The sequence below is a fragment of the Patella vulgata genome, chromosome 3, assembly GCF_932274485.2.
Source record: "Patella vulgata chromosome 3, xgPatVulg1.2, whole genome shotgun sequence".
NCBI lineage: Eukaryota > Metazoa > Mollusca > Gastropoda > Patellidae > Patella > Patella vulgata.
Genome location: NC_065881.2, coordinates 120046 through 396117, shown reverse-complemented (window position 1 = coordinate 396117; position 276072 = coordinate 120046). Strand labels below are relative to the sequence as shown.

Here is a 276072-nt window from a genome sequence, read left to right as displayed (position 1 = left end):
TTGGACGACTTTGAAATACTTAGACATCTGAAAGTTTTGCTTAGATGATCGAATATCTGCTGCTACTTTGGCATTTACCCAATGAACACTGTCCTTTCCTTTAAACAGTAATTTTTTTTCTCCTTCTACCTGTCTATCCGTGTGTAAGATACATTTCGGACCTTGGTCTTCTGAAATGAAAAAAAATAATAATATGCTTTTTATAAAGTGGTCTGTATTTCCATCACCTATTTAAAGGAGAACTGCAGCGCCTCCATGTACAAGGGTATCGGGGCTTACACATCAATATTATATTACGTAAATAAATTAAAAACTATGTGCACCATACCAGTAGTGGATTGCAGCCGAGATTCAACTTGTTGGCTATCATTAGATTGTTGTCGGGTTTCCGTTGTACAAGGGTATCGGGCCTTACACATCGGTATTACGTAAAATAAATTAAAAACTGAGTAAAACATACCAGTGCTGGGTTGCAGCTGAGATTCAATTTGTTGGCTATCATTAGATTGTTGCTGAGGTTCCATTCTCAATAAACACCGAAAATGTGAAATGTCCGGTTCTGTTCAGGACCACTGACACTTAATCAAATGGAATGTTTTCTTGTCAACCCTTTTATATCAAATCTCATATACTAAAATTATCAAATGACAATACTAGATTTATTTCTATTAAATGGACCCTTATTATTAATAAAAGGGTTAGTTATAATCTCCTTTAAACTGAACATTTTATTATTTATAATAATTTGCAACAATGTATTAATAAAGTGCATGTCAATTTAGTACAGGTCACAACAAACAAAACAATTTTTTTAAATCGATTGGTAAAATGTGAATTTTATATTATAGTTTTATGTTTTCGACAAATATTCTAAGTATATCGTCATAGGAAAATATTGCTGTGAGAGAGAGAGAGAGAGAGAGAAAGAAAGAGAGAGAGAGAGAGAGAGAGAGAGAGAGGGGCGGTCAAATTGACACAAAGTAGGTCATTTCGGGACTAAAACATGGTTCATTTTTCTTCAATAATTCGCTTGCGCAATATAGGGAGGGGGGGGGCTGGAGGACCCGGAAAATACTCAAGAGGTTAGACAGACAACCCTGCTTCATGTCACGTATAAGCTTAGGCTCTAAACCACGCCACTTAACTCAATAACAGATCTAATGATCTGAATCGCACGCTTTGTACCACTTGATCACACCCCCACACCCCCGTCCTGTCCCCCCTTCCCCCTTGAACCAGTCTGAAGCAAGGTTTGTTCAACTTTTGTCGCTCTTAAGTGGTATTTTTGGTTTCCTGACTTGGTTAGCTAGCTTTTAGGCTTTGTTTCAGTCATGGACTATAAATTTTAATTACGGTCAAAAATTAATGCTAATTAATTAAGCTCTTAAGTAGCATTAGCACAACATTGTATGCTCTTAAGCAGTCATTTTGTGCAGTGAAACTCATAGTGAAGGTATTAGAAAGGAAAATAATCCCGGACAAAATAATTTTATCAAAACCGCTTAAACCCCCTTTTGTCACCTTTGAACTTGTCTTAAGCAAAGTTTGTTCAACTTTTGTCGCTCTTGAGTGGTATTTTTGGTTTCCTGACTTGGTTAGCTAGCTTTTAGACTTTGTTTCAGTTATTAATTAGCTCTTAAGTAGCATTAGCACAACATTTTGTGCTCTTAAGCCATGCATTCTGTTTCTTAGTGTTGGGTATTTAAAGCCTGCAAGAAAATTGTGGATGGACATTCAATTTTAACTCTAATTAAATTTGGGGGGGGGGGGGGGCGCTCCCAGGTATTTACACAGGTTACAAAACTTAATACTTGAATTTCCAAAATGATATAGGGGTAAAATATGTATTGTAGACCTCAAACCTTTTGGACTCAATTTTTTGATTAAACCTCACTGGGCTCCCGGGTAATAGGTACATATCACTTACTGTCATACAGCCGAGGCTAGATGTAGGGTACCGGAATCTGCCGAGGTTTGCCGAGTGTAAAGTGTCCTAGAACTGGATAGAGTTTATGGACACACCCACCTCAATCGGATCCCCGAACACCGGACCAAATGAGTGTAGAAATAGAGATTAACAGCAGCATAAACACTGGCGTAATTTCACCAACCGAACAGGAATATAATGTTGTTTTGTCTTCAATAAGAAAGTGATGGGGTCCTCATCATCTTGAAATATAAGCATCTTGGTCTGTTAATTAAATATTATTTCTCTGTCCAACCTGTTTTTATTATAGACAGGGTAGGGTTAGGGTCAGGGTAAGGTTGCATGTTTCAGTATTCTAATTTAAGTTTGTGTATCCCATAATTTCAGTCATCCCTCTGTAGTGAAAACCTGCCCAGCCTAATTCAAGTTTGTGTATCCCACAATTTCAGTCAGACATTGTTGATGTCAATTTGTAAAATTGATGGCGATCTCGGCAGCAATTTATCTAAGGTTTTCAGTTGGAATTACCTCCCTTCAATTAACAGATGATAATCATGGTCAGATCTAAGATCACTAGATGTAAACAGGGTTAGAGCCTGTGATTGTTGCCGTGGATTGTGGGTAAGGGTAAGGGTTAGGTCTAGGTCTAGGGGTTTTGCCTTGTCAGTGATACAGGACGGATGGCCTGACATGTACAGCTGTCTATTCGTTCGGATGGGACGAAAGACCGAGGTCCCGTGTACACATTGGCATGTACGTAAAAGATCCCCTGGCATTTGGAATTCGATATAAGAGTAAGCCATTGTGCCTCTGTACAGCCAAAATTTCCCTCATAGTACACTGTATAGCGTATGCCCGTCTTCATTAGCCCAGTCGGAGAAGAACAGTAGGACGTTAAACCCCATATCATTTCATTTCAGGACTAGGGCTGGGTAAACGCTAGCTCTGTTTACATTTCGTGACCCTGACAAAATCCGCAGTTGACTTTAATGTTTAGATCTATCATGGCATATCACGGCGTACAACAACGGGAGCTGGGAAAATCGGAAAAACCTCTTTCAATAATTGCCATAAACCGCGACTAAGTATTATGCCTAAAATCAGATACCTCCATATTCATGTGCGCCGGATAATCAAATTCAAGGGCAAATAACTCGGCTGACACTACGTCTCTATCAGGACTCAGACTAGCAATTATTTGCCCATTGACTTCAATGTTAAATGACTGTAACATCACAGGCTGTAGCTTTTTGCTCAACATTCCGTTGGTTCCAATCTTTATAGGCACAATGGGGACAACATTTGGCAATCTCCTCATCATAATTTTGTAGGGGGTTGACCATTTAGATTTTTTGCTACACAGATTTGAAGTTGACAGGGGTGGAAATCTCACTTCCGACACAATGATTGCTCTGCAGAAAGACACTTTACACCCCCTATCCCTCCGCTGTAATATCATCAGTATTACCCAAAACTGCTATGAAATTGCAAATTTGATCCCTTTTCTCCAATTCTAGACCAAAAAGTCAACCCAAAAATGCAGGAAGAGGGGAGAAAAAAATTAAGGGAAAAATTGTCTTAGTCCATCAGGATATCAATTGGTGTCAGGTCGGGTGGGATGGCTTAGTGGTCTAGAGTGTCACGTTTCGACCTCTAGCTGGCCGGTCACCTCTGGCTTGCGGCTGTGGTTTCGATCCCAGGTGTGAACCTATGTGGCTTGGAGATAGGGGCGCCTTCTCAACCTCGTGGGTTTACTCCGGGTACTCCGGTTTCCTCCCTCAGGAAAGACCCCTGCGCGTGCGCTAAGATAATGAAAATAAAAAAGACATGTTTGTGATATCACCTTCCGTGGGAGCGGACGCTAAACACTAAGAACAACTACAAAGTTACTCTTTAGTAGTTTTCGTATTGCGGTCGGGACGTCAGTCATGATTTGCCACTGGGGTCACGTGGCACCTCATTCTTATAATGTTTTTTTATATACCTGAATCAACATAATATAAAAACTTGGAGTCTTCGTTCAGTGCCTATTTCTCTAGGGATTATTTGAACTTCAAATTAAGTAGAACATGCCCGTGTAAGAAAAGTCATAGAAATTCATATTTTATTCTGTCAACGAATACAGCCATACTGCTAAACTACACGATAGATAGGCTGAAAATATAAAATAGCTTCATCAACTATGACATTGTATATGCGTGTGAAATGGCTGTATTTCACGCCCACTTCCAACGAAGTGACATTGATGTCGTGGTGGACAGGGGTCTTCTTGTTCTATATTGCCTGTGTTGTCGAATTGGAGAGTGTGATAGTAAAAATGTAAATAACAGTCGCTATCACCAAGGAAACACGTCAACGGGAACGCGCGTCCAGGATACAACAGCTAATTTTGCGGGCCGCCCGCAGGTACTAACAGTCAACGGTGGCGGCTGCCCAGGAACCAACAGCTAACGGTTACGACTGCCCAGGAACCAACCGCCAACGGTTGCGGCCGCCCCAGGAACCAACAACCATGCAGCGATGACGACTGTCCAGGAAACAATAGCCAACTGTTGCGGCTGAATTCCCAGGAACCAACAGTCATCGGTGGCGGCTGCCCAGGAACCAACAGCTAACGGTGGCGACTTTCGTGAAAGAAAACCAAACGACCGCCCACCAAACAACAACAACGGTAGCGGTCGCCCAGCCAACTGAGCAAACAACAGCATAGGAGACAAAAACCAACTGGGCAAACAACAGCACAGGAGACAACAACCAACTGGGCAAACAACAGCACAGGAGACAACAACCAACGGTTATAATCTGGAGACGAACTGATCCCAGCTATAACAGTCTATACTACACTGATCCAAGATTTAACAGTCTACTACAATGACGTAAGACAGTGTTTCGTTATCGAGGAAACAATAGTGGCTCAGTTCACTATAACTCTAGTCACATTAGATCCGTCGGAATGAACACTCTTGTATATTCCTGGATATTCTGAGTGCACAGAGTTCGCGCTGTCGGTCGACAATGTGGCAATTTGTGATAAAAATATGAAAGTGGCGATAAAAATTTGATTTTGTCGATAATTTTGTCGATAACTTTTTGTGGTACTGGCCGATTCTTTTTGAGAACTGGTGGAAGAAAATCTTAAAATTCTAATCGTATTTATCCTGGATTACCCATTACAATTACATTGAGTGCCAATCACGTGGCGGCAGATCCTATAAATTAACCAACTGGCTGATAATCCGGATGGATCGCGTCAATGAGTAATACTAATCTATTGTCTTAGATTAATGATTAGTTGAAATGAAATGAAATGAAGTTTAACGTCCTACTGTTCTGCTCCTAACCTCGGCTAATGAAGACGGGCATACGCCATACAGTGTGCTATGAGGGAAATTTTGCCCGGACAGCGGCACTACGGCCTACTCTTATATCGAATTCCAACTGCCAAGGGATCTTTTACGTGCACGTCAATGTGTACACGGGACCTCGGTTTTTCGTTCCATCCGAACGACTAGACAGCTTTCCTTGTCAGCCCCTGCGTCCTGCATCACTGACAAGGGAGAACCACGCTGGAAAATCTGGGTGAACTTTCTCGGCCAATGCAGGGATCGAACACCCGACCTCCAGGCTAGCGAAGTAGCGTCATACCCACTTAGCCACGTGATCCCCAATGATTAGTTGATTGATAATTGCCAATGATATATATAAAGCCTATCTCAGGTCATTATTTGTTCCTAATGATTAATCCATGGCAAGCGATGATATTATTTGATGTTTCGTTTCGTCTTTAACAAAATTGGCCGACAGTTCTTTTCGAAGAGAATGAAATATTTTGATAGTTGAATTTCGTTTACTGTGACGTCATACGACATGTGAAATATACAAGCATGTCTATCGGATATCATTATTTAAAATTATATCATCACCATTCTTGAGCACTTCGCTTTTCCACATAACGCAAGCGGATTCTTTTTCCCACGGGTTTTTTCTATCCGCACTGATGACGCCAAACATCAGTCAGCTAGATCTCCTGTTTAACCTGTTTTTATTATGACAAGGAGAGAAGATGACCCGCCCTCTCTTCTCACGACATCCATTTTATAAGTGTGCTTTAAATTGACTTTTTGATATACAATTTTGTGTTTTTACGAATTATAAGGCGACTTTTGATACACACGGACGTTTTTATTTTGTGTTTCTGCCAATTTTCAACCCATTAAGTGTAAATAATTTAATTAAATCAACTTGTCCATAATATCATATTTAATGTATTTGATGTTAAATCTGTAATAAACAACAACAACAACCATTCTTGAGCGAGAAAACAGTTCGCCATTTGTTTCATATTACCGCCGCCAAAATGCCCTAAAGGTGAAAGAACGATGAGTATAATTCTACGCATCTCATATACAAATATAACTAAAACTTAAATCATTCTATCGGGGATTCACATTCTGATACATTTCGAAGTTTATTCTAAATGTACTCTGACTGCACTCTAAATATTCTTACGCAAATAACTTAAACATTGACTAGTGTATAATTGCCTATTTCTCGCTACCAACGACACCACGACATCCCGACATGATACCAATCAACCACCATATAATTGCCTATTTCTCGCTACCAACTGAACGTACACTTCGTAGAATTCTAACGGCCAGGGTTTGTTTAAAAGTTAACAGTAGGATTAGAGAGAATGGGAACTGGGGTTTACCGTCCACTCCACACAAACTAGGAAAAATCATCTTGACTTTGACCTTGTAGTTATAAAAACTTTGTAAGTGTCTTGCGGTGATAGGACTTTTTTAAGTTGATAACACTTTGATCGTTATAAATGATCTGTGAGTTATGATAAATAATAAATGATCTGTGATTTGAGATAAATAACCCGTATTTTTACCATAAAATCTGTTGTTTTAGTTACATTTCTGTATTTAGACAGAAGCGTCTGTATTTTTACATACTTTTCAGTATATTAACTGATAGAAACTGTTTATTAACAATGTAAATTGTATTATTAACCAAAACCTGTATTATTCCAGAATAACTTGTATATTAACGGCACTGTTCTGTTTATTCACAAAGTTATATTGTTGGATTCAGTTAACGCATGCGCGTCGTATACTTTAATTATGGCGGTGCTGACAATGCTAAGAAAATAAATAAGAGAGAAATCAACAATAAGATGTGAAGGTAAGTCTTCCTAATAATATGTATGTGTGAAGGCAAATCTACAGCATAGGTCGATACTGAATATGTTATTGGATTTAAAGACACAGTCTCGGTACTGTCTGTTCTGAGTGCCTTTTTTTTATCTTGTAGAAATATATAAAATCGACCATATAAACAATATTAATGTGTAAGAGACGCGATGGGTCGGTGAATATGATCTTGGCTTTTTAACCATTAGCCACGAAAGCTACCCTGTTTTGCAACTTGTCCTCCATGTCAGTGATGCAAGTTGGAATTGGTTCAGTTTGGACTAACAACAGGGGCCCTGTGTGCTATTGACTGTACATTTTAAAGAACCGTAAGCCCTAAACAGTTATCTCCGCTGCCTTGGCAAGATGTCGCCGATAGGATACCGTACTCCATGACATATGCAGGAAAGTTAACACCTTTTAATTTCATGTTTCTGTATGTGCTTCATCAATTTGTTTCATGTTTATATTGAAGATAAAAATAAATTGCAAATGGAAGAAGATACGGTAGAAAGTAATAAACGTAGCCTCCAGAAATCACAAAATTTAAAGCCATGTACAATTTCTTGCTCTGAATTTCTGTTCATTTTTGATGTTTTTGTAATTTCATGACTGAAAAATTACATTTACAGAAAAAAAATATTTTTTACAGATGATTTTGTTTATATTTAACCCAAATAATTATTTAAAGAACAGAAAATCTTCTGGCAACAGATTTACCAGATTTCTTTCCTGTAATTTTACAGATACGTACTATTGTGACTTAAAAATCAAACAGAATAAAAAAATTACAGAAAAAAATCTGGTAAACCTGCTGCCAGAATTTTCTGGGTTTTTTTTTACAGAATTATTTCTTACAGCAGACCGGCAAACGGAGACCTCTGTACAAGACGGAACGAGGGCATGTGACAATGCAGACAGATATGAATTAGGAGGATGACCGTAATGACTATGTACATGTATATGTTCCTGTGTGCTGTATTGGTTGTTATAATTATAGATGTAATGTCTACAATCTGTTATATGTTATGTCCCTGTGTGGTGTATTGGTTGTTAGAATTATAGATATACTAACTTTTAACGTTTGTTTCTGTTTTGTCGAAATAAAGAAGAGTGGTGGTTTTGGAATGAATATATTTTCAAAACGTTTTACGAATCCAAAATCCCCGAATTTTAACTGACGAAAAAATTGAAACACATAGTCGCAACTTGGCGAATTTCTTTTACCTATTTTCCTATTTTTTTTCTTTGAGTACCTTGAAACATTTACTTTAAATTCGCCATTTCCGATGTACAAATATCGAAAATTACGTCATTGACATTTCACCGTGTATGTAAAACCAACTTCTTAATATTAGCATGTTTTTCATGAAATTTGAAATGTAAATACATTATAAACATTTTAACTTATATCCCGTGGAGAAATTACGAATCAAAGTTTTCAAATAAATCGAACAGAAGCTAGTAAGTCTGATTGCTTTGATTTGTTTTTCTGTACTAGCTAAGACACTGTTGGTGCCTACACAAAAAAATGAGGTTCGTCGATTGAACCGGAAGTGCCACCATCTTTAAACGTAAAAAATCCTTAAGGCTTTTACGTTATTTTACCTACAGACATTTAAGTTACAATTTTAGAATCCTTTAAGGATGCAAAATGGTGAAAAAAATTAACGGGCTTAAAATAAACACAATAGGCCGTAGTGTTGTGAATTCGTCTCCTAGTTACTAAATGAATACATTCTGGGTAGCTAGGCTCAGGATCTAACTTCTAGCATTTCAAAATTTGACGGCACTGACCTAACTATTCGAACAGCTCAGGTCGATACGATTCCAAAAATACATGTCTCAGTTACCTCCCTTTATTTTTCAGATTATTTGTTTTGGCTAACTGAGATTATATTTTAGTTTATTGATCGATTTTAATAATTATGCTTTCTCTTTGTGATTCTTTATATAACCAAAAACATATGGCAGAAAGTGATCATGAATATGAAAGCTTTCATATCTGCCTGCCACATTTATTTATTAATTGTTATTATTATTGAGGGACTAACATATGGTTCAATTTTATTTCAACAATTCGCTTGCACGTAGGGGTCTTTAGCAGTGGGATGAAACCGGAGGACTCGGAGAAAACCCACGCGGTTGGACAGGCGACCCCACTCCTCATCACGTACAAGCGGGGAATCAAAACCAGAACAGTTGACTACGTGACAGACCTGATGGTTTCACGTGCGCAGTTGGATGAGTGCAGCAATAATTGTTATTGGTTATGATTTAAAAAGAATAGACCATAGCAAGTCACGGTTCACGTCCCGCTTGATGTTGTATAGTTTAGTTATTATAAAACGGTCAACTCTGTTAGTTGAATATGTTTAAGTAGATGGAGTTCAATCGGTTATACCATATTCGTCGTGTGTTCTCTTGGTTAAATTGGTTATACCATATTCGTCGTGATTAAGTGGGAAACGTACAAAATGTGGATTCGTTTTAGCCATAAACTAAGGTAAGTTGGGCGTGTATTTAAGGGTGTTCCTGGGTGACATGGGATGGCAGTGTTTGTCGCATGTTTGTTGAATATTTAGAATCATGAATCAACAGACATTTAATTTGGCAATCACCAGGTTATCACCAGTTGTGTCTATGACGTCAATCTTATTCCCCTGTCACTGGTACTGGACGGAGGGTCTCTCATAGTACAAAGAAATGACGAAGTGAAATGTCATCGATCTATGCTTCCCCTTTTTTTTATTTCTTCTCTTTTCGCTTCTTTATCTTAACAATCTGTGCACAAAACAGGTCGACATTTCTGAAAGTTGAACTTTCTGCCATTTTGCAATCTGCTGTACGGTGATCGCCAATTACAAGGTCACGTTTTAAGCATTTGGCTGTACAATAAAATTCCCGAGAGCTGTATTATATTTATTTATATTAGTTAATTATATTTAATTCCTGAGACCTGTTTATATTTTATTATTTTTATTATATTTAATTCTTGAGAACTGTATTATATTTTATTATATTTAATTCTTGAGACCTGTTTTATATTTTATTATATTTTATTTCCGAGACCTGCATTATATTTTATTCGGTGTATAAAATATAGATACAAATAAACCTTACACCCGACATTTTCTTACCACCCGACGTGATATTTGGAATTTTGTATTAAGACCATCCCCATTGTAATAGAGGTTAGTACCCATCCAACCATCCAAATTTGATCGTCACGGTTCAGTAAATTTGTTCGGTTGCTTTTCTCTTACTATTGTTGTTCAGTACAAATTTAAAGTCCTATATAAAACTATGATATTGTGTGGTGGATATTCTTATTGTACGGTTAGGGTTTAGGGTTGGGGTGGATTATATATCCTTATTGTAGGGTTAGGGGTGGGTTATATAATGATGTGTGTAAAATGTTGTGTAGAAGCATGGCCGATAAATCAACGCAACTGTAACATGTAATGGCACAAAGGTTAAATGAAAAAACAGAATTTTCCTATAAAACATTTGTCATTTGACATATTACTTTATATTTCACGTTTTTGCCTGAGGGCAGTTATACCTCGTGACCTTTGACCATATGTGCAGATGGCCTTATAAAATAGATCTAAACTTTGCCTTAGAGCTATTTTAGCTAAATAATTACCGTTAATAGGAAATGAAAAGGGGTTTAACGTCCTACTGTCTTGCTACCGTTAATGGGACTTTTTAGCAGAGCATTTATTGGTAGCGATGCCCTTCCATAGCAAGTGGTCCAAACTCGACCGACACACTTGGTCTGAGCGCTCAGATTTAGAAAAACATAATTTAACATAATAGTTTGTTTTATCAAAACAATTAAAACTCATCTTCGTTTCCACTAAAATTTGTAATGGCCTCAATTCAAATCAAACTAGTTTCGTGGTGGAATAAAAACAAAACCAGTTGGTCCGAGGATCCAGGGTTACCCATTGCAGGGTTAGGGTTAATTACCTCCCTTGTTTTCCTATTCCCCACCATGGAATAGCTATCTTCAAACGTTTGAATTTGAAGTTGAAAATGATATTTTTGCCAATTTCTCACCTGGCAATAGTGAATTATAGGATTAATAGGATTATTCTTTAACAAGGTAGGACTGTTTATAGATACCATCTATTTTAGGGCTTTATTTTAATACATTTTAAAAATATGAAATTGCAACCTCTCGGCTTACAGAACTGAGCGAATCTTTCTAGTCCTGACCCAAAGCAGATTCGAAGAAATAAAGATTTTTATATTACGATATCTATAGAGATCTATATACACATGATTGTGTTATGTGATTGTATAGATAATAGTTCAAACGTTGGGTAAAAAACAGGGTTTTTAGAAGTCGTTTAAATATAGCCAAGTTTGGACTATTTAGGACTTCCAGAGGCAATTCGTTCCATTCTTTTGGTGCTTCGTGAGCAAAAACTCTCTCACCAAATTTTGACTTCTGTACTGGACATACAATGAGATGAACGTAAGGAATGAGAAGGTACATATTGTTTAATCAAATCGGATAAATAGGATGGTGCCAAAGGATCGTTTAAACAGTTGAAAATGATTGTTTTAATTTTAATTTTGAAAATGATGCGTTGATTAACCGGTAGCCAATGTAACTGTTTTAGGACAGGTGTAATATGGTCAGATGGTTTGACGAGAGATACAATTCGAGCTGCTTTATTCTGGATTTTCGGTAGCTGGCTTACAAGAGTTTTAGGAAGAGAATACAATAATGAATTACTGGCTGACCATATATAGACACGAATTATTAGATTATAGCTTTGAAGATACATTCCCGCGTACAAACTGGGTGATTTAATGGTATATATGGACTAAAAACATATTCAAACTAATTAATTTGTCATAATTTTGCTTCAAATCCTTCTCAAACATTGTAATTGCGAAGGAATGCCCTGCTATAAAAATCAGATCCATCCAGGCCATGTTTACGTCACTTGACTGGCCTCTCTTGGAAGTCAGAGGAGAATTCATTGCATACATAAGACGAGGTTGTCTTTAATCGCTTACTATTTATTACAAATATCGAACCCTAATTAAATTCTCGGATTATCCACTACCTGCGTCTTTTTCCGTCATTTTTATCTCAGAAAGTGTTGTACCTCTAACTCTTCATAAAGTTTATCAACTTGTACATCAAGTCAATGTTCGCGTGTGACCTTTGGCATCAAGTGTGCAGAAATTCCTAATCGTCAGGCTGTCAATTAGGGGAACCCTTACATTTTTGTCCTGTATACGCTCCATGAGAGTTTTTCGGGGAATCCAGTATTTTTCTAGTAAGATTGGATATCTCTACTTTCCATATATACCAAAATTACCATACTTTTATTGGAAATAACCACCCGATAAATACTTTTCTGGGAACCCATCTTTAATGGTTCACTGGCACTACAACACAATCTGACCGACACACTAATATATTGTTGTTCTTCTTCTATCTTCTTACTGTTGTTGTTCTTCTTCTATCTTCTTGTTGTTGTTCTTCTTCTATCTTACTGTTGTTCTTCTTCTATCTTCTTGTTCTTCTTCTATCTTCTTGTTGTTCTTCTTCTATCTTCTTACTGTTGTTGTTCTTCTTCTTGTTGTTCTTCTTCCACCTTCTTGTTGTTCTTCTTCTATCTTACTGTTGTTGTTCTTCTTCTATCTTCTTACTGTTCTTCTTCTATCTTCTTACTGTTGTTATTCTTCTTCTATCTTCTTCTTGTTCTTCTTCTATCTTCTTCTTGTTCTTCTTCTATCTTCTTACTGTTGTTATTCTTCTATCTTCTTGTTGTTCAACATACAGTCTGTCATTGAGTCAACTGGCGGGGTTTCGAATCCCGGTTGTACGTGACAAGGAGTAGGGTCGCTTGTCCAACCTCGTGGGTTTTCTCCCCCCGCGTCTTCCGGTTTCCTCCCACTGCTAAAGACCCCTACGCGCAAGCGAATTATTGAAATAAAATTGAACAATGTGTTAGTCCCGAAATGACCTAGTTTGTGACGAGTGGACGTTAAACCCCATTTCTCTCCCTCTCTCTTGTTGTTCAAGTTGTTGTTCTTTTATCTTATTGTCGTTGTTGTTCTTCGATCTTCTTGTTGTTCAAGTTGTTGTTCTTCTATCTTCTTGTCGTTGTTGTTCTTCTATCTTCTTTTTGTTCTTCTATATTCGTGTTGTTGTTATTCTTGTTCTTGTTGCTCTTCTATCTTCTTCTTGTTGTTCTTCTACCTTCTTGTTGTTCTTCTATATTCGTGTTGTTGTTATTCGTGTTGTTGTTGTTGTTCTTATATCTTCTTGTTGTTCTTCTTCTATCTTCTTGTTGTTCTTCTTCTATCTTCGTGTTGTTGTTATTCTTGTTCTTGTTGTTCTTCTATCTTCTTGTTGTTGTTCTTCTATCTTCTTTTTGTTCTTCTATCTTCGTGTTGTTGTCATTCTTGTTCTTGTTGTTCTTCTATCTTCTTGTTGTTGTTCTTCTATCTTCCTGTTGCTGTTATTCTTGTTCTTGTTGTTCTTCTATCTTCCTGTTGTTCTTCTATCTTCCTGTTGTTCTTCTATCTTCTTGTTGTTCTTTTATCTTCCTGTTGTTCTTCTATCTTCTTCCTGTTGTTCTCTATCTTCTTGTTGTTCTTCTATCTTCCTGTTGTTGTTATTTTTGTTCTTGTTGTTATTCTTGTTCTTGTTGTTATTCTATCTTCTTGTTGTTCTTCTATCTTCCTGTTGCTGTTATTCTATCTTCTTCTTGTTCTTCTATCTTCTTGTTGTTCTTCTATCTTCCTGTTGCTGTTATTCTTGTTCTTCTTGTTCTTCTATCTTCTTGTTGTTATTCTATCTTCTTGTTGCTGTTATTTTTGTTCTTCTAACTTCTTGTTGCTGTTCTTCTTGTTGTTGTTTATATTCTGACAATTGGTATGCTTCTTCTTTGAACAATTTTGGATCGATTTGGTAAATTAGATTTTTTAATTTAATAATTTTGAAGTCTGTGTTTATAGGTGTATATACAGAGAACAATACCTGTATGTTAAAACTATATCTACCTGTATGTTAAAACTATATCTACCTGTATGTATGTTAAAACTATATCTACCTGTATGTATGTTAAAACTATAAATATGGTCGATTAACTTATTAACAAACAGAATGGAACAATAAAATTTATTTAAATTATGTATATCTTTAGATTATTGATTTATTCGCATGGCTGACATCTTGCACATAAAAATCAAATTTTATAAACATGCTAGACCTTCCCTCCTACACCCCTGCCATGAAGAAAACACGCTAGGCCTTCCCTCCTACACCCGTGCCATGGAGAAAACACAATAGGCCTTCCCTCCTACACCCGTGCCATGGAGAAAACACGCTAGGCTTTCCCTCCTACACCCCTGCCATGATGAAAACACGCTAGGCCTTCCCTCCTACACCCCTGCCATGAAGAAAACACAATAGACCTTCCCTCCTACACCCGTGCCATGGGGAAAACACGCTAGGCTTTCCCTCCTACACCCCTGCCACGAAGAAAATACGCTAGGCCTTCCCTCCTACACCCCTGCCATGAAGAAGACACAATAGACCTTCCCTCCTACACCCCTGCCACGAAGAAAACACGCTAGGCCTTCCCTCCTACACCCCTGCCATGAAGAAAACACAATAGGCCTTCCCTCCTACACCCGTGCCATGGAGAAAACACGCTAGGCTTTCCCTCCTACACCCCGTGCCATGGAGAAAACACGCTAGTCTTCCCTCCTACACCCAGTGGCGGCGCCAGCCGTCGGTGATTGGAGGGGCAAAGCCGGGGCAAAGTCCAAGGTTAAGGGGGCAAAGGCACGAGCTTCAACTAGGGGTAGGGGGCCTCCCCCAGAAAATTTTCAAAAACAGGTTGCCGGAAATGCAGCCTGGCAGTATTTCAGGCACTGATCGATGAGGTAAAGTGTCAAACAAACGGACTTGTGAATCACGACGAAGCCCACTCACGAGCGTCAAAGTAGGGAGTCCTATTCTGTCAGGCACCGATGGTCGAGATAAATAGATCTGCCCAGATACCGTTCGTCGCCTGATCACTAGTTTATCCGACTAGAGAACAAAATGTCAAACGAACGGACTTGCGAACCTCAACGAATTCCCGTTGTGAGCGCCAAAGTAGCGAGTCCATTGGGGACCTCGCCAAGAAAATTTTGAAAAATAGACTGTGGGGATGTGGGATTTATGCCCCCCCCCCCTGGCGCCGCCACTGCCTACACCCCTGCCATGAAGAAAACACGCTAAGCCTTCCCTCCTACACCCCTGCCATGGAGAAAACGAAGGTACTTTGTCGGCCAATACCGTGATCGATTCCGCCACCCCTTGATTTTAGAGCCAGCGTTTTACTAACCGATCCAGTGTGGCCCCCATTGATTTCAATAGTTAATGTTGCTAATCTTCTTTATTTATTTTTTTTTCAGTGCACACAGAAAACCCGTTGTTGTCTTTATAGGAATGATTGTTGTTTTAGCAACTTATTTACATTTCCGGGTGATTGAACCGAATCTCGTTAATCATCAACAATACCTCGGTGGGTCCGAACAACTTCTCCGAGACAGCGTATTGTATGACACAGACATCAATAAATATATTCATGCCTATAATTATAAATTACCGTCAGAATATCATACCGAGGCCAGCTATAAAGAACGTAAAATTCTATTATGGTATGTTCCACCTCGATATGTTAATAACACACCCAATCTCCAACCTTTAACGGCATGTCCACACAGAAACTGTTTTACAACAACCAATACCACTTATATGAAAGATGCTGCAGCTGTTTTGTTCAATGCCCAGATTATGCAAATACCGAAACCAATGCCAAGACCAAATACAAAACAACTATGGATACTCCATGATTCGGAACCGGAGAAACCAGACTGGAGTCACAGTGTCGCTTTTAGAACGCCACCTTGGTGGAATTTGTTCAACTGGACAATGTTTTACCGGGAAGATTCGGATATTTTCGCTCCTTATGGTATAGTGAGAAGGAAGACCCCATCTGAGTTGTACAACAGAGATTTGGATTCCATTATCAAAGCTAAAACCAAAAAATTCGTGGGCCTCATCAGCCATTGTGCCACAGAGGGAAAACGACAAGAATATCTTAAATTACTTCAGAAACATATAGACATCGATGTCTACGGTGGGTGTGGACCTTTAAAATGGTCGCGAAACGACGATAAAGGATTCATGCGCATGGTAAATTCGACATATAAATTTTATCTAGCCTTTGAAAACTCGTTTTGCGACGATTATATATCAGAGAAAGTTTATGTATATTATAAAGCCGACTTTATTTTAGTGATTCGCGGTGGAGGAAATTTTACGAGACATATTCCTGCTGGAACATTTATAGATACCCGGGATTATAAAACGACTAAGGATTTAGCTGATCATCTAAAATATCTAGACACAAATCACGAGGCTTATATGAAAATGTTTAGAAAAAAAGATTTATATACCAGCGAAACTGAAGCTCTGAAAACCGTGCAGGGCAATACAGTAGTTTGGACCCATTATCAGTTTGAATCGCGTGCCTTGTGTGAAATCTGTTATAGACTCAATAATTTACAAAAATATTCAAAAACAATTGACAGGATTGACAAATGGTTTGATAAAAAGTTGTGCTATTTCCCAGATGATCTCAAGTGAGAGAGAGAGAGAGAGAGAGAGAGAGAGGGGGGGTGAAATAAGGTTTAACGTCCGACTTTTCTGCTCCGACCGGGCTAATGAAGACGGACAATTAATGTAAAGTGGGTCGATCAGTTTCATTTCATTTTATTTAATTTTTTTATTTATATTATTTCGCTTCAAATAAGCTTAAAATGTGTATATTTGCTACTGGTTTATAGTTTGGTTTCACAGTCTATATAAAATGTCTACGGATATGTGCATATATATTTTTACTATTTTGTATTTTCAACGGTAATTTTTAAACAAATTGTATTTTTGTACATTGGTCTATGTGAGGTGTTACCTGGAGCCTTATAAACGTATATGCAATAAACAGATTATTGAGAATGTAACAGTCAAATGACAAGACAGACACACCTAACTCCTAATCATTGCCATAGAATCGTGATTCACATGATTCCATCAATAAAGAACGCAAACAAATTGTTCGTTGGTAAGGTGACTCCGGGCTAAACAGGAAATCGAGCTAGTTAAAGACCCTTTTCTGCTAGGGATCCTGGAACACCATCTACTCGTTCGAATGGATTAAAAACCTAGGTCCTCGCATACACATTCGTGTACACGTAAAAATCGAGGTCCTCGCATACACATTCGTGTACACGTACAAATCGAGGTCCTCGCATACACATTCGTGTGCACGTAAAAATCGAGGTCCTCGCATACACATTTGTGTACACGTAAAAGAAGCCCTGTCCACTTGACGCAAACTAGTAGTTCATTTCTGGCCTAGCACTGGGTTTCAATTATTTCGGGTATTAGAAGTCTATACAAAGCACTCAACCGTGGAATAAGTTGATAATATAAGAAAATTGTCGATAAATTTTATTTTACACGTTTTGACATGAATTTGTATTTTAGTGTTGGTATGTTTATATTTTATAGACAGCTTGTGTCAATCAATTTAATAAAACTGATAATCCACGTCACAATCTGAGGTTTTCACAATAAAACTTGGACAGCCATACACACCTATAGACACTCATATCTTAGACAGCCATAGACACCCATAGACACCCATATCTCAGACATCCATAGACACCCATAGACACCCATATCTCAGACATCCATAGACAGTGACGTAGAGAATTAATTACAACAATCTCTTTAATAGAACAGTTCTAATTACTGCATCCCCCCTCTCAGTTAATCACGGAATGTGTTCATTTCAAAATATTTAAATTATTTTACTTAATTGTGCTATCATATTTCAGTGCCATCGAATTAAGCGTGCTATAATTTTATATTTGATTTATCAACAATATCAATAAATCAGTTATCTTGTATTTCTGTCGTGATAAATCATTTATCTTGTATTTCTGTCGTGAAAAGAATGTATAAAGTGTATGTATTATAATATGCGACTATTTCATAAATAAAAAGTACAAATATATTTATATTTATATTATATATTTATATTATATATTTATATTATATATTTATATTATATATTTATATTTATATTATAATCCTTGAGTGGCATTTAGTGATTGGACTTGATAACGATAAATATTTGTACATTTGGACTTGATAACGATAAGAGAATACTTGTCGAAACGTCGTGCTGTATGTGTATAAACCAGTGATTGTATTCCATATAAATTATGGGGTTTTTTTATATTTATATTCATCTTGTATTTCTGTTGGACTGTTTTATTATTTAGCAAAGATAACATCGTGGTGTGCACCCAACCATAAATGTTGGTGTGTTAAGCTGTGTAAGATTTGTGAGGATACCATGAAATCAGTATCCAACTGAAACCACCGTGGTGTAGCATTACAATAAGGGTAATAAAATCAACGAGCATGTCGGTCAAGTTTATTGGTGAACTAGGTAAGAGAGGGGCGGGCAAGCGAATTGTGAGAGATGGAATAGTTTATTAGTTAACTAGGTAAGAGAGGGGCGGGCAAGCGAATTGTGAGAGATGGAATAGTTTATTAGTGAACTAGGTAAGAGAGGGGCGGGCAAGCGAATTGTGAGAGATGGAATAGTTTATTAGTTAACTGGGTAAGAGAGAGGGGCGGACGACCAAATATGTGAGGAGTCAAGCGGATAACATTAAGACTACGACGGGAGAGAGAGAAATGGGGTTTAACGTCCACTCGACACAAACTATGTCATTCTGGAACTAACATGTGGTTTAATTTTTTTTCAATAATTCGCTTGCGCGTAGGGGTCTTTATCAGTGGGAGGAAACCGGAGTGCCCGGAGAAAACCCAGAAGGTCGGGACAGGCGACCCTACTCCTTGTCATGGACTAGCTGGAAATCGAAACTCAAGGGAGCGCGAGAACAGGCGACCCTACTCCTTGTCACGTACTACAAGGGATTCGAAACCACACCAGTTGACTCAATGACAGGCACGTGCTAACCATTCGGCCACCCCCCCACCCTAACATTAAGACTAACACGGCTCAACCGTACTAATAGGTACATGTATCATTGTAATTTATTATTATTTTGTTGTCATCCACCTAACAAACAATTCACAAAAGCCCCAATAGAATTGTTTATTTGTATCAAACAGCCCCAGTAGAATTGTATATTTGTATCAACAGCCCCAATAGAATTGTTTATTTGTATCAACAGCCCCAATAGAATTTTATATTTGTATCAAACAGCTCCAATAGAATTGTATATTTGTATCAACAGCCCCAATAGAATTTTATATTTGTATCAACAGCCCCAATAGAATTTTATATTTGTATCAACAGCCCCAATAGAATTGTATATTTGTATCAACAGCCCCAATAGAATTTTATATTTGTATCAAACAGCTCCAATAGAATCGTATATTTGTATCAAACAGCTCCAATAGAATTGTATATTTGTATCGGAACCACGGTGGCCAAGTTAGTAAGGCGCTGGCTTACCAATTTGGCGATGCTGGTAAAACATGCAACGTGGTCAATAAAACAATATGGCGCCCGTGTACACTGTACTTGTCGCCCTCATAGACGCGACGACGGCCAGTCGGCCACGTTCTCCTCAGCGTGGTTTCGCCTTGTTTTGACAATCTATTGCCAACGAGGTGAACATAATGACGTAGTATTTAGTTAGTGTTGGGTAGTATAGGCAATCTGATTATAATACAGATCTATATTTCGTTTCGTTTCGTTTTTTATATACTTTTGATGGACTGCACTACATGAAGATTTGTCAAGTTGTATTCGAAGGTCGTGTCAGGGGTTTTACGAGCAGCTTTTGACCTATGACGTCAGACATTGATTAATCAATCAGCGTTGGCGTTTCTAGTGTTCTACCCACAGTTCCGTGCATGGCACGCCAAGAAGTCGCCGTAACAGACTGTTTCATTGGCTTATCCCTTACTTCAACAGAAAAGTCGGTAATATAACAACTCTTCCAGATCCTAGTGTAGTAAAGACAAGTAAAACGAAATTTTGAACTATAAAAAAAAGAACGAAATGAAATAGGATCTGTGTTTTAATCAGATTAGTAGTCCTGTCACATTATAGGTTTTAATTTCGTAAAGTACATGTACTATAAATATATCAGGGACACGATTTGGTCAAATGTAGGCGAGTTGATGGGTAGTGTGTAGAATGACTTCCGGTTATCTAGAAATTTAACAGATACCATGTATGGATACCATGTGCGGATATAAGTAAAATAGGATAAGATTAATATTAATATTTTTTAAGATTAGATTAATATTTTTTTTAAGATTAAGAAACATCCATTGAGGACAACATACAATATAAACATGTACATACAATTATAACAATATGACAAATAATATATATATTTACAAACAAGACAAATGATAATTTTAATCTAGGTTACATATTTACTAACAGAACAAAAAGTATCGTATTCATTTCCATATCTATAAACACATTTACCACAATCGTCTCTGATAGTGACACAACATTCAACACAAGTATGATGAATGGGTATAAATATTATAAATACATAAATAACAGAAAGACTTGGTATAGGATTTGACGAGGAAATATGATATAGGAATACTAGATTGATTATATGAATCAAATAATAAAATATGGAATGAAATATATTAATTCATGGAAATCTCGATAATAATTTTGATACAAAAAGGTGGAGATAGATGTAACTCTATACAATTTATCTTCTTAGATTCATGGCATGGAATACAAACGCGCTAACCAATTTTGCAACTGTTTTGGGTGGGTTAAATAGATTTTCAAGAGAATAGAGTAGATAATTATCTGTATATGTTGGGTTTATGAGAACGGTACGTAAATTTTCATACAATGGACATTCTAGTAAAAAATGGGCTTCATCTTGTTTTGTGCATAGAAAACTGTTAGCATATATTCTTAGATCTGAGGGGACATTTTTGTATCGGCCCATTTCAATTTGAAGTGAGTGAGAACTAAGTCGGGGTGTGGTCATGGCTGCTTTAAAGTTCTTATTATGTACGTAACAGAGATATTCAGCAGGTTTATAGGTTTTCGTTTTAAATAAGTCCTAAGCTTTGTAGCTTTAAATGGGCTCGAGTGGCACGAATCAGTGAAAAGGGAGTTGAATTTGGATTCAAGTGATGATTTGATATAAAAGTTAGTGCGGTTTGACGGATTTATATTGAAATAATTTATTAAGTATGTTATAGAGGCAGTCCATGAAAGATTAATATTAGAGTTAGCTATTTTAATAGCATCATTATAGGCTTCAGTCAGTAACCGTTTTGTTTCTTTCATGTCAAGATGGTTTAATCTTTTATAATAGAGTAGCATTCTATGGTATATATCCTGCTGAAGTGGGAATATTCCGAGGTGAGATATTTTATGATCGCCGAGAGAAGGACCCACTGTCATCAATATAGTTTTGCAAATCATTCACATAAATATTAAACAGCGTGGGGCTTAATACACAGTCCTGTTTGACATTGAAATCTGATATCTTTTATATTTATTTAGGATCGTTTTGAGAATGTATATATTGTTCGTAGTTCGATGATTCACGAAAGCCACTTTGCGCTTGATGGTTACAAATAAGTTTTATTCAACTTTGTTTTTAAAAGAGTTTCCGTCCTCCGCCCCTAGAAATTATGTCCATCCTGTAACAGAGTATTAAATCATAAAAAAATAAAGGACCCCTTTGTTGACGAATGATGAAATTTCCTGTCTTATTTTCTCCGCCTTCTGCAGGTTAAATGACATCAAACAGTTGATCTGCCTAGATCAAATATTTTACAGAAAAAACAACAGCCTTTGCTAACTAAAATCATTTAAAAGCATCCTTCCGGTAACAACCTTTTGAGAACTTTATATTTTCAGGGTATAAGTTTTATTGGTCTCAGCAAATATAAATTAAAATGACCCTGCCTGTAATATCAATCCTGTAACAGTTCTTTCTGTAACGGCTAATTTTGTTACTGGATGGACACATTTTATTACAGGAATATACAGACATTATGCAGGAGCTAAATATGCCTATCATAGGTCTTTCTTTGGGCCTTAAATGTTATATAAATTATTAATTGGGCATTTATTAACAAAACAAGACCATAATAAACTTTCGATGACAACGGATACCCAAGATTTTAACTAGATTAGAACGGTTTGCAATTTAAAAAAGTTAATTTAAAAGTGGGAAAGCGAGGTTAAGTCTGGAATATACCAATGCCCTCGTCACACATCTTGTCAAAACTACAAACAGTGATAATTTGGCTCAGAATAAAGTAAATTAAATGAACTTTTTAATATTTTCAATTTACATTATCTATATTGGAACTATTACAACAAGAATGGTCAGGTCTGTATCTAAATCTTAGATAAGGTATCTTGTATCTTTAACCTTTGATAATATAAATTCTAAAACCGACTTTATGTAATGATTGAGATAGTTGATAATTACTACAGTAACAAATCACATTATGTTAAGTATCCTACAGCAACTTGTTTTGTTTCAGTAAAGACAATAAATTAATGGTTACTTTAAGGAACTTGAATCTTTTTTGTCATATCAAACACATATCTATTGTTCATTTTAATTAACTTCAAACCCTTTTCAATTTTTTCGTCTAGAAGTGTTTTGTCGCATGGTCATATCAATGCCACTGTAGAACTCTACAATCACTTCCGAGAGAGCGAGAGAGAGAGGGAGAGAGGGAGAGGGATAGAGGAGAGGGAGAGAGAGCGAGGGAGAGAGAGAGAGAGAGAGGGAGAGAGAATGAGAGGAGATAGAGATGGGGAGTGAGAGAGAGAAAGAGACAGAGAGAGAGGGGAGAGAGACACAGAGAGAGAGAGAGAGGGGGGAGAGAGAGAGGGAGAGAGGGGAGAGAGAGAGGGAGAGGCAGAGAGAGAGAGGGGAGATAGAGAGAGAGGGAGAGAGAGAGGGGAGAGAGAGAGGGAGAGAGGGGAGAGAGAGAAGGAGAGGCAGAGAGAGAGAGGGGAGATAGAGAGAGAGGGAGAGAGAGAGGGGAGAGAGAGAGAGAGAGGAGGGAGGGAGAGAGAGAGGGAGAGAGAGGGAGAGGGAGAGAGAGAGGAGAGAGAGGGGAGAGAGAGGGGAGAGAGAGAGAGAGAGAGAGGGGGGAGGGAGAGATAGAGGGAGGGAGAGAGAGAGAGAGGGAGGGAGAGAGAGAGAGGGAGAGAGAGAGGGAGAGAGAGAGAGGGGAGAGAGAGTGAGAGAGAGGGGACCCGGTGGTCAGTGAGTAAGACATTGGTGCACTAACCTGGATGTCACGTGTTATGATCCCTGTGATGACGGGGTTTTCCGGTGTGGTCCCCCCTCGTCAATGGTGTAGGACAGAGTGGCAAGGTACAACGTATGGGCGTGACGAAAGACTGGGGTGTAGGACAGACAGAAAGAGTGGCAAGGTACAACGTATGGGCGTGACGAAAGACTGGGGTCCCGTGTACAGATTGCCGTGGACGTAAAATAAAACATTGATAGTTGGAATTCGATATACGAATTGGCCGTAGTGCCGCTGTCCAGGCAAAATTTCCATCATAGCACAATGTATGGCGTATGCCCGTCCTCATTAGCCCAGTCGGTGCGAAAAATAGGACGTTAAACCCCACTTTATTTCCTAGGGGGGCATATTTACCAAAAGGAAATCTGCACATTTGCCCAAAATCTATGTTCCATACTCCGACGTATTTGATTCAGGTACTGATTTTATCAAAGAAATATTTAGATAACATCAGAAAGAATAGATGTTTTATGGGAATATGGTTGATCCACGGATACTCAAATGTGTTAGGCGTCAACTTATGCTCAGTTTGGTAATGTGAATGTGAGAGATGTTTATAGCGATAATAATGAACTACAAATCGAATGTATCCATCAAGTTGGAAAGAAAACCAATAATTGTTTTTACTGGCCGAAGAAAATGAAAGACGTTTGTTTGTATGAATACGAAACATTTATGGTAAGGTTTGGTTTCAAAAGTTTCTTCTCAGACTCACTTATCTATCTGCGTGGTACCGCATCCCACAAGATTTTCGACTTTTTTACCACAGGAGTAAGTTCCACATAAGATTTTACTTAGAAAAAAAATTGCTTCAAAAATTTCTTCTCGGACCCCCATTCCACAATATACTCAATCAATGATTTGCCTTCTACGCACGTCAAAACAATTCTAATACTCTGGTTCTACTACATTAGGTTGGTGCCCACACTTCATGTTTTAATGGTGACTGTGTTTTAGTTTTATTAGATAATTAATATTGGAGAAGGATGCCCGGGTATAAATCTTTTACATCATATTGCCCATGTCACCATATATAGGTATAGCATTATCATATCTATCTCCCAATGACCCCAACCTCGTGGGCTTTCTCCGGGTCCTCCGGTTTCCTACCACTGCTAAAGACCTCTACGCGCAAGCGAATTATTGAAATAAGATTGAACCATGTGTTAGTGACGTTAAACCCTATCTATCTATGCCCACCTACAGAAACGGTTCTGCATAAGTAACTTTCAATGTCGGTAGATCCGTAAGTTGATCTCACTGGTGTCCTATTTACACACGTTTAGCTATTCAGTGCGAGTGCTTTATTTAGACTTTAAGTCCCGTACTTTCGAAAATGGATTACTTTTAATTTGAGATTTAATCTCCGATTTTCTGAACAGTCATATTCAGAAAAGATGATTAAATTCTAATTTAACCCTAACTTTGATTAGCTTAATCAATAAGTTAATCATTGTAGAACTATATCATTTATGTTATATTCTGAAACGTTGACTTAAATCACCCCAAAATTTAGTCATCTTGGTGGGGGGTGGGGTAGCTTAAGAATGAATTAAGAGCACTGATATACCATTATGATGTATTATTTGTTTATAGAAATTATTATTTGTCATTGTTTTCAGACACAATGCACTTTTATTTTTCTACGAAAGCAACCAGTTCACATTAACCGTACATTTTGTTGTCCTTATCGGTATAACGTCCCTTTTTTTCAAAACTTCAATTACCTCGACAAAGTGATATATAGGTCTCGAAAGACAGTCGTGCGAAACAAACTAGTTAGCATATTTTCTTTTCTCGCTCACTGAAGCTTTGTAACTACAACATAAAGGCCCCTTTTCGCGTTCTTATAAATAAAGCATTTCAATCTTAAAGTAGCTAAGTTTCTAACTCAATATTATCCAAAGTCTTCGACATTGTAAGCACGTATTATTGGTCAATTTAAATCAACATTGATGTTGTGATCCTACTGGGAAAAGATGGGCATCTGATATCCAATATTTAAGACAAAATTAACATTTTACCATAGGTACACAAATCGTGTATCATAATGCGTTTCAGCGCCATTTGTAACAAGTGATTGGAAGAAGGAAGCTAGACATATTCCACAAGTCATGTCAAACGGTGACTGCATATTCTTATCTGGAGAGCGTGTGCAATTATTACTATCGCTGTAGACTTGAATAACCAGATGTTAGAGATTGCTATTCGATTGAGACTTTTGGCGTATTTCGCCGAACATAACTGATTTAGAATTAGAGTAAAAACGGAAATAATTAAATGTAAATCAGTTTATATACACTCATAATACATTATGATATGTGTTGCGCCCCATTTGGGTCAATTTCTAGTTCCCAAATATTAGCTCCTTTAAACATGCATTATGCAAGAGCTAAATCTGTCTATTCCCTACATGATAGCCATAGTATAAAGACGACTCCCTACATGATAGCCATAGTATAAAGACAACTCCCTACATGGTCCAACTTTTCCAAACCTGACCATGTCTATAATTCTATAGTGATAGCCATAGTACATGTATAAAGAGAACTGCCTTACAAAATTTGCTCATGTTGACGTTTGCTTTTATTTTGAAAGTTATTCGTTTGTTATTATCATTTATTTGAAGCTCCATATATTCTACTGATTTCAGCCATGTTATAGTTTAGCATGTAATTAACCTCAAGTTAATAAGATAGTGTTAAAAGAATGGCATTATGTTGTTTCAATTTGTAAATAATTCTAATTCCTGTAATATCTCACAATTAACATAAATTTGATATCACGCATGTCTGACAATTTGAGGCTAATTGAGATAGATTTCTTGACAGGTAGCTTTATGTCAACCCTGTAACAATTGTGTCTTTCTCTAACATGATGTCCTTTCTGTAACACTGCGAATATTATACAGGCATAAATTAGAAAATAATGCATAATAATTCATCTATGTATAAACTAGGTACTAAACGTACACCTTTTTTTTAAAAAAAAATCAGCCAAATTCAGGAAAACATTAGTATACTTGAATGGCTAATCATTAGTGGTCGTTACGGGAAATTTCTTGTTTCCAACTCGTGACCGATAAAAGCTGACAAAAAATTTTAATTCTGTAAAATTGTTCTAAATTTATTCAGACCTGACACTTCGAACTGTACTTTATCAATAAATATAAAAAAAATATACAGTTAACCATATTTGAAATTTGGTCATTTGTGATTTGCATTCCTACCAATTTTGATAATGAACCATACCTCTACTGCCCACGTGAACTTATAACTATATTATAATTGTGTGCATCAGTCCTTTTGGTGTAAGAAATAATGGTGCCTGTTTGAGTAAGACGCTGGGTGACTAAGGTGTTTGGGGCTCGATCCGGATGTTGACTGGAACAATTGTTTTAGCCTGGTCAGGGCGGAGGTCCAGACAAAGAATAGTGTCTATTTAAATGTTCGGATGTCACGTGACTTGGTGGAGACAAATAGGCTACTCATGGTGATTGTTCTGCCTTAATGTAATATACGTTTAATAAACACCTACAAACACCTGCAAACAATATACATACATATAGCAGATCAAGTAAATTGATCCGTTCGCTCTAAGCGGCAATATCTGTCATAGATACCTATCGTATTATACAAACTGGGTGACCATATCTGTCATATATATCTAAAACATAATGGGTTTAATGTGCCCATTTTGATAACCCGTTTAAAGTATGGCCGGGATGATGTGACACAATGCAACAACATATCATACTGGCATGACGTGACACCATGCTACTGCATATCATACTGGCATGACGTGACACCATGCTACGATATATATATATATATATATATATATATATATATATATATATATATATATATATCATACTGGCAAGACGTGACACCATGCTACATCATACCCTACTGGCATGACGTGACACCATGCTACAACATATCATACTGGCATGACGTGACACCATGCTACAACATATCATACTTACATGACGTGACACCATGCTACAACATATCATACTGGCATGACGTGACACCATGCCACAACATATCATACTGGAATGACGTGACACCATGCTACAACATATCATACTGGAATGACGTGACACCATGGTATATGATATCAGACTTGGTTTACGTGATATCAGGACTATAGATAGATCGTAACCACCATGCTTCAACACATTATCGAACGGTTGCCAATCTTACCAGAACCAATATTTCATATCGTTACACGATGGTTACTTTTAGTCGATTCAGTAATTCATATTCCGGCCATCAATAGGAAATGGTATCGATACTTAAGACTTCTCAAAAAACATTCATTGTAGATTTAGTTCCCGTTGTTTGGTATCTAAATGTGCTTGAGGTGATACTGAAAGATAAAACATGGATGAAAATCTAAAATAATGATTTTGGAATTTGTACCTTTGGCAAATATGAAGAAGAGCGCATATACCGCTCAGCACTGAGTAGCTACAGGGTAAACAACACAACACGGGAAATGACAAAGTCTCACACAGATGTCTGAAATACACTACAACGATCAAGACTTCAAATTTTAGCCCAACTAGTCCATATAATCAAACTTTATGTTTTCAAATATCCTCCATTTTTTCAAGGCACAACTTTTTGTATGGGGTACCATTATAAATGTCATTTAAATATTTCGGGTGTATATGGAAAATAGTAAATACCACATCAACATGTCCTTGAAACGGCTTTTATTTTCGGCTATTTTTATAATAAATACACATTGTTAACATTTTTATGACGTTTTAACTCGTTTTTCAAAACTTTGTGCCTGGAGGCATAAAGATACATTGACAATTTTTTTAACATTTTTTATGACTTCTTAATTCACCCCCGAAACTTTGTGCCTGGAAGCATAAAGATACACCGATGATTAAACAATGAACGTATTTACTAAGTTTTACAGTAAAATCCAAGTTTTTCATAAGTTCTGACAAAACAGGTTTTATAACTTTAGGAAAGATCCGCGGAGGTAAAGAAGTAAAGTTATACAAATTATAGAAACTACATCACTTTCAGTTTTAATTAAAAAAATAATTTCTCGCTTACAAAATTGTTTTTGCTTGTGTTACAGAGGGGATTATTTATCAATATATATTTAAGATTTATGGAAACCTTGTTGAAAATCGTTGGTCTTTCCCTTTAAGTATTGTTATAAATGATCCTTAGGCTTTAGGCCTGATATATTCACCTATAACAGAGTGAACTTTATTTACGTCTTTGCTACCCATTTAATTTGTTTACTTCATCAAATACAATATTTCTTTCTTTATCAGAAAACTTTAACTCCCTTGTAGAATTAATTCGATAAAGAATCATTTCAAAATTGAATTCTATCCCTTTCACTTGTTGTAAAAACCCAACTATCACTAGTTGTAAAACCCAACTATCACTAGTTGTAAAACCCAACTATCACTTGTTATAAAACCCAACTATCACTAGTTGTAAAACCCAACTATCACTAGTTGTAAAACCCAACTATCACTTGTTATAAAACCCAACTATCACTTGTTGTAAAACCCAACTATCACTAGTTGTAAAACCCAACTATCCCTTGTTGTAAACCCAACTATCACTTGTTGTAAAACCCAACTATGACTTGTTATAAAACCCAACTATCACTTGTTGTAAAACCCAACTATCACTAGTTGTAAAACCCAACTATCCCTTGTTGTAAACCCAACTATCGCTTGTCTTTCGAAGAATTCAACCTATTTATCATATCTATTTTAGTTAAAGTTACATTTGACCAAGACCCCGTGGTTAAAGTTACATATGACCCAATTAACAATTTAACAAAATGTCATGCTTGGAATTACTTTCAGCAATTTCTAGTTGCAGGAACCAGAAAGCACCACTATTAACATAGTGATCTTGATTAGCTGTATTTATTGGTCGTTTGGTGAACATCCGAGATAGGTCCTTGGCCGTAGGATGTAACCGACGAAGGACTGTATATGTCTTTCTTGTTGAATGATATCTACGGCTTCACAGATGCGTCCACGAGACAGTAGATAAGATTGTTATTCACGAAAGAGGTGAATGGCATCTTTTAACCATATGGACATTAGCCACCCTATTGGAGACTTACGATGAAAACCACATAAATCGTTAGTGAAATCCTTGCAGAAGTATGCCGCACTTAAGGGCAAACGAAATGATGTAATTAGGGGCTATGCTTGCTATACACTTCGGGGAAAAACCAACTTCACAGAAAGATAGCTCAGGGAAAAGCACAAAATAAATGCTGAATTTAAGATTTAGCTTTGACGAGACGTCTGCTCCGATGAGCCTCATCCCAGTAATACCACATATGAAACAACAAAGAGACGAAAATGTCAAGATATTTTCGGACAGAATTTTGGCAAAGGCCACGTAACGTGCGTAATCCGGATGTACAAGATGTTGTTGTTCTTAGTGTTTAACGTCCGCTTCCACCGAGGGTGATATCGCAGACATTTTGTTTTATTTTTTCATTTTTTTAATCATCTTAGGGCACGCGCAAGGGTCTTTCCTGTGGGAGGAAACCGGAGGACCCGGAGTAAACCTACGAGGTTGGGAAGGCACCCCTATCCCCAAGCCACATACGCTCACACCAGGGATCGAAACAACAGCCGCAAGCCAGACATGTGCAACATGTCCAGCCTCGTTCTTCGAGTCCCCTGTTACAAATGGCACTGAAACGTATTATGGTACCCATCTCAATATAAGGATTATGTACGGTGGTGTTAATCAAGAAAGTACCCCGGGATTCTGCAGCGTGGTTTCTTCCTGTCGGTAGTGCAGAACGGAGGACCTGGCAAAGAACAGTGTCTAGTTGTGTAGATTGGACAAAAAGAACACGTACACATTGGCGTGCACATCAAAGAACCATTCACATATTGGATTCGATGACGAAATGCCACTGCCCCGGGAAAATTTCTCCCCCATAGCATATTGCATAGCGTATGCCCATTTTCACTAGCCCAGTTGGTGCAGAACAGTAGGAGAGGGAGAGAGAAATGGGGTTTAACGTCCACTCGACACAAACTAGGTCATTTCGCAACTAACACATAGTTCAATTTTAGGGGTCTTTAGCAGTGGGAGGAAACCGGAGAACCCTGAGAAAACCCACGAGGTTGGACCGGCGACCCTACTCCTTGTCACGTACAACCGGGGAATCGAAACCACGTCAGTTGACTCAATGACAGACCGGCCATCCACCCCCCCCCCCCGCCAGAAAAGTAGGACGTTAAACTCCATTTCATTGACTCAATTGGTAGAAAATTTGATATGACATATTTTTAAAAAAAAATAGAGAAAAAGTAACCATGAAAATATAATTTAAAATGAATAATGCTGTTATGGGCCTATTAAACTGTATATAATCGCAAAACATAAACATATATTATGGAATGGGGTTTAACATTATCTTGTCAACACATGCAATACTTCAGTATTTCATTAGGATTACATATGGTAATCTTTATTCTATGACTGTTTGTAAAATACAAGGAAGGAGAATTTTGCCCGGACAGCGTCTATCTGTCCATGCTTCTTTGATTTTGAACTGGCAAGCGTTCTTTTAAGTACATACGTACTTGTTTATTTTCTTGTTAGTACAATATTACTAACAAATATTTACACAACAATAAGATACCGGTACATAAAATTCAATTTTAAAAATTACAGATACTAACAAAAAATAATTCAATGCATAAAAAAACTTCTTTATTCATACTTAAACACCTTTTATTTGCCCACATTTTCGTGTATTATTCTGTCAACATTGTTCATCCGGACGTCTGTTCACATTTGTTTGTGGACACTCTACAGGTCACAATTTTTATCCAATTTAGATGAAGCTTACAATATATGTTTATTTCCCAAATAACTCGTAGACACGTCGAACCTTAAATTCCTGAATTATTACCCCTGATTGTTCGTTCATGAGAGGACGAATTCCATCGATAATCAATGCTTGGCAAAAGTCCGTTCCGGAGTTACCCCCTTTACTCAAAACTTCCTGAAAGCAATAGAAGTTACAGTTTTTAACAGATTTATATCAAATGAGGTGTCCCAGAGCCCCCCCCCCCCCCCCACGCCATCCCCTTTCTCCTCCGAACACGATAGATACTACATCTTTTAACAGATTTTTGTTCATATTTGATGTGAAAATGGAATGAAATGGGGTTTATCTCATGTTTTCTGCATGGCTGGGTTAATGTCGACAGGTGTTTGTAATACAGTGTGCTATGAAGTAAATTTTGCCCATACAGCAGCGTAATGACCTACTCTTATTTTAAATTCTGTCAAGGATTATTTTACATGCACGCCAACGAATCGAATAGACAATATCCTTGCCAGGTCCTCCGTCGAAATTACTGACAATAAAGTCTTTCTACCTGCAATAAAGTATGTTTTTACACAGTTATTTATGAGGGGGTTGTAGCAGAGAAGGGCTCATCTTCTATTTAGAGGTCTACAAAAGAAAGAAAGTACAGAGTTTAAAGGGGTATTAACATATTCATAAAGAAATTTGAGGAGTTTATTTTCGTATTAATATATTCAACATAATCCTTACAGAGATGAACTTATATATAATAAGCTCTGACTTGTTTTCAAATCCAATAATTATGTATCTTTAGAAGAAAAAAAACAGTGTCGCTATCTGATATTTAGACTTACATTCATGCAAATTGTATAATGCCAATACGACCTATATTTATCTTGCATAAAAAGTCTAAACACACTGTATCTGACTTGAAAGTATAACATCCATATACATAGAAATATTACTAGTCTACTCTACGGGGGGGGCGGGGGGGGGGGGTGGCTGAATGGTTAGCGTGCGCGCTCTGTATCATAAAGTCTGTCATTCAGTCGACTGGCGTGGTTTCGAATCCCCGGTTGTACGTGGCAAGGATTAGGGTCGCCTGTCCAAACTCGTGGGTTTTCTCCGGGTCCTCCGGTTTCCTCCCACTGCTAAAGACCCCTACGCGCAAGCGCATTATGTAAATAAAATTAAACCATGTGTTAGTCCCGAAATGACCTAGTTTGTGTCGAGTGGACTTTAAACCCCATTTCTCTCTCTCTCTCTACTCTACGGTAATACCGAATTATCTCCAGACGCCAACACCGATATATTTAAAACGGTTTACAAATATATTAAACATATAAAACACTTCACTCCGTAAAATAAACCTTGTGGCGAGGAATTTATTTATTTATTTATTTATTTATTTTCCATAACTAAAATAATGTAATTAGTTTTTGTCTATATCATATATTGTTTGAAGTTGTACGTATATTATACACCCAAACCAGAAGGAAACAAATAAATATAAGCCTACATGACTTGTTTTTTGTAGCCTGTTCTTTATGCCTTTATATTGTAGAGTATTGTCGAAATAAATACTGTTTAAACCAAACTTCACTCCTCTCAATGTAGTATAATCAATGTACGAATAATACATGAGTTTTAACATAATGGTCCAGGTAACTAATGACAACAGCTTGATAAACGATCAACTATTTCAAGACTTGTTAAAATTAATTAATGTTTAGTGTCATGATCTCCTAGAAGCATTTAGTTACTCAAAAGTGAATACAGCTACTAATTTATATAGTGTCGTGATCTAGAAGTATTTAGTTACTGGATATTGATATAGGTAGTGACTAGATATAATAATAAACTATAAAAACATGGAATACTAATATATGTAGGATTCTGTCAACACCATCAAACTATTACAGAATGTTATAAATATAACAAGGGGTGGGTAAGACGCGGGCTCGCTATCCTGGACGTCGCGTGTTCCATCCCTGCATTGGCCGAGAAAGTTCATCCAGATTTTCCGGCATGGTTCCCTCTTGTCAGTGATGCAGGACGGAGGGCCTGACAAGGACAGCTTTCTAGTCGTTCGGACGGGACAAAAAACCGAGGTCCCGTGTACACATTGGCGTGGACGTAAAAGATCCCTTGACAGTTGGAATTTGATATGAGTAGTCCGTAGTTCCGCTGTCCGGGCAAATTTTTTATGATCTGTTCCATCCTGGCTATAGTCTTGTTTTATCCGACATGTATGGGACGTCATGTTGTGATGACAAGTTTGCACGTGACAACCAGTATGGTACCAGCAGGTTCGATTGTCAAGCCTCGTGGTTTCCCCTCACACCCACAGATCATTACACACAATTGAAATGCCATTGTACCATCTCTCTCTCTCTCTCTCTCTCTCTAGAAAGGGGTCGTGTCAACAAAAACAACGTATGACACTGTTAGACAATTAATTTGATCACGCCAATGTGGCGGGGGTGGGTGGTTAACTCAAAGAATTGTTGATATAATCGTTTTTTATAGAAATTTCAGTAACATGCCCCACTGAGTAACATGGAATTATCAGAACTTTGACAGTCTGTAATTATTCACTGATATTTTAGAAATTGAAAATCAGTGTAAGAGTTTTTTTTGGTTACAATTAATCAATACTGATTATTGGTTTTTCTAAATTTCAACTTGTTATGTTATTTATTTATCTAATAAATATCTCACCACCTGTTGTCGTTCGTTTAATTAATTTTCTCACGTAAAATAAGAGGATGTTCATTGATTCTGTTTCAACCTCTGATTCTGAACAGATTGTAGTTAGCTTGACAGCCCGAAGAGTTGGTACAAATATTTGTGGATTTTCGTCATTTCATAGAATAATTGAATACAAAGCTGGATAATTAGAAGCACAGGTAACATTTTTATTTTTTATTCTTTATTTTTAAAAACATTTTATTTATTTTTTTAAAACTTGAGTCTTTTAATAGTTAAAATATTGAATACGTAATTTGACACCCTTCGGAGAGTTTGGCGGCTTGGTAGAAATTTTTGAATAAATGGAATTTTGAATTTTAGTCTCTTAATCGAATACAAAATTTGAAGCCTTCAGAGGATTAGCCTTGGTCGTCCTTTCGTACCTACCTGGACAACCTTTATATAATATTAGCACTGGTAGAATTTTCATTTTTATATTTTTTTTTATATATAGTCATAGCTATATGAATACAAATTGAATACAAAACTGGACAGTCTTTAGATAGTTAGAACCACTTGTAGAATTTTGAGGGAATGGTAGACTTTTAATAATTAAAATAATAGAATTCAAAACTTATAACTGAATTCAAAACTTTGATTATAGCGAGTCATTTTATATTCTGTTTTATCCATAAGCAATTTCATCATATTTAGTCCAAAATTATCAACTGTTTTGGGGGGTTTTCTTTTTTATTTCGAGATATTAGAATTTGCCGGGAACTTGGTTTTTTGTTTTGTTTTTTTAGTTCAAGAAATTAGAATATGGAGGGACAGTATGATGAAGGCATATCGGGTTTACAAGATGAGGTCAGACAGATAAAATTGTTAGCTAAAGACATGCAGCTGACGGACGAAGAAATACTTCAATGTGCCCAACAAGCTCTGGGAGTCAAACTTCAAAGTGATTGGGAAGTTCTCCGACGAAATCTTGAAATATTTAAAGAAGAATCAATAAAGTTTCTGGTTCTATCTAAGGAGGTATCGACAAAGATTCTTAAAAAATCTAGAGACGAATCGATCAAGTTTTATAACGCGGCTAAAATTGATTTTGATAGTTGTAAACACAAGACATTACTTACAAAAGCTGGCAGGAGCATCTTGATTTTTATGGCTATTTATTTAACAGCATATGTTTATCATATGATATTTGATTTGGAAGGCCCATTAGGAAAAACGTTCGCCATTGTTTTCTCACCTTATGACCACGCTTGTATGAGATATGTGAGGCTGTTGGCTCTACCTTTTCATACCATGTTAAATATAGGAGGTCAGTAGTTTTTATTCTTATTGTTTAATTCAACAAATGGTGCGTCTTTTACATTTTTCGCATTTATCAAATTTCTCAGATCTTAATTTACGCTAACGTGTAATTCGGATTGATTAATGAATATTTTATTAAAAAAGAGTCCACTCAACAAAAACGGTTTTATTTCGGGACTAACATATGGTAAAATTTTATTTCAATAATTCGTTTGCGCGTAGTGGTATTTAGCAGTAGGAGGAAACCGGAGGACACGGGGAAAACCCAGAAGGTCGGACAGACGACCTTACTCCTTGTTATGGACTAGCTGGGAATCGAAACTCAAGTGAGCGCGTTAGACCATCACGCCCCCCTCCTTCAATTATGAAAACAAAATCAAAATCAGTTGTACTTAATATCCAGGCTTTAGGTCAATCGGATTATAACCGGCCCATCATCAATTGGCGGTGATCGTGTTCGCATAGTGAGCAGCACAGATCTATAAAATATCTTTGTAAAAACTGAGATTCCTATTAGCGATTCAATTTGTATAATATTGTAGGGTTGTATCGGAGAGAGAATCCGGTGTAGGGTTGTATCCGGAGAGGGAATCCGGTGTAGGGTTGTATCCGGTGTAGGGTTATATCCGGTGTAGGGTTGTATTACATGATAATCAGACAGACATAATTCCCTAAATGAGAATTGCATGATATATTTTCAGTGTTACACAATGCACCGTGTCTAGTACACAATCCAGTATATGTGGAAGAGATCCCAGAGAATTGTTGGCATTGTGATCGAGTCAATCGTACCAGAATAGCTGTTCGCAATAATGTAACCATGCCAACTGCAGCACTTTCTAGGCCAACTCTATTTAAGGTAAATTGATAATTTAGGGGGTGCATCCTTTATTAGTTGTTAGTTTGTTGTTTATTTTGAGTGAAGTTTGTATCACTACCGACCCGGGACTATACTATGGAAGCCTATAACTACCATTCATAATTTCTACTTTTCGCCTCTTCACAACGCGAAAGTCGAAAAGTCGAAAAGTAGAAGTTACGACAAAATGTGAGGCGACAATACAAGCCAAAATCAACTCGAAAATAGGAAATTAAGAAATAACACACAGCGATAATAGCGCCCCTCGTTTTTTCCTACTATCTTATTTTCGACTTGCATTTTGGCTTGTATGCCGTCTTGTCGACTTTCGACTTAGTCATATTTTTGTATTTATTGATGTCAGTAAGAAGGCGCCAACACGCATACCAAGTCAAAATGCAACTCGAAAAGTAGAAATTAGGAAATTAACACACCACGCTATTAGCGACTTTTCGACTTTTCGCCTCGGAAGTTGTTGTAGTCCGTGTATTTGTCTTGTGTAATTGGTGTCTGTATATTATGTTCTATCCTCGAAAAGTAGAAATTAGGAAATTAACACACCACGCTATTAGTGACTTTTCGACTTTTCGCCTCGGAAGTTGTTGTAGTCCGTGTATTTGTCTTGTGTAATTGGTGTCTGTATATTATGTTCTATCCTCTTGTGTAATTCTATGTGTGTGTGGTGTCCGTGTATTTGTCTTGTTTAATTGTTTGTGCGTGGTGTCCGTGTATTTGTCTTGTTTAATTGTTTGTGTGTGGTGTTCGTGTATTTGTCTTGTGTAATTGTTTGTCTGTGGTGTGGTCTCCCTGCACCTATTATTAACCTGCAGATCTAAAGAATCAGAGATTAAGGGATTAACTATTCTTGTCTTATAATCTAATAATGGGATGCACCCAGCACACAGAGAACTATCGGCTTTAAGAACAGATCTCTGCTGTAATATTTAGAAATTAGTATACTACATGTATTTGTAATTGTAGGTGAAAGTAGAATAAATACTTCTTAAAGTAAAACGTCGATGCTGGAATTAAAATGTCTGCCAACAAGTTTGATGTTTGTTCTCAAGCGGAGTTAAATATAAACAGACAGCTTAAGTTTCGTATATTTGGGATTGGATAAACGAAACAAAAATATATTGAATTTTCCGAGCTCGATAACTGATCCAATGCTGTAGGATAAATACTCCTTACTTGTTCAGTGTTCTACTAGACTTGAGTTATTTGACATGTTGAAATACTTCATGCAGTGGGCTATGGTGGATATATTACTCTTAAAACGGAATGTCAGCCTCACCATGGGTTCTTTTACATGCCAACGTTATCAAGGTAGATCTTGGTTTTTTGTCCCATCCGTACGACTAAATACCATGTCCTTGTCAGTTATATTTTATACAATATATTTTTTTTCCTTTACAGAATTATACACAAGAAATGACTCTCACAAATTTAACAGATATTATTAAAAACCATTATAGTGATTTAGACAGCCCAACTATTGTAGTAAAATCAACGGTGCCTTGGTTAAAACGACCGGTGGACTTGGTCAGTGTTGAAAACTTGAAAGACAAAATTATGGAAACACCCAATTTTCATATGCAGTGGTCAGTAAAAATTGTTAAATTATTACCTTTGTCCCTCCACGTGATCTCTCTCTCTCTCTCTCTCTCTCTCTCTCTCTCTCTCTCTCTCTCGCACACACACACACACATACACACACAATTGAAATAACATTGTACCATCTCTCCCTCTCTCTATCTCTCCCTCTCTCTCTCTCTCATTGTAACATTAATTGTTTCAGGATCAGTAGACGGATTATGACAAGTCAGATATTACGATTTCTGTTTCCACGACCAAAATTTATTTCAAAAATATCGGAAGTCCTGATCTACAGACAGATAATAATTGATGGCCCAAGAGCTAAACCTTATCTTGTGGTGAGTTTTTATTATTATAACAATTACATAAAGAAATTGTAAATCAACACTTTTGTTGTCACGGTCGTGTGCTTATCCTCAAAGCGCGAGATAATGATATAGACATATGTGATATCACCTAATGCTTTGCATTAATGAAATTGAATCACAATGTTATCCTATTAATTCATAATAAACAATGACATCAAACGAGGTGTTGGATTTCTCTCTTTAAAAAGCTCAGTGTATATGTACAATATATACCCCAAAATGTCGATGGGAACATGTATTTCTCAAACAGTTTTGAAGCCGGGGGTTTGGAAAGACCCCCGGCCCCTTCCCAAAGATACATTGTTTCGGGTACCGGAAAAACCCCTCCTGTAAAAATTCCTGGATTCGCCCCTGATTACTGTAGTTTATTCAACAACATTTCACGAGTCTTTATATATATATTTAATCAGGCTTTTAACTGACTCTGTACACAATCGTTAACATGGCCATAATCTTTTTGTTTATTTATGATTACACCTGGACATGTTATATATGCTGTAATAAACCATAGTAATTGTTATCGATTGACTGTTTCTGAATTACCAAATATATCATACCTGGGACAGGTGTAGTACGCGAGAGGGTAAAAATAATAAACCAGGTTATTTTGTTATACTATAGATAGAATATATGTTTAATGGTGTCTTTTGGTTATAATGTTCTCTATAGTAATGGTACCTCACGTTGTGTTTGTCCCCTATATTCGATCCCTGCATTGGCCGAGAAAGTTCATCCAGATTTTCCGGCGTGGTTCCCCCTTGTCAGTGATGCAGGACGGAGGGCCTGACAAGGACAGCTGTCTAGTCGTTCGAATGGGACGAAAAACCGAGGTCCCGTGTACACATTGGCGTGCACGTAAAAGATCCCTTGGCAGTTGGAATTAGATATAAGAGTAGGCCGTAGTACCGCTGCCATGGTAAAATTTCCCTCATAGCACACTGTATGGCGTATGCCCGTCTTCATTAGCCCAGTTTAGGAGCAGAACAGTAGGACGTTAAACCCCATTTCATTTCATTTCATTTTGTCCTCTATAATAATGGTACTTCACGTTGTGTTTTTTTTATAATGTCCTCTATAGTAGTATTAATTTTTGTCTTTATGGCTTCTTCTACATTTTTATACTTAAATGCTTACTCGCAGGTTTTTGTATCATATTATCGTTTTTACCCTGTCCTTGATAACGACAAGAGGACACTTGTTGAAACGTTGCACTATTAAAGTTACTAGTGATTGTTATCCATAAAGTTGTGTTCGTGTTTTTTTTAATGTTAGTCCTATCACTAAATGCCTTATAAACAATAGATGTCGATATGTTGACGTGGTTCCACCACAGATATCGAGATGTTGACGTGGTTCTACCATAGATGTCGAGGTGTTGACGTGGTTCTACCATAGATGTCGAGATGTTGACGTGGTTCTACCATAGATGTCGAGATGTTGACGTGGTTCTACCATAGATGTCGAGATGTTGACGTGGTTCTACCATAGATGTCGACATGTTGACGTGGTTCTACCATAGATGTCGACATGTTGACGTGGTTCTACCATAGATGTCGACATGTTGACGTGGTTCTACCATAGATGTCGAGATGTTGACGTGGATCTACCATAGATGTCGAGATGTTGACGTCGTTCCACCATAGATGTCGATATGTTGACGTGGTTCCACCATAGCTGTCGAGATGTTGACGTGGTTCCACCATAGATGTCAAGGTGTTGACGTAGCTCTACCATAGATGTCGAGGTGTTGACGTGGTTCTACCATAGATGTCGAGGTTTTGTTGCGGTTCCACCACAGATGTCGAGGTCTCGTTGCAGTTCCACCATAGATATTAACATTTTCCCTCAGATCCCAAATGTTAGATGTGAGGCATAGCCCTTCATTTATACTTTAGATTCGTTCTCTGTGGGGGCTCTGCTGTGATAATCGGACAGGTTCATTGTAAGTCCGGCGCTGCGTTGTTCTGTAAGCTCTCTAAAGATATTCGGATAGATTCGGTATGGCTGTTCAAGCAGAGCGGCTGTCGGTGACGTAGAGTTGCTTTCTCTTTCTCTTACATTTTCGGTTAAATTATTTGATTTACTAAACTTGACAGATAAAGCTTTTCTAATTTTTTTACCTATTTTCGACAAATGGAAACAGAAGGCAAAGACAACGATAACTACAAAGATGATACCTGACCCAATTGTGTAATGTCGCCAATTAAACCGTTTCTTCCCGGTTTTACTGGATTTGAGGTTATTTAGTTCAAATATTAAATGAGACATTGGGATTGTTTCAAGCCCACGTAATTTCTTGGGTAGTTTTTCCAGGGTATAGTTTTGAAGTTTGGATTTGACGAGTGCCCATAATTTTGTCCATAGAACATGTTGAACGTGCTAATGATTCGGTCAAAAGAGGGTTTATCGAAATAGTTAGATTCGTTTTGATACAAGGGAGGCATCAATCCGTTGTATATCATTAGTCCAGGTTCAGAGCCTACGAATCCGTCTTCGATTCCAGACACATGTAATGATTGTGTCTGTGGTATCTGTTGCAGCTTGGTTACACACAGCACACTCGATTGTGGACACACAGTCACGTCCCTCGTTATACGCAAGAATGACGAGACATATGTGTCGACAATAAGGGGGATATATGTCCCATCAACCAAGATCAAAGTAGAGCCTAACATTATTATCTACCTAAAAACCCTATCTAATTCAAATTCCTGTTCATGCTCGTAACAAATTTTTTCTTGTTCATTTCGAAATGCAATATCGCATGACCTTCAACCTTAATTTCGTGGTCGTTGACAGACTGGAGCGATATCGTTTCATGAGATAATTTTGGTTTATAGATAAGTGCTGTATATAAGGGAACAATCAGCCCCAGAATACAAAGGCACCTATAAAGTTGTCGTTCCAATTTCAACAAGCATGAACTCGGATTCACCGCCAAACTTATGTATTTAATTAGTTTTGGTTCATCGCCACTCTCTCCAATAGCTCTTGGATCGGAGAGAGTCTAGTAGTTTCCCTGTTCTAGCATTTGGCCCCTGCCTAACGGCCTTGGTCCGCGTTTTTGTCTCGTGGGTCCCCTACGCTGTCCTTGTCCCTGGGATTGCCGTGGGCAATCCCTTCTAAAATGGCCCACCTCGCCACAGTTCCAGCATGAATACTGGGCTTCCCTATTTTCGACTGCGTTAACGCGTTGTGAGCGACATTCCTTCGTTCGGTGACCCACTCGGTTGCATTTACGGCATTTTCGTGGCCGGAATTGATCCACTTCTATTCTTTCCGCTATCGCCGCCGGGGGTGCCTGTTGGCCCGTACGCGTCAAGTATCTTTTCATGAATTCTTGTTCCTGTGTGGCGATCAAGGTCGCGTCCTGTAACGTTCGTGGGTACTTCCTCAATAGCTCACAGTACAGCTGTTTATCAGCTATACCGCCCGTAAACGTCAGCACCATGTGGGCTTGTACGTCTGGATTTTCCACGTTTGAATAAGCTAGATGCGCCGTTGCTAAAATTCTATCTGAAAATTGTTGGACATTTTCATCCTTTTTTTGCTTGAGATTCCTCATGGAGTAGATCATGGCCATAGTATCTGACCTTTCATCGAAACGAGACGCCTGGTAAGCGCACTCTCGTATAGCTCCCCTTGAAAGATTTTTAATTGTTGCGTATTTTTCTACAGTTTTTACCCATGATTGAAATTTTCGCGGGCTACCATATTTGTAGTTATCGCATACCCTAATCGATGCCTCAGTTTGTGCGGCTGTTTGAGTCGCAACCTGTGTAGTCAGGGCGCCTACTGTATTTGATAGGCTCCCCACTGCGTTTTTGAGTTGCTTTACGGTTCCGTTTAGATCATTTAGAATTGCCTCTGCCATTTTAATATCACAAATTGTTTACCTTATGTTTTCTTCGTCTGTCTTCTTAAGCTGGATTTGATATACTTTATCCTGGTCTAACGGCACAAATTACACCTCTATGTAGTACGGGAGAGGGTAAAAATATATGATATTATACCAACGGATTTATTCTGAGACAGGTGTAATACGGTAATAAACCTGGGTCTTTTGTTATAATATAGAATATACCTTTAATGGTGTCCTTTGGTTATAATGTCCTCTATAGTAATGGTACTTAAACCCCATTTCTCTCTCTCTCTTTCTCTGGCCTTATATAGGTACGTGGTCAATGTGCATCATCATGATGCCCGGAGGACATGTTGTGATCATTCATAAAATAAATGTTCAGAGGGTATCGTTGTCAATCATTAGAGGTTACCGAATACAAAGGTCTATTGTTTTACTTATATACTTATAAATTAAATAGGTTACCTGGACAATGGTTTGACCGACATCGAGTACGACTATTTTACACAGGAATATTTTAATTATAACAAATTTTAATTATTTTTAAGAGTGAAGATTCTGAAGGAAGTATTATGTACATGCAGAATACAGGAAACCGGACATTAGACTTTGTTCAGAAGAAAGGTTGTGAGCACAAATGTAATCGTTTCCAAACAGTTATAGAATCTGGTGACGTCAGTAAGTATACAAGTCTTTAGACAGCAGATTTCCATGTGTATGTGTGAAGGGCGTGGTCAATAATCTAGTATGAAAGAAGGGCGTGGCCTGTAATATAATGTGAAAGGAGGGCGTGGCCTATAATCTAATTTGAAAGAAAGCTTTTATTTCTGCTTGGTTCTTTTAATAGACAATGTTCTTTGACAGACCCCCACCCCCCTTTACTGCTCCACTGACAGGGTTGAACTATCTCGTCCACCACAAGGATCGAACCCTGGCCACCTTGTCAACGAGCCCTACTCAATGCTTAGTATTTAAACCTTTCTGGAAGTATCGTCTTTAAAGACGCATTGTACTAAACACCAATCTGCCGATTAATATAAATGAGACATTTATTAACTTGCCAAGACCATAATCATCTCTCGATGCCGGCAGATACTCGATTTAAACACGATTGGCGGTTAATGGGTTTATTAAACAATGGATAATCGAGATTTTGTTTACTATAGCAACAACGGTAGCAATAACAATCGAGACAGTCCTAACGTCGCTCAGATTATGTGACTGACACGTTAAAAAAATTCCCTTTGATTTATTTTATAAAAATAACTGTCAGCTCTGTATCTAAATCTTACGTAATATATCTTTAACATAACTAAATCTTTAATATAACTATTATAACAAGAACGACCAGCTCTTTAACTAAATCTTTAATATAACTATTATAACAAGAACGACCAGATCTTTAACTAAATCTTTAATATAACTATTATAACAAGAACGACCAGCTCTTTAACTAAATCTTTAATATAACTATTATAACAAGAACGACCAGCTCTTTAACTAAATCTTTAATATAACTATTATAGCAAGAACGACCAGCTCTTTAACTAAATCTTTAATATAACTATTATAACAAGAACGACCAGCTCTTTAACTAAATCTTTAATATAACTATTATAACAAGAACGACCAGCTCTTTAACTAAGTTTTTAATATAACTATTATAACAAGAACGACCAGCTCTTTAACTAAATCTTTAATATAACTATTATAACAAGAACGACCAGCTCTTTATAATGTATCTTTAATATAACTATTATAACAAGAACGACCAGCTCTTTATAATGTATCTTTAATTTAACTATTATAGTGAGATTTGTCCGCTCTGTATTTAAATCTGACTGTACAATAAAATGTGTAGAAATATTAACCATTGTGAATACCGTCGGCCCTGTCATTTTAATCTGATATAAAGAATATTAAAACTTGTTATAAATAATATTTTATATTGAATCTGTTTTTCAGTTATATTTCCACCTATATGGGATACCTATGTTCAAGAAAATGGTGACACTTTAAGTCTAGCTTCTATTAGCTATGTTGACCTGAGATAAAGTACGGTCACAGACTGTTTAACTTTAGTTTCTATTAATCGGCTATGTCTAGTTTCTATAACTCAGCTGTGTCTAGTTTCTATCAATCACCTATGCATAGCTTCTATCGATCAACTATGCCTAGCTTCTACCAATCAACTATGTCTAGCTTCTATCAATCACCTATATCTAGCTTCTATCAATCAACTATGTCTTTCTTCTATCAATCAGCTAATTCCAGCTTCTGTCGATTTGAGATATGATAATTATCAATTGAATTACTTATTACAGAATTTAAAACAAAATAAAATGTATGTAAGATATTGTTGGTCTCTTGAAAATATTACTGAAGCGAAATCGCCGCGGATACAAATGAAATGAAATGGGGTTTAACGTCCTATTGTTCTGCAACCGCCTATACAAACGCTATTGTTTTTGTTGGTTTATGGGCTTTTCCTTGGATCCTTGACCGATATAAAAGGTTTGAATGTTAGTAAATCTCACCCGATCCCTATAATGTTATACTTTACCAAACCCCTTGTTATTGACTGGAGGTCGCAGGACTGTAAATAATAGATTGATATTCCACACCAGGCGAGTAATTGTAAATAATACATTGATATTTCACCCCAGGCGAGTAACTGTAAATAATACATTGATATTCCACCCCCGGCGAGTGACTGTAAATAACAGATTGATTATTAATATATTTAGTTATTATTAATATATTTAGAGCCCACTCCATACATTATCTCAGTAGGCTTTACAATTTATACATATAACACAGAACACAATAAAAATAAAAATATCATAATATACATAATAAGAATACGTGATATGTGATAAAGATACAATCATTAATTTAAAGGTAGTATTGCCTAAAAAGAAACGTTTTGAGAGTGGCCTTAAATTGACTGTAAATATCGATTGCCCTAAGATTTCGAGGGAGAACATTCCACAGTTCGGGCCCACAGACTGACAGTGAGCGCTTTGCATATGCGGTAAAATGGCGTGCCTCTCTCGTGGAGGGTGGTTCGAGTCGGATCTCATCCGAACTACGAGTGACTCTTCCGGATCTCTGAACGGACACCAGCTCACTGAGGTAACGCGACGCCGTACGAAGGTGAATACTTCTGAAAATAATACACAGAATTTTGAAGCGAATTCTGCTCTCGACCGGAAGCCAATGGAGCTCACGTAGCATGGGCGTGATAGAATCACGCGATCGATGCGACATCCTGGCAACCAGCCGAGCAGCAGAATTCTGGATTAGCTGTAATTTCTGAATTTGATACGAAGGCAGGCCGAAAAGTAAACTGTTTCAGTTATCCAATCTGGATGTAACAAAACCATGAACTAATTTTTCCGTACTTCTTTGGTCCAAAAGATTCCCCAATTTTCCTATACGCCAGAGAGAGTACGACGCAGCACGACACACGGCGACAACATGCTCGCTCAGAGAGCCGGAAGAGTCAAATATTACGCCCAGATTCCGGGCCGACTGGGACGGGGGAACTGTGACGTCACCAATCCGCACAGCAGCCTCCAGGGCCCGATCACTGACCCTCTTGTTTTTAGACGTAAACCAGAGAACCTCGGTTTTCCCGTCATTAAGAGCAAGCATGTTTGCCTGCATCCAGTGGCGGATCTCGGTCACGCAGGCCTCTATGGAGGCAACAACAGAATAGTCAGTGCGGGTCCTGCAAGTCATGTAGATCTGAGAATCGTCAGCGAAAATGACACAGTTTAATCCATGCTGGGAAATAATATTTTCTAATGGTGACATGTAAAGTGAAAATAACACAGGCCCAAGAACAGAACCTTGAGGAACACCGTATTCAAGTGATTGATGTGATTGATGTCTCACCCCAGGCGAGTGACTGTAAATAATACATTGATATTCCACCCCAGGCGAGTACCTGTAAATAATACATTGATATTCCACCCCAGGCGAGTAACTGTAAATAATACATTGATATTCCACCCCAGGCGAGTGACTGTAAATAACAGATTGATGTCTCACCCCAGGCGAGTGACTGTAATTTCAATACTGAAGACATATTTCTATAATTTTTACCCAAATCCTATCATTTAAGTTTTTGTGTTTCATCACACAAACAATTTATCAGCTTTCAGCAGTTGATTAAATACCCCTAGAATATCCTCCTTGTACAAACTTCCTGCCATAAGTTGTTGGATGAATTTGGGGAGGGCTGGGGGGGGGCGCTTTAGAACCGAGAACAGTCTTCATTACCCTGTAAATGCTCCCATTAGCAAATATAAAAGACGAAATAAAAATATATTTAGTTTAATGGAATGTTTCCAGGTTCCTCACTGGAAATAAACAAACGTAACAATATATATACAATATCACACTCAAATAACATACATACACAATATAACACTGGTATAACCTATATAACACAGGTATAACCTATGCACACAATATAACACTGGTATAACCTATATACACAATATAACACTGGTATAACCTATATAACACTGGTATAACTTATACACACAATATAACACTCATATAACCTATATACACAATATAACACTTAAATAACATATATACACAATATAACACTGGTATAACATATATACACAATATAACACTGGTATAACCTATACACTATATAACACTATATAACCTATATACACAATATCACACTCATATAACCTATATACACAATATCACACTGGTATAACCTGTATAACCTATATACACAATATACATTATACTATTTACAAACATAATCTGACATTCTTTTTTAAAGCATGTATTATCTTAAGACTATTTAAGCGACGGATCTGTAATTTGGGGTGATGTTATCCCATATCCATATTGAACAACGTGTTAAATGATATAAGTACAACACTACATTAATTATTTCACTTTAAACATTCTTCTGGGCAAAACTTTAATGATATAAGTACAACACTACATTAATTATTTCACTTTAAACATTCTTCTGGGCAAAACTTTAATGATATAAGTACGACACTACATTAATTAGTCCACTTTAAATATTCTTCTGGTCCAAACGATATGTCACCTTGATTTACCCCGCTGTATCGACATGTATAGACTGTGAAGTTTATTGTAGGTTAAAACCATCAGTAGTATATCTTATTTATGTTGTAATTATCAAATGTAATCAGCTGTCATTATTTTATCGTTGTAGATATTCCCAGGTGAGAATCAGAGAACATTTTAACATAAAATATTTATAAAATATAATATCAAAATAAATGTATACCAAAAAGAAAATTAATAAAAATTGTATCCAAAAATATCACAATGCATAAATATCAAATATGCAATTTTAAGAAAATATATAAATAAATAGAAATCTAAATAAAACAAAATGTTCTATATGTAGAGTATTAAGAGCCATTCCACGAGAAAACCATGCAGAAGGTTCGAAGGTGGGGGTCGGCCGATTGAGTTCATATTTACAGGGTTTGGTCGACCCATTGAGCCTACTCCACAGCCAAAATCGCCGATTTTAGAAATCAACTGTTTCTGAGATACAGCCTGATTACGTTTTTCGGCTAATTTTCTTCATTTTCCGGTCAAATTTCGACCATTTTTGTAGCATTGCTATAGCCGTTAATCGACCGATGGCGAACTAAGTTTTGGTTGGTGATTATAGTCCGGGTCTCACCCTACCGTAGTATAATAGTCATCCAGTGCAACCTCTCTTTCCGTAGGTGTCATGACACTATACAAATCACGTGTCTGCAGACACCTGAATTATACCCTTTATTCAAATTGCGATAACTCCACTGGAGCAGGGTTTACGATAAAAATGGAAATTGTTTTATTTGCAGCTTGACCTGTTCTAACAACATAAAAAATAAAATCGTTGTCAACTAACCTACAACAGTATGAAAATTTGTGTCGAAAGTTGCGAAATTCATCACTTTTCGCGTCGAATTTCCGCTTTTTAAGTGTTGGGATTTCGTCCGTACATTCCGGACATGCCCTACGCTATTTCATCAATCTAGTCTTGAACAGAAGTCATTGCTTCTCTTTTGTTGGACTAATTATCAATCCAATAAGAGTGAGTATCAACCTTATCTACGTGATTACCTCAGTTGTTTCTCCATTGCCGGACAATTTAATCTCATTAATATCAACCGACAGCACGTAGAAACTAATCCTTGATGTCACATATTATCCTAATAGTATATAACATCCTATTAAACCTTTAACTTCTGTAATGAAACTACTTCTTTTAAGACACCATATATAAATTCCCATCAACAGTGGCACTTTCCCGCGATCTCGATTATCGCACGAAAATCGCTTACCATATAAGGCAGTGCTTACTACGAAACTACTGTATGTGTTATATGTTAACGGTTTCGTACGCCATATGCTAAAGTTCTGTATGCCTTTTAGAAGCGATTTAACTATCAATGTAATTTTAAAATACCATTTTACGAAAATGATTTGACATCACCACAAGTAATTCTCATTTCGGACATCTTTCTTTCATTTGCTGCCGTATAAACAAAGACTCGTAATTTTGGAGGAATATTACTGCCTTGAATTTGATTGAAGCAGGCACGGATCGGCAAATTTCATTCTATCGTATTACGAAAGCACGTAATTTTGTAGGAATATTACCGACATAAATTTGAATACCATACGGGAATTAAATAATGAATAAGCGGTTGCCATGCAAGATACGCCCACATTTTTGAAGAGATGGACAGAGAACAAGCAAAATAAAAAGCGATTTTTTGTACAATCAGGGGCCATCATCCAGTATGTTACAGTCTGACATGCGACAATATCAAAAGAAACCAAGATCTTTGGGATATAAAAGTATATATAAAAGTTTCATCAAGTTGAATAAAAATTGTGACATCAAGGGGGACTACAAGCTAAAAAAATCGTGATTTTTCGTATATTCAGGGGTCATAACTCAGGAAGTTACGGTGTGATATGAGCGAATATCGAACGGAACCGAGATCTTTGCAAAATAAACATACATTTTAAGTTTGATCAAAATCGGATAAAAAATTATGTTCTCTAGAGTGTCCACACTCTTGGAATTACATATTTTTTTACACTATTTGCGTATGAGTAGCAGTTTCGGTCCGATTTTCATGAAATTCAAACTTAGTCGTCATTAAGGCGTAACGGTGATATATTGAAACGGTTTTTATAATCGGATAAAAATTATGACATCTAGAAGAACTTCAAGCTAAAAACGCGATTTTTCGTAAAATCGGGGACCATATTCCACGAAGTTACGGTGAGATATGCGCGAATATCGACAGGGACCGAGATCTTTGGGATCTAAACATATATTTCAAATCTCATCAAAATACTACAAAAATTGTGACCTCGAGCGTGTCCACAACCCTGGAATTACATACTTTTACACTATTTGCGTACGAGGAGCGGCCATTTTGTCCTGCAGTTTCGTCCGATTTTCACGAAATTAGAGCTCCGCCATCATTAGCGTGTAACAGTGATATATTAAAACGTTTTTTGAAATCGAATCAAAATTGTGACCTCTAGAGGGGGCTACAAGCTAAAAACGTGACTTTTTGTACAATCATGGGCCATAATCCAGGACGTTAACGTCCAATATGCGGGAATATCGAAAGGAACTCAGATCTTTGGGTTATAAACACACCCTTTAAGTTTCATCAAAATCGGATAAAAATTGTGACCCGCAGTGCCCACAAGCTAAAAACATCATTTTTCGTAAAATCAGGGGCCATAGTCCACGACGTTAAGGACATAAACCTATATTTCAAGTTTTGTTAAAAGTGGATAAAAATTATAACCTGTAGAGTGTCCATAAACAAATTGTGGACGGACGGGCGGACAGGGGCGATGACAATATACGTCCACACGAAAATGTGGAAGGATGGACGGACTGGGGCGACGACAATATACGCCCACACGAAAATGTAGACGTACAAAAATAGTGAGGTGTTTCTATTTTTATTACGTGCGGATCTGAATATTTTGTCGACATTTTATAAAGAAGAAAACGATGTTTTGGCATCACAAACTATTCTTATTTCGGAAGTTCTTCACGCATTTGCTGTCGTATAAACGAAGACACGTTATTTTGAAGGAATATTACTGCTGTGAATTTGAAGCCGAAGCAGGATCGGCAAGCTTAATTAAATATAATGAATGGAATGAAATGGGGGGTTAACGTCCTACTATTTTGCTTCAACTGGGCTAATGAAGACGGGAGATTTAAATATCAAAAATATCGAGGTGCACCTATTGTTATTATGTACGGGGTTTGAATATTTTGTTGACACGTGATTTTTAATTGTGGTATGAATCCGTCTGCTTAAATAACGATAAGAGTTATGCCCCCTTACTTTCGGTAAAATGTCCGACAAGAAAATTTTGAAATCCCAACTCTAACTCATTTGTTTTTCGATATTTTCGAATGAGATATGGTTTGTTGATAGAGCAACGTGTGAACTTCAAATTGCATGTATCCCCGATGACCTCGTGATTGAAGGTCACGGTCAAGGTCAAATAGGCGATTTTCTTGGAAATTGGGTCTGTTTTGTATAATTGTCGACTTTCATCATTTGAATTGTAATTTTAAATGTTTAAATAATCACGATCGACATTTTAGATCGAGAATTTGCGAAAATCCAAATTCACTGGGAGACGCCATCTTGGATTTGTAGACTGGATACCAAACCACACCGAGACTGAATATTTTGGCAAAGCGGGTTGAAGGGGAGCTTGAGTTGATATATTGACCCTTTGAATAACAATATAGGCGATTGTGTACCTGAATAATCCGCCGATGTATCCCAATAAAAACTGAAGTTTTTGGTAACTTTCGACACGAATTTTCATACTGTTGCAAGTTAGCTGACAAAGATTTTATTTCTTATGTTGTTAGAATTGGTCAAGCTGCAAATAAATTGATTTTAATTTTTATCGCAAACCCTGCTCCAGTGGAGTTATCGCGATTTGAAGATAGGGTACATTTCAGGTATCTCCAGACACGTATCTTGTGTAGTCTCCTGACACCTATGGAAAATGAACTTGAACCGGGTAAGACTCCGACTATCACGAACAACCAAAACCTAGTTCTCCATGGTCATGTAACAGCGGTAGTAGTGCAACAAAAATAGCTAATATGTCGCCTAAAAATGGCAAAAATCAGCCGAAGAACGTAATCGGCCAGTATCTCGGAAACGGTTGATTTCTGAAATCGGCGATTTTGGCTGGGGAGTAGGCTCGATGGGTCTACCAAACCCTATGAATATGAACTAAAACGGCCGACCCCCACCTTCGAACATCTGCATGATATTGCATGGTTTTCTCGTGGAATGGCTCTTAATAATGTTTAGTTTTTAAGTGCAGCCACGGCATCTGTAAATATCATCAAGTTAGACAACTTGTTTAAACCAAGATCGGTTTTAACATACGTGAAGAAAAATTCAGGTGCCTGAAATATATATATATATATATATATATATGTATCGATTAAAGGCCGAACCGGCCTGATTGATAACATAAATCTCAAAATATATTAATATAGAGACCGTCATTAATAAAATACGAAGAAACACGCCTGTGTGGAGAATGGGTCGGGTCGTAACGAAAACATAGCCCACAAATTATTTGGTAATCCATCCCTGCATCATCACTTTTATATATATACTAACGGATGACTCGACACTGTAGGGGTTGTGCCCCGAACCGAAACCGGAAGCAGTAGTTCAGCGCCACCAGGCCTATGTTACTCCCCGATCCCTTCTTCTTCCCTTAAAGACTCGGGTTCCAATTGGAACGTAGTTGAATCTGGATGAGATGTGCAGGTGCGATCGATAAAAAGTAGTCGGTGCGGATAAAAGCTGGCTGTCGTTTAAAACTGGAAGTCACCAAGCCCGCGCTTTAACTGGGTCAAGGTGACTGCTGTTGTTAAGTGGTGTGGCAGTTGGTTCCCTAGATTCACGGAGCTACCTCTATACACCAAATTTCAGTCTCAGAACAGCTCTAGTATAGACGCGAACCCTGCACGGACAGACAGACAAACAAACGACAGTCACAAATATTTATATGCAATACAATTATTGTTTATTACTTGGAAACGTCTGGACCAGCTTTCTCTAGTCTTGATCACTGAGCATCGTTTGGACCAGACATCTCTAGTCTTGATCACTGAGCATCGTTTGGACCAGACTTCTCTAGTCTTGATCACTGAGCATCGTTTGGACCAGACTTCTGTAGTCTTGATCACTGAGCAATGTTTGGACCAGACTTCTCTAGTCTTGATCACTGAGCATCGTTTGGACCAGACTTCTGTAGTCTTGATCACTGAGCAATGTTTGGACCAGGATTAACTGTTACTGAAACAATATTATGAAATAAAAATCTTACCTCGTGACGTAATTTCCGTAAGAAAGTCAACTCTTTACCCGTTAAAGACTTCAACGTTTCGTTTCTTTAAAATAACAAAATAAAAACAATATAGATTCAGATGGTTTACATTTATTGTGGTGACTAAAACAACATAGTTTCATGTAGTTTTCATATATTCTGTCGACTAAAACATTTGATCCTATATCGCTGCTACTCCCACCCGTCCTTGTCAGCGCCTAACTCACTGAGTTACCTCTGCTCCCTATTAACAGAGGTGCAAAGTATTCTTGTTAGCACCTAATGTCAGGTCTTTTAGAATGGGGGAGGGGAGGAGGGTAGCACGTGCGCGCTGTATCACAAGGTCTGTCATTGAGTCAACTGTCGTGGTTTCGATTCCCCAGTTGTACGTGACAAGAAGTATGGTCGCCTGTCCAACCTCGTGGGTTTTCTCCGGGTCCTCCGGTTTCCTTCCACTGCTAAAGAGCCCTACGCTCAAGTCAGATATTGAAATAAATTTGAACCATATGTTATTCCCGAAATGACCTAGTTTGTGTCGAGTGAACGTTAAACTCTCTCTCTCTCTCTCTCTCTCTCTCCCTCTCTCCCCCTCTCTCTCTCTCTCTCTCTCTTTTGGGATGTTTTTATCTTTTACATCTCGGAAATACGCATCTTTTATACAGAACAAATATTAATAAAATAAATCCAGCCTACCTATGTAAATTATATTGTTTTAACCAGTTACATACATCTTGTGTTGACCAAGTGTCTGTGGTATTACATCGTGATGTTGGTACAACAGCTGATTTCATTAATGGCACTGTTCCATCAACCTACATATTACAATATTTATTTACTTATATAGTAGTCTATTAATCCATCGATCTAGCTAGACGTTCGATTGGAAGGGGGGGGGGGCTATTATATAAAAATATACACGAATAAGCCCCGTAGAATTGATAAAAACTAAACAACAAATATAACTGGCAACTAATTTAAATATAGAAGAGGGTTGACTAAACACCACATATAAAACTGGTCACATTATGTTTCGGTAGTTATCTGTCTGACCGGCTAGAAGAAATATCACATTAAGCCATTTTCTAGACCTTTGTCCAAACTACCAATGCTAGATCATTTCAGGGCTTAGATTAAATCTAATTTAAAACAGATCCATCAATTTGATTCATGGCAAATAAAGATGGTGTAGACTTGTTGCATATGGAGCAGCATATATCAATGGAATTTTCAATCTGTCATATCTTTGTAAGTACTCAACCAATCTGATTATAATACAGATCTATATTTCGTTTCGTTTTTTTATACTTTTGATGGCCTACACTACATGAACCAAGTGTAGTAAAGACAGGTAAAACGAAATTTTGAACTATAAAAACGAAACGAAATAGGATCTTTGTTTTAACCAAATTGATACTCAACGGAATTGAATCATTTTGGGGCTGATGTTCCTTTTAGAGATTCAACTTTCACATCATTAAAGGAAATGTATAGCGCCAAATTCAAATTGGTTTCGCGTGTTATTTTTTTTATTTAATTAGATATTTCACCCTTGTAATAATTATTCGTTTTTAATACCAAGAATATTTCAAATATACTCAGCCAAATTAAAAAGTTGACACTGATGAATTTCAACAAATTTTTTTTCTGGTAAGTCAAATAAATTTTAAAGTGTTTCTAATGATAGTAAGTAGTCACACTGATCCGCAGTGAATATTTGCATGGCCGCGATGAATTTCAACAATTTTTTTTTCTGGTAAGTCAAATAAATTTTAAAGTGTTTCTAATGATAGTAAGTAGTCACACTGATCCGCAGTGAATATTTGCATGGCCGCGACAATCACTGATAAGGATGACATTGATGCGGCTTAATGAGCTAGAAATATTAACTTTTTTCCTGCGACAAATTAAATTCTAAAACATTTTTTGTATATATTGGAAAAATAAATAAAGGCGTTTGACGTATTTGTAGGTAAAAATTATTTCCTATTTAGTGTAAATGGGTATTAAAAAGACTAAAATGCAGCATTCTCTCCGAAGCAGTTATGTCTTATGTAAACAATGCACGCGTCATTCGGCCAATGATTCACACCGCGTGCTGTGACAGCACTTGTTAAGGCAGTCATCTATGACAGAGGTATTATACGAGACTCGTAATTCTCTGTGAAACAGATTGGTAAGTAGTAAGAAGCCTTTAATTTCATAAAATTGTAAAGTCACGTGGATCACGTGACTTTTGAGCATATAAGGATGAAAAACCTGAAAACACGTGCAAACACAAACTCGTGAGGTCAATCGATGCAAGTTTGCTTAACTGAACACGCACACATAACTTGAACTGGAAAAACAAATTAAAATTGTTATTTTCATCTTTGTTAGAAAATGCCGCGCCTTTCAAATGTAGAACGTCTACGGGCTATAGGTAGGCTCTATGCTGGTCAGTCTGTGGTCACTGTTGCAAGAGCCTTTAATTGTTCACGCCAGACAATAATTAATCTTAGAATGAGAGTGCTTCAAACTGGAACTATTGCCGACCGCCCAAGGGCGGGAGCGCCACGTGTGACGTCACTCCAGGAAGATCAAGCAATACGATTACGTCATCTTAGAAACAGTTTTGTCACTGCAACCTCCACAAGTAGAGAGATGTTTGGTGGAAGGGTAACTGCACAAACTGTTCGAAATCGCTTGCAGGCTGCTGGTTTTCGAGCTCGGAGGCCCTATAATGGACCAATATTGACACCTCTTCATCGCCGTAACCGACTTGTGTGGGCCACAAGAAGACACATAAGATTTACTCAAAGACAGTGGAATTCGGTTTCTTTAGTGACGAATCTCGATTCACTTTGAGATTTGCCGATGTCAGGGTCCGAGTGTACCGCAGACGAGGTGAACGTTACGCTCAAGTATACGTCAGAGAAGTTGACCGATTTGGAGGCGGCAGCGTCATGGTTTGGGGTTCTTTTTGTGCACATGGACGGTCTCCTCTTGTTGTTGTCCAAGGGAACTTAAATGCTGTCCAGTACAGGGATCAGATTTTGCAACCTGTTCTTCTTCCGTTTATGCAGAGACATGGGCCTGGACTAACGTTTCAACAAGACAATGCTCGACCCCATACAGCAATTGCTACCCAGAATTTTTTAAGAAATGCCGGTGTCCAAGTCCTATTGAGCACATCTGGGACGAACTGGGTCGACGTGTTCGTCAGCAAGTGAATCCACCACTGACGTTGCAGGACTTTCAACATGCTCTTGCTGAGCAGTGGCGACGTCTTCCTCGGGTAGTGTTTACTAATGTTCTGAGATCCATGAGATGACGTTGTGTGGCAGTACGAGACGCTAGAGGGGGCCACAACCGTTACTAAACACTTTATTCCGATTGTTCTCCAAGTCTGTGAATTTCATTTTGGGGGGTACTGTGACATCACGAACGTTATCAATGTCAAGGACTTTCGGCGAGACGTATTCTTGCTTTCTGTTGATGTCAAGGTCGTCTGTGCACAACGTAACACTAAAATAGTTGCCTTAAACCAAACATTAAAAATCTAGTCCCAAAAATCCCGAGTTTTTAATTTGGTTGAGTATATTTAAACAACATAAGAACTCCAGTAAATCGGCATTTTCTTTTTTAAAACTTATTTGCAATAAATCAAAAATCTGTGTGTGTGAAATAGCTTTATTTAACGTCCGCTTCCGCCGAGGTGATATCGCAGACAATAATCTAAAAATAAGTGGAATATATACCTACCATGTGATCAGCGTGTTGATCTGTTTTACAATCATCACCTAATTGTTTACATAATTTATTAAAACAATCATCATAGGGATATTTACCACTGAAATCAACAAATAGTTTGGCACCTCTTAATATACCCAACCATCCATTACCTTTATAACCTGGTTGTACCATTATAGGGATAATTCGTTTGTTCAGATCAAACGCATACTCTGCTTCTGAAAAATATACCACATTAAATATTAGTTATATCCACAAACAGATGAAATGAAATGAAATGGAGTTTAACGTCCTACTGTTCTGCTCAGACTGGGCTAATGAAGACAGGCATATGTCATACAGTGTGTTATGAGGGAAATTTGCCCGGGCAGCGGCACTATGGCCTACTCTTATATCAAATTCAAACTGCCAAGGGATCATTTCCGTGCATGCCAATGTGTATACAGGACTTCGGTTTTTTGTCCTATCCGAACGACTAGACAGTTTTCCTGCACGAGTGACAAGGGGAAGCTACGTCTGAAATCCCGATGAACTCTCGGCCAATGCAGGGATCGAACTCGCGACCTCCAGACTAGCCAGCCAGCGTCTTTCCCACGTAGCAACCGTGGCTCCTGACAGAGAGAGAGAGAGAGAGAGAGAGAGAGAGTCTAACCTGCTCTACAGTTAGCACTGTCTCTGTATCGTTCTGATATACACATTAATATAACAGCAGCATTCTCTACCGCACTAGACATAGCATCTAAAGTTGAACCTTTCATATCTTCAATATCTATCCATACTTTATAGCCTTCGTGTCTTAATGATTTATAAATCTGACAAATAAAATAAATTGGATACATCTGGATTCAATCAATAGTGATAGGAAATTAATTCAGATGGCAACAGCTTCTTTTAAAAGGTTCCTAGATCTGCCTGGACTATCCCGATTACCAGTTCGGAGCAAAACAGTAGGACGTTAAACCCCATTTCATTTTCATTTATCCCGATTACATACCGCGTCAGTCAGATCAAGATGTGGCGGGATCATTTGAAGAGTCCAGGGGAAGAACAATCTAAGTCACAATTTTGTCTTTTCGCATAAAAGGCAAATCAGACTTTTGGACGAGAATGCTTGACGCGAACAGAACAACGTGTGGGTTTAATTGCAACTTCAGAAGGGCCTTGATTCGATGTGACTCCGATGTTCCACAGAAAGCTTATACAATTTGCTACCAGATGGCACCATTAACTGGGGTTCGTTGAAAAAGATGACTTAGATCGTTCTTCCCCGGGGCTCTTGAAGTGGGTCATAGCGCGTCAGTCAGACCGAGCTGTTCCCGGATTATGTGGGTTATAGAGATGAAATAATTAATAATTATATCATTATAGTGAGGATTCTCTCTCCCAGAAAATGAGAAATTTTGGGATGTTTGGGACGTGATTTAGGATCGATTTGCAGCATATCTATGCCACGATGTTTGATACTTCCATGCCCAAATATTAGACCCCTACTGAAACTCGCAGCTGGTGTAGATCATGCTAGTTTGATTTCAAAGACCAGTCCTTTGTGTCATAGACAAGTTATAAAGTTAACTACAGGACGACTACTATGTCTTTAATATAAAGATACTGGTCACTGCTGGTCTTTAATATAAAGATACTGGTTATCGCTCACTTACATGTTTGAGTTTTTTCTGGTATGACCAGTCATAACTAATCATCACGTGACCTTTATAGCTAACTTGACCACTGTCCACTTTAACATGTTTCTCTTTATCTGAAATACAACCACATTACATTCTATTATACCCCGTATTGTTATACAACCACATTACATTCTATTATACCCCGTATTGTTATACAACCACATTACATTCTATTATACCCCGTATTGTTATACAACATTACATTCTGTTATACCACATTAAATTATATTATACCCCGTATTGTTATACCACGTTACATTCTATTGTACCCCGTATTGTTATACAACCCCATTACATTCTATACCCCATATTGTTATACCACATTACATTCTATTTTACCCCGTATTGCTATACCACATTACATTCTATTATACCCTGTATTGTTATACCCCATTACATTCTATTATACCCCGTATTGTTATAACACATTACATTCTATTATAACCCATATTGTTAATTTGGTTATAGATTGTATGTTTGTCTGGGTCTATTGATCTGGTATGTTTCTCATTCTTATTCAAACTTGACCATATCAATGATTGAAATGGCGTTTAACGCACATGTAGTGGGATATGAACTCACTACATCACTGACACAGGGAAACAACGTTGACAAATTCCGACTAACACCGGGATCGAAACACGGATCTATTGCCTGCGATATTACTACTGTGGAAGCAGACGTTAAACCAACAGGTATTGTATTATTTTAATCTATAATTACCTTCTTTGATATTCCATAAAACTCCAGATGCTGCATTGGCTATATCCTTATTACCATGTTTAGATAAATCCCTTAACAGCTCCACTAGATGTTTATCTTTCTGAAGTATAAAATAAGATATGAAGATTTTCAGGTAAGCCATCGCAGATGATGGGCGTCAATTCCAGATGATGAGCATGATGAACGTCAATTGCAGATGATGAGCGTCCGTTGCAGATGATGAGTGTCCGTTGCGGATGATGAGTGTCCGTTACGGATGATGAGTGTCCAAAACGATGTCAACTTACAATCGCGCGAGGAATTTCTCCGGCGATCAAGGGATATAATTTGCTTGGTCCTGGTTGTTTGTGGCACCCCTTTATTTTAGCGAGAACTCTTATTTACAAAGGGACTAGAGTGTTTGGTTTCAATGCTATTGGCACGCACCTGTAACATCTATATGCTTCCAATCAAAATATCTCCCACCCTTATCTACATTGATAATGCGGTTTTGTGAATACATGGGACCCAAAATGGGCAGTTAAAACGTCGATGAAACATGACATTAAGAGAAGAATTTGGTCAAAACATACCTTGATAACGTTTTTGTTGTCTTTCGCAAATGATAAAACTCGAATAGCTTTTGTAGCTTGTAGAACTTCCTCTTCGTTAAAATTAGTTTCAATACTGTTTTTAAATAAAGGTAGAGCCCCCTTCTTCATTAATATGATACTATTTTTATCATTTCTTCCCAATCGCTTCAACCCGGCCAGCAATTCGGTTACATTGAATTGGGGCATAGGATAATGATGGGTTGCTGATTTATTCGCTACTTTTATCATTTGTATAATGTCGTCAAATATCATATCGTCGGCGGCAAACAGTAAATCATTTTCTTCTTCTGTGATTATGTTTGCTAAACATAAAAGAGCCCTTAATTTAGGATCTGAAAGTTAAAATTAAAAATATTACATTGATCCTCCCTCCCACCCCCATCCTCGCTCCCACCCCCATCCGCACCCCCATCCTCACCCCAATCCCAACCCCCATCCTCACCCCCATCCTCACCCCCATCCCCATCCTCAAGGCGTACGAGAAATTAGTTCAAATGTGACAGTTTGTGGCGTCAATTTATTAGAATTGGATGAATGAAGAGCGATTTGATGTCCCTACATTTCTGAATGCGGCTATACACCATACAGTGTGCTATGATGGGTATACACCATACAGTGTGCTATGACGGGCATACACCATACAGTGTGTTATGACGGGTATACACCATACAGTGTGCCATGACGAGTATACACCATACAGTGTGCTATGAGGTAAATTGTACCCGGACAGCAAGTGAAATCCAACTCACAGGGTTCTTTTACGTGCACACCAATAGACACTCTTCCTTCGATCTGCACCAACTGGGCTAATAAACACCCTATTTGTTTTAAAGACAGTTGTTTGTCACGGATTCACGGGATAACTTTCATTTATTAGACTTTATTGGGAATGTTAAATCATTATACCGTGATATTAGACTTTATTGGGAATGTTAAATCATTATAACGTGTTATTAGACTTTATTGGGAATGTTAAATCATTATAGCGTGTTATTAGACTTTATTGGGAATGTTAAATCATTATAACGTGTTATTAGACTTTATTGGGAATGTTAAATCATTATAGCGTGTTATTAGACTTTATTTGGAATGTTAAATCATTATAGCGTGTTATTAGACTCTATTGGGAATGTTAAATCATTATAGCGTGTTATTAGACTTTATTGGGAATGTTAAATCATTATAACGTGTTATTAGACTTTATTGGGAATGTTAAATCATTATAACGTGTTATTAGACTTTATTGGGAATGTTAAATCATTATAGCGTGTTATTAGACTTTATTGGGAATGTTAAATTATTATAGCGTGTTATTAGACTTTATTGGGAATGTTAAATCACTATAACGTGTTGTTAGACTTTATTGGGAATGTTAAATCATTATAACGTGTTATTAGACTTTATTGGGAATGTTAAATCATTATAACGTGTTATTAGACTTTATTGGGAATGTTAAATCATTATAGCGTGTTATTAGACTTTATTGGGAATGTTAAATCATTATAACGTGTTATTAGACTTTATTGGGAATGTTAAATCGTTATAGCGTGTTATTAGACTTTATTGGGAATGTTAAATCATTATAGCGTGTTATTAGACTTTATTGGGAATGTTAAATCATTATAGCGTGTTATTAGACTTTATTGGGAATGTTAAATCATTATAGCGTGTTATTAGACTTTATTGGGAATGTTAAATCATTATAACGTGTTATTAACCTTTATTGGGAATGTTAAATCATTATAACGTGTTATTAGACTTTATTGGGAATGTTAAATCATTATAGCGTGTTATTAGACTTTATTGGGAATGTTAAATCATTATAACGTGTTATTAGACTTTATTGGGAATGTTAAATCATTATAGCGTGTTATTAGACTTTATTGGGAATGATAAATCATTATAACGTGTTATTGGACTTTACTGGGAATGATAAATTAATGTGACGTGTTATCAGACCTTCAACGTTGTGTTATATACCTAGACCATTGTCAGCAACACATCATTAAAATATTCGCCAAGGTCCAGCCCCGATAAATTGAAAACTAAGATAATAAAATAATCGTACATGGATATTCCGTCTGTAATAGAGTAACCAATTGTTTCACCGCATCAGCTTCTCTGAAATGTTGTCGTATTTCAGTGCTTGGTGATTTACCACTGTTAGTTAGAACTGAAATAGCCGTTTCAAATACGCTGCTGTTTGCCTGAAATAACAATAAATGAAATGAAATGGGGTTTAACGTCCTACTGTTCTGCACCTAACCTGGGCTAATGAGGACGGGCATACGCCATACAGTGTGCTATGAGGGAAATTTTGCCCGGGCAGCGGCGCTACGGCCCACTCTTATATCGAATTCCAACTGCCAAGGGATCTTTTACGTGCACGCCAATGTGTACACGGGACCTCGGTTTTTCGTCCCATCCGAACGACTAGACAGCTGTCCTTGTCAGGCCCTCCGTCCTGCATCACTGACAAGGGGAAACCACGCCGGAAAATCTGGATGAACTTTCTCGGCCAATGCAGGGATCGAACACCCGACCTCCAGACTAGCGAGCCAGCGTCTTACCCACTTAGCCACGTGGTCCCCTTATTAAATGAAAACAGAACAATTACAGTTGTAGTAAAATCATTGATTTGGGAAATAAACAAGCTCAACTCTCTATGTGTCTGTTCTCAAACCTGAGCTGATTGAATACTAGATAAGAAACCGTCGTGTTTCGAGATAAGAGATGGTGCTATATAGTTCCATCTGGCAAATCCCAAACATGAAACACATCGGGCTTCGTTAAGCGCAATTGACAACATTTTTCATCAAAACAACGATTGATAATTGTTATTTATAATATTCCTGCCACATCCAACAACAATTAAGCATATAATCCTACCTGAAATGGGTATAAATCATCGAGATTTTCCGAATGAAAAGAGGCGTATATAGTGGACTTCGATGGGGTTTTCAATTCGGATAAAAACGACGCTTAATTACTTTAAACGCGAATATTTGGAATTAGGCGATAGATGTGTCACTACATTGGCCTCTGTAAGTGTCATTAGTCATAATAGTATAAAATTATTTTATTTCTAAGATGTTACATGCAAGCTAGAAAATAAGGCACCTGTCACAGACAATGTCAGGCACAGATTTAGGCTTTGTCTGGCACTAAACCTCTGGTGCCTGTCATTTTGTCCGGCACTGATTTGTCTTTTTATTGAGATTATCAATACATTTCCAGTACTAAGATGAAAATGTCAGGTACTATTTTATTAGTGCCTGGCATTTTGTCAGGTACATCTTAAACCGTTATTTCCAGGCCTGGTTACATGTATTAATAAAAAAATGAGTTTGCCAGGTGAAACTAAAGGTACCAAATCTAAAAACAAACACATCAGTATATTATCTTGATGTTTATAGCTACGTTCTCGTAGCTAATTGTAGACAGACACCGTATCTTTCGTAACTATACTTACCTCCTGAACTTGAGGCTCTGCGTACAATCGGGTAACATCTTTTACCAGATGATGAAAAAACCCAGTTTCTGCCAGTCGATCAGAGAATATAAAACTGCTGTGTGTTAGATTCTGAAACACGCATCGCACAGTGTCGAGGAAATAAACAGGTAAATCGTCATCATTATCCCCTTCCAACATATCATCTGTCACGTGATCCACATTAGCGGCTTTTAATATTCCTAAATATTTGGTCACAGAAATGTCAGCAAAGTTGATGAATGCAGCATAATCACCCAAAATGCTATAAGTAGATTTCCCGTTATGCGCGTTTAATATGTAGTTGAATTCATTTAATTGATCGCTTAATTCTTCAATCTCATCATTGGTTAAATCTGTATTTAACTGATCCGTTACGTCATCGAAATATTCGCATTGTTGAACTATCTCGGGGTGTTCACGTTTTATTTTTTCTCTTCCATCAGAGTCACTAGGACTATCGATGTCATTTGATGGGTCCACTTTCTTGTTTTTATCGGTACATATTCCGCCTGTATCAATGGAGCCATGGTTGGCTGTTGTTGTATCAATAGAGCCATGGTTGGCTGTTGTTGCCGTCGACCCAGCAACTGATGACGAGGCCCCCATTGGTAATCTATATATGAATAGAATCAATAAACTCTGGTCTAATTAACACGAGTCACGTCTTTAAAATAATTTTAGACATTGGATCTCAAGAGGAACGATTCGACTTTAAGCAAGGAAATGGTGGGGGTGGGGATAAATGTCATTATCTATGACATGCTCTTCTTGCGAAAGTACCACAAGTGATAATGAACGTTAAACCACACGAACAAACGTCTTATTAATCAGTCTTGTCACACGAATGAACTATCGTAGGTGTGACCAGTCTTGTAGCACAAACTATCGAAGGTTTGATCAGTCATGTCTCAAACCTCGTCAATTAGACGCACTATATATGGGTGTATTGAGATCGCGGTATGACTTGATAAACATCAGAACAATAATAATCACTCATAATTCACACAGCGTGACGAAAAGGGTAGATCTTTTCAATCCTCGCACTTGTTGGGTGTCGAATCCCAGGGCTTTGTATAGATGCAAGTCATGGGTTCGACCCGAGATTTGTAGATCAAAGTGCAGGTTATTCTGACTAGCCTAATGGATTAATTTCTGGTTCTCCTGGAAGGTTTCCATCTTTTCTGAAGAAAAAGAAATATAATGTTAGCTCCGAAAGTGTTTAGTTGAAGTTACCCCCCCCCCACCCTCTCTCTCTCTCTTTCTGTGTGTGTGTGTGTGTGTGTGTGTACCACGTATGCTTGTATATATCTATGATCTAATTGTATAGATCTATTTATAGGTCATTCTATTCTAGTCAATAATTCAACGCTTCTTGTATCTGATTTTCCATTCACAACAGAATCGATAATAGTCCGTTCCGCACTAGTTGAATTTTAGTTGAGCTTCAGTACATTTCAAACGACAGACGGTAAATAAATTAACAGGTGGTGAGAATCACCGACGTAAGGCGAGGGTCCACTCGTCCTCCCCTCCACTCGCTTGATGTAAGGCGAGGGTCCACTCGCTCCCACTCGCCCTCCCCCCTCCCCTCGCTTGATGTTAGGCGAGGGTCCACTCGTCCTCCCCTCCACTCGCTTGATGTAAGGCGAGGGTCCACTCGCTCCCACTAGCCCTCCCCCTCCCCTCGCTTGCCACGTGCAAGTAATCTAGAACATAGACTCCCAACCTTCTTCTGGATCTGGTTCCCCCTTGTCAGCGATGCAGGACGGAGGGCCTGACAAGGACAGCTGTCTAGTGGTTCGGATGGGACGAAAAACCGAGGCCCCGTGTACACATTGACGTGCACTTAAAAGATCCCTTGACAGTTGGAATTCGATATAAGAGTAGGTCGTAGCGCCGCTATCCGGGCAAAATTTCCCTCATAGCACTGTACGGCGTATGTCCGTCTTCATTAACCTAGTTCGGAGCAGAACAGTAGGACGTTAAATCACTTTTTCATTCTCATTTCTGTATTGTATACTGTCACAGAACCAGTAGCTGCGTGAACCATAAAACACATACTTTCACAGTACCTGTAGCTCACGGTACCCATATAAACACATACTCTCACAGTACCTGTAGCTCACGGTACCAATAAACACATACTCTCACAGTACCAGTAGCTCACGGTACCCATAAACACATACTCTCACAGTACCTGTAGCTCACGTGGACCATAACACACATACTCTCACAGTACCTGTAGCTCACGTGAACCACAAAACACATACTCTCGCGGCACCTGTAGCTCACGTGACCCACAAAATCTTAATCCGAGTCTGACTTGCTGGTAGATCAGTGAATTAATTCATACATATAAACTTACAGTTTAGCTGAGATGTTGATCCGTCGACTCTCTTAGACTCGTTCACACCAAACAGAATCAATAGTCATGAATATTTTTTATATTATGGTCTGGTATATTTATTTGTTATGTTACTATGGCGCAAACTGACATTTGTTTAATAGATCTATTATATAGCTTTGTGCTTAACAATTTACACACGAATAAATAAGGTTAAACGATATACAGTGATCCATCTGTGTCTATTTTATGTCGCAGTATAATGGTCGTCACCCCGATCCGTCCGTCTGTCTACCCGAGTATTGTGTTATAGTCATGTTTATATACACGAGTAGATTAAAGTATATATAACAGAGATATCCATATAACTCTATTCTTTGGACCTTAAGATAGACGAAACTACGTCCGTGTGGAGTAAAAGGGTCCTATCTGGATTTTGCGAAATTGTCCAGGAGAGCCAAAAAATAGCACAGAGGTTAAGAATCAAAATGTCTTATAAAACCGTCACGTCAAAATGTTGTATATAAAATGTCATATTTCGGAAGCTTTTCTCAAATATTTATGTACATAATGTATGTGTAGCCATTAAAACAGTATGTAATTATCCGCACATATCAAGCTCAACAACTAGTCCAAAAATAAGGAATGGAAGCTGGTTATTTGCAATTTTGTGCAGCAAAGACGTATCTCAGGAAAATATTCACCTTTACCTTCTTCAATTTCATAGAGTAAACACAGTAAAGGCTCCACAATAATTTCAATAATACGTATTTAACCACAAAACAATACTGGCTATATTTCGTTTGCTTGTAATTGGACCGGATACCATGACAGTGATGCGAAACTCAAACGGAACGAGGACGGAAGGCCCAGGCAGGTGGTTTATAGTTTTTAATTCATCAATTTTTCCGAATAAAATGGACTGACGGAATCCGATTCTAATCCTACCCACGCCACTAGATACTCACATTTTCAAAACAATCACCGGTGTTCTTCTACTTCACGATTAAATATACCCAAAAATTAATTAAAACATTACTAGGCATTACCTCTAGACTCCGGGCCCCTTCCCCTCTCACGGGCCCTGGATGTAATACAGTTTCAATTACCTTCGTATTGTTTTCTGCTTATTAAAAGATAGGAATGGGTGGGTTTCTTTTAGCCCCTGTAAACCATTATATTTTAACTTATGGATGGGTTTATTGTAAACCTTTAAACCATTATTTAACTGGACAGATAATGGATCAAGTTCACCGGACGTAACGACCCTGAAATTTGATATTTTCGCCCCAATGTATACTATTGATGCTCGAGGAGAAGATGCCCGGGTGTTCTCAGGCTGCTGCGAATGGTTTCAACCCTGAAGAAATTACTCAAGTCATTTGCGAGCGCTACATCATCATTAGAAACTAGAAGAACAACATCTGAACCTTTTCCAAGTAAGGAATAAATAACAGAAAACAAGGCCTTACTGGAGTTTTGTTCATTATTTTCCTTACAATATTTAGATTTGCTATTCTTAATCAAAACATTGACCTCATTTCGGGCGCTTTTATAGATTTGTCGATGGAATTCAAGGCGTGTCTTACACCATCGACTTTCAGCAACTCGTGTTTTGCTTTAGCATCAAATGAAATGGGGTTTAACGTCCTACTGTTCTGCACCTAAACTGGTCTAATGAAGACGGGCATACGCCATACAGTGCGCTATGAGGGAAATTTTGCCCGGACAGCGGCACTACGGCCTACTCTTATATCGAATTCCAACTGTCAAGGGATCTTTTACGTGCACGCCAATGTGTACACGGGACCTCGGTTTTTCGTCCCATCCGAACGACTAGACAACTGTCCTTGTCAGGCCCTCGGTCCTGCATCACTGACAAGGGGAAACCACGCCGGAAAATCTGGATGAACTTTCTCGGTCAATGCAGGGATCGAACACCCGACCTCCTTTAGCTTCAAGAATATCGGCTGAGTACCAACGGGTCGCGAAGCTTCCATTTTACTTCATCTCTTTATATAACAGTCAAACAAATTTCACAAAAAACGACAATCAAGAAGCACAAGGATTAAATTCAAAACAATTTATTTTTCTATAATACAATTTTTTTACCCCGTCTATAATTTATTCTCTGTTTATATACAATTAGTGACACACACACACAACAGTCTTGTTTATCCAGTCTGCCAACATTCAATACAATATGCTATATTGAGCGTCTTGTTAATCGAGATTAGCTTGTTTAACAAGATGCCGAAATAATACGTCATGAATGGAGTGCCGTAGTTTCCCTGGACACAAGATTAAAAACCCCACAAACAATCACACAGATAATCTCTGTATGTTCCTTAAATTCTACACAGTTTTAACATGACGGGTGGGGCATATAAGGGTTGCCAGGTAACATTGTTGCTATGATACGAACCATGGGTTAGTATTTGAACTGCCCAGTACACTGTTAACCCACGTTATGACACTGTATGAATCAAGGTAAAACAGGTTGAATTACCATAATAATTAAAGGATGGAATAAATATGGATTTCTGCACAAAATAAAAATGGTTATAGATATCGAAAAAAAGACTGTTACACCTATAACAGCAAAATGATTTAAGGACATAAACAATTCAAAATAACCCCAGGAGAGTTGTAACAAGATTTCTGACAACCATCATAATATAGTGAATTATGATTTAATTCAGTGATTTATATAAGATATCCTAATAACTTGGTGCCATCAAATATCTCGTTTTATAAATTTTAATATTTCCATAAAGTACAAATTTAGCTGAATCAAAAATCAGGAGATAAAACCAGAGGTTGAAGTTTCATAATTGTTAAGAAATAGATACCCCATATTTCACAGTAAGATAACATGGTCATATTTCATAGATATTCATCAATATTGAACTCAATATGAATTATATTGATTTAGAGAGATATAAATATACAAATATAGCTAAATTAAAAGAAGGCGATGCATCCGGGACGTTTTATAGACATCTTGAATAAATACTGAATAAATAATATACCCCACTTGATGATTTTTATACAATAGGATAATATATTTAATAACCCACTTAATGAGGCTAATATATTTAATAACCCACTTAATGAGGCTAATTTATTTAATAACCACTTAATGAGGCTAATTAATATATTTAATAACCACTGAATGAGGCTAATTTATTCAATAAATTCATTCAGATCTTTGTTTATTGCACACAGATAAACTGTAAATGATGAATTTACATGATTTTATGTTGTTTTTTTCTTTGTGTGTTTTTTTAAAATAATCGTGTACCTAATAAATGATATTTTTATTGACCAATCAACTTTCGTTTACACCAATAAAAATAACCAATGCTTGCTCCAGTGTTTTTACAATAATCATGTACATGGAAACCGAATGAATACATCTAAATATAAACATTAATGACCATCTAAATATAAACATTAATGACCATCCAAACTTATGGACTATGAGAGAAAGGGTTAGGTTAGGGTAAGGATACAGTACACCATGCTGTGAGTACTATGAGTGAAAGGGTTAGGGTAAGGATACAGTACACCATGCTGTGAGTACTATGAGTGAAAGGGTTAGGGTTAGGATACAGTACACCATGCTGTGAGTACTATGAGTGAAAGGGTTAGGGTTAGGATACACCATGATGTGTGTACTATGAGAGATATTTTCTAGTAGTTACCATGGTAATCTATCTATTATTGACAATAGGTGGACTTTCTCCTTTAAACATATTTCTTTTAGTCTGATTAAAAACAAATCTCGACTTCATTTCATCGCCCAACATAAACAATGTTAATACATATTTACATCAATTTAATCAAATTCTATAATAGAATAATTTACAGTTATGTACATCTTCAATAAAAATTATTTACAAGCAAAAATCATTATAAACTTGGAAGCTTGTTCAATAAAATAATTAAAGCATGTTTTTATATTTCCGTTGGCTGTACTGTTTATTGTAGTCAATCTAATTAAAATAAAGATCCTATTTCGTTTGGTTTTTTTATAGTTCAAAATTTCATTTTACTTGTCTTTACTACACTAGAATCTGTCAATATTACAACTATGTGTCAATATTCCACTGACGTGATATCACAAATATATTGAAGCTTACTTTTAACCAAGCCTATATCCTTAGTGAAAACAATAAATTATAATATTTTGCCTCCATAGGAAGAAATTCATCGGCAATTTATCATTTAAATTTATTCTTCATGGTTATTATTTCTATGTACATTTATATATAAATTTCTATTAATTCACAGTTAAACATAATTTTACTATTAATATAATTGAACACATGAATGAAATAAAGTTCAACTGGATCAGATAAATGAAATGATGAATATTGATATCGAAACCAGGACTTGATGGTTAGTGAGCTAATGAGTCATCGATGCTCCATGAATTGATCACGACTTTATCGTGGAATTTGTCGGATATAAATTATGTGGTTATAAGTCAAGTCCTTGGGTTAGGGCTAGGGTTATGTGGTTACAAGTAGAGTCCCAAGCATGATATGTTAATATGATATAACTAATTAATGAAACACATGATTATAAAATATTGATAGCACATATATTATAAAACAACCTTTAACTATTTATAACATATTCAATATACCACAAACAAAATAAGGTTTTTATTACATATTCGATTTAAGACAAACAAAATAACATGTTTTACAGACAGACCTGGCCAAAATACATGACATGATTAATTAATTTATCATACAACTTTAAAAACCTCATTCTTCATTCTGAGATCACAAAATAATCACATTATCTAATATATCAATTTTTATCCCCATTTATATATTTTTTCAATTTTATTATTACCTAAATAATAACTTATTTCAACCTTTCATGAACACACGACAATTCTTACAGCTTTATTCAACAAACCGTGAAATGAAGGGTCTTAAAGGCTCAATACCACTCTTGTTGTAACTGAATAATATGTCCCAATCTTTATTCTGGTCAACAAATTGTACTATTTTACAATATTCCAATTAATTGAAGATACAAATTTCATCTTAACACACCTAATTTAAAAATTGAAAAAATTCAACTAAATGATTTGAAAAGCCTGACGTAAAGCTTTTCAAATGTGACTTGGATTTAAAAATATTTTTGAACCCTCTGGACAAGTAAAATAGGATTTAATGGATAATTTACACAACAGGTAGGACACTAACACATCTAGTACTTAGAATAAGGCTATTTTGTATTTTCTGGAGCTGTCAAGCCAGCACAAGTGTTATTGTCCCTTTAATAAAGGAGCCGTCCCCTGATGTTTTAGAGCAGTGATTTTCAACCAGTGGACCGCGGCACACAGTTGTGCCGCAAGATCTTCCTAAGTATGCCACAAAATTTTGAACGGCACACTAAGAAATGCGAAAAAACATGTGATCCCAATTGAGTATTCACTGGTGTCTACTGGTGAATTCATAGCTGTGTTTTCCTTTATTTAGTTTGAGTCATTCTATGTTTCTATAGCTAGTCTCTGTCTACAGTTGTATGCCGTCTGACTTACCATGTTTTTATTTTGCAAAATTCAAATATTTTTCACATATATTTTACCAGGTGTGCACCTATTTTTTTTATGTGTTCCAAGGGTGTGACGTTGGCAAAAAAAAGGTTGAGAACCACTGTTTTAGAGGAATGAAACCAGTTCATTTTGTGTGGAAGGAAAAACCCATTATCTTTACTCACCCTACACAGTACAACGAGTGCCAAATGTAGTACTATTGTATCTTTAAACATGAGTTCCCAGAAAAGGATTTATCGGGTGGTTCTTTCCAATAAAAGTATGGTAATTTTGGTATTAGATTGACACATTGTATAGAGGTCATATCTCACACACTCAATCTAAATGAGTGATAGGTTTATAATAAAACAGGGATAATTTGGTAAAAATACTGGTTATATCCTTTCCATTGTCAAAATATCCATCAAATACTTCTTGTTTATAAATGTGTTTGGTAGACCAAATAAGGTAATGTTCTCCTCCCGGTCGTCGGGGTATGGGGGATGTTTATTCCATATGACGTAAAGAAATTAGGGTGTTATAAAAGAGGGTGTTGAGCGAAATTCATTAGAGCTCAACCAGTCTGTCAGAGCAGCCATTATAAGCTATATACACTTTATTGAGAACGAGGATATTTACGATCACAAAGAAAACACAACAAAGAAGTCCAGTATTACTACACAAATACCGGGTTCGAATCATATAATCACAGCTAAGTTGTAAATTGTCTTGCTTTCATTGGTCCAAAATTATCCAATATCAACAACATAAGCTTATAACTAAAACTATAAAAAATCATATGCACATCTATTAATAAATCGAATAGGTCAAAGGGCATCAATTCAAGTCAAATACAAAGTGGAGAAAGATCACAGTTCAAGGCATAAATAACAACACCCCTTTAATCATGGTTCATATATCCAAAAATAACAAGACCCCTTTAATCATGGTTTGTATATAGACAGACAAGAGAGAGAGAGAAATGGGGTTTAAGGTTCACTCGACACAAACTAGGTCATTTCGGGACTAACACATGGTTCAATTTTATTTCAATAATTCACTTGCGAGTAGGGGTCTTTAGCAGTGGGAGGAAACCAGAGGACCTGGAGAAAACCCACGAGGTTGAACAGGCGACCCTACACCTTGTCACGTACAACGGGGGATTCAAAACCCCGCCAGTTGACTCAATGACAGACCTTATGATACATACATTGTATATAGACAGAGTGATAGACAGAGTGTCTGGCTAACTAGAGGCTAATGAATTATAGATTCTTACCCACCATATCTTATACATAACTAACGGTTGACCCAGCGTAGCATGGGTATCGCCATGAACCAGAAGTAGTATGTATAACTAGTGGTTGACCCAGCGTAGCACGGGTATCGCCATGAAGCAGAAGTAGTATAACTAACGGTTGACCCAGCGAAGCACGGGTATCGCCATGAACCAGAAGTAGTATAGCTAACGGTTGATCCAGCGTAAGACGGGTATCGCCATGAAGCAGAAGTAGTATGTATAACTAACGGTTGATCCAGCGAAGCACGGGTATCGCCATGAATCAGAAGTAGTATAACTCAGAAACTGGAGGTGGTAGGCCATTGCCAGTTTCTACATTTCACTCGACTCTACCTACATCTAACTAACGTCAAGTCACCCAATTCTATCCCAAGTTAACCCCAAATTAAAAATCCAGTTCTCTCCCTTTCACAACAATATACATTGACATTTCGTATTTCTAACTAATTTTAGTGGCCTGTTAATCCCAAATTAAAAATCCAGTTCTTTCCCTTTCATGACGTTAAACATACAAAATAGCATCATAAATAATTAAACAATTTAACAGTTCGTATTCCTAACTCATTCTTTAGTTACCGAATTCTGGCCCCTGTTACCCCCAAAATAAAAATGTCAGACAGGCAAAAGCCAATTCTCTCCCCTTCATAAACATCACAGATGATGTCATAAATAATTCGAGCCTTTAATTGTTCGTATTCCCAACTCGGCCTCGTTTTCACCTGTCATAAAATACGACATAGACGGAACACGAGACAATTCTTTCTTGGGACACAGTCTTAATCGTTTCATATATAGTAAAATAGAGGCTAGAACTATCACAATACACAACAAAATGAGATACTCGTTGAGAAACATTCGTGGTATATAAGTCCACGATCTTGTACTTGATGGAGTACTGATTGATTTCTGTATATCCCTGAAAAGACAAACCAACAAAATCTGTTGAAATACATGACAAGTATGAGTCACATTAGTGAAATTATCTTTGGAACAAATTCATTCTTGTAAATAGCAAAAACTTTCTAATTTTAATAGTCCATGTTTCTATTTGTAACTAAAATTTGATTCTAAGACTTGGGGAGGGTAGAGGAATACAGAAACAAATAGCCTGGTTCCAATTCTTACTGATATATACTCTTCACAAAAAGTAAGGGATATTCAGAAACAATACAAAACTGCGGAAATGCACTGTTGTTTTTATTAGAGGTAACCAGTGTATGTTAATAACAGGCCAATTGCCTACACATGAACATAAACAGTTTATATGGGCGGCTTATCTGACGGCCCCATTTCACTCGCAAAGAGATACACTGTCAAAAGTGAAAATGGATGTTTTTGATTTTTGTCTTAATAATGAGTAATTGTTCCACCAATCTACAGACATTCAGCAATTCGTCGTGGCATGCTCCAAATCAACCGTCCAATCAATATTTGGGGAAATCTGACCCACTCCCCTTGCAGTGCCACGGCCAATTCTTGTAGTGTTGTCGTTGACGTCGACGAACACGTCTCTCGATGAAAATAAACAGAGCACACTAAAGCAAAGATATGCAAGAACCAATAGGAAAGCAAACATGGATAGATATCCAGCATGCAGCAGTTTTCATCAACCCTTCCTTGAGGTGTACAATGAACCCCTCCCACGTGTATGGCGCTATTGCGTGTCGCATATGCAGCTCAGTGGTTCTGTTGGGGCGATAAGTTCTTCATCTGTAAACATACTCCCAAAGCATGTCAAGTGTCCATGACTATTTATCATATCACAACCTGCATAGGTATTTGCATTTCAATATCCCCCATTTTGTTTTGAAGAGTATATACTGAATATAAAGACACAAGTATTCTATGTAACAAGCGGACAACAAGTCTTGACTATTTCTTTAAACAAGGGAATTTGAGTAGCCTACTGATTTCATCAGCCAACATTGATTGAAAAGTAATTGAAATATAATTGACTATAATGTGATTACATTTCCATCAATTTTTAAATCTTCCATTACTCATTACGTGGCCATTACTCATTACGTGGCCATTACTCATCACGTGGCCATTACTCATTACGTGGCCATTACTCATTACGTGGCCATTACTCATCACGTGGCCATTACTCATTACATGGCCATTACTTCAAAAATGTAATGATTACATTCCATTACCACAGCCCTGACAGTGAATCCCTAAATCTTATCAAATTTCTCAACGCAGTAGGAGATATTGAGTCCCCTAGTGTAAATATACATTAAAGACAGACATGAATCAGTGTAAACCTACCTTAAGGGCAGGAATCGTGTCCTGTAAATTAAAGCTCCTAATGTCCACTGAACATCTTTTTTATTGATTAATTGTGCTGCTATTAAATTTTTATAATCTTCAGGAAATTGAAAACCTTCGTGTAAAACTGTTGCTAACCAAGCCCCTTTAAAACATTGTGTTCTGGAAAATAAGAATAATACATTACCGAGCCTAGAATAATCTGGTCATTGTCTGAAACTCTCATACAAATGCATTTGTATAGACAGTATGATAGATAGATAGATTTATTTCGTAAAAACATATACAACATAATAAATCTCATATTTATTTACGGCACAAAAATATTTCTTTATGGTACAAAGATATTTTGAGAACTAATGCAGTCCAGTCAGACCCCCCCTCCCCTCCCCCTCCCCCATGAACTAATGCAGTCCAGTCAGACCCCCCCCCCCCCCTCTGAACTAATGCAGTCCAGTCAGACACCCCCTCCCCCATTTTAAATCCGGCTTTTCTGTCTAGCGATCCATGTCCAGGTTTTACAGCTGTTCAAATATAAAATCGTGTTCGTGTTCTCCATCATTGTGTGACATGTTGTTCAAATGTAAAATACAACAGAAATTAAAAGTTGTATGAACTTCTCAAATAAAAAAAACCCCCAAAACAATTAAATGGTGTGTAAATAAAACTGTAGTACAATAATTTTTATGAACTTACTTAAATCTATCGACGTCTGCTTTAGGATATAATTTTTTCTTGTATCTTTCCTGTAAAACACTCCAACTTGTACTACAAAAATCCTACAAAATAAAACATTCACCTGTATAATACCTGTTATAAAACATTCACCTGTATAAATACCTGTTGTTAAAATGAGGTTTAAAGTCCTACTTTTTCTCACCAACAAGATTAATGCAGAAGAAAACGATGTTTCGACATCAAAAACTATTTTTATTTCGGATGTTTTGCTTCCATATGATGCCGTATAAACGAAGGTACATTGGGAATTAAATATGAAAAATAGTGAGGTGAACATATTTTTATTATGTACGAATTTGAATTTTTTATTGACACAGGATTTTTAATTGTGGTCTGAACCATTCTGCTTAAATAACAATAAGAGTTATGCCCCTTTATTTCCGGTAAAAATGTCCGTCAAGAAACATTTTGAAATAGCAACAATGATTCAAATGCCAAGCAGTGAGCTTTGACGCTGTCAGTTTTTCAGTCTACTATTCGAGGAATTCTGTCATTGTTTTTCTTTTTACGCACACCCAAAAGTTTAGACGGGACTACAGTTTATGATCCCATCCCTGCCATGACCTCCATTGTGAACCACTGACAATAGGTAACCATACTTTCACTACTTGAATGTAATCCAGGACTTTCCATCAGAATCATCTTAAAATCTTACCTGAGATTCATGTTCTAGTTTAGAATATTAATATAAAATCTTACCTGAGATTCATGTTCAAGTTTAGAATATTGATACGGTCCACCGATACCAAACACATCTTCTGTTGAATACCAGAACTCGGAGAAACCGTAAAACTTGGAGCGTTGGGGATCAATCCCTGGTTGATGGATGCCATTCATGGAACAAGGTTTGTGACTACACGCTAACGTTTTGTTTAATAAGGGTTTCATCATCGCACGACATTTCTTAAAATCTCCAATTCCCTTGAAATAATACTTTCGTCCACTTTCGTTGGGGGACGTGACTAACGGCATTTGTTTTGGTAAACATGGATCCTGGATGGCATTGGTCGTGTTTCTACCTCGATACCTGTAATATTTTATTTACAAAAACAATATATATATTTATATTAATATATTTAACAATATATATATTTATATTAATGTTTTAAAATTATTTTTATATTCTATATTGATATTGTAATATTACCCCTCGTGTTATATTGATATTGTGATATTGCCCCTTGTGTTATATTGATATTGTGATATTACCCCTTGTGTTATATTGATATTGTGATATTACCCCTTGTGTTATATTGATATTGTGATATTACCCCTTGTGTTATATTGATATTGTGATATTACCCCTTGTGTTATATTGATATTGTGATATTACCCCTCGTGTTATATTGATATTGTGATATTGCCCCTTGTGTTATATTGATATTGTGATATTACCCCTTGTGTTATATTGATATTGTGATATTACCCCTTGTGTTATATTGATATTGTGATATTACCCCTTGTGTTATATTGATATTGTGATATTACCTCTTGTGCTATTATATTTCATTGTAAAGCGCATCTGAACATGTTTATCATGAACTGAGCGCTGTATAAATAACCCTAACCCTATAACACGCCAATATATATAACACACATCCCGCTTCCTGATCCCCAGAATCCAGTAAAAACATGCAGGTAAATTTCACCATTTGATATTAAGTACGCCACCTGAATCACACTAAAGACTTGTGTCTATTATACACCCCCTTTCTGATCCCGAGAAAAATAGATATTCCCCAACATAATACACAGGTAAAATTGTTCCCTTGCTAAATACAGCAATATTTCCACTCTATTTATCCACCAAAAACGTTTATCAAAATAAAGTTTTTCTATTTGTATAGGTTTTTTTTTATCTGTAATTAGCAGCATGACAGTGTAAAGATGTCCAGAAAATAACAAAACAGAGTTCTTTTTAAACTGTCTCTGGTCCATTATAACCCTAACCCTAACCCTCTCTAGTCCATTATACATTATAACCCTAACCCAATAACCAATCGGAGCTCTTGTTAAACTGGCTCTGGACAGGCAGATGAACCCAGAAGACAATAAAAAAAATGTCTAGTTATATCAATACAACTTACGGATCAGAGTATGAAAGAGATTTTTTTATCAGCATTTCTTCGTAACGTTCTCGAGCTGAATTTGCACCGAACTCTAAAAATGTTGTCACGTAAATACGATAAGTATGATCCACATCTGAATTCTGACATCCAAGATTCACCTCCGCCATTAAACTTTTTGGTAAATCAGCTTTCTGTAAAAATAAAATACCCAGCATATTCACAATCTATAGGCTTTAAAAACATGGAGTTTACTGTAAAAAATAAAATACAGGTTTAAAACCATGGAGTTTACTGTAAAAAATGAAATACAGGTTTAAAAACATGGAGTTTACTGTAAAAAATAAAATACAGGTCTAAAAACGGGAGTTTACTGTAAAAAATAAAATACAGGTCTAAAAATGGGAGTTTACTGTCAATTTACAATCCGTAGGTTTAAAAACATTGAGTTTACTGTCAATTTAAATTAAATGGATTTTAACATGCTATTGTTCTGTATCGACTGGTCTAATGAAGTCGGGCATACTACATACAGTGTGCTATCAGGGAAACTTTGCCCAGACAGATGGGCAACATTCTCCTATGGTTCTGCTAATTCCAATACAATCAGCGTGATTACTGACACACTTATTCCTTGGACACTTGCTAATTGTTATTTTGATATGACGTCACTCAATTCCAAGATGGTTTCTCGTTCATAGTACATTCATAATTGTCAAATATAAAAAAATAAAAACACAGAAATTACGACTCACTGGATTGGTTACTTCAAAAGCTATTTGAACCGATCCACCACCCATATCTATCATTCCTACTGTTCGTCTACGTACATGCATCGGTGTGTTCGGACTTTCACCTGGCAACCGAACACTCACTACTTCATGATCTGTAAATAGAACAATAAAAATAATGTACGGAGTCAAATTATTGATTTACAAAAAAACATCATCTTGGCTGTGATAATAGATAAAGAATGAGGTAGGCGGATTTAACATCATCTGAGCTGTGAACCTAGAGAAGGAATGAAGTAGGGGGGTTAACACCATCGGAGCTGTGAACCTAGAGAAGGAATGAGGTAGGGAAGTTAACATGCTATAAGCTACTAGTCAACACAAACTAGATTAATGATAAGAATATTTTAGTGGCATTTAGTAACTGGATAAAGAAGTAAACTATTCTACATGGAAAACAGCTACTGATTAATGATAAGAATATTTTAGTGGCATTTAGTAACTGGATAAAGAAGTAAACTATTCTACATGGAAAACAGCTACTGATATATTTGGGCCGTTTCCAAGAGTATTCGCTCTAGTTTATCACGTTAAATATACTAGTGGCTGTTTCACAATTTATAATTGACCAAGGTTGACAGTAACTCGGGTAACTTCACCGATGGTCTGAGTGACTGTACAATAACCATGTGAACTTCCCAAATAAAGTAATAAGTGATATCAGATGTTATATTTTACCTCCTGGTCCATGAGAGAATTTATCTAAAACATAATTAACGGCAATCCAGGCGTAAACTCCTTCCAGTTTACCACTGATAACTTCAAAATGATTCTCGGCAACCAGGAAATCGTAATTTTTAGTAATATCCGTCTGTAGATCATTCAATATTGCTTTCTGGGCTCTAAAAAATATCAAATTTTAACATAGTAAAATATCAAATTTTAACATAGAGTAAAATATCAAATTTAACATAGTAAAAAGATAGTAAAGAGTTTATATAGATAAAACGATAGAAATATATTCTTTTCTTAAATTGGTACAAAAATTATTAAAACCAATGTAAGCAAAAGTTACAGACACATAGAATTTTGTTTTACATTTCTACTAAGATAAAACTTTTCAACCCTCATTTTTTTTATGAATGTCATGAAGAATTGTTGAAATCATTTTCTGTCAAATTACTCTTATATCAAATTCCAACTGAAAACGGCTCCTATACATGCCAATATGTACATGGGACCTTGATTTCTTGTACCATCCCACGACTCGTACCATCCCACGACTCGTACCATCCCACGAACCTCTCACATACTCTTAGAAAGAGAGAGAGAGAGAGAGAGAGAAATTGGGTTTAACGTCCACCCAACACAAATCAGACCATTTTGGGACTAACACATGGTTCAATTTTATTTCAATAATTCGCTTGCGCGTAGGGGATCTTTAGCAGTGGGAGGAAACCGGATGACTCGGAGAAAACCCACGAGGTTGGACAGGCGACCCTACTCCTTGTCACGTACAAACGGGAAATCGAAACCCTGTGAGTTGACTCAATGACAGACCGTATGATACAGCAAGCATGTGTCTTAACCATTCGGCCACCCAACCCCCTCACTTACCCTTATAAAATAAATAACTTACTTTTCTGGTATAAGCCTCATACCAGCTGTAGCCAGTATATATAAAGGTGTTTCTTTATGTAAATCCCGGGGAATATATTTAGATACGTAATCTAATAACGGGCTGATATAATCACTTGCTTTATCAGGTTTATCTTCAAATGACGACAATCCTAAATTTATAAAAAAAAATTTTAAAAATATAACACAATCGTAAAATAATAGAATAAATATAAATAGAACACATAATTGACAACAATCCTAAAATTAATGAAAAAATATTGGCGTCATCTTGAACTCAAATTTTTCACACTCTGCCCATATTGAAAAGAGAGAAAGAGAAATGGGGTTTAACGTCCACTCGATACAAACTAGGTCATTTCGGGACTAACATATGGTTCAATTTTATTTCCATAATTCGCTTGCGCGTAGGGATCTTTAGCAGTGGGAGGAAACCGGAGGACCCGGAGAAAACCCACGAGGTTGGACAGACGACCCTTCTCCTTGCCACGTACAACCGGGGAATCAAAACCATGCCAGTTGACTCAATGGCAGACTTTATGATACAGCGTGCATGTGCTAACCATTCAGTCATCCACCCCACCTCCATATTAAAAAGTGCTGAAGTTATTGTTCATTCATTCACATAGACTATCCTAACGCAATATCTTTTGGGTTCTTAACGCAGTAATGTTTGGGTTGTTAACTCAATACTGTTTGGGTTCTTAACTCGATACTGTTTGGGTTCATAGCTACTGGTATGTATCATTGTATGATTTGTTATTTCTGTCATTTTGGGACTAACAAACAATATTTTTAGGACATTTTGAGACTAACAAATAATAATTTTATGAAAACCTGACATCTCACCTGGTTTGGCTTTTTTATGAATTATGTCTCCATATTGATCTGTTACCTGTTGCATATTGAGAAGATCACCTGGATGACCTGAATGTGTCGGCCAGGAATATAGATAAACTCTACTTCCGCTACTTCCACAATCAATAACTATCCCATAATGCTTCTGTGTGGATGTATCCTCTATTATACCATCGTATTTATTAGAGCCGGTAATATAAGGTTCGATAACTAAAACAACAATATAATATTATATATGATACAGCACGCACGTGCTAACCATTCGGCCATCCACGCCCACCCCACCCCACCCCAACAATATATATACCATTATAAACTAATATAAACATCAAAACAAAAATATCTATTAATTTACAATATGAAAAACAAAATCCAAACATAAAAATAATATCTAAAGTTTGAATCAAAATATATATATATATATATACTGGGGAAATATCCAACTCTACTGCACCAACTAGGCTAATGAAGACGGGTAAACACACCCTATAGTGTGATGTGATACGAGGGAAATTTTGTCCTGAGAGCCACGCAACAGCCTACTCTTCTATCCGAGTTGTTTTACGTGTACGTCAGACCAACCGTCCTGCACCACTAACAAGGGACTGGGAAAACCTCACAGGAAAACCCTAAGGTACTTTTCTTGGCCAACACAAGACCTTCAGACAAGCAAGTCACTGCAGCTCCCTGCTATAGAAGGACATGATGAACCAATAAAAATAATTGATATATTTACCAGCAGCAACAACAAGTGCTATAAATGATATTATAACTATCAATCCCATCACCGCTATCAATAACTTCTTTAGTTGGAAATTGGGATTCGAACATGGTGAATTAATATAGATCCTACAAATAAACACAATTTACTTTTAAATTATTTTACATTCAACCAAAATTATACTGACATAAATACACCCAACGTCCTTCTGTATGACAAGTTTATTCTGAACGTATCAATAGTACTATAACATCAATATGGGTAATATAGGTTGAATAGTACTATAACGTCAATACATATCGGTTGAATAGTACTATAGCATCAATACATATAGGTTGAATAGTAGGCTACTATAACGTCAATACATATAGGTTGAATAGTACTAGAGCATCAATACATATAGGTTGAATAGTACTATAACGTCAATAGTACTATAGCATCAATACATATAGGTTGAATAGTACTATAACGTCAATAGAGCATGATCTGTAAGTATATACATATAACATATATACCCAATTTCAGTTCAATATATCATAGCACTGCAAAACACAAAAAAACAGCTGTATAGAAATACCAAGTTATCTTAGGGTGGAGGAAGAAAAAGTTATAAGTTGTTTAGTTACAGTACAGTGTATTTGTGTAAATAAACTATCAATATCAACTCCCTAACACTTTCCATCCTCTCCCCCCGCCACCATTCCTTCTGATCTCTAGTTTTCATAGTGATTCGAGAGCAAGCAAACCTTTAGTATATTGTCTATTTTACTGCCTTTAAAACCAGATTGATCATATACCTTTAGCAAATTTTCTATGTTATTGCCTTTAAAACCAGATGGATGATATGTTGATGAATGATAAAATCCTACCTCATGATTCATGTTTCCATTCATAAACCAGAAACAAACTAATTACGGTTTTAACATCTACTTCCAAACAAGATCAAAGTGCAAACAAGATTCTTAGAATAGAAAAATAACTAGGTTGAAAACATGTTGAAATCTGTTAGGATTATCAAGTCTAAACTTGTTAAAGAGAGAACTGTTTTCTGTTGTTTGTCTGTTAGTGATTATATAAAATCATAATCCATCTAATTAATGCCTATTATTAACTAACGAGCTATCTGGTTAATCTGGTTATTTATAAACCAAACAAGTTGTTATTAATCTTTAATATCATATAGTAAAAGTCACGGTCAAATTTACCACTAGAAATCTGTAATTATTTAAGATGTATTTAATCAACAATAATAGTCCTGTAAAGTCCTTGACTAAGAATGGACCGCTTCACGCCTTTGATAAGATTTCTAAATATCAATTAACTTTTATTGTTCTACTACCAGACACTCATCATTAATTATCAACACAACACTCGGTATAATCTACTGACGACTATGTATACAACTCTACAACACCAATCATGAAATTATGTGGCTTCTATACGTGCGCATTATTCTGCACTGGCTGTACAATTTTATAGTTACATAGTGGATATCGATCATAGCCATGTTTGAAAATTGGGTATTTTCCTGGCGTGCAAAATGACCGATGGGTCAGATGTAGTTACGGTCATTTTCCATAGCCCTCGGGCCCAACCGGCATATACGGCCGACGTGGAACCTATGCTCTAAACAGTTAGAGGGTTGGATGGTCGAATGGTTAGCATGTGCGCGCTGCGCTGTATCATATGGTCTGTCGTTGAGTCAACTGGTGGGATTTCGATCCCCGGTTGTAGGTGACCAGGAGTAGGGTCGCCTGTCCAACCTCGTGGTTTTTCTCCGGGTCCTCCAGTTTCCTCCCATTGCTAAAGACCCCTACGTGCAAGCGAATTATTGAAATAAAATTAAAACATGTGTTAGTCCCAAAATGACCTAGTTTGTGTCAGTGGACTTTAAACCCCCCATTTCTCTCTTTCTCTCCCTCTAAACAGGAAATATGTAAGAGAAAAACCTGCCTATTGCAGGTCTTTATTTGGGCCTTAAATGAAGAAGCGGGGCTAAGACTGGAATGACCAGTAGTTACGATCAATGCAGACATTCTGCCAAAATTGTTTATTTTTGAAATATTATAGTGAGAACGACCAGCTCTTTATCTAAAACTTAGACCAATCTAATTAAATTATTAAACATTAATTTCATATAATAAACTTTTATCATTCTTTGACAAATCTGGCAACACGAAGGCCAGGTATTAATATGTTACAAATCACAAGGAGAAAATATTAAAAATGTTTTTAATTCTACTAGACTACTACCCGTATATAATTTTAGACATGAAAATAGTTTAGCCATATTTCTTCAATATGATCATTGTATATCACTCAAACCCCTGTTCACTGTAACTACAAACAAAACTCCATGGGGTTCAGATTTGTTTTCATAAAACATCGATCTGGTTGGTTTTAATAAATTTATAAGTTGCGACATCAAGAATGGTACATAAATGTTATAGACACATATGTTTAAAATAATAAAACACGTTTTTGCCACATAAATAAATATAATGAAATATTTGTTCGTCGTATAAATACATATAATAACGTATCTAGATTATAAAATAAGTCAATAAAAGGCTGTAAAAATGTTTACTATGTAATATATACTGTCTATATATACTATACATGATTTATACACATGTACCAAAACAATCAGATTAAAATACACATCTACATTTCAATGGCCTCCATAACAAGAAGATTTGACCGATTGACCAGGGCTGAGACCATACCATACCATTACTTTCAGCAAAGTAATTAATTACCATTACCCATTACTTTATATTTATAAAAAAACACCCATATAATAACTAGAATAGATTTTTCTATATGATTGTTCTTTTAAGTGAGCGAGGATGTGAATAGGAAATTAAATACAGTTCTTCTATAGAGAGAGAGAGAGAGAAATGGGGTTTAGCGTTCAATCGACACAAACTAGGTCATTTCGGGACTAACATATGGTTCAATTTTATATCAATAATTCGCTTGCGCGTAGTGGCCTTTATCAGTGGGAGGAAACTGGAGGACCTTCTTCTATAGAAACTCTGGAAAGGCACAGTATCTAATCATTCAGATGGGACAAAAAACCATGAGGTTCCAATTATACGTTGGTGTGCACAGTTGGAATCTGAAGATGAGTAGCTGGAAATCCCACCGTCCAGGCAAACTTCCCTCATAGCACACTGCATGATGTATGCCTGTCTTTATTAGCCCAGTTGGTGCAGAAAAGTAGGATGTTAAACCCCATTTCATTTCTCTTGATACCTAGATTATACAGAAAATTATTTGGTATATTCTGATGAATCTAGTTTGATACAAATACCTCTAGTTCGATCAACATGTATATAAACTATCACTCCAGTCATACTTGATCAACATGTATCTATATACACTCATCCACATGTAAACTCTTATTCAAGTTATACAATTCAAAATAACCTTCTATATAAACAGTGTTATAATAACCTCCTATATTAAACAGTGTTATAATAACCTCCTATATTAAACAGTGTTATAATAACCTCCTATATTAAACAGTGTTATAATAAACTCCTATATTAAACAGTGTTATAATAACCTCCTATATTAAACAGTGTTATAATAAACTCCTATATTAAACAGTGTTATAACAACCTCCTATATTAAACAGTGTTATAATAAACTCCTATATTAAACAGTGTTATAATAACCTCCTATATTAAACAGTGTTATAATAACCTCCTATATTAGACAGTGTTATAATAACCTCCTATATTAAACAGTGTTATAATAACCTCCTATATTAAACAGTGTTATAATAAACTCCTATATTAAACAGTGTTATAATAACCTCCTATATTAAACAGTGTTATAATAACCTCCTATATTAAACAGTGTTATAATAAACTCCTATATTTCTGTACCCACAGAGCTATATACTGATGTCTATTACTATAAGATTGGTATCGTTTAATATGGTTGTTTTAGCGCGAATAACGATGCATACAGTTTAATTTCAAAACATCGTTTGATAATTGATAATAACGCTTGAAAATTACAAAAATCGTTTAATTAGTACTATCGTTTAATTTAATGGTACACCGTTGAATTTCTCCGAGAGGTGTTTAGAAATGGGGAATCCGTTTACTTATCTTATGGGTTTAATTACTAGCCGAGCACTTTAAATTTCCCGAGACACGTAAAAAAATTAACACCCGATGAATTTATCTACAGGGTTTAAATATTAGACGAAGCGTGTAATTTCCCACCAGTCGTTTATCCGATCGTTTATTTTGATTACGATTATTTACGTATGAATTACGAATAAAAAAGGTGAATATAAAATAAATGCACACCCATAGATGCTCGCCTTACCGTGGTCGTAGTATTATTATCCATTATCCATTCAAAATAGTAATTCTGCTATTGACAAATACATCAAAAATCGGTAAATCACGTTCGAGGTAATTAAACATTTGGTGAATATAAAAAAAAGCACACCCATCGATGCTCGCCTTACCGTGGTCGTATTATTATTATCCATTATCCATTCAAAATAGTAATTCCGCTATTGACAAATACATCAAAAATCGGTGATATCGTAGACAAGTCACACACATCCCAGGTAATGTATCTTCACAAATGAATAAACTTCCACCTGTAGACGCCACTGGAAGAGATCGAAGTCAACCCCGCAATGTAATGTTGAACGGCGATAATCTCATGAGACTTCTCACTGGCGCCAAAATCTCTATAGATAAGCTGTCGCCCATTTTCATGCGGGTTAAACAGTATCAACAGGAAATATGCTTCAATGAATACTGCCTTGATGTTACGTAAACACTTGACTGCAGTACAACGATTACACCATGCGTAAATATAATTCTCAATTGCATAAAAATTCTTAAACAAAAACATAAAAAAATCTCAAGTAATTAAACGTTGTTTGGATTGCTTCATTTAATTAGCTGAGTGATAGTTCGGTTGTATTTACATACGTAATCCGATTTTAAATAAAATGTTAAACACTTAATTAATTGCTATGGATTAATAAAAAAAATGATTAACTGAGTGAGATGTATGAAACTTTATATACCGGTAACAATTATGGAAATTCTTGTATATATGATGTAATAAAAACATTATAGTAAATGATAAAAAAATCAGTTCCCGGGAAAAGTATAATAATTCTTTAACAACCAACTGTTTTCTCAAATTAGTATAAAATTATTACAGAAATAAATCATTAAATGGTTATAAAGCTGTGATACCTGACCAAAAGTTGTTAGATGTATGTTTTTCTTGATAAAATATTAAAATCAAAACGAAAAAGACCGAGAATAAGTTTACGGTCACATACATGTATAATTGTGTTAACTCGTCCACTCAAATCCGAATTTATATCATTGCACCTCGAATTCCGTATAAGAATCAGCTTAGAATACCAAAATGCGAATCGTAACACATTGTGGTCTACACTGTCATAAAATATATGATAAATCAATGGAACCTATTAGAAGTTGGTAATGTTGGTTTATTTAAGGCCCCACGTAGTCTTCACAATTGAATACAACACGTCTCGAAAAATCGGCTACGTGCAAATGTATTCTTTGATCTCATATCACTGGGCAATTCTGTGACCCACCTGCATGAGCCTAAAAACATTACAAGTTATGCCATGATAATTTCGTTGCACTTCTCGCGAACCGACGAATCGGATATATTTAAGTGTTTGAGATCGCTTTATTTACCACCCGCTTCCACCGCGGCGATATCGCAGACAATAACATGTTGTGTATATATGGTGCAATATTTTACATTGTGATTAGTTAAAACAGGGATTAAATAATTATTAGATATTTATATATATGCACAGTAAAAAAGGTATTGAGATTCGTCTTTTAACTACGATTATCATATTAGTCATTAATCACCTCTGAATCTATATCCCCATACACATTAATTACAGAAAGGGTCTGTGTATACAGGCCATTGTGAGCGATTCACTTTTTAGTCATCCGATGGTTATTTTGAAAATACACATACAACACAAAGTCATAGATGTCCGCTTTGACAGTAAAGATTAATCATTTGATTGGTTGAATGCTATTGTTTCATTAATTCCCACCTGTGGCCACCTGTCTGGGTACTATATGAAACCATGTTTTTGAATACACATTCCGTTATTACAGTATGGATTAATGCTTTGATTGCTTAAATGCTATTGTTCTATCACTTCCCACCTGCATTATTTGTGATTGTTTTTAGTGTTTAGTGTGCATACATATAAATACATACAATTTGCTCTTTGTTATTAATTTATCACAGCTAAATATTTGTTTTGTTTGATTTATAAATCCGTTTCGGGAATGTTGATTTTGAGTTATTACCCAAGTTGACAGAAAAATATAACCCCGCTGTCCAATCTCCGTTATGTGGCCTCCCCGACACACATTATTTTTTTAATACCATACATGTACATATATTGTAATAGTGATAAATGTACCTTTGGTTTAATGCAATATGGTTTTTTTTGTTCTGACACTATTTATTCAATAAATATTTACATATTATAAAAGTACACTATATGATTGTGGAATCTGAAAACAAGCCAGGGCTTATATAAATTCATCTCCCGGGGAAATTATTAACAATAAAATATAAATACTTTGTATAAGATTGTAATCATAAATCGCAAACTGGTATAAAATTACAAGGTAAAAGTGTTTACTCTCATTTAATTAATCAAAACGTTATATTGGATAATATAGTATAAATCAGTTCAATTACAGAATGTAGTAGAAACGTAGTGGGGTTAGCGAAATTATTATCTCATGTTCATAGCACTGAAAGGGTATGCGAAACAATGGTTGTGCTAGTTGGAGAAAGAAAATATTCTTGAGATGGGCGGCATCTGGCGTGCGATGGTGTTACATGGTTAGCCCTGTGTGACCTGTTTGAGAATGGGCGTCAGCTTGTCTATAGAGACTTACATGTACAGATAGCGACTTTTTGGCACCAGTGAGAAGTCTCACAAGATTATCGTCGTGCAACATTACTTTGCAGGGTTGACTTCTCTGCTTGTGATGTCTACAGGTGGAACTTAATTCATTTGTGATACATTACCTGGGATGTGTGCTTGTCTGCGATATCACTTCTGTGGAAGCGAACGTTAAAACAACAGGTAGAAGTGGGATGTGTGTGACTTGTCTACGATATCACCTCAGGTGGAACTGGACGTAAAACTCCAGGAACGAACGAACGAATGGGATTTGATTTACGGCTTTCCAAATGTATAATTACCTCGGACGTGATTTACCGATTTTTGATGTATTCGCACTTCATATGCAAATAATCGTAACATTGGACGTGATTTACCGACTTGTGATGTATTTGTCAATGGCGGAATCATTATTTTTTTTAATGGATAATGGATAATAATACTACGGAATCCTTTTGATACTGTTGGAAGCCATTCCTGTAGCTTTGTCTGAAAATGAGCAACATCTTGTATAGAGATCGACTATTTGGCGCCAGTGAAAAAGTCTCACGAGATTATCACAGTGACACATGTACATTGCCAGGTCTTCTAGCGACGTGTACAGGTGGAAGGCTATTTTCATTCTTTTGTGATTTAAAGAAAAGATTACCTGGGATGTGCTTTACCGATTTCCAATGGTATAATAACATTGGACGTGATTTACCGGTTTTTGATGTATTTGTCAACGGTGGAATCATATTTTTTTTAATGGATAATGGATAATAATACTACGACCACGGTAAGGCGAGCATCTATGGGTGTGCATTTATTTTATATTCACCTTTTTTATTCGTAATTCATACGTAAATAATCGAAATCAAAATAAACGATTGGATAAACGACTTGCAGGAAATTAAACGCTTCGTCTAATATTTAAACCCTGTAGATAAATTCATCGGGTGTTAATTTTTTACGCGTCTCGGGAAATTAAAGTGCTCGGCTAGTAATTAAACCCATTAGATAAGTAAACGGATCCCCCATTTCTAAACACCTCTCGGAGAAATTCAACGGTGTGCCATTAAATTAAACGATAGTACTAATTAAACGATTTTTGTCATTTTCAAGCGTTATTATCAATTATCAAACAATGTTTTGAAATTAAACTGTATGCATCGTTATTCGCGCTAAAACAATCATATTAAACGATACCAATCTTATAGTGTATATTACAGGTGGGTTGGGTGGTAGACGGGTCTATATACAGGTGGGTTGGGTTGTAGAGTAGTCTAAACGTGTTAGAGCACTAATACTAATCTTACTCTTACCATATTTTTTTTTATCTGAGTGTAGATTGAATCTTCATTTCATCTTAACTGATCAAACAAACAAATTACACTGGTCAATCTTTATAATATCCGTGATATCAGCCTTGACATTAAACCATATACACAGATCACACTATAAAACTAGTCTACGCTTATCTGATCAAACAAACAAATTACACTGGTCAATATTTATAATATTCGTGATATCAACCTTGATGAAAGCAGACATTAAACCCTATACACAGATCACACTATAAAACTAGTCTATGTTTAATATGGTTGAATTCTCCACGACATCACACTTGGTTCAAGCTGACATGAAGTTCTGAGTAAAATAAACTCATTAACAGATCAACCTTAGACTGTTCAAACACTCGTTTTAAACTTGATGTAGTCTACATATTTTAAAGTTCAAATCACAGAAAACTTTCCATTGATACTAGAAGTCGATATGATTGTACACTTGATTTTAGAGATGACAATATGATTGTACAGTACACTATCAGTAGAGATGACAGTATGTAAATAAGATAGGATACAAGCCATGATAAGGTGTAAAACTAACATATGGTTTCAGGTAAAATAATTTTTTTCGAAACTGGGACAAATCCAGTCTAATTTTTTATATGGACTAAATTTGTACCTAGGTATTTATTAGCAAATCAACTGAGCCAGTATTTATTAGCTAATCAACAGAGCAGGTATTTATTAGCTAATTTATGGCAAATATTAATTAGACATGTAATGTCTGTTTCAAGCTCCAGTGGTCTGCAAAATGCGTTGTACAAATACAGAACAACAAATTTTCTTTTCCATTACAAAACTTTAAAGATGAATTATTAATACAAGTTTTTGGGCCCCGAAGAATTGGAATAAATTAATTTAAATTTTGCTGTGTTTTCATCTGAAGTTCTAAACCTTATCATGGCTTGTGTCGTATACAGTTTTCTCTTAAAGTAGGGTTCTAACTCCTCGCAGTGTTTTAGGGAAGACCCCCAGATTATCATGTTGCTGTACATAGGAGAGATTTGATTGAACGGGAAGAATAGACACACTCAAAAGCTCAAGTATCATAAGTCAATCCAGCAATGGCCAGAGAGGGATTCCTCGGGCCATTGCTACAGGAATATGGGTTCTAAGATTAACTGATCAGATATCACAAATTACACAGTATATACATTGATAAAAACCTTTAGTCTTACCCCCATTTGAAGTTTTCATCAATGATGGAATATCATCTACTCAATCTCTTTTAAAATGTTGGATAAAATATAAACCAGAAATATCTAAACAACTTTTAAAATGTTGGATAAAATATAAACTAGATATTTAACAACTTGTCCACCATACTGAAAGCAACAACACTTTAACTTGTTTGATCTGAACTATAAATAAACCATCCTGTTACCTCCACAACTATCAGTTCAATACAGGTATTACACATGAATAACTTTTATATATTTAAAGCCCCACTATGCACAATTAACAATATATATTTAAAGCCCCACTATACACAATTAACAATATATATTTAAACCCACTATACCGGAATGAAAGGAAATGGGTTCAATGTTCTACATTTCTTCACAAATTAAGCTAATGAAGATAGGTATACATGTATGTCATTTAGTGTGCTATAAATGAAATGAAATGGGGTTTAACGTCTTACTGTTCTGCTCCTAACCTGGGCTAATGAAGACGGGCATACGCCATACAGTGTGCTATGAGGGAAATTTTGCCCAGGCAGCGGTGCTACGACCTACTCTTATATCGAATTCCAACTGCCAAGGGATCTTTTACATGCACGCTAATGTGTACACAGGACCTCTGTTTTTTGTCCCATCCGAACTACTAGACAGCTGTCCTTGTCAGGCCCTCCATCCTGCATCACTGACAAGGGGAAACCACGCTGGAAAATCTGGGTGAACTTTCTCTACCAATGCAGGGATCGAACACCCGACCTCCAGGCTAGCGAGCCAGCGTCTTAACCACTTAGCCACGTGATCTCCCTAGTGTGCTATAAGGGAAATTTTGCCCAGACAGTGGCACTACGGCTTATTTTGCCCAGACAACAGCACTACATCCAATTCTTATATCAAATTTCACCTGTCAAGAGTTCTATGTTTATGTTAACGTAATATACACAATCAAAAAACGAATAGCTTGAAGTTACGGTCGTTTAAAGTTTACATTGGTTTCACACCACCATCTTTCTGTATCTATGATGAATAAAGTAATAATAGGTCATGAGCTTAATTCTATAATCACAACCAATTTTACATTCAAATATTACATATTTTATATGGGAATGATTTGGGCCTTTAAACTATAAAAAATAAAAAAAGACAACAACAAGTTTCGATTGATTAAACAGGAAACATAGCTCCAGGTAAATTATTCTACAGGTATATTAATATAGATAACATATGTCACTCATACTTTTATTTCTTTACCAATAATAATATCACGATCAGAGCTTCACCATAGATCCCACAATTCGAACAGATACAACATATTCAAACCACTCGAGCTTGACAACAGCAGATAAACCACAGATCCTACAATCAGAGTTTCACCATAACAGATAAACCATAGATCCTACGTCCGGAGGTTCACCATAACAGATAAACCATATCCAAACCACTCGAGCTTGACGACAGCAGATACACCATAGATCCTACGATCCAAGCGAATGATAGCAGATACACCATGGATCCTACGGTCCAAGCGAATGATAGCAGATAAACCATTGAAACAATAGATCCATGTACCATCAGTGCATAACCACAGTGTTCAAGCCATACATCAGATACAAATCATGGTAAATATTACACATGAATCTATTGGCTTTCTTACCATCTGAACACCTGATACCACTTATAGTTTATTCGGTAAGTAAACTTTAGATCAGATTAATAAACAATGCTTTTGTTTATGTATTTAAGGTGGGCTAGATCATAAGGTCTATCATTGATTCAAGTGACATGATTCGATTCCCCACTAGTACATGACAGGGAGTAGGGTTGTCTGCCCAACCTCGCTTTCCCGGTGATGTAAGCAAATTGATTAAACATTTAATTAAGAATACAAAATCAAAATACTAACGCTAGATAATCGTCCAGTTTGGATTCAATTGGATTAACGAGGCCCATCAAAAGCTACATGTATCTGCGAAAATCATATTAGGTGGTACTGGCGGGTTTTGGCCATATCCTATGTGTGGTGGATGTCGAATGTTGACAAATATATACTGAATGGAATCCAAGTTGTTTATATAGGACTTGTATACCTTTTAGAGATTCAAATGAGAAACTTTTATCAAGATAAAGCCCAGTTGGTACTGACAATTTCATCAAGATATACACTGGTACAAAAGATATACATGAGATACACACAAGATACACACAAGATACACACAAGATACACACAAGATACACACGAGATGTACACAAGATATACACGAGATATACACAAGATATATACACGAGATATACACGAGATGATCACAAGATATACTTGAGATATACACAAGATATACTCGAGATATACACAAGATATACATGAGATATACACAAAAAAACTAATCTAGGCCAGTTTTCACAAAACATTCTCAGGCATAAGTTTAGACTTTACTCTAAATTGTTCGCCTTATCTTAACTAAAATATAGCCCTTTATAAAACTTTTGTTGTTTTAATGTATCGAATACACTAATAAGAAACTATGTGCAAAGTTTTGTGTTTCTGGATCAAAGATATTTCTCATAAACAGTGATTGAAAGTTGAGTAAATTCTTAACTTACATGTAAATCTAAGAATGTTTTTTGAAACTGGCCAGGATACATTTTATATCATAACACAGTCTTCACAGTTTATCATTCCAATATTTCTTTCTAATTCAACCAGTTTTTAAGGTTAAATTCTTTGAAATTCTAACCAGTAAGTTATCAAACCAGTCGATATCACTGCCTGACAGATTGATATGAATATTTTTATGTTAAACTAACCTGAGTACATTTTACCGTTTATAATTCAGCTATTTCTTATTAATAAAACATTTTACTCTGTCACTTTCATTATCTTGTCCGCTGAATGTTTGTTACTAGACCACAAATAATCCAGGTATTTATACTAGCTACTCCACCATTGATAACAATAACAACAATAACTGATCTACTAGCTATAGACATATCATTGATATTAACATCATCATTAAAGGGACCATCTGCTTACAATCTTAACATTTTATTATTATTATTGTTCAATTTATATAACTCTTCATTACACATGAGTGTTTCTAAGTGCATTCACAATAAAACAGTTCAATTTTTTTTTCTGAAAAAAATGTGTTTTTTTACTCCTCCTGTTTTATAAATGTATCCAATGCTATAATTCAGTGTACACCATCTCGTCTGAACGTTGACTAAACAGACCATTTCATTGGATTATCTCTTACATCAAACACAACAGGAATTATTTGAAAATCCTTCCTGGCTAAAAATCATAATTTGAAATAGAAGACAAAAAACAAATAAGCAAGGATGTATGTTTTAAGCAGATTGTTATATTTCAATGTAGGACAAATGTCTCCATAGCCAACTCTCTCTCTCTCTCTCTTCTTTTTCCCACCCCACCCATGACATGACATGACATGACATGACATGACATGATGTTCTGCATACCTGTTGGTGTGCACATAAAAGATCCCCTTTGGTGGAAATGCTGCTGACTGCAGAAACCTAAAAAGCCCAAACATATAGTTGTTGCAGAAAAGTACATGTAGGTTGTTAAACCCCCCATTTCATTTCATAAGACCAGGTACATGTACCATAGACCATCAGTTCAAATACTGAATAAAAAGCTAATATTATAGAAATTTATAAATTCGGTATATTTATCATTGTTAATGTGATTTCAGTGAAAACGATAAAATTGTAAAAAAAGCGAAATGTCTCTTTAATTATAAAACCCTAACATTTCTAATATTTTGACTGGTTCCTATATTTTGACCTTATACTGCATCATACATGGTGTCCTATATATTAACATCCCATATTTCTGTTGTCATACCCCCCTTGTCAGGGATGAAGGACGGAGGGCCTGACAAGGACAGCTGTCTAATCCTACGGATGATATGAAAAACCGACGTCCTTTGTATACATAAAATGCACGTAAAAGATCCCTTGGCAGTTGGAATTCGATATAAGAGTTGGCGATAGTGCCGCTGCCCGGGCAAAATTTCCCCCATAGCATACTGTATGACGTATGCCCGTCTTCATTAGCCCAGCATAGGAGCAGAACAGTAGGACGTTAAACCCTATTTCATTTCATTTCTGTTGTCATACCTGTGTTTAATGCATACACTTTAGACCACAAGGTCTGTCATCAAGATCAACTGAAATGAAATGGGGTTTAACGACCTACTGTTCTGCTCCGATTGGGCTATGAAGACGGGCATACGCCAGTGTGCTATAAGGGAAATTTTGCCCGGGCGGCAGCACTATGGCCTACTCTTATATCGAATTCAAACTGCCAAGGGATCTTTTATGTGCACGCCAATGTATACATGAGACCTCTGTTTATCATCCCATCCGAAAGACTAGACACCTGTCCTTGTCAGGCGACTCAGGCTCTCCCTCCGTGGTTTACATAACAAGGGTTAATATCGTCTAAACATCCTCATGGATTTTTTCGGGTCCTGCAGTTTCCTCCCACTGCTAGAGATCATTACAGGCAACCAAATTTTAAAAATAAAATAGAGTACATTTTAGTCCCGAAATGACCCAGCTTGTGTCGAGAGGATATTATACCCTTTCTCTCAGTTCTGTTTCATATAGTAGCTATGGTTACTGTTGAGAGGAATTACTGCACCCTCGCTTCTTTCTCTTGACCAATTCTGACCATGATAACTCTGTAACCATTTCATATATCATACTATACAATATTAACCCACCCCTACTTCTTTCTCTTGAGTAATTCTGACCATGACAACTCTGTAACTATTTCATGTAACACATTATAGTAGTCCTATATACTGACCTTGTATAACTGTTCTGGGTTTTCACCTGTTTTAGATAATAACCTCATACAGTACATGTACTTATATATTGACCCCTAATTTACAAACTATTGGTATACATGTGAATACAGGGGACAGTCGTAAGTATAATAACTTTACTTGTAACCTGACCGTAAAGAACTAGTATCTGAAATCTGGAAGGTTTTGAAATAATTATTAAAAATACTGCCATTAAAAACAAACATTGTACCAGAGAAAATGACATAATGACCAGAAATCCAATTGTCTTTAAAGTTGCAATTTCATATTTTTACGTTATATTTTTAAAATTTATTAAAATAAGGCCTTAAAATAGATGGTATCTATAAACAGTCCTACCTTGTTAAAGAATAATCCTATTAATCATATAATTCACTATTGCCAGTTGAGAAATTGGCACAAATATCCTTTTCCTCTTCAAATTCAAACGTTTGAAGATAGCTACTCCATGGTGAAGAAAAGAAACAAGGGAGGTAATTGGGAGGTAATTGTGTTATCATTTCCGGTGTAAATGAGTTTTAAGTGTGAGAATGACACCTATGATCGTATAATAGTGAGTTGACAACCTATTGAGCAAAAGACAGAAATAATTATGTTTTGACTTTCTTAGAAAATATGAAATTGTAACTTTAAGTAACACAGAGTCTAAGTTTGTTGTCATTAATAAATCAGATTTTTATCATACTAATTATTGAACAAATAATACCGTAATTTAGATATATTCAAAACGTTAAACGTTCAGTATTTGTAATATCATTTAGTGAAAAGAAAAATTATTTTCGTTACAATTAATTTAATAATTCTGTATTTTAGAAATGTAGCGGTTTGCGTAAGATTCAACAAGATCGTAGATGACTACAATAAAGTCTCTATATAGAATCTCAGTCAGTCTACTAGAGGAGGACCCCTCCCCCCCCCTCAATCACCTGTTTCAGTGAGACAGTCAGTCTACTAGAGGGAACCCCTCCCCCCCCCATCAATCACCTGTTTCAGTGAGACAGTCAGTCTACTAGATGGAACCCCTCCCCCCCCCCCACCAATCACCTGTTTCAGTGAGACGGTCAGTCGATATAACATTTAAAGCCCCCCCCCCCCAAAAAAAGTATCTGCAATAAGCAAATTTTAGTTGTTACATAATGCATCTTTAATGTTTGTATATCAATGTAAACAGAACTTGAATATTCTGTTTTGTGAAACTTAACAGAGAGTTTTTCAGTGCAATAAATAATGTGAGGTGTGTTTTTAATCAAATATTTGTCAAATTACTAGAAAATATCATAATAAAATATCACATCAGTGTCAAATATGACAATTCATATCTGACTATTCAATATACATGGAGAGGAAATGTGAATAGGAATATATCACATCAACAACAGAGGTGTCAAGAATCATTAAACATGCCTGACTAATCAATATAGTGAACTGACGAAATGTGATTCCTCAACATGGAGGAAATGTGAATAGCAATACAACAGGTGTCAGTATCACAAATCATGCCTGACTATTCAATATAGTTAACGGAGGAAATGTGATTAGCTATACTTTGAATTAATGAAATATCATACAATCATTGTGATATTAAATAACCAATACATGCTAGAGTTCCAGTATTTGATACAGTGACTGTATTAAGGTGATTTATAATACATGCTGAGTTCCAGTATCTAATACAGTGACTGTATTAAGGAAAGATGATTTATAATACTATAAATATCAACCCTACTCTATAATAACTAAACATCTGTTACATTCAATGGTTCAGTAATATATCAAATAATCTATATATAATCACCGAGCCATGACTTATCATATTCAAATAATATCATTATAAAAATATATAAAAAAAAATCAAATAGGATGTTTTTTTATAAAACTGATGATGGAGGTGGAATTATGCTGGCTGAAATCAGCCATTTTGTCTTTTTAGTCTAAAACTGGTGAAGATACCAAAATTTATTTTATGATCAGTAGTGGAATACTGCGTTTTATCAGTGAAATAAAAGTGTTATTCCACTGGCTAGTTGTTTTTACCTAAAATGATTGTAAAATCATAAAATAAATAGAACATTTGTCGTTTTGTCGTGAATAACATATTTTATTTCATCTCTAAGCAAGAAAACGTTTATATTTTCACTCATGCTACGCATTCGTGAAAGTATAAGTTTTCTTGCTTCTCGATGAAATAAAATATGTTATTCACTCTAAAACGATAAATATCCTCTATTTATTTTATGATCAGTAGTGGAATACTGCGTTTTACCTAAAATAATTGTAAAATCATAAAATAAATAGAACATTTGTCGTTTTGTCGTGAATAATATATTTTATTTCATCTCTAAGCAAGAAAACGTTTATATTTTCACTCATGCTACGCATTCGTGAAAATATAAGTTTTCTTGCTTCTCGATGAAATAAAATATGTTATTCACTCTAAAACGACAAATATCCTCTATGTAACCCCACTGTCACCTCTTCGCAAAAAAATAAATGGACATTTTCAGCCTCCATACACATCTACCTTTCTAGCAAATAAAAACGTAAAATAATCTTTTACAAATGAAGATCCCCGGGGAAGAACAATCTAAGTCACCTTTTTAAAGAACCCCAGTTAATGACGCCATCTGGTAGCAAATTGTATAAGCTTTCTGTGGAACAATCAATTTCAGGTAAAAACGATCGGAGTCACATCGAACCAAGGCCCTTCTAAAATGGCCTCCCGGACAAATACGTCCATCGTACCCTTTATTTGACCTTAATTTAGATTAAAAGTGGAAGTCAGTTGTTGTACTGGTAATTATGATTCGTATTAAACATCATTTTGAAGTTGTAATTAAACCCACTCATTGTTCTGTTCGCGTCAAGCATTCTCGTCCAAAAGTCTGTTTTGCCTTTTAGGCGAAAAGACAAAAACGTGACTTAGATCGTTCTTCCCCTGGACTCTTCAAATGTAAACCTTTAATTTTATCACTTCTAGTATTCCCAAAATAAAATACCGTAGCATTCTTTAACCAGACAATTATAACTTTAACATCACATGTGGGCACATGTAGGAATAAAATAGTGTACCATTCTTTAACCACATGATTATTTCATGACTTTAACATCACATGTAGACACATGTAGGAAGAAAATACCGTACCACATGATTATTTCATGACTTTAACATCACATGTGGGCACATGTAGGAAGAAAAACTGAGGTCCTGTGTACATATTTTGTTCCATCCGAACGACTAGACATTGTCCTTGCCTGGCCATCCGTCCTCCACCACTAGTCAAGTCAAGAGTTAAATCGTTAGGGATAAATTTAATTAAAAACTAGGATGAGAATCTAGGATATTAGGAATGAATTAAATCTGATCCATGTCTTTATTTCATTCATCAAGATTATAAAATTCTCCACTTAGATAGTTTCAATAAGTTGACGAGGAGATTATTACTTGAATAGCAAAACAATTAACGCCAAGAACCAATATTTAAAGAATTTAAACCTCTTTGATTAAAGTTCAAACTATAATACATGTAAAAGTAGGCCAAATGACTGGGTTGATCTGATCTGATTCTTTTACTATTAGTAATTGGGCAAGTTATCCAATCAAATTTTGTATAAAAAGATTAATAAAAATGCGGTTGATTATAAATGTTTTTAGTTTTATTTTTCGCCTACATGCCAGATGTAGCGATACAACCCCGACAGGTTTCACCCACCAACTATTGTCTCAATCATGATAAAGATAATGGGTTGTTTTCTGTCTAATCTTTCAGATTGTTATATAGTTCCTCTCCGCCTCGCTCCCCTTACATTACAGTTCCTTCACGCCTCCCTCCCCTTTATCTTATATATGAATATCCACTCAATGTGGTTTATTGTCTGCTTCCACAAACAGAAGTGGAATAACCCCTTGGGATTCTTATAATGTCCTGCTGTTCTGCTCCGAACAGGGCTAATGAAGACAGGCATAGCGCTATGTGGGAAATTTTGCCCGGACAGCGACACTACCGTCTACTCTTATATCAAATTCCAAATGTCAAGGGATCTTTTACGTGCAGATCAATGTGTACACGAGACCTCGGTTTTTCGTCCTATCCGAATTACTAGACAGAAGTCCTTGTCAGGCCCTCATTCCTGCATCACTGACAAGGGGGAACCATGCCAGAAAATCTGGATGAACTTTCTCGGCCAATGCAGGGATTAAACACTCGACCTCCAGACTAGCAGTCTTACCCACTTAGCCACCGTGACCCCCTCACTTAGATATGGATAGATCCTAATATGATGCATATTTAATTATCAGGAGGCCAACACTTATGGTTATTACTGCTCTATAAAATCTGTCAGATGTAAATTGTTTTACACTAACCAATAAATGTTGTTATGTGGATCAAGCATTAAATGGAGGAAGATGAAGCATGAACAATCACAAATCGTTAAATCTAGGCAAGTATATTTGACAATGAAGCTCCCCATGTTTAAAATCCCATGCAAATTAATACTGCACTATAACATTGATGCCCACAAGACAGCCATGCATGAATGTGATTAACAGTTACTGTGTGATACAAGTGTTACTACCTTTACCAGATCAAAAATAATAATAATAAATATCTACCTATGACTACTCATTGTGAAATGCATCCTTCATTGCTAGAACACAAAAACACATTTCTGTGAAATTATCATTGTAAATACCGATAAAATAGCTTTACTAAAACATCATTGAAACCAACGATAAAATGGCTTTACTAAATTATCATTGTAAATACTGATAAAATAGCTTTACTAAACTCTACAGAAGGTAAGCACATACGTTATTTCATGGAATCAATGTTTTCCAGCCTGAGTTCGATTTGATGATTAATATGGCAGGTGATCAATCTATGACACCTGATAGGTTTACTCTGATGGAGCCTTTTCGCATACTGCAATCAACTTTCAGAAGTTGGCTCATAACAGATTAGTTAATTTGCTGTTCTCTATCAAATCTCTGACAACAAAATAAACTAAAAAACAAGCATAAAGCCTGCTTTCCATGTACATGTTTTCGCACACTCTTTCGTCAGTTATGTGTATATTTGCATTAGAAGAACATGGAAAATGGTGTTCAGTCTCTAATTTGATTTAGTTTTAACTGTTGGTTAAATCGTCTACAATGTACAAGGCATTGGGTATGTCGTCCACAACTAATACTTGACTCGTAGGCCTACACAACTAATGGTTCAGTCGTCCAAAAAGAATTGTACTTAACTCGTACACAATTTAATTCATTAGTTATATACGACAAAACCAATGCCTTGTGGACGACTTAACCAACAGTTGTGGACGACTTAACCAACAGTTGTGGATGACTTACTAAGAAGACTTTAAGTGTATGGTATGCGAATGACTTTGCTTGTGGACGAGTTAACTGGTAGGCCTACCCCTTGTGTGTAAGTAAATGTGTTCAAATCATATAAATCTACCGTTTCTGAAAGTTTTATTTAAATGTTGTCGGTAACCGGTAATCCTTTTTCCTTCAGGGTTCTGTAGACCTATGACGATGTGTAGTCGGACTAAAAATGTCAAATAAGCAAATCATAATTACCTAGCCATAAAGACGGTTAATGGTTTCAAAATCAAAGTAAATCGTTTAAAACAGTCTGCCTTTTCAATAACCATCGGATATTCCTCCTTCATACATAATTTTGGTGGAATTAGATATAAACTCCAAGTTTGACAATTCGGCGACGTGGATTGGGAAAATACCGGAAATAAGGAACCTCCACGCCGTAAACCAGTCTTTGATTACGACATTAAGTAAAAAAGCCAAAATCAACCTGTTGTTGCAATTATGTGCAATAGAAATACACTGTATTCATGATAATAATTGTTTTGTGGGATATAGGGGTATGTTTGTACATCTATGAATTGTTATTTATCCAAAATATAATATATTTACAACAACTGTTTTGAGCAAATTTCCATTATGGCTGCTGAAGATATCCACGTCAGGCTTTGCCTTCAAGAAATAGTAAAATTAGACCTCGAGGGGAAAGCCTTGATTCAGGTATATGATAATTCTGGATCTTTGTTAATAATTCTTACAATATAGGTAAAAAGAAAATTGAAAGATGGCTCATTATGTAATGAACGACGTATTGAATTGCTGTGTTGACATTTTCTGCATGTAAGGGAGACAACTCTTTAGGTTTTTGTCTGGAATAAGACCTCGTATCTTCAATGGTGACAGGCATTGCGTGAGTAGAGCGAAGATGGTTGTTATCAAATTCAAAATTGTTTTTAATGTAAATTGTTTATACGATGTAAAATTGTTTTAAATGTAAATTGTTTATAATATGATATGATAATATGAGTATTGGATTGAGTTTGTTAAAGAAAACCAGGTTTGAGAAGTCATTTCATTGACTTCATACACATGTATGAGAATTTCAGTTCTACTTTTGTTTTACCAGAGTTATCTATTCTAAAAATATACATGTATCGGATGTTCATTGAACATGGCTTGGGTACTCCAAGTGGTTGACAACATTTGATGCTAAGTCTGATTTTCCTCTGTGACATCTGTGTTGTTAGATCAGTCAGACCAGGCAGAAATACATGTAACTGACTCTGTATACAATCGTTAACATGTCCATAATCTTGTTGTTTATTTATGATTACATTGTCACTTTGTAAAGTGCCCCTGAACATGTTATATAAAAGGGCGCACTATAAATATGCTGTAATAATATAAATAGGTCATGGATTTCAGGACTAACACATGTGATCACCAGAAAACAAAATATGAAAGAAAAAGATGAATTTCAAAATCTTTTCCTTCAAACTAGATTTGACTTGTTGCTCAAGTTAATCAACTGAACCTGTATTTATATTTACTAGTTCAATACTATATATTTGATTAGAATTATTTTAATTTGACTAGGATATCAGAGATGTTGCTAAAACAACCGAAGTTTTAGAAGATTTAAATCACGAAGCCAGAGAAAAGATAGATAAACTACGAAATAAAATTAATGTAAGTTAACATACTGGATTTATCCGGGAAGTCATCCTCTGTCCATTCTATAAGTAACATCCGGGAAGTCATCCTCTCTATCCTAGTGGTGTTGTTCCATTCTATAAGTAACATCCAGGAATGGATCCTCCCTATCATAGGTTTGTTGTTCCATTCTATAAGTAACATCTAGGAATGGATCCTCCCTATCATAGGTTTGTTGTTCCATTCTATAAGTAACATCCAGGAATGGATCCTCCCTTTCATAGGTTTGTTGTTCCATTCTATAAGTAACATCCGGGAAGTCATCCTCTCTATCCCAGTGGTGTTGTTCCATTCTATACCACTAACTCCATAGGTTTACATATTGGTGCACATGTAAAAGACCCAGTGACAGATGGAAATCTGGGGCGAGTAGGGGGTAATGCTGCTGTCCAGACAAAATGCTCCTAGCTCACGTTGTAATTAAAGTCGAAATGATTTGTAATTCAGATTGTGTACTGGTAAGTTTGAAAACATTTAATTGTTAGGTTACAAACTTTAAAACTACGGTTTTTAATTATAGCCTGTTGAAGTTGTACAAATGATTTTTAGGTTACTAATTTTAAAACTACGGTTTTTATTTATAACCTGTTGAAGTTGTACAAATGATTTTTTTTTATCAGGAATTGGATCAACTGGGACGTGAACAGGATAAAGACTCAGACAGGGAAGCCATATTGAAAAATGTTGAAACACACAAACAGAAGTTGTCAAGGTAACAGTAATTTCAACTGTCATGGTAACTCTACAGACTACATTTATTATCTGATCATTTTAAATTTATATAAAAATATGTTGTTTATGTTAGTGAGAGTAGTGAGACAAAGTAGCCTATTTATTTCAAAATTTTCTGTTTATTGCTTTTAGAGTTATGGCCCTTGTTTCACTTTGTAGAACCTTATGAACTCTCTAACAACAAAAGTTATCATCTGATATCAAATTGATATCAGTGTCTTGTAAATGCACCCATTATGTACAAAAGAATAAATATGTTACAGCCCTTGTCAATTGCTTGGACAACTTATAGCTGCGTGGGGTATATTTTGTTGCCTGGCAACCCTATTTTTAATAAACTTTTATTGAAATGTTTCAGTACCATAACAAGTTTACGTCAGTCGAATATAATGACCCAATTAGAGATTGATAAAAACCAACGTCAAGAATTACTCACATGTGAATCAGATGTAAGGAAAAGGTAAAACATTGTTCATTCGGACTCTCAAAATGTAACATTGTTGGTTAAAAAGGGGCTGTATGAACCCCTTTTATTTTAAACAACTACAAACATACTTACGTACTCTGAACCTGGGTATCACATCATCGCAATCATCTTAGAATTGTGCGTCATGTCAAAAAGCTTTCCGCATTATCCAACCTTTTACTATTTCATGAGAGCTTGACAGCTGTGCATGTGACATGGAGGTTTGGACAGTCTAAGGAGCGATAGTTAGGGTGGTCTAGGGTTTGGGACAGTCTAAGGAGCAATAGTTAGGGTGGTCTAGGGTTTTGGTCAGTCTAAGGAGTGATAGTTAGGGTGGTCTAGGGTTTTAACAGTCTAGGGAGCAATAGTTAGGGTGGTCTAGGGTTTGGGACAGTCTAAGAAGCAATAGTTAGGGTGGTCTAGGGTTTGGGACAGTCTAAGAAGCACTAGTTCAAATGGTTTAAGTGCTAAAGAGTTAATAAAATTTCAGTCAACATTTTTTGTCTTATGTCATCATCTGGATATATACGTGCTATGTATGTTATATATCTACATGTATTTGTAATCAGTGAATTAATCCTCTGTTCTGTTATACATCCAAAGGTATGTTGTAATATACCTACATATATATAATGTTCTGTTTTAGGTCTAAAGGTAATAAGGAAACTTTAGCAGCTAAAGCTGGGAATATAACCGAATCTCTGATGAACTTAAACCGGATGATGGCAAGTCAAGTCAATCAAAGTCAATTAACAAATACAACTCTATGTAAGTCAATCAGTTTCGTAAAGGAGTTTATCCCCTCCCTAGGACAACACAATCTATATAGATAGCAGCAATCTGGTGGCCAAATGGTTTAATGCATGCACTTTAGAACATAAGGTCTGTTATTGAGTCAACTGGCTTTGTGTCGATTCCCAGCTTGTACTAGCCTGGAGGTCGGATGTTCGATCCCTGCATTGGGCGAGAAAGTTCATCAATATTTTCTGGCATGGTGTCCCCTTGTCAGTGATGCAGGACGGAGGGCCTGACAAGGACAGCTGTCTAGTCGTTCGGATGGGACGAAAAACTGAGGTCCCGTGTACATATTGGCGTGCACATAAAAGATCCCTTGGCAGTTGGAATTCGATATAAGAGTAAGTGCCGCTGCCCGGGCAAATTTTCCCTCATAGCACACTGTATGGCGTATACTCGTCTTCATTAGCCCAGTATAGGAGCAGAACAGTAGGACGTTAAACCCCATTTCATTTCATTACATTTCCACCTTGTACTTGACAAGTAGCAGGGTCGCTTGTCCAACCTCGTGGGTTTTCTCTGAATACTCGGGATTCCTCCCACTGCTATGTTAGTCCTGAAGAGACATAGTTTATGTCGAGTGGAGGTTAAACCCTATTTCTCAATTTGAGTATATCTTTAGCATTGTAAAGATCAGACATGGTTAAGAAAGTACATATCAAGGTGTGGCATCCTTGTAGAGTTTCCTTGGATTCCTCAGATTCCTCCCACAGCTAAAAACCCTACAAACAAAGGCATTATTGAAATAAAAGTGAACCATGTGTTAGTCCTGAAATCACCTTGTTTGTGTTGATTGGACATTAATCCCCATTTTTCTCTCTCTCTCTTTCTACTTTCAGTGCAACTTTTTAGGTACAAAAAATACATAATTAAATCCAGAGTTCACGATTTTATTCAGTGCATTGTGGGGGTTGGATGGCCAGATGGTTAGCATAAGGCCTGTCATTGAGTCAGCTGGTGTGGTTTCAAATCCCCGGTTGTACGTGACAAGGAGTAGGGTCGCCTGTCCAACCTCGTGGGTTTTCTCTGGTCCTCCGGTTTCCTCCCACTGCTAAAGACCCCTATTTGCAAGCAAATTATTGAAATAAAACCATATGTTAGTCCCAAAATGACCAAGTTTGTGTCGAGTGGACGTTAAACCCCATTTCTCTCTCTCTCAGTGCATTGTAAAAGTTGGGTCAATTCAAGGTTAATTAGCTTTGTATCTTTCTTTTATATTTCAGTTTCTTCGTCTAAAACAGTTTCAGACACCCATGATGAATTTCAAGGAATGGGCGGCCATATTCAAACTTCACATCGGCTTCTTACCAAATATGGTCGTAGAGACTTGACAGACAAATTGTTGATATTTTTAGCGTTAGTTTTTTTCTTTGCGACTGTGTTATACATTGTTAAAAAGCGTGTCTGGCCATCGTGATGGTTTATTGTGTATATAAATTTATTATTTATTATAATATAAACTTGGGTTTTATCTGTGGTGACCTAATTGTAACATTTGTTGACTGGCTTCCAAGAATATGTGGTCTGCATCCGATTAGTCCGGTCTTTTGACACAGAAGCATCCCATGATTCCTTGAGACAACGTTTTTCTGCAACTTCCAGTTACAGCTTGACTATAGTGATAAGGACAAACAGTTTATCAGTTACTCCTCAGTTGGGGTTGTTTCTCTGCAACACCTGAGTAAACACCTGGGTATACTTTAATACAATAAAAAATATTGAATAAATATTGATTGGCCTAGACCCAGTGTATTCAACTGTACCCCCCACCCCCATCTGAACGACTATAGATACTCTCCTTGCTAAGCACCACTGACCAGGGGATATCACTCTGTCTTCCACCACTGATCAGGGGACATCACTCTGTCAAGCACCACTGATCAGGGGACATCACTCTGTCTTCCACCACTGATCAGGGGACATCACTCTGTCCTCCACCACTGATCAAGGGAAACCAAGTCGTAAAATCATGAGGTACTTTCTCAGCCGACATCAGGAGGAGTAACTCGGTAAAACTTTAAATATTGTTTATTTAGCAGAAAATACAACACACTGTACTAAATACTACAAATTAATATTTGATGTTACCATGACGACATTCATGTTTAAAATATGCCATAAAAATTTTATTTTTAACTCATTTACAAATAATAGGTATTTTACTAAAATATTAACATTATACAACATTTGAAAAAAAAACTTATCAAAATTTTTCAATAAAACACTTGTTTTTACACTGAAACTTATCTTAAGGTCTCATTGTTTATAATGGTCGTTTATTTATAAAACAATGGAGAATATTTTCTAATTTCTAATATTTTACATCTGTCCGAGGAATTAACCTTAAGACAACTAAAATGATCACAAAGTAATTGTAATTCCATATATAGTTGTTATTGGATAACTAGAATGATCACACATCATCAAATCTCCATCTTCATCACATCCAAAACAATCATCATTGTGCTCTTCCCTCTTCTTCTTGCCATCATCTTCATCACATCCAAAACAATCATCATTGTGCTCTTCCCACTTCTTCTTGCCATCATCTTCATCACATCCAAAACAATCATCATTGTGCTCTTCCCTCTTCTTCTTGTCACCATCTTCATCACATCCAAAACAATCATCATTGTGCTCTTCCCTCTTCTTCTTGTCACCATCTTTATGACATCCAAAACAATCATCATTGTGCTCTTCCTTCTTCTTCTTGCTATTATCTTTATCGTTTAGTTTCTTGGCGTTGGTCATGGCTGCTGCCGACTACAAGATAGAATATGAAATTGTTTCTACCTACTCTACAAGAAATTCCTTCTGTCAAGGTAATCTTTAACGTGCACACTAATTATACTGGTGGATGTCAGTTTTTCGTTTCCAGGTCCTCCCATCCAGGCCCTTCATCCTGATCTGCAGAACAAGAAGAAACCAGGCTAGGAAACCCCGAAGATCTTTCTCAGTCCATTAAGTGAACCAGTGCCATGAGCAAGATGTTTGATTGGGTGATTGTGTTTACATCTACTAATCAAATTACACACAAGTTTCCCTGACAACAAGTTGTGGAAACAAAGGTGGAGATAAAAAAAAAATCCCTCATAATCCAATGCTTCGAAATAAAAGTCTTACCTTTGGTCTGACACCTAGGAAACCGCTACAATTATCGGATCCACACGCACAGATTGTCTTCTCATTACCCAGACATTCTAAATTATAGTTAAACGTTAATTCTGATCCTGGGGAAAAAAATACAATACAATTATTAATATAGGCTCATTTCTAATTCAAGTCTCATCATTTACATTTTTCAACAAGTATCAAATTTTCTACAACTTAATTAACGTCAAAATTCACTCAAACTGATTATCTTATATTCATATGGGTTCAAGGAAGTGATTCATTTATTTCTAGGTGAGGGTTTCTGGAATATTGGGTGCCATAAAGAGATCAATTTATTACTACAATAAATTAAAGAATCCCCACTCAACAGTAGCACAACACACTTGGTAGATGTCAAGATAATATAACGTTTCGGGTTGAGATACACTTTAGCAAATATGTTGAGCGGGGATTCTTTAATTTATTGTATTTACACCTTCGCCCCACTGGTATCTCTTTCTTGATCCAGTATTCACACAAATGTATCAGCCTGTCCAGCATTAGTTACCCTGTTAAGGAAGGGAGTGTTGCCGTCCCTCTTCTCGTATCCAGTATTACTACAATAGGTGAGGGATTCTGGAATATTGGGTGCCATGAAGAGGTTCAGGTCATCATACCTGATGGAATGTCATTCAGTGCAAACAGTCCAACTCGTACATCGCCATTTACCATCCATTTCTGTGTTTCACAGTTAGGTTGACAACAGTGGTTCATAAACCTTGATAAATTACCCTTGGGACCAGCATCTATAACTCTATAAAAATACATGACATATTCATTATACACAGTTCATCAAAACATTTAAACAAAAACATGAAATTAGTGACAACTGACTGTGTAGCATACTGTTATTGTCACAAACAGCATAACATTTATTTCCTTGCAGGAGAGAAATGGGGCTTAAATTACTTGAATAATTACTTATTATTTGAAAAATTTATGAAGCTTTTCTGGTGACCTTTAACAACCTTTTGACACAAATTAGGTCATTTCAGGACTAACATGGTTTAGTTTTGATTCAATAATTTGCTTGCGCGTAGGGGTCTCTAGCAGTGGGAGAAAAACCGGAGGACCCAGAGAAACTGCACGAGGTTGGACAGACGACCTTACTCCTTGCCACATACATACCACGTCACTCGACTATTATGAACAAACGTGCACGCGCGTTAAACCATTCGACGGACCCATCCTTGCAAGAAGTTGATCTTGATGGTAATTGTCCTGCTCCCATATAAAAGTTATTAATACCTGTTTTTATCAAGTGTTAACATATAAAAGTTTGTGATGTTATCTTCATGGGCTTGTTTTATTCTTCTTCTACATTCATCTTCATCAACTAAATCGCCCACATATTCATTTACAAACTGACCCTAAAAATATAAATCACCCATACATTCATTTACAAACAGACCCTAAAAATATAAATCACCCACATACTCATTTACAAACTTCACCCTAAAAATATAAATCACCCATACATTCATTTACAAACTTGCCCTAAAAAAAATAAATCACCCACATACTTATTTAAAAATTGGCACTAAAAATTTAAAGAGCACCGCCCTTACCTTTTTAACATCAACTTTAGTATATAACCCCCAACCTCTACGTTCGGAAACAGGATAGTCTCTCTTCTGGAATTTCTGATTCTGACATTTCTCAGCTGCAGGGCAGGCAAGGGGATGACATTCGTACATCAACATCCGGTTTAAACAATCCGAGTCGGAACTGCACGGATTCTCCTGATCCGATCGACATTCACATCTCGGTATCTCCGATAAATCAGCTTTATTGATCTGAACATTTCCAATAGGAATGTTGGTCTGAAAATCAATAAAAATATATAGAATGAGGGATAAGTTTTTTAGAAGCAACTTAACAGAAATTCAGACATTCTGAGACTAACATGAAAATAACCAAATGGTGCACAGGGTTTTTAACACTGGGAGAAAAATACAGAATCCCTCCATCACCTGAAACGTTATTACTCAGTTTAGTTCCACAAACTGACTTTGTCTTGTATATACCTGTGTATCACCTGAATACCTGTGAACTATTTCACGACTCAGCAGTTTGAGAAACAGTCCAAGGAGTAGAAGTTTCCAGCGGTTTTTAATTTGAGAAACAAATAATATAACCATGGATTAAAATTGAGATTAATTAATTTTAAATAATTGTATAACTGTTACCATGACAAATTTATATGGTGCAGGTTTCTTGGCGTTATTTTCCTTCTCTAACTGTTCTTTGTTTTCTTTCGCCGCCTGCCAGATTTTAAACGCTTCTGTTGCTTCCACAACACCTAAATTATAATACAAATTAATATCATAATTAACAAATTTATATCACAATCAGCAAAATATACACATACAAATTATTAATTAATATCATAATTAGGCCATACTATATTCAATAAATCTATATAACACAAATGAAATAAAACAGCGTTTAACGTCCTACTATGAGGGAAATTTCGCCAGGGGGATCTTTTATGGCACCATAGGTTTTCGACCCATCCAAATGACTATATGTTTTCCCTTGCCAGGCCCGCTGTCCTGCACCAAAGGGAACCATGCCGGAAAACCCTGATGAACTTTCTCGGGCAAGACAGGGATCAAACATGGAAACTCCAGGTTACCAAGCCAACATCCAAGCCACTGTGGCTCCTTTTCACAAACAGAAAACAAAAAATATTGCATACCTCGTTGAAATATTTTAGTGAGACCTTTAGCAGCTCCCCCATCATGACTTCCCTTGTCACCTTCTTGAAACAGAAAAACTCTAAAAATTGAAAAATATAAAACATTTGTGTCACTAGAGACAATATAATTTTAATTCCACTTCACCAAACCATTGTTTTTCCAACTGGAATTTAAATCACGTATTTCTCAAATAATTCTTTGCATAAACCGATAGAATCCTTGATTATTATTCTTGACATAAACTGATAGAATCCATGTTCTCTTACCTCCCTTGATGTGTCCAATAAAAGTCATGCGATCCAAAGAATCTAACAGGGAATTCCCCTACTTGATGTGCTTTTACCTGTATATTTAAGGGAACATTACGGGGATGACAAACCTCTCCTGGCCACCATCTAAAACACACATAAATATATATATATATCAATTATTACATCCAAGATGACAAACCCCTCCTGGTCACCATCTAAAACACATAAATATACATAATATATCAATCATTACATCCAAGATGATAAACCCCTTCTGGTCACCATCTAAAACACATAAATATATATATATATATATCAATTATTACATCCAAGATGACAAAGCCCTCCTGGTCACCATCTAAAACACATAAATATACATAATATATCAATTATTACATCCAAGATGATAAACCCCTTCTGGTCACCATCTAAAACACATAAATATACATAATATATCAATCATTACATCCAAGATGATAAACCCCTTCTGGTCACCATCTAAAACACATAAATATATATATATATATATCAATTATTACATCCAAGATGACAAAGCCCTCCTGGTCACCATCTAAAACACATAAATATACATAATATATCAATTATTACATCCAAGATGATAAACCCCTTCTGGTCACCATCTAAAACACATAAATATACATAATATATCAATTATTACATCCAAGATGATAAACCCCTTCTGGTCACCATCTAAAACACATAAATATACATAATATATCAATCATTACATCCAAGATGACAAACCTCTCCTGGTCACCATCTAAAACACATAAATATACATAATATATCAATCATTACATCCAAGATGATAAACCCCTTCTGGTCACCATCTAAAACACATAAATATACATAATATATCAATCATTACATCCAAGATGACAAACCTCTCCTGGTCACCATCTAAAACACATAAATATACATAATATATCAATCATTACATCCAAGATGATAAACCCCTTCTGGTCACCATCTAAAACACATAAATATACATAATATATCAATCATTACATCCAAGATGATAAACCCCTTCTGGTCACCATCTAAAACACATAAATATACATAATATATCAATCATTACATCCAAGATGATAAACCCCTTCTGGTCACCATCTAAAACACATAAATATACATAATATATCAATTATTACATCCAAGATGATAAACCCCTCCTGGTCACCATCTAAAACACATAAATATACATAATATATCAATTATTACATCCAAGATGATAAACCCCTTCTGGTCACCATCTAAAACACATAAATATATATATATATATCAATTATTACATCCAAGATGATAAACCCCTTCTGGTCACCATCTAAAACACATAAATATATAGAAACGAAATGGGGCTTTATGTTCTGCTTTTCTTGTCAGGTTTAGAGACCTCGGATCTCACCATGGTAACAGATTGTCTGGTCAGGTTTAGAGACCTCTGATCTCACCATGGTACAAGATTGTTTGGGCAGGTTTATAGAGACCTGTAAGCTCACCATGGTAACAGATTGTAAGACAGCAAAGTTAATGCTGGATGTAATATACGTAAATAATGCCTGTATCTATGTAAAACGTCATAATCCATAATTACCTGTAACTGCCGATTTTAATCCAGATTAAATCTCCATATAAGGGTTTTTTACCACTGGAACAATCTGAACAATACCAACTCCTGTCGGGAAACGTCATCTTTAAACAATCTGGATGGTAGGCTGCTGGACACGATTCACAACATAGCAACGTACCTCCTGTAACCAATAGTGTTTATAATGAAACATAATATACTGTATAATATAAAATGAAGACAGAGTTATGGTCCTTCCTTGATCACTTAGACTACATCTACCCCCATGTGGTTTACAGCGAGCTTCGTCAAGTGTCGGATTCGGCAGGTCATAAACTGACTGTCCATCGGAAGACAAGAGACAAGAAGAGACAGTTGATGGGGTTTCAAGTCCTCTTAAACATTAAACATTAAAGTATTTATATAGCGTCTAAACACCAAATGAATGGTTCCAAAGGCGAATGTTTGATTAAGAGATCCACCAATTATTTAAAGTGTAATTGGAACAAATAAGTTTTGAGTCTTTGTTTGAATATGTCAATTGATTCAGAGTTCTTCGGGTGAAGAGAATTGGAAGGATCGTCTACTCATTTGAAGGTTTGATTTTGGGATGACAAGAAGGTCTTTATCTTCTGAACGGAGAGACCGACAATAATGTGGCTTTGATATTAATTCTCTTATGTAATCTGGGGCTAAACCGTGTAATGCTTTGTAAGTCAACAGGAGAATTTTGTATTCAATTCGGGCTCTGATTGGCAGCCAGTTGAGTTCACGCAAAACGGGAGTGATGTGGTCTGGCTTCTTGGTGCCAGTGATGAGCCTTGCGGCAGCGTTTTGAACATGTTGGAGCCTTTGGATTTGATGGTCAGGAATTCCGTATAATACTGCATTATGATAGTCAAGTTTAGATATTACAAGAGACTGGACAAGAAGTTTGAGGTTATCCAAAGAGAGATATTGTTTGATTTTACTCAGTTGGTGTATTTTATAAAATGAAGATGATAATCCATACTTGAGTGCTTTCTTGCTCAGAGGTTTGGTGAATATAATAAACAGTACAGGGCCTAATACTGAACCTTGTGGTACTCCACAAAGCAGGGTCCTGTCTGTTGAGTAACTACCATTGATGAGCACTTTCTGCTTTCGGTTGGTTAAGTATGATTTAAACCAATTAAATACTGTTCCTCTTAAACCTATTTCGCTACAAAGTGTATTGAGGAGGTCAGCTGTGTCCGAGGTATCGAACGCTGCCGACAGGTCTAAGAGTACCAGAACAACGGCTTTCTGTTTGTCAATCTCAACATAAACATCATTGACAATTTTGATGATTGCTGTTTCGGTGCTGTGCTGTGGCTTGTAAGCGCTTTGGTAAGCGTTGTCTAGTCGGTTAACGAAGATGTAATCATTCAACTGGAGAAGCACACATTTTTCCAAGAGTTTTGACACATAGCTTAAGTTGCTGACAGGCCTGTAGTTTTTGAGACAGTTACGATCCAGTGTGGCATTTTTGATTAGTGGTGTTATTATAGCATGTTTAAGTTTGTCTGGGAATATACCAGTTTGAAGGGAAGAGTTAATGATGGCTAGCAGAGGTTGAATAAACACATCGATATGGTTCTTTAGTAACCATATAGGCAATGGATCTAAGTTACAAGATTTGGTTTTTGTTTTCTTGATGATGTTACGGAGTTCAGGTTCTGAATAGTTGGTGAAAGTGCAGAAAGTGGCAGAAGAAACATCTTTGTAAGGCGAGGATGGTGCCGTACATGCTGTCTGAGTTGTTATTATATCTAATCGGATTTTCGACATTTTGTCGTGGAAATATTGTACAAAGGTCTCGGCAAGGGCCGCTGGTAAGTCATGCTCAGGTAGGATGTTTTTTGACTTTGCAGTGTTCAGAAGATCGTTAGCAGTTGAATACAGATTTACATTCGTTGATCTTATTATTGAAATAATTCACTTTTGCGTCTGCCACTAACTTCTTCACATTGTTTATTTCAAAGTTAAAAGACTCTTTATGAACTTGCAGTCCTGAAGACAACCATGTATGCTCTGCTTTTCTACGCTTTTTTCTGGCTTTTCGAATCTCCCAGCTGAACCATGGGCAACCATCTTTGATAACCAAAGTAGATGTTTTCTCTGGTGCATGTTTATTGAGGGCAGATGTAATGACAGTATTATAATTTACAATCAATTGTTCAGGTGACACGGATGTAGATCTGTTGGAAAATAGTTTATGTAGATCGCTTTTAAACAAACTAAGTTATTTCGGGACTAACATGGATCAATTTTATTTTAAAAAATTTGCATCGAGGGGTTTTTAGGCGTGGGAGGAAAACCAGAATACCCAGAAAGAACACACAGATTGGACACGAGACCCTACTCCTTGTCACGTACAAGCAGGGAATCAAGATCATACAACTTGTCTTACTTGACACAATGACAGAAAGAGAGAGACAAATGGGGTTTAACGTCCACTCGACACAGACTAGGTCATTTCGGGACTAACATATGGTTTTTAATTTTATTTCAATAATTCGCTTGCGCGTAGGGATCGTTAGCAGTGGGAGGAAACCTGAGGACCAAGAGAAAACCCACGACCCTACTCATTGTCACGTGCAACCGGCGATTCGAAACCCTGCCAGTTGACTCAATGACAGGCCTTATGATACCATTCAGCCACCCAGCCCCCCTCATAATGACAGACCCCATGATCTAAAATACACATGTTAAACCATGTGAGCAGGGGTTAGACCATGTATGGTGCTAGTCACACCTGGTACAGACCCCACCGCCCAGTAAAGGAGAGAATGTGAGCAGGGAGGTGCTAGTCCCACCTGGTAGAGAAGGTGAGCAGGGATTAGACATTGTATGCTGCTAGTCCCACCTGGTACACACCTAACTACCCAGGAAAGAAGATAATTTGAGCAGGGAGGTGCTAGTCCCACCTGGTAGAAATCTTGTAGTCACTCTACAGATTCAACTTGTCTATTTTATACACACATTGTTTATGTTTATGAGAAGAAGATCCCTACTAATCTGGACACAAAATGAATTGAATGGTATTTAACGTCCTACTTTTCCGCACCGACTGGGCGAATGAAGACAGATACACACCATGCAGTGTGCTATTAGGGAAATTTTAAAATCGACACAACAACATACTTTGATGTCTTTAAACCAACTGTCAAGGGATGTTTTAGTTGTTAGCAATGTGTTGATGGGGCCTTAGTTTTTCATCCTATCCATACAACTAGACACTGTCCTTGTCCCCCCCCCCCTGGTCCTGCACAAGACACAAAATGATTGTAAATAAAGAAGTAAAATATGAGACTGGACTGACCTTTACTACACTGGAAACACCAGCTGACGTTGACGTGACTATGATGACGATGTGTTTTATTGGGTTGAAAGTGAGAACTACACACGATGTAATTACCAGCTAGATTGATACTTCCTGCTGCTATACAATAATCACCGGCATGATACGCTACCGGACATCGTACACAACGTAATAATCGACCTTAAATATACAATAATCAACCAAAAATATACAACACAATATAATAATCCACCTAAAATATACAACACAACGTAATAATCAACCTAAAATATACAACACAATATAATAATCCACCTAAAATATACAACACAACGTAATAATCGTCCTAAAATATACAACACGATATAATAATCGACCTAAAATATACAACCTAATGTAATAATCGACCTAAAATATACAACACAATATAATAATCCACCTAAAATATACAACACAACGTAATAATCGTCCTAAAATATACAACAAGATATAATAATCGACCTAAAATATACAACACAACGTAATAATTGACCTAAAATATACAACACAATATAATAATCAACCTAAAATATACAACACAATATAATAATCAACCTAAAATATACACCACAATGTAATTATTTACCTAAAATATACAACACAATGTAATAATCAACCTAAAATATACAACACAACGTAATAATCGTCCTAAAATATACAACAAGATATAATAATCGACCTAAAATATACAACACAACGTAATAATTGACCTAAAATATACAACACAATATAATAATCAACCTAAAATATACAACACAATATAATAATCAACCTAAAATATACACCACAATGTAATAATTGACCTAAAATATACAACACAACGTAATAATTGACCTAAAATATACAACACAATATAATAATCAACCTAAAATATACAACACAATATAATAATCAACCTAAAATATACACCACAATGTAATAATTGACCTAAAATATACAACACAACGTAATAATTGACATAAAATATACAACACAATATAATAATCAACCTAAAATATACAACACAATATAATAATCAACCTAAAATATACAACACAACGTAATAATCGACCTAAAATATACAACACAATGTAATAATCAACCTAAAATATACAACACAACGTAATAATCGACTTAAAATATACAACACAATGTAATAATCAACCTAAAATATACAACACAACATAATAATCGACCAAAAATATACAACACAATGTAATAATCAACCTACAATATACAACAATAACATCAACAGATTGAGTATATTTCCCACTGCATCAGATATCAGGACTTTGAATTATGACAAAATTCCTTGTCACTACTGGATAAGAATTCCATCAAACCAGAACTTTTCAATGGTTTACAATTCAGAACCTTTCAGACTAACAATTTTGTCAAAGAATGTTCCAGTCAACTCATTTCTTTGTTACTCTATTATAATTCTCAACATTCTGTCCCAACAATAAGGTATATTACCCACGTATATTACCCACCACATCAAAAACAATAAGGTATATTACCCACCACATCAAAAACAATGAGGTATATTATCCGCCACATCAAAAACAATGAGGTTTATTATCCGCCACATCAGATATCGGGAGAGGCAGAAATGGCAGTAAAAAATTTCCCATCACAACACTGCGGACTAACAATCATGTGGCTTGTCATAATGAAAGAAATAAAACCAACCTTTAGTAGCTTTAGGGTTTTTTGGGTTGTCAGCAGCACACGTTGCACAGGTATGTAGGGGACAGAAATACGATTTCCCTTCAATACGACTCTGAGGATATTTCTTAAAACATTCTTCATGGTAGAATTTACCACATGATGATACAAGACATTTCCTTGTATCTGGACTAGCTACTTTACAACAGAAACATGTGTGTTCACCTAAAATATAACAATAGAGGGTTTCATAGAATATGTTGGATTCCCCCATCTTAGAAGCTTTCACAGAATGTGTCTGGATTTACCCATGGGAGGAGCTCTGTCTAGATTTACCTATGGGAGGAGCTCTGTCTAGATTTACCCATGGGAGGAGCTCTGTCTAGATTTACCCATGGGAGAAGCTCTGTCTAGATTTACCCGTGGGAGAAGCTCTGTCTAGATTTACCCATGGGAGAAGCTCTGTCTAGATTTACCCATGGGTGAAGCTCTGTCTAGATTTACCCATGGGAGAAGCTCTGTCTAGATTTACCTATGGGTGAAGCTCTGTCTAGATTTACAAGTGGGAGAAGCTTTCATAGAATTTCTCAGGATTTCACAGTCAATCTCCTGGATAGAATGCTGAAGATGATTAAAATCAAAATTTTGAACATATCAACTTTTAAGAACTTTTATTTTAACAAATTCTTAGGATGTAGAAATAAGATGAATAGATATCCATATAATTTATGTACTTTTCATGATCACAAACCTTTTATCTAAGAGCTTGCAAATACCCCAAACCACTTCTCAGAGTATTTATAAGACCTATGTCTATTAAATTAAAGTTAAAAAAAAAATACAGAAGAATCTGTACGAGCAGCACATCCCCCCCCCCCCACACACACACACTGCTATGATCCATTTAAATTCTATTAAACTTACTTTTAAGACATTCCCCACATCTAAATTCTCCGTCAGGATTCTCTGTCAGTGCCAGACATGTGGCGTGGAAATGACCTTGACATGCTCCCTGACACTCGATAAGTTGACCCGTTTGTTCACATATTGTACAGATATTCTCTCGTTTAGTCGTACTGCTAGCATGAAGTTTAAATATGTCCAACTCATATTCATCATCACCAGATTTAATCGTACTCTGTACAACGCGTGATTTCAGATCATTCTGGGAAAAGAAATCAATAGATATCAAAATAAATTCAACAAGTGGTTGCCATCAAAATACGGCCACATTTTGCAAGAGATGGACAGAGAACAATTGAAAAGGGTGATTTTTCGGACACTCGATCAGGGGCCATAACCAATGAAGTTAACTGTCCGATATGTGTATGTCATAACAAGGAGTTGAAGCAGGCCCGTAAATAGGGGGTAGGGGCGCAAAGCCCCCATCCCCCCCCTGCAAAAAGTTTTGCCCCCCCCCCTTCCCTGTGAAAAGATTGTCGACCATAAAAACAATAGATATATATGTCCGTCAATTTTACAGAACCCTCTGAGAACACTTCTCACACCCCTCATTGCTCTGAGCTAGTTACGACCCTGAGTTGAAGGAACCCAGATCTTTGGGATATAAACATATATTTTAAGTTTCATTAAAATTGGATAATAATTGTGACCTCTAGAGGTTCCACAAGCTAAAAACGTGATTTTTCGTATAATCGGGGGTCATAATCTAGGAAGATATGGTCTAATATGCGCGAACATCAAAAAGAACCAATATTTTTGGGATATAAACATTTATTTTAAATTTCATCAAAATCCTTTATGACCTGTAGGGGGTCCACAACCTTGGTATTACATACTTTAACACTATTTGCGTTCAAGGAGCGGCCATTTTGTTGGGCAGCTTGGGTCCGATTTCACGGAATTCGAACTCCACCCTCATTAGGGTGTAACAGTGATATATTTAACAGATTTGTAAAATTGGATAATAATTTTGACCTCTACAGGGTCCACAAGCTAACATCGTTATTTTTCATACAATCAGGGGCCATAATCCATGAAGTTATGGTCCGGTTAACGTGAATATCAACAGGAACGGAGATCATTTGAATTTAAACATACTTTTACACTATTTGCTAGTGAGGAGCAACCATTTTAGGGTGTAACGGTGATATGTTTGAACGGATAAAAACTGTGACCTTGTAGAGCGCGCACAAGCTAAAAACGTGATTTTTACGTACAATCAGGGGCCATAATTCTGGACAGGGGCGACGACAATATACGTCCTAATGAAAATATGGGTGTATACAAATCAATTGGCTGGAAATTAATTTATCGGCGATACTATACGATCACATTTCCAGTGCACGTAAAAGATCCCTTGGCATTTGAAATTCGCACCGCTGTCGGGGCAAAAGTTCCCTGATAGCACACTGTATGACGTATTCCTGTCTTTATTAGCACCAGTCAGAGTAGAACTTGTGCAGACTCTTCACAGTAAATATGGACGCAGAACTAATTTAACCTTAATAATAATCATTAGGAATATACTATGTTTAAATAATCATTTCTCGTCATGTTTGTATTCATCCAGAAAAAAAACAATTAAAATTTTCTGATGTTTTAGTTAATTGTCCAGGGAGGGACTCAACATGTGTGTAAAGCTTAATGGATGTGAATTTTAACTGAGATGTTTGAAATGAAATGTTTTTTTTAATATCCTACTTTTCTATAACAACTGATGTAATGAAGACGGGCCTACTCCATGCAGTGTGCTATCAGGACGGGCCTACTCCATGCAGTGTGCTATCAGGACGGGCCTACTTCATGCAGTGTGCTATCAGGACGGGCCTACTCCACGCGGTGTGCTATCAGGACTGGTCTACTCCACGCAGTGTGCTATCAGGACTGGTCTACTCCACGCAGTGTGCTATCAGGATGGGCCTACTCCACGCAGTGTGCTATCAGGAAATTTTGGCTGGGACAGCTTCCGCTTACTCTTCCTATTCTAACTGCCAAGGGTTCATTTATATGTTAACATGTACATGGGATTTCTGTTTTTTGTTCCATCTGAATGACTAGAGGTTGTTACTATACAGACCCTCCATCTTGTACCAATGACTAGAGGTTGTTACTATACAGACCCTCCATCTTGTACCAATGACTGGAGGTTGTTACTATACAGACCCTCCATCTTGTACCAATGACTGGAGGTTGTTACTATACAGACCCTCCATCTTGTACCAATGACTGGAGGTTGTTACTATACAGACCCTCCATCTTCAATAATGACGAGTCTACACCATACCGTGTGCTATGAATAAACTCAACGCTTTTAGTTAAGTTATTGCCTGGACAGTGGCAACAAGTTTACTCTTTATTTTGAATTCCTACTGTCAAGGGTTCTTTTACGTGCACGCCAATTTGTACACACCACTGACAAGGGGACATCACTCCGCCCTGTACCACTGACAAGGGGGACATCACTCCACCCTGCACCACTGACAAAGGGGTCATCAATCCATCCTGCACCACTGACAAAGGGGACATCAATCCATCCTACACCACTGACAAGGGGACATCACTCCACCCTGCACCACTGAGGAATAACTGTATAAGACTGTAAATATTGTTTATTTAGTAGAAAATACAACACACTGTTTAAACTACAAATTATTCTTCATTTATTTACAATTAATATATAATGTTACCATGACGACATTCATGTTTAAAATAGGCCTAAAATATCCCATAATTTTATTTTATATAATTACTCAAGTGATCATTTCAAAACAGGTGCTTGGGGAAAATATTTTTAACTCATTTACACATAATAGGTATTTTACTAAAATATTAACATTCGACAACATTTGGAAAAAAAAACTAATCAAAATTTTTCAATAAAATACTTGTTTTTACACTGAAACTTATCTTGAGGTCTCATGTTTATGATGGTCGTTTATTTATAAAACAAGGGAGAATATTTTCTAATTTTTTACATCTGTTCGAGGAATTAATGAAAACTACATCCGTGATAATAACCTACATTGATTTACAGACTAACTGATCGATCATTTCAATAGTTAAATTACCTAATTACTTGATCTAACCTTTTTACCGAAATCAACAAATTTAATAGAAATTTGTTTACCATTATTTTTATAAAATAACATTCTAACAAATATGAAAATAATTTTTAGACCAAGAACTGTGGCACAAGATATTGATTTTGTGTTTCTTGTGGGCGATGATCATTGAATAAAGCTTATGACTCAACTACTTCACGTACGGTCGACATAATTGTTCCTTGAACAATTGGGCATTGATTGACAGATTTTGATTTCTGACATCACAATTCTAATCTAATATGTTGGCACATACACAATACTTGATTTATTACATATACACGATACCCGGCCCATGATTTATTCACTGATGTTTAACTTACAAGTTTAACCAATATTTACTTTCGTTTTTAGACAAATCTGATTAAAATTTCGATTCATATTTTTATACTTTCGTCAGCCTCTACTACATGAAGATCTGACCAGTTGTTGCGGGAGGTCACGTCAGGGGTCATAAGAGCGGCTTTTGACCGTATGACGTCAGACATTGATTAATCAATCAGCGTTGACATTTCTAGTGGTTTACCCACAGTTCCGTGCACAGCAAGCCAAGAACTCGCCGGAACAGACCATTTCATTGGCTAATTCCTCACATCAACCAGAACGCTTGTTATATAACAACTCTTCCTGATCCTTGTGTTGTGAAGAGAAGTAAAACGAAACTTTGAACTGTTAAAAAACGAAATAGGATCTGTATTTTGATCTGATTGGTTTTTAGAGGATCTCACATTCATTGTCAAAAAATCATGATCAAAGATATCCTGGTTTCATTGCGAGACCCACTTTTACTTGTCAACAAATATTAGTTTTATTCAAATCTATTCTCTTCAACGAACATCCCCACCAAAATACTGACGTGAATTATTTGTTAAAAACAGAATTACATCGTAAATGTTTTCGATTAAATGCCACAAAAATCAGATGTAAAAATGGATGTCTTGTTACCTTTCAACAGAAATATTTTAATGAAAAAAATAAAAGAAGAAAACATTTGCTAATGAAAAAAATAAACCTGCAAGCGTTGATTCTCCCATTTAATGTGAAATATTTACAAAATGTACATCCATATTCAGAAAAGTTTAAATGCATAAAATTATTACTTCATTAGCAGGAATTCAACAAATCGACAAAATGTGACACAATTACTAGTTAATTACAAACACATGAATATTATTATTATTATACATTTTTACATTTCAAAATTTAAAAAATAACATTTCAAAGAGAAAACTTTAAATTCTTGTAACATTACTATCGTTTGATGTCGTCTACAATTTTATCTGATAAACACCATTTTTATCTGGTCAACACCATATTTAAATGTCTTTATACATCTGGCGTTTAAATTTTTTTACTTTCTAGGGATAGAGAGAGAAATGGATTTAACGTCCACTCAACACTAACTAGGTCATTTCGGGACTAACATGGTTTAATTTTATTTCAATAATTTGCTTGCACGTAACAGTTCTTTAGCTGTTTGAGGAACCGGACACAAGCTTAATATTAATATAAAACGAATGATTGTTAATTTATAAATTTGATGAAATTAATAACAATGATGGTTTTATGTTTTATATACAAATGATTCATTTTCCGAATATTTGTTCTCTTAACAGATCCCCATAGCAACAATAAGTCACAACACCTTGACAACGTCAGTATGCATCTTTAATTTTAGTTTTAATAGGATCTAAAAGTTTCATGTTACTAGATCTAAAAGTTTCATGTTACTAGATCTAAATGTTTCATGTTACTAGATCTAAATGTTTCATGTTACTAGATCTAAATGTTTCATGTTACTAGATCTAAATGTTTCAGAATAGAAAAGTTTGTGAATTAAACAAACGTTACCTTAAAGATTACCAATAACTTAAATAATTTCTTTAATAAACAAAAATTCCAAAATAAATCTAAAACAACCATTTAACAGATAAATTCAGATGATTTTCTGTATGGACCTCCTTGTTTTATATATTCGTACAAATAATTTTAAGATAAATTATCTTCAGATGCCTAAAATTCAGACATTACAGCTGGCACTTCATAACTTTATGAAATGTAGTTTACTTATAACTTTATGAAATGTAGTTTACTTATAACTTGTTGAAATTGTTGAAATAAAACTCAAATGTGGAAGAGAAGAAAAATATAAAATGTTATGGCCTATAAATGATGTGATATCTAAAACTGTGGTATATCTATAACTAGATCTGTTTCTCCTTCGTCAGATGAATCAAACATCGGCGCTACTTTCAGCTCATCAACGGCCAGATTTGGTTGAGTTGTTTTCGACTTCTCCATCGACAACCGAGCAGCCCCTTGTTTCATGTTAGCGATCATTTTAGCCTTTGTTTTACACGGACGACCACGCTGTCGATTCGGTACTGGTTCAATCTTCGCAACAGGCTTCATTGGCATCGTACGATTGCCCTGTTTATTGTCCAATCGTTGCGGAGGTAGAGATTTATTTGCGACCGGAATTTCAGAACTTTGAGGAAACAGAGCGTTGGTGGTCGGTACTACACTTGCTGCCGGTTTTGTTTGTGGCGCCGATTCCGGTAAATTATTCGGTAAACCAGAAGTTAGAATTTTTTTCACAGTTTTAAAATTGATATCGCTTGTATTTGTGTCCAACTCAATACCATTTTGGTCTTTCATTTCCTCTGAATCCTTAGAATCCTCATTTTGTGTTGACGACGGCGTCGATGCCCCACTAGATACCCCACTGCCCGTCTCTTCTTTCAACTTTTTGGGAGGTGTTTTAATTTTTGAAGGTGAAAATGATGATAAAACGTCCTTGTGATCAGAGCAATATAGAGTACCCTCGACATCGAATATATTTCCTACGATATGTTTATTACAGTACGAATTGGGACATTTACAACACAATTTAACGGCTGATTTTCCACAATTGTCACAATGGTGCCACGGGCATAGCCATTTGCCTGAAAAAATAGAAATTTCAAGTTTTAATTTCAAGGCATGCTATCATAAATTTTAAAGGACAATATTGGTGTCAGTCATGAATAAATTATGTGATAGAACTGGTTAAATACATTCCAAATATAATTTTAACACAGAGATCATTGCTACAGGAGACGTGTAACAAGTACGTGAAGAAACGGGAAGTGACGCCAAACATGAGTCGTCCTTCTATATAACAGACTGAAGTAACGAGCGGTAAGAGACAAACGATCAAATTTCATTTCACTGATAATTCCGTTGAAGTTAAGTTATTATATGTGATGGTGAGAGAGTATCTCTCAATTCAAAAATAGAATTGGCTGTCACTAGATATGGGATACGAGAAAAAGTAGAAAAATCCTGTGCATTCCCCCATTTTTATTCATTCTGTTCTTAATAAAAACATGATAATGCACGGCCGTTTTCTAATTTGTTTGTTATCTTTTATCTACTGACAGCCAATTCTTTTTTTGAATTGTCAGATATCCTCTCATCGTCTCATATAACAACTTTCATCTTCAACGGAATTATCAGTGAAATGAAATTCGATCGTTTGTCTGTTACCGCTCGTTACTTCAGTCTGTTATATAGAAGTACAACTCATGTTTGACGTCACTTCCCGTTTCTTTACGTGCTTGTTACACAGCTATCGTAGCAATGATCTCTGTGTTAAAATTATATTTGGGATGTATTTAACGAGCTCTATCACATATTTTATAATGACTGACACCAATATTGTCCTTTAAAGTCCACCACCTTTATAAATGAAAACAATGGGGTTTAACGTACCGGTCCTACTATTCTGCGCTAATAGGGCTATTGAAGACAGATATAAACCATGCAGCGCCCAAACAGCAACTTTTTCTCCTTATTTGATTCCATGTATCAAGGGTTTATACATCGGAATGACCAGAATCTGTTCCTTGAAAGACCCTCCCCTTCAGCACGACTGACAAGGAGAAACAACACTACCAGACTCTCTCCCCTTCAGCTCAACTGACAAGGAGAAACAACACTACCAGACCCTCTCCCCTTCAGCTCAACTGACAAGGAGAAACAACACTACCAGACCCTCTCCCCTTCAGCTCAACTGACAAGGAGAAACAACACTACCAGACCCTCTCCCCTTCAGCTCAACTGACAAACAACACTGCCAGACCCTCTCCCCTTCAGCACAACCGGAAAATTTGACAGCCTAATACATGGATCAAACATTGGCATCCAGGTTTGTAAGCCAGCCTCTAAATCACTCGTTTCATCCCAATGACAAAACCATTTGTCCTGTAGAACATGTAGCAACCAGACTGGTGGAAAACAGAGTAGAGTTTCCTTGACCTACGGCAGCTCCTGCCTGAGACGAGGAATACATACCGATTGGAAGTTTTGTCAGATTTAGACATTAAGCCACGGCGGCTCCACCCCGAGACGAGGAATGAATACATACCAGTTGGAGGTTTTGTCAGATTTAGACACTGTAGATGATAAACTTTAGGACAACTAGAATGATCACACATGACCAACTCTCCTCCTTCCCCGCAACGAAAACAATCATCGTCATGTTCTTTCTTGATATCTAATTTCTTTTTCTTCTTCTTCTTCTTACTACCATCTTTATCTTTAAGTTTCTTGGCGTTGGCCATCGCTGCTGCCGACTACAACATAGAATATGAAATGGATGTTTAACAATCTACTGTTCTGCTCCAACAGAGTTAATAAAGATGGGCATATACCATTTAGTGTACTATGATGGAATGAAAATGAAATGGGGTTTAACATCCTACTGTTCTGCTCCAACTGGGCTAATGAAGACGGGCATACAGTGTGCTATGAGGGAAATTGTGCCCGGGCAGCGGCACTATGGCCTACTCTTATATCAAATTCCAACTGCCAAGGGATCTTTTATGCACATGCCAATGTATACACTGGACCTCAGTTTTTCGTACCATCTGAACAATTAGACTGCAACACTGACATGGGGGAAACCATGTCGGAAAATCATGATGAACTTTCTCGGCCAATGCAGGGATTTAACACACGACCTCCAAGAAAGTAAGCCAACGTCTTACCCACTTAGACATCATGGCTCCAACTATAATGGAAATTGGTACCAACGTGCAATAAGAAATGAAATGTGCACCAAACAAGTATACATTCAGTGTGCTACAGATAGAAGACCATTCAGACCAAGTTAAAAGACAACTTCTGGCCAACATTACAAGACCACTCGGACAAAGATAGAAGACTATACGGACAAAGATAAGAAGACTACTCGAACCACGATAGAAGATCACTCGAACATTCACGAAACATGGTTTCATTGTCTGCTTAACCGTTAACATCAAAAACAGCTATGCGTATGTGTTTTGTGATACGATTCACGATTTAAATACCGATTCAAATTAGGAATAAATTGAACATTATGGATAAATTGGTAGACTTTAGTTCAATTTCACAAAGTAATTTACGAAAGGTATTAAGGACGTATGAATTTCGGGGTAGACTATACTCGTGATATTGTTCCATTAAATATTTGTTTATTTCTAATAAAGCTGTGACAATATGGACTGAATTATTCTGACTGTTTTGTATTACTGTAGACTGCAATCAACCAAATATTTTATATTTCCGCCGACTATTATCCGCCGTAAATTGCTTATTTTTTGCAAACAGTAATACCAGGCCTTCACGTAAAAGGTGCGTGACCTCTCTCGCTCTCCTGGATATCTCTTGCTTCAATAGTCTAATTTTCCCTTTTTCTAATTTCAAGAGAGTTTTTTTGGACTCTCCAGGAATTTATTGACATGAAGGATGGTAATCCGCCGATTTTTTTTTATATTCCCGCCGAATATTTTCTGTTCAGAATATCTATATTATCGCATGAGAAAAATATTCACGATTTATGAGCGGAAAAAATAGTCACAAGGACTAATTTCATACTTCCAAAGGACGTGTAATGTATAAGGGAAATTTGTAGGATTCTAACTGCCAAGGATTCTCCGATGTTACTGTAATACTGATAACGAAGGGAGACCATGCCTGTCAGTTAACATGGCTCCTCACTGAACCAACATGGCTGCCACATTACATACAAGTTTTGAGTACAGATAATGTTTTGAAATAAAAGTCCTACCTTTGGTCTGACACCTAGGAAACCACTACAATTATCGGATCCACACGCACAGATTGTCTTCTCATTACCCAGACATTCTAAATTATAGTTAAACGTTAATTCTGATCCTGGGAAGTAAAAATACAATACAATTATAAATATAGACTCATTTCTAATTGATTATATAAGATTTAGATAAATAGCTATAATAGTTCAAAAATACATAATGCAAAATCAATACAACGAATATTTTAGTTAAATTACTTTATTCTACTGGAAGTTATAAGGGTTTGAAGATTTCACAATATAGTCTTGATTGTCCAGTACCACTGCTACGATAAAGAGTCTTGATTATTCAGTTTTACGTTATTTTATCAAATGGTGATTGTCTTATAATCCATTCAAAATCACAACCTAATTTATATCCAACTTGGGTAGATTGTTTATTATCGTTGCAACGATACTTATTATTACAAACTTGACCTCGCTCCTCCATTTTGAAATTAAATCAATAAATGACTGGGTTTCAATCCATTTTGAAATTAAATCATTAAATGGCAACAGTGTATCAATCCATTTAAATATTGGCCAACTGAGTTGATTATAGGCTTGTCATGTGAATAAATGTCTAATTTATAGATTTGAAGCCAAAAGAAAGACCTGAAATAGGCCTGTCTTATTCGCATTTTTCAAAAATATCAAATTTTCCACGTATTAATACACAATTTAATACACGCCAAACTAAAGGGATCAATTTATTGCTACAACAGGTTGCAGTTCCTGGAATATTGGGTGGCATAAAGGGATCAATTTATTACTACAATAGGTGAGGGGTCCAGGAATATTGGGTGCCATAAAGGCATTAAAGTTATCATACCTGATGGAATGTCATTCAGTGCAAACAGTCCAACTCGTACATCGCCATTTACCATCCATTTCTGTGTTTCACAGTTAGGTTGACAACAGTGGTTCATAAACCTTGATAAATTACCCTTGGGACCAGCATCTATAACTCTATAAATAAACATGACATATTCATTATACACAACATCTATAACTCTATAAAGATACACGACATATTCATTATACACAGCATCTATAACTCTATAAAGATACACGACATATTCATTATACACAACATCTATAATTCTATAAATATACATGATATATTCATTATACACAACATCTATAATTCTATAAATAAACATGACATATTCATTATACACATCTATAACTCTATAAATATACACGACATATTCATTATACACAACATCTATAATTCTATAAATATACACGAAATATTCATTATACACAACATCTATAATTCTATAAATATACATGACATATTCATTATACACAGAATCTATAATTCTATAAATATTCATCATGAACTATGCACACAACGCATAGAGAGATTGGGCTTAAAGTCCACTTGACACACGCCAGATCATTTTAGGACTAACATATGGTTCAATTTTATTTCAATAATTCGCTTGCGCGTAGGAGGTCTTTAGCAGTGGGAGGAAACAGGATGACCCGGAGAAAACCCACAAGGTTGGACATGCTACCCTACTCCTTGTCACGTAAAACCTTGGAATCGATACCACGCCAGTTGACTCAATGACAGACCTTGTGATACAGCGTGCACATGCTAACCAAACGGCAATACAACACCCCTTAATGTGTAAGCAGGTAATCAATACCATGCTACTGAACTGAATGACAAATGCGAGTGTCAAACCATTCTGCCACCCACATCCTTGAGGGATGTTGCTGTCACAAGCAGGTGCCCTTCTCCCATATAAAAGTTATTAATACCTGTTTTTATCGAGTGTTAACATATAAAAGTTTGTGATGTTATCTTCATGGGCTTGTTTTATTCTTCTTCTACATTCATCTTCATCAACTAAATCGCCCACATATTCATTTACAAACTGACCCTAAAAATATAAATCACCGACATATTCATTTACAAATTGGCCCTAAAAATATAAATCACCGACACTTTTACAAACTGACCGTAAAAATATAAAGAGAACAGCCCTTACCTTTTTAACATCAACTTTAGTATATAACCCCCAGCCTCTACTTGGTGTTTTTAAGGGTTCCGATACAGGATATTCTCTCTTCTGGAATCTCTGATTCTGACATTTCTCAGCTGCCGGACAGGCAAGGGGATGACATTCATACATCAACATCCGGTTTAAACAATCTGAGTCGGAACTGCACGGATTCTCCTGATCCGATCGACATTCACATCTCGGTATCTCTGATAAATCAGCTTTATTGATCTGAACATTTCCAATAGGAACGTTGGTCTGAAAATCAATATAATTATCAATTATTGATCTGAACATTTCTAATAGTAACGTTGATCTGAAAATCAACAAATTATTCATTTTAGAAGGAAAGATGAAGATCAACTGTTAATCAACACAAATTAAAACATTATATATATGTAAAATATTCATTATAGACGGGATTGACCAGTTATCAATTATAGACAGGATTGACCAATAATCAATTATAGACAGGATTGACCAGTAATCAATAGAAGTTAGAACATTGTTAGACTTACATGTTATATAGAGTATAACATCACAATGATGAACTTAGACCCACCCAGGGTCTTTAACAGGGGCAGAGAAATCAGACAATATCAGAAAATAGTCATCAGTCTCCACAAACTGGTCGTGTCTCTAGTCTCCACAAACTGGTTGAGTTTCTACCTCAACAAACTGGCTGAGATTCCAGATACACAAACTGGCCGAGTCTCTACCTCCACAAACTGGCCGAGTCTCTACCTCCACAAACTGGTCGAGTCTCTAGTCTCCACAAACTGGCCGAGTCTCTACCTCAACAAACTGGCTGAGATTCCAGATACACAAACTGGCCGAGTCTCTACCTCCACAAACTGGTCGAGTCTCTAGTCTCCACAAACTGGCCGAGTCTCTACCTCCACAAACTGGCCGAGTCTCTACCTCCACAAACTGGGCGAGTTTCTACCTCCACAAACCTCTAGTGTCCAAATATTACCTGGGTTAAACATCAATGATATAACCATTGATTCAAATGTTACCTGGGTTAAACATCAAATGTTACCTGGGTTAAACATCAATGTTACCTGGGTTAAACATCAATGTTACCTGGGTTAAACATCAATGATATAACCATTGATTCAAATATTAAATAACTGTTACCTTGACAAATTTATATGGTGCAGGTTTCTTGGCGTTATTTTCCTTCTCTAACTGTTCTTTGTTTTCTTTCGCCGCCTGCCAGATTTTAAACGCTTCTGTTGCTTCGACAACACCTAAATTATAATAAAAATTAATATCATAATTAACTAATTATACACAAGTTTTAAAATCAGAAATGAAATGAAATGGGTTTTAATTTACAACTCCAAGTGGGCTAATAAAGCCGCCGTACTCTAGGATCGAACACTGAACCTTCAGGTTAGCGATCTGATGTCTTACTCACTGAGCCACTGTGGCTTGATCATTAATAGACGTAATATATTAAATAGTCTTTCCACAGGAGAATTTTCTGATATAAAATAAAATCCTATTTTTTTTCCCCACCAATTAGGCTAATGGAGACAGACATGTATTACAATGGAAATCCTGCCTGGAGAGCAACGCCTCAACCCACCCTAGGAATCAACCAATGTGTGAACTCTGCTTTCCATCCTATGCTAACAAGAAACAACTTTCTCAACCAACCCTAACTCTAACCCTTGGATCGAACTCTGCACCTCCTAGTTACTGACCCAGCACTTCACCCACTGAGCCAACAAGGCTTCTTTTCACAAACAAAAACAAACTTAAATTATTTACCTCGTCCGAATATTTTAGCGAGACCTTTAGCAGCTGCCGTATCCCGACTTCCCTTGTCACCTTCTTGAAACAGGAAAACCCTTAAAAAACAATAAAATACTATTGTAGCTGAGGAACTTTTTATTCCACTATACCAACCCTTTTTTTACCGGACTGGAATTTAAATCAAGTATTTGTCAGATAATTCTTTACATAAACCGATAGAGTCCATGATTATCATGTTTATCTTTACATAAACTGATAGAATCTTTGATTATTATTTTTATCGAAATATTTTCTTACCTCCCTTGATGTGTCCAATAAAAGTCATGTGATCCAAAGAATCTAACAGGGAATTCCCCTACTTGATGTGGTTTTTCCTGTATATTTAAGGGAACATTACGGGGATGACATACCTCTCCTGGCCACCATCTAAAACATAAATAAATATACATAATATATCAATCATTACATCCAAGATGATAAACCTCTCCTGGTCACCATCTAAAACACATAAAAAATGTAGAAATGAAATGGGGCTTTATGTTCTGCTTTTCTGGGCAGGTTTAGGGAACTCGGATCTCACCATGGTAACAGATTGTCTGGTCAGGTTTAGAGACCTCTGAGCTCACCATGGTAACAGATTGTCTGGTCAGGTTTAGAGACCTCTGAGCTCACGATGGTAACAGATTGTCGGGTCAGGTTTAGAGACCTCGGATCTTACCATGGTAACAGATTGTCTGGTCAGGTTTAGAAACCTATGATCTCACAATGGTAACAGATTGTCTGGTCCGGTTTAGAGACCCGTGATTTCACCATAGTAACAGTTTGTAAGACAGCAAAGTTAATGCTGGATGTCTATTCGTAAATAATGCCTGTATCAAGTGACACTTTATTGGCTTAAAAGCATTCTTGAAACCAACTATCCATAATTACCTGTAACTGCCGATTTTAATCCAGATTAAATCTCCATATAAGGGTTTTTTACCACTGGAACAATCTGAACAATACCAACTACCCTCGGGAAACGTCATCTTTAAACAATCTGGATGGTAGGCTGCTGGACACGATTCACAACATAGCAACGTACCTCCTGTAACCAATAGTACTTAGAATAAAACATAATATAATGTATAACAGAGTTATGGCCCTTGATCACTTCAACGCTTTCTACCCAGATGTGGTTTCCTGCACTAATGACAAGGGGAAACCATGCTAGAAAACCTGGGAGAAGCTTCTCGGCCCCCCAAGACAATGTCCTTGACAGGCCCTCCGACCTGCACAAGACACAAAAGGATTGTAAATAAAGAAGTAAAATATGAGACTGGACTGACCTTTACTACACTGGAAACACCAGCTGACGTTGACGTGACTATGATGACGATGTGTTTTATTGGGTTGAAAGTGAGAACTACACACGATGTAATTACCAGCTAGATTGATACTTCCTGCTGCTATACAATAATCACCGGCATGATACGCTACCGGACATCGTACACAACGTAATAACCGACCTAAAATATACAACACAATATACATCACTTGGTCAACAACTGAGTTTATTTCCTTCTGCATCAGGACTGAGAATTATGAAATAATTTCTTGTCACTCTATAACGATTCCGTCGCTCAAGAAAATTATCACTTTCTTCAAATATGGTTCATCACATTCAGGTTCTGAATCCAACATCAACATATGGTGAATCATGTTCGAAATTATACAAAATATTAACTGTATTGTTGTCATAATTAAAGAAATAAAACCAACCTTTAGTAGCTTTAGGGTTTTTTGGGTTGTCAGCAGCACACGTTGCACACGTATGTAGGGGACAGAAATACGATTTCCCTTCAATACGACTCTGAGGATATTTCTTAAAACATTCTTCATGGTAGAATTTACCACATGATGATACGGAACATTTCCTTGTATCTGTACTAGCTACTTTACACCGGAAACATGTGTGTTCATCTGAAATATAACAATAGAAGGTTTCATAGAATTTGTCATAATTCACCCATCAGAGAATCTTTCATAGAATTTGTCATAATTCACCCATCAGAGAATCTTTCATAGAATTTGTCATAATTCACCCATCAGAGAAGCTTTCACAGAGTTTGTCATAATTCACCCATCAGAGAATCTTTCATAAAATTTGTCAGAACCACAGATCATGCCTTAAATGGACTCAGACTAGTAATTATTTTCCCTTATTTCATGATGGACGAATGTAGTGCTTGTTATAAATAGACAATTTTTCCCTTAATTTTTTTCTCCCCTCCTGCTTTTTTTGTCTGACTTTTTGGTCTAGTATTGGAGAAAAGGGATCAAATTTACAATTTCATAGCAGTTTGGGGAAATACTGATGATATTGCAGCGGAGGGATAGGGGGTGTAAAGTGTCTTTCTGCAGAGCAATCATTGTGTCGGAAGTGAGATTTTCACCCCAGTCAACTTCAAATCCCTGTAGCAAAAAATCTAAACGGTCAACCCCCTACAAAATTATAAGGAGATTGCCAAATGTGGTCCCCATTGTGCCTATAAAGATTGGAACCAACGGAATGTTGAGCAAAGAGCTACAGCCTGTGATGTTAAAGCCATTTAACACTGAAGTCAATGGGCAAAAAGTTGCTAGTCCAAATAAATCCCCCCCCCCCACCACCCGTAGAAATTCTTGGGTTTCATCTCTTTATGTAATGCGACCAGTGGTCATTTTTTCAGTTATAAATTTAACACAACTTGTACCTCTATGATCCATTTCAAATCTGTTCTACTTACTTTTAAGACATTCCCCACATCTAAATTCTCCGTCAGGATTCTCTGTCAGTGCCAGACATGTGGCGTGGAAATGACCTTGACATGCTCCCTGACATTCGATAAGTTGACCAGTTTGTTCACATATTGTACAGATATTCTCTCGTTTAGTCGTACTGCTAGCATGAAGTTTAAATATGTCCAACTCATATTCATCATCACCAGATTTAATCGTACTCTGTACAACACGTGATTTCAGATCATTCTGGGCGAAAAAATCAATAAAATATCACAATAAATTAATGTCTTCCTAAATCAAGAATAAATCAAAAACAATTCAGAATCTCAACTTAAACATACATTAATCATATTAAACATACATTATGCAAGAGCTTAATCTGCCTATTGCAGGTCTTTCTTTAGGCCTGAAATGTTATCTAAATTATTAATTAGACATTAATTAACTTATCCAGACCATAATAAACTCTCGACGTCATCGCTAGCCTGCAATATTTACTGGATTAGGATCCCATTTGCTGCTCAACTTTCATTCATGATTTAATGATGAAATGGATAATCAAGACTATGTTTTTTTATCGTACCGACTTCGGTAATGGTGATCGAGGCTAGGGCGAAGTCAATCGCTAAAATCTTGGTTCAGAGTGGATCAATTTGACTGAAATTTTCAGCAAATTCCCTTTACATTATCTATTTTTTAACTATTATGGTGAGAACTGCCAGCTCTTTATCTAATCTCCCATCATGTATCTTTAACAAATAGATAAGAACAATTTCAAGTTTGCTGCAAACTTGAGAAAAAAATATTAAAGACTTTGTTACTGGTAGGTGGAAGAATTTGGGGGAAACGGGAAGAGAGGGTCATTTTGGGACTAAAATGTGTTTCAATTTTATTTCAATAATTCCCTAGCATATTAGGGTCTTTAGCAGTTGGAGGAAACCTCAGGACATGGAAGAAAAACCCACGAGATTGGACAGGTACAAACAGGGAATCGAAACCGCACCACATGTTGGATATCCACCCCCTTCGATACCCGAACCTCTTTGTATGTTGAAATGGAAACAAGACCCTAACCCTCTGTATGAGTTGAGATACGAAACAAGATCATGTTAACAATTATACTCACACGTGGTTCTGATTTTTCTGAATTTGAATCTGAATCATGATTGGTTGGCGGTGCTACTTTGGTTTTTCTTGATTTCTTCTTCTCCTCGATAATCGGTACTGATTTATCAGTTGTTAAGGTTTCTGATTTTCTGGATTTTGAGATTTTTAAAGGTTTTACCATTGGCTTAACTTCTTTCATTTCAACTTGTTCTTCTTCTCCTTCTTCCTGCTCAATTCATGAATCAACAAATATAGTAAATAAACGAAACAGAATTGTAAAATATTTCTAATTAAATTAGAAATTAAATGTGGTTTAACATTCTTTGCTCTACCGAATGGGCTAATGAAGACACACGCTATTACCAACAATTAAAGTATTACTTCACAAGTAGGCCGTAGTGCCACTGCCTGGGCAATATTTCCCCTCATATTGCCCGTTTTTATTTTCAGTGACCAGTTGGGATTAATTTTAATTCAGAAGGAATCTTATTGAAATCTTTGTCAGATCAGTTGACGTTCAGCTATGTATTTTCTTCACAATGTTTTACTCTGCAAGCCGATAACTGAACACAGCATATCTTTTTAAGCAAGAACATAAGGCTGACCTACCGACCCTTCTCCTCAATTGTGGGTCGGGTTTGGCAAAACAAAGATATTTTTAAGGTCAGCCTAATTAACTAAACTTTGGCTGTTGAGAAAAAATACGACACAGGAGTAAAAATATCAAAACAAAACTAAGCATAAATCAAAATTCTGTAAATTGGTACATGACATTTATCTTTTAAAATTGCGAGACATTTAGATCCAATTTGTTGAAAGAAATTGATGGAAATTTTCAGGAACAATGCAAGACTCGGTAACAACCAAAATCAGCAAATTTTGCCCTTGTAATAGAGGCATGGAGTTCACTGTCCACTCAACACAAACTAGCAGTGAGAGAAATCGGGAGGATTGCACGTAGGGGTCTCTAGCAGTGGGAGAAAACCGGGAGATTGCACGTAGGGGTCTCTAGCAGGTGGAGAAAACTGGGAGATTGCACGTAGGGGTCTCTAGCAGTGGGAGAAAACCGGGAGATTGCACGTAGGGGTCTCTAGCAGGTGGAGAAAACTGGGAGATTGCACGTAGGGGTCTCTAGCAGTGGGAGAAAACCGGGAGATTGCACGTAGGGGTCTCTAGCAGTGGGAGAAAACCGGGAGATTGCACGTAGGGGTCTCTAGCAGGTGGAGAAAACTGGGAGATTGCACGTAGGGGTCTCTAGCAGTGGGAGAAAACCGGGAGATTGCACGTAGGGGTCTCTAGCAGGTGGAGAAAACCGGGAGATTGCATGTAGGGGTCTCTAGCAGTGGGAGAAAACCGGGAGATTGCATGTAGGGGTCTCTAGCAGTGGGAGAAAACCGGGAGATTGCATGTAGGGGTCTCTAGCAGTGGGAGAAAACCGGGAGATTGCATGTAGGGGTCTCTAGCAGTGGGAGAAAACCGGGAGATTGCACGTAGGGGTCTCTAGCAGGTGGAGAAAACCGGGAGATTGCATGTAGGGGTCTCTAGCAGTGGGAGAAAACCGGGAGATTGCACGTAGGGGTCTCTAGCAGTGGGAGAAAACCGGGAGATTGCATGTAGGGGTCTCTAGCAGTGGGAGAAAACCGGGAGATTGCATGTAGGGGTCTCTAGCAGTGGGAGAAAACCGGGAGATTGCACGTAGGGGTCTCTAGCAGTGGGAGAAAACCGGGAGATTGCATGTAGGGGTCTCTAGCAGTGGGAGAAAACCGGGAGATTGCACGTAGGGGTCTCTAGCAGTGGGAGAAAACCAGGGGATTGCACATAGGGGTCTCTAGCAGTGGGAGAAAACCGGGAGATTGCACGTAGGGGTCTCTAGCAGTGGGAGAAAACCGGGAGATTGCATGTAGGGGTCTCTAGCAGTGGGAGAAAACCGGGAGATTGCACGTAGGGGTCTCTAGCAGTGGGAGAAAACCAGGGGATTGCACATAGGGGTCTCTAGCAGTGGGAGAAAACCGGGAGATTGCACGTAGGGGTCTCTAGCAGTGGGAGAAAACCAGAGGATAAAGACATCAGCCTTGAGCTTTCAGGAATTAAAAATAACATAATTTTTTATAGATATTGATGTTTCTTGCCAGTGTATTAAAACTATCGGATTGCTTACCTTTGTCTTGTCAGTTGGTTCCGTTTCCATGGGAACCTCAGTCTCTTCATCAGATTTTATGTCACTCATTCTTCTTGACTAAAATATAACACATGATAGGCTATTTATGATGGTGTCTCCTTCCAATCATCTTTCAGTCTACTCGGAAAATACAGTCTATATTTAGTCAAGGGATTACATCAATAGTGTGCCGTCTAAATAGTCCATGACAGGTGCTGTATGTCCAGGTTTTACTTCCAATACAATGTTTGTAAAATAATAATAAAATTGGAGTCCCGGACAGCAAACCTTTTAACCCTGTTGTGTTGAAAAAATAATCTATTTATGTTTTGCCTTTTTCTCAAAAACAAGATGAACCATACACATAGTCTTGTGTTTGTCAAATTTAAAAAGATGACCACAACTTTGATTGGTTGATAATTTGTGATGTGGAATCAGACAACCAATAGAAAGACAACATAGGGATGGGGAGGACATTTACCAATAAACAGGATGTGTGACAAGGTGTTATAGGTTCACCATCACTGTCATAGACATTTACCAATAAACAGGGTGTTATCGGTTCACTATCACTGTCAGAGACATTTACCAATAAACAGGATGTGTGACAAGGTGTTATAGGTTCACTATCACTGTCATAGACATTTACCAATAAACAGGATGTGTGACAAGGTGTTATAGGTTCACTATCACTGTCATAGACATTTACCAATAAACAGGGTGTTATCGGTTCACTATCACTGTCAGAGACATTTACCAATAAACAGGATGTGTGACAAGGTGTTATAGGTTCACCATCACTGTCATAGACATTTACCAATAAACAGGGTGTTATCGGTTCACTATCACTGTCAGAGAACCTTAAATAAAACAGTTTTCACCTTTCTCGTTGGTTTAGATGTTGGTGTGGGCCCCTTTTTATCTTCTTCTGCTTCTAATTTTTTAATAGATGGTTTACTGACACGTGGTGATCTCTTGGCTAAAAAATACATCAATTATTTAATTCTTGTTTATTTACCATTTTAAACAAGCGGCTCTGGTCAAAGGCTTCCAGAAATACATCAATTGTAAACCAGTTTAAATAAGCGGTTTTGGTCAATACTTTCCTGGCCAACACCAGAATTGAAGGCCTAGTTTACCCCCATACTCCTCGCAGTGTTTCGTTTGATTAGACCTAATCTCACCAGGGCTGCCGACAACCAGTATCGCAGCGCAATTTGCGATACATATTTTGTCCGTTGCTAATCAAAAATTAAAATCTAACGTTTTTGATTCGCAGTAACTGCGAATCATTAATATGCCTGTCATTTTGGATAATGACACAAAGATTTATCCACATTTCTCAACACTTTCAATGTGTATAAAATATCAAATAAATTTTATAAACAAAACGGAATTCTCCGTGTGACATTTTCTTCTCGAACTTCCCAGACTCAATTCATGATACTATATAATACAGGGACATAACTCTATGAATCGGGACTATTAAACCGGAAATAGGGAATCAAGTAGTACCACTCACGTTGCGAGACATGTCAATTTCGAGTAATTATATCAGTATTCAATTTGAAAAAAAAATAAATTCAGTGTATCCCCCACAAATTGTAAATAAAATATAAAAAATAAACGTAAACGTATTGTAAAGTGAGAAATCAAAGTAAGAATTCCCGTAAACTATTATTGTTTATATTGCGTGCGTCTAGTTAATCGAGATTATTCGTAAAATACCGCGTGCTTCCGATTGAACAAAAATAATAACACACGATAAAAAGCAGACGAAATTGTTTTCTAACGAAGAAATAAGAAGCCACTGCCAAGAATTGGCTTCAGACATAAGGCCTAACAAAAGTCTACATTCATTCAGAAATGTTCACAGCTAGCTGTAGAAGTGCTAAAATTCTAAAAAAAATCTTAAGAATGAAATCTAATCATTTGCTATCAATTAAAATTAAAATAATCTTGTTATTTAGGTGTTTTATGTTGATTTGAAACTGAAAAACTGCTAATCAATTTTTAAATTTGCTAATCAAATTTGGCAAAATTGGACTTTTTGATTAGCAGTGCTGCTAATCATCTGTGAAAAATTACCGACAGCCCTGAATCTCACTCAAACATTGCTGTAATGAAAGCAAATTTCTGTTCCAAATTATTGCTGGTCAATAGTCTGATTAACAACAAGCAATACCTAACTGCGTAACAATATCATTCGGATTTAAACAGAGCTCTAGATATGTTTACATAACGTTACGTCATGACTCACGAAATTTATTACACCTAATTAACAAGTGCATAGCAGAATATCGCAGAAAAACTAATTGCGTGACAAACAAGGCTATCAAAACAGCTACAATGTAAACAATACGATTTGGAGACAAACAATACTTTCGTCATTTTTAATACCTTAAATCACTGTCCAAAGTTTAGGGAAGACCCCAGATTAAACGAAGGGCTGTCATGTTGCTGTACTTGGGAGAGATTTGATTGAACGGGAAGAATAGACTCACTTGTTCAAAAGCTCAAGTATCAGAAGTCAATCCAACAATGGCCAGAGAGCGATTTCTCCGGCCATTACTTCAGGAATATTCGGTTTCCCAAGGCATTCTCAGACTTTTCATTGAATTTCAATTGTCCTTTATATGTACGCCAATGTGTATGTGGGCCTTTAACTTACCGGTATTGGGTGATTCCGTTTCCATGGTGAATTTCGTCTTATATCTGGCCTTCTGTTTCTCGGACATTAAACTCCACTGTTGACTTAGATGCTCTTTCACTTCTTCTGCTGACCAATCAGGATGCTCGTCTAACACACTATCCTCGTGTTTGTGGTAAAACGTATCGAATGAAGGCTCATACTTCACGGCTTTAGGTCGCGTAAACAATGCTTTCACAGAACTAGAGTCATTATCACTTCCCTCTGTCTTTTGTCGTTTGGTTTTATTTTCAACAGGGGTATCTTCAACCGACTCATTCGACAAGTCATCTTCCTCCATTTTTCTTTTCTTACCCTGTTTTTTTGTTGGCGAGCCTTTAGGCGTGGCCGAATTGTCTTTCGATTTATTTGATTTCAAATCGTAAACGAACGTGAATTTCTCTTGTCGTTCTTCATTGCTGTAACCATACGCTTCTGTCGCCTGGGCAACACCGATATCCCAAGCCATTTTTCTAGACGGAAGAACCCGGAACGTTTGAGTAATTTTCACCTTATTGCTCTTGGTTGCCGATTTGACTCGTTCATCTGCGTAATCTAAGAAATCTTTTAATCCAGTAAAAGATAGAGATGAGCTTTCACTAATCCACCCCCGTTCGCCCTCGTTACCAAAATACTGAACGTGATACATTCTCTGTATTCGTGCGCCACCTACAATTATAAAATATAAGAAATAACTCTGAAAGTACTTATCAGTTTCTTTTTCTCATGAACATAAACAAATGATGAGAGAGAAGTGTCAGCAGTAGAATGTTAATGAAATGGGGTTTAACATCCTACTGTATAAACAATGATGAGAGACGAATGTCAGCAGTAGAATGTTAATGAAATGGGGTTTAACATCCTACTGTATAAACAATGATGAGAGACGAATGTCAGCAGTAGAATGTTAATGAAATGGGGTTTAACATCCTACTGTTCTGCTCCGACTGGGCTAATGAAGATGGACATACGCCATACAGTGTGCTATAAGGGAAATTTTTCCCGGACAGCGGCACTACGGCCTACTCTTATATCGAATTCCAACTGTCAAGGGATCTTTTACGTGCACGCCAATATGTACACTGGACCTCAGGTTTTTTTTTGTCCCATCTGAACGATTAGACAGCTGTCCTTGTCAGTACCTCCTAATGCATCACTGACAAGGGGGAAGCACGGTGGAAAATCTGGATGAACTTTCTTGAACAATGCAGGGATCAAACACCCGACATACAGGCATGCGAGCCAGCGTCTTACCCACTTAGCCACCGTGACCCCCAGCAGTAGAATGTTAAACCCCATTTCATAACCTCATATCAATATACAAATGGTTTTAAATAGAAGTTTTATTATTCTGACTATACACAATTCAATCTGAAAGTCTGTACGATGGTTTTTAAATGGCAGTACTATTTAATTTTATTTTGACACATTTAAATACGGGCATGTAAAAATCTAAACACAACAAACCTTGAATTCTGGTGTATATGTTGGTATATGGACATTCGGACACCATGCAAGGCCACCATGGATGACCGCCAACTTTAGCCCACAGCATATCACCCATACCATACTTGGCCGGTTTCTGTTGTTCCATTTCTGGTGACACTTGTACTGGAGGGGTTTTTACTTTTGTTTCTTTTGGGGATTTCTCCGTCTCTGGAAAATCAGATTTGGGTAATTTTCTTTTCACTACTCTTTTCGTTCTTTGTTCCGCCGTTTCTATTTTCCGGACGCTCTTTGCCGATGTTGTGTATTCAGATTCATCTTTCTTGTCTTTTATTTTACGACCTTTAGAGGTTCTGCGACTTTTTGGTGTATTGAACTCGGATTTGTTATTTTCACTGGTTTTAGGTTCAGGAATTTTCTCGGTTTTCTCAACTTTTTCCATTTTCTCAACTTTCTCAACTTTTTCCATTTTCTCAACTTTTTCAAATTTTTCAACTTTTTCCATTTTCTCAGTTTCAGTTTTCTTAGATTCTTCAGATTTTTCCTTTCCGTTTACTTCAGCTTTCTCTTTTTCATCCTCTGCTTCCATTTTGTTCAACAGGTCGTCAACTTCTAAGGTGGTTTCCGATATTTTTAAGACAGCTCCTGTACCCTCAACATGTGTAACGGAAACACTATCTGGACCTAAAACAAACAACAAATGGATTTAACAAGCTTGATATCTAGAGGCAGATCGTATTTTTTAGAGGCTGTCAAGGTCTTATTACGACATTTCTTACAGCCTAAAATATTTACACTCGAGTTTGTTTTTTTTAGGCTCCATCAATCTGATTAAAATACAGATCTATATTTCGTTTTGTTTTTTATACTTTCGATGGCCTACACTACAAGAAAATCTGACCAGTTGCACTAAAAGGTCGCGTCAGGGGTTGTATGAGTGGCTTTTGACCCCATGACATCAAGACATTGATTAATCAATCAGCGTTGACCTTTCTAGTGGTTTATCCACAGTTCCGTGCATCAAACCCCTGAACCCATCGTACCAGACCGTTTCATTGGCTTATCCTGCACATCAATTAGAACGCAGGTAATATAACAACTCTTCCAGTGTAGTAAAGACAAATAAAACGAAATATTGAACTATAAAAAAGGAAACGAAATAGGATCTGTGTTTGAACCAGATTGAGGTTCCATCAGTAACAGTCGTGCCTTTATTTCTCGACAGCCGTGTAGTCACAATAAAAGCTTCAACTCTGCGTTGTTGGCCATTGGTTGGAAATTATAAGCAATTTATTATTTATTCATGGCCAATAACTATCAACCTGAAATGAAATGGGGTTTAACAGGGGATTTTGCCAGGTCAGCAACCTGTTTTTTATTTCGATTTCGAACTATCAAGGGTTCTTCTACAGGCATCCTGCATCACTGACAAATCCAGATGAAATTTCAGCCAACAACAGGAGCGAACCGGAGCCATGTCTCAGCCAACAATGGGAGCAAATCCGAGCCAGTGTCTCGGCCAACAATGGGAGCGAACCCTAACCAGTGTTTCTCAGCCGAAGTAGGAGCGATCCCAAACCAGTGTCTCGGCCAACAATGGGAGCGAACCCGAGACCTGGTTAGCGAGCTAACCACCTGGTTAGCGAGCTAACCACTCAATCACTGAGCCACTGCAGCTCCAACTACTAACCTGCTGATTGTTTGGTGTTCGATTTACTGTAGGCTTTCTTTAAACCTTTATCCATAGTTGGTATTTGTGGCAGATGATGATGGACACCACTTGATGGCAGCACAGCAGTTGGATTGTCTCCTCCTGACGGGGTCATCGGGGTCATCTCTGACACGCCATTTGTCAATCCAGATGAATTATTCTCCATTTTGTGTCACTGAAAACAAATTCAAAACTTGTTTAATTTATAATCCACAATCAGATAAGAAAATTTTCACAATCAGTGAAAGAACTTAACGCTTGGCTAGCAGCCTGAAGCCACTCCAATACGTGAATAGCAATGTAAAACGTTTTCTACACTTTATAAAACTTTCTTAATAAATAAAATAGATAAGTTTATACTATAGCGGATAGATGTACATAAAAAAAAGTCAAAAATATATTTGTTTAGTTTTTATTTCAATGCAACAGTGAATAACATGGACGATGCTAATCAATCAGAATAGGGTCGATTTAAAACCCTTTCTGGTCGGACTATATATAACTGTTGGTTTAGAAACAATTACCAGTCCCTTCACCTACTGCCCTTAGCGCACTTAGCATATCTGAACATTAATAATTTCTGTCACAGGCCAGGGGAAGAAAAGAGGGTTTAATGTCTACATAAAACTAGGTCAATTTAGGAGTAATGCATGGTTTAACTTTGTCAATAATTCAATCGAGCAAAGGATTTTTTTATCAGACAATCTTACTTCTTGTCAAAAATAATCTGGAAAATGCAACTATGTCACTTGTTCAACCATGTCTATGGCCCTTTTACTTTCTTTAAGCTAATTTGTACAGTACACAGTAGGCCTATCTGATGATAATACTTTTCATAGTTCGAAGGTAACCTTTTGTTCAACTATCACAGATATACAGATTTTTTTAAAAGGGATAAGATGCTACATGTACGTATATGAGTATGAAGTACCGTATAAAATTTTGAATCGTTTTTCACTTCAGTTAACGAATGACCATTTGAATAAACACAGGACAATTAAATGAATTATTGAACATAGGGACGGTTTGGACACAATTCTTTGGGTATTCTGACCACTAATACTTTGTGTTTTTAAATATTCATGTCTTGTAAAATGCCAATGCCAATGGGATGTTTTGTGTAAATGCTGATAAGACAATATTGGTGTAGGCTACAGCTGTTTTAAAATCAGAATAGATTATTCTAATACATAGACATTCAAATTTGTATGCCTCTTGCCAACAATTTGGATGTTTGTTATTATGGAGGCTTTTCTTTATAATATCATTAAAATGGGGAAAAATTCAAATGAGATTCAAAGGCTAATCTCAGGCAAAGAAAGACTCTGTTTAAAGTTAAGAACTATTTTACATGCTGAAAGATTTCTAAAAAAAAAAAATGAACAATGAAAATCTGGTCAACTCGACGCCTCCAATGAAAAATCTCAATTGGATTGATCCAGATCCAGGCTACAATTTCAGAAAATTTGACAAAATAAAATCAGAAATTTTATGACATTTTTCAAAAATATATTGCATGTTTCTGCCTTAATAATCTACCATGAGATTAAAATTCACTTGCCTAATGTAGCATACGAACAGTATATGATATTAAATTGGACAATCAATTTAAACGGTCCGATTAAATGTCTTGAAATCCGTTCAATAGGAAAAGAATTAATCCATGGACGCCATGTTTGATTCACGACGCCTCCACGCGGCAAACTCGGCCAAATGAAACAAAGCCAATTTGCTTATACGACTTCCATAAATAATATGCAGTATAATAAACGGTATCTAAGGATGCTAAAAATCGTAAACATACATAATCTATTCGTCATTTGAGACTAAAAATACTCAAATTCAGTATATTCCACTAACAACTGCACAGCTCTTTCGCTTGTATGATACTCGGTACAATACGGCGGGAAAGTGTACTGTAATTTGATTGGTTTAACTAGGTCACGGAAATCGGCGACAATGTTGGCTTATGGCGCGTTTAACATAGAACAGAGAGGACTTTTTCAACTTTTTGCTAAAATAAATGTCTTAAACAAAATCTGTGTGCTATTTTTGTAATATGATGGAGTCATTTAATACTCCTGAAAGCTACTGAAATTATAAATTCAAAGATAGCAGACGTTTTTCTGGTTAAACTAAGATTAAAATCATGGTCATACTGCAAATCAAATTTATAATCTGGACTGTTTGTCACAATCTCACAAAAAATAAAAACACAAGATCTTACTAGACAATTAATGAAGTTTATTTGAGGATATTGAAAATGATTTATTTCTGACCAAAATCAATCAATTTAATTAGGCATCAATCAGGTTGTTTAAACACCCGATCATATATATTTTGTAGGCTATAATTGTTATAAATTGATTAATTGATTGATTGGTTTATGAATATAAAAATAAATATTTGGCTGTCCAATTTGATCAGATAGCATTGGGCCTCATTCAGCATTCAGGGTATCGACAGCCGTAGGTGGGGGTGATGGGGGGCGTCCAAACTCTATACAATCTCACCAAGTACTGTATCATTCCATGTAATTGTAGTTTGTGGTGTGTGTAGGACAGGAGGAAGAGCATGATTTAGAAATTTTAAACAAAACACAATTCACAAGATTTCAGTTGATTTTTATTTATCAGGACTGTGAAGAACTAAAAATGAAGTTTGTTTGACCCAAATCAAATGAGCATTTCCGTTATTTTAATTATTAAACTAAAGTGGTAGGACCCAGGACCCTTCCTCCCCAGGACCCTTCCTCCCCTTAAAAGGTAAAGTTCATATTAAAATTAAATCAGATTAAATCAAATATTGATTGATTTATTGATTTGGGTGAATATAGACCTAACCAGAAAACGTTTTTCTTTCGTCTACCTAATGTCATTTGAATTTAGGAAATGAAATAAAATGGGGTTTATTAACGTCCTACTGTTCTGCACCAACTGGGATAATGAAGAAGGCCATACAGTGTGCTCTGAGGGGAATTTTGCCCGGACAGTGCCGTTTCCACCTACTTTTGATGGAATTCCAACTGTCAGGTGATCTTTTTACTTGGTGCCCACACCCTCCCTCCTGCAACACTGACAACATGGGGAGAGCACCCCCCCTCCCCTCCTGTAACATTGAAGAAGGCCATACAGTGTGCTCTGAGGGGAATTTTGCCCGGACAGTGCCGTTTCCACCTACTTTTGATGGAATTCCAACTGTCAGGTGATCTTTTTACTTGGTGCCCACACCCTCCCTCCTGCAACACTGACAACATGGGGAGAGCACCCCCCCTTCCCTCCTGTAACATTGGCAACAAGGGAAGAGCACCTTCCCTCCTACAATACTGACAAGGAAAAGACACTCTCCCTCCTGCACCACTGACAAGGGGAAACCACTCCCCATCCTGCTCTACTTTCAAGGGGAAACCACTCCCCATCCTGCTCTACTTTCAAGGGGAAACCACTCCCCATCCTGCTCTACTTTCAAGGGGAAATCAGACAGGAAAATCCTGAAGATCTTTCTCAGCTAATACTGGAATTGATGATGAGTTAATTCACTGAGCCACTAGTGTTTTACGTCAGGGACATTTACATGATAATGATTTCAAATTAAAACACTGTGAGACTGGCATTCCCCGAACAAGACAGAACTGGACTTGAAATGTGGTTGAAAACCTTTGAACTGTAGAGTGTATGCAACGTTTCTGTGACTGGGATAAGAAAGTTTCTGTGACTGGGATAAGAAAGTTTCTGTGACTGGGATAAGAAAGTTTTGTAGGATAAGAATATTTTTTATTGTGCATGGTCATCAAGTCCATATTTGTTCTGAAATGATGTGTCTTTAAAACTTGTTAATGTTAATAAGTTTTGGTATTCACTAAAATAATAATCAATCAATTTTATTAATGAATAAAAATAAAACAAATGAATAATATACACAAGATTTTATTAAGGGTATCGGTATTAATACAAAATTTACAAACACAACAGATAATATGATCGAAGCAGCACCATAGATCCTAGTGACAACAGATAATATGATCGAAGCAGCACCATAGATCCTAGTGACAACAGATAATATGATCCAAGCAGCACCATAGATCCTAGTGACAACAGATAATATGGCCTGAGCAGCACCATAGATTCTAGTGACAACCTGAGCAGCACCATAGTTTATCATCTTCACCTAACCTTGAATTTATTACACGACCAAATACAAAGTTTTACCAAAAGATAGAGAAAAATGGGATTAAACGTCCACTTGACACAAACTAGATCATTTCGGGGAGGTTAAATTTTATTTCAATAATTCGCATGCTAGTAGGGGCTTTTAGCAGTAAAGTTAAAGAAGTGGTCCTGTACCTTATAAAGCATGGTAAATTGAGACCACTTAATCTTTCCTTACAAAAAGATGTATTTGCATAGTTATCCGTCAATAATGCATCAAATTAACCCAATTAATAATTTATTTTAACTTAAACAGATTTAAACACAATTCCATAGAATACAATTACTGTTTATTGTCGAGTGATGTTATGAAGGTAGCTAAGTGGGTAACACCCTGGCTCGCTAGCCTGGGGGTCGCGTTTTCGATCCCTGCATTGGCCGAGAAAGTTCATCGGGATTTTCTGGCGTGGTTTTCCTCTTGTCAGAGTGGTGCAGAATGGAGGGCCTGACAAAGATAGCTGTCTAGTCGTTTGGATGGGATGAAAAACCATAGACCTGTGTATACATTGGCGTCCACGTAAATGATCCCTTGGCAGATGGAATTTGATATAAGAGTAGGCCATAGTGTCGATGCCCGGGCATGCCCATCTTCATTAGCCCAGTCGGAACAGAACAGAACAGTAGGATGTTGAACCACATTAGCCCAGTCGGAGTAGAACAGCAGGACGTTAAACCCCATTTCATTTCCGTTTTAACTAGTCGTTATCAAGCCATGACAACTGTGTATTACTGTGAGATGTTTCAAAAATTAATTTTTATCCTCTTTCATTCCAGTTATATTACTAAAAGGTCACATGATTTTAAATCTAAGGTCACATGATTTTAAATATAAGGTCACATGATTTTTATCATCACACACGTCTAATTATGTTTTATATAAATTCTTAGTCTTCTGTTCTTTATGTTCCTCAGATTTGTATGTCACAAAATGAAGGCCTATAATCTGTGTAAAGGCCTATATGTCACGAAATGAAGGCCTACAATCTGTGTAAGGGCCAATATGTCGCGAAATGAAGACCCCTACATCTAATCATATTGTTCAAATTTATTCTTCCATATCTTCGGTATTTATTAACAATTTTAACTTCTGTTGTCCACGTAAAATTCCTACACGTAATTTAGCGGAGGTGTCGAGAGCTGTATAAATATCGTTTGATGTTTGTATCTCCTGCTCGTTGATGTGAGTTATTACATCACCCGGACGAAGACCACCACTAAAATAGAAACAAATATTATGTCAATTATTATTTTTGATCAAAATAATTTAGTCAAAAGCAAATGAAATGAGGTTTAATGTCCTACTCTTCAAGCTCCATCTGGGCTAATAAAGATAAGTATACGCCATACAGTGTGCTATGAGGGACATTTTGACTAGACAGCAGCGCTACTGCCTACTCTTATATAAATTTCCAAATGCCAAGGGATCTTTTACGCCAATGTGTACACAGGACCTTTGTTTTATGACTATACATTATTCCCTGCCAGACCCTCTATCCTGCACCACTGACAAGGGGGAACAACGCTGGGAAATCACAATGAACTTTCTTGGCTAGGCTACAAGAGATAGACACAAGCCAGGCTACAGGAGATAGACACAAGCTAATTTTTCTTGTACCGCAAGGTTTCCATCTACTCTTCAATTACAACTGTGAAGGGTTCTTTTAGGTGCACGTCAATGAGTACACATGTGGACCTCAAATTTTCCTCCCATCCACAGGACTAGACATTTTCCATGCCAGGCCCACAGGATTAGATAATATCCTTGCCAGGCCCACGGGTCTAGATAATTTAACTTACTGATAAGCCGGAGATCCAATAATTATTTTATAAACGTAAACACCGGTTTGAGTATCAGGAAAATCCCGAACTCGTTCCTTTAATTCCATGGCAATACTAGGGGTCAAGGTCAACATCGTGATACCCATATAACGTCTTTTCTTGACACCAACGTCTCCTCCTCCACCTAACCAACCTTTCTTCTTACTTTCAACTGAAATAAAACAACACAAGCTAATTAAAATATGCCAATACAACAGTTTTATCTCAACTGTAGTTTATTCGAAAGGAAAACTTGGAAGCTGAGAAAATTTGATAAAGATCTAAGATCCTTGAAGAAATCTAATCTCTAGGGTTTATCCTCATCCACTGGTTCCGACCAATCGCGTTCATAAGGTTTTCAGCAAAGGGGGAATAACTAAGGAAGGGAAGGCTGCAGATTATGAATATCAAAGACCCTAATGCTTCAAGCCAAATATGAAAGAGATATATTAAAAACTATATTTTTATCGGAAAAGGGAGCATAACTTAGGAACAAAAAGTTGGGCTCCCCTATATATTATACTGAAAGGCTTCACAATAACGTGGGGAGTTGGATGGCCGAATAGTCTGCACGTGCGCGCTGTATCATAAGGCCTGTCATTGAGTCGACTGGCGTGGTTTCGAATCCCCGGTTGTACGTGACAAGGAGTAGGGGTCGCCTGTCTAACCTCGTGGGTTTCCTCCAGGTCCTCCGGTTTCCTCCCACTGCTAAAGACCCCTACGCGCAAGCGAATTATTGAAATAAAATTAAACCATATGTTAGTCCCAAAATGACCTAGTTTGTGTCAAGTGGACGTTAAACCCCATTTTTCTCTCTCTCTCTCTCTCTCTTTCACAATAACGTCTTATATATATTTCACAATAACGCCCTTGTTTGGGTCCCCTATATACTGAAGGGCTTCACAATAACGCCCATGTTGGGATCCACTGATTAATTAGGATCTTATAACTATACATGCTTTATAATCAACCACCAAACAGTAAAACCTGTCTGTATCATTACAGACCTGGGACTGTACAGTGCAGTGGGGGCCTACGACTGACCCCGGATCCATTTGATATCTGTTGTTTATTTCTTGCAATGTCTTCCCTGTCCGGTGGTTTGTCTTGTTCACAGGTTTGTCTTGTTAGTTTTGTTTTGTGTGTAGTGTGGTTCTCCAGCACTTATTAATATAGTGAGGTCCGAGGTCACAATTTTGTATAAATTCTTACAATCACAATTTTGTATAAATTCTTACAATCAACAACAAGAAAACCCTAACCAATGGTAATGAAACGGTACCTTTTTTTGTATATTTTTCTGCTTTTATCAAGAAATCACTAGCAAAATCAGAAGGAATGGCAAACGATATTCCGGTGGTAACTTTCATTGTATTTATACCAATAACTTCACCATCCTGTAAATATAAACAACAGTCACTATGGGAACCAATATAAACAACAGTTACTATGGCAACCAATATAAACAACAGTTACTATGGGAACTGAGATGTAATCAAGAAGTAGTATCAGATGTTCTATGGTATACACGACACAACTTGCATAGATGGATTGGAATCGCAAAACATCATCGCCAAAATCAATTTTTTTATCGCCACTTTCATATTTTTATAGCAAATTGCGACTTTGGCGACCGACAGTGTGAGCCCTGATTGGAACCTCCATATCAAGCACCAGTGTTTGAAATTAATAAACATGGGAGGGCTAATAAAAAACAAATCAGTCTTCTAGAAAAGCTTTCAATAACATGGTTAGGAGAGTTCTATAACTCCTATAGTTTATATTAGATGAAGGGAGTCACAGTGGCTCGATGGTTAGAAGAGTTCTATCACGTATCACGGCTATAGTTTATATATTACAGGAAGTGAGTCACAGTGGCTCGATGAGTACAAACAACTTGTCACTTGACACAAACCCCAGTTTCAAACTTTAGATTAGCTTTCATTTCTTGTTTTTATTTAAACATACATAATGTTCTATTGAAATATAATCTTGTCCGACCCAAATGAATCTGTTTTTAGAAATATTTAGCATAAAGAGAGAGATAATTGGTTTTTAACGTCCACTCGACACAAACCAAGTCATTTTGGGACTAACATATGGTTGAATTTTATTTCAATAATTCACACGCATGTCGGGGTGAACAGATGTGGGAAACCGAAGAAAACCCACGTGATTTAGCATGAAATCTTACCATATTAACTAGAGGTCCACCGGAATTCCCAAACTGTAAAATATATCGAGAATATATAAATAATAATAATCATTTATTTCTATACCAGTAGCATATTAATAATTGAACTCATTCTTGAAAACTAGTCTCGCAATCTTACAGAGAAAGAATGATAAATGTGATTTAACATCCACTCAACACAAAATAGGTCATTTTGGGACTAACATATATTTACAGTAACCTTTTATTTTAATAATTTGCTTGTGCATAGGGGTTTTTAATAGTGGGAGAAAACAAGAGGCTCCAGAGAAAACCCACGAGGTTTGACAGGCAACTCTCTTGTCACATGCAAGTGGGAAATCGAAACCACGCCACTTGACTCAATGACAGACCTTATGATCTGAAGTGTAAATGTTAGACCAATCAGCCACCCACCCACCATTTTACACAAACTTACATTAATAACCGCATCTGTTTGAATATAATCCATATTTTTATTATGAAGTCCTAATTCCCGGCTTCCCCGATGAACACTGCTCACGATACCAGCTGTAACTGTGTTACTTAATGTTAACGGACAACCAAGGGCAACAACCCATTCACCTGGTCGCAATTCACACGATTTACCAAATTTCAGCGTTGGAAGATTTTTCTGTAAAAACAAAAAAACAAAAAATATTTATTGATCTTTAAAAGGAGATATATTGATTAAACTTTTGTTTCTAGTTTACTTTCCTTGCTGTTGTCTGTGTTGTCCTTGTTCTTGTCCCAACCCTGTGCACCGGGTATGGGACAAATCGCCCCTGGACAACTTGTCCCCTGACAACTCATCCCCGGAAAATTCGTCCGCTGGGACTATTCGTACCTGGATAATTTGCCCCTACACTTGTTTGGGGACAAATTGTCCTAGAGCCCGGTGCCCCACCCCAACAGTTACTGTTAAAGTTAAATCATATACAATTATTTACATTCTCAAATGGTAACTTTTGAAAAATTAAAAGTTGTTACTAGTCACTTTCCATGTTTTTGTCTATTGTAAGTGCAGGAGGACAGCACCACACACAATTACACAAGACAAACCTATGGACAGGACACATTATACAGACACCACAAACAACAACTGCACATATCAGATCTAGTGAGTTGGCCATTCTTGCTATAATAATTCAAAAATAGATGATTAAAAAAAGAAAATCTTGAAAATTTCAGTCAAATTACTTTGTTCTGAACGGAATTGTCACTGTTGGAAGTTTGGACTAGAAATAGGCATCAATTGTGTCTGCACCGTCTATGAGAATTGGCGATCATTTGATTGACAGACGATAACTACACCGACATATTCTCGATTATCAAGTAACATGCTCAATGGCTATGGTAGCCTTGCTTGGCAGGCCTTTCATCACCAGTTTCCAGTAGTGACATCAGCGACAAACGGTAACCGTTAGCTTGGTGCGCCATTTATTGATTTAATTTTAAAAGGACGACTGTTTAAATCCAAACTGTATCCAAGTCATTCGTGGTCTACAGAGTTGATTTTGAGCTTGTCGTGTAAATAAAGGTCTAATTAATAATTTCTATAACATTTGAAGCCTAAATAAAGACTTGGATAGGCAGATTTAGTTCTTGCATAATGTATGTTTAATCAATGAGTTGATTGGCAGTTTCCACTTACACCTTTAATTTTGATTGTTGCTAGATCAGAGATTTGATCCACGGCAGTCACCACCCCTTCGTACGTATCTCCATTGTGTAGTCGAACTCGGACAGACTGTTTATTGGCTACTACATGAGCATTAGTCATTATTAAACCATCTTCAGTTACGATAAATCCTGAACCATTTGATAAAGTTGCCATATTGCCATGATACGGATGTCTGAAATAAAATAGTTAAAAAATATGGTTTTTTTAATCAAAATGGAAGTTTATGTAAAAGTATCGCTTATTGGGGAAATTGCAGTCTAATAGGAAGTCGAATAGATTTTCTTAAAGGAGCTACATGTAGGTCTCTAACTCAATATTTTCTATAATATTCAAAATTAAAAACACAAATTAGAATCCAATATTGATCAATTTCAATCAATACTGATGTTGTTATCTTGCCGTGAAACTATTGGATCCCAATATCCAATATTTAAGACACAACAGTCGTGTACCCTATGGTTTCAGGTGCCATTTTGTAATGAACAAATAAAAACATATCCTACAACACAATGTGGAACTGGAAGTAATGTAATTAGTAAAGGCTGGTTCACAAACGACAAAATAATAATTTAAAAAACGTGTAAAAGGCACTAAGCAGGCGTAATCGACTGCTGTTCAATTTGAACTGTTCACATATTTCACCGATCATAATTAATTAGAAATTAAAATATTCTTTTTAAAAATTGAATATAAATCACTTTACATACATTCATATCACATTAGTATGTGCTTAGAACCAATTTTGTCTACTTTAAGTTTAAAACAAAATAGAGCCATACGCTTTTTAATACCTTCCTCTGATTTCTATATAAACAACAGCAGGTGCAGCCCCTTCTACAACATCTGCTATAAAGTTAATATGGCTGTTGTTACGACGACCAACTCCAGTAGTAGAACCCTTCTCAGCAGCTTCAACAGAAGGGGTTAAATTTTCTATATTAAATATATTTGCAAGGTTTTGTTGTCCGTTATAAAAATACGATAGTCCACCTAAAACACACGACGTGGCACCAAAAACATAAAACTTCTTTATCTTCAAATTTGTCCATGAGGAAAACCTCTGATTCGTGTGAAAAGTTCGCAGATTTTGTTGTATAAAGTTTTTATTTACGAAGTTTTGGCTTATCTTACTCTGTGGAAGAATCGAAAACAAACTTCGGAACAACATTTTGCATATAAAAATAAAATCCACACTGTTCTAAATAGTTTAATATCGAAAATTTAAATGTCAAATTCTACATTCTTGTGTTTTTGACGATTTGACGTCCATCTTTACAAACATATGAAAAATAGTTTCGTATTTTAGATAAAGTACGTTATTTTGACAATATAATTCTTTTTTACAATATGAAGTTTTAATAAAGATTGTTTAAATCGTCTACGTATTTGATAAATATATTTTAAGTTAGTAATTATTAGATTTTTATACAAATTGATTTGATACGAAACTATGAGACATGGAATGGGGGAAAAGGCGAACTCTGGGCGTAGGTAGTGCAAGTGTATGGACACCAGAGTCCACCAAAAATGGACTAATTAAGTACTGAGATTTAACATTTTAGTTTCTTAATCGTACCATAATATTGTATACAAGAGATCAAAGTTTAAAGATATTGCATAGACAGGACTGATTGATGAGGATGGAAATTTTTTTATTTAAAATATTTTTATCAAGTTTATTTGCTATCTGCCACAGTGTTTATTTTATTGATGAGACTCCAGGATTTGGAAGACGGTATGATGGCATCGGAGGACTCAGTGGTGGCTCAGTAATAAAAACATTCAATATTTACCTCACCTGCACAATCTGCTCTCTAACCATTTATAAATTCTAAGAAAATTTATTTTAAAAACTATAATAAAGATGATTTTATATTTTAAATTTACAATAATTCTGCCAGTTATTATTTTTGAGATATTTGCCCCGGTTTATGGTCCACTCAACACAAACTATATAATTTCAAGACCAACATTTTATTTCATTAATTTGTTTACACGTAGGGGTTTTTAGCAGTGAGAGGAAATCAGAGGACCCCAATAAAACCCTTAAGAGGTTGGACAGATGACCCTATAGACCTTCTTCTTTTGTGGAATAGAAACCACTTGACACAATGACAGAGAGAGAGAAATGGGGTTTAACCTCCACTCGACATAAACTAGGTCATTTCGGGACTAACATATGGTTTAATTTTTTTTATTTTAATAATGCGCTTGCGCGTAGGGGTCTTTAGCAGTGGGAGGAAACCGGGGGACCTGGAGAAAACCCACGAGGTTGGACAGGCGACCCTACTCCTTGTCACATACAACCATGCAGGGATTCGAAACCACGCCAGTTGACTCAATGACAGACCTTATGATACAGTGCACTCATGCTAACCATTCAGCCATCCAACCCCCCACACAATGACATACCTTATAATCTAAAGCATATGCATGAAACCATTCAGTCACCTCCCCCCTCCGTCCCCCTTCCGTCCCCCCTCTGTCACTCCTTAGTTTTGTGCATGTGCTAGTCGAGTAATTTGAAGGTTTTTTTCTCAAGATTTACAGTAGTTAATCTAGGGTTGGGGAATCTTGTATATAGGCCTACATATAATAATTTATATGTCTTATATTTTTGAACAATGAGAATATTTTCTAAGAAATCCTGCTTTGAATTAGTCTACAAATCTATCAATTCTAACCAACTGGATTTGCTTTTTTATAAAATGTTTCGAAATGACTTTTGCTATGGTTGTGTTGTCTGGCACCTGTTTTTTTTTATTTTCCAGGCAACATCAAAATTGTTGGTTGCTTACCCACAGAAGCAGAGAGATGAAATTCTTGACATCCTGTTTAAGGTAAGTTATTGGGTTAAGTTGACGATTTCTGATTACGAAAAGATCCTAGTTTTGATGGCTATAGTGAATAAGATGGTAGCTCGTTAACCTGGAAGTCGGGTGTTCGATCCCTGCATTGTCTGACAAAGTTCATCCAGATTATCACAAGGCCTTACCAACTTGATTTTCTCTTCTTCGCGATCACCTATTGAAATTTTGCTTCTTATTGCTTCAGGAAAAAGACTATAATATAAAAACCGAAAGTAGGCTTACTTGGTTTCTCTGTTCCAAATGTTTAAGTTTTGATATTTTAAAGGAAACATCTTTCTCGTGATTTAACTGGCTATTTATTTATCAAGGCCACGAAGAACGGAGAATTAAATTGATTTGGCCTGTAGAATAATTGATTGAGACACACAGGTTAAATTAGTTTTGCCTATAGACACAGGTTATATTGTTAAAAAAAAATTTTTTATTAAATTTTTAGCCCAATTTTGCTGCATCTCTCCAGATTTTAAAAGTTGAGATTGGTGGAGATTCACAAGCTTCAGGTAAAGTAGGTTCAAATTCTTTCCTTCTACAATTGTTTGCTTGTGTAAAGAACTTTCAGCCTCTCTCAATAAGTAAGCTTATTATTTTCTTTCAGTGCTGTGATTGATAGAACTTTACTGTGGTACTTGACAGAATTTTTCCGTGAGAGCAGTAGTTTAGATAACTGTACTTTAAACCCCAGAAAACCCACGCCTGTCCAACCTCATGGGTTTTCTCAAGGTCCTCCGGTTTCCTCCCACTGCTAAAGACTCCTACGCGCAAGCGAATTATTGAAATAAAATGACCTAGTTTGTGTAGAGTGGACATTAAACCTCATTTCATTTCTTTTCTATATCCAATGAAGACTAAAGGGAGATAATCTGGAGGTTGATATAGGAGATACTTGATTGAACGTTCCGGAATTAAATTCTCTTACTTCCCAAAAAAGTGTCAGTCGAGTGAAAAGGACAATTTCGGAGTACAACTGATGTGCCGACTGCATAAAAAAATATCTCAACCAATCATGGCAGCTGAAACATATTTGTTATTTAAAATAAGTCACGATTCTACTCAAACCACCTCAGCTGTTGGGACCGGCAGAACTGTGACAGAACTGAATTCCATATGACTTGATTGCAATTCTGTCAATTGGGGACGTTCCGGATTGACAATCGAGCACCCCGAAATTAGCCTGTTGATTTTGCTAAACCACATTTTTCTATTTTAAACAATCTAAAAGACTAAAGGGAGATAATCTGGATGTTAATAAAAGTTTATCTTATTTCACAGATGCTACAGAAGCATCACATATGCACAACAGTTCCGAAGAAAGTTATGACAGAGGTTATGAATGGTGGCTTATGAAAGAAGCAAAAAAGGTGAGGTTTTGGGAATATGCTCTAACCCCCTCTGGCGCCATGTGGAATTGCACTGTATAACATGTTCAAAAACCTTACTTTATCATGGAATTGACAACAAATCTAAGCTTGGACAAAACTTTTTTACTTTGTTATACAAAATGTATCATCAGATAAACTGCTGCTGTTTCCATGAACAGTTTGAGAAGTAAACGACCTTTAAAACAGCTTGACTTCTAGTTTTATACTTTAACAAATAAACATTTCCAGTTTAACACTGAAATATCTGATATCCATAACAAATTATTTAATTAAAAAAACAAGACTAAGCATTTAGTGAGCAATACCAAAAATACATACATTTGAATTGAGAATCAATTTTCAGTACTGTATGTAAAAATTATGTCCTCACTACTTGCTTGTTCCAGAGAAACGAGAATATCAAATTATATGGTCTACCATGGGCGTTTCCTGGTTGGCTTGGTAACGGAACACAGAATCCCTATCAGAATATTGACCAACTGGCAGAATATGTGATGAAATGGGTTCAGGGAGCTAAGGATTTTAATGGTTTAAATATAGATTATATTGGGGTGAGTACAGATCAGTTCTTGTAGCGCCGCTCTCAAGGCAAAATTACCCTAATAGAACATTGCATGGCATATGGCCATCTTCATTAGCCATTAAATTTCTGCTCGTAATTCAGATTTCCTAAGTCTGATCTTTGCTCAACTCAGCTCAAAATGTTCGGTCCATTTGATCTAATTCCATTTTTTTTTCCCTCTCCTAAGTCGAAGCGGCAGTATGTTCAGAATTTGACTAAGTCAGTTTCGGCCCGATGGTCTAAAACACGGTTAGGTATTCCATGCACAGAGCCCTATCAGTTTGACTCAAATCAGCCTATTTGACGCAACGCAATAATAGAATTTTCTCGGAAAATTTGAAACTCACTGTCTGCTGTACGAGACACTTTTCCGGGAAAATTTAGGACATTTTTCAAAGATGGCGACAAAACAGAAGTTATCTACTCGCACATACGCACAAAAGCTTGAAATCTGCCTTTGAATCAATTATTATCCGGCTTCTTGAAGTTTATTTCTAATCGTGCTAAGATTGAATTTCAGTTTTCGGCTAACTCAGATCTTCGCTTAACTTCACATAGAATCCCCAGTAAAATACAAACAAAGATCCTGGTCATCAATATGAATGTCAATTATTGGTTTATATTTGTTTCAGATATGGAATGAAAAATCGTACAATATTCCCTACATTAAGGTAAATTCCATGACATTTAATACAAGACACACAGTGGTATAGATTAAAGGTTATTTAAATATGAAATGAATTTTTTTTTTTGAAGGCCTGGGGTTTGATTATGCGCAATTCATGATTACCCATATTATTTAGTGTACTGTGTAGGTAATTTTAATTTAAATCTAGCATTTATGTCAATTACTGGCCATTCTATACATTGTGTGTTTACTGGCAACCATATTTTAATCTAGCGTTTACGTCAATTACTGGATGAGAATCTACTAACAGAAACAATGATTGTTGCTGCTGATTTATTTGGTGATAAAAGCCTTGCCAGCCATATTATAGCTGATCCTGATTTAAATAATGCTATCTTCGGTATTGGGTAATTTCCCTTTCTTTGTCCTGTAATTACCTCCCCTTTGTCCTGCAATTATCTCCCTTTGTCCTGTAATTACATCTCTTTTGTCCTGTAATTTATCTGTCCGATTTTCAATGGATTTGAATCCGATCCGTTGATGATTAATCGCAAAAATGGATAATCAAGGCTTTGTTACTTATCGTGACAGCGCTAACAATGACAATCGAGGCTACAAAGATTTTAAAATAAGGTTTTCTTGGCTTAGAGTGAAGCAATTTGATTGAAATTTTCACCCTATTTCCTTTACATTTCTAGTTTTTAACTATTATAATGAAAACTGCCAACTTTTTATCTAATCTTATATAATGTATCTTTAATTCATAAGACAGTACTTAAACTTGGGTCATATTTTTAACTAAACTGCTATAAAATTCTATTTGTAACATACAGATTGGTCAAATCATTATCAGATGCTGTTTGTAGATCATTGTCTAAGTTTTTAGGAAATGTTTTCTTTTGTCTTGCTTTTAATTTAGTCTTTTTACCAAAGAAATAGGAAGCACAAGAATTAAATTGATGTTGACCTAAATAAATACCCTATTACATCTAAACCTTATCTGGCATACCACACCTATCTTTAACCAGCTCATCTGGCTTACTACACCTATCTTTAACCAGATCATCTGGCTTACTACACCTATCTTTAACCAGCTCATCTGGCTTACTACACCTATCTTTAACCAGATCATCTGGCTTACTACACCTATCTTTAACCAGCTCATCTGGCTTACTACACCTATCTTTAACCAGATCATCTGGCTTACTACACCTATCTTTAACCAGCTCATCTGGCTTACTACACCTATCTTTAACCAGATTCTCTACCAGCTCATGTAAATTAATTTGATCAGAATATTAATGTTTTACAGACTTCACTACCCAGGTACCAACACAACTATAGAACAGGTACGAACAGGTAAACCTATCTGGGCATCAGAAGATTATAGTACCTTTAATAATAACACAGGTGGTGCTTGCTGGGCACGGGTTCGTATAATTATAATATATCATTCAGGCGTAACCCAGGGCACGGGTTCGTATAATTATAATATATCATTCAGGCGTAACCCAGGGCACGGGTTCGTATAATTATAATATATCATTCAGGCGTAACCCAGGGCACGGGTTCGTATAATTATAATATATCATTCAGGCGTAACCCAGGGCACGGGTTCGTATAATTATAATATATCATTCAGGTGTAACCCTGGGCAAGGGTTCGTATAGCTATGATATATCATTCGGGCCCTGGGTATGAGTTTGTGTAACTGTAGCACATCATCATGCTGATAGAATATTCTTCAAAATATCGCCAAAATTAATTAGTAATTGTTCTTCCATAAGTATGTTCCAGCCTTACACCTTAATGCAGGTTGGGCAGGACCTGACAACGAAACATTTTCTAGTCATTCGGATGGGATGAAAAACTGATGTCTCATGTTTACGTTGGCATGTACATAAAAGATAGTTTGATGAAGAGTAAGCAAAATATTTCCTCTAAGTACACTCACAGCTGCCGTTGGCTTGTTTATGAATGTTTGTATCATTTTCAAATCATCATATTTTGAATTAAATCAGTGATTTTAAAGAAAGTAACTTTATTTTATTTCAGGACAATAGCATGGAATCTAATTGATAGTTATTATACAGGCTTACCGTGGGATCGTGATTCATTGATGACGGCTCGGGAACCCTGGAGTGGATATTATCAAGTAGAAAGCCCCATATGGGTCACAGGTCAGAATCATAGAAATATTAGTTTTCAATTCTCATAGACAAAATCAGTGTAGATTCAGATTTATTTCATCATACTGTCATATTGACAACAACTAAGTCAGGAATTGATTAAATCTTGTGTTTGCGTTGACCGTCACAACTGGCTCATAATATCTTGGAATTTTCTGAAATGAATTACATCAGATGTTTTGTCATGGACTACTTGAGTTTATATTTGACTTCCTGGATAGATTCAGCCTATTTAATAGGGTGGGACATGATTTGTTTTTGATCAGTTAGAACAACACTGGATGGATGAATACAACCAAACATCACATTTCAGTGCCTTTCCAGGAAATTTATAATATTTTAGAAATAATGCTCAGCTCAAATTTCTCGATTTCATACTCAGGATTTAAAATATTGACATTAGGTTATAAATCATGTAAACCCTTTTCTGGAACACTTGGTACCACTTTCCATTATGGAAAATGATTCTTTAGTCTTGTCATTCATGCAAGGAACAGCATTTAATTGTTCAGATGGGATGAAAAACCAGGTAAAAGCAACCTTGGAATTTGATGAAGTAAGACAGAATGTCGGCTGTCAAGGCACAAGTTTTCTCACAGCACACTGAATGATGTACATGTGTCTCTATTTGCCAGGTTTTATACTTCACTTGACTTTGTATGTTGGCGTTTGATGGACTATACTCTAAGCCTGTTTTCCAGTCTTTTCCGCGCACATTTACACTGGTTACATGGAAATGGTCCCATAACATTTGCATTAGACATACTTTCTGACCGGCAAAAACGTGCACATGCAATACAGGACTACTCTTTTTGACCGGCGAATACAGGCCTTACTCTTTTTTTTCAGCACATACAACCCAGTTTGTTTATCTTGGATGGGTTTATTTACGTCATGGATCTGGTGTTGGATTTCTAGAAAATGGTGGTAGTTATGTAACTATGACAACAGATGAATCCATCAATAATGATTTCGCATTAATTATCGAAACCATGGTAATATTTATCATTTATTCTTGGATTGGATTTTAGTTTTAATCTCTGAAATAGCTCTTCAACACAATATTTTGACATTACATGGTATCAACACGTACAATACTCTGGTCATTTTGAGACAAACGTATGATTTTTCTATTTATAGACCCATGACCATTCAGCCTGTATTCGACCACCATTACCATATTACCCAGTAGCACCACAGAATGTCACGTTTGTTCTCAAGGGAAAATTTGTAAGTATTGTATCCAGCACTTCTGGTTATATTGGATGAGTATGGAAGAATATTTACAAACTTTATGATACATTAGTGAAACAAAATGGGGTTTAATGTCCTTTCCTTCACCAGTTGGCTCAATATTAGGGGTTAGGGTTAGTACATTCTCTCTCATATTTCTCTAATGCCATTGGTTGACTCTTCCAGTGCTATGTCCTTTTACTGGTTGTTATTGTATTATTAGAAACTAGACTGTTGAAATTATACAAACATCATGAAGACAATTTGTAAAATGAAGACATTTGTTCTCCTTTACCAAGTCTGATTGGTTTAGCGCCTAGACATTCAAATGAGACAAAGAACCATGTACAAATTGGCATGCATGTTAAAGAACCCTTGACAGTTGGAATTCGAAGAGGAGTAAGGGCTGTTCGGGCCTGAATTTTTTGCCTGTTAGAAATTATTGAAGCTGTGCTGTATTATTGTTGAACAAATGATCTGTTATATTATTGAACAAATTATTGCTATGATATTATTATTGAACAAATTATTGCTATGATATTATTATTGAACAAATTATTGCTATGATATTATTATTGAACAAATTATTGAACAAATTATTGAATAATCAATCAATTATAATATACAGATGGATACGTTTGGAAGTTTAAATGTCTGGTATACCAAGCTGGGATTTAACGGAGAACAGTCAACATACTTTAAGCAACTGAAACCAGTTACAGTTAGTTTTCCCTTCAATAATATTTTAATTATTTTTATAAACCAGTGACGGTTAGCATTCCCTTCAATAATATTATAATTATTTTTATAAATCATTGGCTCAAGCTTTAAATAAAAAGTACTGGCAGTATTGTTGAATTTTTGATGCCTAGCGGTAAGGGATTTCCCCTTGTAAGTGTTGCATCTGTGTCCGTAGGATTGTCTTGTGTAATTGTGTATGATGTGCTGCCACCCCCCTGTACTTACTACGAAGTCAACATGTTAGATCTATTGTGATGAGCCCCCCACCCCCCCTGTACTAACTAGGAAGTGAACTTGTTAGATCTATTGTGAATTTATATTTAAACAACAGGTTACCAACAATTAGTTTAATCTGAGTCTAGGATTGAATGAAATCTGGACAATAACAAACGCTGGTAACGGTAACCATGGAATAACACCAACACCACCACCATCAAAACCATTTCCTCTACCATATAGAGAAAATTTTGAAGGTTTGTTCATAATTACTCTTATATAAGATTGTATTTCAATCCATTAAAAATCATGACCATCTGATGATCTAGAGAGTTGGACTTGTCATGTGAATAATTGTCTAATTTTAATTATTACAATATTTGTATAATGAGACACAACCCCAGTAACCAGTATAAGCCAGACGATCTCCATAATCAAGAGGTTTATTAATCAAACGTTTCCAACATGAGGAGTCCGTCTTTCAGTATTAAAATATTTATAAGATTTGAAAGTACCTGAAATAGACATATTTAGCCTGTTACATGTCTAATTAATCAGAATTGTATCCTGGCTTGGAGATAGTAGTAGGATGTTAAACCCAATCTCATTTTCACGTCCATAGTAATCATTGATTATATATCAACGTCATTAAAATTTATTTTATTCTTTTACAATTAAATATTTTTTGAAATATGGTTAGATGTGTCATAAATTTAAAAATGGTTTTCATATTTTGTCATTTATGGCATTTAGAAATGAAGAGATCTCTAAACAGATACATTAGCACTTTCATCAAATGACATTTTCTGAATACTGGTACTATATTAATTATGAATGATTAATGATTTTAACAGAATATGTTGATGACAGTGAAGCGTATTATTTTGCCCAGCAGTGTGGAGTTTACGAGATTGTAACTGTGGAGAAACCGTATAATAAAGTGATACGACAGACTGTATTACAGGAACCAATCGTATGGTGTGAGACAGCTGCTTTAACAAATAAAACGTTGAATCTTATTGGGGCTACAAACTGGTATCAGTATATTTATATATTTGACCATGGACTATATTCCTATAGCACTTGGAGTCAGACCACCATTACCATGTATTATATCCCTATATCCCTTTGAGTCAGACCACCATTATTATCGACTAGATTCCTATACCACTTGGATTCAGACCACCATTACCATGTATTATATCCCTATAGCACTTGGATTCAGACCACCGTTGCCACAGGATTTTCTTTTGTGGTTTCCCTGGTCAGTTACACTCCATTTAATTTCATGATTCAAACAAATATGTTGCAGACTTCTTCACTAAAATATGAATCGAAGGACAGGTGGTTGAGTGGTCTAATGTATATGCTTTAGATCATACGGTCTGTCATTGAGTCAAGTGGCGTGGTTTGGATCCTGGACTTATACATGACAAGGAGTTGAGTCGCTTTTCCAACCTAAAGATCCCTACATGCAAGCAAATTATTGAATTAAAATTGAACCCTATTATGTTAGTCCCATAATGACCTAGTTTATGTCAACCCTACCCTCTCTCTCTCTCTCTCTATCAAGTGGTGGTTTAACCCACCCCCTTTTTATCAAGTGGGCGTTTAACCCACCCCCCTCTCTCTCTATTTTAGGACGGATATTTATATAGAAGCTGATGCCCGTGTTAATCATGATAACCGAACATCGGGTGTTTTTCTGGCAGGAAGGGTAGATAATGCTGGATGTACAAGTTACGCAGCACAGGGAATATTCTTCTTTATCCAGCCAGCTGATCAAACTTTCTCTGTGTCATCAGATTTACGTAAGTTCCTGTCAACACCTTTAGCTCCATAATAACTGAAGGACTCGTAGATAGATCTTGAAACACCTTCACTCTTGCACATCTGTGCTGACTCATTGAGAAAATACTGACATAATTCCATTATTATTCTAATAATGTTTAAATTTTGAGGTGGTGCCTAAGACAGAAACTAATTGCATGATGAAAATGTTTGCACTTGTGGTTAGACAAATCATCGTCCTAACTAGTCATTCACCGTTCTCAATGCCAGGAGGACAAGGTTTTGTTTCCCCATAAAGGGTGTCAAGCAAGTTGAAGCAACTATCATGTGTAGAATTATATCCCATATACATATTGACGTGCACAAAATAGAAACTGTGGCAGTTGTAACCTGTGGGTCCAGATTTTCCGGCGTGGTTCTCCCTTGTCAGTGATGCAGGATGGAGGGGCTGACAAGGAAAGCTGTCTAGTCGTTCGGATAGGACGAAAAACCGAGGTCCCGTGTACACATTGGCGTGCACGTAAAAGATCCCTTGGCAGTTGGAATTCGATATAAGAGTAGGCCGTAGTGCCGCTGTCCGGGCAAAATTTCCCTCATTGCACACTGTATGGCGTATGCCCGTCTTCATTAGCCCAGGTTAGGAGCAGAACAGTAGGACGTTAAACTCCATTTCATTTCATTTCATTTTGTAACCTGTGGCAACTTGAATTCAATGATGAGTAGGCTGTAACACTGCTGTCTCCCACTGGCTGATTGGTACAGAACAGTAGAACGTTAAACTGTAATTGATGTTTCTATTGGTTCAAATCTTGTAGAAATGACCAATCAAATGTTTCCTGTCTTGTAGAAATGACCAATCGAATGTCTCCTATCTTGTAGAAATGAAGAAAGTATTAGTGACCAGAAGAAAGTCAACGAGTATCAGCAGTGACTGGAACAAAATATCGTTATTGATATCTGTACGTAAATGATATAGAGTTATTTCCCTTAGTTCTAACATCATTAGCCAACTAGTCGTTTTACAGATCAAAAAGTTTTTAATAGAAATGGAGTTAAAATAATATCGACAATAGAGGGGAGACTTATCTGTATTTTTACACTTTTATTAGGGTTTTTCATTTTGTTCTTTGATTGGTCTAACATGTATGTTTTAGACCAAAAGGTCTGTCATTGAATCAAGTGGAGTGGTTTAGTTTCATCACTTATATGTGACAAGAAGTAGAGCTGCCTGCAAAACCTCCTAGTTTTTCTTAGGTTCCTCCCACAGCTAATTAAACCCCATCTGTCTCTCTCTATCATGAAACAATGAAATGCTATTAATTGGGTATTTTATTATAATTTTAGAAAACATACAGTATCGGAATGGTAAACGGAGAGGAGCTGTTTAATATTACAATACAATCTGCTCCTGCCCAGGGTTTTGTCGCTCTTGGAACACAAGATTTCGGATCAGCTGATTTTGATAATGTGAATATTACCAATATCCAAGATGGAATCCATCGATTAAAACAACTTCAAGATCAGCGTTTGTATTTCCATAGAAACAATTAAATTATATTTTTATTTCAATGGTTGTCTTTTTAATCTGTCGGAATACCAGCCGAGACATTAATATATATCTATGTAATTTTATTGGGCTTCTAATGTGACGTTAGCAAGCAGTAAGGTTGAGATTGTAATGTGACGTTAGCAAGCTGTAAGGTTGGGCATGTAATGTGAAGGTGGCAAGCTGTAAGAATTTCTACAATAGTACAATATGGTTGAATCATGAGAACCGATATATCATCATATCTTGTAAGTTGCATATGGAAAATTTATCAGTCGTGAACTAAGGTAATGTGATGTCTCATTCAGACTTCAGAGCTGAACTAATCCAAACCCTAACTAAGAAAGGAGGATTTTGTAATCGCTACACCACCCAGTAACAGTATTTTCATTATGGTAGACTTTAATCGCTTCAATTAAATATTTGAATGTTGTAAATTTAGCACTGGCACTCACTTGCATGGAAGCAGCCATTTTGAAAGACCCGACCCTAAATATAACTGTGAAGTAAAAACAACCAATCAGGAGTCAAGTCTGATTCTTTCGTTGGTGCACAGTCTAAAATATTTAAACCATAAAATCAGCATTCCAAGTTACCACTAGTTGGCCAACTCTTGCTCCGACAGCCCCGACCTTTCCCAGATGCCCCCATCCCGCCCTGACTGTCCCCACCTTGCACTGACTCCATCTTGCTTCGACAGTCCCCATCTTGCCCTAACAGCCTCCATCTTGCCCTGACAGTCCCCATCTTGCCCCGACAGTCCACATCTTGCTCTGACAGTCCCCATCTTGCCCCGACAGTCCAGCTTGCTCTGACAGTCCCCATCCTGCCCAGACAGTTCCCATCTTGCCCTGACAGTCCCCATCTTGCCCCGACAGTCCCCCATCTTGCGCCGACAGTCCCCATCTTGTACCAACAGCCTCCATCTTGCCAAGACGGTCCCCATCTCAACCTGAAAGCCACCACCTCGCCCAGACAAACTACACCTTGCCCAAGACAGTTCCCACCTCGTCCTGACGGACCCCACCTCGCCCTGACGGTCCCCACCTTTCTCCTTGAAAGAAAAAAATTAAACAAAAACTATTATTGAATAAAGCCATTTATTGCAAGAAAAAAAAAGATGATGTTTTTATTTTTTTATTTGTATCTTCATTGAATTAATCTTACTATAATAAATGTTAACATCTTGTCTAAATAAAACATTTTACTACCTTCGTAACTTTACTCCGTATAAAATAAAACTACTGTCATCGCCATCTACAAACAAATAACGCTACATAAAAAACACACAGCTACAGGGTAAACGTTTTAGTCACATGATCTACAATTAACGTTAATATATGATCTGATGTGGCGCATGATGAATTGTTGCCCTTTATTGATCTCCGGAATGCGGTTGTTTTCAGAAGTTTGACGTGGTACATAATAAATAACCAGTGTATTTGATCTCCAGAGGGGTGGAGCCTAATTAAAGAATAATTTACGTCATTCCAGCTGACGATTCACATTATCTGGTAACGAAAGAAACAAATGAACAGAAAGGGGAGGATCAATTGTACGTTCAGAACGTTCTCATTTGACGTTTCTACCCGTCCTGAAAACTGTGAGCAGAATCGTGGCATAATGAAATGTTTCATTTCAGCTACGATAAGTCGATGCATGTCGCCCGTGATTCACATGTTTATTGATGTCCTTTTGATGGTTTGAGAGAATTCAATTCTGAAACGTTCAATCGACCATCCACAGGATCTTTACATCTAAAATCTTCAAATTTAACAAATTTCTTTCTAAGGCATAGATTCAATCTTAACAATATCAAGGCTAACATAACAATTCATTGAAAAAAAAAAGGCATTTTAATTTTATAAACATTTCATTAGAATTATAAACTGTGAGTTTATTTCATATACCGTATATTTCTTGACATTTGTTTTTTCTTTAAAACCATGGTAACAATACATTGTATAAGTTATAAACAGACGATTAAAAAAAGATAAACAATCGGAGGGTTTTATTTCAAAGCAAAAGCAGTGATAATAAAGATAACATGTCAGATCAAATAAACAACTTGAAATCTGGTTGAAGACACGAATAAAACAAAATATACAATCTATCTAGTTCTGTTTCTTAAATTCAAGAAATTGTTAAACTGTTGGAGTCGCTGCTCTTTAGACTTGAATTCCGTAATTGTAACAAGCATAAATATGTCCAGCATGCAAAATGTTTAAAACTTAGAACCCTGGGTAATTGTTATAAATGTGTTCGTATTTTCACCAGATTTCAAGTTGTTTGTTTCATTAACAAAATAAGATTAGCAATTTCAACTAAAGACTTGTATAATGATTCTACTAGTAGAAAAAGCAAGTGCTATGACAGTGAAAGACTGGTATAATATGTCTACTATGAAATTTAAAGCGTAAAAAGACTTTATTAATATGTCCAATTTTTGCATATTTTTCTACTCGACAGATTACTATATTATATGGTCATTGTGACCAACTGATCATTAATTGCTATATATGGTCATTGTGTCATTATATGTTAAAAATTCTACTTATACAAATAAACAATAAACAATAACATGATTAATTAGACAGTATATTCCAACAGAGTTGCGTAACTTGTTTTGTCTCCGCCATAGTTCGCGTTAACGGTTATTTTTGTGTTCTTTCCGTAGTGTTTTTCGACATCGATGACTCCTCCCCATTCGTTTCCTTGTAGTTTTTCTAGGTGTGTCCAATCATCCCCGGCTACGACCGCCACTGCATCGGCTTTTGGAATCATCAGACGGAAATTAACCTGTGGGGGCAGACGGTCTCGGCTAATCTTCTGTCCGTTTGGTCCAGTCGTCGAGGCGATGACACCTGGTTCGTACATAAAGCATCCTTCCTTCCACTGTGCGTATTGTTTGGGGAAGGGGAACACGGCTTGTTTGACCTCTCGACAGTTGATCAGGTAGTTATAAACACCAGGTAATTGTTGACTGCTGTCGTTAACGGGGCAGGCATACAGCTGTAGTTTGTAGAAACCTGTATGTGGAAGGTTGACGATGAAAGTAATCAGGGAACCCATTGTATGAGCAAAGATAAATTCTGGATGTTCGACCTCACTGCTATCATCCTGAACAGCCAACAGGTTACCGGTGACACGGAGCGGGGCCTCTGATCTAATCTGTATCGTCACAGTGTTTGTGTCAAGATGAATGATTGGATCATGATGACTTGCTGTCGACAAACCAAACTCGGTAAATTTACTTTGTGGGCCGAGATAACCAGGGGGTAATTTAGGTAGGGGGGTCGTCTTCACGTCTTCGTTACAGACGATTACATACTGAGCTACGTGATATAACGTGGTACCTTCTTTGACAGGATCATTGGCATAGATCTCCAGACCGTACTCTCCTCTCTGGGGTGCTGTGACGTTAAAGAAAGCAGTGTTACCAACGACACGATGTACGACGTAACCCTCCAGATCTCCATCACTGTGATGGTTACTCTTCACTTTACCCATGAACTGCATCTGGTGCGGAATCTTGATCTGAACCTCGGCCTTTCCATCTCGGGTAAATATACATGCCGTCTGCTGGTAGGTTGTTAACCCGTATCTGTTAAAGCTTGGTCCGGGACCCCAGTTCAGGTACGAACATGGAGGGAAGGGTTCTGGGGCAGGGTTGGCACTATCCTCTTGAACTATCTTGTACTCGCAGACCTGGGCGTAGACATTTTCTTTGTTTTCTGGCGTATCCTCTTTAGCGTAGATGTACAGGATGTACGAACCTTTGATGGGAAGACGGAGACGGAATGACGCGATACTGCCAACGCTTTCTTGCATCCCATAACGATTCAACTTGACGCCTCGGTATTCTTCTTCTCCGTTCTCAAAGCAGATGGTGAAATTGAACGTAACAGCAAGTTTCTGGGCGCTGTAACGCAGACGGATGTTAATTTCACCCCGACTGTAGATGACAGCAGTTCTGTGCGTGACGAATTCCAATTGATATTTAAAGAACTGGGGTTTCATGTGTGGTAGATTTTCAAATTCTTCAAGTGTGATGGGTATTTCGAGTAATTGCCATTTATTTTCGTCGGGGAAGTGAGTGTAAATCAGCTGATGAGGGTCGGGAAGGAAGAAATATTCATCCAGTTGGTAGTGAAATTCCTCGGAGACGTTTGTCTGTGCTTGTTTGCCGATGATACGACGTGCAGCCCAGTGAGCATCAATCAGACACCAAGTTCCGTAGATGTAAACAGCGTTCCACGAATGTTGATTAGATCCTGGTTGGAATTTCATACCCGGATGGTAATCAGCACCTTTAGCGTATCCACTAATTATCTTGGAATGAAGACCAGCATAACTTAAAATAAACAAATAAAACATGATGTATTCAGATTATTTAAACAGCTAGCTCATTAACCAGATGTTACTAGGCTCCATCCTGTGTGTTTTTCCCCTGTGTAGGGCAGAGTGATGTCCCCTTGTCAGTGGTGTAGGACAGAGTGATGTCCCCTTGTCAGTGGTGTTGGACAGAGGATTTTGGCAAGGAAGAGTATCTAGTTGTTTTGATTGAACAGAATATTGAGGTCATGTGATTACAATTGGCCGTAATTTAAAGATTGACTGACAGAGACAGTGACAGAGAGAGTTTAACTCTGCAATATATCATTGTTGACTCTCAATTTCGATGGCTGACATCTTTAGGAGTAGCCAAACTATCTTAGCAAGTTCGCAAGAAAAATTAGAGAGCACACACACATGCGGTGTAGGCTACATAAATTAGTCAGTTGCTCGAAAATGTTGAGGGAATAAGTTTGAAATACTGGTTAAATAAATTAGTCACTCTTCAAAACATCGGCTAAATTGTTTGTCCAAAAGTATTCTAGTATATTGGTGTATTCAGTTATTAAATGCCTGTAAAAGGTTGTAATATTATATGACTTACTTGCACATTGTATCAAAAACCATAGCATAAGTTGTCTTGCCAGTTTTTAAACCCATTAATACTTCTTCAGGACTTCCTGCTTGAATATGATCAAAATTCATCTCTTTTAGATTTTTGGTTGCTAACCATCGGAAAATGACTCTGAAAAATTCAGCAATGTTAATTTTAAGTAATTAAGCGTATTGGAGAATAAATTAACATTAAGTGAAGAATGGACTGATTCGTATAAAACAGAGAGGACGTCTGCTGGACACAAACTAGGTCATTTAAGGAATAACATATGGTTCAATTTTATTTCAATTATATGCTTGCGCGTAGGTGTCATTAGCAGTAGGGGGTGGGGGAGGGGCGAAGCAGCCTGGGAAAAACCCATGATATTGGACAGATGACCTTATTCCTTGTCACGTTCCAGAGGGGAATAGAAAACATGCCCATGATTCAATGACAGACCTTACGATCTAACGTGCTAGTGTTTAGCTTTCAGCCACCCTGTACAATAAAGATAGCAGAAACCTTATTACTTTAATTCTGTATAAAATGTATAGAAACCAATATTAACTTGAATCTATGGATTTCAACAAGTTACCATGGTAACTCACCTGACTTTCTCGATTTCATTGGTTATATTTTTAGAGTAGATCAAATCCCAGACTAAATCACGGAAACTATTATGGTCACTCTTAGATACCTGATAAAACAAAAATAATACACATTATAAAATAATTTAAAATACATATGTCACGTCATCCTCTGATGTTGGCGTATCATTATTTCAAATAATGGTACGGGCAATGTGCCAAGCGTAAATTATTTATACCACTTAAAATTTTCGACCGGTATGACGTATTTCATTGCAAAGCATGTGCAAGTGTCTGTATTTCAAGCTGTTTAATTGTCTTGAGCTTAAGACATTGCGTAATATATTGAAACAACAACTTGTGATTACGTCATTCTTGTTGTTTCAATACATTACTTAATGTCTCGTTCTCGACCATTAAAACACACATTATAAAACAATATAATCCACATTATAAACGTATTTTCAACAAAAACCTAATTGAAGTTTTTTTGTAAAGATTGAGAAACTAAATGTTTGGAAAATAGCTTTAATAGCATTTGAGCTGGAAATACAGGTGATAATTCCCATGGAATACAAGAATATGTTTCAACCAAGCTTCTCTGTCATTATCTCATCTCATTTGCTTAAAGATACATTATGGAAGATTCGATAAAGAGCTGGCAGTTCTCACTATCATAGTTAAAACTAGATACTGTAAAGGGAATTTGCTGAAAATTTCAGTCAAATTGATTTACTATGAACTGAGATTTTAGCGATTGAATTTTCGACCTAGCCTCGATCATCATTACTAAAGTCGGTAGGATAAAAAACATAGTTTCGATTATCCATTTCATGATTTAATTATGAATCGAAGTCGAACAGCAAATCTGAACCTAATCCAATAAACATCGCAGGCTAGCGATGCCGTCGAGAGTTGATTATAATCTGGATAAGTTAATTACTGTCTAATCAATAAATTAGATAACATTTCAGGCCTAGAGAAAGACCTGCAATAGGTAGATTTAGCTCAAGCAATATGTATGTTTAATAAAGATTAGAGATTACTAGTTAATACAGAAAGTGAGAGAGAGAATGTATGTTTTTTACCTGTATAGCGTGATCATCAACACTCTTCAATACTTGTTTATCAATAGCATCTAGATTAGGTTTCACCTGACTCGAGGAAGCTGGGACAGGGGGAGGGGTGCTGGATTTCTCATTACGAACAGGAACCAGTTGAAAGTTGGATGGTACGGCTGGTGGCTGTTGACCGACGGATCTCTTCTCAACCTGAAATATCATACCGGTAAATTTAAATATCATACCGGTAAATATTATATTAACGGTAAATATTATATTAACGGTAAATATCATACCGGTAAATTTAAATATCATACCGGTAAATATTATATTACCGGTAAATATTATATTACCGGTAAATATTATATTACCGGTAAATATCATACCGGTAAATTTAAATGTATAGATGAAACATTTACTCTAGTCTGAATATATGGAAGATTTGGACAAGGGAACCTGCAATAAACACGAAATAAACCCTTTCATTATTGGTTACCACGGTTACGAGACTACTGAGCCTCTTTCTACTACTTATAGGGTTATTCTAAAAAAAATACAGAGTGGTGACCTAGCTAGTAACCGGGACCCATTTGGTCACCTGTTGTTGATATTCTGGTTCTAGACTGGCCCCGACACCAGGTCCCACAGGTGATGATTGGTGCAAGAGTGAAAAGCAATATATTACCTTATAAGGAGAGGAAGTGGCTGGAATGTTGGCTATGTTGGCCTTCTGTTGTTGAACACTAACAGCCTCGCCTGTACCTGGTGCATACGTGGTAGGTTGACCTTTACCTTGGGTGAAGGCCAAATTATTCATAACAGCCTGACCACTTCCGTCTGGTAGAGCACCATACAGATACTGTTGCTGTAGTAACTCAGGTGGTGGTGGTGGAAGATCATCATCTTGGTTGTAACCTTGGTTACCACCCAAATTCATGGCTTGAGTGGCATTGGACAGCTGTAAAATACAAAAACATTAAAATTACAATAACAATCAACAGAGATGTGGTTTAAGGTCCACTCAACAAAATCTGGACAACTTATTCCATCACTAAACATCATGAGAGAGAGAGAGAGAGAGAGAGAGAGAGAGAGTTGTATCTTGTCCAGTTTTTGGTGTTTTGTAAATGCTCACATTACTAACAAAAGAATAGAGAGAGAGAGAGAGAGAGAGAGAGAGAGAGAGAGGGAGAGAGGTGGGTATAATGTCCACTGACACAAACTAGGTCATTTTGGGACTAACATGTGGTTCAATTTTATTTCATTAATTTGCGTGGGGGTCTTTAGCAGTGCGAGGAAGCCGGAGGACCCGAAGAAAACCCATGAGGTTGGACGGGCGACCCTACTCCTTGTCACGTACAACCAGAGAATTGAAACCCCACCAGTTGACTCAATGACAGAACAAAAGAATAATTATATGACACCTTTGTGGACTGTTTGAATGACTTTGGTGCTGAGGAGCATGTTTCGTTGCCTGTGAACGCCATGTTTGAGTTGATTCTAGAAACTAAAATATACATTATGGAAGATTAGATAAAGAGCTGGCAGTTCTCATTATAATAGTTAAAGATAGGTTGCCAGGCAACGAAACATACGCCCACAGCAACTAAATCGTCCAGGCAGTCAACAAGGGTTGTCGCATATTTTTACTTTTTTCGGTAATGAAACATTTATAATACACTAAAATCTGATTAAGAGCAACAACTCACGAAGTAATTATCAGAAAACTATTAGAATTTGTTTGGTTTTTATAAAGTTCTGCCCCATGCTAACGTTTTGTATGCAAAGCTTTTAATATCATAGATTTAACTGTTCAAGTCATAAAAATTCATTGAAATTCAATATACTTGTTCGTCTCAAGATCTTAAACTCTGTGTATCAATCTGAAGTCTATCGGATGATAACTTAAGGGCCATAACTTTGGCAGTAATTATCGGAAATCGTTGAAAATCAATAGGAATCTTCGTCTCATGACCTCAAACACTGTGTATAAATTTAAACTCAATTGGATATTAACTTGAGCCTCAAGAGCATCCACAAGATTTTTTGAAGTGATCAAGGGCCATAACTCTGGCAGTAATTATCAGAAATCGCTGAAAATCAATAGGATTCTTCGTCTCATGACCTTAAACACTGTGTATAAATTGAAAGTCAATCGGATATTAACTTTGGCCTCTAGAGCATCCACAAGATTTTTCAAAGTGATCAAGGGCCATAACTCTGGCAGCAAATATTGGAAACTGCTGAAAATCAATAGGCTTCTTCGTCTCATGACCTTAAACACTGTGTATAAATTTAAAGTCAATCGAATATTAACTTTCGCTTCTAGAGCATCCACAAGATTTTTCAGAGTGATCAAGGGCCATAACTCTGGCAGTAATTATCAGAAATCACTGAAAACCTATAGGCTTCATCATCTTATGACCTTAAACACTTTGTATAAATTTAATGTCAATCGGATGTTAACTTTAGCCTCTAGAGCATCCACAAGATTTTTTGAAGTGATCAAGGGCCATAACTCTGGCAGTAATTATCGGAAATCGTTGAAAATCAATAGGTTTCTTCGTCTCATGACCTTAAACATTGTGTATAAATTTAATGTCAATCAGATATTAACTTTGGCCTTTAGAGCGTCCACAAGATTTTTTGAAGTGATCAAGGGCCATAACTCTGGCAGTAATTATCGGAAATCGTTGAAAATCAACAGGCTTCTTCGTCTCATGACCTCAAACACTGTGTATAAATTTAAGGTCAATTGGATATTAACTTTGGCCTCTAGAGCGTCCACAAGATTTTTCAAAGTGATCAAGGGCCATAACTCTGGCAGTAATTATCGGAAATCTCTGAAAATCAATAGGCTTCTTTGTCTCAAGACCTTAAACACTGTGTATAAATTTAAAGTCAATCAGATATTAACTTTAGCCTCTAGAGCGTCCACAAGCAATTGTGGACGCCGGCCGGCCGGCCGGCCGGACGGACGGACCGCCGGACGGACGGGGAAGACGACAATATACGACAACATTTCAATGTGGGCGTATAAAAACTAGATAATGTAAAGGGAATATGCTGAAAATTTTAGTCAAATTGTTATACTCTGAACTGAAATATTTGCGATTGAATTTTACACCTAGCCTAGGTCATCATTACTAAAGTTGGTACAATAAAAAACATAGTCTCGATTATCCATTTTTTAATTAAATCATCAATGAGCATTGAGCAGCAGATCGTATTCAAATCCAGCTAAAATCCGACACATAAAATGGCATCAAGAGTTGATTATGGTCTTTTCATGTTAAATGTCTAATTTAAAAGTTTACATAACATTTTAGGCCTAAAGAAAGACCTGCAATATGCAGATTTAGCTCTTGAATAATGTATGTTTAATGAACAGTAGACGACACAGGATACTGGGTTTTAAGGTGGGCTTGGGGAGTGCACCCCCTGAAAATATTTTAAAAAATGGGGTTGTCAATGGCTATTAGTGGATAATATTCTATACTGCAGGGAAGGATATTATAAAGAGTACACCATGTTTACAGTGTAAATGATAAACGATTTAATAAACTACTTGTTGATCAAATAGTCTGGGGTGAAACACAGTCATCTTTTTACGTCTAAATACAGACAATTGATGACGGAAATACGACTTCCTGTCACAACTTAATCTATTTATATCATAAATCAGTCTTGTAATCATTTTACTTCTACATCGTCTCATTCATGTTTTTTTATAATAAATATAGATTTTCCACGTCGCCATGCCAACTTGATTATATAATTATATACATTCATTCATCTCCAGATTACACCAAAAACATCATTAAATAACAAAATATATCGAAATTCAATCAAACATCATTATTAAGTCTGATGTTGATTTATGTGATAGAAAGTTTGTTTTGAGTCCAGCAAGGCTAGTCTTAAGATTGTTTATCCCTGGTGAAATACAATCTATAAAAGGGTCTCTTTTTAATGTGACTGAATTCAAACCAGAAAATAATTTACCTAAATTGGAGAACATTTTCGTGTGCATTATGCTGGGAGTAATAATATACAGATGATAAGCGACATTTCTAATTTAGGGCGAAATAGGGCGAAATGAAATGAAATGGAGTTTAACGTCCAACTGTTCTGCACTGCCTCGGCTAATGAAGACGGGCATACGCCATACAGTGTGCCATGAAGGAAATGGCCTACTCTTATATCAGATTCCAACTGCACATGCACATGCACATGCATGTGTATACAGGATCTTGGTTATTCATCCCATCCGACCAACTATACACAGTCCCATGCCTGACCCTCGGCATTGCAGCACTGACAAGGAGGAACCACACCATAAAATCCTGACTGTTTCGACCAGAGAGAAAGAGAAATGGGGTGTTACGTCCACTCGACACAAACTAGGTCATTTCGGGACTAACACATGGTTTAATTTTATTTCAACAATTCGCTTGCGCATAGGGGTCTTTAGGAGTGGGAGGAAACCTGAGGACCCGGAGAAAACTCACTGGGTTGAACAGGCGACCCTACTCCTCATCATGTACAACCAGGGGTTTGAAACCACGGCAGTCGACTCAATGACAGACCTCATAATACAGCGCGCACGTGCTAACCATTCCGCTATCCACTATCCACCACCCCCCCCCTCTGTTTCGACCAACACAAGGGTCTAACATGGGCGTAAACACATAACACGTTAATATGATAGACACAATGAAATATAATTCTTGATAATAAATTAGCAATTACAACTTACGTCATTCATCATTATGGAATTAAATTCTACAATGGAACGGCTAAAATGTGTGAATCCACCGGGATAGAACTGAAACAGGTCAGATATAAAACTATCCAACCATCATCATATAGAGAGAGGACAAGGTTTCACTTGTCATAATAAAAACTCACTGACTCATTTCATTGAAATTTGTTGACAAGTAAAATGATAAAATTTACAAGTAGATGTAAGTTAGAGGCTCGGGATATTGATTGTTAATCACAACAGCTGTTTCATTTAAATAAAACACATTCATTCTCAACATATCCAGACGACCAACTGTTGCATATTCTAATTCTTAAAGAGAGGGAGAGAGAAATGGGGTTTAACGTCCACTCGACACAAACTAGGTCATTTCGGGACTAACATGTGTTTCAATTTTATTTCCATAATTTGCTTGCGCGTAGGGGTCTTTAGCAGTGGGAGGGACCCGGAGAAAATCCACAAGGTTGGACAGGCGACCCTACTCCTTGTCACAAATTCTTAAAGAAGACAAACAGCGGTTGTATATTCGTAATACGGTGGCACAGCAAAAACAATTACACCATGTAAAGTGGAATAATTTAAACAATATTGTACTTTTGTCATTCACATTTCATATTTCCTACAATATGGCTGTTTGGTAACTTCACTCATTAAATAATATCAAAAAGATTTCAACCCAGGCTTATTTTTTACTACAATGTACTTGAATACTATTCAATGGTATTTCTTCTCATTAAAGGGGCATAATGGGAGATTAGATAATGACTTGACAGGTCTCCCTATAATAGTTCAAAAATAGAATATGCTGATAATATTAGATTCTGAAGTTTAGGCTAGCCTTAATCATCATTACTAAAGTCGGTATGATAAAAAAATTAGTCACGGCAGAGCCTCGTTTAACATGGTGACGCCGCCGTGCACTGGCCAAACTGTGCCGCTTCTGAGCCCAAAAGTTGAAGACTGGGCAGCATCATACATACGTTTTGAAAATCGCTGACAAGGTTTTTCCCATGTGCCAATACTATATCATGGTGCGTAGGTTTACAAAATCGTCTTTCTGATTGTTTTATGGGTATATTTCTGTCTGCGGGTCAGTCGCAGCAGTGTTTTGATCTCGATTTTACAGGGTATTAATCAATCCATGGTTTAACAAGATGCTAAAACTAATAGTGTATCAAATCTCCGAAATTATTTTTTAAGTGCTCAGAAATCGAGTCTAAGGGAGTCAATCTCTCACCTGCGGTGTTCGCGCGGCTTGCACCTATGGTGCGCGCTTCACACCAAATTGCCGCGCATGACCAAATCCTTGAGTCACGGTGATGCATTTTTATGTTTAATTATTTTTTAAAAAAATGCAATCCAATCCCCTAAATATCGCAGGATAGTGATGGCATCGAGAGTTGATTATGGTCTGGATAAGTTAATTACTGTCTAATAATTTAGATAACATTTCAGGCCTAGATTTAGATAACATTTCAGGCCTAGATTTAGATAACATTTCAGGCCTAGATTTAGATAACATTTCAGGCCTAGATTTAGCTCTTGCATAATGTATGTTTACTATTATACACACAATTTCAGGTTCTTTTTGTATGTTACTAAATTATATCCGTAATTTCTGGGCTTTATCAAAACCAAATTTGAACACCTTGTCTGATATTCCTTCTGACAGGTAAAACCAGGATTAACAAAATTATTTGGCCAGTTTTGTGGTTTTCATGAATATCATGTTCCAATTGCATTATTATCCATGCAGCCTGTAATCTTGTTTGAGGAAAAATTCACATAATGTATAGCCGTTCGGACGGTATGACAAAACGAGGTCCTGTGTACACATTGGCATACACATAAAAAAACCGCTTGGTACAGCACTTCTATTCAGGTAAAATTTCCCTCATAGCATAGTGTTGGTTCAAAAAATTGCGAGTTAAATCCAATTTCATTTCAATCTTCTGTAATAATTCCTCACCCTATTGATGACAATGATTTAATCTCTCACCCTATCCCTCAAGATATCAATCCCCTCACCCTATCCCTCAACATATCATCCCCTAACCCACACCCTCTAAACATCCTTCCCACTAATTCCTCTGCCAACTCAAATATGTTGGAATGTGTAAATAAAAAAACACTCACCAAGTTCGTATTAAAGAATATTTGATATCTAATAATATAATAGTTAAATCTCAACTGATAGTAAGACGTGAAATAATAGGTTAGAATTTATCTCTTGTGGGCACCACCCTTACTATATAAACCTGTCTCAAATAACAATACTACACTAATAGAGTTAAAATTACATGAACCTGTCTCACACAACAATGGGGTTAACTTGACAGCTAGTGATTGAAATATTTCACGGGGTTAAATAACATTAATAGTTACAGTGACAAACAACCTGAGATAACACCATCACAGTCTATCAAGTTTTATATATTTTAAACGTGTGATATAAAACAAAATGGAGTTTCAAGTTATATTAGAAACCAGGCTAATTAAGAGGGGTATACACCACACCTGTAAATCGGTATAACAGTCCATTGATACCAAGTTTTCTTCTAGATCAGGTGAGACAAACTCATTTTGATTCAGGTGTCAAATCAAGTGGGCAGGTGATATACAGAAATATCAAGATAAAACCAAACATTCTTGAACTTTACTCAATTCTAAAAACAAAGACAAACGTCCTTGACACAGGTAATTAATTTAGACTGGTTTTCAAATGAAATGAAATGAAATAGGGTTTAATGTCCTACTGTTCTGCACAGACTGGGCTAATGAAGACGGGCATACACCATGCAGTGTGCTATGAGGGAAATTTTGCCCGGACAGTGGCACTACGGCCTACTCTTATATCGAATTCCAAATGTCAAGGGATCTTTTATGTGCACGCCAATGTGTACACGGGACCTCGGTTTTTTGTCCCATCCGAACAACTAGACAGCTGTCCTTGACAGGCCCTCTGTCCTGCATCACTGACAAGGGAGAACCACGCCGGAAAATCTGGGTGAACTTTCTCGACCAATGTAGGGATTGAACATGCGACCTCCAGGCTAGCGAGCCAAGGTCTTACCCACCTAGCCACCGTGGCCCCTGTATTACACACAACTTAGTTATCTATGACATACAGTACAGAAGTCAGAGTTTTACTGAAACCAGAAAACAATAATAGATGATTTCCACCGCTAGTTTCTAAGAATTATTGACACGTCAGTTTGTTGAAATTTCTTCCACGGACCACCTTTAAACTCTTGGAGGGCCGGATCTGGTCTGTGGGATAGATATTTGACACCTCTGGTCTAGATGTTTTAAAGGTGTGAAATGACACAGAGAGAGAAATGGGGTTTAGTGTCTACCAGAGAAAACCCATGAAGTTGGACAGGCAGACCCTACCTTCTTGTCACATACACTTGACTGAAAGGCAGACTCTATGATTTAGCCATCTTATAAACAAATCATCTTATAAACAGTCCATCTTATAAACAAATCATCTTATAAACAGTCCATCTTATAAACAAATCATCTTATAAACAGTCCATCTTATAAACAGTCCATCTGATAAACAAATCATCTTATAGACAGTCCATCTTATAAACAAATCATCTTATAAACAAACCATTTTATAAACAGTCCATCTTATAAACAGTCCATCTTATAAACAGTCCATTTTATAAACAGTCCATCTTATAAACAGTCCATCTAATAAAAAGTCCATTTTATAAACAGTCCATCTTATAAACCATTTTATAAACAGTCCATCTTATAAACCATTTTATAAACAGTCCATCTTATAAACAAATCATTTTATAAACAGTCCATCTTATAAACAAATCATTTTATAAACAGTCCATCTTAAAAACAAACCATCTAATAAACAGTCCATCTTAAAAACAAACCATCTAATAAACAAACCATATGATAGTGTGGTCCCATATACTAAAATTAACCTCAAAATCAACTACCTGTAATTAGCCATGCCCCCCCCCCCCTTCCTCCTGCCTTATGATAAAAACTACCTAACAGCAAACCAACATATAGTGAGATCACCTGCCTCATACAAAAGCCTACGTCACAGTGAGCCACCCTATCGTGATGTACCCTACGTCACAGTGAGCCAACTTATCGTGAGGTACCCAGCCTCACAGTGAACCACCCTATTGTGAGGTACCCTACATCACAGTGAACCACCCTATGGAGAGGTACCCTGCCTCACAGTGTGTCACCCTATCGTGAGGTACCAGAGTAATTAATTGCATTAATCAAAAAATCTCATCTAAAAAAGTATTTTGATGATTTATAAAACTTTACTTACATAAAACATTCCAGTACATGTTACAACTCTTCCATCGTTTTTCGACATCATTAATTCAAATTATTAATCCATTTATCAAAAGACAATATGAAGTATCTATTTACTAGAGACTATCCCGAATTGTAATAATATACAGTAGATCTAGTATGATGTGGTATATATCCACCAGGGACTATCCTGTATGGTAATAATATACATGTACAGTAGATCTAGTATTATGTGATGTATAGAAGGGAGTAGTGGGAGATATTTGGTAGTTGAGTAGTTTTAAAACAGGAAATAACCTCTTTAATATCTAATATTACACCTATATTACATGTATATACTGTAACCATGTGATTATATATGAAGGAAAGCAACTATTATATACATATACTGTGACTGAATGTATATAGGCAGTTATATATATATACCCTAATCCTAGCAAACACCCAAGACAAACCCAGGGACAAGACAAACTTCACAGACACAACAAGAGACAAACAACACTCATTTCTGGACTAACCTATGGTTCAATTTTATTTCAATAATTAGCTTGTGCGTAGAAATCTTTAGCATTGGGTTGAAACCGGAGGACCTGGAGAAAACCCACAGGGTTGGACAGGTGACCCATCAACACCCTCTCCCCCCAAATATGAAGGAAAGCACTTCTATAAAGTTTGTCCCAAAACCGTCTTTATTTTACTAAGCCCACCTTAACAAAACAGTCTCAATGCCCTCTTGTCATACTGTTCGAGTGATGCTGATTTTTAATACAGAACTATCTCAGTGAAACCTACTTTTATAAAACAGTAAAATCAACCATGATTTAATAAGTTATGTCTGTACACCAACAGAAATCTACAGATGTTAAATAAATAGGATGAAATAAGATTTATAATAACATTTCCTCTTAGAACAAAACAAAACATATAAATATCACAAACTTTTAAAACGCTACGTGCTTTCATCTCGTGTTCTAATCATAAACAAACATCCTGACTAACAGATGAGACTATTCATCATGTGCTTTCATCTCGTGTTCTAACCCTAACCCTAACCCTAGATGAGACTATTCATCATACTAACTCTAACCCTTCTCTAAAACATGATAATCACAAACTTTCCCGGTTTTCTCACATATATTAAACAGTATTTATTTGTATACGTACAAATAAACTGTTATTTCTTTCATGATTTCATACAATATTTTTAATAAAGAGAGAAAGAGAGAGAGAAATGGGGATTAATGTCCACTTGACACAAACTAGGTCATTTCGGGACTAACATATGGTTCAATTTTATTTCAATCATTCGCTTTTACACGTCAGTTGGCTCAATGACAGACCTTATGATACAGCGCACACACGCTAACCATTCGGCCAACCACCCCCCTATTTTTAATAAAAGGACTAAAGTGAACAATGGTAGAGAAAATAGTCAAACATGCAAATATAATTTAATCTGTACAAGAAACAAAACTCAAGGGCCATAACTCTTCTTAAAGTAAGTCAATCCTAATTATTTAACAGAATGTCTATCAGCCGTGCCAGTATTGTTTATGATAAGTTAGGGAGTGGTGGACCAAGACAGTTATCACCTTGAGAATATAAAATAAAATAAAATATCTTTACATACCCCAGCTGAGTCTGGTTTGAAACCTCCTTCTAGTTCAGCTTGTTGTTGTGGAGAAAGATGACGACGTTCTGGAGATTCTTGGTAAAAAGCTTTCAGTTGTTCTGCTTGTGGAGCGAAGTGAACGTAATACTGAGAAATATGTGTGTAGGTTTCGCCATCTTTAGCTGGATCATTACCGTAAACCTCAATACCATATTCACCTTGCTGGGGTAAATTGGCCGTGACGATGATACGATCTCCAAGATCTTGCTCACTGATACATTGTTCCAGGTCTTCTTCTCTCAAACCATTCTTGCGTAACTTGGATAAAATAAATGCTGGGCGAGTCTTCTTGAACTCTATGTTGACCTTTCCGTTTGACGAGGTTATGATACCGTCAGTCGGCGTGGCAACCAATCCAATCTGATCCACGGCGATTCCAGCACCCCAGCTACTATCGGAGCAGTTAGGCAGAGCAACGGCATCCGGGGAAGTCGCATCAGCGATAACTTTATATTCTGCGGAGGCAGTGAAGACATTTTTTACTCCGAGTTCTCCGGTCAACAACTGGGCAAAGATCGTGAAATAGTACTGGCCTGATTTTGGAGCTCGGAAGATAAATGTTGTCGTCTGGTTCTTGCCCTGGTGTTGTAGAGCGTAACTTTTTAGTTTCTGACCCTGGTGCATCTCCTCATTATTACTGGTGAAAACTATTTTATATGTAAAGTTGGTTGGCTTGCTGAATCCAAGGGTCAAGGCCACACGTCCTTTCTTCGTCTGCACGACACCATTATGGTGTGAAATGAAGAACATTCCACATTTGAAGAAATAGGATTTGACCAAGGGAAGATTCTCGAAGTCTTGTAATGAAATTGGTCTCGATAGAAGTTGCCATTCAGATTTATGAGCCCAATGACTGTAGATCAATTGTTCAGGATCGGTGAGAAAATAAAAATCATCGTATTCATACACCTGAAGAAAAATAAAACAAGTTTACTAAATGAAACGTGTAAATTAACGGCTCATTATTGAACTTCGCCAAGTTCCAAAAATTATAATCAATGTTATCATCTTTAAAAACATGGCCAATCAAATTGTTTAGTGCAAGGCTAGGAAGGTCTACTCTTCATCCAATTCCAGTCTATCAATGTCTTTAACAGAGAGAGAGAGAGGGAGGGAGAGAGAGAGAGAGAGAGAGAGAGAGAGAGAGAGATGGGGAAATGGGGATTGACCTCCACATAACACAAGCTAGGTCATTTCGGGACTAACATATGGTTAAATTTTCTTTCAATACTTTGCTTGCGCGTAGGCGGAGGAAACCGGGGGACCCGGTGAAACCTATGAGGATGGACAGGCGACCCTACTCCTTGTCATGTACAACCCGGGAACTGAAACCATGCCAGTTGGCTCAATGACAGACCTTATGATAAAATGCGCATGCGCTAACCATTTGGCCATCCATCCCAAGCACTACCCCCAACAAGTCAACAATCCAGTCCACACTGGGAACAAGAATCCTGCAACCTCAGGACACGAGAGAGAGAGACAGAGAGAAATGGGGTTTAACATACACTCGACAAAACAAGATAATTTCGGGACTAACACATGGTTGAATTTTATTCCATTAATTCGCTTGATAAGGGTTTTACTAAATATAACTAATGTCAAAACTGAAATGCCATGGGAACTTTACATCTTCATCAACAGGTCAAGGTTATGTAGATAATTAAACATCAAAATTAGGAGTTGTTCCCCCTGATTTATCTATCTATATACATGTATGTCAGGGTTGGGACTAGTATTTTGGGGAGCTTGGATAAGGAAATCCCAAACAACAAGTGTGTAAGACTACAGTTGATTTCTGCATCGGTTCTGATTTTCTTCAAAGAATTCCACCCAAACATTTTCACATCCCCTCCAATATGTTTTAAGAGTCTTGTAGAAGGCGAATGAAATGGGGTTTAACGTCCTACTCTTCTGCACCGACTGGGCTAATGTAAATGGGCATACACCATACATTGTGCTATAAGGGAAATTTTGCCCGAACAGCAGCACTATGGCCTATTCTTATTTAGAATTCCAACTGCCAAGGCATCTTTTACATGCACACCAATGTATACACTGGACCTTGATAAGTCGTCTAGATAGCTGTCCTTGTAAGGCCCTCCGTCCCGCACCACTGACAAGGAGAAACTATGTTGGAAAATCCCATGAACTTTCTCGGCCAATTCAGGGATCGAACATGCGACCTTGAGGCTAGCAAGACAGTGTCTTACCCACTTAACCACTGTGGCTCTCTCAACTCAAATGAGAATGACTGAGAAAATTGCTCAGGATTTTCTGATTTGGTTTTCCCATTGTCAGAGTGACAGTGTGTAAGCCATTCGGATGAGACCAATGCCGTTGTCCGCAATGCCGTTGTCTGGGCACCCTACATGGTGTATGCCCGCCTTCATTAGCTTGAATAGAGCAGCACTGTACACAGTTAAACTCTATTTCATTTCTCCAAATAACAAACATCTTTTATTGTTGAGAATCTAAAGATAGAAACAGATACTCACCAAATTTTCTGGTTGATTTTTCTCAGAGACAAGATAACGCGTGGCCCAATGTGAATCAACAAGGTACCATTGTCCGTCGATCAAGATGGCGTTCCAACTGTGGTTATATTCTGATCCTTTAAATTTATCACCTGGACGATAATCCAAACCTTTCGCAAACCCAGTTAAAACGGTACATTGGAGTCCTGAATATCTGAAATATTAAAAACCAGTTAAAACAGTACATTGGAGTCCTGAATATCCGAAATATTACATACACAAATTGTATGAGCATACATTTAAAATGGCTAAATAGACAAGATGTCCTGGAATTCAACCAATTCTCTTGATTTTCCGGCTTTTTTTCCAGTTTTTCAGTGCTGTAGGAAGGAGAGAGAGAGAGAGAAAGAACTGGGGTTTAACGTCCACTCAACGCAAACTAGGTCATTTCGGGACAAACATATGGTTCAATTTTATTTCAATAATTTGCTTGCGCGTAGGGGTCTTTAGCAGTGAAAGGAAACCGGAAGACCTGGAGACATCCACAAGGTTGGACAGTCGACCCTACTCCTTGTCACATACAACCAGGGAATCGAAACCATGCCAGTTGACTCAATGACAGACCTTATGATACAGCGGGCACATGTTAACCATTCGGCCATTCAACCCCCCGGTGTAGGAAGGAAGGCATAGGAATCAAAAGTGTCTAATCTTTCGGATGGAACAAAAAACCCATGTATACCATTGGCAGCACGTTAAAGATCCCCTGGCAGTTGTAAATAGAAATAAGAGTTTCAACCAATGAGGTATCGTGATTCTCAAATTGGTTGATGCAATAACATCTCTCTCCTCGTAACAGTAAGTGTTTATCTCAGAAATGAAAACAAGACGTAATCTTATGTTTATATACCAACCTGCAGACAGTTTCAAACCCTAACTCTAAGACGTAATCTTATGTTTATGTACCAACCTGCAGAGAGTTTCAAATATTCTAGCATATGTTCCTTGTTTATTTTGAAAAGAGAGAATAACTTCTTCAGGGCTTCCACTGTTAACTTTACCCTTGAATTTAATTGTGTACATATTCTTTGACGTCATCCATCGAAAAATAGCCCTGGAATAAATAAAACAATAAATACAAACTCTAATCCTAACTCCATCTGCCTTAAACTACAGATGTGACGTCAACATTCAGATGCTGGAACAAGCCAATCAATCAATATTTATAGAAGATGGCTGTAACGTAAATCTTTCATAGAACCACAGGTGTGTGCTTGTACCCTAACTAATAAACACATATTAGTCAAATTATTGGGGGCCCGGGACTGAAGTCCTGGTTCCAACAGTCCTGGTTCCGACAACCCTGGTTCTGACAACCCTGGTTCCGACAGCCTTGGGGGTTAGGGACTGAAGTTCTGGTTCGGAAAGCCCTAGTTCCGATAGCCTTGGTTCCGACAACCCTGGTTCTGACAATCTTGTTTCTGACAACCTGCATTTGTTATCTGCATTTTAATGCATTGAGTAATATATATTGATCATGCCCTAATTTTGTATCATTTGATCATGCCCTAATTTGGTATCAATATACAGACGGAAATATTGTTGTTATAGAGAAATATTTACCTGGCTTTTTCTAAATCTGATTGATAATTCTGACTGTAGACCAGGTGAAATATCAAATCAACAAAATTATCATGGTCTGTCTGGGCTACCTGTAATATTGTAATTATATAAAATGTTTAATACTGACCACTAGTTATAAACTGACTGAATGGAGATGTATCCCATTATTGCAGGTAGAGGGGAGGGGTTATTGATGTTCAACTGATAGAGGGGAGGGGTTACGTTACTGATGTTCAACTGGCAGAGGGGAGGGGTTATTGATGTTCAACTGGTAAAGGAGAGGAGTTATTGATGTTTATCTGGTAAAGGGGAGGGGTTATTTATGTTCAACTGGTAGAGGGGAGGGGTTATTGGTGTTCGTCTTGTAGAGGGGAGGGGTTATTGATGTTCAACTGGTAGAGGGGAGGGATTATTGATGTTCAACTGGTAGAGGGGAGGGATTATTGATGTTCAACTGGTAGAGGGGAGGGGTTATTGGTGTTCATCTGGTAGAGGGGAGGGGTTATTGATGTTCGTCTTGTAGAGGGGAGAGGTTATTGGTGTTCGTCTGGTAGAAGTGAGGGGTTATTGATGTTCAACTGGTAGAGGGGAGGGGTTATTGGTGTTCGTCTTGTAGAGGGGAGGGATTTTTGATGTTCAACTGATAGAGGGGAGATAAAAATAATTGCCAGCCTACCTGAATAGCATGGTCATCAACATGGTAAAACTGTTGTACATCACGATAGATATCAAACTTCCTGTATCGTGAACGAACAGGACCAGGGGTTTGTTGTTTGCCCTTTCGGACATCTATAGGCTGGAAATTGGTCGGAGCTTTCACCATTTCTACGCCCTAAACTCAGTAACAGATCTGAAATTATAAATAAAGACAGGGATTTATTGATATGAGACATGGTAGTTCAGTTAGTTTCAGTCTTAACACAAGGTACAATTTTATGGATACACAATTTACTGAGTTTAATAGAAAGCGACATTTCGACGTGGATACTCTCGTCATTATTTGTATCATTTGCTTGATAAAGACGAGAGTATTCGCTTAGTATTAAACTCAGTAATTGTGTATCCATAAAATTGTACCTTGTGTTAATATGTTCAATTTCTAAATTCCAATCAAAGAAGTTTTAATCTTCCCTATAAAACCAATATTCTGGTGCCATTTATTAATTTATCATATTTACAGAAATTCACTTTATCTCATTCAGGTTGCCACAGATGTGTAAATGTTTTTATTTTTTATTGACCATTTTCAGTGCCAAGGAAAATCAATTGTTGTATTTTTATTTCTAAATTACAAAATGAAATGAAATGGGCTTTAACGTTCTACTGTTCTGGTCCAGCTTGGCTAATGAAGACGGGCATATGCCATACATTGTGCTATGCTATGACAGAAATTGTTCCTGGACAGCGGCGCTACAGCCTACTCTTATATCGAATTCCAACTGTCAAGGGATCTTTTAAGGGATCTTTTAAGGGCACACTATTTCATCCCATTCTAACAACTATACAGCCTTCACCTTGCCCGGTCTGTATACAGCCTTCACCTTGCCCGGTCTATATACAGCCTTCACCTTGCCCGGTCTATATACAGCCTTCACCTTGCCCGGTCTATATACAGCCTTCACCTTGCCCGGTCTATATACAGCCTTCAGATTGTCCATGGCCCGGTCTGTATACAGCCTTCACATGTCTGGCCATAATTCTTATATTTAACATTTACAACTAAGGATACATTATGGGAGATTAGATAAAGATCTGGCAGTTCTCACTATAATAGTTAAAAACTAGATAAAGTAAAGGGAATTTGCTGAAACCAAGAATTTAGCGATTGAATTTTGGGCCTACCCTCGATCATCATTACTAAAGTCGGTATGATAAAAAACATAGTCTCGAATATCCATTTTTTGATTTAATCAGAAGCAGCAGACTGGGTTCTAATCCAGTAAATATCGCAGGCTTGATTATGAGTTGATTATGGTCTGGATAAGCTAATTTATGTCTAATTAATAATTTAGATAACATTTCAGGCCTAAAGAAGGACCTGCAATTGTCAGATTTAGCTGTTGTATAATGTATGTTTAAGATAAATATCTTTTATACTGTAGATAATTGTAAATGATGATATTAAAATATATCTGCTGTATTTATGTGATTGTTGTTGTTTAAATACATAAATAAAATCCATGGGAATCTATTATAACATCTACAGAACATATATCACTGGACGATATTTATCATAACATCCATAGAACCTATATCTATTACTGGACGATATTTATTTATATATAACAATTGAAGACTGGGTCACAGTGACAAGTGAACATTTCTATACATCAAATATCAAACTGTGCAAATATATACCAGTCTACTGAGGCCACCTTCGTTACACCAGTCTTTTGAGGCCACCGTCATTACACCAGTCTATTGGGAGCACCGTCATTACACCAGTGTATGGGGGCCACATTTATTACATCAGTCATCTGTTGGGAATTTTAGTAAATCACAATATTAAATCTATATGGTGTGAATGTTAAATTTGGAAATGAGAGATCAACATGTGGATGATGCAATGATGTGTTATTTTCTATAAGACAATAGTTCCCGGATACCCAGTACCTAGAGTATATTACAACTAGACTACTCTATATATATATTGTACTACAGACAATTTGTCGATTCAGCTAAAATTATACAGACAATTAAACACACTATTCAATCAATAGACATGGTATATCTTATTTCATTATAACAAGTAGGAGCTGTAGGCTGAATAACTAATGGCCGAACTAAACAGATAATGTCTGGTAGACTGGGACCTCTACCCTGGCCGAACTTAACGGACAATGTCTAGTAGGCTCAGACCTCTACCAAAAAATAATTAAATGAGTAATTACTAATTAGGTAAGGGTTACTGGTAGACTAATATTTCCGAGACAGATGAAATGTCAGAGGTTGATTTAATCCAGGATTGCTTTGACCTGGGAAATGGGTCGAGCTGAACAAATCAAAAGTTGACTATGCCTACTAGATCAAAAAATCACATTAAAAAAATGGGTCATTTTCCCTCCTTATTGACAGATATTTAGTGAATAATCATTCCATGAGAGATAAAATAAGGGCCAGATAATTTATCTCTTTTTTGGGGATGGCGTGGGGTGGCAGTGTGTGGAGGGGGGGGGAGCGGACTTTTTCCCTAGATACACACTGACAGCACAATATGTAGAAATACGCTCGCTTATTAATTTAACCACATGTTTTGTCATCAGCAATTTTATTGATTTTCATGGTTCTTTATAGAATCCATCTTCAACACAATATAAAATAAGGAAGTTACATGTGAGGGAGTTACATATAAAGGAGTTACAAATTAGGGAGTTACAAATGAGGGAGTTACATAAAAAGGAGTTACAAATGAGAGAGTTACAAATGAGGGAATTACAAATAAAGGAGTTACAAATTAGGGAGTTACAAATGAGAGAGTTACAAATGAGGGAATTACAAAAGAGGGAATTACAAAAGAGGGAGTTACAAATGAGGGAGTTACAAAAGAGGGAGTTACAAATGAGGGAGTTACAAATGAGGGAGTTATATATATTCAGTGACAAACTACAAACACAAATTGTCATTTCCAGGCCTGTGCAATATACAGAAGGTAAAATCCATGACAAAACTATATACACAGAACATCAAAGAGGCCATTGTTTGGCATTAGTGTAAAGATAATCAGATATCCGACATAAAACACATTCCTCTAGAGACAATTTATAAATATATTTAATCAAGCATCCCCTAGGTAAATATTTAGTCATATGAACAGTCAACATAATAAAATCATCTGATAACAGCCTTTGAAATCAGTCAATCTTTACATTAACGAAGCGAGCGAGCAACAGTTAATCTGATCAACAGTAGATATTAGAGATACAATCATTGTCGTTACTACTATTGTTACGATCATAAACAATGTCTTGATTATCCAGTTTTATGGTAACTGCATCAACCACAAAACGTATTTAGGTGTTACACAATATATGTTTGAAGGGGCGGTGGGTTGCTAGTGTAATGAAGTTAAGGATACCCTGCCAGGCCCTCCATTCTCCACCCCTAACAAGGAGGAACCCTGCCGGAAAATCTTAATGGACTTTCTTAGTCATTACTGTGATTGTACACCGGACCACCTAGTAAGTGAGTCAACTTCTTACTCACCGAGCCAACATGGCTCCTTATCACAAGAGAATCATTGTTACTCCTAATAAATTCCGTAATTATAGTTCAAAATCAAAAGTTTTTTTGTTTTATCTACAAAAACCACTGTTAGCATTACAGAAATATGTTGGTAAGTTTTGTTTTTTTTTACAAAAAGAGAATTATAATAAATATCAATTCCATTATAACTTTAATATCAGTAATTGATAAAACTGCTGCAATTTCATTTATTACTTTTAATGTTAGTGAAATTGTTTTTGACAATTTGTTGTACTGTATGAATAATGTCAGGTCATGGGATGATATTTCTAAAGGTTATTATAACACATCATGATAGAAAGTCAATGGAGAGTAATCATTGTGTTCGAGGAAACACATGAAAAATAATCAAATGTTGGTTAATGTCGTTTTCTGAAACAAGCCATGAAAGTCATTCAGATACATTGTAGTACAAAAACCCTGGTCTGATGTACTCATCGGCGCGCACGTAAAAGACTCCTGATTTATCTATGTATTCTTCAAGTAAAGGTTACAACATGACAATAAATAATATAGGCTAGATATGAAATAAGAACTATGTGCTGTGAAAGTAAAATGAGACGAGAATAGAGAAGTATGATAGGTATGGTGTCATGAAGAGACTTTTACTTAGGAGCCCCATAAAGCCTGACGTATATAACATCTGTTGTTTATTTTCAATGGGGTCCAAATACCTGACAATTAAAGTTTAATCCATTTGATAGATATGGTGTCATAAGGAGACCTTTACTTAGGATAGTCCATAAACCCTGACGTATAGAAAACATCCTTGACACCTTGAAATTGATGAGGAGTATAAAGAAACGCTGCTGTCCGGGGAAAATTTCCCAATCAGTGCAGATCAATAAAACTAAGACCTCATAACAAAAATTTCCAGTTTGAAAAATGGAACTTAAAGATGAAAATAAAACCGATAAGGAAACTGGTTTGAGCTTGCACAATCTAACTTACCAAACTTAGAAACCTGGTTTGCAAAATTTCACAATTTAAGGTAGAAAACTGTTCGAGCTTGTACAATTTCACTAAAAAAACTGGTTTGAGGTTGCATAATTTCACATCTACCTGTTCTCCAGTAGAATATTAATCAATTTGAGTTTCTATATACCACTGATAGAGTTTGGTACCACTGATAGAACCTTGGTGATATGTTTAACTCAACGAGTTTCGTTAATCCATGACTATATACCACTGATAGAGTTTGGTACCACTGATAGAACCTTGGTGATATGTTTAACTCAACGAGTTTCGTTAATACGTGACTATATACCACTGATAGAGTTTGGTACCACTGATAGAACCTTGGTGATATGATTAACTCAACTATGAGATGATTGAGTAACAACTATACCATATTAACTTCCATCATTTTCTCTTCTCACACAACCAGATATCTCACTTACCCAATATCCAATCAAACCAAACACATGATCCACAGGTTGGCGTAGTTTTACCGCTCTCCGGTCAATATAATAATTACAGTAACAGGCTGATGAAAGACAGGATTAATTATCGACACTCGGTCATAAATATTCCATAAAGTTATTAAATAGCCGACAAACGACCAGACACCTTTTTGTTATTATCATGAGTGTTATTATATGTCTTCCTGACTAAACGTAGAAACGAGACGAGGTGGCTTTGATGATTAAATCGCGTTAACGGTTTGCGTTAACCGATTCTTTTGATTGATCTTATAGACTGGAATAAAAAGACGCAGAAAACACGAAAAATATACAACACAGAACATTTCTGTCAGAAAATCTGCAGAAAATTCCACAACAGTTCGCAGGCAGACATTTTGATAAGAAATTAATGAATTCTATATATAGCAGTAATCATCAACCAAGTAATCAAAATATATAAAAAGTCGTGGATATTGGATTGTTTTGTTTTTATTTTCGACTGAAATAAACATGAAACACAAGACGGTAAATAATCTGAGAGCTGGTTTCTATGGTTTCGGACAAGTTCCAAATCACAATTAAAACACCGAAATGAAATGAAATGGGGTTTAATGTCCTACTTTTTTGCTCTGAACTGGGCTAATGAAGATGGGCATACGCCATACAGTGTGCTATGAGGGAAATTTTGCCCTGACAACGGCAAACCCCATTTCATTTCACTTTCATTTTGTTACTTTAATTGGTTTAAATTGATTCTAATAGGGGTTAACAAGTTATTATTAGGGTTTGGGTCAAAATAGTGTATACTCCCCACAAGACGAATACAAACAGACTTTAAAGATATAATATAATTGATCAAGATTTTCTGATCAATAAATCACGTATATCTACCGTGGTATCGTATTTACCATGTCTGACAAATTGTCAGTGAAGTTGATTGGCTAGAAAATTAATCTGTCAATCCTCATTTATATAAAATAACCTTCGATAACATTGTTTATACAGTTCAATAGTATTGTTCACTGCAGCCTACTCTTATTTCAAATTCAGACATGTCACTGTTTACAGGAGAACTCAGTTTTCTATCCGGTCTTAAAGACAGTGATCCTTCCATTAAAAACCACTGATATAAAAGGAGAAACAATACATGAAAATCATTTGTTTGTGATATCATCTCTATGGAAGCGGATGATGGTCGAGAGCGAGACATTAATATATTGAAACAACAAGAGTGACGTAATAAGAGGTTGTTGTTTCAATATATTGCGCAATGTCTTAGCTCGAGACCATTAAACGACTTAAAATACAGACACTCCGCACATGCTTTTATAGTCCAATATTTCACTAGTATAAATAATGTACGATTGGCAATTTGCCCATACGATTTATTTGATACCCCAACATCAAAGGGTGACGTCACATCTGTATTTTAAAAAAAGCTATTTTACACAAGAAACTTGGCAAACGTCGGGATCAAACCTAAGATCTCCTGGCTGGTGTACATGGAGGTCTGTTTGACCACTTCCTGATTTTGCTAGGAAATATTTAACTATTTCCACTTGTAGAACAGAAAGTTGTTTTCTTAAGCATGTCTCATAAAGAAGAAGAATACAAAATGTACAGAACTAGTTTCTAATTCTTAAGTAGCAATCATATCCACAAAAAGTGCAAACCACTGGAAATACTAATCTTTCCAGAACAAAAAATTATATAAATAGCAAATCCTACCTTCCTACTCAAATCAACTGCATTAACGAAATATATGAATGAAAATGATAAAACTTTACAACGTTCAAGATAAAAATCATTGTGTATTTCCTGGTTAAATAACGGCCATGTGGTGTTCCTGATTATTCATGACGACATGTTTTTATTGTCAAGCAGACTATCAAAGTTTCTCAGGAGTTTACTGGATGAATCACGATAACAGCGCACTCCATGATCTCTGTTCATAATAAACGTAATTGTGATTTCGTGATTACCTTGTATCACTAGAAACCTGATTGTTTATATAATAATCACCGTAGCAACATAATCAGTATTAAAATAACCATAATGTTATTAATATAAAATAACAAGGTATGATTTCAATTTTTGGTAAAATATCAAATTACTAACGGTACAATCCTTGCTATTACGTATATATATATATATATATATATATATATATATACACACACATATTCGGCTTGATTACTTAAAATTTCATTAATAAAACAAAATCAAAATGGCAGCTGGCTTGGATTTTATTGGATTTAAAACAGGCCCATCAATTTGGTTCACGGCTACTAAAGATGGCACAGGGAGCAGCACAGATTAATGAAGGGTGGAGAAGAATATTTCATTTCATTTCACTGTTCAACAGTATTATCAATGCATTTACAAGATATTTTTTGATTTGTTTTAGAATGTCAGACTTATAATCAATATCTGACAATCACCTCAACATGAGTTCAGATACATTTTATCTAAATTCTATTGGTTCATCATTATTAAATATAACCATTACAACACGTATAGCACATTCTTTTATCAGTATTTCATAAAACAAGGGTGCAACTATCCATTGAAAAATATGAAGAGTTTTCCTGGTGTTAATGGGCCATGTGGTCTTGAAATGTTTCCTCATAATAACCATTAATAATTTACTGACACAAAATATATTGTATCCTTAAATACCTCGTCTATATCACCCCACCCCTCTATATTTCATTTGTCTGTATCACCCCACCTCTCTATATCACCCCACCCCTCTATATCACCCCACCCCTCTATACTCGTCTGTATCACCCCACCCCTCTATACTCGTCTATATCACCCCACCCCTCTACATCACCCCACCCCTCTATATTTGTTTATATCACCCCACTGTTGGACTTAAACCCTATTTCATTTAATCTATTTGTTTATAAATGTTACACTACTGAATAAAATCATCTATTATACGCTTGGTCAAGCAAGACATTTTTTTTTTCTAGAAACCTTGTTAAGTTTTATTACCAAATTAATGGTTGACAAATGTTTCTTATCTTGCCTCCAGTATCTAAAGGAGTTTTTGCTTTATCTATACGATACTGTTAATTTGTCACTGTAATAAAACCCTCTAATTTCCTATAAAATATGGTCTATTATAATCTAATAGCCCGTTCAGACACTTAAGTTGAACTGGTTTGAAAACACTGGGGATTGTTAAACCAATTTAACTTTGTCATCTGAACATAAATGTGGGGCAAATAAACCAGTTTAAACACCCCAGCTCACTACCTGTTGAAGAAGGCTTATTATTTTAAACTGGTTCAAGTTGGTCGTCTGAATGGGTTGGCGTAAAGATCTCGGCTCCAGCACCCCGTCTCCAGGTCGCTTTCGACATGTGCAGTACGCAATAAGTTACATTCTTGGGAATATGGCAGCGTCATGCAGTGCCAGTGTTATTGAAAGCTTGCAAGCCTGGTGCAAGAACCGAATAAGGAATACGAAGCTATCCATGCATAGTTAACTCTAACCTCCGACCGAAGCGGTGAGAATAGTTAAACTGGTTTGGCTTATAGTACGTGTGAATGCAACACGACCTGTCTTAAAAACCCCAGTGATTTTGAACTGGTTTAGAAATGAAATGAAATGGGGTTTAACGTCCTACTGTTTTTTTCCTAAACTGGGCTAATGAAGACGGGCATACGCCATACAGTGTGCTATGAGGGAAATTTTGCCCGGGCAGCGGCGCTACGGCCTACTCATATATTGAATTCCAGCTGCCAAGGGATCTTGTACGTGCACGCCAATTTATACACGCGACCTCGGTTTATTGTCCCATCCGAATGACTAGACAGCTGTCCTTGTCAGGCCCTCCGGCCTGCATGAACTGGTTTAGAAATAAGTGTCTGAACGGTATATATATGTTATTAGTGTTACAGGTGGTCCAATGGTTAACTTGACCGTCAGTGACTCAAGTGGTTTTTATTCCCTGCTTTAATATCTTAAATCAATTAACAAACAAATTAACAGATTTTACAATCCCCAGTTAAATATCCTGACATTGATTAACAATCAATCACGTTTCTGATAAAACTACAGATTAATATCACCAATAATTTACAGGTAGTTAACGATATTTACCTGTTGGTCATAATTGATATAAAATTACTTCAACATCAAACAACCATTATAGGGGATCAGTAAATAGCCTAATCAAATGACTCTAAATCATTAAAGGGGGTTAATAATATCAGAGGCAGGCCCCTAAGCTTGGTCTGTAACAGTATTTAAATAAAAATGACTTTAAAAGGTGCTCCCTAAAGTAAATGCTGATGTTTATATCTAATTCACTAATGATTTTAGTGACTAATCCTGCTCTCCAGATAAGAGTCTGGCGTCACCATTTGACATGACTTTTTGAATATGTCTAGCCTTGTACCCATGGTAAAATGTTTAAATGTTTATTTTGTCTTAAATATTGGATATCAGAAGCCTACCTTTTCCCGGTGAGATCACAACATCAATGTTGATTTAAATTGACAAATAATTTGTGTTTTGAATGTCAAAGACTTTGGATGATATTGAGTTAGAGACTTAGCTACTTTAAAGCTTAATCTAGGAATATCAGTTGAAAACTGATTCATTTCCATTCAGTTATAACACAGATATGATCAATTGAAATTCCCTCGATCTATCCAGCTCACTATGAAACAAATTGATGTACCTGTTTTAAATACGATCAACTCCAAGCCAGGAGAATGTAGCATTGTTTTTTTACATGTTAAATAATCAATTGGACTACACTTTAGAGTGATAATTTTATATTTTACAGAAAATGCAAATGACATAGAGAGTCACAGAGAGCGGACATAAGTTTATAATTTAAAGGAGGTAGTCCCATTGTTAGTCGGGAGTTATTAAAGAAATGGCATCACCAATACAGTTTACCATACAGTGTACCATACAGTGTGCTATATGGTGAATTTTGTCCAGACAATGGCACTATGGCCCACTCCTATATTAAATCTCAACTGCCAAGGAACCTTTTAAGTGCATGCCAATGTGTACACAGGGTAGACTTTTCGACTGTGAACTTTCTGGGCCAACTCGGGGATCTAACACAGGACCCTTCCAGGTTAGCAAGTCAACCGTGGCTCCACCAATGGTAGCGGTTGTCGAACACAGGACCCTTCCAGGTTAGCAAGTCAACCGTGGCTCCACCAATGGTAGCGGTTGTCGAACACAGGACCCTTCAAGGTTAGCAAGTCAACCGTGGCTCCACCAATGGTAGTGGTTGCCGATTAATATTTAGCCATCATTAATATGAAACCTAACAGTCTCAATGCACAGTACTCCTCCTAATAGAATAAAGATGAAGTTTCTAGAATTCCATTTTATTTTCTTAACTCAAACCACCTACTTCATTCATTTACAAAAACTATAATCATTTTCACTGAGTTATAGAAAGTTCTTCTAAATGAGTCAAGAATGGCATTCACATTTTTGAATACTTTCCAAAACAAATCCATTATTCATTCTTTACAAATAGGAAAAAATATATTTTCTGTAAATGAGAAAGCAATCAAAATTACAGTCTCCCAAATAAAAACCTAGAACAGTAAATTCTATCAGCCATTTGCAATTCAAATAAACCTGAAATAAATTCTACAAACTTAACGTTCAAAACAAACATTAGCCTGAACAGGTTATTTATTGAACTATAATCAATTCAAATTCTGATTTCATTATTTGATTATTTCCAGGGCCGATTCCACTATGATTATTATAATCCAGGAAGACTGAAAAACACACAAACAAAAACATCAAGACAAACCTGTGGGCAAAACACACAAACAAAAACATCAAGACAAACCTGTGGGCAAAACATAAATTACACCCATTGCAAAAAAAAAACAAAACAAAAAACCCCATTAAATCAAGTGAATGGATTCTTAGTAAGCATTAAAATATGTTTTTCAAGAGATTTGATCCCGGTGTCGACCAAGAAAGTTCCTCAGGATTTTTTCAGCCCCTTTTCCCTTGTCAGTGGTGTAGGACCCAGTTAACCCTAACCCTTTTCCCTTGTCAGTGGTGCAGAACGCAGGAGTCTGATGAAGAACAACAGTGGTATAGGACACAGGAGTCCGACGAGGACCAACATCAAGTCATTTGGATACAAAAGTAAAAGAATCCTTGGCACTTGAAATTGTAAGAAGCATAAAAAAAGATGCTGCAGGCACAAACAACATGGCAAACACTGCATGGCACACAGTGCTACATGGCACACACACACTATATGGTACACACACTATATGGCCCACACTACATGGTACACACAGTGCTACATGGTACACACACTACATGGCCCACACACTATATGGTACACACACTATATGGCCCACACTACATGGTACACACAGTGCTACATGGTACACACACTACATGGCACACACACTATATGGTACACACACTATATGGCCCACACTACATGGTACACACAGTGCTACATGGACACACACTACATGGTGCACACACTATATGGTACACACACTATATGGCCCACACTACATGGTACACACAGTGCTACATGGCACACACACTACATGGTACACACACTATATGGTACACACACTATATGGCCCACACTACATGGTACACACAGTGCTACATGGCACACACACTACATGGTACACACACTATATGGCCCACACTACATGGTACACACAGTGCTACATGGCACACACACTACATAGTACACACACTATATGGCACACACACTATATGGCACACACTTTTCAAGTCTGTGATTGCAGTTTAATTGCAATGTAAATGTAAGCCTTAGTGATCATCATCAATATTTTATTCTTCAGATATATCAACATGACCTGGTGACATGATGGATTGTAAACCAAACAAAATATTATAATCAATCTTTAAAATAACCAAACTATTTCCTCAAACTGTTATCTTTACATCCAAATCACAAATATTATATTCCGATAATCCAAGTGCATGGAGGCGGATATCACAAAGGTTTCCACAGATCAAAAAACTTCAAAACACTCACTCAAGCCCAAATAACAAGAAGAACGATAATATCCCCCTTGATGGACGCCAAATAACAAAATATATTGATTATTGAAGTGTTCTTCTCATCTCGGAACGATCAAATTCATCAAGGAATATTGTTAAATTGAAACATGAATTGGTAGCAGCCAGGAAACTAATATTTTATCGTCAACTTGACATCAAATAAAAGAGAAATAATTTAACCTTCATCCTACATGAACGAACATGTTTATAAGATTATCATAACACCAGATCTCCATCTTATACTTGTATTTTATCTTTCACCAAGACGGTAATACTCAAACATCGATCAAATGAAATAGGGTTTTACTGTCCTACTCCTGTCTGACATCAACAAATGATATAATGGAATATCAGTCAAATATTATAGGGTTTAATATCCTATGTTTCTGTTCAAAACTGGTTCAAGTTGCGCGTGAACATACAGGGAATGGGTTCAAATTGCGAGGGCACGTACATGTTCAAGTTGTCAGGGAATGGGTTCAAGATGCCAGGGAACGTACATGTTCAAGTTACCAGAGAATGGGTTCAAGATGCCAGGGAACGTACATGTTCAAGTTGTCAGAGAATGGGTTCAAGATGCCAGGGAACGTGTAAATGAAATATCCAGTTCATCCTATTATCTGATTTCCATTAAATTGAAGACATTCTATTAACAAAACATAAAAAACTGCATGATAAATATTGGATTTTATTTTCAACTTGAGTGTAAGTCTTGACTGCTAGTTCATGGAATGAAGAGAGCTTTAGTATCCTACTTTACCGAATAAAATGTTCCAATAATGTGCATACGTCATGTAATTTGATTTGAGAGTAATTTTGTCTTTCAAGGGTTCTTTTATATGCACACGGACGTGTACACAGGACTTGACATCTTTTATATGCACACGGACGTGTACACAGGACTTGACATCTTTTATATGCACATAGACGTGTACACAGGACTTGACATCTCCTGTCCCCTGCACCACTCACAAGCGGGAAACGAGGGCAGTAAATATTTGTGAGGTTTCTTAGATAACAGCTGAACAGTGAGCAAGCACCTGTTATTTAATAAATTTAATCATTTTGTAATATTAAAGTTTGTGTTATTATTAAAACAGAGCACGTACACTGCTAAAGACCCAAACCCTAACCCTTAAGCACAAGCAAATTATTGAAATACAATATCGAACCATTTGTTAGCCCCTAATTAACCTAGATTTGTCTACATGGTGCCCTAAAGACTGTATGAAGTTGAAGTACATACTGAAAGTATGAATATATTTAACACCTTATACAGGTAAAATATGTAACACCTTATACAGGTCATTCATTTATATTTTACAGGTAAAATATTTAAACTAATGTAGAATAGGGTGAAGTTTGTGTATTTTTAAATGTCAGTATACATGTCAAGAGAAATAAAGTATTTGTACTTTAATCTACTGGGTACAGGTAGGCCGATTACAGGTAGGCCGATATAAAAACACAAGTTTGTCTTAATGTCAAGGTGTATATTTTAACGACAATATATATGTTATAGGTACAGGTGTAGAATCAACAACAATCCATTTAACAGAGCTCAGATAAATACCTGTATATTTTAACAACAAAACATTTAACAGATCTCAGATAAATACCTGTATATTTTAACAACAAGAATCAGATAAATACCTGTAATATAAATACCTGTCAACGAAGAGACGAATTAATGACAAAACTCATCTTATATGTTTAAGAGTAAAATGGGTGTAACTGAAATATTTGAGGAATGTACACTAAAAGGTTAGAAAGGTCAGCAATGTTTTTTTGTTCTTGGGTATCTTTGTTTTAAAAATACAAACATAAGACTCAGATATCTGACACCGAGCCAAGATAATTTCATCCTGAATAACAAGAATTAAAATTATGCTACTTTAGTTAAAATTTTGCTACATCAGCATTTATGATAACTCGAGAATAATATCACAGAAAGGGTTGAAAAGTACATCAAATTATTAGATATGTGGATCTTCAAAATAAATAATTGTCATGTAGCTTCAGAAGTTCGAAAAATATACCTAATTCTACACATGATGTTTGTATAAATAATTTAGAAGAAACCTTTATACCTCCTCCGCAATAATATCCAACAAACACAACTTTACAATGATATCCAACACAACAATAATATCCTTAAAAACACGTACAACTTGACAAGATTCTCCCAAAAATACACCTTTCCCATAACATATATACATTACATAGAAGTTTACCTGAGTAATATAACTGTATATACCTGACTGGTTATTATAAAATCACCTGTAATTACTGGTACACATTATAAAACTTTTATGTTTTAAACAACATAAGAACATATAAAGATTTACCTGAGTCTACGACCGGCTAGTATCGTCTGATATAGATGATAATATTATAACCTAGTGTTAAACTGCGTCTACGACCAGCTAGTGTACCGGTAGTCTGACATATAGATGATAATATAAAACCTAGTGTTAAACTGAGAGCCAGCGTGACTAATCTATACCGATACAGGATACAATGACTGAATGGTTTTAGGTGAATCAGTGAAATTCTTGTCTCCACCCCCACATATAGTTTATTAAGCAAACAGATTATCTATATATATATATAACTTGTAGACTGATTATATCTTTATTTACCTGTTCTCTAGCCAAATCAACAGAATGAATGATAGCCTATATAGGGTTTAACTCTGACTCGGTGAATATGAAGTACAAGTACAACACATTGTTTGTGAACTCCTTGTAACTAAATGAAGTGACCTGAACAAGGTAAAATAGAAATAGCGAAATGCAATTACCTTATAAAACTAATGTATGTCCCTGTCACTCGAAAAATACAAACAATAATCTTAAAGTACAATTAAAACGTCTTAGCTACATGAACTCAGATGAAGTGAACTAATAGCCCATTCAGACGCTTAAGCTGAGCGTAGCTAACCTCTGACCGAAGACGTCAAAATAGTTAAACTGGTTTGGCTTATAGTGAACGCACCCTGATGCTGTCTTAAAAACCCTGGAGAATTTAAACTGGTTTAAAAATAAGCATCTGAACAGCGTACCGGTATTAATCAGAAATACCCAAACTGTTGTCATAGAGACAAACAAGGATATACATGTTGCTATATTATACATGCATTATGTAAGATTTAGATAAAAAGTTGGTTGTTCCTGCTATAATAGTTCAAAAATTGATAATGATAATGAATACATTGGAAATTTTATTCAAATTACTTTATTCTGAGCGTTTATATATTAGACCCCATACGGGTTGTTCAAGGCTTAGCCTCGCTTCAACATTTTACATTAAATCATTAAATGGCCGAACTGCTCTGATCTATTTATAGTCTTGTCATGTTAATAAATGTCTGATTAATAGTTCTTATAACATTTAAGGTCTACAGAAAGACCTGTAACAGACAGATTTAGCTCTTGCATAATGCCTGTTTAAGTGAACTAAATTAGAAATATATCACCGAATAGTGATACTAAATTCTACTTCTTTTTCAAATTTTATTTTAAGGATATACAGAATTTATTTCTTAAAGTATATAGACAATATAGCTAATAGTAAGGTTATCATTTGGTCTTTCTTTACTTTTAGTGTTAATATTTTGATTTAAAGTCTATAAAAAGTAATTGCCTAAAAGCATGATTGGCTTTGACTGTTTTATAATCTTTGGATGCCAGTGGGCTTATTAAGAGAAACCTTGAGCAAAGATTTATACAGTTAACAATGCAGTCTGATCAATGCCAATCAAGTGTCAATGCTTTTTAATTCTTTATGCCTTAAAGCTTATTAGATCCTATAAATTATATTTCACTATGAAACTTTCAACCAATGAAATTTATATATTTATTTAACTTCTTTTCATTTGATGTGTTACAATATTTTTATCTTTAATTTGATTTGTTGAAATCATTGTCCTTTGTCTGTATACAAATTAGTTACTTTAAAAGACCTCGACACACAGACAAGAGGGCAGATTAAATTAGAGACACACAGACAAGGAGATCGAATGCCTTGTATATAATTTGTAAATAATGTATTTTTAAAACTGTATATAAAGTAATATTGAAATGAATTTGGAATTGGACTTTTAATGAACAGTGACCGCCTTCACCAGAATACTTCTCCAGTAATGAGCTATACACCCCCAATCCTAGCTCATCCATATGTATGAAATATTACATATGTACATATGTATCACCTGGGTGCATATTCGAACCAGAATAGCCCACAAACACGCCGGTGATATAAATAAACCTTCAATTCAACTGTTAAAACTTATAACAAAGCACCTGTACTCCAACAAGCAGGTCATAGGAAGAAATCAATTCAATAATTCATACATGTGAATACAGGTAATAATACAGGTAATAATATTGATATGATGAGTCATTTGTTTGTTAAGTTCTCCCAAGAATTGTAAAATATAATTGATAATATCCGCAGAAAAACTATTTTAAAACAAAAAGAACTGGTCTGCTCTTGTTTGAAGCCTTTCGTTTCAGATTTTAAATTAAACCTTGCACATGTGACTTAAGTGGCTATCTTATATATCAAAGAATTAAACAAGTGTGACCTATTGGGTTTAAAAGGATTTACGCTTGAATAAATATCCTGCAAAATGTCTTTACCTAAACCCTTACATTGTATGAATATAAAACTATGTTTGTTATTTAAACTGCTCACTGTGGACAGGGCCCTTATTCACGAAAACTTAAACTAAGTTACAACCGAAATTTTAAGAAAATACTGCAACTTCATTGGATATATGCAAATTGATTTTACTGGTCAACCAATCGAATTGCAGTATTTCTTAAAATTTCGATTGTATCTTAGTTTAAGTTTTCATGAATAAGGGCCCTGTAACATTATCTTAGTGGGATACACACACTAGGGACCGGGTATCATTCAGATTTGATGAAAAAAGGAAAGAAACTGAGCTTACCATCTATAATCTAATACACATATTCAGTTAATAGATTGCCATGCAGAAAGTATTAAATACCATCAAGATTCATCAAAAACCGCCCCGTTTGTGCCACCGTTTAGTTTAAGAAACACCATTTAGTTTTGACATCGGTCATCTAGTTTATGACCATTTAGTTTATGACCATTTAGTTTCATAAACTAGACAACCGATGTCAAACTAAACGGTAGCACAAACTGGGCGGTTTTTGATGAATCTTGATGGTATTTAACATTTTCTGCATGGCAATCTATTAACTGAATATGAGTATTAGATTATAGATGGTAAGCTCAGTTTCTTTCCTTTTTTCATCAAATCTGAATGATACCCGGTCCCTAGTGTTCTGCAACACTGTGATATGCAGAAACCAGGTTCGAAAATCAAACCAAACAATAATAAATTTTAATTTGCTGAGAAATTAAAAACAGAATGGAAGAAAAGAGCAGAACACAATATAATTGTTATAAAGAGGGAGGATAAAGGAAGAGCTTCACTGGTATACAGAGGATGATATCATAAATTGGGATGGAGTTCAACAAAAAACTATGCTTAAAGACAAGAGAAAATCTTTTGGAGATTATGTTTTTATAGAATATAACACGTTTAAGAAATCCAGCCACGTGAAAACGATGACTAGGGATTTATTTTTATAATTAGGGGATGTTGTGATGAGAATTTGAGTCTGCTATTTCCCAATTAGCTCTGCAGATGATCACCACATCAAATAAAAATATCCTTCAGTCGGTTGTTGTGGATACGTTTAGAATCTGTTTAATTCTTCCATGATTCCTGATATTATTTTCTACCGATATTCGGCGCCAAGAATGATGAATTGTTTACAGCAGCTAAAACCAGAAACCAGAAGTCTGGTATAAAACATCAACACAGTTTATAGTTGGTTTTAATCTTACTTCATCAACATACTATAGCTAGTACGTCATATTATGTATTATATACTTTTTGTTGTATTTTTTATATAATTTATAACCAAGGTAATTGATTATTCTACATGTATATAAAACTGTATAATGTTTAATTAGTTAACGATGCTCAATTAATATCAGACAGCTAGTTTATCATTTGATGAATAACAGATTGAAGAAGTACAAGTGGTTGATTTTTTAACTACCCGAAAACATAGAAGCACTTGTACTTTATGTACTTTAATATATATATATAATACTGTTTCATTTGATATCCACACCGTTAAAAGTCATAGTTTCTGTACGTATAGGGCATACTATACTGGTACAAGTCCTAGCTTCTGTATTCCTGCAGTTTACGATGATCTTACTACATGGTACAAGTACATGTACCTGTATTATAGGTCTATCTTACTACCTGGTACATGTACCTGTAATATAGGTCTATCTTACTACCTGGTACATGCACCTGTAATATAGGTCTATCTTACTACCTGGTACATGCACCTGTAATATAGGTCTATCTTACTACCTGGTACATGTGCCTGTATTATAAGTTTATCACCGTGAGTTAATACAATCATACTACATCACCAATTTGGCTGTATCAAGTAATCAATATTCCTGCAGTTTGCTGGCCAATCATATAGCTTTCAAAAACTTCAATCATGGTCAAAGTAAAATTCCAGAATTTCTTATACACAAAATACAATCTGTACAAAGTTAAGTAACAGTGCTTTGAAGCTACCTGATTTAAACTACAAGGTATGTGAACCACAGGGACCAAACGAAAAGTCTAACATCTTAAATTAATGTTTTAATTATCACAGAGTCACAAATCAACCAATTGTTTAAAGATTAAAGAACTACAATTAAGCCCGTAAATCTACCTGGGCATCGTTAACCAGACAGAATTCACGAGTCCAGGAAGCAGAATCGTTGAATGTAATACAGTATGGTAATAAGCAACAATAAAACGGACATTGAAACTGCGATCAAACGACAATATCACACTTAATCTTAACAAGACGAAAATCAGATGTAAATAGTTCCTAGTAGACTACTGGACATAAATAATCCCGTCAGAACAATTAGACGTTACTTTTACTATCTACCGCTAAATTACAACCAATAAACATTACATGGAGTTGGATGAATTACCTATTTCACGGTTATCTTGGGATGCTGCGATCAGAAGTGTAGGCCAAGTTGTGAACCTTAAAGTTCAAATGATCTGCCGTCTTCATTAGTCAGTTCAGAAAAATATCCCTAGTAACCAGATGCTGGTGAGTGTGATAGGATTTAGACCACACCATACTATCTGATTATGGATCAGAATTTGGCTACCTGTACAATTCTTGTTATCTTACAGTCTGTCAACAGATTAATATAAGTTGGTGATAGACATGGGAGGGTGGGGTGGGTGAGTGTGACTATATATAATAATTTATTGATGAACCTACCTATTATCAGGTGTTTTAGAAAGGATAAGCACACCCACCTGAGTCTAGTGCTTTATAATAATATATTATTAGAGAGGTTTCGCAACTTTTATATTTAGGATTCGATGGTAAAATGTCATCACTTGAGAGAGAGAGGGATAGGGTTTAAAGTCCACTCGACACAAACCAGGTCATTTCGGGACTAACACATGGTTCAATTTTATTTCAATAATTCGCATAGGGGTCTTTAGCAGTGGGAGGAAACCGGAGGACTCAACGAAAACCCATGAGGTAGAACAGGCGACCTTGCATACAACAGGGAAATCAAAACCATCTCAGTTGACTCAATCACTAACCTTATGATACAGCATGCACGCGCTTATCATTCGACCATCCAACCCCCGGTCATCACTTAGCTATTAAAGCTTGTTTAATTTCTATGATTCCGTCCATAATTTTTCATGAACTAAATCCATAAATAAACTTGGTTAAATTATATTGAGGCTGATCCAGAATCTCATAGACCAGCAGGAGCCCAGTTTAAACAAGGGCATCCTGCCATAGACCAGCAGGAGCCCAGTTTATACAAGGGCTTCATGCCATATAAGTTTGAATAGCTATAGACCTGCAGGAGCCCAGTTTATACAAGGGCATCATGCCATAGACCAGCAGGAGCCCAGTTTATACAAGGGCATCCTGCCATAGACCAGCAGGAGCCCAGTTTATACAAGGGCTTCATGCCATAGACCAGCAGGAGCCCAGTTTATACAAGGGCATCCTGCCATAGACCAGCAGGAGCCCAGTTTATACAAGGGCTTCATAGACCAGCAGGAGTTCGGTTTACACAAGGGCTTCATAGACCAGCAGGAGCCCAGTTTATACAAGGGCATCCTGCCATATAAGTTTGAATAGCTATAGACCAGCAGGAGTTCGGTTTATACAAGGGCTTCATGCCATATAAGTTTGAATAGCTACAGAGTTCGACTAAAATCATGAAAAGTTTGAGAAATTAATATAATATAATATACATTTGATTCAATTCTTTTTGAATTAAAAACTGTTGATGTGGTCGGACCTGTGAACTTCAGAACTTAAGTCAAGTGGTTTCCTACAGAGAGACCTGTGTAAAATAACCATTACTACATTTATTAAAATCTGTTTAAATATATAACTTTGAGGGGGTCGTGTCCGAGTGGCTTTTTGTGTGTGTTTTATATCATATACATGTATATGTGAAAGAGTCAAGTGGAAGGTTTATAATCCCAGCCCTCTATCTGACAAGAAGCAGGGTCGTCTGACAAACCTTGTGAAGTTCACATGTTTCTGACATTGCTAAAGATCCCTACATATACAACAACATATTTAAGATATACAATGTTGTCTTAAAATGACCTAGTCAGTGTCTGTGGATGTCAAGCCCCATCTCTCTCAACTCCTGTAGACCATGTTTTGTTGGAAACCATTATTAGTTAATCTTAGCAACAGTTGTAAATGTTGTTTAGAGATGGTTTAGCTCTAGTATAACAAGTTTATATTGTAATATATTTTAGCCATGATAAAAAAGCTTATTGTAGAATGTTGAAAGAGAAATTCCATCCTCATCCGCATCCATCAACCCATCTAATAATAAACACATGGCTAAGGTTACATGAGGTGCTGCCGAATGACCTTGTACTGCAAAAGGTCAAGGTCATCACACCCTGTAGATATATTTAGTAAGAATAGCGTTACATATGTTTTGAGTGTTACTATAAATAGCATCAGGAGTAATTCCATCAGATGTTGTTATTATCTTAGACAATCTCCGTCTCAATAAACGACCAATCAAACTCCAGTCCTGCTAGATTCTCTCTAAGCGTGTTTATTATAACAAATAATAAATAATAATTCCCAATCTAGAACATATTTTGGGTGGGAGAATTTCATTACTTCTTCTCATAATCTGAATATACACATGCATAATTAACCTTTGACCTTGGTTTGTCAGAATAAATTAATTTGTCTCCTCGTTCTATGTATAATATTATGAGTAACTGGTGGTGAAATTGACCAGTTGGAGAAATTATCTGTCAGTTAATCAACATGGCATAAACAAACAAAATTAAAAGTTTTTGTGTATAAATTAATTTATAAAATGAGTATCACATTCTGAGATAAAACCAATATAATTTCTAGCTGTTTAAGATTCTGATAAACCTACATAACTATACATGTATAGCCACTTGACTTGTGTGAACGATGTTTTATTCAGAATGACAAAACTTGAAAATGTAAAACTTAAAGTTTTTCAGAAGAGCAATCAATAATTTGGGTTTTTTAAATTACTGCCTCCCCACTCCACTTTAAATTCCTTCCCAACCTTCCCTCAACAGCCCCTGCCACCTGGGTTTTTAAATAACAATACAATAGTTTCATGGGCATTCCTGAAGAAGAAAAGTATAAATTAATGTGTGGTGAGAGTTCTAGTGTGAATATGTTAATGTGTAATTCATGTTATATCAAGTGGACAATATTATAGGTATGGTTGTATATATTAATACTATACCTGACCTTGTGACCAGGTAAACCAGGTAAATACACCTACATGTAACCTAAACCTGATTTATTCTTTTCTCTTATCTTAAATAACATAATAAACCTATAAATCACAATAAAACCATCAACATTTCAACGTCAACTTCAATGAAATACTCCACAAAACCCTCTGTTGGACATAACGTGAAGGGGGTAATTAAATCCTCTGTTGGACATAACGTGAAGGGGGTAATTAAATCTGATTTAGGTTCTGTGACTGTGACTGTGACTCATTGAGTACAGCACCCACTCACACTAAATACGAGTTGCCAGGTTCGATCCCGGTTCTGGCCAAGAAAGTTCTTTGCAGATTTCAAGCATAGTTTCCCTTTGTTAGTGCATGACGGAGGCCTAAAGGGGAAAGGTGTATAGTCATTCCGATGGGATGAAAAACCAAGGTACTGTGTTTCTGGGAACAGAGAGAAAGAAAGAGAGAAATGGGATTTAACTTCCACTTGACACAAACTAGGTCATTTAGGGATTAACATACGGTTCTTAGCAGTTGGAGGAAACCGGACTACCTGGACAAAACCCACAAGGTTGGACAGGTGATCCCACTCCTTCTCATGTACAACCTGGGAATCGAAACTACGCCAGTTGACTCAATGACAGACCTTATGATATAGCCCGCACACGCTAACCATTCAGCCATCCTCCCCGTCACCGTCACCCCACCCCCCCATTGGGTGAACAGGTGACAGGTGTATCTCAACTTGTTTGTCCAAACTAATAGGTCGTGGCTTGACCTTTATATAAAGATAACAGATATGTATATTTGATGTATTTTAAAGTAGAGAGACATGTATTATATAAATTATATCCTCTTCCTGTTCAACTTAAGTTCAACCATCTCAATCATTAAATAGTCCACTAAATAAACTACATATCAGTTCTATCACTTGTCATCTTTCAATTACTAAATTCATAATTTATATCATATATCTGTTGTGTTATGTAAATGCAACATAACACCATTTTATATATGTATTTACTTCCAATGCCGTAAGAACACAAGTCAGGGTTAGGTCTAGTGATGTTGACAAGTGTTGTCTAGTAAGAATACAAGTCAGGGTTAGGTCCAGTGATGTTGACAAGTGTTGTTTAGTTGTCCACCTGTATATACACACCTGTAAAAGAAGCCTTGGTAGTAAAAAATTGATGGAAGCCACGCTGCCATCCAGACAAAATTCTCCTATTTGGCTTTGCACAAATAAACATAGAAAAAATAGCAGTACATTGTCTGTAATTTCGGCATTTGTTCACATGACATTAAACTCCCATTCTTTGATTAGGTTGAATACATTTAACAACTGTGCACAATGTAATACAATATCAAGACAATTTATATTTGTATATCTCATATCATTTTAAAGTCTTATCATCATAGAAAACATTTAAATTTAAATAAATACATAAGGGAGTGTCTAGTCACCTTGTTGATCTCAGATAAGATGATATATACGGGTAGGTGTTATTGAGTCAATGTGGTGGTCTCTATTCCCTGCTTGTACGTGACAGGAAGTAGAGTCACCAGTCCAACCTTGTGACAGGGAGTGGAGTCACCAGTCCAACCTTGTGACAGGAAGTAGAGTCACCTGTCCAACCTTGTGACAGGGAGTAGAGTCACCTATCCAACCTTGTGACAGGGAGTAGAGTCACCTATCCAACCGTGTGACACTGAGTAGGGTCACCTGTCCAACCACGGGACAGGGAGTAGAGTCACCTGTCCAAACTCGTGACAGGGATTAGGGTCACCTGTCCAACCTCGTGACAGGGATTAGGGTCACCTGTCCAACCTTGTGGGTTTTCTCCCACTGCTAAAGCGAATTATTGAAATAAAATTGGATATGTTAGTCCCAAAATGACCTAGTTTGTGTCAAGTGGAGTTTTTTCTCTTTTGTTCCCTTTTTCACTCCCTCTATCGTGAACACTAACCCCCAGAAATCGATGCTTGGGGCTGTCAACCCCTCTCTCGTGAACACTAACCCCCAGAAATGGATGCCTGGAGCTGTCACTCCCTCTGCCCCAAATTCCCAGAAATGGATGCCTGGAGCTGCCACTCTCTCTGCCCCACACCCCAGAAATTGATGTCTGGGTCTGTTAATCCCTCTACCCCTTCCTGTTAGCACACCGCTGTATTAAAGACAGCTGACATCCATCGGATCCATAAACCTGATATAACCCTAGCCAGATCACTGTTTTATCCTGATTTATAGCTAAACATACCAACGAGCTAACAAAAAAATTCTCTATTAACACCTAGATATTATTACTTCTTTTAAGTCAAGGTTTATCAGGGGAGGGAGGGGGTATCATACTAAATACGATGTACAACAATAATTTAGAAACCACAAATAGAATAGCACCAAGATACCATTACAAATAATCACTCAGATATGAAGATATCAGATATACCATGGGACATACAATAATAATTAAAAAACTAGGGAATATCAAACTCATTTTAAAGGGACATGACCTCTTGGCTTGGGACAAAATTGAAAATGTTGCTTTAGTTCAATTTGTGTTGAAAATTTGGCATTTGAACTTATTTTTACTTGCACAAAGCCTTGAAGGGTGCATGAATTGTAGCTGTGCACAAGACAATACGCGATGTACAATATTGCAGCTATTTTAAACCTTCTTGAATCAACACCTAACCTGTAAAACATGTGGGATGGACCCTTGAATCATGGTGAGTCATAATACATCAAGTAATATCAGTAAGACTCGGGACTCCAACTGATTTCTTTACAATAAATATCATATAACTACAACTAGATTGATAACATGAATTTATACAGCTACTGTGTGTGTCAGGGCATGACGACCCTGACAACCCTAATCCTAAACCCTAGCTTGCATGAGGCCTCCAACTGAAAATGTTACAGGGGCCCTTGCATCATCAGTAGAATATTTTGTTGGAGGGCTCCTGGCTGCACCCCAGTCAGACCCCTCTCTGTTTTAATCTGTCCTTGCTGTGTTGTTATAGAAACGTCAGCCTAAATTTGGGGGCTCCTGGCTGCAACCCAGTCAGACCCCTCCCAGTTTTAATCTGCCCCTGCTGTGTTGTTACAGAAACATCAACACTATAATGACTCTAGTGCATTAACGAAACCATAATTTCAGATAAAACAATGTAGACTTTTTTTTGCTAATACAAACCCTCATCCAACTTTTTTTTTGACTTAAGGAGTTCACATTTTAATGTGTAAATTAAGATACCCACCTGACTAAATTTTCTTCACCTGATACATAAAGTCTTGCCACAATACAGAGTGAAAGTCAAGTTTTTCAATATTTTTACATCAAACTTTTTTGGGAGGGGGGTGTTGAATGGCTGAATGGTTAGCAACTGGCGTGGTTTCGAATCCCCGGTTGTACGTGACAAGGAGTAGGGTTGCCTGTCCAACCTCGTGGGTTTTCTCTGGGTCCTCCGATTTCCTCCCACTGCTAAAGACCCCTCTAAGCGAATTATTGAAATAAAATTGAACCATGTTAGTCCCAAAATGACCTAATTTGTGTTGAATGGACGTTAAACCCCATTTCTCTCTCTCTCTCCAAACTTTTATATACATGCTATACATGTCCATGTAGTTACCAAAGTTCCACAACCCTGAATGAGCCCCGTGTTATATGTCTAACACAAGAAATGATTAATTTCACAAAGGTCCTGTGATAATTTTTCATTTAAATGCTTGACTTCACTTGTCACTTGTACAGACCATTAATGTCAAATTTAAATTTCTACAATGTTTTGTATTCAGCTCCACCAGAGATGCTGAGCTGGGAAAATTCCTATTGGATTTAGTGTTTTGTTCAATTTAGCAGTCAGTGAGGTGGAGTGAATTGTTGCCTGGCAACCTATCTTTAGAACATGTGATAACACTTATCATTTCCTCTATTTTTATTGTACTATATGTAATTATTCATATAATTTATCCCGGCCTGGATGATGTTAAAACATTTCATATCAACATCTACTTTTAAAACTATTCCATTAATAATTCATTATGTTTATCCAGGAATTGATTGCACACGTCTTGCACAAGACTTTGCCACTGTGGAAATATATAATGTATTTGCAGGTCAAAATTTCAGAGAGAGAGAGATAGAGAGAGAGAGAGAGAGAGAGAGAGAGAGAGAGAGAGATTTACTTTAAAACCAGCATATAGACAAATTTTACAGAATCTCTACATGTACACTAGAGGTGTATAGCCAGCTATTATTCTGATGGAGACAGACCAGTTTCAACAATGTACCACCTAGAATCTCTACAGTACACTAGAGATGTATAGCCAGATATTATACTGAGGGAGATAGATCAGTTTTAACAATATACACTAGAGCTATGAGTTGTACCAAGCTGTTTATTAACATGATATAATGTGTTTTATCATTCATCTGATTCACTGCCTGTCGTTTATATACCACCACTGACTGGTGATTTCTTCTGCTTACCTACATCTACTGATAAGGCCAACACAATCTTAATATCTATTTCACAGAATTCAACATTAAAAACACATTTCTCCTCACAATTATTCATCCACTTATTGTCAAAGACTCCTTCCTGCACCACTTTCATGTATAGGGGACAGACACCCCATCCTTCCTGCACCACTTTCATGTATAGGGAGAAACCATGTTGGAACTTTCTCAAACCCTGAATTTATTGGGGATAAACTAAAAGATAACTACAAAACAGGCCTGTAAAAGATAAAACATCGAGACAGGTCTGTGAAAGCTAAAACGATGAGACAGGCCTGTAAAAGCTAAATTGACGAGACAGGCCTGTAAAAGCTAAAACTACGAGACAGGCCTGTAAAAGCTAAAACTACGAGACAGGCCTGTAAAAGCTAAAAGGTCGATATATCAAGTACAGCACTGAATGTTGAACTGGTACAAAGGAGGAGAACTCATATTAATAAATTTCATTCATTACCTTTTAAACTCTAAAAAATTTTCATTTTAAATCTTTCTTTTCTGAACAAAATCACAAATCAATTTGTTGTGGCCTAAAATATCTGATGTTATGTGGTTGTAAACTCAAGTTTTCTACTCCACCCCCCATCATGAAAAATATGTAGATCGTTTTTAGGTATATCGATCTATCTACATGTAGTACAGGTATATTATAGTGTACAGGTAGTACAGGTAGATATATCCATCTATATGTAGTACAGGTATATAGTGTATATATATATATATTTATTCATATCGTATGGTATGTAGATTGTTTTCAAGTATAATGTATATGAAATGAAATAGAGTTTAATGTCCTACTTTTCTGCCCTGACTGGCTAAGAAAGACGGGTATACGCCATATAATGTGCTGAGCGGGGAATTTTGCCTGGATGAAAACTACAGCCTACTCAATGGTTCTTTAATGTGCACACCATTGTGTACACAGGACCTCAGTTCTTTGTCCCATTTGAACGACTATACATGTCCCTAGTCAGGCCCTCGGTCCTACACCACCGTACGATGTCCCTGGTCAGGCCCTCTGTCCTACACCACTGACAGTTGGAATTTGATAAAGAGTGCGTTGAAATGCAAAATTTTCTGTTATGAGCCAGGCCCTAACCCTAACAGATACATAACATAAAAGTAGGGAGATAAAACCCCATTTCATTTCACAACACATGCTTGGAAACATTTACTTCCATATCTTGATGTGGGCAGGATGAACAAGTCTACAGTTTATACTTATCTACATGTATTACAGGAGTCTGGTTGATATTATCTATGGATCAGTGAGACAGTGAAATGGATGACTTATTGTTTATTGTAGATCTAGTATTATGGTTATTGTAGATCTAGTATTATGGTTATTGTAGATCTAGTATTATGGTTATGGTTATTGTAGATCTAGTATTATGGTTATTGTAGATCTAGTATTATGGTTATTGTAGATCTAGTATTATGGTTATTGTAGATCTAGTATTATGGTTATTGTAGATCTAGTATTATGGTTATTATAGATCTAGTATTATGGTTATTGAAATGAAATGGGTTTTAACATTCTCCAGATCTGCACCTAAATGAAGACTAGTTATAGAAAATTTATTCACTAACAAAAATAGGGAGCCATAGACGGTGATGGAATAGAAGCATGTGTTAGGAGTCACACGAGGTCACAGGATCGATGCATTTGTTGGGAGTCACAGGAGGTCATGGGATTGATGCATATGTTGGGAGCCACAGGAGGTCATGGGATTGATGTATGTGTTGGGAGCCACAGGAGGTCATGGGATTGATGCATGTGTTGGGAGCCACAGGAGGTCATGAGATCAATGCATGTGTTAGGGTCCTCCATCCTAGTTTCACCTCGTCGTTCAGATGGTACGAAAAACTCAAATTCCTTGTCGTTCAGATGGCGCGAAAAAAACCAAAGTCCCTTGTCATTCAGATGTGTGAAAAAAAACAAGTCCCTTGTCGTTCAGATGGTACGAAAAAGCCCAAGTCCCTTATACACGTTGGCATGCACGTAAATGAATCCTTGGTAGTTGGAATACGAAGAAGATTAGGCAAAAACACCGCTGCCCTGGCAGAATATCCCTCATAACACTTCATTTCCACAAAACACAAGACTCAACAAAGTGACACAAGAACCATAACTCTAGATGTAAAGATAAAGAAGACACACATACGCCATACAATGTGATTAAGATTTAGTTATCACATAATTTATCTCTAATATCAATTTTTGTCTTATGATTAGACTCTTTAAAGTTTTATAAATACCTAATCCTATTGGATGTTCCCACAAATTACAGCTGGTCAATACGCCTGGAGGTTTATACACGATATGATGAACCTGTATTACATCAAATTAAATTAATTACACTCATTCCCTTCTCCTTAATAGCTTTTGAAATCTACGCGTTAATGTGTTGGAGTTGTATTAATATTCAGCAAGTCACAATGATTTTCATCCATTTTAGGTTTTAAAGAAAGAGATTTAACTCCTTTAAAATGATTATTATACCAGACAGTATTTATGTATTGTATAGCTACTGTGTATTATTTTATACCAGACAGTATTTATGTATTGTATAGCTACGGTGTATTAATAGTAACAACAGTAATTACACATAATCGTCACAGTTTATAAAATGAAATTGTGAAAAATATATTCAATTTTTATAAACTCTACTAGTTTATTAGACCTGTCAGATCTGCGGAAAAACAAATAAAATGGGTTTTTTCCATCATACTTTTCAGCACCATCTATAGTCTAATGAAGACAGACATACGCCATGAAGTGTGCTGTTAGGAAAATTTAGTGGTGTTTTTTTTCTACTCTTCGTTATGTTCCAACTGCCAAGGGATCTTTTACCATTTATGTGTAACCTTTCAACACTTGGTAAATATTAATTACCCCTGTTCCTTAAATAATATTAAAAGAAAAGGTACCTATATATCCCTGACCGGATCGTATATCAGCATGTGGGTGGGGGGGGGCACCATAGTTACATGTATTCATATCACTCACATTGAACATTAGTTACAGGATAAAGGTTTCTAGAGTACTGAAAACAATTTATCTTCTTCTCCTTCTTTCAAACAAGAGAAATAGAAATGGGGTTTAACGTCCACTCGACACAAACTATGTCATTCTGGGACTAACAAAACTAAAAGTATTATTATATAACGTACACATGGACACACACAATATGTACTAAAGGATGACATTTGTTAGCTGGTCGTTTACAGTCACGTCTGCCATGTACATATATAATAAGACTTTATAATCAGATATTGATCCTGTGAATAGACTTGATCAACAAGACATATTGACTGATGGAAAACATCAACAGGTTCTCGTTAAGTAGTCAGGATTAAACTTCCCAATTACATGTATCTGTTGTACTTCTGATAAATAAATAGAACAATATTTTACGTCTTTTCAACACCCTCATTACAGTTTTGTTATATGTCAGTCTTTTTGCGACTATGATTGTGATGGGGTTTAACATCCTACGTTTCTGCATCAACTGGGCTAATAAAGACTGGAATATGTCATGGAGTTGGAAGATTTGCTCATACAACAGCGTTGACATCAATTCTTGATCAAATTCTAACTGTCAATATATTAAAGGTTTGTTTGATACAATTAAAGTTTTTTTCGACACAGTAACCACACAATTCATTAAACCACTACATTGGCTTTATATCTGGACAAAAAAATTTAAAATCCCTGGATTAATGGTGTGTTTGGTTCATTTAAGTTTTTTTCGACACAGTTAATTAAACTATTAGATCGATTTTATCTTTGGACATAAAATTTTTCAAATCCCTGGAATGACAATCAGCAGCTTTAGACTATATCGTTAATTATAAACACACGATCTTGTGAATTAAATCATGCTTGTGTATATAAACACACAATCCTGTGAATGACAATCAATGACTTTAAAGTACGTGTATATCATTATTAATAAACACACGGTCCTGTGAATCAAATCACTCTTGTGTAAAATTGAAATTTTACCATGATAATAAACTGATATCTTATAGTTATTTATGACACCATGGATAAACTGATATATATCCAACATTATATATACCAGTTAATAACTTTATAGTTATTTATGACTTGATATATCTCCAACATTATATATACCCCTAATAACTTTATTTAGTCCCCATAGAAAATTAGACAAAGTTTCATTATGCACTGTGTTATACAAATTATCTAAATATAATAAATAGTGACAAATTGTTATTTTATGGTCTGGCCATGAACAACACTGATTTATATAGACATTATTTTGAAAAGCTACCAGATGAGCGAAAAGTACTTTAAAATTGTTAAAATGTTATTAAACCAATAATGAAAACAGTTTGTGTCGATTCATTGTTTACCATGCAACAAAATAGTGCACTAAGTTTTAGAATTGATCTAAATATCATCATTAGTGAATATAATTACAGGGCCTTTGTGATATCTGACTTGTTTTTTAAACTATATTTTATTCAATAAGAATCTGATGGAGCAACAAGCTAGGCCTATATCCCCCATCTCCCTTCAACAAAACAAGATAATTACTATTAGTAAACAGGCTAGGCCTATATCCCCCATCTCCCTTCAACAAAACAATATAATTACAATTAGTTTACTTAAATATATGTATATTATGAAAGAAAATATTTTTACAATAAAAGGTTATTTGTTTAGAACATGTTTGATGATGTCTATAAGGCCTGAATGTAACATAATATGCCAGATGACAGTACACTAATAGCATAGAGGTAAGGACAGAGAAAGTAAGGCGAGAGAGAGAGAAATGGGGTTTAACATTTACTCGACACAAACAAGGTCATTTCTGGACTAACACATGATTGAATTTTATTTCAATAATTTGCTTGCGTGTAGGGGTCTTTTACAGTGGGAGGAAATCGGACCTGGAGAAAACCCACGAGGTTGGACATGTAATCCTACTCCTTGTCGCGTACAACCATGGCAATTGACTCAATGACAGACCTTATGATACAGCGTGCACATGCTAACCATTCGGCCATCCACCCTCCCCCCCTAATAATAGAAGATTACAGTACTTAACATCGTACTTGTTTTATGACCTGGGAATTACAAGCAATAAACCATGGTAAAAAAAAAAGGATATCTCCGGGATTCAGCACAAATTTTTAAATTTATCACAATGACTCTGAGGTGATAAATAACTATTTGATATCCCTATATAAGTCTGGTGATTTATTCATTATTATTATGCTGAGGTGAAACTAATACATCTCTGGAATTATAACACTATTTTTATAACTGGTTTTAAGTTTTTCTAGTATACTATTCAAAAAAAGTAGGGGATATTTGATTTTGGGGGCATAATACTAAAATATGCAAATGACTACGAAAAAAGTCACTATAGAACCTAACAGAAGAAACATTTCCAGTTACATGTGACGCCCAAACGCACCAATAGCTACCGCATGGAATGCATGTGATGCTTGGGATCATCATGGGGGTCCAACCCAAGATTTGCACGACTCTGACTTTGAATGTTACAGTCATTGTGGCATTGAATTCCAGGGTGGAAACATCAGTTTAATTGTTTTAGTGACCAGAAAACAAATTTTGATATGCGTCGGCTTACCCAAAATGAAAGGTTACGTGCCCTTGGCATGCTACAGATCGGCACAACACAGGCAGTTGTGGCGCGGACGATGAATGTTTCTCAGTCTGTTATAAGCAGGCTATGGTCCAGATACCGTGATACACAATCTGTACAGGACAGACCACGCTCAGGTCGACCAAGGGCGACAACTCAAGCCCAGGATCGATTTATCCGTACCTTGGCCTTGAGAAATCGTGTCATCACAGCAAATCAGATCAGCGCTCGTCTTCAAACAGACACTGGAGTGAGAGTGAGTGGCCAGACGATTCGGAATCGACTGCATAGGGGTCACCTTCGCGCCTGACGTCCTCGCGTGATCCCTTGTTTGAGAGATCATCACATTCAGGCAAGACGTCGTTGATGTAGGGATCGTCAACACTGGGATAATCGACGCTGGAGCAATGTGATGTTTTCAGATGAGTCAAGGTTCACTGTTGATTTTTTGGACAGACGTAGGAGGGTGTGGCGTCGTCGAAACGAGCGCTTCCAAGACGTTAACGTCATCAGACATGATCGATTTGGGGGTGGTTCTGTTATGGTGTGGGGAGGCATCACTGTTGCTGGAAGAACGGCTTTACATGTTGTTGCAGGGCGTGTTACAGGCCAGTACTACCGGGACAACATCTTGGCAGTCCATGTTGTGCCGTTCGCACGACGTCATGGCCGCCGTTTCATCTTCCAGGATGACAACGCAAGATGTCACAGGGCCAGGATCGTTACAGGTTACCTCCAACAACAGAACATCACCACATTACCTTGGCCAGCACTGAGTCCCGACCTCTCCCCCATCGAGCATGTCTGGGACATGCTTGGACAGAGGTTACGTCAACGTCAACAACGTCCTGCCAATGTCCAAGAACTTGCTGCTGCGTTGCAACAGGAATGGGACAATCTGGACCAAAATGACCTTAGACGTCTCATTAGGAGTATGCCACGTCGGATCAATGCTTGTTTGGCAAACAGAGGAGGATTTACCCGTTACTGACTTGGTTGTGATGCTGTGGTAACTTTGCTGTTTGACCCCGGGTATCATTTTACCCTTATAATGGTCAGTCTGTGCCTTACTTAGTCTAACGATCATTTGGAATAAATCGATGAATGTGAACTTCATTTCATTTTGTCATTTGTTTCTTCGTCAGTTTCATTAGGTGACTTTAATAACACTTAAAAATCAAATATCCCCTACTTTTTTTGAATAGTATATTTTATTTTTGTTGCATGTTGTCTGTATACATTAATTTTGTCTACCATTGATTACAAGTTGAATATCGTGTAGTTTTGTTGTTTTAGCAGAAGTTTTTGTATTTAATGTTTAGTTTAAAACCACTATTGGCACATTGTTCAGATCTGTTGCCAACCAGACCATGGTTTGAAACTAAACATTAAATACAGAAACTTCTGCTAAAACAACAAAACTATTTAATGATAACTAATTAACTAGTGGTTTAGGCATTTGTATCATTTTCTTGATAAAGACGAGAGGATCCTTGTGGAAGCATCCTCATTGTAATAAATCCAGTAATAAATGAAATGTTGTTTAATGGCACATCAGTATCAGTAAATATGTATCCATAAATTGTACCTTACTAAAATATATCCATGGATAACATTGATATCCACTGGATTTTACAATGTATATAAATATAATTAATAGTGAATTATATGATGTGGATGACTGAGTTTATGGTTGAATGAACCTGGTATGTATGTCGGATATTTTGTATATTCAGCAATATACATGTATATATATACACAGTGTGTACGCTCTGTGTTATAAAGCTGATAGACATTTTATTAGCATGATTCATACCCCACAGTTAATAAAATTATATTCTACATTGTTGCAATATATACACTTTATAGTTCATTTATATCGATTCCATGCGTTAACTGCTTGTTAATTTTAAAATATTTTCCTTTTCTCGGGTTGTACAAGTCAATGAAAGTTTTTGTTTACATCTAACGGTGTGCAGTCGGCCAACTTCTCTCCTAAAATGGGCACCGGTTAGATACCGTAGTATTAGTTGTTTCGATGCGCGTGCCGGTGCATGATTACGTGATAAAGACAACGTGCTAATGTTCTATGCACGTGTGGTGAGATTAATAAACGACCTAACAACTTACCTTCAGTGAAACTGTCGTGATTTAGGAAAGGTTGATCAGGTCTTAACGAAATCCTTTTTCTTAATTGTCTCGCTTGCCTTAATTCACTGCGCGGAGTCGGCTGCGCTGTAAACTGACGCTTTAACTTGTATCCAAGTCTCTTTCAACCAGTTACAATCTTGTAGCACTGTTCAATTAGTCTCGATCAATTACTTGGCGATTGATACAATCAGCACCAGGGCCATGTAAGAACTAACTTTGTTTTGGTCAAGAAATAATTCAAATACGTACCGCACCGTTTTGGTATCTTACAACGCTTAAAACGGATCTTTTGGCATTTTCTTAACAAGAAAGATTAGATTAGTGTGTTTAAATACAATAGATCCGAATAATGCAAGGGAGGTAACTATATTTAATAAATGGAATCAGGCTAGCCCACTGACTCCAATGTTAAATGGCTGTAATATCACAGGCTGTAGCTTTTTGGTCAGCATTCCGTTGGTTCCAATCTTAATAGGCACACAGGGAACCGCATTTGGCAATCTGCTCATCATAATTTTGTAGGGGGTTGTCTATTTATAACTTGCCCGACGGGCTCGACTAATCACCGGAATTCACTTACAATCACCGGAATCCCTTACGATCACCGGAACTCACTTGGAAAACCATCGATTCCTCCCACAAAACTAATTTATTTTAAATGCATAATACATTATAATATACCGAATAACTATTTTTATCTCTCGACAGACCAGATGAAGGCGCTGTAGGTGTATCATGATTATGATAACGTAGGGCGCGTCGAATTACCCAAAACAACGCTCAATAACAGTAGAAACGCCAACCCCCCCCCCCCCCCCAAAAAAAAAAAAAAAAAAACAAAAAAAAAAAACAACAAACAAACAAAAACAAAAAACCCAAAAAAAACAACAACCCAAGAATAATTAAGTTGAATTAAAGAACCTCATTGTTTTGTGCCCAAATCGGAGGTTCACGAGAGATAACTCGTATATGTGATTTTTGTTGACCAGAAACTAATGTATAATATCGTTGCAATTCGTTGTAATGTATTGTAATTAGTGATTGATTAATATATAGTTTATTAAAACAGTAATTATATGCATGAAACATATTATTATTGTGTATATAGTGCAATAAATAATTCAATATTATTGCTACATTTTTTTATTTATAATTGCAAATTGTGTCGATTGTCACTATCGGTCATCGACATCGTAACTTGTTTTGAAATAAATAAATGAAATCAATTTAAATAAGTTCCGCTGACAATTAATTGTCTTTGCTCAGAGTATTCTCATGTTATGATAGTTTTTTAGGTTGTGATTGTATGTGATTTATCACCTTTTACAATGACAATATTTGAATATAATATGATTCGTAAATCCGATATTTTGATCATTAAAGGGAGACTACTCGATATATGTGGAGAAAATCGTTTAACTCGTCATATTTCAAAACTATTAGGCATAGAATTCGAGATGTTTTAAAACAATTATGTGTAGAACCTATTTGTAATTCATCAAAAAGCCTCTTTTATCAGCATTTCAGTCCTAATTTTAACTTCCAATATTATTTGACCAAATGCTAATTATATTTCAAAATCCGTTTATTTGCCCATAACTTATTTATATGCGTTGGTTTTTACAGAATGATTGTGGGTATGTTTTAACAAAGTAGGTAATGAGGGTGTAAAGTAATGAATCTGTCTGGGCTGTGATGCATGTGCATGTGGTGCATAGTTTTGATTCGATGTTTGTCAGAGAGGTTTGAAATAAGTTACAGGTTAGGCATGGCTGTTTTCTCCCCTTAGATCAGAGAGATTTTAAAGGACCAGACATGACTGTTATTCTACAGTAACATTAATGACCGACTTTAGATGCTTAGAACCTGGTAATGTCTAGGTGACCGATATTTCAATCTAGGAGTAACCCTGTAAATTACAATAGTTTAGTCTTGGCGAACTTTGTGAATCATACGCCTGTGTAGTCTTGGTGAAGTATATTTAAATCTTGGTGAATTTTAATACAGCTAGTGAGTCTAGGTGAATCCTGAAATTATGTGGATCTGTGACATGTGAAGGTTTTGTGAATTTCCGAGGATCTGTGTTCGGGTAACATTGATATTTTTGTGAAAACCTCTAAAATGTTATATGTAAATTGATAATAACATTATACATATTGAGAATTAATTAATTAATGTGTTGTTTCTTTGGAAATTGGGAAAAGGGGGCAATTAAGTTAAAGAACCTGAGGTCACTTTGTGACAAAGTTTCAAAACATGCGAATGTGTACCCTCGATTTCAAAGGCCATATTTCAGTCAATATTAATGTTATAGCCATATACCTTTGCAGTTTTATATAAATCTATATGCACTATAAGATATATATGGGGTCACTCCACAACTTTCTTAGAATTCGTTCCACTTGACATGAAATGACCCATATCTTTTTAAACCCTGAAGGTAATTTTAGATCTGATAATTCTTTTAGAGAACTTCAATTATAACATGCAATAATCCCTCAAATGATGGTCAGGGCATACAATTTAGAAATTTCAGATTTGTAATAATCGGTTTAAATTCATTCAAATGACGAATAGGGCCTACAGTTTAGAAATTGTACAATGTTTGTAATAATGCACGCGCGTATGCAACCTAACTAACCACTCTATCTACAGCTAAGATTTAGATTTCGACCGACAATTTTGTACGTTTGTTTTGGATGTTAATTGTTTAATTACCCAATATTCACGTTGTCATATAATATCGAAGACGATTTTCATTTTGTTGATACAAAAAGTAGAGGGTTTGTAAAATTTAGAATTATTTCCATATGATAAAAACTATAACAAGTTGAATAACGAACAACGAGGCAGATTGTCAATCGGTAATCGCCAATAATGAGACAGGCCGCCTCGATATTCGTTATTCACCGCTTGAATAACAATCTAGTTTATTTACCGACTTTATACTTTTTTATAAGCAGTGCGATGCAAATGCCAACGAATATCATTTAGAAGGCATTCTGTGATAGTACTAATGATAACGATAAAGTTTCAAATAACCATACTTATTCGCTGCATGCCAAATTAAACTGTCGTCGGCATAAACCGCTACGTCAAGAAGTGTCTTAATGTAGTTATTAGACTAAAGGTCATTAATCAAGATATTGAAAAGTGTTGGGCTTATAACAGAACCCTGGGGTGTGCCATTTTCGAGTTATTTATTGTTTATTGAGAGACCTACATTAACTTGTATTTGCCTATCGGTTAGAAAATCCCTGATTCAGTGGAACGTTCGTCCTGTTACCCCTAGTCCACATACTTTTTTTTTTAAGTAGGCCATCCACCCAAATAAGCCAAATGCCTTGGTCAGGGCGACGAATACTGCTCATTGAGATTTGTTCTTTTAGGACATGTTGTGAAGCGCTGCTGTCTATATCCACTTTGATTGATTTGGACTTATAAAGCCATTACTTTCAGAATAATATCTTAGGCTGTGGGCGTATAAGAATTTCCTCCGACATTCAAAGATATGGTGCCCCTTGAAACTTATTTTTTCCAGACTCTGGCATACCCATAGTGTGCTACGACAACACCGGTTGCTAGGGACACATCTGCATGCTATGGCAACATTGATTTTCAGGTTCACATCTACATGCTATGACAACATCGGTTTTCAGAAAATTTACTGTTAATTTAAATGTTATGTAGTAATATCTCTCTCTCATAAATCATTAGGCTATGTTCACATTGGTATTATTGTCAGGCAATCCAATAATTCTGTATTCAAACAAAATATCGATTGGATCTTGATAACAGCTAGTCGAATAGATTATGAAAACAGTTCAAGGTGTCGTCGTTCAAGGGTCAGCCACAATTAAAGAACGTTTTTTATGTGACGTGAATATCGCTACAGAAACACAGAAAGGAGAAGTGAGAGATCATCATCACATGATCATTTTATTAGTTAACAGACGTCATATTGAAACGTACGAATCTATTAATTGAGCGAACAGAGCACGTGGTGTAAAAATGCGACCAAGGTTTTGTTAATCTTTTTGATACTTGGGGCAACAGCAACGAATAAAATGTGATCTTAACACCTCGTCGCCACACTGCTTCAATCATTTTGAGACTAACATATACATATTATTAAATAACCAAATATCGTCAAATTGCAGCACATCAGAAGAATTACTGCAATTGGAATATTTACCTAGTTATCTCCTAGTTACCTAGTTTGGTTTTGCAGTTGGTTTCCAAGGCGATGAAGAATAAGAATTATTTTAATCTTTATATAACATTTAATCATTATATATTATTAAATCAAAAAAATGTTGATGCAAGGGCTCAGTGATATTTTCATCCCTAGGAGGGGTGTGGGTGGGCATGCAAGTTTTATCCGACCTTTATTCGACCTTTATTATACATGACAGGTATAGTCAATTAACCGACATATTATTTGTTATTTTTTTTGACCAAATGAATATTTACAATAAATCCCTTTACTTGGTGTTAAATGGTGCTCATAAAACACGTCGCGACATATTGGGGTAGTTTATTACAAACATTTACAGTTGATTTAACATCCAATTATTGTATGAAAAAATTAATAAGATCTGTTGAAACAATAATACAATTTATTTTATGATCAGTAGTGGAATACCGCGTTTTATCAGTGAAATAAAAGTGTTATTCCACTGGCTAGCAGTAGTCCATGTTGTTTTTACCTAAAATCATTGTAAAATCATAAAATAAATAGAACATTTGTCATTTTGTCGTGAATAACATATTTTATTTCATCTCTAAGCAAGAAAACGTTTATATTTTCACTCATGCTACGCATTCGTGAAAATATAAGTTTTCTTGCTTCTCGATGAAATAAAATATGTTATTCACTCTAAAACGACAAATATCCTCTATTAACTTCATATAAAATACATCCGTATTCGCCCTTCTCAGTGGATGGGGGACGGATTTGCTGGCAAGGGACAACGTATAGTCATTCGAATGGTACGAAAACCCGAGTTCCCGTATGCACGTAAAAACACCCTTGACAATTGGAATTTGCAGTCGGAGCAAAAAAGTAGGACAGTAAAGGAGCTAAATCGGTAATATTTGGGAGCTAGAAATTGACACAAATGGCTCGCAACGCATATAATGTAAATAAATTGATTTACATTCAGTCGTTTCTTTTTTACTCTAATTTCAAATGTTCAGCGAAATATGCCAGAAGTCTCAATCGAATGGAAATCTCTAGGGTCTGGTTGTTCCAGCCTACAACGATAGTATTTTTTTGCGCATGCTCTCCAGTCTCCAGATGAGAATATGTCGTCACCGTTTGCCATGACGTATGGGTGATGTCTAGCCTCGTTCTTCGAGTCCCTTGTTACAAATGGCACTGAAACGGATCATGGTGCATGATTCGTGCACCAATGGTAAAATGTTTATTTTGTCTTAGATATTGAATATCAGAAGCCCATTTTTCCCGGTAAGATCACAACATCAATGTTGATTTAAATTGACAAATAATTCGTGCTTTCAATGTCGAAGACTTTGGATGATATTGAGTTTGAAACTTAGCTACTTTTAAAAACCATTTCATTTCCATTTTATGTCTCCCAATTCGTAAAATGCAAGTAAGAAGAGTTAGACACAGGGTTTGATCTGGTGGAGATGTAGAGTAAAGATGGGGAACAGGAGGGAGATTGGACAGTATTGGACAGAAGGTTTGATCTGGTGGAGATGGTAGGGTAAAGATTGGGACCAGGAGGGAGATTGGACAGTATTGGACAGAAGGAGTGATCTGGTGGAGATGGTAGGGATAAGATGGGAAACAGGAGGGAGATTGGACAGTATTGGACAGAAGGTTTGATCTGGTGGAGATGGTAGGGATAAGATGGGGACCAGAAGGGAAATGTTAGTGTTGGACAGTAGGTTTGAGGAAAGGTGTAAAGCAATGTGGAGGTTGGAGCAGGCAAATGTAGGATAATAAACCATATTTTATTTCATTTATAATTATACAATATGTCGCCATGGATAGTGAATTAATTACTTCAATCGAAGGTTCAATTTGTCCAAATGACAGGTGTTTATAATTAAGTAAGTAAACGTTGATTTGTTTATTTTTCCAATTAATATCAAAACAATATTTGTAAATCATACGTGTCACTTTGGGCGCTATATATGGGATAGTTCTGTCTTCTACCAGCTTTAGCTACATGTGTCACCTTAGCTACACGCCAGTCAGAATTAAAGACATCAAGATGTTGCGGTGGACTTTTTCAATCCTTTTATCGTCAATTATGGTTGAGTTGGGTGACAGTCATGGCTCTGATTCTCAAAGGTTCTTTTCGGGAGAAAAAAGCCACAGTAGCAGCAATAGTGGATGCAGTAAGTAATACTTTATTTAACTTTGTAATTAACCAATCTTAAAGCTACCGAAATGACAAATATCTGTGTGTCTATAGATTGTCTAAAATTGGCACAGATTCTGTTTTGAAGATATTTGGTTCATGTATTAAATTTGTGGCATCATCTTTACGCAATCGTATTCATCTTGATTGTATTCGTGATTTAAATGAACTAAATCGCTAATATTTGGGACATAGAAATTGACCTAAATCGGTCGTAACGCATATAATAATATCATCTGATTGTATATAAACTGATTTACATTCATTTGCTTCCGTTTTGACTCTAATATCAAATCAGTTAGGTCCAGCGAAATACGGCAATCAACCGAATAGAAATTTCTAGCGTCCAGTCTATTGCGCATGCTCTCCAGATAAGTTATGGCGTCGACGTATGACATGAGTTGTGGAATATGTCTAGCCTCGCTCTTTCTGGTCACTTGTTACAAATGACGATGAAACGCATTATGGTACACATGTCGTGTACCATTGGTAAAATGTTTATTTTGTCTTAAATATTGGATATCAGAAGCTCATCTATTCCTTGTAAGATCACAACATTAACGTTGATTAAAATTGACAAATATTGGAGGATATTGAGTTAGAGACTTAGCTACTTTAAATATATATTATCAAGTGGGTTAGAGTGAAGGGGATAGTGAGGATATTACATGAGTTCAACCTTATGGCTGAAATTCCTACAAAAGTGTTGGCAAGTAGAACAAGTTAAAGAATGTAATAATATACACAGGTTACATCTCACTGTGCCCACTTTTGATTAATCCAATTAAGGTCTAATTAGGATTAGTGTATTAAGCGGATTAGGATTAGGTGTTATAGGTAATTAGATGGAAAAAAACAAATATTGAAAGTGACTAAATATTCAGTCTTATAATTGGTGAGATGAACTCACTGTAATCGTTAAAGTGATGAATTTTATTCAAAAAATGACACTTGAATATAATATGAATTATGTTCAGTAAGCCTACACATTACACGGTCTTTATAAGGACACACAGAAGTCAGTCTGTCATATTTCATCATGGCAAACGTTCAAGTAAACATCCAGTACATCCCCAATGCTCAAGGTGGAGAAAACTTAGTCCATGAAGAATACAAATTTTGAGTAAAGAATAGGAAGGCAGAACGAGTATACTGGAGATGTTGTATAAAAGGTTGTCCAGCAACCCTGAACACCCACCAAGGCTTTATTACCAAATATTCCAGAAACCACAACCATGTTGCTAACCCACACAAGGTGGCAGTCGACAAATTTCTCGTTGCCATGAAAACCAAGGTGCAAGAGGAAACCAAACCAGTCTGTGCCATCTATCAAGAAGAAGTATCAGGTATGTATTTATCTCTAATGTTGTGTGCCGTTGATTTAAATGATTCAACGTTAAAGCATACTGAACATGTTCTTCCGTAACAAACCAATCGAGTGTCTGGTCGAGTATTAATGATATAATAATATGTATAATAAATATTTTCTTTTTGTTTGTTTACAGCCCTTCGATCTGACCGTGACTCAGGTGAGATGATCAGAGAGATTCCAACATTCTATAGTTGCTGTGCTTCCCTGTATAGAGCCCGAGCAAAGATCCTCCCAGCACTTCCTCAGACCCGCAACGATATCCCGCTTCCAGATTCTTACACCAAGACCACATCCGGAGACGACTTCCTTCTCCACGCAGCAGCCGACAACAGGTTTCTAGTGTTTTCCACACAAGAAAATCTTTACCATCTCGCCAATGCAGACACTATATACTGTGATGGAACATTTAGCATGAGTCCTACCTTATTCACCCAGATCTACACTATACATGCTTTTGTACACAATAAAATGTTCCCTTTGGTGTATGCACTATTACCCGATAAGAAGGAGGCAACATATGTTGAGTTCCTCAGATGTGTTAGAGACAAAACATTGGCACTTGTCAATGTTAATCTTAACCCAGGCCATGTGTTTACAGATTTCGAAGTTAGTATGCAAAATGCTGTGAGAACTGTGTTGCCGAGGTCAGAACTAAAAGGTTGTTTTTTTCACTTTGGGCAGTGTATTTGGCGCAATGCGCAGAAATATGGACTACAAGCATATTTTTCTCGGGTGCCAGAAATCAATAAAATCGTCAAGCAAGCAGCAGCATTACCATTAATTCCAATACAGCAGGTTGAAGATGTATGGCTGCATGCCCTTGATGATGCACCACTCCAAGATGCCAGAGTGTTGCAATTTGCAGATTACGTAACTGAGTTCTGGGTGGAGGGGCAGCATGGCAGAATGATGTGGAACCATTTCCACACTGAAGGTCCACGCACAACGAACCATGTTGAAGGATGGCATTCCAAGATAACATCCATTATTGCCACCCCTCACCCAAATATTTTTAAGTTGGTGGCTTTTTTTAAGAATGAACAAGCTTACTCCGAAGTAACCATTCTCCAGTTAGGTGCCAACGGAAAATTACGGCCTAAGAGAAGAAAGTACAGGCAACTAGAAACCCGACTCCAAACTCTGAAAACAGATCTTCAGAACGGTATAAAGACTGTATTCGAGTATGCCGATGGCGTAGCCCGTTTAACTACATTGTACATTTTCATTGTTTATCTTGTTTTTGTGTGATGTATGATATACCCATGTATGTTATACTTTTATTACATATTTTATATATAAAACATCGAAAATTGTTATATTTTCATTAAATTATAAAGTGCTAATGTGATGTATGATATATCCATGTATGTTATATTTTTATTACATATTTTATATATAAAACATCGAAAATTATTATATTTTCATTAAATTATAAAGTGCTAATGTGATGTATGATATATCCATGTATGTTATATTTTTATTAAATATTTTATATATAAAACATCGAAAATTGTTATATTTTCATTAAATTATAAAGTGCTAATGTGATGTATGATATATCCATGTATGTTATATTTTTATTAAATATATATAAAACATCGAAAAATAAAAAAAAAATTACATAAAATATTTGGGGTTTTTTTCCATCTAATTACCTATAACACCTACTCCTAATCCGCTTAATCCACTAATCCTAATTAGACCTTAATTGGATTAATCAAAAGTGGGCACAGTGAGGACACACCTATACACAAAGAGATTATTGTCCACCAATGCACCGCGGGAAATTTGAAATAACCCCAACAATTCCGTAGTGGTATTTAAGTAAGTTTATCCAAAAATTGTTCGATAATCAACGAAAGCCTTCTGAAACTTCTCTTATAGCTCACTGTATGACGTATGTCAGAGCAGAACAGTAGGACGTTACATTTCGTGTTTTCATCTATAATGTCGTTCATAAATACATTTTAGCCAAAATCGGTCCATAAATCTGTGTTGTTTTTTGGTTTTTATTTTTGTTTTTGTTGATTTTTTTTATTTTATTGATAGCCGATTGGCAATAAATAATTGTTCTCGTGACAGGGAGGTAAGGTTGGGTGGGGGAGGGGTTAATGGTGTAAACGCGTGCGCGTTAGACCGCAAGGTCTGTCCTGGTCGTACGTGAGAACGGGTAGAGTCGCTTGTCAAGCCTCATAGGGTTTTCTCCGGTTTCCTCCTACAGCAAGAGACCCATATATTAGTAAGTCCCACAATGACCCCCTCCTCTCTCTCGCACGAGTGACTGTTCTTGGAAACTGCTAGAAGCTATTATGTGAACAACTAGTCAGGAATCCTAAAACATTTCTCAGGTGCATCTCTCTCAGTGTGTTATATGATCTCGGCAAATATATCGAAAGCGTTATCGTGCGTAAACTAAATATAGATAGCTGTTCCGGCAGGTAGCGTGTCTCTTGCAGAGGCGTAGCCGTGAAATATATATTGCGGGGGGGGGGGGGGAAGGGGGTCTGCAAATGAAATTATATAAAATGTTGACATTCTGTGATGTAGCGCGATAGCCGATGTAGCGCGATAGGGAAAGTGTGGGAGCGTCACCCCCATAAATTTTTTTAAAGTTTCAGTCTTCTGTAAACGCTGTTTTGGCATATTTTACGGGATTAAACTAAAACATCACACCAACATATTTGGATATGTACAGTTTTTATAGAGATAGAATCTTAACTAATCCTAATAATTGTTGTAAATAAATAGGAGTTACCCCCATCCCCCCACCCGTCCCTGTGTGTGACGCCCATGGTCTCTTGTGTTCACAATGGTATATGATTTGTCATATATAGCACTGTGTTTCCAGTGATTATAAAATGTTGTCCACAAAAATATGTTTTTTTTTTACTTCTTGTCGAAAGTAATCGGAACATTTTAGATATGTCAACATAACAAATTTATTACATAATCGATTGATAATTGTTAGAACTGACAATGAATAATGGATAACTGATATTAATTTTTTTAATAGAAAAACAGAATTGTTCATACCCTTGTCTAAATGGTGGTACGTGTATAACTCTAAAACATGGTCAATATAAATGTATTTGTCTCCCCGGCTTTAATGGACAAAATTGTGAGGGTGAGTAACATTTTGCTGGACCAACTTGTTGCACCAATATTTAATGCTACCAGATCGGGTTGATTTACAAAATTATAGCTGTTTCAGAAGCTCTTATACACGTTATTAGAAGTAATATCGGGTTGTCTATAATACACGCGATTAGTAGTGTTGACATGTATTCTAGAAGACCTAAGAGTTAATTCCTCGCTTACAAACACTTGTTTGTGTGTGTAACATGGGTCGAGGTGTATTTCTAAATTATGTAAACCTTGCCAAAATCGTTGGTGTTCCCCTTTAATAGCCATGTAACTGTTATAGAGTTTGTCTGAATCTAACAGTACGTAAAACCTTATTTTACTTGATTTCATTTGGACTCAGCTACCCAAATATTCCTACGAAACAAGGGCCATAGCTATTTTTAGTCTTTCTTACCCTTTTCCCTTTCCCCCTTTTGGATGGCGATTTTTGTTGACTTTTTGGTATAGAATCGAACAAAAGGGTTTGAAAATGCATTTTCTGGCAGGTTTTGGGTGAATATTCATGATTTTGAGACGGAGGGATCCAAGAGTTGAGAGGTTGGCTAGGTTGAAATGTAGGGCCGAAAATTGCATGTTTATTGATATTTACTTCCGGAATGTGTATCTCACGTTTTCCATGGTGTAGCTCATACGTGCTCTTTAGCAAGCGGTTGTCACATATTGCTCCATCTGTGGTAGAAAGCGATCTACTGAATGAAAATTTGAGAAAAAGTTAGAGCCGGTCTAAGAGACGAGAATTAACATTAAAGTGGCCATTTGACCTTTAATATGCACGTCACTGATTTATTACCTTCCGTATTATAATAATCTGTTATTAATCTCACCTGTGTATCACAACTAATCATATTATTCTTTATTGCAGTCAACGTCTGTGACCCCTCGCCTTGTTTAAATGGTGGTACTTGTGATCCAACCAACGGCTGCTTTACCTGTATGTGTCCAGCTGGATTTACCGGAATTATTTGCAATGGTAAGATTGTGCATCGTTTCTTTCATGATGTAATCACAATATAGAGGCTTTAGAGGTTTTAACTCAACTAAATGTTATAATTTAATATGTAACCTTAATGATTTTTCAAAATATTCCCCACAACAGAATTCGGTCCACTTGACATGGAATGAACCACGAAGGAAATTTTTGATCTGATATTCCTTTTAGAGATACAACTTCAATTTATAATTCCTAAAATGATGATCTGAGCATACAATTTAGAAATTTCACATTTGTAATAATCGGTTTAAATTCATTGAAATGACGATCAGGGCGTACAGTTTAGAAACTGTACACGTTTGTAATAATGCACGTGCGTACGCAACCTAAATAACCTCTCTATCTACAACTAACATTTAAATTTCCACCTATAACTCCGTAAGATTTTTGTGATGATAATTGTAAATTACCCAATATTCACGATGTCCTATAATATCGAAGGCGATTTTCATTTTGTTTATACAAAAATTATAGGGTTTGTAAAATTTAGAATTATTTCCATATAGTAAAAACTAAAATGGTTATTATAAAAGAAAGGGAATGACATATCATTTTAGAAAAAGCCCCCGCTTTTGTAATAAATTAAATAGTATTACAAAAACGCGAGTTACTATTAAAAAAAGTCTGATGACGCAGTTATTCAAAGCGTATTTAGCTTACTGTTTCCCTCGTAATATTTGCCTCATATATCTTGGTGCTGCCTTGGTTAATATTTGCCATATATATATATCAGAATCACGTGGTCGTCTGATTATTTAAGCCCTGGTTTTGCTCTTTTATAGGTGTCAAACCTTTAATTGCTTACGTCATAGACTGACCAGCGTACTAAAATCCAAATATGTAATAGACATGCACCATACCTTGCATTCCGGCCGGGATTATTACCTAATTTGGTCAACAAATATAATATATGTTTGTGGCCATGAAAAATGCAAATGACCATGATGTTTATTAATCTATAGACCAGTTAACGCTTCTTTGGCATTAAGACAGGAATACGAGTCCTCGTCGACTACATGGTCAATGATAGAGAAAGCTGTAAGGAATTAAATGACATTTTAATTCCAAGTATTGACACAATAGCTTATATGTATACCACAAGTCTTCAAGTGAAAAGTTTAATAAATTTATTGATGCTATTGTTTATGTGATACCCGGACCACAAACAGTATGGTATGGTATTAAGGAATTATCAATAAGCAGTTGTATGGTATTACGGAATTATCAGTATACACATAAATCTATTCCTTTTAGCCCAAATCTAAAGGTACACTTGCTTTTCTTGATGTGGAGATATTAGCGATTCAATTTTAGGCTAGCCTCGATCGTCATTACTACTGGTGATACGACAATAAGCAATGTCTCGATTATCAATTTTTATGTTAAATCATCCATCACAAAACGAAGTGAAATAGATTAAATATCACAGGCTAACGATGGCATCGGGAGATGATAATTTGATCTTGATAAGTTAATTAATGTCTAATTAATAATTTAGATAACATTTAAGGCCTAAAGAAAGACCTGTAATCGGGAGATATAGCTCTTGAATAATGCATGTTTAAGTTAAGCCCACTGAAAGTTATCGCTATCTAGTATAGTAATGTCGTTGCTATATTATTTCAACACACGGATGGTACTAATTTTATATTTTCAGATCTATTGTCTATAAATAATATATTTAAAGTTATAGGTCCATATTATAAGGCTTCAGGGGTCAAGATAAATGTCCAGAAGTCTGAAATGTTAACCATAGGCGAAGCAATATACACCAAACCCTAGTTTAACATCACTATTAAACGTGTAGAAAGCATTTAGACTCTTGGCATATATCTTGGTTCCAATTTTAAAATGGCCAAAAAAAGTTGCAAAAATAAATAAACTGTTTAATTATTGGAAATTAAGAAGATCAAGTCACTGTCACACATTATGGTACAATCTAGCTGTTATTACTAAATATTGGAATTGATATTCAGAAATGTTTATTATGTTCAGTTGCTTGTAGAATGAAAACCCCCTCTTGTTATATACAAGTCTATCATAACAGTGAAAGTGTTGGTATCAACCAATATTATATAAGATCCGTAAAACTCATTCCAAATATAATTTTAATGCAGCGTTCGTTACGCCGCTTGAACCGTAACGAATACATTTTAATTGATATAACAGTTCTTGTCCATCTCGTATCTTGTTACTTCCAGTAAATTTATGTGAAATAAAATCATGTTTATCCCGTAACTTGTTACTTCCTGTAAATCTGCAGTTGTATATGGTCATTGTAATAATTAGATAGCGTTGCTTAACGTAATTAGGTATCTCTTATCTTGTTACTTCCAGAAAATCTATGTGGAATAACAAACTGCCTCAGCGACACACCATGTGTACCAATCCTTGCACCTGGTGGAGACACCTGTAGTTGTGTTGAAAGAATTTCTGTGGGTGGAGTGTGCCTTGGTGAGTAAATGTTAGAACGTAGATTACACCTGATGAATGCTGACAATATCATTTGTCTATTTCTGTTATGAGGTTGTCGAATGAAACATGTTAACAAGTTAACTAGATGATGATGAAACATTAAAGTAATATAATAGTATTGATATATTGGTTAACACTACGAGAGCGACATAAACCAAACCCACGCCCTGTTTCATCTGTAGGAGTGCATCCATGACAGATCTCGTTTAATATAACATGTTTTACTATTTGTTCTAGGACGGTCAATCATTACACCTGTAAAGCTATACGACAATTTTCTGGATATTACAACCACAATACCTGGAGTTCCCGGTAAAAATCTCACCATTTCATTCATTGATGATTTTAATATTGAGTCAACCAATCCTCGTCTATTTGACTACCTAGAGATTGAAGGCACAAAGTACGTATAGACCCAACGACAACATTAAACATACATTATGCAAAAGCTAAATTTGCTTATTGCAGGTCTTTCCTTAGGCCTGAAATGATATCTAAATTATTAATTAGACAATAATTAACTTAACAAGACTATAATCAACTCTCGATGTGATCGCTAGCCTGTGCTATTTACTGGATTTGCTGCTCAACTTTCATTCATGATTTAATCATGAAATGGATAATCGGGGGTAGGCCGAAAATTCAATTGCTCAGTTCTCGGTTCAGAATGGATCATTTTGACCGACATTTTCAGCATATTCCCTTTACGTTATCTAGTTTTTAACTATCATAGTGAGAACTGACAGCTCTTTATCTAATCGCCCAAAATGTATCTTTAACTACTCGTTGTATAGACGAGGCTAGAGCTTCTAAATAAAAACCCTGTCTTCACCTCCATTCAACACAACCTAGGTCATTTCGAGACTAACATATGTTTCAATTTTAATTCATTAATTCGTAGGGGTCTTTAGCAGTGGGAGGAAACCGGAGGATCCGAAGAAAACCCACGAGGTTGGACAGGCGATCCTACTCCTTGTCACGTACAACCGGGGAATAGAAACTACGCCAGTTGACTCAATGACAGACCTTATGATATAACGCACACGCGCTATTCATTCGGCCATCCACACCTCCTTCCCGGTTCACAAATAATAATAAAATCAATAACAATCATAACATGAACTTTATGTGAACTTGAATAAACTACTTTCTGGCGAAATAACGATCGTTGAACAACTATATAGGCAATACGATCTATGTTCTACCGGGGCGCCCAGTGTTATGGACAGTATTTTGTTGACATTCAGTGTGGAGTGGGATTGTGGATGACCCACCCCGACCCCACACCCATTAACAGCTTCTAGATTCGCTACAGGGGTCTTCAATATGACGTTTTATACATTAAAAGAAATGTAACGAAATAGGGTTTTACGTCGTATTTGTCTGCACATTAGGGTAGGTTGATTTTCAAAGAATTCAAATTATGAATTTTACAAATTCCTCAAGAAGCGGTTTGTGATATGGATATAAATTAAAGGTTTTGTGGTTGCATCTAATACTACCTTATTGTCGCTTTAAGATACACCTATATTTTTATACTTTTGTCTGTGTAGATATTGTGGTCAGGAGGCTCCAGAAGACATCACGCTTTCAACTGGTGCCGGCACCCAAGTACGCTTTTTCACCGATTTTAATTTCAGACGAGTAGGTTACACATTGACCTATCAATATATAGGTGAGTACTAATTTGAATTAATTACATTAACATTTAGTGTATTAATGTTTAAATATGAAATTACTCAAACATAGATAGAAAAATGATTGACTTTTGTACAATAGTATCAATAACCACACTTTGTGTTCTAATAGATAACCTTTGTGTATGGTTGGTAGATAACTACTCCAATAAGCTAACCCTGGGCACATTATGTTAAAGCTTGAAAAGATCTCAATTGTGTAGAAAACCCCAATACCCCTAACGCCTAAACATATTTCTACCTTTCTCTATATTCTTACATAAATACCAATTGTTGATTTCTATTTACACGAAATATTTTATATATTTTACATAGACGCTGTACCAGATGATAATCCTTGTAAAAATGGAGGAACGCTCACCGCACAACTAACTTGTAATTGCATGTCAGGTTTTGAGGGAAGTAATTGTGAAAGTGAGTAAAAACAATTTTTATTTCCAATGATTTTAATATGTCTAGACAATAATATATTATAATCATATTTAACAGATTCACAAGTCAATTTATCTGTAAATATGCTGGGATTGTTTGGAGAACCAGCAGGAACCTTGTTAAGGCTCAAAATTCACAAAGAATTTACAAAAAGTTAATGCTCCCTGTCACTGAAATTGATGACTAAATCCCGATGCTCCTGATATTTTTGCCCCACAAAACGGTGTAGACCCATGCGAAATGGCACTTATTGAGCATCGGGATATTCCGGTATACTTTACAAAGCTTCAAGGAATATCCCTCGAACAATTGCCATGAATCATCGGGGGTGGTTCCAGATGTTCGGGAAAGCTCCGGTGTACAATCGCTGATAACCAACATCATCGTGTGAATATCCTCGTAGATTAGGGGATGCATCGGTGAGTACCTGTGAACCACTCAAAGAGTATCTTGGGCGTATGTATATGAACATCTCAGTACCCTGCGTGATCCCGGAAGACTTAGAGGACAGACTCACCGGCGTCCTGGGAAAAATTCGGGAATATTACGAGCCATGTGGAACCATCGGGAGGTCTCGGGGCAACTGCGAAAAATTTCAGTGTCTCCCTGGAAATAGTTTTCCCCTAGGCGTCCTCGAAGCATCGGCCATCTCTCGACGAAGTATCAGGAGACCGTCGATGATATTTGAATCCTCGGCGACAGGTCGATGTCCTTTCGGTAACTCATTCCCGATCACTGGATTTTATCCCTGAATATTATCGGAAATTTCGGCGACGTTTGAAAAATGCATTCTGGTCATGACGCTGATTGGCTGGATTCTGCATAAATTACATTTCGTTTTGAACGGGGGGGGGGGAGTGCCTGGGTCCACACGGATCGCGACACTCCTGACATCGGGACACCAGGAAACCTGTCCCCGAGGCTAAGCAATTCCATCGCCGAGGCAAAATATAACCAGTGGAAACTCGCCCTAAACATTGCTAGTCTAAAGGAAAGTACTTTTCAAATGTTGATTTTCTACACAGAATGGGTCAGTGTCAATAAAATGAATGTGATATTTCTATTATATATGTTATGCTATGAAGAACGGTAAACAGTTAAATAACAGGATGTAACATAATGTAGTGATGTCATCGGTTAATAGAATGATTTATTATTGTTATAGTCCCAGCAATATTAACATCAGGCGGGCAGTACGGGTCCGACCAGAACACATCGTTCACTCTACCTGGTTTTCCAGAGAAAGAACTTGTCCTTACGTTTGATGATGATTTTAGTATTGAAACTACGGGTGGTAATTGTAATGATACTCTAAGAACAAACTGTACAGAAGATTATGTGGAGATAGAGGGAACAAGGTAATAGATTTACTTCATATTAAACCCACTTTTTAGATCCTCCAACATAGTTGAGACACCATCATGCGGTAGTTGTACTTAACCTCTGTATGTTATACATCATGTAAACATTACAGTACAAATATAATACAGTCTATAAAATGGTGTATACATATTTTGATTTAACCGAGAATAATATCCCACCTGGATTAGGAAATGACACCAACCAGTCTATATTGCTAAATCATTTGGTTACTAAATTTAATCACATATTTATATTGTATATATTCCCTGATCATAATACTGGGTTTTATTACAGATATTGTGGAGGCGTGGCCCCAGAACCCATTACTCTACCTACAGGTAACGGAACAACAGTACGTTTTGTGAGTAACCCTGACGGTGAAGAGTGCCCGATCGGTTTTCGACTCACCTATGTCTATAGAGGTAAGTCAGTCAGGCCGTGTTGGAGATATCACGTAAATAATAGTTTTGTTTTCATTGGTGTTAGATACCTTGTTGTGGTGTTGACAAAACGTTTAAAGCCTTGTGAATAGATCTGGTAATGTTTTCATTTCCTCTCATCCTTTGACTTAACCTTCCTTTTATGGGGATCACGTGGCTAAGTGGGTAAGACGCTGGCTCGCTAGCCTGGAGATTGGGTGTTCGATCCCTGCATTGGCTGAGAAAGTTCATTCAGATTTTCCGGCGTGGTTTCCCCTTGTCAGTGATGCAGGATAGAGGGCCTGACAAGGACAGCTGTCTAGTCGTTCGTTTGGGACGAAGAACCGAGGTCCCGTGTACACATTGGCGTGCACGTAAAAGATCCCTTGGCAGTTGGAATTTGATATAAGAGTAGGCCGTAGTGCCGCTGCCCGGGCAAAATTTCCCTCATAGCACACTGTATGGCGTATGCCCGTCTTCATTAGCCCTGGTTAGTAGCGGAACAGTAGGACGTTAAACCCATTTCATTTCCTTCCTTTTATATTTCAGACCCGTAGTCATTTTAAAACTGATGCTAAACGTACAACAAGGAATTAATGTTTGTGAATTTACTTCTGCTAGAAATGGTATTATGTGATGGAAGGATATGTCATCAGGACAGTTTGTTAACCAAAAAAAGATAATTCCTGATTTTACAAAAATCTAACTATGGTATATGATATTAATGCAACAAACCAATAAATATTGTATATACCACTTTGTAGTCTTGTGCTTTTATATCAATTCACGCGTGTAGTTTAGATCATCATTTTTGTCACCGATGCAAGTAACCTCCCGTTTTGTCTACCGGGTAATAATAACACATCACCGGCCGTTGCGAATTGTAGAATCATTTATCTTCCAGCGAAGAAGAAGATAATGGTTATTATAGTGACACGTGATGGATTGACAAAGTAAACAATTTGAAAGTCCTTCACCTGGTATACTTCATTAATTTTTACAAGCAAATGAATTATTCTAATATATTTAAACAGGTGTTTTCTCCGATGTGTTCTTGGTTGAATAGCTGAATAATTCGTCTATATCGCCAAACTTGATAATATTTAAGCCAACGGCTAAGCAAATATCTGATGTTGGTGTATTAGTCAACCAGAGGCCCAATAAATGTCTATTGGTGGTGTATTGCTCAGCCAGAGGCCCAACAAATGTCTGTTAGTGTAATATTGAAATTCGATGAAAATTAGAGTTTGATCCATATAAGAATTTGGTCGTATAGAAGGTTTCCTGGCAAAATACCCCTCTTAGCACACTGCATGGTGTTTGTCCGTAGCTACCAAATAAATGAATACATCTGAGTTTAGGGGACAGTGTACCTGGAGTAGTATGCAGTGTATGGAATTCGTTTAACATTTGCAAGCATTCTGCTAGTTCTTCAGTGAAACCAAATTGATGCAATTCACATCAGCTGATCAGCATTTGTTTTAAGACGAATGATTTTATTTTAAACTGTTTCCCCACATGTACAATGGCGGGAGTTTCATCAATAGTCTTGACCTATTAAATCTTAAAAGTCGATTCCAACTATTTTGTGGAAGTGTATTTGGTCTAGTTTAAAATGTAAACTAGTATACTACTGAGGTACTGCTAACTAAATTGGGTTTAACGTCCTACTCTGAGGCACCGACTACGATAATGAAGAACTGTTAAGGATTCTTTACGTGCACACCAATATGTACACTAGACGCAGGGTTTTCGTATTATTCGAAGGGCTATACGATTTCATATGCCAGGTCATTCGTCCTGCATCACTGAAAAGGGGAAACCACGCCGGAAATGAACTGAAATGGAGTTTAACGTCCTACTGTTCTGCTCCTAACCTGGGCTAATGAAGACGGGCATACGCCATACAGTGTGCTATGAGGGAAATTTTACCCGGGCAGCGGCACTACGGCCTACTCTTATATCGAATTCCAACTGCCAAGGGATCTTTTACGTGCACGCCAATGTGTACACGGGACCTCGGTTGTTCGTCCCATCCGAACGACTAGACAGCTTTCCTTGTCAGCCCCTCCGTCCTGCATCACTGACAAGGGAGAACCACGCCGAAAAACCACGACGGATATCCTGATGAACTTTCTTGGGACCCTCGGGTCGGTGCTGACCTGGCCTTCCTATCTTGATCTGTTAACACTGGACGGCTGATCTGAAGTGAAATGGAGTTTAACGTCAGCCTGGTCTAATGCTAAAGGTTGACATTAAAACGGAGAATGTGGTCGTGTTAGTAATTGATTGAATGAAGGGAAATAACTCTCATTATTGAAAGCATCAAAATATATTTCTTTATTGGTTCACGAATTTGGAAATATTTATAGACCAAGTTAGCAGAGACTAATCATGGCTGGTGTATATGTTACATGATTACGGTAACAGAATGAAAGGAATTTAATGTATTATAAACACAGTATGTCGGCCATTTTAATACTTACATTATCCTCTCGTATTATATAATAAATCCATTTAACATTTGACACCAGATTTTAAAGAGCGGCTAAAAAAATGACACGTCTCTGAATTTCGACTGGTTCTTCCTGGACTGGACTAGCCAAACAATACATATAAGTTTAAATGTCACATAACTTGGACATGAAGGGTGTTTAGATGACTGTGAATTCGGGGGAAAATTCGTGGATATTCTGGAGTATTTGTCACAACTGTCGTACAAGAGATTAAAATTATCAAAGTAATCAACAATAACCCACGGTAGCGAGTTTTAATCTCACAGATAATTGATTAGTGATTGCTTGTTAATCTTTCGTGGCTTCACACCCATCCAGTTTTAATCTCACGGATAATTGATCGGTAAGTGTTTGCTTCACACCCACCGATTGAAGGCCGGATGATACGGTGTCGATTCAATGGAAATCGTATGACGGGACGGCTGATTGATGTCGTAATCTGGGTTCTTATGACAACTGGTTACTTTAACACATTTCCTAGTCAACATTACACTGTGTTTTCTGTTTAAATAGGACGAAAAAAATAAGCGTCTGTATAAAAGAACCCTTGACAGTTTGAATTCAAAATAAAAGTTCGCCATTGTGCAACCCGGCAACATATCCCTCAAAGCACACTGTATTTCGTATGCCCGTCTTCATTAGTCCATTCGGTGCTTTACAGTAGGACGTTAAACCCCATTTCATTTCAAATTTTATGGCTGTGCTGGGCTGGCGGTACTATATCTGATAGTCCTGTAGGATGAGTGGTATTACATATGATAGTCCTGTAGGATGGGTGGTATTATATCTGATAGTCCTGTAGGATGGGTGGTATTATATATGATAGTCCTGTAGGATGAGTGGTATTATATATGATAGTCCCGTAGGAGGGGAGGTATTATATATGATAGTCCTGTAGGATGGGTGGTATTATATCTGATAGTCCTGTAGGATGGGTGGTATTATATATGATAGTCATGTAGGATGGGTTGTATTATATATGATAGTCATGTAGGATGGGTGATATTATATATATGATAGTCCTGTAGGATGGGTGGTATTATATATGATAGTCCTGTAGGATGGGTGGTATTATATATGATAGTCCTGTAGGATGAGTGGTATTATATATGATAGTCATGTAGGATGGGTGGTACTATACATGATAGTCATGTAGGATGGGTGGTATTATATATGATAGTCATGTAGGATGGGTGGTATTATATATAATAGTCCTGTAGGATGAGTGGTATTATACATGATAGTCGTGTAGGATGGATGGTATTATATATGATAGTTCCGTAGGATGGGTGGTATTATATATGATAGTCCTGTAAGATGAGTGGTACTATATATGATAGTCCTGTAGGATGGGTGGTATTATATCTGATAGTCCTGTAGGGTGGATGGTATTATATATGATAGCCGTCTAGATATAAATCTCATAATAATACTTGTTTATACCAACCTAGATATAAATCTCACAATAATATTTGTTACATAGTTGTAAGATAACGGTACCTTATATTTACTTAGATATAAAATTTCATAATAATATATTGTATTGAACATAGCTGTAAGATAACGGTACTTTATACTTACCTAGATACAGATGTTATAATCATATATTTGTTTTAAACCTTTATGTAAGACAACAGGCCTCCATTCTTACCAAGATAATGTAAGATAGCCGTAATTTACATTTACCTGGATATAGATTTTAATATACTTACCTAGATGCAGATCTCAAAATAATTTATTGTTTTAAAAAAAAGTTGTAAGAAACGGTACTCTATATTTAACTAATTACATCTTTCATAATAATATATTGTTTTGACCATAGCTAATAGCTAATAGCATTTCATACTTACCCAGATGATACAGATCTCATAATAATATATTGCTTTGAACATAGTTGCAAGATAACGGTACTTTATATTACCTAGATACAAACCTCATAATAATATCTGTTTCGAACATAGCTATATCAGAACGATACTTTATACGTATCTAGATACAGATCTCATAATAATATATTGTCTCGAACATAGTGTAAGTTAACTGTACTTTAAATTTACCTGTTTTCAGATCTCATAATAATATATCGTCTTAAACATAGATATAAGATAACGGTACTTTATACTTACCTTCATACAGATCTTATAATATTTTATTGCCTTGATCATATTTGTAATGTTTGATTTGAGCATATCTGTATGACAATGGCACTGAACATAATTGTAGGTAACGGTACTTTACTTTTATCTAGATACTGATTTTAAAAAAAATATTGTTTTTGAACATAGTTGTAAGATAACACTACTTTCTTTACAATAATATACTGATTTGGACATAGATGTAATATAACGGTACTTTATGCTTACACAGTTACGGTTCTCATAATAATATATTGTCTTGATCATAGTTGTGAGAAAACGGTGCTTTATATTTACCTAAATACTGATTTTCATAATCTATTGTATCGAACATAGTTGTAAGTGGTACTCTGTACATACCTAGATACAGACCTCAAAAATGATGTATTGTCTTGAACATAGTTGAAAGATAACAGTACTTTATAGTAACCTAGATACAGATCTCATACAAATATTTTGTTTTGAACACAACTGTAAGACAAAGGTACTCTATATTTAACTATAAAAATTACTCATAATAATTGGTCTGAACCGTTGATGTTCTATCACGCTAGTTTAAATTTAACTAGACACAGACTTTATAATAATATATTGTCTCCTTCATAACTGTAAGTTAACGGTATTTTTATTTACCTTGATACAGCTCTTAATAAAATAGTGTTTTGAATATTGTAGTAAGGCTACAGTACAATATTCTTATCTTGAGACAGATCTCAGAATAAAAAGTATTTTGAACATAATTGTAAGATAACGGTACTTTAAACGTGCCTAGATTCAGATCTTCGGAATAATATTTGATTTGAACATAGCTGTGTGATAACGGTACTTTATGCTTACCTAGATACAAATCTCATAATAAAATAATGCCTTGAACATAGTTGTAAGATAGCGGTACTTTATACTTACCTAGACTCAGATTTGTTTTAAATACTTATGTAAGATAACTGTTGTCTAGCCTTACCTAGATAAAATCCTCAATAATATGTTGCCTTGAACATAGTTGTAAGATAACAGTACTTTATATTACCTAGATACAAATCTAAAAAATGTTGATATCTTCTTTTTAACATAGTTGTAAGATAAAACAATCTATACAGATGTCATAATAAAAATACTGTTTAAATATTATTGTCAGGCAATGGTACTTTATATTTACATATATACAGATCGCATAATGATATACATTTGTACATTGTTTCGGACAAAATTGTAAGATAACGGTACTTTATACTTACCTAGATGTAGATCTTATAATGATATAACATTTTGAACATAGTTCTAAGATAATAGTACTCTAGTCCTACCTATATAAATTACTCAGATTAATTTATTGTCTTGAATATAGCTGTGAGGTGATGGTACTCTGGACTTGCCTTGATATATGTCTCATAATGATATATTGTTTTGAATACTGTCTTACGATAACATTCTTGACACAATAGATATACTTGGAACATGTTAGTAAAGTATGACTAATTTTGCGTTGCATACAGTTGTTGTATAGTAGTGTATTGTGATGAACTCTGTATTTGATATACTAGATACATTTGTTACATAATAGTATGTTATGATTAACTTAATTTTGATACTTTATGATTTAACGTTATAATAATGTTTTATGTTCAATTGTGGATTTTCATACATTGATCATATAGTCTTACACTTAACGAAAATTCGTATATGCATTCGAAATCTGCTTCATAACAGATCATAATCCAATAATAATGTCTGTCTGAACCAATGGTGTAGCCATGTTTATCATGGCAATAAAAGTTGTACATCTAAACACTTCCTTGTGTCACTTTGTATATACGTTACACTGTTTCTATTTCAAATGTAAATATGTTATACCTATCGTAAAACCACAATCTGCTAAAGCAAACCTCCCGTTATTCGTTATTCTACTTTCCTTATTTTATTCCTTTATTTCTTTATATGTCATTATTACAATCTTGTTACGCAGTGGAGATGTCGAGGAAAATCCGGGAACAAATAGCAACATATCTCTCGTGCATCTGAATGTAAGAAGCTTACGCCATAAAGTTGACATTGTCTCCGCAGAATTCTCTGAAAATTTCGACCTGATCTTGTTAACTGAGACATGGCTTGACAAAAGCATATCATCGGACACCCTTTCTATCCCTGGTTTCAATGCACCAATTCGCAAAGACAGGACTACAGGACAGGGTGGGGGAGTAGCAGTGTATTCTCGTAACAATCTTTTAATAAAACGTAGGTCTGACTTAGAAACCGACAATACAGAGGGAATTTGGGTAGAAATTAATATTCATAATAAATACTTTTTAATTGGCACTTTTTATAGACCACCAAATTCTACTGTTCAATTAGATAATTCTATTTTCAACTCGTTTTCATTGGCAGCAGCAGACGACATAAACAATATCTTTATATTAGGTGATTTTAACATTGATCTCTTTACAAAATCAAATACTTTTATTCATTCGGCAAATGTTCTTTTCGATTTTAAACAAATTATCAAGGATCCAACCAGATATGGTAATAATGGTAACAATACATTGATTGATCTAATTTTAACGAATTGTTCCGGTTATATTTTTGATTCAGCTTGCTTAGATAATTCCTGTAGTGATCACTGCCCTGTGTATTGTCGGTTAAATTTTCATCGTCTGAAATCAATTAGCTTTACACGTACTATATGGAATTATGATAAGACTGACTTTGACCAACTACGACGTGACGCTGGGAGTATCTTATGGGACTCCAGTATTGATAACAATTCTATTGATATTACATGTGCCGCCTTCACAAGCGAGTTAATAAATTTGGCAAGAACACATATCCCAAACAAAACCGCAACCATTAGATCAAAAGACAAACTTTGGATGAACAACACTATTCGGAAAATGAGTAAAAAGAAAAACAAAATTCACCGGAAAGCAGTAAAATCAAACTTGGACCTCGACTGGCAAAAATTTAGAAATATAAGGAATGACTATTAGCTTGATAAGAAAATGCAAAAAAGAGTATTATGAAAAATTAGACCATAAATTAAATGATAATCAAAATTTTGGCAAAAAGGATTGGTGGCATATAGTCAACTCGTTTGTGAAGGGTCAAAGATCGGAAATGGGAGATATTCCGCCTCTTATGAATAATGGGGTTCCATATTTTAATCCGAAGGACAAAGCAAATTGTTTAAACGAATACTTTATTAACCAATCACAGCTTGATTACACAAATGCACAACTTCCTGAACTCGAACAAAATCCCTCTTCACTTTGTCACCTAAAATTAACACCTAAAGAAGTTGAAGACATGATTTCCATTATTGATACTTCAAAAGCTACAGGCCCAGATAACATCAGCGGAAAATTCCTAAAATCCATCTCCCTCGAAATTAGAAAACCTTTATGTAACATCTTTAATCTTTCACTTGAGCTAAAAACCGTTCCTAATATTTGGAAATCAGCAAACGTAACAGCAATTCATAAAAAAGGCGACCCGTCACTATGCGGAAATTACAGACCAGTTTCTTTATTGAGCATTATAATCAAAATTTTCGAAAAATGCATCTACAAACATGTATTTAACTTCTTTAGGGATCACAATATTATTACTAATTTGCAAAGTGGTTTTTTGCAAGGAGACTCAACTACTTACCAACTAATAGATGTTACGCACTTCTTCTGTCAAACCATCGACCAAGGCCAATATACGAGAACGGTGTTCTGTGACATCAGTAAAGCTTTTGACAGAGTTTGGCATGCCGCACTCTGTCATAAGCTTGGGCCGTTGGGATCAGAGGAGATTTGTTAGAATGGTTCAGAGACTACTTGTCTAACCGACAACAGAAGGTTATTGTCAACGGAACCTCCTCTGAGCCATTAACGGTCCCTGCTGGTGTCCCACAGGGATCCGTTCTCGGTCCATTACTTTTCATTATATACATCAACGATATAGTAAACAGTATAAAATCAAATATTAGATTATTTGCTGATGACACTAGTTTATATATAAAAATAACTGACCCAACCGAATGTGCGGAAGTCTTAAATGGTGATCTAGAGAGAATATACCTTTGGGCTAAGACGTGGCTTGTATCTTTTAACCCGCTGAAAACTGAAACCCTAGCACTAGCAAATAAAAAGAATTTAATTCTTCCGACACTTAATCTAGACAATGTTGCAATTAAAGAAGTTTCTGAGCACAATCACCTGGGGCTGACTTTCCAAACAAACTGTAAGTAGGATACTCATATAAATAAGATTTTGGCCAAAACAAGTAAACGTGTAAATTGTCTTCGCTCGTTAAAATATAGGTTAAGTCGTAGATCTCTCCAAACCATGTATACATCATATATTCTTCCTCATTTCGATTACTGTGACGTTATTTGGGATGGGAGTACCGCCGAACTAACACATAAACTAGAACTTTTACAACTTGATGCACTCAGGACTATATGCGGTGCTGTGAAAGGTACAAGTCACCAAGTGTTATATAAGGACACTGGATTTATTACACTGCAGGAGAGAAGAAGGCGACATAAATTGATTTTATTCTACAAAATCATAAACCATATTACTCCCGAATACTTATTTCAACTGATACCACCTAATATAAATTCGTATCGCCTACGAAACTAAAGTAACATTCCAACATACTTCTGCAGAACTTCTTTATTTTCTTCTTCTTTTATACCATCTACAATTCGAGAATGGAATCTACTCGATCTTTCTACTAGAAACTTACCTACTTTATCTTCGTTTAAATCTAAACTCGGTTACCTTGATCAAATTATACCTTCATCGTACTACTCTGGCAGCAGGAAAAATCAAATTCACCATTCTCGCCTTCGACTCGCTTGCAGTGATTTAAACGGACATCGTTTTCTCAGGCATATTTCTGACACCCCAACATGCGATTGTGGTCACGCCTTTGAAGACTCTGAACATTTTCTTTTAATTTGTCCCTTACGTTCAGATGCACGATCTGCAACAATATCAAAACTTCCAAAACTTTATCAAAATTCCCCAAATTTATTATTCGGAACTGAAGACAGAAACAATTCTGAAGAAATTTTTTCGGCAGTACATAACTTCCTCGACATCTCCCAAAGATTTTGAAAATTCAGTATGTAAATTTATGAAATATAAACATTCTGATTGTGGTTTGTACATATCGTGTATATAGCCATCTTATATTTTAATCGTTTACTTTACTTTACTTTACTTTTCATTATATATTTATGTTTGTACTTTTATAGAGAGGGGGTATATAGGCTTTTGCCTGTTCTCCAATCCAGTTTCTGTGAATAAATATTGTTTAGAAAAAAAAACTATATATGATAGTCCTGTAGGATGGGTGGTATTATATATGATAGTCCTGTAGGATGAGTGGTACTATATATGATAATCCTGTAGGATGAGTGGTACTATATATGATAGTCCTGTAGGATGAGTGATATTATATATATGATAGTCGTGTAGGATGAGTGGTATTATATCTGATAGTCGTGTAGGATGAGTGGTATTATATCTGATTGTCCTGTAGGATGGGTGGTATTATATATGATAGTCTTGTAGGATGGGTGGTATTATATATGATAGTCCTGTAGGATGGGTGGTATTATATCTGATAGTCCTGTAGGATGGGTGGTATTATATATGATAGTCCTGTAGGATGAATGGTACTATATCTGACGGTCCTGTAGGTTGGGTGGTATTATATATGATAGTCCTGTAGGATGGGTGGTATTATATATGATAGTCCTGTAGGATGGATGGTACAATATATGATAGTCCTGTAGGGTGGATGGTATTATATATGATGGTCCTGTAGGTTTGATGATACTATACATGATAGTCATGTAGGGTGGATGGTATTATATATGATAGTCCCGTAGGATGGGTGGTACTATATATGATAGTCCTGTAGGTTTGATGATACTATACATGATAGTCATGTAGGGTGGATGGTATTATATATGATAGTCCCGTAGGATGGGTGGTATTATATATGATAGTCCTGTAGGTTTGATGAAACTATACATGATAGTCATGTAGGGTGGATGGTATTATATATGATAGTCCTGTAGGTTTGATGATACTATACATGATAGTCATGTAGGGTGGATGGTATTATATATGATAGTCCCGTAGGATGGGTGGTACTATATATGATAGTCCTGTAGGATGGGTGGTATTATATATGATAGTCATGTAGGGTGGATGGTATTATATATGATAGTCCTGTAGGGTGGGTGGTACTATATATGATAGTCGTGTAGGATGAGTGGTATTATATATGATAGTCCTGTAGGATGGGTGGTATTATATCTGATAGTCCTGTAGGATGGGTGGTATTATATATGATAGTCCTGTAGGATGGGTGGTACTATATCTGATAGTCCTGTAGGATGGGTGGTACTATCTATATCTGTTAGGCCTGTAGGATGGGTGGTATTATATCTGATATAGTCGGATGCAGCAAGATAGATAATTCTGTGTTAGTGGCGAATCCCGAATCCCGTGCTGGCTCGTTATTCGTTATTCGCGAATCCCGAGCCAGCACGTTATTCCGTATTCGGCAATAAAACAGGCGATTGTTGATGATGGCTGCCCCGTACACTCTAACAAACCAGTCAGCACCCTATACTACTCGCTTGAGAAACGATCGTTTCCGTGCTAGTCGCCCATCCAACGAGGAAAGGGTCAGATGGGAGGTTAATACATATACCCTAGCACGCCAATGTGTACACGGGCCATCGGCTTCTCCGAACGACTAGACAGCTCTCCTTGCCAGCCCTTCCGTTCTGCATCCTGACAAGGGGAAACCACGCTGGAAAACCCCGATGAACTTTCTCGATCAACACCTGGATCAAAGCCGCGATTTCCAGGCCAGCGATCCAGCGTTTTAGTCCCGAACACATTTTAAAAGAAACAACAGTCAGTGGGTCAAGACGGACGGTCTGAAAATAAATAGGTCTAGTCGTTCAGTTGGGACGTTGGTATGTAAGCAAAATATACATTACAGTTGGAATTCTTAGCACAATTTCTCTCATTGCACTTTTCATATATGTCGTCATTAGACCGGATAGTGCAGAGAGGTCGGGAGATAAAACCTGTTTCATTCCATTTGTAAGAAATTTGAGATCGCAGTCCACCCGACGCAAACTAGGTCATTTCGGAACTAACATATTGTTTAATTTTATTTAGCAGAAGAAGGAGACCGATGGACCCAGAGAAAACCCACGCCCATTTTTTTTATGTCTGTAGGTCTGTTATGCTACATGTCAAACTTCTAAATTTTCCATTTTTCTAAACTTGGAATTTGAACGGGGTAAAAAATATTTCGAAAGTTTCGGCATACCAAAATGATTTGAAGGTGGGGTTGGATCATGACCGCCAGACCGTCATGCTATAGGTCAACATTTTAAATTTTCTAAACTAAGAACATAAACCTTTATGGGAATTAGAATGGGTCAAAATTATTTCGAAATTTTCGACATACCAACATGTAGTCGTAGGTGCGAGGTGGATATGTTTAAAGGAGCAACCGCATTTCATAGCTTTTAAAATATTGTTTAATATGGACCAATTGATAATTTATCAGTTAAAGGAGTTATAATATTGTTTGTTAACCAATTAAATACTCATAGATGTAGGTAAAAATCATTTACAAATAAAATACTTCACCATCGCTGTAGTTTGAATCTGAGAGGGTGGGGGAACACCAGCCTTGTAATTTTGCTGTGAAATGTTGAACACGCCGGTGGTAGAAGAAAAATGACCTCTGAAATCAATGTTCAGGGAAGTGACGATTATCATGGAAGAAACATGAGGCATCTTATTAATTTGAGATAACAATTTCACAGATTACAGGTTTTGTTTAGCTATATCGGTCCCTCAGATGCAATAGGTGTAGGTCCCCCTCGGCCCATTTTGTTACACTGTTTCAACTATTGCACGAAAAATTTGAGATAACAATTTCACAGATTACAGGTTTTGTTTAGCTATATCGGTCCCTCAGATGCAATACGTGTAGGCCCCCCTCGGCCCATTTTGTTACCCTGTTTCAACTATTGCACGAAAAAGCGTTGAACCCTCGTCGGGTTAATCGACGAAAATTAATATAAGAGAAAAGTGGGGCTTTAACGTCAACTCGACACAGACTAGGTCATTTCGTGACTAACATGTGGTTCAAGACTATTTAAGTACTATGTTTGTGCGTATTGGTCTTGAGCCGTGGGAAGGCCTCTGAGAGAAGCCACCAGATTAGAATGAACAAGTGGCAAGTCGAAACCAACAAATGACTGATCTTATTATCTAACGCGCACGCCCCCCCCCCCCCCCACAACCTCCTCAGAGAATTAAAGGACAATATTGGTGTCAGTAATTATCACATATGTGATAGAACTGGTTCAACACGTTCCAAATATCATTTTATCACAGATCACTACAATAGATGAGTAATGAAGGATTCAACAAACGAAAGTGACGAACGCAAAAGTAAAACACGCGTTATCCCTATATATAACTGACTGAAGTGACGAGTGAAAACAAATACACGGGCGAATTTTCGAATTTTTACTCACAAATATTCCCTTCAAAGACCAAAAGTTGTGTGAGATCTGACATTTCAAAAAAGTAATTGGAGGTCACTAGATAAGAGAACGCGAGAAAAATAGAAATAGTCCTTACATTCCCTTGTTTTTATTCATTCTATAAATGGTAATACACGGACTTTTCTATTTCTGGACTCGATTAAACTGCCTTTTCCTTTCGAATTGTCGATTTTGGCAAATTACGAAAAACTAATAGCTTGTGTTTCAATATTAGCTTATAATGAAATGAAAGGAAATAGGGTTTAACGTCCTACCGTTCTGCACCGACTGGGCTAATGAAGACGGACATAAGTCATAAAGTGTGCTATGAGGGGCATGTTACCAGCATATGTACAAGGTATCTAAGGGTTTTCCTCCCAATCACGCCTGGAAATCCAATGAAATTTCTTAGCCAATCCCATGATCGAACACTGAACCTAACTCACAGAGCCGCCGCGGATCTCCGGCCGATAACGAAAAACATGCAGCTCGTTCTAGATACGGCGATAGATAGTTGAATTTGTAAAGCTTAAAATCTTTGTGTTCCGTTATTCAGAAGGAAGTTAAATCAATTGCTATTACAAATTAATTGCTATTACAAATCAATTGCTATTACAAATTAATTTACAAATCAATTGAAATGGGATTTAACGTCCTATATTTTGTTTCCGAGAAAATATGTTTTTTTTTGTTGTTTTAAATCCGATTGAATCTAAGCCGTGACATAATCTAGCGTTGGTATTTTAATTTTATTTTCTTAATTAAATGTTAAATAATCTAAGTACATATTGGCGTGGATTAAGTCGTGAGAAATTTGATATTTTAGCTCAAAATGCAAACAATGCACTGTCTTAACCCTTACCCTAACATTAGCCAAAAAAGCATGAATTTTTAACTTATGGAATAACCTCCACTGCCAAAAATCATGAATTACTCACGTCGCATGTAAGTTATGTCTCCTTAAGAGCACCACATACTCTATTAAAATCTTTTAATAACTTTTAAAATCGTCATTACGAGCCTGCTACTACATTGTGTACTCCGGTTAAAAGAAGTCATTATAAGCTCACTTAACTTTAAGGTACCTCTCATAGGCCACTTAAAGTTAAATGGATTTTTCTCACTTAAACTGACCTTTGAATATCGCTAAAAGACTAAACTCTTAAAAGCTAAGGCAGCTTAACTTAAAGGAAAATCTTATACTTAACATTGATTTTGAATACCACTTACCCTTAACGTACAGTGAAATCTACTATAGTAGTTAAGTGTTTATCTTAGACTTAAGATATCCTTTTAATACGGACGCTGGTGAACTTGACTCCATATTGACTGAATGAGACAAGGCAAGGGATATCGTCTGATAGGTTTGTGATTTGAGCCAGTTACGAAGCGTCTGCTATATGTCATGGCATGTCCATCTACCGTTATGATCTAAACACTTATTGATGCTATTATTACGTAGGAGTGCTCTTATGTACCTCTTTTTTGTCAAATCAGCATATTTGGTTACAATATTATAGTATATAGATTGATCTGAAATAAGTTCCCACTTCTAATTCCAATCCTATCTCTGAATATATATCTTCAACTTGTCAACGTTCAGGGTGCATGTGGGGTGTATTCTATTGTGTTCCCGCCCCATTCCCTACGCACACATCCATATATTCTGTACACATTGTACAATTACTACATATTTTCATAATGGAGATCCTAGAATCCCCTCAGTCACATCATAAACCCTGAACTTCAATAAGGTTTAAAAAATTATTGTTGTACAGACGATACAAATTATAAAAATCATAAAGGCGCGTTCTAGGTGAATAACGGCCATGTTAATATATCTCGTATATGGGTTATACAGGTGTAAAGCTGTAAGAAAATATCTATAATACGACAGGTGTATTGATATAAGTAGAAGACAAGTGACGTTATTAATATAAAATCAATGGGCTATCAGTTCAGTCGATATATCAATATAATACAATATCTACACACACTGCGTCAGTGTTTGGCCCGGTATGTTGTTTCACTTCCAGTGGCCAATCAGCGTTCTCGATTAAAACAGGGAATACTCTGCTGACAATCTAATATTGTCAGGGTTTGAAGGTCCGGAGTTAACATTCACAACAGTGCTGAACAGTGTGCCAGTCATTGCCCTAATGCCAGTTGATATTTCAGATACCGTACTTTCCTATTTTCTCAAGTTAAAATCGGAATATCTAATAAATGACGCTACATTACACACGGTAAGTTAACCCCATTTAAATGTACTATTAAATTCATGTAAACATTTAACTTCATTTGTCTATAAGCCAGTGTGTTTAGTTTTCTCGGATATTGTAGTAATTCTCTGTCGACAGTGAAATTGTTATTATTGGATAGAAGGTGGTAAAATGACCAACAAGTCTAGAGTATGTGTGCTCACACTCGATAATAGAAATATGATAGAAATATCTCGATAATATCGCGATAAGATCTATCTAATCTCTGGTACACATGTAATGTCAGGTTTATTATTTGCTAGAAAATGAGACAATAAATAAGACCGTATAGTTTTAAGAAGCCTGTTTTGTAATATACTATAGGTTGATTATGGCCTAGTTCTTTTGTGTATGTTTTTAATCGCAGAATTCTACTTGAAAATAGTGTTGAATTATTATAAATGTGTGTCAGCTGTGACAAGAAATGATTCCCGTGGCGAATAAAGTAGAATCAAGTTGAACAATAGTAGGTAAGGATTCCAAAATAGCCTTAGAACAGAGGTGGGGAAGAGTGGTATTTTCATATTGCAGCTATATAAGGCCGGATAGGAACTGTCAGTGGACATCGTCCGCTCAAAAACAGTTTAGTTAAAAAAGGAACTAATTATGACCGTACCCCCCACCGAGACACCTCTTGTCCACCTGATTAATATCAAAATAAAAAGATTTTTTTTTACAAGATAAGCGTTTTGCATTCTTTTATTAATATGTCAACTGTCGAGGGATCTGTCAGGTGGGCAGTATATATTTAGGACCCCTAATGATAGCCACAGATATGCCTATATCAACAATATTACAGTGCCAATAGTGATAGTAGAATATTTAAAGTGCATATTTGAAATATTTTGGTAACTATTAAGCATGTAGTAACTTTGGAGACGATCGATCCTTTATGCATACCAACAAAATACTTGTAATTATTATACTGGGCGACCATACATCTCGGTGACTTTGATGTCGACTTATAATATTGAATATTGAGTTAATCGTAAATAGAAGATAGACAATAGACTACTACTTTACCTATATCCCAGGGTTTATTGACGTAAATCAACTGAATAAATAGATTGACAAGATTTGTAATTTAATCTAGTGTATAAATCTTAAAGGAGTCGTCTCAGGTATATTATATTGAGAAGAGTCGATTATGTCTGTTTTCAAGTGTATTAAAAAAATAATCCTAGTCCCGACGACATGACTGATCACCAATTCTCTGTGTCTGTGTAGATGTTAATGCGCTGTGACATAGTACTGTTTTACGGTTATTTTTTTGTTTGGTGTCTACCAAAGATATAATGATTAGTTTTAATTATTTTTCTGATATTTTCAAGAATGTGAATATACAGTCCTTTAAATTTATAACTGACTTTCAAAATGGTAATATCAAACTTACTATCTTCACCCGTACGTTATTTTAGAATAACTCTTTAAAATATGTTTGGTTAGATGGCCGAATGGTTAGTCTGTGCGCGCTGTATCATAAGGTCTGGCATTGAGTCAACTGGCGTGGGTTCGATTCCCGGTTGTATGTGACAAGGAGTAGGGTTGCCTGTCCAACCTCTTGGGTTTTCTTTGGGTCCTCCGGTTTCCTCCCAATGTCAAAGACCCCAACGCGCAACCGAATTATTAAAATACGGTTGAACCATAGGTTAGTTCCGAAATGACCTAGTTCGTGTCGAATGTTACCCCCACCCCTCACCCCTCTCCCTCTCTCTTTAAATATGGTAACATGGCGAATATACTATACTATACTATACTGTATACTATATTGAATTACAATCTATGGTTATTGACACGAGTCTTTATTTAAAATCATAAAGTGTAGCAGTAATTGGAGCTGTTCAAGATACAATCTTATTTCAACTGTCCCGATAACTAACAAATATTTATTTATATTTTCAGTTGTCATGGATACAATAGATAAAACAACTAAAACCACCATGTATTGGAATTATCATTGTGTATACTAGTAATAGATTAACTGGTCCAATCCAGGCAAAACTTTGTGAACATCTTGGAATACACATGCGTGTGTGAATTTATCTAATATAAATAATCAATACTTGATGAAGTACTGTTGCTAGAAAATTATAATTTTATAGACTTTATAGTTCAATTTAAAAAAAAATGGAACACGACTTGACAGAAAATCGTGAAGTTCAGACATCTTTACCTTCGTCTATTAAAACTATTCCTACAGGAATAGCTGATGCATCATCAATATCTGATATCACGACCAAGAGCGACTTGAGTTCAGAATGTCTCTCGGTGACAAAATTAGATTCATTGTACACAAACTCAATGAAAATATTAGTACGGCGAAGCAACACAATAGTGGATCATGATACAACTAATCGAATCTCAGCCGTAGAAGGAATAAGACGCCCACCAGATGACGATACTCCCTGTACTCTGGAATGTTGCCGGCTTAAGCCAGGCACAATGGCAGCTTCCGGGAGTTCTTTAGCGTGTAACCAAACTGTTTATGAAGCAGCCTTGTCTAATCTGCACGGAAGATCAGCCACGTGGTTGCCGGACAACAGCACGGCATCAAGACCACACCTTTTATTAAAGTCAACACGGAATGACTGTCAGGGAAAACAGTCTACACTTAGGGGAGGTTTGATCGGTGTCTCTGTGGACCAAAACCGAACGTACCGACCTCAGACCATATCAGCCACTAAAACGCCCTCACTGGGTAGAAGTCGCACAACCTTGTCATCTGGCGCTAGACATTGTGACGCTTGCTCAGTTAAAGATTTACAGGAATGGTTTAAAGTTACGTTTATATTTTATAATCACTAATATCATTGTCTATGTCTATCATTGTCTATCATGAACATCACAATCATGTTTATATTACGTTTTATCCAGGGGTCGGGGCGAGGGGGGGGAACCTAATGTTTTATGCGTGTGCGTGTAATCATAAGGTCTGTCATTGAGTCAAATGGCGTGGTTTCCATTCCCAGTTTGTTCGTGACAAGAAGTAGGGTCGCCTGTCCAACCTCGTGGGTTTTCTCCTTATGCCCCGGTTTCCTCCCACTGAAAAAGACCCCTAGGCACAAGCGAATTATTGAAACAAACTTGAAAAACATGTTAGCCCCGAAGTGAATGTGATAACATCTACCATAATAAACAAAATATACAGTATTATTTAGTAGGAATATCCTATCAATCATATTGTATTATTACCTTTTTTATTCATAAAAGAAATATTCTGTGGGGAAAATTGGACAAAATTTGATACACACGATACTTATGAACATTATGAATGGGATAATTGGTCCCATTTCAAATACTGTCAAATAAATTTATAAATATTTTTTTTTTAGACGCATCCGTCATCAATTGGTCGATCGCCACGCGGTCAATCTGATTTAACCCATCTTATGATTGGACGGGAGGTAAATATTGTTACAATACCACGTATAGTTGGGGGCAGACATTTTATATTGTTCACTAGATAAAAACATAATAAAAACATGAACAACAGTTTTTGTAAGTGTGATTTCAATAATGATAATAACTCGTTTCGCTTATTTTATGTTCCGAAATGTCAGTCAAAAGAACTTCCAGTAACACCGGGCTAGATGTGACAAAAGTGAGAGTTCAGTAAGTGAGGTGACAGGTGACGGTGAATGGCAGTTTAATAATTTTCGAATAGTCACCTGTAATTCAAGACGATTGGCAATCCCGTACACAAGAATACATTAATTGCGCTTTGGTCGTTTGGATGGGACGAAAAAAAGAGGTCCCGTGTATACATTGGCGTGCACCTAAAAGATCCCTTGGCAGTTATTCGATATAAGAGTAGGCCATTGTGCCGCTGCCCCTACAAAATATCCTTTGATTGCAAAATGATCACTAAACTGCGGTATTTTAACTAGACCCAAGTCTAATAAAAATAAAATGTATTGTATACTATTCAAAAAAAGTAGGGGATATTTGATTTTGGGGGCATAATACTAAAATATGCAAATGACTACGAAAAAAGTCACTATAGAACCTAACAGAAGAAACATTTCCAGTTACATGTGACGCCCAAACGCACCAATAGCTACCGCATGGAATGCAGGTGATGCTTGGGATCATCATGGGGGTCCAACCCAAGATTTGCACGACTCTGACTTTGAATGTTACAGTCATTGTGGCATTGAATTCCAGGGTGGAAACATCAGTTTAATTGTTTTAGTGACCAGAAAACAAATTTTGATATGCGTCGGCTTACCCAAAATGAAAGGTTACGTGCCCTTGGCATGCTACAGATCGGCACAACACAGGCGGTTGTGGCGCGGACGATGAATGTTTCTCAGTCTGTCATAAGCAGGCTATGGTCCAGATACCGTGATACACATTCTGTACAGGACAGACCACGCTCAGGTCGACCAAGGGGGACAACTCAAGCCCAGGATCGATTTATCCGTACCTTGGCCTTGAGAAATCGTGTCATCACAGCAAATCAGATCAGCGCTCGTCTTCAAACAGACACTGGTGTGAGAGTGAGTGGCCAGACGATTCGGAATCGACTGCATAGGGGTCACCTTCGCGCCCGACGTCCTCGCGTGATCCCTTGTTTGAGAGATCATCACATTCAGGCAAGACGTCGTTGGTGTAGGGATCGTCAACACTGGGATAATCGACGCTGGAGAAATGTGATGTTTTCAGATGAGTCAAGGTTCACTGTTGATTTTTTGGACAGACGTAGGAGGGTGTGGCGTCGTCGAAACGAGCGCTTCCAAGACGTTAACGTCATCAGACATGATCGATTTGGGGGTGGTTCTGTTATGGTGTGGGGAGGCATCACTGTTGCTGGAAGAACGGCTTTACATGTTGTTGCAGGGCGTGTTACAGACCAGTACTACCGGGACAACATCTTGGCAGTCCATGTTGTGCCGTTCGCACGACGTCATGGCCGCCGTTTCATCTTCCAGGATGACAACGCAAGATGTCACAGGGCCAGGATCGTTACAGGTTACCTCCAACAACAGAACATCACCACATTACCTTGGCCAGCACTGAGTTCCGACCTCTCCCCCATCGAGCATGTCTGGGACATGCTTGGACAGAGGTTACGTCAACGTCAACAACGTCCTGCCAATGTCCAAGAACTTGCTGCTGCGTTGCAACAGGAATGGGATAATCTGGACCAAAATGACCTTAGACGTCTCATTAGGAGTATGCCACGTCGGATCAATGCTTGTTTGGCAAACAGAGGAGAATTTACCCGTTACTGACTTGGTTGTGATGCTGTGGTAACTTTGCTGTTTGACCCCCGGGTATCATTTTACCCTTATAATGTTCAGTCTGTGCCTTACTTAGTCTAACGATCATTTGGAATAAATCGATGAATGTGAACTTCATTTCATTTTGTCATTTCTTTCTTCGTCAGTTTCATTAGGTGACTTTAATAACACTTAAAAATCAAATATCCCCTACTTTTTTTGAATAGTATATTATTATTATGCTTTGCCAGTAAAACGGGGGTTCAAAGGTATGTGGTTATTTATAGTTGAATAGGGTAATGGTCTAGACTGTGTTGGGATGTTTTGGTCTAAAATTATGTTTGGATTGTTCTTCCAGAAGTCTCAAGTGTTTTTAGTAAATAAACCCTTACTGGATACGACTGACTCAAACACGAAGGAAGTCTTGTTACCAATGACAACGGTTCCAAAGAAAGGTCTGATCAAACTAACATGTGTTGCAGAGGAAAGTTTACAAGAGAAACAAAAACACACAGGTTGGTAATGAAGACAAACATTTCCCTCTAATTTTCAATGAATTATGAAGTGAAAATAAGTTTAACGCCCTTCGTTTCTGCACCAACCGGGTAATTAAGACTGATTTACGCCAAACAGTGTGCTAAGGGAAATGGTCCAACTGGCAGGGGATCTTTTGCGTTCAATGCACCTCTATTCCTTGTCGGGCTCTCCAACCTGCAACGCTGACAAGGGGAAACCGGACTGGACCATACCGGATAACTTTGTTGTCAACACCGGGATCGAATCCGTGGCTCCTTAGTTATTGATTTAGCGCCGTACATACCAAGCCAGCATAATGGAGTTAACAAGCAATAACAGTGTATTGAACTTGCCCACAGAGGAGTCCTATTGATTTAACCATCTTTTATTATTACTGAAGAAGGGTGTTCTTTTCCGAAACCCTATATCCAGTTCATTTTTTTTTTGTTTATTGTGTAGATTGGAATAATTGTATTGGTGTGTTAATACTCTTTGTTTGTTGATATTGTGTGTACAGGTAAACAGTGTAGGAGGGAGCCCATCAGATATTTAATCAGAAATAAGGATGTTTTAAAGGCGATTAAATCAAGTTTTAATCGATTACATGAACACAAATCATCCATAGATCAGCCACTTAATGATTGTAACAAACTAACTACGCAGGATCTGAGACGTCATGTTTTAGTAAGTATTCCAGGTATTTTACCACCCAGGTATTCCAGGTATTTTACCACCCAGGTAAAGAGATATAAGAAAGAACTCCGAACCTTCCACCTTTGAAGCCTGATATTTATAGAAATATAATTTTTATGTGTATATGTTGATTGTGCCTTTTCAGGTTTTATATAATATAATATTATAAAACGTTTTAACTTGGTCCAAATCAATCAACCAAACTAATATATTAAAAGCATATTGTATATTTATATGCAGAAACGACCAGCCGAGCCGACGGATGCAAAACAATTTTCTTAAAACAGAGTTAAATTTTAATTTTCCAAATGGTCGGTCCACGCACCGAGTCGTTTTTTGAACCTGGCTTGTTTTTAAATCGTAATTACGAGAACGCTAAACATGGATAAATAAATGTATACGCCCGTGAATCTTTATACCCGATTCAATAAACAATCACAGTTATATTAAAAAAGAACTCTGTATCAGGTTCATTCATTATTCATTATAATCTCTACAAATCTACTCGAACCTAAACAGTATTTAAATATGATATTCATTCATTTTCAGGACGACAAGACATTACATAATTGTCTTTGATATTTCCTGATTCTCCGTGCGGATCGATTGTTCGTAAATCAGACATAAACAGCACCAGTATTTTAGAACTGAAAACATATGGAGGTACTTCCCCCCCAGGAAATGTTCACAATACTATGATGAATCATCGCTAAGAAAGATTCCAACATTAATGTCATTCTTCAGGAAAAATAATACTTTAATAATTGGAGTTTTATCACATAACAGCATAGTTATTAAAATAACTTTCAGTTGTAGTTTGTCATGTATAAACCGTAAAACCACTTGTCGAAAATTGCTTGCTATTTCCTCAATTTTTAATTAAAATGGTTAAAACTTAACGACCTACCTGAAATTGTCACCCCTTTACTTTCTACCGCACGTTAACTAATTTCAGATCAAGCTATATAACCTTTCTCTCTTGAAAAATCGTGGTTTATTTACTTCGCGGTATTGAAGACAGCCATGCTTGACCTAGTTCTTTGGAATAAACCCAATCGAACAGGGGTCTGGAAATTTTCTTGGGTTCGTTTCGTCCTACTTGCATGTTTAAATAGTTGTTTCGGTCAGTAAAATATAACTTGCTTTAATGAGCTATTTACGGAAGGTAATTTAAATTGGCGGCCCCAGTCCGGTGGCTTTTAGAAATTGATATAAACTACATACAAAGTGTGACCTAATATTGTAGTGACACGTCAGGGAAATTTGGAAGAAGGCTAAATGACAATTCAAACGAACTGTTTATCTGGCTTTATGATAATAGATACATAACTGTTGATTTTATTTGGGTTTGTACGTCTTTTAATACTATTTTCAGACCGCCAAGTTGTGGCCTTGTGGCACTTTTTAGAAAGATATCTACGTTCGTGGACCATCATAATTGGCAATATATTGATAGAGTATTCTTGGTTTTTTTTTGGTTTTTTTTTTTTTAAAGTTTTAATCCAATTGAAACGAAGGCGCTCCTAAGATATTTTTATAGATAGCCTACTCTATTTCTTGTTTGATTTAGTTTTTTTTTATTTTATAAAATGCCTTTAAGAAAGTGATAATATGACAGAAAACGGAACGTTTATATCATCATCACTCGAATCTTCATTTGCAACAGCAGCGCCATCCATATTCTCAACTACATTTTCACTATCACTCTCTCCACTGACATTGTCGCCCAAATCCTCACTGTCACACTCGAGCTCGCTCTCACTCCCGAACGAAATCACGACTGGTGGTACTTCCTCATTCAATCTTCCCGCTTCCAAAAACCGACCCAACCTTGTCTATGACGTGTTGGCAGGCCTTAGCACAGTCTCCAGTTGTCACATTAGCCTTGTCCTCCAGGAACAGACGCTTAACGTCTTTAATTTTAAAACTCGCGTTTCTTCGGGCGACATGGGTCTTTTCTTGTGCTAAAATTAATATATTATAGATTTAATGTGGAGACACTTTAAAATGTTATAAGGTGTAGTAAAAGCTTCCACAAATGAATGTTTTAACCCTTTTTAACATCACAGATAAGGAAAGGTTTATTATCTTTCAATGCCGTCAGCTTGACTGCCGTCCAAATTTCAGTGTTAAGTTGGTAACCCCAAGACTAAATGTCCATGCTGATGGGCTATGTCGTCGGTTTTATATTGCTGAGGAGGAGGACGTAAAGTCACCATTCTTAATAATTCTGTTTGCAAGTACAATATCTCATGTTATGAAAGCTGCAAACAAATTTCAATGTTATATAGACAATTATTACATCAAGGTTATGTAATGCAGAACATGGCATATGTGTAAAAGTCGAATAGCAAAGATGAAACATATTTAAATTAACTGTACTTACATACTGGCCATTGTCGTGTAGTTTATAGATGGTCTCTCTTATTGTCATCAGTCAAAGCTATTTTTTAAAGCCCCGTACACAGATTTTAAGGTATATTCAATGCGTAGGCAATCTCATTTTTTGGAACTGTTAAACCGTCTATAATTCAGTTTACTCAGTTTCTCAAAATAAGTAAATAACGATTGATACATTGGCTCACATCTCGCGTTATTGAAATTGTAAATAACAATAATCTCTTACCCAGTATCCACAGGGGCGGATCCAGGAATTTTTGCAGGAGGGGGTTTGCCAGGTTCCTGAGACAATGTATCCCCATGGTCTCTATCGTCATTTTGGCGTATATACATACACATTGAGCTTTTTAACAGAGAAATTCAACACCTCGTTTGACGTCAATTTTTATTATGAATTAATACAATGACATTGTGATTCAATTTCATGGATGCAAGGCATTAATTGTGATATCACGTAAAGTCTATATCATTATCTCGTGCTTTGAGTGCCCATCCTGCCTGCCCCATATCTGACGATAAAGGCTAAAGCACACGGCCGAGAAACCTTTCTCATAAAAAGTGTTGATTTACAAAAAAAAATTATGATCCGCCCCTGTATCCACCTTCTTATACACACACATCATCGTGCACTTGCAAATGCATGTAACGAAAGGATGATCCATTATTCAAGGGATTATACTTTCTACGATTCGCTTTTTCTATCTATTCTACGACAATATCCGAAACAATTCTTGTGTGCCCGTGCAACACGAATATAAATAAAAATAGATACCGTTAAACAAAACTATTTAAGTCCATAAAATTATAAGATATCGTACAAATTTACACTTTATCTGAAAGGTTACCATGCCATCTAATGCTGAAAACAAGTGTTCTGTGAGGAATATTTCAGGAGACATGCAATACTATGAATATCTCTAAGGAATATAAAATACTGGTAACCAAATAAACCTAAACACACACACACACACTCGTGCTGCCGCAAAACAAACGGGCGAATCCTCCCGCACAAATATTATTAACCGAATACACCCGATTTGTGGAATACCTTTATACCTCTACATGATATACGAGTGACCCAACTTACGCAGGCGCAGTGGTAATGTTTATGTTCTGGGAAATTGATAAGTGTCGAAAAATGTGAAATTTACAAGAGAATAAAGGATTTTATTGAACTTATAGGCGTTAAGGCGCGACGAAGAAAGTAATGGGGTGACAATTCCAGTTGGGTCGTTAAGTTTTAACCATTTTAATCAAAAATTGAAGAAATGGTAAGTAATTGTCGAGTCGTAGTTTCGCCTGGAACAGACAGTAATTGTCATGACAACATCTAAATTGATTATTTAAACATTAATTAAGAATAAATCAATTTATGAACTGTAGAATATCTTCCTGGGTGTTATGATCACATCAACTGTAGAATATCTTCCTGGGTGTTATGATCACATGAACTGTAGAATATCTTCCTGTGTGTTATTGTCACATGAACTATAGAATATCTTCCCGGGTGTTATGATCACATGAACTGTAGAATATCTTCCTGGGTGTTATGATCACATATACTGTAGAATATCTTCCTGGGTGTTATGATCATATGAACTGTAGAATATCTTCCTGGGTGTTATGATCACATGAACTGTAAAATATCTTCTCGGGTGTTATGATGATGCAGTATTTGGACTGATATCCCTTTTAGAAATTCAACTTCCACAATATTGTGGATATACTACTTCTACATTTATTAACATATTACGTTTCAATATACATACAGATATCGTTATAAATCAAATAATGATATTTAACATTCTCCGTCTTCTACGTATTGTTTTATATCATATAGGTGTTGTAATTTTGTGAAATCTATGTCTATATATGGTATTTTAGACAAAATTTGTATTTATTTATTTATTTTCCATCCAAAACAATACAAATTGTTTCAAATCATTCATACTAGAAAACAAGGGGCGAGAATCATGCCCAGACAGGAACCGAGTGAGTATTATATGCAATACGTTTTTTTTAAAAAATTTGTTTTATTTTGCTCTGGGTTTTAACAACCATTTTTGTAGATGTGTATTTTGGCACGGCGTAAGGTATAAAGTTGTGTTTACATCTGTACCTATGGTAATACATGTTTTACTAAATACGTTCAATAACACCATATCCTGTAATATATAAAAAAAAAAATAAGACATTAAAGTGCACATAAGATGGGCTTGGAAACTTTTGGATATGTGTAGCCAATGGTTACTATATCAACTTTACGGCAAGTTCACACCAATCTGATTGAAATTAATTCAGTTATCTTCACTCAAAGTCGTAAAAATAGACCTCCCTTAAAAACGACTTTGCCAATTATCGAAAACACTCTTAATCCCCTCAGACGCCAGTGACGTCACAGTGACCGAATGCATATTCGGAATGTTTATTCCTTAATTACCTATATACAACCGGCGTGTGTACTCATTAACGCCTGACTGGTTCCTTAATCCCCCTAAGTTCCTTAATTAAATAAAACAATTGACTACGGAATAATTTGTTTTGTAATTCATTTTAATTTATGATTCAATTTAGAATTTGTTTCTCATGACAGGAATTTAAATACCCTCTAACATCGTGTGCAGTCCAATTGATTAGAGATACATTTTCGTCAAAAGAGTATTGTGGTTCTAATTTCTGCGAGTAAAAAAGTACAGTGTTAAAAAGATGTGGTCAAGCAAATTGTATCATAAAAGACAAACATGATTGAAAAGCGATTTGTAAATGACGATCCGTTATCATCGTACGACGGATTTGACTTCATTACTCTGAAATAGACCGTAAAATGAAATGCGAAAAAATATCTCACTATACAGTACAAATAAATTTTGAGGGTAACCATCTAAATGGAATTACAGACAGATTGAAAAGTGTCATCAAACTATCTTTGTGTATTGATAATAATATGACAAGTAGTGTCGTTAATATCTGTCATTAATTAATAATGTTAACATTATGTAAAGATACAGGTCTTAGAATTGTAAATGGTAGATTTAAAGATGATATTCAAGGCAACTTTACATTTAGTAATTCAAGGGGTTCTACTCTTATTGACTATATGTTAATTTGTAATGAATATTTTGATATAATAAAATCTCTTGTGACTGGTTGTTTTAACGAGTTTTCGGATCACGCTCCACTGAGTTTTGAGTTAATTACCAGTAGAACTAGTGCCCATATTTATTCAACACCAGTTGACACTCCTAACGAAAACTCAGTGAGGTGTATCCGAAAATGGTCGGACTGTGATATTGACATTATCAAGCAGGCTCTGAACACTTCTCAAAGTGAGCTTCTTAATTCATGTAAAGTTGTTAAGCTTGACCAATCCTCTATTGATTCCAGTGTCGATAACTTTTCTTCTCTTTTAATTGACCTGATATATCCTCACCCGAATATAATACGTGTGAAATCTTCAGAACTAAAAAAGAAAATCAAACTAGACAAGCCATGGTTTAACGAACTCTGTAAACATAAATATAGCGAGTACAAATTAGCTCTACATACATTTAATCCGAATAAATCTCCAGTAAATCGAAAAAATTTATCTATTAAGAAATCTACATATAAGAAATTTGAATTAAAACTTAAATATTTGTATAAATCACAACAGGGTAACATGCTACATCATATGCGAAAACATAATCCAAAGTGTTTTCATAAATTATTTAAGAGGAATAAATCGAAGATTGGTCATAATATAGAATTAAACGCATTTTATACGCATTTTAAGAATCTCACCTCTACTCCTGTAGTTAACGATGTCGATAATACTTCTGTTAAAGATAATTTGTTTGACCATGACAACGCTAATATTAATATTAATGAGTCTCTTGATGGACCAATTACTGGTAATGAAATTATGATTGCGATTAAAAATCTAAAATATAATAAAGCCTGTAGTACGGATAATATGCTTAATGAATATTTTATACATTTTAGTTTTAATCTTGTTCCTTGTTTTACTGAATTATTTAACAATATTTTAAACTCTGGGTGTTTTCCATCTAATTGGTGTATTGGCAGAATCACTCCAGTTTTTAAGAAAGGTATTAAGGATGACCCAAATAATTATAGAGGCATAACCATAGTGAGTTGTCTTGGTAAACTGTTCACTTCTGTACTTAATAATAGGCTTTTAGAATTTGACAAACAAAATGAATGTATTACCCCGACACAATTTGGATTCCGCAAGAATCTGTCGACTACTGATGCCATATTTGTATTACAATCTCTCATAAATCGTTACCTCAGAGACAAGAAAAAACTGTACTGTTGCTTCGTCGATTACACAAAAGCTTTTGACCTGGTCAACAGGTGCAACATGCAACTGGTGGTATAAATTAATAAAAAATGGTATTGATGGTTAAATACTAACTTTTATTCGATCTCTCTATGATAAAGTTAAATGTTGTGTAAAACTAAATAATGATGTATCTGATATTTTTGAATGTGCAACTGGTCTTTTTCAAGGTGAAATTTTATCACCGCTTCTATTCTCTATTTATATTAATGATGTTGAAACACACTTTAAAGATTCAAATTGTCCATCAATTCCATTAATGTGGCTAAATTTATTTTCTTTAATGTATGCTGATGACAAAGTCCTTATCTCTGAAACAGCTATTGGTTTACAAACTTTATTAGACTCCTTACACACATATGCAAACAAATGGAATTTAACGGTAAACACTGCCAAAACGAAAGTTGTTGTCTTCAGAAGCGGGGGTAAGATACCCACGAATCAGGTTTGGCGATATCTTAATTTTAATCTCGAAATTGTAAATGAATTCAATTATCTAGGCCTTTTATTACACTATAATGGTAAATTTTTAAAAACACAAAAACATCTGTCTGAACAGGGTAGGAAAGCATCATTTTCTGTCTTCAAAGTTTGTGATGAAAATTATTTTAATGTTGAAACCAAATTATCTGTATTTGATACGTATGTAAATAGCATTTTATGCTATGGTTCTGAAATCTGGGGGTTCCACAAAGGACAAGATATAGAAAAAATCCATTTATATTTTTGTAAACGGATCTTAAGAGTTCGGCAAACTACAAACAGTTCCATGGTGTATCATGAGCTAGGGAGATATCCTTTATCAATAACACGAAAACTTCGAATTTTCAAATATTTTATAAAATTATGTTCTACCAATAATGTTGTTTATTTGATATAATTAACAACTCAGATCCATGGATTTTAAATCTTAAAAATGAATTATGTTCTTTGGGATTGGGTTATATGTGGGATAATTATCAAAACTTAACTAAATTGGATTATATTATTTTTAAAAATAGAATATTTGATGTCTTTAAACAACAATGCTATGAATCTATATGTACATCTCATAAAGGTATGTTATATCAGCATCTCATATCTACCTTCGAACTTCAATATTATCTTTCGAAACCTTTAAATTGTAATTATATCATATATATCTCTAGAATAAGACTATCTGCACATTGTTTACACATCGAATCTGGCCGTTTTAAAAATACACCCCGTCAAGCCAATGTCTGCAACCTTTGTAAATCAAATGATATTGAAGACGAATACCACCATATTGTAATTTGTCCTGTATTCTCCGATCTTCGTAAAAAATATATAAAGAATTATTATATTCGAAATCCTAGTGTTCATAAACTGACTCAACTGCTAAGTGTTCATATTAAAGAATTAAATAATCTTGCATTATTTTTATATTACTGTAATAAAAGAAGGAATAATTTATTGAATGTTGCACATTAAAATTTTTCAAGTCGCCTGCTCCCCATACTATACATATGTAAAATTTTGTACATAACCTGATTTGTTTACTTATTGTGTTAAATATTTATGTATTTATATTGTATGTGTCTATCTGATGAGTCGTATGACTCAAAGAAATAAAAAAAAAGAAAGAAGACTAAACTTATACAGACTTTGGGGTCATTAATTAATTTACATCTCGGTGTTAGCAGTGATTGTTAGTGGGATTAAGAATGCTGATTAGGTAATTATCTTTTTTACGCCGGCCAGATCAAAGACATCACTCTAGGTGGAATGTGTGCGTAGTACCCACAAATGAACTAATGGTAGAATCGTACACACACATATTAATTGTATAAAATAATTAAGTTTTACTAATAAGTTTTTTTAAAATTACTATATACCCAATAATTATTGCTCACCGGTGTTTTTGTAATCAAGTGGCCTCGATTTGATTGGCGTTTAAACAACATTTAAGTGATGGATGGATTAACGTTTTTGATACGACTAGGTTATAATGTCTAACATCGGTTATCTTCTTTATAATAAAAGTATATATTTTACAATTGCATTGACAGTTTAATCACTCACCAAACGGCACCAGGAACTCCACGAATGATCCCGTGCAATTATCGCGGCGAAGTTTAATCTCATTTACTACACCCGTAGTATATGGAACGGTACATGATAATAAGATACCAAGCGTTGATTGGCAGAGAAATGAGTGTGATCTATTGTACATGTTTTGCATAGTCATCGGAAAATTCCATAGTTGTTCTTTATGTATAGAAATGGTTATTATAATATATAGCGAATAATGAATATATCGACAAATGACTGGCACCATTTGTATTTCTGTACTTAAGTTTGGGATATCAAGTATTACGGGGTTATCCAAATTACTGGTAAATGCGCTAATTTCTTGAGTCATCTTCATTTGACACGTGACCTATTTAAACAAAGGCAGCTTAAATTTATCTACGGCATGATACGGCATTTTAAATTCACTCTAAAATATTCCAATCACAAATGTCTAATCTATACCAATGAAAGACGATAATTCAGTGATTATGATTAGGCCAGTCACGTGGTAATTGGACCGTCAATAGACGCTTGTCCAGTTGCCGTGTGTCTTGATAGTGCTATATTGTACAGACAGTGAGATATTGTATAGATAATGTATATCCTATGTGTAGTGCCTGTGACGTCAACAGCCAATCAAACGGATTAAGGTCGTAATTGAAAAATCGAAAAGCGTTTTGGCGTGTCGGATACTTAAACATTAACAGCGGACTTAATTTTAATCAGATTGGTGTAAACTTGCCGTACCATGGGCTATACATAGATGCAATTTAGATTTTTGATCTTACGTGGTCTTTAAAGATATATCCAAGCCACACCATAGTCTACCAGGAAACTCATTTAAAACTACTTGAGAGGAGGCCTTGTCTACCAGGAAAATCATTAGAACTCAAATGGTTTGTGTCTGATGTTCTTGACACTGTCTACGGCACGTGTCTTATTTTCAGGCTTCCTTGAGAAACTTCAAGAGCAGCCCACTTTACATAATGTAGCCCCATTATGTAAAACGTGGGTTGTGTAATTATTGTTTATTTTTAACCCGCTCTTGTCTGCACCCTGTTCAGTACTGGTAAAAGCTTTATGAAATGATTATATGACCCAATTACAACCAAGAAACAGGAGCCGTTTCGGATCGTATCTTAAATAAAACTGATTAATATACGTTTAAGGCTCAGACTTGTTAATCCAAACGTTTTATATATTCGAGTTGACAGTCGAGGTCGGACAAAATCAACTACACAGACGTATAATAGTAGAACATGGGCGCAATGAAGGAAATGGGGTTTAACGCCCTAGTGGGCTAATGGAGATTGAAAGTTTGCTCTGATAGCAATTGAATACCCACTGTCAAGGATCAATTTACGTACACGCCATGGGATCACCCGAAACGACTTTATTGGTAAATATAACATATCTCTCTCGGCTATTATTCTAGATATAATTATTTAATTAATGCGTATACTATCTCCCTGATAATGTCTGTCTACTACATCGTTAACGCAGTTCATCACGTGCATTTTGCACACCGATAGTCCATTGGCCAATCACGCTATTTTACCGAGATTTCGTCTAATAGTTTGGATGCAGCTATGGCGGGTGTGGCGCCAGGCAAGGTAAGCTTACTCTTCCGGACACCTGTTACCACTGTTTGTCGAGTATTTTGTACACGGTGAACAGTCCATGTGCTGATTACACTATTTTGCCTTATTACACTATTTTGTCTATACCGTTTTGTAGGACTTCGAATTTTTTCTAATGGTTTGGATTGTTCGCACTTGGTTTTATTTTATTATTATTACCACAAAGATGTTATAGGTATTATACCTACCTTGGTGTATCTATATATCTGCTTAGGATCTGTTATATTACATATATCTATAGTCGGCTGATTTAAATTAAAGGATAAACAACCTTCAGATGCTTTCGTTAATCTGACTTCAGTTCTAACCAATCCAGATTCAGTATAATACCAATTCTAGGCAATTTAAAATACATATATACACACTATGTCTAAAAATGTCTGAGAGATTAAAACTGGCGGGAAATGTGATAATGTTGATATAAATAATGATCACCTTACAGATTAGTAAAACATTAATTTAGACTCTGGATAACTGTTTTGATTTGTCAGGGGGTTGTTCGGACGGTCCGATGCCGAATACATGATAATACTAGTCTAAAAAAGATGGTATCGTTTTCGATTGATTGGTAGAGTGCAATGTCGAAAATTTGAGTAAAATATTGGTCAGGCGAGGGGGGGGGGTCCAAAATAAGTGTTGGTGCTCACATTGTATATTATTAAATCATTAATTTTAAGCAGTGTTGATCTCGAACATAAAGGATGTCTTTAGATAAACTGGCTTGCCTTGAGGTAGGCGGGGGGGGGGGGGGGGTCTCTTGATAAATGTATATAAGCCACATGAACAACTGACTGTATTTTGGGTTACAAAAACAACATTAATAATCTATTATGAAATGTAATGGGGTTTAAAGTTGCACTCTATCATCATGATTGTATAGAATTCATACATAACCTCTTTTTGTATGACTTCATTCTATAACAAATCGTACATACTTCAATATAATTTATTTGACGAGGGTTAAGCAAGATTTGTATTTGGAAATTTGTTATTCGAGATTTGTTTTTTTGTTGTATGTTTCTGATGATATGTAAATCTAATCTTTTGATTTTCTAAAAGATATTTTTTTATTACTGTGGATCTATGTCACAAAAAATCCCACTGACAGGTCTTCCATACGTAATAATTGGAAATGCTGTCAACATGTATCTGTTTTAACAATCCAAGAAACGTTCACATTTTGCAATATATCGACGGAGAACTGGGGAATTGGAGTGTAGGTTTTCGGAAAAGGGGTAACTTTGGAACAGAATGCTACGGATAGTTGACTATCGATGGGGTTCGTCATCTCATGAGATCTTAATATTTAAGTATTTATTTTTGATCTATTATAGAAAGAACGTTCAGATCTATATCCAAATCTTGCATACTGTATCTTTAAGACATTATTTGTTGAGTATATTGATAAATGCAGAAGAATACCATGTTGTAAAGAACAATTTTTAAAACACCACCTGGTTTTTGTTCATAAAATTACACTCCAAATCAATCGCCATCTCCGCAAAGCAAAACGGTTGGCAGTGCTAAAAACTAATCTATAAAATGTTCATCACAATCATCGTAACATTTCCGCCAATTGTATATGCATTGTCACCTTCGTCCCACTTACCTTCACCCACCCACACCTACACACAATACCCGCACCTTGCTAGAAAAGCAAAACAATTGTCCAGCTGTGCAACTTGACTATTGTCCAGCTGTGCAACTTGACAATTGTCCAGCCGTGCCTTATCAACTTGATTTTAATTGTCCAGCTGTGGAATATTAACTTGATTTTAGAGATATGCATTTAATGTTTTACTAATGAATACGATGACGATCAAGATCTCCGCCCCGCCGCACCCTCCCACCAGTGGCACCCTGTATTTAGAGATGAACAGGGATAGATATAAGATGATCATCAATTATTTCAACATTAACATATTTCCACCAAATTTTAGGCATTGCCCCCTCACACGCCTCATCACCCCCACCCCCCGAATCGAAACTTGTCTTATAAACTCTCCTCTCTCTCACTTATTAGGATCTTTGAGACAAAGAAAACGAAAAGAATGGACCGATGGGTTTATAATGCCGCCAATAACTTGTAAAGCGACATAGCATATCACTTGTCGCTGTATGTCATAATTTATTGTAATAATGTTTGTGGATTTAGCCATGCTACATTAGTTCGTGTTGGGGGTAACAAGTTTTAATTGAGTTGAGGCCGACATCTTTTAGTGATAGTGAACAAATGTTTACCTGGTTACCACCGTTCCCATGACATTGATATAGCTTCAATATACCATGTCGATCACAACTATCTAGACACCCATCTAGATTATATGCTCGAATCTTAAACACAAAACATAAATATCTTTATATTATAGCAGATGAATAGAGACCAATGATTATTTCCATTTATAGTTCCAATTCTAAAGTTCTCTGAATGTTAAGTGTGCGTCATCGATACTTGCAACTGTAGATAATTACGGTGAATGGGTGTGATTAGGTGCCGGTTTGAGGCAGAAAGATATGAAATGAGGGTATTTAATGTGCACTGTATCTTTACTTACCCCAACCTCTTGACCTAGATGAAACAAAAAACTAACCTCTCCAACAGTTAAAGCATCAGTTGGTATATACATATAATATTTTAATATCGTCTCGGCATACCAACTAAAGTTTTCACAATTTAAATTATTTCTTAATTTTTGTCGTGAATTCAGGTCTCCTGTATTTAACTGAAAATTAAATTAGAAAATCACATCAATATTAATTTAATTTGTCTTACTGATTACAAATTACATGTTTAAATATATTTATAATGTGTTGTTTATTCAAACCGTGACGTTGGTGCACACGTAAAATGAATAAAAGTGAAGAACAACCTATATATGTTCTAGGTCCCTAATAACATTTAATACTCTAGGTGGCTTTACAGTTAAACTGAGAGATAGTTAAACTACATGACGACCACCAGTCAAGGTACACAAGTACAAAACCTATCGCCTAGTTTGATCAGTTGATGGCAGCACAAACTACAAATGGGGGATTAAAACTCGATCTGTTGCTTGCCGATTGCCCATAATAATACGAAAGGCGAAGTTAGTCCTGTGAAAGTAAAATTTAAATATATATATTTTATAAAATACGAACCTTTACTTTATAAAAGTCAAAGAAGAAATGTTGATATTCGTCCATCCAGACCTTGGCTACT

The 276072-nt window shown here is 36.4% G+C and overlaps 8 protein-coding genes and 2 long non-coding RNA genes across 19 annotated transcripts; 6 read left to right on the top strand and 4 right to left on the bottom strand.

The window, feature by feature from the left end:
- Window positions 1-34157: 34157 nt before the first annotated feature.
- Window positions 34158-44440, top strand: LOC126814646 (uncharacterized). The gene is made up of 7 exons (XM_050539935.2): window positions 34158-34296; window positions 34885-35405; window positions 36100-36257; window positions 37674-37858; window positions 38056-38191; window positions 42632-42761; window positions 44049-44440. Exons 2-7 carry the CDS (start codon window positions 34901-34903, stop codon window positions 44135-44137), a joined length of 1203 nt encoding a protein of 400 aa, XP_050395892.1. The 5' UTR covers window positions 34158-34296; window positions 34885-34900; the 3' UTR covers window positions 44138-44440.
- A 22709-nt stretch (window positions 44441-67149) lies between these two features.
- On the bottom strand, window positions 67150-101056 carry LOC126816836 (ectonucleoside triphosphate diphosphohydrolase 4). 2 transcript variants are annotated; one of them, XM_050543596.2, is made up of 12 exons: window positions 100881-101056; window positions 99909-99943; window positions 80980-81092; window positions 80235-80453; window positions 79387-79537; window positions 78486-78649; window positions 77772-77902; window positions 77038-77210; window positions 75650-75977; window positions 74909-74991; window positions 74213-74374; window positions 67150-72857 (listed from the first exon to the last, which is right to left on the bottom strand). In XM_050543596.2, exons 2-12 carry the CDS (start codon window positions 99932-99934, stop codon window positions 72605-72607), a joined length of 1803 nt encoding a protein of 600 aa, XP_050399553.1. In that variant the 5' UTR covers window positions 99935-99943; window positions 100881-101056; the 3' UTR covers window positions 67150-72604. The 2 variants fall into 2 exon arrangements, with proteins under 2 accessions (XP_050399553.1, XP_050399552.1); XM_050543595.2 differs by lacking the exon at window positions 99909-99943.
- Window positions 101057-101206: 150 nt separating this feature from the next.
- Window positions 101207-105799, top strand: LOC126816838 (vesicle transport protein SEC20). Its single transcript, XM_050543598.2, has 6 exons — window positions 101207-101342; window positions 102219-102311; window positions 102956-103047; window positions 103426-103527; window positions 104180-104301; window positions 105552-105799. Exons 1-6 carry the CDS (start codon window positions 101262-101264, stop codon window positions 105743-105745), a joined length of 684 nt encoding a protein of 227 aa, XP_050399555.1. The 5' UTR covers window positions 101207-101261; the 3' UTR covers window positions 105746-105799.
- A 665-nt stretch (window positions 105800-106464) lies between these two features.
- Window positions 106465-144767, bottom strand: LOC126816835 (histone-lysine N-methyltransferase NSD2). 3 transcript variants are annotated; one of them, XM_050543594.1, is made up of 20 exons: window positions 144667-144767; window positions 142842-143037; window positions 141173-141835; window positions 139688-140374; window positions 137898-137995; window positions 137017-137094; window positions 134878-135084; window positions 133757-133997; window positions 132750-132950; window positions 132317-132496; window positions 131919-132075; window positions 131286-131414; window positions 131004-131083; window positions 130365-130477; window positions 129213-129482; window positions 128983-129104; window positions 128042-128178; window positions 127186-127292; window positions 125500-125707; window positions 120582-124036 (listed from the first exon to the last, which is right to left on the bottom strand). In XM_050543594.1, the coding sequence occupies exons 2-20, from the start codon at window positions 143026-143028 to the stop codon at window positions 123273-123275; spliced, it is 4629 nt and encodes a 1542-aa protein (XP_050399551.1). In that variant the 5' UTR covers window positions 143029-143037; window positions 144667-144767; the 3' UTR covers window positions 120582-123272. The 3 variants fall into 3 exon arrangements, with proteins under 3 accessions (XP_055956004.1, XP_055956003.1, XP_050399551.1); XM_056100029.1 differs by lacking the exons at window positions 120582-124036; window positions 125500-125707; window positions 127186-127292; ... (8 more) ...; window positions 132750-132950; window positions 133757-133997 and adding exons at window positions 106465-107091; window positions 107452-107558; window positions 108099-108235; ... (7 more) ...; window positions 117052-117252; window positions 117952-118192; XM_056100028.1 differs by lacking the exons at window positions 120582-124036; window positions 125500-125707; window positions 127186-127292; ... (3 more) ...; window positions 130365-130477; window positions 131004-131083 and adding exons at window positions 106470-107091; window positions 107452-107558; window positions 108099-108235; ... (2 more) ...; window positions 109671-109783; window positions 110183-110262.
- Window positions 144768-146770: 2003 nt separating this feature from the next.
- Window positions 146771-154026, bottom strand: LOC126815728 (serine protease HTRA2, mitochondrial). The gene is made up of 7 exons (XM_050541621.2): window positions 153555-154026; window positions 152734-152935; window positions 151519-151713; window positions 151083-151115; window positions 150171-150285; window positions 148868-149060; window positions 146771-148284 (listed from the first exon to the last, which is right to left on the bottom strand). Exons 1-7 carry the CDS (start codon window positions 153929-153931, stop codon window positions 148116-148118), a joined length of 1284 nt encoding a protein of 427 aa, XP_050397578.1. The 5' UTR covers window positions 153932-154026; the 3' UTR covers window positions 146771-148115.
- A 212-nt stretch (window positions 154027-154238) lies between these two features.
- On the top strand, window positions 154239-159839 carry LOC126816843 (galactocerebrosidase). Its single transcript, XM_050543610.2, has 7 exons — window positions 154239-154532; window positions 155535-155603; window positions 156070-156133; window positions 156903-156991; window positions 157399-157563; window positions 158207-158245; window positions 159515-159839. Exons 1-7 carry the CDS (start codon window positions 154398-154400, stop codon window positions 159563-159565), a joined length of 612 nt encoding a protein of 203 aa, XP_050399567.1. The 5' UTR covers window positions 154239-154397; the 3' UTR covers window positions 159566-159839.
- A 417-nt stretch (window positions 159840-160256) lies between these two features.
- Window positions 160257-165941, top strand: LOC126816844 (uncharacterized). The gene is made up of 9 exons (XR_007678618.1): window positions 160257-160382; window positions 161241-161386; window positions 161532-161621; window positions 162253-162345; window positions 162697-162838; window positions 163436-163616; window positions 164223-164392; window positions 165252-165331; window positions 165717-165941. It is a non-coding gene; the product is annotated as an uncharacterized LOC126816844 (long non-coding RNA).
- Window positions 165942-167001: 1060 nt separating this feature from the next.
- On the bottom strand, window positions 167002-222374 carry LOC126816845 (hillarin). Of its 6 annotated transcripts, none has more exons than XM_050543611.2 (11): window positions 222223-222374; window positions 188009-188182; window positions 187333-187421; window positions 186680-186823; window positions 185731-185923; window positions 183191-184141; window positions 173182-173454; window positions 172524-172706; window positions 171457-171545; window positions 170858-170998; window positions 167002-170272 (listed from the first exon to the last, which is right to left on the bottom strand). In XM_050543611.2, the coding sequence occupies exons 2-11, from the start codon at window positions 188153-188155 to the stop codon at window positions 168508-168510; spliced, it is 3975 nt and encodes a 1324-aa protein (XP_050399568.1). In that variant the 5' UTR covers window positions 188156-188182; window positions 222223-222374; the 3' UTR covers window positions 167002-168507. The 6 variants fall into 6 exon arrangements, with proteins under 6 accessions (XP_050399568.1, XP_050399569.1, XP_050399570.1 ...); XM_050543612.2 differs by lacking the exon at window positions 222223-222374 and adding an exon at window positions 202391-202517; XM_050543616.2 differs by lacking the exons at window positions 167002-170272; window positions 170858-170998 and having other exon boundaries at window positions 171453-171545.
- Window positions 222375-236877: 14503 nt separating this feature from the next.
- On the top strand, window positions 236878-241258 carry LOC126815629 (uncharacterized). The gene is made up of 6 exons (XR_007678004.2): window positions 236878-237023; window positions 238174-238295; window positions 238633-238731; window positions 239915-240107; window positions 240406-240533; window positions 241080-241258. It is a non-coding gene; the product is annotated as an uncharacterized LOC126815629 (long non-coding RNA).
- A 14563-nt stretch (window positions 241259-255821) lies between these two features.
- On the top strand, window positions 255822-263328 carry LOC126816076 (uncharacterized). 2 transcript variants are annotated; one of them, XM_050542264.2, is made up of 6 exons: window positions 255822-256011; window positions 257929-258804; window positions 259359-259430; window positions 261607-261763; window positions 262282-262448; window positions 263007-263328. In XM_050542264.2, the coding sequence occupies exons 2-6, from the start codon at window positions 258154-258156 to the stop codon at window positions 263034-263036; spliced, it is 1077 nt and encodes a 358-aa protein (XP_050398221.1). In that variant the 5' UTR covers window positions 255822-256011; window positions 257929-258153; the 3' UTR covers window positions 263037-263328. The 2 variants fall into 2 exon arrangements, with proteins under 2 accessions (XP_050398221.1, XP_050398222.1); XM_050542265.2 differs by lacking the exon at window positions 255822-256011 and adding an exon at window positions 256393-256496.
- Window positions 263329-276072: the final 12744 nt, after the last annotated feature.

What these genes read in the sequence shown, in the direction of transcription:
- LOC126816835 (XM_050543594.1), bottom strand. Translation starts at nt 143,028, where the DNA reads ATGGAGAATAATTCATCTGGATTGACAAATGGCGTGTCAGAGATGACC. An exon ending in ATGTGGGGAATGTCTTAAAA is followed by an intron (nt 132,951 to 133,756) that starts GTAAGTAGAACA and finishes GTTATATTTCAG; the next exon opens with ATGAACACACATGTTTCCGG. An exon ending in CTAAAGTTGATGTTAAAAAG is followed by an intron (nt 129,105 to 129,212) that starts GTAAGGGCTGTT and finishes TTATATTTTTAG; the next exon opens with GGTCAGTTTGTAAATGAATA.
- LOC126815728 (XM_050541621.2), bottom strand. Translation starts at nt 153,931, where the DNA reads ATGTTGTTCCGAAGTTTGTTTTCGATTCTTCCACAGAGTAAGATAAGC. An exon ending in TATATAGAAATCAGAGGAAG is followed by an intron (nt 152,936 to 153,554) that starts GTATTAAAAAGC and finishes ATTTTATTTCAG; the next exon opens with ACATCCGTATCATGGCAATA. An exon ending in AGAAAAATATACAAAAAAAG is followed by an intron (nt 149,061 to 150,170) that starts GTACCGTTTCAT and finishes GTTTTATTTCAG; the next exon opens with TTGAAAGTAAGAAGAAAGGT.
- LOC126816838 (XM_050543598.2), top strand. Translation starts at nt 101,262, where the DNA reads ATGGCTGCTGAAGATATCCACGTCAGGCTTTGCCTTCAAGAAATAGTA. An exon ending in CACAAACAGAAGTTGTCAAG is followed by an intron (nt 103,048 to 103,425) that starts GTAACAGTAATT and finishes GAAATGTTTCAG; the next exon opens with TACCATAACAAGTTTACGTC. An exon ending in GAATCAGATGTAAGGAAAAG is followed by an intron (nt 103,528 to 104,179) that starts GTAAAACATTGT and finishes GTTCTGTTTTAG; the next exon opens with GTCTAAAGGTAATAAGGAAA.
- LOC126816076 (XM_050542264.2), top strand. Translation starts at nt 258,154, where the DNA reads ATGGAACACGACTTGACAGAAAATCGTGAAGTTCAGACATCTTTACCT. An exon ending in ATTTACAGGAATGGTTTAAA is followed by an intron (nt 258,805 to 259,358) that starts GTTACGTTTATA and finishes TTTTTTTTTTAG; the next exon opens with ACGCATCCGTCATCAATTGG. An exon ending in ATCTGAGACGTCATGTTTTA is followed by an intron (nt 262,449 to 263,006) that starts GTAAGTATTCCA and finishes ATTCATTTTCAG; the next exon opens with GACGACAAGACATTACATAA.
- LOC126816845 (XM_050543611.2), bottom strand. Translation starts at nt 188,155, where the DNA reads ATGGTGAAAGCTCCGACCAATTTCCAGCCTATAGATGTCCGAAAGGGC. An exon ending in TCAGATTTAGAAAAAGCCAG is followed by an intron (nt 186,824 to 187,332) that starts GTAAATATTTCT and finishes TATTTATTCCAG; the next exon opens with GGCTATTTTTCGATGGATGA. An exon ending in AATGAAATCGAGAAAGTCAG is followed by an intron (nt 170,999 to 171,456) that starts GTGAGTTACCAT and finishes TGAATTTTTCAG; the next exon opens with AGTCATTTTCCGATGGTTAG.
- LOC126816843 (XM_050543610.2), top strand. Translation starts at nt 154,398, where the DNA reads ATGAGGATGGAAATTTTTTTATTTAAAATATTTTTATCAAGTTTATTT. An exon ending in TAAATATAGATTATATTGGG is followed by an intron (nt 157,564 to 158,206) that starts GTGAGTACAGAT and finishes TATTTGTTTCAG; the next exon opens with ATATGGAATGAAAAATCGTA. An exon ending in ACAATATTCCCTACATTAAG is followed by an intron (nt 158,246 to 159,514) that starts GTAAATTCCATG and finishes AATGTTTTACAG; the next exon opens with ACTTCACTACCCAGGTACCA.
- LOC126816836 (XM_050543595.2), bottom strand. Translation starts at nt 100,972, where the DNA reads ATGAAGGAGGAATATCCGATGGTTATTGAAAAGGCAGACTGTTTTAAA. An exon ending in CTTTTGAAGTAACCAATCCA is followed by an intron (nt 77,211 to 77,771) that starts GTGAGTCGTAAT and finishes TTATTTTTACAG; the next exon opens with AAAGCTGATTTACCAAAAAG. An exon ending in TCTCTTTCATACTCTGATCC is followed by an intron (nt 75,978 to 77,037) that starts GTAAGTTGTATT and finishes AAAATATTACAG; the next exon opens with GTATCGAGGTAGAAACACGA.
- LOC126814646 (XM_050539935.2), top strand. Translation starts at nt 34,901, where the DNA reads ATGGAGGGACAGTATGATGAAGGCATATCGGGTTTACAAGATGAGGTC. An exon ending in TACCATGTTAAATATAGGAG is followed by an intron (nt 35,406 to 36,099) that starts GTCAGTAGTTTT and finishes ATATATTTTCAG; the next exon opens with TGTTACACAATGCACCGTGT. An exon ending in GAGCTAAACCTTATCTTGTG is followed by an intron (nt 38,192 to 42,631) that starts GTGAGTTTTTAT and finishes ATTATTTTTAAG; the next exon opens with AGTGAAGATTCTGAAGGAAG.